The 288358-nt window shown below is 34.0% G+C and overlaps 21 protein-coding genes and 1 long non-coding RNA gene across 37 annotated transcripts in view; 11 read left to right on the top strand and 11 right to left on the bottom strand.

Annotated features, from left to right (window-relative positions):
• Nucleotides 1–21435: 21435 nt before the first annotated feature.
• LOC128191810 (uncharacterized) lies at nucleotides 21436–26380 on the top strand. Its single transcript, XR_008244460.1, has 2 exons — nucleotides 21436–21581; nucleotides 26088–26380. It is a non-coding gene; the product is annotated as an uncharacterized LOC128191810 (long non-coding RNA).
• A 23550-nt stretch (nucleotides 26381–49930) lies between these two features.
• LOC128191807 (chitin synthase chs-2-like) lies at nucleotides 49931–68293 on the bottom strand. 5 transcript variants are annotated; one of them, XM_052864111.1, is made up of 17 exons: nucleotides 61110–61243; nucleotides 59922–60178; nucleotides 59361–59748; nucleotides 57568–58598; nucleotides 57371–57473; nucleotides 57086–57252; nucleotides 56470–56549; nucleotides 56096–56204; nucleotides 55830–55983; nucleotides 55472–55685; nucleotides 55167–55367; nucleotides 53948–54345; nucleotides 53290–53454; nucleotides 52620–52876; nucleotides 52028–52245; nucleotides 51725–51912; nucleotides 49931–51569 (listed from the first exon to the last, which is right to left on the bottom strand). In XM_052864111.1, exons 1-17 carry the CDS (start codon nucleotides 61128–61130, stop codon nucleotides 50355–50357), a joined length of 5166 nt encoding a protein of 1721 aa, XP_052720071.1. In that variant the 5' UTR covers nucleotides 61131–61243; the 3' UTR covers nucleotides 49931–50354. The 5 variants fall into 5 exon arrangements, with proteins under 5 accessions (XP_052720071.1, XP_052720070.1, XP_052720072.1 ...); XM_052864110.1 differs by lacking the exon at nucleotides 61110–61243 and adding an exon at nucleotides 68075–68293 and having other exon boundaries at nucleotides 49932–51569; XM_052864112.1 differs by lacking the exon at nucleotides 61110–61243 and adding an exon at nucleotides 67944–68070 and having other exon boundaries at nucleotides 49933–51569.
• A 2113-nt stretch (nucleotides 68294–70406) lies between these two features.
• On the top strand, nucleotides 70407–82890 carry LOC128157007 (neuronal acetylcholine receptor subunit alpha-5-like). 2 transcript variants are annotated; one of them, XM_052819355.1, is made up of 7 exons: nucleotides 70407–70531; nucleotides 79989–80110; nucleotides 80231–80412; nucleotides 80566–80610; nucleotides 81172–81284; nucleotides 81379–81911; nucleotides 82224–82890. In XM_052819355.1, the coding sequence occupies exons 2-7, from the start codon at nucleotides 80068–80070 to the stop codon at nucleotides 82601–82603; spliced, it is 1296 nt and encodes a 431-aa protein (XP_052675315.1). In that variant the 5' UTR covers nucleotides 70407–70531; nucleotides 79989–80067; the 3' UTR covers nucleotides 82604–82890. The 2 variants fall into 2 exon arrangements, with proteins under 2 accessions (XP_052675315.1, XP_052675314.1); XM_052819354.1 differs by lacking the exon at nucleotides 70407–70531 and having other exon boundaries at nucleotides 79627–80110.
• A 2316-nt stretch (nucleotides 82891–85206) lies between these two features.
• On the bottom strand, nucleotides 85207–87038 carry LOC128155143 (28S ribosomal protein S21, mitochondrial-like). The gene is made up of 2 exons (XM_052816712.1): nucleotides 86896–87038; nucleotides 85207–85829 (listed from the first exon to the last, which is right to left on the bottom strand). Exons 1-2 carry the CDS (start codon nucleotides 86988–86990, stop codon nucleotides 85652–85654), a joined length of 273 nt encoding a protein of 90 aa, XP_052672672.1. The 5' UTR covers nucleotides 86991–87038; the 3' UTR covers nucleotides 85207–85651.
• A 119-nt stretch (nucleotides 87039–87157) lies between these two features.
• Nucleotides 87158–96068, top strand: LOC128155140 (nuclear pore glycoprotein p62-like). Its single transcript, XM_052816707.1, has 9 exons — nucleotides 87158–87412; nucleotides 90105–90185; nucleotides 90943–91266; nucleotides 91571–91871; nucleotides 92253–92445; nucleotides 92923–93107; nucleotides 93305–93416; nucleotides 93521–93587; nucleotides 95698–96068. Exons 1-9 carry the CDS (start codon nucleotides 87346–87348, stop codon nucleotides 95787–95789), a joined length of 1422 nt encoding a protein of 473 aa, XP_052672667.1. The 5' UTR covers nucleotides 87158–87345; the 3' UTR covers nucleotides 95790–96068.
• Nucleotides 96069–96876: 808 nt separating this feature from the next.
• On the top strand, nucleotides 96877–100006 carry LOC128155141 (phosphonoacetaldehyde hydrolase-like). 2 transcript variants are annotated; one of them, XM_052816709.1, is made up of 3 exons: nucleotides 96877–96893; nucleotides 97476–97561; nucleotides 99048–100006. In XM_052816709.1, the coding sequence occupies exons 2-3, from the start codon at nucleotides 97555–97557 to the stop codon at nucleotides 99884–99886; spliced, it is 846 nt and encodes a 281-aa protein (XP_052672669.1). In that variant the 5' UTR covers nucleotides 96877–96893; nucleotides 97476–97554; the 3' UTR covers nucleotides 99887–100006. The 2 variants fall into 2 exon arrangements, with proteins under 2 accessions (XP_052672669.1, XP_052672668.1); XM_052816708.1 differs by lacking the exon at nucleotides 96877–96893 and having other exon boundaries at nucleotides 97378–97561.
• On the bottom strand, nucleotides 99920–100809 carry LOC128155142 (uncharacterized). Its single transcript, XM_052816711.1, has 3 exons — nucleotides 100560–100809; nucleotides 100313–100444; nucleotides 99920–100092 (listed from the first exon to the last, which is right to left on the bottom strand). The coding sequence occupies exons 1-3, from the start codon at nucleotides 100744–100746 to the stop codon at nucleotides 99920–99922; spliced, it is 492 nt and encodes a 163-aa protein (XP_052672671.1). The 5' UTR covers nucleotides 100747–100809.
• A 4349-nt stretch (nucleotides 100810–105158) lies between these two features.
• LOC128156396 (uncharacterized protein SCO4629-like) lies at nucleotides 105159–107251 on the top strand. Its single transcript, XM_052818508.1, has 3 exons — nucleotides 105159–105414; nucleotides 106132–106255; nucleotides 106345–107251. Exons 1-3 carry the CDS (start codon nucleotides 105229–105231, stop codon nucleotides 106812–106814), a joined length of 780 nt encoding a protein of 259 aa, XP_052674468.1. The 5' UTR covers nucleotides 105159–105228; the 3' UTR covers nucleotides 106815–107251.
• Nucleotides 107252–111003: 3752 nt separating this feature from the next.
• On the top strand, nucleotides 111004–137267 carry LOC128192628 (mitogen-activated protein kinase kinase kinase 13-A-like). Of its 3 annotated transcripts, XM_052865462.1 has the most exons (15): nucleotides 111004–111098; nucleotides 115674–115778; nucleotides 123664–123872; nucleotides 127317–127567; nucleotides 129627–129810; nucleotides 130475–130666; nucleotides 130837–130995; nucleotides 131154–131312; nucleotides 131504–131612; nucleotides 132630–132739; nucleotides 132873–132989; nucleotides 133595–133723; nucleotides 133919–134777; nucleotides 134970–135272; nucleotides 135508–137267. In XM_052865462.1, exons 3-15 carry the CDS (start codon nucleotides 123682–123684, stop codon nucleotides 135601–135603), a joined length of 2859 nt encoding a protein of 952 aa, XP_052721422.1. In that variant the 5' UTR covers nucleotides 111004–111098; nucleotides 115674–115778; nucleotides 123664–123681; the 3' UTR covers nucleotides 135604–137267. The 3 variants fall into 3 exon arrangements, with proteins under 3 accessions (XP_052721422.1, XP_052721423.1, XP_052721424.1); XM_052865463.1 differs by lacking the exons at nucleotides 111004–111098; nucleotides 115674–115778 and adding an exon at nucleotides 115874–117244; XM_052865464.1 differs by lacking the exons at nucleotides 111004–111098; nucleotides 115674–115778; nucleotides 123664–123872; nucleotides 127317–127567 and adding an exon at nucleotides 128155–128841.
• Nucleotides 137268–137910: 643 nt separating this feature from the next.
• Nucleotides 137911–140651, bottom strand: LOC128155450 (ubiquitin-conjugating enzyme E2 G2-like). Its single transcript, XM_052817153.1, has 5 exons — nucleotides 140523–140651; nucleotides 140134–140215; nucleotides 139545–139663; nucleotides 138983–139123; nucleotides 137911–138581 (listed from the first exon to the last, which is right to left on the bottom strand). The coding sequence occupies exons 1-5, from the start codon at nucleotides 140563–140565 to the stop codon at nucleotides 138469–138471; spliced, it is 498 nt and encodes a 165-aa protein (XP_052673113.1). The 5' UTR covers nucleotides 140566–140651; the 3' UTR covers nucleotides 137911–138468.
• A 1178-nt stretch (nucleotides 140652–141829) lies between these two features.
• On the top strand, nucleotides 141830–161180 carry LOC128192076 (DNA topoisomerase 2-alpha-like). 3 transcript variants are annotated; one of them, XM_052864511.1, is made up of 34 exons: nucleotides 141830–141901; nucleotides 142382–142606; nucleotides 143505–143598; nucleotides 143768–143831; nucleotides 144027–144172; nucleotides 144288–144385; nucleotides 144479–144691; nucleotides 144816–144989; nucleotides 146474–146575; nucleotides 146675–146812; nucleotides 146926–147222; nucleotides 147352–147588; nucleotides 147695–147800; nucleotides 147978–148087; nucleotides 148202–148294; nucleotides 148417–148653; nucleotides 148947–149095; nucleotides 149239–149470; nucleotides 150157–150356; nucleotides 150478–150613; nucleotides 150715–150910; nucleotides 151001–151098; nucleotides 151293–151445; nucleotides 151690–151773; nucleotides 153146–153346; nucleotides 153434–153623; nucleotides 153945–154121; nucleotides 155663–155804; nucleotides 157538–157603; nucleotides 157762–157853; nucleotides 158484–158615; nucleotides 158942–159091; nucleotides 159999–160177; nucleotides 160328–161180. In XM_052864511.1, the coding sequence occupies exons 1-34, from the start codon at nucleotides 141878–141880 to the stop codon at nucleotides 160469–160471; spliced, it is 5079 nt and encodes a 1692-aa protein (XP_052720471.1). In that variant the 5' UTR covers nucleotides 141830–141877; the 3' UTR covers nucleotides 160472–161180. The 3 variants fall into 3 exon arrangements, with proteins under 3 accessions (XP_052720471.1, XP_052720470.1, XP_052720472.1); XM_052864510.1 differs by lacking the exon at nucleotides 141830–141901 and adding an exon at nucleotides 141917–142040; XM_052864512.1 differs by lacking the exons at nucleotides 141830–141901; nucleotides 158942–159091 and adding an exon at nucleotides 141917–142040.
• Nucleotides 161181–161558: 378 nt separating this feature from the next.
• LOC128192077 (calpain-5-like) lies at nucleotides 161559–174601 on the bottom strand. The gene is made up of 13 exons (XM_052864513.1): nucleotides 174465–174601; nucleotides 171661–171838; nucleotides 170283–170414; nucleotides 169679–169881; nucleotides 169121–169307; nucleotides 168534–168727; nucleotides 168251–168328; nucleotides 167941–168115; nucleotides 164630–164749; nucleotides 164342–164538; nucleotides 163850–163983; nucleotides 163578–163714; nucleotides 161559–163233 (listed from the first exon to the last, which is right to left on the bottom strand). The coding sequence occupies exons 1-13, from the start codon at nucleotides 174479–174481 to the stop codon at nucleotides 163042–163044; spliced, it is 1944 nt and encodes a 647-aa protein (XP_052720473.1). The 5' UTR covers nucleotides 174482–174601; the 3' UTR covers nucleotides 161559–163041.
• Nucleotides 174602–177092: 2491 nt separating this feature from the next.
• On the bottom strand, nucleotides 177093–178906 carry LOC128156801 (FK506-binding protein 2-like). The gene is made up of 4 exons (XM_052819099.1): nucleotides 178617–178906; nucleotides 178207–178367; nucleotides 177982–178112; nucleotides 177093–177325 (listed from the first exon to the last, which is right to left on the bottom strand). The coding sequence occupies exons 1-4, from the start codon at nucleotides 178808–178810 to the stop codon at nucleotides 177146–177148; spliced, it is 666 nt and encodes a 221-aa protein (XP_052675059.1). The 5' UTR covers nucleotides 178811–178906; the 3' UTR covers nucleotides 177093–177145.
• A 1372-nt stretch (nucleotides 178907–180278) lies between these two features.
• On the bottom strand, nucleotides 180279–181969 carry LOC128156597 (uncharacterized). The gene is made up of 4 exons (XM_052818788.1): nucleotides 181725–181969; nucleotides 181471–181625; nucleotides 181065–181195; nucleotides 180279–180822 (listed from the first exon to the last, which is right to left on the bottom strand). The coding sequence occupies exons 1-4, from the start codon at nucleotides 181916–181918 to the stop codon at nucleotides 180652–180654; spliced, it is 651 nt and encodes a 216-aa protein (XP_052674748.1). The 5' UTR covers nucleotides 181919–181969; the 3' UTR covers nucleotides 180279–180651.
• A 3486-nt stretch (nucleotides 181970–185455) lies between these two features.
• Nucleotides 185456–186863, top strand: LOC128156320 (peptidyl-prolyl cis-trans isomerase FKBP14-like). Its single transcript, XM_052818419.1, has 4 exons — nucleotides 185456–185719; nucleotides 185857–185999; nucleotides 186113–186237; nucleotides 186431–186863. The coding sequence occupies exons 1-4, from the start codon at nucleotides 185499–185501 to the stop codon at nucleotides 186671–186673; spliced, it is 732 nt and encodes a 243-aa protein (XP_052674379.1). The 5' UTR covers nucleotides 185456–185498; the 3' UTR covers nucleotides 186674–186863.
• A 787-nt stretch (nucleotides 186864–187650) lies between these two features.
• Nucleotides 187651–189439, top strand: LOC128156657 (peptidyl-prolyl cis-trans isomerase FKBP9-like). The gene is made up of 4 exons (XM_052818879.1): nucleotides 187651–187897; nucleotides 188166–188308; nucleotides 188500–188648; nucleotides 189121–189439. The coding sequence occupies exons 1-4, from the start codon at nucleotides 187683–187685 to the stop codon at nucleotides 189355–189357; spliced, it is 744 nt and encodes a 247-aa protein (XP_052674839.1). The 5' UTR covers nucleotides 187651–187682; the 3' UTR covers nucleotides 189358–189439.
• Nucleotides 189440–191642: 2203 nt separating this feature from the next.
• Nucleotides 191643–197177, top strand: LOC128191365 (peptidyl-prolyl cis-trans isomerase FKBP9-like). Its single transcript, XM_052863433.1, has 8 exons — nucleotides 191643–191938; nucleotides 192056–192201; nucleotides 192554–192675; nucleotides 192796–193011; nucleotides 195966–196195; nucleotides 196323–196465; nucleotides 196674–196801; nucleotides 196915–197177. Exons 1-8 carry the CDS (start codon nucleotides 191736–191738, stop codon nucleotides 197119–197121), a joined length of 1395 nt encoding a protein of 464 aa, XP_052719393.1. The 5' UTR covers nucleotides 191643–191735; the 3' UTR covers nucleotides 197122–197177.
• A 3119-nt stretch (nucleotides 197178–200296) lies between these two features.
• LOC128156570 (uncharacterized) lies at nucleotides 200297–205911 on the bottom strand. Of its 3 annotated transcripts, none has more exons than XM_052818744.1 (5): nucleotides 205578–205911; nucleotides 204269–204414; nucleotides 203258–203388; nucleotides 202443–202621; nucleotides 200662–201405 (listed from the first exon to the last, which is right to left on the bottom strand). In XM_052818744.1, exons 1-4 carry the CDS (start codon nucleotides 205766–205768, stop codon nucleotides 202454–202456), a joined length of 636 nt encoding a protein of 211 aa, XP_052674704.1. In that variant the 5' UTR covers nucleotides 205769–205911; the 3' UTR covers nucleotides 200662–201405; nucleotides 202443–202453. The 3 variants fall into 3 exon arrangements, with proteins under 3 accessions (XP_052674703.1, XP_052674704.1, XP_052674705.1); XM_052818745.1 differs by having other exon boundaries at nucleotides 200760–200896; XM_052818743.1 differs by lacking the exon at nucleotides 202443–202621 and having other exon boundaries at nucleotides 200297–200896; nucleotides 205578–205908.
• Nucleotides 205912–209050: 3139 nt separating this feature from the next.
• LOC128192715 (low-density lipoprotein receptor-related protein 2-like) lies at nucleotides 209051–261165 on the top strand. Its single transcript, XM_052865618.1, has 83 exons — nucleotides 209051–209268; nucleotides 213100–213222; nucleotides 213674–213790; nucleotides 216144–216266; nucleotides 221772–221891; nucleotides 222319–222447; nucleotides 225520–225677; nucleotides 226113–226339; nucleotides 226635–226844; nucleotides 227098–227318; nucleotides 227781–227909; nucleotides 228222–228455; nucleotides 228699–228894; nucleotides 228977–229153; nucleotides 229254–229342; nucleotides 229596–229736; nucleotides 229860–230144; nucleotides 230266–230379; nucleotides 230513–230573; nucleotides 230878–230936; nucleotides 232007–232243; nucleotides 233547–233675; nucleotides 234060–234185; nucleotides 234277–234408; nucleotides 234546–234665; nucleotides 234757–234882; nucleotides 235360–235568; nucleotides 236062–236246; nucleotides 238262–238490; nucleotides 238900–239086; nucleotides 239733–239861; nucleotides 240114–240286; nucleotides 240404–240657; nucleotides 240866–241040; nucleotides 241417–241642; nucleotides 242109–242282; nucleotides 242376–242474; nucleotides 242772–242978; nucleotides 243157–243292; nucleotides 243491–243662; nucleotides 243807–243920; nucleotides 244151–244259; nucleotides 244364–244489; nucleotides 244658–244894; nucleotides 245057–245237; nucleotides 245488–245643; nucleotides 245788–245909; nucleotides 246128–246238; nucleotides 246582–246848; nucleotides 247020–247136; nucleotides 247339–247461; nucleotides 247550–247696; nucleotides 248093–248194; nucleotides 248454–248585; nucleotides 248807–249064; nucleotides 249432–249548; nucleotides 249639–249761; nucleotides 249943–250068; nucleotides 250163–250294; nucleotides 250382–250640; nucleotides 250846–250977; nucleotides 251171–251341; nucleotides 251639–251862; nucleotides 252241–252489; nucleotides 252881–253120; nucleotides 253793–253918; nucleotides 254228–254473; nucleotides 254574–254705; nucleotides 254853–255028; nucleotides 255353–255557; nucleotides 255737–255862; nucleotides 256321–256458; nucleotides 256898–257029; nucleotides 257601–257874; nucleotides 258031–258159; nucleotides 258252–258475; nucleotides 258972–259151; nucleotides 259284–259406; nucleotides 259596–259694; nucleotides 259816–259884; nucleotides 260004–260091; nucleotides 260366–260468; nucleotides 260583–261165. Exons 1-83 carry the CDS (start codon nucleotides 209208–209210, stop codon nucleotides 260775–260777), a joined length of 13239 nt encoding a protein of 4412 aa, XP_052721578.1. The 5' UTR covers nucleotides 209051–209207; the 3' UTR covers nucleotides 260778–261165.
• A 1717-nt stretch (nucleotides 261166–262882) lies between these two features.
• LOC128157466 (protein PIF-like) lies at nucleotides 262883–266922 on the bottom strand. The gene is made up of 4 exons (XM_052820026.1): nucleotides 266859–266922; nucleotides 265321–265512; nucleotides 263456–263647; nucleotides 262883–263376 (listed from the first exon to the last, which is right to left on the bottom strand). The coding sequence occupies exons 1-4, from the start codon at nucleotides 266920–266922 to the stop codon at nucleotides 263192–263194; spliced, it is 633 nt and encodes a 210-aa protein (XP_052675986.1). The 3' UTR covers nucleotides 262883–263191.
• Nucleotides 266923–276897: 9975 nt separating this feature from the next.
• Nucleotides 276898–279124, bottom strand: LOC128192069 (protein PIF-like). Its single transcript, XM_052864498.1, has 4 exons — nucleotides 279064–279124; nucleotides 278039–278239; nucleotides 277425–277616; nucleotides 276898–277253 (listed from the first exon to the last, which is right to left on the bottom strand). Exons 1-4 carry the CDS (start codon nucleotides 279122–279124, stop codon nucleotides 277069–277071), a joined length of 639 nt encoding a protein of 212 aa, XP_052720458.1. The 3' UTR covers nucleotides 276898–277068.
• A 4540-nt stretch (nucleotides 279125–283664) lies between these two features.
• Nucleotides 283665–288358, bottom strand: part of LOC128155962 (uncharacterized) — a 17392-nt gene continuing 12698 nt past the window's right edge. For 2 of the 4 annotated variants that reach the window (XM_052817890.1, XM_052817892.1), the window contains exons 16-19: nucleotides 284660–285147; nucleotides 284391–284493; nucleotides 284200–284279; nucleotides 283665–284050 (exon numbers count right to left, since the gene is read on the bottom strand). In XM_052817890.1, the coding sequence (XP_052673850.1) occupies nucleotides 283994–284050; nucleotides 284200–284279; nucleotides 284391–284493; nucleotides 284660–285147 (728 nt within the window). In that variant the 3' untranslated portion in view covers nucleotides 283665–283993. Of the gene's footprint in view, nucleotides 284051–284199; nucleotides 284280–284390; nucleotides 284494–284659; nucleotides 285148–288322 lie in introns of all 4 variants that reach the window. The other 2 variants (XM_052817889.1, XM_052817893.1) reach the window with 2 other exon arrangements.

The raw sequence follows: 288358 nt of genomic DNA, 5'->3' as shown, positions 1-288358 counted from the left end.
TACTCAAGCATTGTAAACAATAAAAATAGAAAAATTAAACTTGATCAAAAGTGTGACAATGCCTCTGTAAATGAAACAAACGTTTGATATCGTTTTAGACACCGACCTTCTATTCCAATTTTAGTGCTTCTTTTTGCAAATCTTTCAGGAATTGAGTCCATTTCCATCTAGTAACATAAAAAAGGATAGTCATTTGCACAGTATGCTTTTATTATTCATACACTTGCATGGAAATTGAGATAAAATATAACTATGGTTATTTTTTTTTCTTAGCCCCTTTTCTTTAAAATTTACGTTTTGTGGTACCTTTTCTTATTTACCAATACATTCATTGCTAGCGCTCTCAAGCGCAAGTACGTCAGTCTTTTTTACTGGAATACGCATGCTCGACCTTGCGGTGGGGCATTATGGAGTAGCAAAAAAGTACCCCATAATCTGATGATGATATCATGTAGATGTATATAGTATTGAATAAGGTTTCTTATTCAAGTAGTCTAAACAACAATTTACCTCAAAAATATTAAGTAAAGATGTTTTACTTAAGAAGAGCCCCGTAAGGCTGTGTTAAGTAGAGGAAAGTGGAAATGGTGGGTTCACTTAAATGGCTATAGTTTTCTAAAACCTCAATGGAATTGGCAAAATGTGATTAATTCTAAGACAAAATGACTTTTCAAAGAATGTTAGTGTTTTATATGTTTCATATTTTTGAAAAATTGAGAGTTGCTGTACTTGAAGAATGATGTGTGTTGCTAAAATTCATGAAATGATTTCTGATGATTATTATTAGTTAAGTCTCTTGTTAAAAGGTTTAGAAATATTTTTAGTTTACTGTCTTTGCTGTAGAAAGACTCTTGATTTAGTAATATTTTCTCAAAATTTTCATTTTAGTTCGATTGCTTGGTGAAGAAATAACATAAAAACAATGATTCTGTCACATGATATCATATTGAATATTAAGTGAACTTATTTACTTATTTGAATGCTTGTACATTTTCTATCACAATTGAATTCAATCTATTAGACGTTGAGCCTATTAGATCATATACCAGTCGTGAAAATGTAATTTATTGTTAATGATTGGCTAATTGAACTTACCTTTCTTTATATACATCCAAATATTTTTCATTTAATCAAAACTTATGCGAATTTAAACAAGTTGAAAAATTTAATTGAATACGACTTGACACTTTAATTGGTAAAGCGTTGCAAAAATCAAAAATAAGCTAAAAAATGATCCGATAAGAAAATATTTAGTAATAATTTATTTTAATAAAACCGTTCAACATTCATTGATATTCTAAAGTAAAGAAGATATTTTTTAACATTATATGCATAAACACCTATACATCCATTTTGGTCCTGCCTTAGAGTCAAAACCCGTACTCCAGGGGACATGAAAATTAAAATTTCAGTAGAGGACTTCCTGGTAAACATAATTATAAGTCAGTTTGTTTATACAGATGTATGAGAATAGAGAAGAAAATTTTTAAACATTTTATATGCATTGACACAATATTGCCATATAGCCCCCCCCCCCCCCCCCGTCATGTCCTGAACCCCTAACCCAGGGGCCATGGATTTCACAATTTTGGTAGAAGAGTTAGTGGACATCATAACAATGTATTCAGTTTTTTGCCCATTTGTGTGGGAGTAAAGAAGATCTTTTAAGATTTAATTTTTTTTCACTATATGGCCATATTGGCCCAACCCTAGAACCCGAACCCCTAACAAAGGGGTCATTAATTTCACAATTTTGGTAGAGGGCTTCATGGACATTATAACCAGGCATTTATATTTTAACAAATATATATATATGGGAGTAAAGATGAAGATTTTCTAAGATGTAATATGGCCATATTGGCCCAACCCTAGAGCCTGAACCCCTGACCCAGGGGCCATGAATTTCACAACTTTGGTAGAGGGCCTCATGGACATCATAACTTTGCAACCAGTTTTTTCCTCACATGTGTGGCAGTAGGTAAGAAGATTTGGAAATTAGGCTTTCTTTGGCATAATAGACCCCACATGTGGCGCCTCGGGCGTGGTGGAGCTAAATTTCACAATTTAGATTCCTCTTATCTTAGAGATGCCCTACACCAAAAATGTTAACAATCAGCCTTGTAGTTTTTAAGAAGTTAAAAATGTAAAATTGTTAACGCACGGCAACGGACGAAAACGGATAGCAATAGGCCACCTGAGTAAAACTCAGGTGACCTAACAATATTTGTAGGTAATAGCAAATACTACTCTTTACTTAGTGTACCTTTATTAAGTTTTCGTACAGTTTCTTATTAAGGTCTTCCGTTTCCAACGGAAGACCTCATTTAAGGTCTTCCGTTTCCAACGGAAGACCTTATAGTTTTCGTACGATTTCTTATTAAGGTCTTCCGTTGGAAACGGAAGACCTTATTGTTTTTGCTTTGTTTCTTTTCCTCTATTATTATTTTTTTTTTTTTCTCCCACGTTTTCTCAAAAACGCTTCAGCCGATTTTTATGAAACTTTCAGATCTTATTCATGACAAAATTTGTAAGAAAAGTACGTGGGATTTTTTTGGTCGTCACTTCCGGTCCCGAGATATTAAAGATTTTATGTTTTTGCTTGTTCACGAGTTTTCTCCAAAAGAATTTAAGATAGAACTTTTAAATTTTCTGGGATGGTAGAAAGTGTCCAGCCGCAGTGTACTACTTATATTTGAACGTCTGCCGTCACTTCCGGTCGTCACCGGAAGGAAATGAAAAACCTTAATTTTTCAATTTTTGAGATTTGAATGTTTTTTTTATTTTCATTTGGTAGAGACGTTCTCAAAACATCTGAATGTGAAATTTGTTTTAAAATCGATCCACGCATTCTTGAGATTTTGGACTCCAAAGTCCTGAAGCGAGGGTCCGCGTAGCTCAGTCGTTAGAGTGGTGGACTTGTGCCCAGGCGACCCGGGTTCAGTCCCTGAGTGCCGAATCTTTTTTCTCTCTTATTTGTGTTTTGATTAATGATTTCGTCTTTAAAATGATGGATTTGAATGCTTTCCGTTTTATTTTTGTCATAATTAAAAATAATAGCGGCTTTTTTTCAGTACAAATATGGAGCTCTTTTCTGTCAGCAGCTCTCTAAATTTAGACGCTCGTAATAATAGCGGCTTTTTTTTCATAGTTCGCTATATTCAAACTCTCGTCGCATCGCAGGCATCAAAGACGTGCCGCCGAAATACCCCTGCAGTACGCTGGGTCGCTTTGCCGGCATCAAAGAAATGCCGCAATCTCAATGACACGCACAATATTTAGCAATGCACCCACGTTTAAAAAGGTATTCTACATGACCTTAAAAGGAGGAATGATTAGTATTTATTCACATATATAGATACACGCATGCATGTATATTAATGTGTTTATTGACATACGTTGCTGATATACTGATTCCCTAAACACTGTAAAAACTAGAAAATCTCTCTCTCTCTCTCTCTCTCTCTCTCTCTCTCTCTCTCTCTCTCTCTCTCTCTCTCTCTCTCTCTCTCTCTCTGCGACAAGGTTTGAAAACTGACCACCCGTTTATGAGTGTTTCAACCTAAGAATAAACAGATATAAAAAAAAAATCATTAGTTACATCTTTCAACGCTTATACATTGTTCTAACATGTGTATTTTATTTAGAAATTGTGTAATATGTGATATTCAGAATTTAATATTCTACGTTTAATATAGAAGTCACCGACCGACGCCCCCCCCCCCCCCTCCCAATTCATAAAATCATTTAGTTTTTCTGGCCCGATTTTACTTGATCTTTGATCTTGGGCCTTTAATTTCAACTAAGTACCATTTTAGATTACTGTAATAATTACCAGACCAATTCGTTCATTATTAACAGAGTAATGAAGTATTTGGCATTTGAGTTTCGATTGGCGTGCTTGACATGTACTGTAGAAAAAAATTCTAACTTCCGAGCCCCTTACTCAATCCTAATGAAATTTTATGTAAATGTACCTCGGACCCCATTCTTATTGTCTGCCAAATACGCAGAGGATTAAACAATTAAGAAGAAATTCCTGAGATCAAACGGCAGTATAGCCTGTACGGGGACTTAAAATTTACACGGTACAAGGGATGTAAGCAGTCGTGAAATATTTTTGCATGTATATTTCTTGTTTTCCGTTTAGTCTGTATCTAAGATAGCGTTTGAACTACTTATGAATGTTAGAACTGTGGAAATTACTGTCATCAAATTTTTACCGAATAAATTTACGTGTTAATGATTTCATTATTTCTACATTTATCAAGATTTTATCAATCCTTCTGAAATAAAACAGTCAAACATAATAGTAAACGACACGAAAAAAAAATTCTGGGTAAAATGCATCAGTCATTGTTTAAAGACTTCCTCTAATTATTGTTAAACGAATCCGAGATCTACACCCCAAAATTCTATTTTCGATTTATTTACGACGAAAATCAAGCTCGGGTCTTTTTACCCCCCCCCCCCCCCTCCAGACACAAACACGCATCAATATTTCAAATGACCTTGCACTGTTACCAAACCTGAATAGTCAAGACATCTTACACGTTGTTTTTTATCTCATACAAAAACTCAGCTCCTCTCCCGGGCGGAAACGCCCCAAATTCAAAGACAAATTCGGGAATTATTTCGCGTCAGCCATGTTTTGCGACACCTGCAAAGGCTGTGTCACCCCTGCGAATGTGTTCGGAATGTTTTCTTTATCGTTGCTAAGTAAGAAATAAATCCAGAGGTGCTCGAATGAAAGTTCACGAGACTTCACCGAGATTTGTTTAGTTCCTGTGAAATTTCAAGCGGAAGTATAAGTGTTCGGATAATATTCTCAAAATACGTAAGTACCGGTCGTTTTTCATATTATATCCTACTTTGATTTATGTTAAAGCGAGAAAAGCTTTCAAGATGTATGTCTTATTTCACCATCTACCAGTTATTTATATTAAACGATAATATTCAGAACAGAGTTATCGTTCGTGTTCAACCACGTGTAGAGTGGTTGAAAATATAAACACTGGGTTGCTTAATAAAATCATAACAATGTTTGATGCTTGTGGTGTGCAATACCATGTTTTAAAAAAAAATAATGGGTGTCTGTTTTGCATTAAAACTTAGTATATCGAGCCATTTTCAAGGAACATTCTGCATAAAATGGTAAAGTCTGTTTCACTATTGATGTTATTACTAGGTCAGGCGCGGATCGAAAATTAATCCTCAGGAGGGATCTTAGTTGTTGCAACAGCAGACAAAAACTTATTTTTATTTCTAGAACACATTCAATTCACCAATTAATGAAGATAAAGTTTAAAATCAATAAACTTCTAGATTTTATATTTGACTACAAGAACGTAAATACTGTGAAATAGACTTTATACACGAGGTACGATTTTTACTGCGAAACTGAAAGGGTCAAATAAAACCACGTGGTCTAAGATTTGAATGACAATAACATTTGCAGGGGTGTGTGTGTTCTAATCTCGACGGAGCAAAGATTTGTTCTTTCTTTCTATTTCTTTCTTTTTATTAAATTTTCTTACTAAAATATTCAACATAAAAGGGTTGTTGGACTGTAGTACAAGTTGAAAAACACTCTTCAATTAAGCTTTAGACAAAAACAGTCTTTTTTTATTAGGGTCTTCCGTCTTCAGCGGAAGACCCTTCTATTCTTTTTTGTTATTAGGGTCTTCCGTTTACAAAGGAAGACCTTTTTTTCTTCGGTTTCTTTTAATTACAGGTCATTAGACCTGTTATTAGGTCAACAGACCTCTTATTTAATATGAAAAATAAAATGGGGATGGTCCTTCAAATTAGGGATCCAACGGGATATATAATCCTTCATCCATCGCTCTTTTAGATCAAATCTGCATTTCCCTGGTATGTGTCGTTGATCAAGAAAAAGGCAAGGTCATTTCCTCTTCTAACAATCGGACGGAAGACCTCCTCGTTGCTTGCAACGAGATCGTGTCTAGTTATTATTATTTTTTTCCACAAATTTTGTGCACGCGATTTCTCGACAACTATTCGACCGATTTCAACCATTTTTTCACAAAAGATAAGACTTAAGATAAACTTCATACATTTTTGAGATTTTTCCTGTCGTCACTTCCGGTACCGATTTATCGGCCATTTTGCATATTTTTACGACCTTTTTTGTGCAGAGTTGATCTCAGAAACTATTGGAGATATGACTATGAAATTTTCAGGATAGGTAGTCTATAGTTTGAAGTTGTGCACTATTGTGTTGTTTTACGCCAGTGGCGCTATTTCTTGGAGCTCGCTTAGGCACAAAACTCGGATACGAATTTTTATTCAAAATTATCATACGTTTTGATCTGTATCTTTTTATCATTTGATATTTTGTTAAGATATATATCACAAAAGTGGTAGATAATTGTAAGTTCTTTCCAACAAAATCAAGAAATAGGGGCCGGCCCCTTTTTTTAGGGGCCAAGAGACTCGTAAACTCTATTACAAATAACTTAAAAACGATAAAGATATTGTAATTCATTATAGAAGCAAAGTTGTTGATAATACCAATATCTATTAGAAAAAAAACATTGCCACGCCCATTTATTACGTAATTAGGGAATTTTAGGGGCCAAAGAACTTAAACTTTGACGCAATATAACTAGAGAAGTAGACATATTTTGTTAGACATCATAGAAGAGAAAATGTTTGTATTTATGATTTAAATCGATTCCACTTATCAAAACACGAATTTCTGTCCCCATTAAGGATCTAGAGGGCTGGCCCCTAAAATATTCAAACATTTGTATCTCAAAAATGAACAACAATTTAAGATAGGTGTAAGAACAAAAAATGTTTGTATTCTTAAGACCTTTTAAAAGAAATTAAGATAAAGGGGCTGGCCCCTTTAATTAGGGGCCAAGTCACTCGTTAACTCTATTACATATAACTTAAAAACAATCAAGATTTTATAATGCATAGTAGAAGCAAAGTTGTTGATCGTAACAATATCTATCAGAAAAATTATGGCCACGCCAATTTATTGCGTAATAAGGGTTTTTTTAGGGGCAAAAGTACTTAAACTTGGACGCAATATATCTAGAAAAGGGGACATATTTTGTTAAGCATTGAAGAAGAGAAAATGTTTGCATTGATGATTCTAATCGATTCCATTAATCAAAGCACCAATGTATGTCCAAATTAAGGATCTAGAGGGCTGGCCCCTAAAATATTCCATCATTTGTATCTCAAAAATGAAGAACAATTTTAGGTGGTTGTAAGAACAAAATATGTTAGTATTCGTAGGACCTTTTGAATGAACTCTAGGGAAAGGGGCTGGCCCCTTAAATAAGGGGCCAAGAGACTCGTAAAGTCTCCTACAAATACCTTTACAATGATAAAGATTTTTTAATGCAATATAGAAGCAAAGTTGTTGATCGTAACAATTTCAGTTTGTAAAACTCATTGCCACACCCACCGATGACGTAATTAGGGATTTTAGGGGACTAAAATCTTAAACGTTTAATGTGCTGTATGTGAAAAAGCGAAACTCTTTATCAAGCATTTTAAAGGATTTTGACAATCTTAAACATTATCTGAGGGTTTGAGTGGAAATTCTGAAATTTTATTGATATTTTAATGGTATCGTTTAAAAAATTGAACGGAAGACCTACTCGTTACTCGTAACGAGATAGTATCTAGTTAAGGTCTTCCGTTTCCAACGGAAGACCTTATAGTTTTCGTACGATTTCTTATTAAGGTCTTCCGTTTCCAACGGAAGACCTTAAAGTTTTCGTACTGTTTCTTATTATTTTTTTTTTCCAAATTTTGTGCACGAGATTTCTCGAAATCTGTTCGACCGATTTCAACTATTTTTTCACAGAAGATGGGACTTGATGTAAACTTAATACATTTTTGAGATTTTTTCTGTCGTCACTTCCGGTACCGATTTATCGGCCATTTTGTACATTTTTACGACCTATTTTGTGCAGAGCTGATCTCAGAAACTATCAGAGATATGACTATGAAATTTTCAGGATAGGTAGTCTATAGTTTGAAGTTGTGCACTATTATGTTGTTTTACGCCAGTGGCGCCATTTCTTGGAGCTCGCCTGGGCACGAAAATTGGGTACGAATTTTTATTCAAAATTTTCCTACGTTTTGATCTGTATCTTTTCTTCAGTTGATATTTTGTTAAGATATATATAACGAAAGTAGAAGATAATCAAATGTTCTTTCCAACAAAATCAAGAAAAAGGGGCTGGCCCCTTAAATTAGGGGCCAAGACACTCGTAAACTCTATTACAAATAACTTAAAAATGATATAGATTTTGTAATGCATTATAGAAGCAAAGCTGTTGATTGTAACAATATCTATCAGAAAAAATCATTGCCACGCCCATTTATTACGTAATTAGGGATTTTTAGGGGCCAAAGAACCTAAACTTTGACGCGATATATCTAGAGAAGTAAACATATTTTGTTACACATCATAGAAGAGAAAATGTTTGCATTGATGATTTAAATCGATTCCACTTATCAAAACACTAATGTTTGTCCCCATTAGGGATCTACAGGGCTGGCCTCTAAAATATTCAATCATTTTTATCTCAAAAATGAGCAAAAATGTTAGATGGGAGTAAGGACAAAAAATGTTACTATTCGTGAGACCTTTTCAACAAAAAGAAAAAGGTGCTGGTCCCTTAAATTAGGGGCCAATACACTCATAAACTATATTACAAATAACTTAATAACGATCAAGTTTTTGTAATGCATTATAGAAGCAAAGTTATTGAGCGTAACAATATCTATCAGGTAAAATTATTGCCACACCCATTTATTACGTAATTGGGGATTTTTAGGAGCCAATGTACTTAAACTTAGACGCGATATATCTAGAGAAGGAGACATATTTTGTTAAGCATTGTAGAAGAGAAAATGTCTGCACTGATGATTCTAATCGATTCCACTAATCAAAAGACCAATTTTTGTCCCCATTAAAGATCTAGAAGGCTGGCCCCTAAAATATTCAATCATTTGTATCTCAAAAATGATCAACAACTTTAGATAAGTGTAAGAACAAAAAATGTTAATATGCGTGGGACCTTTTGGATGAACCCAAGAAAAAGGGGCTGGCCCCTTAAATTAGGGGTCAAGACACTCGTAAAGTCTTTTACATATACGATTAAAAACGATCAATATTTTGTAATGCATTACAGTAGCAAAGTTGCTGATCGTAGCAATATCAGTTTGTAAAACGCATTGCCACACCCATTGATGACGTAATTAGAGATTTTAGGGGACTAAAATCTTAAATCTTTAATGTGCTGTATGTGAAAAAGCAAAACACTTTGTTAAGCTTTTGAAAGGATAATGACAATCGTATACATTATCTGAAAGGGATGGGTTGAGTGGAAATTATGAAATTTCATTGATATTATAATCGCATCGTTTAAAAAATTGAACGGAAGACCTACTCGTTACTCGTAACGAGATCGTATCTAGTTAAGGTCTTCCGTTTCCAACGGAAGACCTTATTGTTTTCGTACTGTTTATTATTATTTTTTTTTTCCAAATTTTGTGCACGCGATTTCTCGAAAAGTACTCAACCGATCTGAACAATTTTTTCACAGATGATGGGAAATTATCTGAATTTTATATGTTTTTGAATTTTTTATCGTCGTCACTTCCGGTCCTGATTTACGGTCGATTTTGTAATTTTTTACGACCAATTTTGTGCAGAGTTGATCTCAGAAACTATAAGAGATATGACTTTGAAATTTTCAGGATAGGTAGAGCATGGTTTGAAGTTGTGCACTATTTAGTTGTTTTGCACCAGTGGCGCTATTCCTTGGAGCTCGCTTAGGCACAAAAATGGGGTACAGATTTCGAATCAAAATTTCCATATGTTTTGATCAGTATCTTTTTATCAGTTGATATTTTGACAAGACATATAGAACAAAAGTAGTAGAGAATCAAAAGTTCTATCCAATAAAATCAAGAAAAAGGGGCTGGCCCCTTTAATTAGGGACCAAGAGACTCGTAAATTCTATTACGAATAACTTGAAAACGATAAATATTTTGTTATGCATTATAAAAATCAAAGTTGTTGATCTCTACATTATCGGTTTGAAAGATTCATCGTCAGGCCCATGTCTGACGTAATTAGGGTTTTTATTCTTTATCTTCAAATTTTTATTTGGGGGGGGGGGGGGGGGTAATTTTGAAATTGTATCGATATCTCATGGTATCATTTTATCTAAAAAAAAAAAAATCGGACGGAAGACCTACTCGTTACTCGTAACGAGGTCGTATCTAGTTATTATTATCATTATTTTTTTCCAAATTTTGTGCACGCGATTTCTCGAAAACTGTTCGTCCGATTTCAATCATTTTTTCACAGATAATGAGGCATGATCTGAATTTTATATGTTTTTGAAATTTTTGTTGTCGTCACTTCCGGTACCGATTTATCGGCGATTTTGTAGTTTTTTACGACATATTTTGTGCAGAGCTGATCTCAGAAACTATCAGAGATATGATTATAAAATTTTCAGGATATGTAAACTATAGTTTGAAGTTGTGCCCTATTTATTTGTTTTACGCCAGTGTCGCCATTTCTTGGAGCTCGCCTAGGCACAAAAATTGGGTACATTTTTTTTTTCAAAATTTTCATACGTTTTGATCTGTATCTTTTTATCAGTTGATATTTTGTTAAAACATATATAACAAAAGTGGTAGGGAATAAAAAGTTCTTTCCAACAAAATCAAGAAAAAGGGGCTGGCCCTTTAAATTAGGGGCCAATACACTCGTAAACTCTTGCATTAATGATTCTAATCGATTCCACCAATCAAAACACCAATGTCTGTCCCCATAAAGGATCTAAAGGGCTGGCCCCTAAAATAATCAATCATTTGTATCTCAAAACTGAACAACAATTTCTGATAAGTACAAGAACAAAATGTGTTAGTATTCTTAAGACCTTTTCAACAAAATCAAGAAAAAGGGGCTGGCCCTTTAAATTAGGGGCCAAGACACTCGTAAACTCTATTACAAATAACTTAAAAACGAAAAAGATTTTGTAATGCATTATAGAAGCAAAGTTGTTGATCGTAACAATATCTATCAGAAAAATCAATGCCACGCCCATTTATTACGTAATTAGGGATTTTGAGGGGCCAAAGTACTTAAACTTTGACGCAATATATCTAGAGAAGAAAACATTTTGTTAGGCATTGTAGAAGAGAAAATGTTTGCATTAATGATTCTAATCGATTCCACTAGTCAAAAAAACAATGTCTGTCCCCATTAAGGATCTAGAGGGCTGGCCCCTAAAATATTCACTCATTTTTATCTAAAAAATGAACAACAATTTAAGATAGGTGTAAGAACGAAAAATGTTAGTATTCATGAGACCTTTCGTATGAGACCTTTCGTATGAAACCAAGAAAAAGGGCCTGGCCCCTAAAATTAGGGGCCAGCAACGCCTATACTCTATTACACATACCATAAAAACGATCAAGATTTTGTAATGCATTATTGAAACAAAGTTGTTGATCGCAGCAATATCAGTTTGTAAAACTCATTTCCAAACCCATTGATGATCTTATTAGAGATTTTAGGGGACTAAAATCTTAAATCTTAATGTGCTGTATGTTAAAAAGCAAAACTCTTTGTTAAGCATTTTAAAGGATATTGACAATTGTATACATTATCAAAAAGGAAGTGGTTGAGGGAGAATTCTGAAATTTCATTGATATTTTAATCGAATCGCTTAAAAAATTGAACGGAAGACCTACTCGTTACTCGTAACGAGATCGTATCTAGTTAAGGTCTTCCGTTTCCAACGGAAGACCTTATTGTTATTGCTTTGATTCTTTTCCTCTATTATTATTATTATTCTTTTTTTTTTCTCCTACGTTTTCTCAAAAATGCTTCAGCCGATTTTCATGAAATTTTCAGTTCTTATTCATGACAAAATTTGTAAGAAAATTACACGAGCTTTTTTTGATCGTCACTTCCGGTACCGAGGTATTAAAGATTTTACGTTTTTGCTTGTTCACGATTTTTCTCAAAAAGTATTTAAGATAGAACCTTCAAATTTTCAGAGATGGTAGAGAGTGAACGGCCGCAGTGCCCTTCGCATATCCGAACGTCCGCCGTCACTTTCGGTCGTCACCGGAAGGAAATGAAAAACCTTAATTTTTCAATTTTTTGAACTTGAATTTTATTTATGTTTTTATTCGATAGAGACACTTAAAACACTTCAGAATATGAAATTCGTTTTTAAATCGATCCACGCATTCCCGAGATTTTGAGCTCAAAAGTTCTGAAGCGAGGGTCCGCGTAGCTCAGTCGTTAGAGTGGTGGACTTGTGCCCAGGCGACCCGGGTTCCGTCCCCAAGTGCCGATTATATTTCTTCCCTAATTTTGTTTTGTTTAATGATTTTATCTTTAAAATGATGGTTTTTATTGTTTTCCGTTTTATTTTTATATTAATAAAGATAATAACAGCTTTTTTAGTACAAATATAGAGATCGTTTCTGTCAGCAGTTGGCTTAATTCAGACGCTCGTCGCATCGCAAGCATCAAAGACATGCCGCCGAAGCTCTTTGCAGTACGACTGCATTAGAGTTCACTGGGTCGCTTTGCCGGCATAAAAAAAATGCCGCCATCTTCTTGACTCTATGCACACAACATTTACTTAGCAATGCACAAACGTTATTCTACATGGCTTTAAAATGAGGACTGATTAGTATTTATTTACATAATTATATAGATTAACGCATGCATGAATACATGCGTTTATTGACATAGGTTGCTTATATATTAATTTCCTGAACACTATAAAACACTATGAAATATCTCTCTCTCTCTCTCTCTCTCTCTCTCTCTCTCTCTCTCTCTCTCTTAAGTACAACTGTTTTAGCATTTGAATAAGAACTAATACAAGTAACATGCAGTAAATTGGATAGAGGCTAAATGTACACTGCGCACAAAAATTATACAGGTATTTATTTTAAGTAACGGGATAATGTCTATGGATTCAAATAATTTGAAATTCATTGTTTAATGATTGTTAAGGTCTTCCGTTTCCAACGGAAGACCTTATTGTTTTCGTACTGTTTATTATTATTTTTTTTTTCCAAATTTTGTGCACGCGATTTCTCGAAAACTACTCAACCGATCTCAACAATTTTTTTACAGATGATGGGACATTATCTGAATTTTATATGTTTTTGAATTTTTTGTCGTCGTCACTTCCGGTCTGGATTTACGGTCGATTTTGTAATTTTTTACGACCAATTTTGTGCAGAGCTGATCTCAGAAACTATAAGAGATATGACTTTGAAATTTTCAGGATAGGTAGAGCATGGTTTGAAGTTGTGCACCATTTAGTTGTTTTGCGCCAGTGACGCTATTCCTTGGAGCTCGCTAAGGCACGAAAATGGGGTACATATTTCGAATCAAAATGTTCATATGTTTTGATCAGTATCTTTTTATCAGTTGATATTTTGTTAAGACATATAGAACAAAAGTAGTAGAGAATCAAAAGTTCTATCCAATAAAATCAAGAAAAAGGGGCTGGCCCTTTTAATTAAGGACAAAGAGACTCGTAAAGTCCATTACGAATAACTTGAAAACGATAAATATTTTGTTATGCATTATAAAATCAAAGTTGTTGATCTCTACATTATCGGTTTAAAAAAGTCATCGTCAGGCCCATGTTTGACGTAATTAGGGTTTTTAATTCTTTATCTTCAAATTGGGGGGGGGGGGGGGTAATTTTGAATTGTATCGATATTTCATGGTATCATTTAAACTAAAAAAAAAAAAATCGGACGGAAGACCTACTCGTTACTCGTAACGAGGTCATATCTAGTTATTATTATTATTATTATTTTTTTCCACAAATTTTGTGCTCGAGATTTCTCGAAAACTATTCGACCGATTTCGACCATTTTTTTTAGAGAAGATGAGTCTTGATTTAAACTTCATACGTTTTTGAAATTTTTTTGTGTCGGCACTTCCGGTACCGATTTATCGGCCATTTTGTACATTTTTACGACCTATTTTGTGCAGAGCTGATCTCAGAAACTATCAGAGATACGACTATGAAATTTTCAGGATAGGTAGTCTATAGTCTGAAGTTATGCACTATTATTTTGTTTTACGCCAGTGGCGCCATTTCTTGGAGCTCGCCTAGGCACGAAAATTGGGTACGAATTTTCATTCAAAATTTTCATACGTTTTCATCTGTATCTTTTTATCAGTTGATATTTTGTTGAAACATATATAACAAAAGTAGTAGATAATAAAACGTTCTTTCCAACAAAATCAAGAAAAAGGGGCTGGACCCTTAAATTAGGGGCCAAGACACTCGTAAACTCTATTACAAATAACTTAAAAACGATCAAAATTTTGTAATGCAATATAGAAGCAAAGTTGTTGATTGTAGCAATATTTATCAGGCAAAATCATTTTCACACCCATTTTTGACGTAATTAGGGATTTTAAGGGGCCAAAGTACTTAAATTTTGACGCAATATATCTAGAGAAGGAGACATATTTTGTTAGGCAATGTAGAAAAGAAAATGTTTGGATTGATGATTCTAATCGATTCCACTAATCAAAACTCTAAAGTCTGTCCCCATTAAGGATCTATAGGGCTGGCCCCTAAAATATTCAATCATTTGTATCTCAAAAATGAACAACAATTTTAGATGGGTGTAAGAACAAAAAATGTTAGTATTCGTGAGAACTTTCGATTGAACTCAAGAAAAAGGGGCTGGCCCCTTAAATGAGGGGCCAAGACACACGTAAACTATATTACAGATAACTTGAAAAAAATCAAGATTTCAAATATCTTTGGTACCTAGCCTTTCTACAAAATTGATACCAGCGAGATTTTAGTCACTGTAAGTGATTGAGACACAAAGTTTTATAAATGATAGACAATCGATTGAAGATATATTTAACAGGTTTTCTTTTGTCAACCGTCACTTCCGGTACTCACCAGAAGACTTCAAACAATTCATTTTTTTCACAAGTTTAACTGATTATCTTTGGTGTTTCATCTTCCACGATTAACAGTAGTGTACACTAAACAAATGTATTAAAAAAACCCTAGCTTTCATCAACCTCTTTTGTTCGTCCGTTTTCGGTCTCGAGACAAAGAACCTAGATTCACCAAGATCGCAGATTTGGCAGAGAATATCGATATTTCATCGTATCATATGAAAACAAAATCGGACGGAAGACCTACTCGTTACTCGTAACGAGATCTAGTTTTCGTACTGTTTCTTATTCTTATTTTTTTCCAAATTTTGTGCACGAGATTTCTCGAAAACTATTCAACCGATTTCAACTTTTTTTTCACAGAAGATGGGACTTGAGGTAAACTTAATACATTTTTGAGATTTTTCCTGTCGTCACTTCCGGTACCGATTTATCGGCCATTTTGTACATTTTTACGACCTATTTTGTGCAGAGCTGATCTCAGAAACTATCAGAGATATGACTATGAAATTTTTAGGATAGGTAGTCTATAGTTTGAAGTTGTGCACTATTATGTTGTTTTACGCCAGTGGCGCCATTTCTTGGAGCTCGCCTGGGCACGAAAGTTGGGTATGAATTTTTATTCAAAATTTTCATACGTTTTGATCAGTATCTTTTTATTAGTTGATATTTTGTTAAGACATATATAACAAAAGTGGTAGATAATCAAAAGTTCTTTCCAACAAAATCAAGAAAAAGGGGCTGGCCCCCTTTTTTCGGGGCCAAGACACTTGTAAACTCTATTACAAATAACTTAAAAACGATAAAAATGTTGTAATACATTATAGAAGCAAAGATGTTGATCGTAACAATATTAACAATATCTATCAAAAAAATCATTGCCACGCCCATTTATTACGAAATTAGGGATTTTAAGGGGCCAAAGTACTTAAACTTGGACGCAATATATCTAGAAAAGGAGACATATTTTGTTAAGCATTGTAGAAGAGAAAATGTTTGCAATGATGATTCTAATCGATTCCATTAATCAAAGCACCTGTCTGTCCCCATTAAGGATCTAGAGGACTGGCCCCTAAAATATTCAAACATTTGTATCTCAAAAATGAACAACCATTTTAGGTGGTTGTAAGAACAAAAAATGTTAGTATTTGTGGGACCTTTTGAATGAACTCTAGGGAAAGGGGCTGGCTCTTTCAATAAGGGGCCAAGACACTCGTAAAGTCTCTTACAAATACATTAAAACGATCAAGATTTTGTAAAGCATTATAGAAGCAAAGTTGTTGATCCTAACAATATTAGTTTGTGAAACTCATTGCCACACCCACTGATGACGTCATTAGGGATTTTAGGGGACTAAAATCTTAAGTCTTTAATGTGCTGTATGTGAAAAAGCAAAGCTCTTTTTCAAGCATTAGAAAGGATACTTATCTGAAAGGGAGAAGTTGAGTGGAAATTCTGAAGTTTCATTGATATTTTAATGGTATCGTTTAAAAAATTGAACGGAAGACCTACTCGTTACTCGTAACGAGATTGTATCTAGTGTATTCGTACTGTTAAGGTCTTCCGTTTCCAACGGAAGACCTTCTTGCTATTGCTTTGTTTCTTTTTCACTATTATTAAGGTCTTCCGTTTCCAACGGAAGACCTTCTTGTTATTGCTTTGTTTCTTTTTCACTATTATTAAGGTCTTCCGTTTCCAACATAAGACCTTCTTGTTATTGCTTTGTTTCTTTTTAAGGTCTTCCGTTTCCAACGGAAGACCTTATTGTTTTCGTACTTTTTCTTCTTATTATTTTTTTCCACAAATTTTGTGCACGCGATTTCTCAGAAACTATTCAGCCGATTTGGACCATTTTTTCACAGATGATTGCCAGAGGTCATAATTCTAGATGTTTTTTGAATTTTTGAAATCGTCACTTCCGGTACCGAGTTACGGCGGATTTTCTATCTTTTTACGACCTATTTTGTGCAGAGCTGATCTTAGAAACTATTAAAGATATGAATACGACATTTTCAGGATAGGTAGTATATAAATTGAAGTTGTGCACTATTATATTGTTTTACGCCAGTGGCGCCATTTCTTGGAGCTCGCCTAGGCACAAAAATTGGGTACGAATTTTCATTCAAAATTGTCATACGTTTTGATTTGTATCTTTTTATCAGTTGACATTTTGTTAAATAATATATAACAAAAGTGGTAGATAATCAAAAGTTCTTTCCAATAAAATCAAGAAAAAGGGGCTGGCCCCTTTAATTAGGGACCAAGAGACTCGTAAAGTCTATTACGAATAACTTAAAAACGATAAATATGTTGTTATGCATTATAGAATCAAAGTTGATGAACACTACATTATCGGTTTGAAAAAAAATCATCGTCAGGCCCATGTTTGACGTAATTAGAGATTTTTATCCAATATTTTAATAAATTTTTTTTTGGTGGGGCGGGGGGGGGTGTTAAATATGAAATTGTATCAATATTTCATGGTATCATTTAAAATAAAAAAAAATCGGACGGAAGACCTACTCGTTACTCGTAACGAGGTCGTATCTAGTTAAGGTCTTCCGTTTCCAACGGAAGACCTTATTGTTTTCGTACTGTTTCTTATTAGGGTCTTCCGTTTTCAACGGAAGACCCTCTTGTTATTCTTCGGTTTCTTTTTATTATTAGGGTCTTCCGTTTCCAACGGAAGACCCTCTTGTTATTCTTCGGTTTCTTTTTATTATTATTATTAGGATCTTCCGTTTTCCAACGGAAGACCCTTTTGTTTTTCTTCGGTTTCTTTTTATTATTATTATACTTTTTCTTTTTTTTTCTGACTCCTTTTTTGCCTCATAACTCAAAAAGTTTTTAACCGATTTCAATGAAACTTTCAGAGATATTAGCATGTTGGCGTCCCTCAAAGATGTTATAGTTTTAAAGACAACGTCACTTCCATTCTGACGTTACGTCATTTATAAAATTTTTAAAAAGTCATTTTGTCCGGGACTTTTCTCAAAAATGCTTGAAGATACGGGCTTGAAATCTTTAACGATTTTACATTTGTCATTTTACTTATGTAATAGGGCCGAGAAATGAAAATCTGTCACTTCCGGTCGAAACCGGAAGTGATTCAAATTTTTCGAAAAATTAAATTTTTTGATCAAATTAAAAAAATGTATATTTTGTGTAGAGCTTAAAAATCTGAATCTAACACTGAAATCTGTTTGAAAATCGGACGATGCATTACAGAGTTATTGGGGTTTAAAAATTGATTTTTCCGGAAATTTTGATTCCGCGTCCTTGGTTTAAAAAATAGCGTAATGTTTAAAGTAAAATTAACTCGTACCAAAAATAATTGCTAAGTCGTACTTGAACAGATTCGGATTTTTTTTGTTAAGTCGTTCTTGAAATCGGAAAGGTTTTTGTTAAGTCGAACTTAAAATCATTCGTAATTTGTTAAGTCGTACCAGGAATAATTCGATTTTTTCATCTTTTTATTTTAGTTACATTTGTTATTGGTTTAAGAGCTCTGCTTCTTACAGGAACTTCCAGCTTTACTTCCGACATTTACGGAAGACCCACTCGTTGCTTTGCAACGAGCTTTGCTCTAGTTATTATTCTTTTTCTTTTCTTCTGACTCCTTTTTTGCTTCATAACTCAAAAGGTTTTTAACCGACTTTGATGAAATTTTCAGAGATTTTTGCAAGTTGGCGTCCTTCAAAAATGTAAAAGTTTTAAAGAGAACGTAACCTCCGTTTTGACGTGACGTCATTTTTAAAAATTTCAAAAAGTCATTTTGTCCCGGACTTTTCTCAAAAACGCTTTAAGATAGAGGCTTGAAATTTCAATGGTTATGATTTGGTCGATTTACCTCTGTAATAAGGCTCAAAATGAAAATCTGTCACTTCCGGTCCAAACCGGAAGTGAAACAAATTTTTCGAAAAAATGAATTTTCTGATTTTATCAAAAATGAATATGTGTTTTGTAGAGCTTATTAAGCTGAATCTAACACTGAAAGCCGTTTTAAAATCGGACGATGCATTACAGAGATATCAGGGTTTAAAAATTGATTTTTCCGGAAATTTTGATTCCGCGTCCTTGGTTTAAAAAATAGCATAATGTTTATCGTAAAGTTAACTCGTACCAAAAATAATTGTTAAGTCGTACTTAAGCACATTCGGATTTTTTTGTTAAGTCGTTCTTAAAATCAAAAAGGTTTTTGTTAATTCGTACTTAAAATCATTCTGATTTTGTTAAGTCGTACCAGGAATAATTCGATTTTTTCATCTTTTTCTTTTTATTACTCTTGTTATTGGTTTAAGAGCTCTGCTTCTTACAGGAACTTCCAGCTTTACTTCTGACATTAACGGAAGACCCACTCGTTGCTTTGCAACGAGCTTTGCTCTAGTTATTATTAGGGTCTTCCGTTTCCAACGGAAGACCCTCATGTTATTCTATTGTTTCTTTCTATTATTAGGGTCTTCCGTTTTCAACGGAAGACCCTCTTGTTATTCTTCGGTTTCTTTTTATTATTATACTTTTTCTTTTTTTTCTGACTCCTTCTCGGCTTTATAACTCAAAAAGTTTCCAACCGATTTTGATGAAATTTTCAGAGATAATGTAAAACTATTATCCCTCAAAGATGTAAAAGTTTTCTTGACAACGTCACTTCCGTTTTTACGTTACGTCATTTTTAAAATTTTCAAAAAGTCATTTTGTCCGCGGCGTTTCTCAAAAACGCTTTAAGATAGAGGCTTGAAATTTTCAACGGTTATGATTTGGTCAATTTATCTCTGTAATAAGGCTCGAAATGAAAATCTGACACTTCTGGTCGAAACCGGAAGTGAAACAAATTTTTCGAAAAAATGAATTTTCTGATCAAATCAAAAACGAACATTTTTTTTGTAGAGCTTATTAAGCTGAATCGAACACTGAAAGCCGTTTTAAAATCGGACGATGCATAACAGAGATATCGGGGTTTAAAAATTCATTTTTCCGGAAATTTTGATTCCGCTTTCTTGGTTTAAAAAATAGCGTAATGTTCAAAGTAAAATTAACTCGTACCAAAAATAATTGTTAAGTCGTACTTGAACACATTCGGATTTTTTTTGTTAAGTCGTTCTTGAAATCGGAAAGGTTTTTGTTAAGTCGTACTTAAAATAATTCGTATTTGGTTAAGTCGTACCAGGAATAATTCGATTTATTTTATCTTTTTATTTTAGTTACTCTTGTTATCGGTTAAAGAGCTCTGCTTCTTACAGGAACTTTCAGCTTTACTTCCGTCATTAACGGAAGACCCACTCGTTGCTTTGCAACGAGCTTTGCTCTAGTATTATTATTAGGGTCTTCCGTTTTCCAACGGAAGACCCTTTTGTTTTTCTTCGGTTTCTTTTTATTATTAGGGTCTTCCGTTTCCAACGGAAGACCCTCTTGTTATTCTATTGTTTCTTTTTATTAGGGTCTTCCGTTTTCAACGGAAGACCCTCTTGTTATTCTATTGTTTCTTTCTATTATTATTAGGGTCTTCCGTTTCCGGAACGGAAGACCCTTTTGTTTTTCTTCGGTTTCTTTTTATTATTATTATACTTTTTCTTTTTTTTCTGACTCCTTTTTTGCTTCATAACTCAAAAAGTTTTCAACCGATTTCAATGAAATTTCCAGAGATTTTAGCAAGATATCGTCCCTCAAAGATGTTAAAATTTTAAAGACAACGTCACTCCCGTTTTGACGTTACGTCATTTTTAAAATTTTAAAAAAGTCATTTTGTCCGGGACTTTTCTCAAAAATGCTTAAAGATAGAGGCTTGAAATTTTCAATGGTTATGATTTGGTCGATTTACCTCTGTAATGAGGCTATATGATAAATATTCGTCACTTTCGGTCGAAACCGGAAGCGAATCAAATTTTTCGAAAAATTGAATTTTTTGATCAAACAAAAAACGTATACGTAGTTTGTAGAGCTTTTTATGCTGAATCTAATGCTGAAAACTGTTTGAAATTTGGAGGATGCAATAAAGAGATATCGGGGTTTAAAAACTGATTTTCCCGGAAATTTTGATGCCGCGTTCTTGGTTTTAAAAATAGTGCAAAATTCACACTGAAAGTAACTTCTACTGTAACAATTCGTACTGATAATAAAACTTTATAAAAAAACATAAAATTAGATGCATATTGTAGAGTTTGCAAAGCTTAATACAAAACTTAAATTCGTTTTAAAATCGGATACTGCATTGCAGAGATATCGCGGTTTAAATATTGATTTTTCCGGAAATGTTGATTCCTCGTTATTGGTTTAAAAAATAGTGCAAAATTCACACTGAAAGTAACTCCTGCTGAAAAGATTTCGTACAGGTCATAAAACCGAACTCCTTTTTTATATAGTTAATCAGAATGTTTATTGAAACAATTTCGTTAATTCGGTCGATAATTACGTTGTTAGTTTTTTATTAGTCTTAATAGTTTTAATCGAAATAATTATCGTACGATTCACCATGTCAACTCGCCATGTTTTGACTGCGCGCTGCGAACAACAGCTGATCATAGCGGTGTGTCAGAAGAATGGCCTGCAAGGCGGCGATAGTGGAAATTTCAGCTCAACTAACGTATGACAGATTATAAAGGTATGTTTCAATACAGGATATATCGTATTGACTTTTTCTTTTCAAAGTGTTTGTGCACTTTTCAATCTATTCCGACCTTCCTCTGACTCTAACCTCCGCTTAAGCGCTTTTGACGTGCGTAACAATATAAAAGCGGGCATTTGAGTCAGAGAAATCTCGGGATATTATCTGTCCAATGTATTTTCACGTGTATGTTTTGCACACTACTCTTTTGAATTTCTATTTATTATTATGTACATGTATGTCTTATTTTGTATTGAACAACACACCACACACTGTAAAAATGTGCAGTTAAAAGGGCTGGGGGTCCAAAGGCACACAAGAGTAGAATGTTGTAATTAGAGTGTATGTTTACATGATGATAACTTTACCCTAAATATTTGAATATAGCAGATCTTTACCATATCACCTTCACTTAATTAATGAATTAAAGAACTCAGACAGGCTTGTGCTTAATAAATAAATATATTTGACATGGTAAATATTCAGTCTAATTAAAATTATAACTTTTGTCTGGCTCGCCGTTATATATGATTATTGCCTGTATGTAAAACATGTAAAACAGAGTGCAAGATGAAAAGAACTTTAAGTTCAGATTTTAGATTTATGTTCCCTGATATCTATAAAACATTTTTCTCAAGATTTGATTATTTCACAGAACCATTGTAAACTCTTTGAGATTAGTTTATCTTTTATATATATTAAATTTTATTGATTCATTTTAGGTAAACTTTACATGCAGAACACATCTACATTGTAAACAATTTTTACAGTAAGACTAATGTATGTAATAATTTTTACTACATGTGCCTCAGATCTCTCTCTCTCTCTCTCTCTCTCTCTCTCTCTCTCTCTCTCTCTCTCTCTCTCTCTCTCTCATGCTTTTAATCTTGGCAAAGCATCACAGAGCAACATCATTTTGTGCATATCTCTATCTAGTAAAAGAAATCAACAATGCTTTAAATTTCAAAATGAGCATGTATTATCGTGCAATCCCTCATTTTTTCATTGTGCAACTAAAATCCAAAGCTTTGAAAAATTGTTTATGGAATTTTATACATACTAAACATAATATTGTTTTTAAAACCTGTCATTAATAAGAAAAGAGAAAAAAATCCTCGCTAAATTTATTTGCAAAAAAAACCCAGTAGAATTCATTTAATAAAAAATGGTATAATAGCAGAAAATTATACTTTGAGGCTGTTCAGATGAAATACTGTAAGTCGTTTTAATTCCACCGTGTTAAAATTTCATGATTTTTACTAAGGTATCGATTGCGATGGTTTTAATTTCACGCTGCTTAAAAATTCAATTGATCAGAATAGAAGCATTTAAATTTCATAATATTTGGTTAAAGTGTTCAAACTAATGCTTCTTAGGAAAATCAAAAAATAGGGGGATGGTATACATGTAAGAGTATTTCTAAGTGATGTGATGCTTTTGTCATGATAATATCATGTATATGTATGTAGTTTTGAATAAGGTTTCTTATTTAGGGAGGTTGAACAACAGTTGACCTTTAAAAGATTAGGTAAAGATGCTTTATTTATGAAGAGCCCTATGAATCTGTGTTAAATAGAGGAAAGTGGAAATGCTGGGTTCACTTAAATGGCCATATTTTTCTTAATCCTTAATGGAATTGGCAAAATGAGGTATACTTTTTCTCAGAATAGCATAAGCTTTGTAAGTTTAAGACAAGATGACTTTTCAGAGAATGTTAGTGTAAGTTTCAAGACTATATGGTATTTTCAGATTTCTCATTTAACTGTAATTTTGAGTGAATTTTGTACCAAAAGTAGTCTATTTTGGGAAAATGGATGATTTTGTTGGTTATATATGTCATTACATGATTTATTAGCTATAATATACAAGGGAAGTAACTCCCTTTTAAATGTGTAGAATGACCACCACTAGAGTAAATTGGCTTAGAAAGTAGGTATTTCCTATCCTGATGACAATTAATAGGCTTAAGTTAATTACCGAGATAAGAATTAATACTGTAAAAGAGTTTTGATCAATTGAATTATTTAAATGATAAATTTGCAGCAATTTTGCTGTCTGATTTCATGAAATAACATTAGACAACCTGACTTATATAACCCAATTTTTTTAAAACAGCATATTTTTCTTTCAAATAAAATTCACATGTGGACAAATGCAGTTATCAAAGTATACAATATGTCAAAAAACTCAAGTTTTTGCTCCTTCCTATCCAAAAGTGATATTTTAGATATATTCACAGAATTCAAAAAGCCACCCCCTCTTTCCAATTGTCTCCATTTCCATTACATGTTGGATATGTAAATGTACATTTGACCTTGAAATAACATCTGCTATAATAATTACTCTCGAAATGATCAAGAAACAACATATTTTTACCCTTTTATTGTATATATGCATCAAAAATGTAGGAAAACATGTAAAAATTTGAACATTTAATTATCATGGAATTCTCATCCGTCCCCAGGTTCCCAGTTGTGTTTGAATTTCATTTTAATAAAGAGCAGACATCACACTTGTAGGTCTTACTATTTTAGCAAAGTTAAAAGGAGACTAGAAACCAGAATAAATAAGATATTCACTAAATATGATTACAAGCTTACTGTTTCATGAAAACAAGAAATCACATGTATGGCGGCATGTCTTTTTGTGAAAAAATAATGTTACATTTCATCCATTTATCAAGAAAAGATCAATTTTCAATATCAGTTATGGTTGTTTTCAAATATGTGTGAGAAATGACTCAAGGGAATTGCCACAAGTTTCATAATATTAGGTTAAGGTAACTCCATACTCGTAAAATTCTCTGATGAAAGTTGAAAAACCGAATTGATTTCAACTTAATAGACTTTAATTTCATCAATTGTTAGAAAAAATATACATGTCATCACACTTTTTGAGATGCCAGATAAACATAAACTAAAGCACATTTTAGCATCAGAAAACCATATTTTTTTGGTTAAAAATAAAAATTTTGTAGGCAGAAATTTGTTTATCTTGTTTAATTTTATTGTCAACTTTATCAGAAAACTAAAACTACAAAAATCTTTTAAAATTCATTGTTGGAATAAGAAAAACTATGGCATTTAGACATACAACTGATAGAAAAGTAAGAAAAAGAGTTATTTCCCCTTAGCATCGATAAAATGTAAAAGAAATTGGAAATTTTGCATAAAATTAAGCTGCGAAAATATCTTGAACCTACCAATAATTCTAATTACTTCTGTGTTATTATATTCGCATAAAATAGATAAAACTATCTTGCACAAATTTTAAAGAACTCAAAGTTTTACAAAAAAGTATGACATTACAGAACACTGGATCTACTTTAAAGTGTTCAAACTAATGCTTCTTAGGAAAATCAAAAAATAGGGGGAGGGTATACATGTAAGGGTATTTCTAAGTGATGTGATGCTTTTGTCATGATAATATCATGTATATGTATGTAGTTTTGAATAAGGTTTCTTATTTAGGGAGGTTGAACAACAGTTGACCTCTAAAAGATTAGGTAAAGATGCTTTATTTATGGAGAGCCTTATGAATCTGTGTTAAATAGAGGAAAGTGGAAATGCTGGGTTCACTTAAATGGCCATATTTTTCTTAATCCTTAATGGAATTGGCAAAATGAGGTATACTTTTTCTCAGAATAGCATAAGCTTTGTAAGTTTAAGACAAGATGACTTTTCAGAGAATGTTAGTGTAAGTTAAAGGTAGCAAGGGACAGTTTCGGATAAAGTACCCGTCAATATTTTTGTAAAATTGAGAGTTGCTGTACTTGAAGGCTCATGAGTGTTGCTAAAATTCATGAAATGATTTTTAATGATTATCATTAGTTAGAGGGATATCTCTTGTTGAAATTGATATTCAATATGTAGGCCCCATATGTTAGGTACATGAGATTCAGAAGTAAAATGCGAAATCTGTGGCTATGACTGTTGTGTTGACTTTAGACAGTGAAAATGCAAGTTACAGATGGGAGGGTAAATAACACAAAAAGTAGGTGGATGGGATATTATAAACTAAACACCGGTAAGTTTCTGACATGTGATGGTGCAACATGCACATGGTACAGAAGGTCAAACCTTTGCAGGGAATTGGCTGGGGGAGGTCTAAAAAGCTGAAAAATTAGCAAAATATGGAAGGGTCAATATCTCATAAAAACCAGTATGTAGAAAACTTTACAGGTTTTGACTAGTAATTTTCTTCAGAAATTGGTGATTGGCCTTATAAAGAGTGAATTAAAGGTATTTGTGGTGAATGGGAACTGAGGAAATTCTAGTTACAGGGTTCCGAAGACACACGTCCCTAGGCTACAATGAAATGTATAAAAAAAAACTGTCCTGTGCCATCTAATGTCATGAATCGGGATATGTCATACTAATTACACTGCATGCATGTTCAGTGTATTTTTTTTTACAGAAATACTATGCATGTGTTAATGTAAACACAGCTATTATTAGTACCGGTACATGTATTAACACTGCCTATTGATTTTTTTAATTTCAGCTATTGGTGGCCACATGGTTTTTACCTGTTGATTCTTTTCAGCTCTTGAGGTTAACCTGTCACCTCTACCCACATGCATATTCCTTATTGTGTTCTACAGACTATTTACCAGTAATTCAAATTAAATCGGATAATTAATGAACAGTTACTGTAATGGAACTTTAAGAAAGCATCATGCCTTGATGTAGTTTGTGTTTGATAAGAAATTATAACAAACAAAATTATGGCTGTTTAAAGTAATTTACAATTGTTAGCTGTGAAAATTTGTTTTTCAATAAAAGTATGCAATTATGTTTCCTTTATTTTATTTTTAGCTCACCTGAGCCAATTTGTCGTTGTCATTGTTGTAAACTTTTCATATTTTCATCTTCTTCTCAAGAAGCACTGGGCAGATTTCAACCAAATTTGGCACTAAGCACCACTAGGTGAAGGGGGTTCAAGTTTGTTCAAATGAAGGGCCACACCCTCTTTAAAGGGGAGATAATTGAGAATTGTTGAAAATTTGTTGGTATTTTTCAAAAACCTTCTTCTCAAAAACTATTCGGCCTGAAATGCTTAAACTTGTGTGGAGGCATCCTCAGGTAGTGTAGATTCAAGTTTGTTCAAATCATTGTCCCCAGGGATAGGGAGGGGCCACAAAAGGGGGATCAAGTTTTACATAGGAATATATAGAGAACATCTTTTAAAATCTTCTTCTCAAAAACTATTAGGCTAGAAAAGCTAAAATTAAAGTGGAAGCATCCTCAGGTAGTGTAGATTCAAGTTTGTTCAAATCATAGTCCCAGGTGGTATGGTGGGGCCACAATGGGGGAATGGATTTTTACATAGGAATATATAGAGAAAATCTTTAAAAATCTTTTTCTCAGAAACTAATCAGCCAGGAAAGCTGAAACTTATGTGGAAGCATCCTCAGGTAGTGTAGATACAAAGTTGTGAAAATCATGACCCCGGGGTAGGTTTGGGCCACAATGGGTGGGGGGGGGGGTCAAAGTTTAACATAGGAATATATAGAGTAAATATTTAAAAATCTTCTTCTCTGAAACTAATCAGCCAGATGATTCTTTATAATTGTTAAGACTTTGGCCCCAGGACAGTTCTTTGGCCTCACAAGAAGGTTCAGAGTTTGATGTAGGTTTATATCCCATATATAAACTATTGTTAAGGATCTTTTTGAGAACTGCAATACTCAACATGCAATATGACTATAAAATCAATATAAAATCATCCTTTTAGTAAAGGAACTAATGATCATAAACATAAGAATATTTAGGGGGGGGGATGAATTTTATTTAAACAGGATCTACATGTATTATTGTACATTGTCCAGATAGTTTGCATTGTGACTCCATTAAGCTGATTTTATCATACCTATTGTTCCTCAGGTGAGCGATGTGGCCCATTTGCCCATTAAAGTTCAAACTCGTACCAAAAATAATTCGATTTTTGTTAAGTACGTTGACACCTTCGGAATTATTTTTTTTGTTAAGTCGTTCTTAGAATCGTTAAGGTTTTTGTTAATTCGTACATAGTATCGTTCGTATTTTTTATCTTTTAGTTTTAGTTGCTCTTGTTTTTTATTTAAACACTCTGCTTCTTGCAGGAACATCAAGCTTTACTCTTTACATTAACGGAAGACCCACTCGTTGCTTTGCAACGAGCTTTGCTCTAGTTATTATTATTCTTTTTATTTTTTTTTCTGACTCCTTTTCGGCTTTATAACTCAAAAAGTTTACAACCGATTTTGATGAAATTTTCAGAGGTTGTGTGCAACTATAATACCTCAAAGTTTGTGGAGTTTCTTTGAAAACGTCATTTCTGTTTTTACGTTACGTCATTTTTAAAATTTTCAAAAAGTCATTTTGTCCGCGGCGTTTCTCAAAAACGCTTTAAGATAGAGGCTTGAAATTTTCAATGGTTATGATTTAATCGATTTACCTCTGTAATAAGGCTGGAAATGAAAATCTGTCACTTCCAGTCGAAACCGAAAGGGAATCAAATTTTTCGAAAAAATAAATTTTCTGATCAATTCAAAAATGAATATGTGTTTTATAGAGCTTATTAAGCTGAATCTAACACTGAAAGCCGTTTTAAAATCGGACGATGCATTACAGAGATATACGAGTTCAAAAAATGATTTTTCCGGAAATTTTGATTCCGCGTTTTTGGTTAAGAAATTAGTATCAAGTTCTTGGTTAAATTAACTTGTACCTAAAAATAAATTGTTAAGTCGTACTGTAACACATTCGGATTTTTTTGTTAAGTCGTTCTTGAAATCAGAAAGGTTTTGTTAAGTCGTACGTAAAATTATTCGGGTTTTGTTAAGTCGTACTAGGAATAATTCGATTTTTTCATCCTTTTATTTTAACTACTTTTGTTATTGGTTTAAGAGCTCTGCTTCTTACAAGAACTTCTAGCTTTACTTTCGACATTAACGGAAGACCCACTCGTTGCTTTGCAACGAGCTTTGCTCTAGTTATTATTCTTTTTCTTTTCTTCTGACTCCTTTTTTGCTTCATAACTCAAAAAATGTTTAACCGATTTTGATGAAATTTTCAGAGATTTTTGTAAGTTGGCGTCCCTCAAAAATATTAAAGTTTTGAAGAAAACGTCACTCCCGTTTTGACGTGACGTCATTTTTAAAAATTTCAAAAAGTCATTTTGTCCCGGACTTTTCTCAAAAACGCTTTAAGATAGAGGCTTGAAATTTTGAATGGTTATGATTTGATCGATTTACCTCTGTAATAAGGCTGGAAATAAAAATCTATCACTTCCGGTCGAAACCGGAAGTAAAACAAAATTTTCGAAAAAATGAATTTTCTGATTTTATCAAAAATGTATATGTATTTTGTAGAGCTTATTAAGCTGAATCTAACACTGAAAGCCGTTTTAAAATCGGACGATGCATTGCAGAGATATCGGGGTTTAAAAATTGATTTTTCCGGAAATTTTGATTCTGCGTCCTTGGTTTAAAAAATAGCGTAATGTTCAAAGTAATATTAACTCGTACCAAAAATAATTGTTAAGTCGTACTTGGACACATTCGGATTTTTTTGTTAAGTCGTTCTTGAAATCAGAAAGGTTTTTGTTAAGTCGTACTTAAAATCATTCTGATTTTGTTAAGTCGTACCAGGAATAATTCGATTTTTCATCTTTTTATTTTAGTTACTCTTGTTATTGGTTTAAGAGCTCTGCTTCTTACAGGAACTTCCAGCTTTACTTCCGACATTAACGGAAGACCCACGCGTTGCTTTGCAACGAGCTTTGCTCTAGTTATTAAGGTCTTCCGTTTCCAACGGAAGACCTTATTGTTATTCTTCGGTTTCTTTTTCCCTATTATTATTATTATTTTAATTTTTTTTCTTACAAATTTTGTGCACGCGATTTCTCAGAAACGGCTCGACCTATTTTCATGAAACTTTTAAATCTGATAGATAATGATCTAAACCTTATAGGTTTTTTATCATATTGATGACGTCACTTCCGTTTTTGAGAATTTGACGTTTTAGCGATTTTTAGAGGGGTCGCTTGTCCCTCTACGTTCTCCTAAACTATAAAAGATATTGAGTTCAAACTTTCAGGGATAGTAGACAAAAGATTGTAGATTTGCAATTTTATTTTCATTTTGATCTGACTTAAAAGGCCCCGAAGCTCGCCTGGACCCGAAAATTGAGATGGAAAAAACGTCGTCATTTTTTCTGGTTTTCTTTGATTATCTCTTTTCTAAAAAATATTTTGTTAAGACATGCAATGTAAAAAAAGTTTTTTTTTTACAGGACCTTTTCTATGAAATCAAGAAAAAGGGGCTGGCCCCTCAAATAAGGGGACTAAAGGGCTCTAAAGTCTCGAATCTGTAGCCCTTTACTGAGAGATATTTTGTGAAAGGTTATAGAAGCAAATATGTTTATCTCACAGTTATGTACCCAACCAATGTAATGATTTTATTATGTGTTGCGTAATTAAGGGTTTTTAGGGGCCAAAAGTCCAAAATTTCGATCACCCATATCTCAGAAAGGAAAAATATTTTAAAATGCAATACAGAAGAAAAGTTGTTCAAATTAATGTTCTTAACAATAAGCAACCTTCAACATTTTGTTAAACGGCCCCTATAGGGAGATAAGGGATCGGCCCCTAAAACCTTCTTTCTTATATACCTCCAGTACAGTATCGGTTTTCTAAACACTTGTTGAAAAAAAATTGTTTAGAATTCAATGACCTTTCATTTAATATGAAGAAAAAGGGGCTGGCCCCTCAAATAAGGGGACCAAAGGGCTCTAAAGTCTTTAATCTGTAGCCCTTTACTGAGAGATATTATGTGAAAGGTTTTAGAAGCAAATATGTTGTTCTCACAGTTATGTATCCAAGCAATGTAATGATTTCATTATGTGTTACGTAATTAAGGGTTTTTAGGGGCCAAAAGTCCAAAATTTCGATCACCCATATCTCAGAAAGGAAAAATATTTTGTAATGCAATACAGAAGAAAAGTTGTTCAAATTAATGTTCTTAACAAAATGCAACCTTCAAAATTTCGTTAAACGGCCCCTTTAAGGAGATAAGGGATCGGCCCCTAAAACCTTCTTTCTCATATATCTCTAGAACGATAATGAATTTTTAAACACTTGTTGACATAATGTGTTCAGAATTAAATGTCCTTTCATTTGATTCCAAGAAAAAGGGGCTGGCCCTTTAAATTAGGGGGATCAAAGGGCTCTAAATTTCTTATCTATAGCCCTTTAATGAGAGCCATCTTGTGAAAGGTTATTAAAGCTAGATTAAGTATAATACGTCTATATATCCTAACAATATGATGATTTGCTCTTGCGTTACCCAATTAGGGTTTTTAGGGACCGGATTTAACAAGTTTAATCTTTTCAATCTTATTTGGGAGAAATGCAAGTATTTTGAAATGCAATGTAATAGAGCTAAAAAGAACTAAAAAGCAATACTTTAAAGCATTAGTACTTCACTCCTTTTTCGATATCATGTTTTGATGTCGAAAATCAAAAGTCGATGATGTCATATTTTCTTCTAAAAATCGGACGGAAGACCTCCTCGTTGCTCGCAACGAGATCGTATCTAGTTATTATTATTATTATTATTATTTTCCACAAATTTTGTGCATGCGATTTCTCGAAAACTATTCGGCCGATTTCGACCATTTTTTCTCAGAAGATTGCCAGTGGTCATAATTCTAGAAGTTTTTTTAAATTTTGAAATCGGCACTTCCGGTTTTTACGACTAATTTTGTGCAGACATAAACTCAGTGACTATCAGAGATAGGAATATGAAATTTTCAGGATAGGTAGACTATAGGCTGAAGTTGTGCACAATGTAGTTTTTTGGCGCCAATGGCGCCATTTCTATGAGCTCGCCTAGGCTCGAAAATTGGGTACGAATTTCGAATCAAAGTTTTCATACGTTTTGATCTGTATCTTTTTATGAGTTGATATTTTGTTAAAACATATAGAACAAAAGTGGTAGATAATCAAAAGTTCTTTTCAACAAAATCAAGAAATAGGGGCTGGCCCCTTAAATTAGGGGCCAAGATAGTCATAAACTCTATTACAAATAACTTAAAAACGATAAAGATTTTGTAAAGCATTATAGAAGCAAAGTTGCTCATTGTACCAATATCTATTAGAAAAAATTATTGCCACGCCCATTTATTACGTAATTAGGGATTTTTAGGGGCCAAAGTACTTAAACTTTGACGAGAAATAACTAGAGAAGTATACATATTTTGTTAGACATCATAGAAGAGAAAATGTTTGAATAAATGATTTTAATCGATTCCATTAATCAAAACACCAATGTCTGTCCCCAATAGGGATCTAGAGGGCTGGCCCCTAAAATATTCAATCATTTGTATCTCAAAAATGATCAACAATTTTACATGGGTGTAAGAACAAAAAATATTTGTATTCTTCAGACCTTTTCAAACAAATCAAGAAAAAGGGGCTGGCCCCTTTTCTTAGGGGCCAAGGCCTCCGTAAACTTTATTACAAGTAACTTAAAAACGATAAAGATTTTGTAATGCATTATAGAAGCAAAGTTGTTGATCGTACCAATATCTATTTGAAAAAATCATTGCCAGGCCCATTTATTACGTAATTAGGGATTTTTAGGGGCCAAAGTACTTAAACTTGGACGCAATATAACTAGAGAAGTATACATATTTTGTTAGACATCATAGAAGAGAAAATGTTTGAAAAAATGATTTAAATTGATTACCCTTATCAAAACACAAATTTCTGTCCCCATTAAGGATCTAGAGGGCTGGCCCCTAAAATATTCAATCATTTGTATCTCAAAAGTGATCAACAATTTTAGATGGATGTAAGAACAAAAAATGTTAGTATTCATGAGACCTTTCGTATAAAATCAAGAAAAAGGGGCTGGCCCCTTAAATTAGGGGCCAATAGACTCCTAAACTCTATTACTCATACCTTAAAAATGATCAAGATTTTGTAATGTATTATAGAAGCAAAATTGTTGATAGCAGCAATATCCGTTTGTAAAACCCATTGATGACGTAATTAGAGATTTTAGGGGACTAAAATCTTAAATCTTTAATGTGCTGTATGTTAAAAAGCAAAACTCTTTGTTAAGCATTTTAAAGGATATTGACAATCGTATACATTATCTAAAAGGAGGTGGTTGAGGGAGAATTCTGAAATTTCATTGATATTTTAATCGAATCGTTTAAAAAATTGAACGGAAGACCTACTCGTTACTCGTAACGAGATCGTATCTAGTTACTATTATTTTTATTGGGTTTTTTTTCTGTCACGTTTTCTCAAAAATGCTTCAGCCAATTTTCATGAATTTTTCAGATCTTATTCATGACAAAATTTGTAAGAAAAGTACGCGGGCTTTTTTTGGTCATCACTTCCGGTACCGAGAAATTGAAGATTTTACGTTTTTGCTAAAAGTATTTACGATAGAACCTTCAAATTTTCAGAGAAGGTAGAGAATGAACGGCCGCAGTGCCCTTCGCATATCCGAACGTCCGCCGTCACTTCCGGTCGTCACCGGAAGGAAATGAAAAACCTTAATTTTTCAAATTTTTAGATTTGAATTTTATTTATGTTTTTATTCGATAGAGACGCTTTAAACACTTCAGAATATGAAATTCGTGTTAAAATCGATCCAGGCATTCCTGAGATTTTGAGTTCATAAGTTCTGAAGCGAGAGTCCGCGTAGCTCAGTCGTTAGAGTGTTGGACTTGTGCCCAGGCGACCCGGGCTCCATCCCCGAGTGCCGATTATTTTTTCTTCCTTAATTTTGTTTTGTTTAACGATTTTACCTTTAAGGTACTTCACTACACCGAGACTTATACTTTTTAAGACACTACGCCACAAGATGGCGATTTAAATGTTTTGTTAAAGTATTTGTATCAATCGATTCATATGTATATCGTAATAGCTCAGTGGTTAAAGTTTCAGGCTTGTGAACCGCAGGTGATGAGTTCGAATCCACCTGGGGCTTTTGTTTATGTTTACTGAATTAAATTTTTTAAAATATCATTTTTTAACTAAAATTGCAAATTGTTTCGCCTATTTGACATATATACTTCTTATCCATTATGCTTTCTATCATAATCAAGTAATTTTCTGCTGATTTGAGATACTTTTTCAAGGTGTAGTGAGGCACCTTAAAATGATGGTTTTTATTGTTTTCCGTTTTATTTTTATCATAAATTAAAATAATAACGGCTTTTTAGTACAAATATAGAGCTCGTTTTTGTCAGCAGTTCGCATCGCCGCCATCAAAGACATGCCGCCGAAGCGCCCCTGCAGTACGACCGCATTAGAGTTCACTGGGTCGCTTTGCCGGCATCAAAGAAATGCCGCCATCTCTATGCTGTACGCACACAACATTTAGCAATGCACCAACGTTATTCTACATGGCTTTAAAAGGAGGACTGATTAGTATTTGTTCACATATATAGATACACGCTTGCATGTATGCATGCGTTTATTGACATACGTTGCTGATATACTGATTCCCTAAACACTACAAAAACTAGAAAATCAATCTCTCTCTCTCTCTCTCTCTCTCTCTTTCTCTCTCTCTCTCTCTAAAGTACATAAGAACTAAATACAGGTAACATGCAGTAAATTGGATAGAGGCTAAATGTACATTGGCGTCCAAAAATTATACATGTATTTATTTCAAGTTACGGGATAATGTCTATGGATTCAAATCATTTGAAATTCATTGTTTAATGATTGTCTTCTTACTGATTGGAAGTCAACGCTAAAAAGTCATTTTTATTAAAAATGGTGTACTTTTTTCTTTTTTGTGCATGTCTATATACTGTTACAAATCTGTTGCCTGTCTGGGATTAAGAAAATCCTCCGAAGTTTATACTCGTAACTATACAAACGAACGGGTGACTGCGACAAGATTTGAAAACTGACCACCCGTTTATGAGTGTTTGAGCCTATAAATAAACAGATGTAAAAAAAAATAAAAATCAATAGTTACATCTTTCAAACAACGCTTATACATTGTTCTAACATATGTATTTTATTTAATACCACATGTTGCAATATGTGATATTTAGAATTTAATATTCTACGTTTAATATTGAAGTCATCGACCGACCCCCCCCCCCTCCAAATTCATAAAATCATTTAGTTTTTAGGGCCCGATTTTACTTGATCTTTGATCTTCGACTTTAATTTCAACTAATTACCATTCTAAATTACTGTACTAATTAGCAGACCAATTCGTTCATTATTAACAGAGTTATGAAGCTTTTGACATTTGAGTTTTAGTTGTTGTGTTTGACATGTACTGTAAAAAAATTCTAACTCCCGAGCCCCTCACTCAATCCTAATGAAATTTTATGTAAATGTACCTCGGACCCCATTCTTATTGTCAGCCAAATATGCAGCGGATTGAACAATTAAGAAGAAATTCCTGAGATCAAACGGCGAGTATAGCCTGTACGGGGACTTAAAATGTACAGAGTACAAGGGATGTAAGCAGCCGCGTAATATTTATGTTGTATGTATATTTCTTGTTTTCCGTTTAGTCTGTATCTACGATAGTGTGTGAACTACTTTTGAATGTTAGAACTGTGGAAATTACTGTCTTCAAATATTTACGTGTTACTGATTTCGTTATTTCTACATTTATAAAGATTTCATTAATCCTGCTAAATTAAAACAGTCAAACATAAAAGTAAACGACACGAAAAAAAATTATCAACACTGAAATACATGGGTAAAATGCATCAGTCATTGTTTTAGGACTTCCCCAAATTGTTGTTGACCGAATCCGAGATCCACACCTCAAAATTCTATTTTCGATTTATTTACGACGAAAATCAAGCTCGGGTCTTTTCACCCCCCTCCAGACACAAACACGCATCAATATTTCAAATGCCCTCACACTGTTACCAAACCTAAATAGTCAGACATCTTACACTTTGTTTTTCATCTCATACAAAAACTCAGCTCTTCTCCCGGGCGGAAACGCCCCAAATTCAAACACAAATTCGGGAATCATTTCGCGTCAGCCATGTTTTGAGACACCTGCAAAGGCTGTGTGTTCTAATCTCGCCGGAGCCAAGATTTGTTATTTCTCTCTATTTCTTTCTCTCCTTTTTATTTAATTTTCTAACTAAAATAATCAACATAAAAGGGTTGTTGGACTGTAGTACAAGTTGAAAAACACTCTTCAATTAAGATTTAGACAAAAACAGTCTTTTATTATTAGGGTCTTCCGTCTTCAGCGGAAGACCCTTCTATTCTTATTGTTATTAGGGTCTTCCGTTTACAAAGGAAGACCCTCTTTTTTTTCTTCGGTTTCTTTTTATTACAGGTTATTAGACCTGTTATTAGGTCAAAAGACCTCTTATTTTATATGAAATAAAATGGGACTGGTCCTTAAAATTAAGGATCCTACAGGGTGGATAATCCTTCATCCATCGCTCTTTTAGATCACATCTGCATTTCCTGATATGTTTTGTTGATGAAGATAAAAGGCAAGGTCATTTCCTCTTCTAAAAATCGTACGGAAGACCTCCTCGTTGCTCGCAACGAGATCGTGTCTAGTTTCTTCTTATTATTTTTTTCCACAAATTTTGTGCACGCGATTTCTCAGAAACTCTTCGGCCGATTTTGACCATTTTTTCACAGATGATTGCCAGAGGTCATAATTCTAGATGTTTTTTGAATTTTTGAAATCGTCACTTCCGGTACCGAGTTAAGGCGGATTTACTATTTTTTTACGACCTATTTTGTGCAGAGCTGATCTCAGAAACTATTAGAGATATGAATACGACATTTTCAGGATAGGTAGTCTATAGTTTGAAGTTGTGCACTATTATATTGTTTTACGCCAGTGGCGCCATTTCTGTGAGCTCGCCTAGGCACGAAAAATGAGTACGAATTTTCATTCAAAATTTTCATACGTTTTGATCTGTATCTTTTTATCAGTTGATATTTTGTTAAACAATATATATATCAAAAGTGGTAGAGAATCAAAAGTTCTTTCCAATAAAATCAAGAAAAAGGGCCTGGCCCCTTTAATTAGGGACCAAGAGACTCGTAAAATCTATTACGAATAACTTGAAAACGATAAATATTTTGTTATGCATTCTAGAATTAAAGTTGTTGAACACTACATTATCGGTTTGAAAAAGTCATCGTCAGGCCCATGTTTGACGTAATTAGGGATTTGTATTCATTGCCTTAAAATTTTTTTGGGGGTGGGGGGAAGTTAATTTTGAAATTGTATCGATGTATCATGGTATCATTTAAAATAAAAAAAACAAATCGGACGGAAGACCTACTCGTTACTCGTAACGAGGTCGTATCTAGTTATTAAGGTCTTACGTTTCCAACGGAAGACCTTATTGTTTTCGTACTGTTTCTTATTAATTTTTTTCCACAAATTTTGTGCACGCAATTTCTCAGAAACTATTCGACCGATTTTGACCATTTTTTCACAGATGATGGCCAGAGGTCACAATTCTAGATGTTTTTTGAAATTTTGAAATCAACACTTCTGGTTACGAGTTACGGCCGATGTTCTGGGTTTTTTACGACCTATTTTGTGCAGAGCTGATCTCAGAAACTATTAGAGATATGAATACGACATTTTCAGGATAGGTAGTCTATAGTTTGAAGTTGTGCACTATTATGTTGATTTACGCCAGTGGCGCCATTTCTTGGAGCTCGCCTAGGGACGAAAATTGGGTACGAATTTTCATTCAAAATTTTCATACGTTTTGATCAGTATCTTTTTATCAGTTGATATTTTGTTAAAACATATATAACAAAAGTGGTGGAGAATCAAAAGTTCTTTCCAATAAAATCAGGAAAAAGGGCCTGGCCCCTTTTTTTAGGGACAAAGACGCTCGTAAACTCTATTACGAATAACTTAAACATTATAAAGATTTTGTAATGCATTATAAAAGCAAAGTTGTTGACCCTAACAAAATTTATTAGAAAAAATCATACCACGCCTATTTATTACGTAATTAGGGATTTTTAGGGGCCAAAGTACTTAAACTTTGAGCAATATATCCAAAGAAGGAGACATATTTTGTTAGGCAATGTAGAAGAAAAAATGTTTGCATTGATGATTCTAATCGATTTCACTAATCAAAACACCAATGTATATCCCGATTAAGGATCAAGAGGGCTGGTCCTTAAAATATTCAATCATTTGTATCTCAAAAATGAACAACAATTTTTGATAGGTGTAAGAAAAAAAGAAGTTAGTATTGCTAAGAGCTTTTCAGCGAAATTTAGAAAAAGGAGTTGTCCCCTTTATTTAGGGGCCAAGACACTTGTAACCTAAATAACGAATAACTTATACATGATAAAAATTTTGTAATGCATTATAGAAGCAAAGTTGTTGATCCTTACAATAATTATCAGAAAAAATTACTACCACTCCCATTTATTACGTAATTAGGGATTTTTAGGGGCCAAAGTATTTAAACTTTGACGGAATACATTTGTATATTCAAAGAAGGAGACATATTTTGTTAGGCAATGTAGAAGAGAAAATGTTTGCATTGATGATTCTAATCGATTTCACTAATCAAAACACAAATGTCTGTCCCCTTAAAGGATCTCGAGGGCTAGCCCCTAAAATAATCAATCATTTCTATCACAAGAAATGAACAATTATTTTAGATGGGTGTAAGAACAAAAAAAAGTTAGTATTCGTAAGTCATTTTCACGGAAATCTAGAAAAAGGGGCTGGCTCCTTAAATTAGGAGTCATGAAAATCGGAAACTCTTTTACACATAGCTTAAAACCGAAAAAGTTTTTGTAATGCATTATAGAAGAAAAGCTGTTGATTGAACAATATCAGTTTGTAAAACTCATTGCCACACCCATTGATGACGTTATCAGGGATTTTAGGGAACTTAAATCTTAAATCTTAAATGTGAAAAAGCAAAACACTTTGTTAAGCATCGTAAAGGATATGACAATCGTATACATCATCTGAAAGAGAGGGGTTGAGGGTAAATTCTAAAATTCATTTTTATTTGTATTTATGTGAAGCATAAAGTAATTTATACCATCTCCATATTAAATTGTTATTTTTGTCACTTTCCGGATTAGGCATGTGTACCGTTTTAGATTCTAATATTACAGACTCCATTATTTTTGATCACGTGATCTTTGTTTACCACAACTTTAGAAGGGAGAAGATTTTGATAAGTTTTTTGGATTTTTTTGGTAGATTGTCATCGTTTTATATGGAGCATTTCGATTGACATGGCATTCCTTTCCCTGTGAGACTTTAGCAGCTCAAACAATGTAAGTACGGAGTGAATTTCGTCAACTATAGTGAAACTGTTGGCCTATGCTATGGCTACTCTCTCATCCCTTCCATGCAATGACTAAAAAAGTTCTTATCCTGGGTCATTCCTTTGTGCGGAGATTCGAACAATTTGTTTTAAACAGTTTAGACGCACGTGTGAATGAAAACCTAAATTTGAACTATGACGAAGTACAGATTAGTTATAGCGGACACGGTGGGGCTTCTCTGGAGAGGATTCTTTATTCGTATTGTTTAAAGAAATGAACGGAAGACCTACTCGTTACTTGTAACGAGATCATATCTACTTATTATTTTTTTCCACAAATTTTGTGCATGTGATTTCTCGGAAACTATGAAACCGATTTACACCATTTTTTCACAGATGATAGGAAGTGATTGGATTAATTTTGTTTTTAAACTTTTTTGCCGTCGTCACTTCCGGTACCGATTTATTGCTGATTTTTTAACCTTTTCGACCCATTTTGTGCACGCATCATCTCGAAAACTATCAGAGATATAATTATGAAATATTCAAGATAGGTAGACCATAGTCTAAAGTTGTGCCTATTGTTTTTGTGTTAAGCCATTGGCGCCGTTCTTAAGAGCTCACTATGGCTCGAAAATTGGGTACAAATTTTGTTCCCCTTTTTTGTACACACGATTTCTCAGAGATGGCTCGATATATTTTCTTGAAATTTTAGGAGTGATAGAAAAATCTCGAGTATCCATTTTTAATTTTTTCAAAGTTCATTTCCTGTCGTCCGTTTCCTATCCCGCGATAAAAAGCTTGTGACATTGAGATCTCAAAAAATGATAAGGACTTGAGCATTCTGACTTTGTAGGATTAAAGACCTATAGCTGTAGATGTTTTGAAACTATTTTGTTTTGTTCGTCATAACTTCCGGTCGTCACTGGAAGCACTTCAAAAATCATTTTTTCTTTTGCATTAAATGTGTTTTAGATATAATTGAAATATAAGTAATAATCCTTACATATGTCATGTATTCGATGTTAAATAAAAACAAAAAATTCTACTTCCGGTGAGATATCTTAAATACATGTATCTCAGATAGCGTTTTTTAAATAAATGTTTTTCCCACGAAATCTCAAAAAGTCCAGTGATCAATACACAAAACTTATATAGATAATAGACATTCAATAGAAAATGTGTTTAATTGCTTTCGTTTTGTCAACCGTCACTTCCGGTCCGAACGGGAAGGGTACAAACAAATCAAGCTGTTTAAAAGGTTAACTATTTTTCTTTGACAATTTTAGTAAAATTGATAAACAATAAAGTACAAGTGTTTAATGTTCCAGAAATACTAACTTTTTATTTTCACTGAGCATTTCCGTTTGTCCGTTTCCTGTCAAGAGACAAAAAAAAACAACAACAACAAAAAACGGTGGTGACTTGAACAACCAAACTTTGTGGGATGATAGCCCTAAGTATGTATCCGTGTTTAAATTGTTTTGTTTGAATCGTCGTCACTTCCGGTCGTCACTGGAAGCACTTAAAAATATTTTTTTCCTTATTTTTATTTTTATACATGGAATCAATGCTGGTATATCATTACACGATCTTATATATATTAAATAGGCAAACATATTCTATTACCGGTCAGTTATATCAAATATCTTAGGTGCCTATCCTTTTTACAAATTTAGTACCCGCGAGATTTTAGTCACTGAAAGTGATTGATACACGAACTTTTATGAATGATAGACAATTGATTGAAGATGTGTTTAACGGGTTTGATTTTGTCAACCGTTACTTCCGGTACTCACCAGAAGAGTTCAAACAATTCATGTTTTTAACAAGTTTAACCGATTGTCTTTGGTGTTTCAGCCAGCATGATAAACAACGATGTTCACTAGGCAAATGTCTAAAAAAAAACCAGCTTTTATTTTCATTAATCACTTTCGTTCGTCCGTTTCCGGTCTCGAGACAAAAAACCTAGTTTCACCAAGATCTCAAATTTGGCAGAGAGTATCAATATTACATCGATCTCATAAAACAAAATCGAGTTGAAAACCTACTCGTTACTCGTAACGAGATCTAGTTTGGGAAAATACTTCTTGTTCATTTGTATCTCGGAAGTTACGAAATATTAACTATTTGATGATTTGTATTTATTTACAATTACCTTTTTAAATCATTCAGTGTAATTGGTTAAGACTCATAGCGGTGTTTTTCAACAAGAAAAACATTTTACAACATTTGAAATTTTTCTTTGAACTTAAAAGTAAAATAAATAAAAATCATATTCATTACTCAATTATTTATTTTACTTATCTAAATATCTATTTATTTATTATTTAATCAACCAAACTATAAAATATATCAAAACACATACGACATTTTAAATGAAATAGATAATAAACATCTATCGGTGCCATATTTGACATGAAAAACATGTGAGCATATTTTTTGTCAAATTTGCATTTCTTTATCTTAAATGGTATATTATTATTTCTAGTTGTCGGTTTTGATTATAGTGTCTTAATATGTGTTGTTTTTAAAACACAGAGGCACATACTCAAAGACAAAAATATTATTATGACATGTAAGACTAAGTAACACATACACAACGTGAGAATCAGTATTGTTGCCAATTGCGATAGCATTAATATTGCTGAAAAAAGCGATCATATTCATATTAAGTACGTGTCTGTAACAAAGTTCTTACCGTGAGTCCTGTATTCATAATGAAAAAGGAATGCTGCAACATAAAAGAACTAGAACATCATTGACAGATCAAGTCAAACAATTATGATGGAGGCTTTTATAGTTGTACGTATCTTGTTCATACTACTTTATTATCAAACAGGTCTATCATTGGTTCTTGATTGATAAAATTTTAGGTCAGTTCATGGGGGCGATCTTGTTCATGCATTTAGAGTGATTCTCTAATTATGCATAAACTAAAATGGCCCATTGCAAAATAAGGCCACTCAAAAAAAAATTCAATAACTTTTAAATCTACATCTTTAATAAAAATCAGGGAAAAATTTTTAACTGACTCATAATATGTACATAAATATGCTCAAAATATATTGATTTAGTCGCTCTTGATTCCGTTATATATTCAAGGTGAAGTTTGATTTGATCATGGTAGAACTCTAACCAAGGATTATAAGGACAAATTAATGTTGTATATAAATTATATACATATCATTTTAAATTAACGGGTTTGTTTTTGATTGTATACTGAATTATATTGAGTTGTTAACGTCTAAAGAAGGCAAGACGAAGTTCTTCTTTTGTGTGTCGAAACCCAATATTTTGTATATTATTTAATGGAAGGGGAAAATACATAAAAAAATAAAGTCATGTTTCCGTCTACAGTTTGCTATGATTTTTATAGACGGCAATAATCCGATGACGCTTCAACATTTTAGAGTGATGAAAATTAATGTCAAACATGGGACAAGATCATTGTGTGCTTTAACATAAAAATACAATGATTATCGTTACCTTCAAGTCAATTTTTCAAAGTCAAAATTATTTTTGACAGCTGTAATGCAGAGCGTAAAGTACAAGTATCTGAATTATTACTTTATTATCAATGATAAACAAAGAATCGTGTTTGTTAAGTATCTAGTTTGGCTTTAATTTTGACCTAAAATTTGGACAACATGTACATATCAAAATATTTGTAAAAGTAAAATTAATTCTACTGTATATTTAAATAAGGTTTACTTTTAACATAATCAATTCAAATGTTTCAAAAGGATTACTTTTCCAATCAAATGACCTACAATCACTTGGACCCAATACAATAGATCAGTATTTCAATTCAGAAATTTGATTCTATAGTACTTCAATATTAAAATTGCTGAATCAGCTAAAAAACTTCAATTCAGATTCCAAATGCTGCAATTAGTGCATTTAGTGGCCTAAATCAGAAATAAACAGTGTCACCCTTTATTGCGCACAGTTGAAATTCTACGAATTCTATGAATTTTTCTTTACTATATATAACATTATACGAGCACGTGCAAAGTTATTTTTTCTATGAGGTTAATGTGTATTGTTTTAAAACAAGAGACCAATTTAATGTATCAAGAAATTTTGATAAGTTTTATCAAAGTAAACAAATGAAAATCGATGGCATGAAACTAATACTACTTACTGCGCATCCCTGAAGTCACATGTGTCACATAGTGCTACTTTCTTGATTGACGGTATATTAAGTTACAAACACATCCGTTGCAAAAATTGATATTAAATGGTTGATGAAAATGCAAACAATGATTTTGACAACAGATTTTCTACTCAGTTTTACCAGGATATACTGCTGTCCTCAACGTCTTCGTGTATACTTTGATGCTATAACTAGCTATTATTCTTAATCTTCTATTTAAAGCCCTTGCTAAGGTCTACAATATATTTTCTCCAACTTTCAGTATTTTGATAATTTAGTTTTAAGTAAACTGTTTTGTCATATTTTAATTTGTTTAGCAACAAAGTCCCTAACTTATGAAAACATATCATGGCCAGTTTCCTTCAAGCATAGAGTTGTTGTTAATATTTTACACTCAAGTACTCTACTAAATCTAAGACCGAAATGATTAACCAATGAAATTTTAATATTTTTTTCTGTACGAATCTTTGTACAGGTTTAAGTATATTTTCCGACGTAGATGCATATATAAGGCTACGTTTCTTGTTTTGAAAAACAGGTTTTTGTTAGTATTGAACAACAACATATTTTGAACTGAAATATTTTTTGTCGGAACAACACTACAATGACATGGGTTAATATAAACTTAATTTATATGATAATTATGCAGAAGGAAGAAAAAAAGTTTGGAGAGGAAGTTTTTGAAGTTATTAAAATACTAGTAACTAGCTAATTTTGTGCGTCGTAGACTTCATGAGTTTTATCTATTTGGTATAAAGAAATAGAATCTATCTTGAATTTTACCAGACAAGGATTTTGTCAACTGTGTAGTGAGTTTTCCAAGAATTTTTAGATAAATTAAGAGGCCTAGCAACCTATGGTAGACGTTCGATTAGATAACGAATAAATAAAACTGGGTCAAATTACGAGTGGCTGTTGACTTGCCAGCCTCCATTTTCACTAATGGGCGTGGTTCAAAAGTATGAAACGGAACTTGGCTAAGGATCACTTGATGTTATACCTTCATATAGTCAGCTGCAATAGATAAAGAAGAGCATATCTTTAACTTTGAACCCCTATATATTTAACTCCTTTCATGATTCATCCAGCAATATCAATTCAAAGTACATGTATACTTTTTTTAAAACATATTAAAATTAGCCCAATTAGTCTCTATAATCTAAAAACTTATCTGTTTGTGATAAATTGAAAATTTATTCAAAATTGCACCCTTTCTTAACAAACGGGATTATTGACGAAGTACATTGTAATTTGACGATCCCTTTAATTAATTTGCTCTCATATTAATGTACGAAGTAATTCGTACTTCATGACTAATTAGGCAGTTTTTCCTATATTTTTGTAAAATCAACAACCAAATGTATAAATCGCAACATTTGCCTTTTGTGGCGCTTGATTATTAAAAGATGTGATTTTTCATTGCATTCTGTGTGAAGCTGGTTCGTTCATTTTTGGTGTGTGTGTTTTTTTATATATGATATTATGGTTACTAATATTTTCTCAAAATAGTGCATTTTATATCAAACTGTGGTTAACTAATTTGTAAATGTTGCTTTTTAATGTTACAGGTAGTAAAGTGGTTTTGTCATGTGAAGGCAATCTTAATGTAAATGTTATACTATCTAAAAATGATTGTAAAGCACATGAGGTTATGTTTCGTTAAATGAACCATGTTATTTAGATTTTTTTAAATTAAATATATTTCCCTATTCTGTAAACAAACTTTCATTCATGTGCGAGACATTTTTACAATATTTCTGGCAACAAACTAGTCCACAGTTGACTAATGTTTATCATTTTCCAGATAATCTGCACGTTAGTCGCGAAAATAGCTCGCCTTGATCTAGTTTATCACAAAAAAGTAAATAATAAATGTACAGTAGGTTACAGTATTATCAGATAAGTATAAATCAAATTTGTCAGCCTATTACAAATTTTAGCATACTTTGTCATTTCTATCATAAGATTGATGACTATATATAGTTGTAATAGTTGTCAAGCTCTGCCTACGATCCAAAAAATTATGAAGAATACTGAATAACCATCTGAACAGAAAAAACGGATCAATTTTGAAAATCTATTATCATGAAACACCAATATCATTTTATGAAAAAAAACAATCTTTACATGAACTAGCCATAGTATGATATAACCCTCATACGAAATAACCACGGCATGTTAAGTATGGCAAATTCAACACTTTTTAACATGGTAGATACCCCTCCGATTATAATTATACAGGTAAATCACCATCTTGTTATAATTTTACTACAAATGAAAAGTGTGACAACGTTCCGTGTTACTGTGCCCTTACCTGATTTCTGCAAGATAAATATTTTCGTTGTCATCTTTGTTTGAAGAGTAGAATTAGAAACCTTCACGCTTATTGGAAATCCAATCAGTGGTTTTCCCTATCTCTTCTGTGACTCTCAATTAGGTGTCTTCCTGAAAACATTGTCATACTTTTGTTTTCTATTATTAGATTCATATCGAAATATTATAAATCCTGTGTTACAGAAAAAACATTCCTTTGACTCTTTCGTTTTACGTGTAAATACGAAATCTATAGCTCCCAAACCTATTTGTATTTTTTATTTCTTGTTTCCAAAAAATCTCCCTTTTGAAATCAAAATTGTCGAAACTCTGGATAAATTGTTTTTGGAACCGCTGGAATGAGCGAAACGCTCTGGCAAAGCAAACAGGCAGAAACTGGTTCAAAACTAAGAAGAACCACCTACACAAATATGTTAAGTCCGATGCTGTGAAAAGTCTCGATACACAGCGCCTAAAAAACAAAGTCGTCAGATGCATGTAGCTCAAAAAGATGATGGGCTATTCAGAGATGAAAAGTGACTTAAGTAAAACATGTCTAGAAAAATATTATTTCAATAAATCTAAAACAGTTTATATTTCTTTCAGAATCCTTAACTAAATTGTGATGTATCTATCAAAATATAATTCTCATTAAAGAGATAAGTCAATAATCACAAGCAGATTTTATAAACAAAAAGAAAGACGATAGATAGAAAGAAAGAATTAAAGAAAGGGAAAACCAACTTTACTTGAAGTTCTGTTTTGTAATATAAGAAGTGACAACAAAAAGAATTCTATCTTTCCATTTATGAAATATTCTTCAGTTTTGGGATCTTAATTAACCTGTTGGTATAGCTTAAAAGTGAAAATTGAAATGGACATCGGTTGTTCAAAGATTTGAGTTTGATACAATTAAACATTGATTTTTTTTTATTTAACATGCTAGTATATTTAATACATCTCTTTACTGTTGCACGCAGTGTTTGAACTTGTTTACCCAGCGACATTTAAACTCATGACTTACAGATAAGAAGTTCATGATGCTGTATCCCACTGCAAAACGCTGTTAGGTGACAATTTTTGGAAAGAAAACAGTTATAAAATGATAATTGATTTTATTGTTTATTTCGATAGGAAGTACGTCACAATAGGGAGGTGTAAATTTTCACCTCAAAAGGGTATTCGACTTTGAATTTGAATCTTACTTCCTTTAGTCAACTGTTTTAAAACTGGAAAATTTACAGGGAATAATTATACAATCACCATTACCAAAAAAAGGATGTGTAAAAAATTCTTTTTCTTTTAAATCAAATAAGACAATTTTGAACAAATGATAAACAACATAAAAAATTGTAAAAATACAGATAGAATCACTGAGTTAAATTTCTCGTGTAAAACATGTATAAGTATGTTGTTAAACTTTTTTCTCCCCATTCGTTTTGGCCCCTCGCTTCCATTGGCTTGCTACTAAATCTCATAATTCTCGGAAAAATTTACCAACATGAACTTGAAACTTAATAAATTATTCAAGCTACTAAAGTTCAGGCCTGTAATTCTTCCAATTTTTTATTCCTATTTATTTTTTAGCCGAATTTTGAACTTACAATACAACTCATACAACTAAGATGCCTTAAAATTCATATGCCAATAAATGAAAGCTTACGTATAAGAATCAACATCAGTCCCTACGTACATCATTCTATCTTTTTTTTCATATTCCTTTTGAAAATTGGCTGGCATTCTCAAATCCCATTCCAACTTAAACATTTAAGATAAATACAAGAGGCCCATGGGGCCACATCGCTCACCTGAGCAACAATTGGCGTTCAAAAGATATTGTGTCATATGGTCCCTCGGTAGAAAAACAAAAAATAAATATTGTAAAGTATTCGAATTTTACACTTATTTTTGTATACATGTAATCTTTGATAATTATTGTACCTTCATGAAATACTATTTTTTACCAGAATAAGAAAATTCTACGCAAGATATAAAACTAAACATTTGGTAGAGGTATACTGTTAAGTTGTTAACTTCCAAATCCCTATATTTTCGTTCTGCCCCCCCCCCCCCCCCACGTTGTAAAGCGATCAAAATATATTAGTGCATATAGGTACATTTTTTCATCAACTACTCAGTACCTACTAGTTATTGTATTAAAAAAAATAATAGTTATTGTTTTTTACTTTAAAAACCCTACATGTATAGATGTGAAGAAGAAAATTGTACCTCAATGTGCTCAATTCCTCAAATTAAAAACATTCAAAAATTTTATTTGTCTTCTCCATTATAAGTAAATGACTGTTATTTACCTCGCGTACAAACCAAGATAATTTTCCGATGTGATATTCTTAGGAATAGCGATAATTACTTTATCCCCGCAACAGAAATGTGTCAGAAATATGGAAACTGTTTTAAAGATGTTTTTATTTACTCGTGTCTGAAAAACTATCAAAATTGATGTAGATTTCACATTATTTATTGTATAAAGAGAGGGCCCCAGAGAGTAGATATATACAGAATACTAGTATCATTCTTTTATTTTGTTTGTACAAGTATTTAACATATTCTAATTCATAGAGATTTTCTAATGTTCAACCAAAATTTCAGCGTCAATCGTAGAATTATAAGCAAGATACAGAGCTCACAGTTCGCCTAGGTTTGATTCATATTTTGTTCACATGAGTTTATTACATTCAGCTTATGATTTTTAACTTAGTATTTCCTATTCAGCATTTAAAATGAAAAAAAAAGAATGGCCTAAGATTTTATATTCTTTTATTCACTCAAGACCAGTTCACTGGTATTTGAGGTTCAAAATCAGTTTATCCAAATGTACACAAACACAGTGAAGGATCACATGTACAGTAGGAGTAATAATGACGAAAACATGTTAAGTATACAATACAATAAGATGTTAAAGTTTGTTTCTTAACGTACAGACTTTGAAAATTTTCTTAATAAATATTGACAATTTTTTTACTTTTTTAATCTTTAGTTTTTAAGATCATGTGTACAAACATAGAATTGTGAGAAAATTTCTGTATCTTGCTTATAATTTGAAGCTTAACACTCAAATATGGTTAGTAAATAGAAATTGAAAACAATTAAACACAAGAAACATTCACAATAACAAATAAAGAACACAATTTATTTTTTCGAATGAATCATATATATACATGTATATACCTACATATTTCCGTCAGCAATGTCAAACTTTATTTAAACTGAATAAACTCAAGAATGACGAGCATCGCAACAAAACCTATTGCATTAATCTACCATTACGCAAAAGATAATGCCGATCGAATTACCGATAGAATGAATTGTATTTCATTATTTTTTGATACATCAGATTTTGCTTAATTTGCGCAGGTAAACAGTTAACTGTTTGATTTACCAAAGTCTCTGTTTGATTTGATACGTAAAAATCACGAAATAATACAGACGATAGTTCCCAGGTTACAAGCAGAAATAATGAAAACGAAACGAAAATCGGAACAAGCTAACACCAACGTCATGTGTGAAAACTGTCAACGCATTGAAATATTTAGCCTGAATTTACTTCACAAAATCGGCAACAATATATTTTGCATGTTTCAAAGATTTCCCTTCATACGCGAACTGTTGCACAACAAGCAAATTCATCATAGTCAGATCGACCCTTTTTCGTATAATGTCATGGCTGCTTTAAACAAAGAACCTCGTTTTAGAAGTATGGAATACGAGTCTAGGTAAAATGGGTATGCAAACCCAGGCCGTGGGAAAATAAAAGCCAAGGCAGATCGACAATCGTCGATTCCAAATACGCATTATTTTGCAGCAATATTTACAGCGAATACAAATATACTAGTCCATCAAATATCCTGAAATTTTAATGAGATTGGCAGATTAATTACTGCCAATCTTTGTTTTGCCCAGACCAAGTCCTGCCTACCCATTTTACCGGATGCCGGATTACCGGATGCCGAACCCGAAGCTATTAAACTGATTGAAACACTCATTTCCTTTATTATTATTTTCGTAATAACTCAGATTTGAAACAGAATTAGCACTTAATTTTTGCAATTTATATTTTCCTTCCCATAAGGATAATTTATGCTAAACTACGTTGAATTGGAATCAGTAGTTCTTGAGAAGAAGATTTTTAAAAATGCACCCCCCTTTTTCTACAGTTTCAAGGTTTTCTCTGCTTTGAATAGAGATCGGACTTTTATTTTTGCAATTTATATTCGCCCTCACATAAGGATGCTTTGTGCCAAATTTAGTTGAAATTGGATAAGCAGTTTTAGAGAAGAAGTTCAAAATGTAAAAAGTTTACAGACGGACAGACAGACAGACGGACAGACGGACAGACGGACAGACGGACGACGGACAAAATGTGATCAGAATAGCTCACTTGAGCTTTCAGCTCAGGTGAGCTAAAAACAAAATGATGAAACATTTAAACTTTACCAGAAATGTAGGTCCTATAATAAATACAGTAAGAATCATGCAATTAATCGATTTTTTGGTAAAGGCTGATAATAATGTTATAGTAATCAAATAATAATTTAGCCATTCAAAGTGACAACAAACCAATCTTGCGAAATTTATTTCGGTATATTTATGTATTAATGATAAGAAAATATACAATATTATTGTAATATGCAAGCAGTAAATTTGATAAGATTATATACGTGTTCCTTAATAAAATTATAAAAATTATATTGAAGAAAATAGCATAAGCTGGATGGTTATCCGACTACGCACAGTCACATTTTTGGGGTATTGCTTAATTTCTGTTTTGGGATATAAATTATATCAATTGCATAATATTCTTTTCCTATTAATAAACATAAATATGTAACGATACTAGTAATAAATTTTATAAGACATAAAATAAAAGTCTTGATAAATAAAAAAGATGCAAAAGTGAATTCATACTGGTATAATGTACATGTATATAAAATTTACATAAAACACATTCTCACATTTTATCACAGTATAAATCTCTCGAAATTTGTTTGCCTCTTAAAAGAGCACGTCAGCATTTGCATAATCTCCCTCCGAGTCTGCCATTGGCTCCTCCGTTGGCTGTACAGCGTACGCGTGCTCACTAGGCCATTCCTTTTCGTTATCTACAGATATCCGGGCTTTTCTTTCGTCGACTTGTTTCTTCGGTGGACGTTCGTCCATCTGTCTTTTTAGTGATGGTTCATTGATCTGTTTAATAGGTGAATGCTCCTCATCCTTTTCTTCCTCAATGTCAGTTATCAATTTTTCACTTTCCTTCTTTTGTTGCATTGATAGTTTCTTCTTTCTCTCTATTGCAGCCGCAGTTTTCATCACATCGGCAAAGCCTACTTTACTTTTTCGATTTCCAGCAGCGCTTTCCCTTTGCTCCTTCATCCGTTCTTGCAGTCTGATTCTCTCGGCTGCTGCCTTCCATGCACTAACAACCTTCTTCTTTTGAAGAAGCGTCGCTCTTCTCTTTATTTCATCCTTTTGTCTTTGGTTTTGCGCAAGAGAAACAATTGTCATCAGAGACTTTCTCTGAAATCGATTTTTGAAAACTCTTTGAACGGCTGCTACTCTTTCCTGTGTCGCATCTTCAAGTGTTTGTTCTGCCAATCCTCGTGTGCTGGAACCATCTTCATCCACTATAGCCTTGTTCAATTTGGCGAAATTTTTGGCAAAGTTTCTTGACAAAGTTTTTCCACCAACCTCCATTCTCTGGCGTTTACCTAGTTTCTTCCACAAGTCTTTGCCCTTGGTTTGACCAGAAAGTTCGACATCGTCGCTCACAGTCGTTTCTTGTGACATTACAGACATCGTGTCTGAGTTGTCTTGTGCTTGCATTTCTTTGACAAGTTGTAAACCTTCTTCTACTCCAATTTCTTTTGGTCCTGTTTCAGTTCCGCGCACTCTGTTTATCAGCTGTCTCTTTAAACTAACCTCCGTGGAAGCAGCAATGTGCAAGAAGGTAGAAAACCGATGGAAAAGCATGCAAATAAATTGCAGAAGAAGCATTATTCCAAATATGGCGGTAAAGGCAAATGATATGGGCTCAATATAACCCTGTCCGGGTCGTCCTGATTCCACTGTACAGGGGAGGGGAATGGAGAGACTTTGACTGGTACTTAGGTTCACCTCCGTCAGAACGTAAACAATCGTCACAAACAACGCATTCATCAGAAGGAAAGCAAGGCAAACTTTGTTTCTCAATTCAATCAAACCTTTTTGTGTCTGAAATTTAAAAAAAAATGTGATAATGTTCGTATTCCATATTCTTCTGTAAAAGAATTTTTTCGTAAAGTAACCATTTATGTCTAAAATTTAAGATTAATCACTCCAGGGATTGTTGAGTAGTAAGATATCTGCTTCTTATTTTTCATACTCACTTGCTTTTCCTGTTCTTTGTTCGATTCTAATGGTTTCAAATACTGAGGAATAAATTCATTCCAAAATTTAATTTCATCCTCAGATAAACAGTCCTTAGCACCATCTTGCAAAGAGCTGTCGTGAATCCAATAAGGGTCTTTCATTTCATCTCGTTTACGTCCTTTCTCTTCAACATATGCTGGGTTTGCTTTCAAAGAAAGAAATTAATATCTTAAATAACTCAATTTTTTCAACAATGAAAAAAATGAAAGTAAAAATTAAAAAAAAAAACATTTAAAACAAAATTCAATTAAATTTCTTACATCTTTCTACTGCAATTTCAAAAAGCCCGTTTTGTTTGGAAAATGGTTGGTGCTCCTCGTCTGTTTTTGAATTTATAATGGAACCATCGTCAAACTGGCTCGGATTTCTACTCCGGGTGACCTCCGTCATATGTGACTCGATATCATCCAATCTCTCCAGTATGGCCCGGAACCGCATGTCCTCGGTTTGGGCTGAGGTGTTGGGACAGCATACACAACTATTAAAACAAGTTCGTTAGAATTAGAAATAGCATACCTTGTACTTATGAAATTGTTACTTGTCTGAAGCAGTACATTCTTGTTTTTTTTCGATACTTTTCATCAAATAAATGGACACATTTTAAGTACTATATGTTTACAATTCTCTATACAAACTTAGTTCATGCATGTTAATTATTCTTGTGTATTACTAATGTTTTTAATGATTTTATCTAATAAGTGTGCTAAAATTTCTTAAGATTTCATTTTTAATAATAACACTGCTTAGGATTGTTACAGAGAACATTAACATAGGAAGATATTTATTTAGATAACCAAATTGTCAATTCTTGTAAAATAAATAAAGTTTAGTTTAAACTTCAATTTAACTCACCGAAGGAGATTTCCACATGAAAAAGTATAATCCGATGTCCCCCCAGTGTCTGCAACGCCAAGTTTGCTCAACCAGCTCTGTACTTTATTTTGTTGCGATTGTTGGTTTCCCGGCTGTGTTGGAGGGGCGGCAACTTTTGTTTCTCGTGTTCCCCAGGACACCACGTGCAGATTACCGAGAGAGTAGATCATCAAAAGCATAGACATTGACGGAATGGACAGGAAGTATAAAAATCCGTGTAACACGCAAAAGAATTCCTAGAAACAAGGAATTCAATGTAATACTAATGTAATACTTCAATGTAGATACTTAATTTTTTTTTCATTTTAACAACAAAAAATATGTACGAATGGATATTAAAAACTCTTGATATTAAAAAAATTGTTGAATTAAACTCATCCTTGCATATTTTTTTTTTTTAAATATTGATTTCTTTCCTTCTTTTTATCTCCAAAGGACTGAGATGCGCCTCATTTGGAAGCAGGAATTTGATATTGTTAATTTTGTGATTTTTGTTTTACCTCGTATCGTGGTAGCAATATACTAAAAAACATTACGCATGACGATTAAGGTCGTCTCAATTAATTTATTCAGAGGATAATTTCGGTGAGTATTACAACAGGAATGTCTTATTGTGCCAAAGATTTTTTAATGTACTACAGAAGCATACCTGTGGATGGAGAAGCGCTGAAAGGACGAACACCCCCGACACAAACAATAGAAATAGTGTAGTGACAGAGCAGAGGCCCGCCCCTGCCGCCTCCACCAGTAGGCCCACCAGTACCACCATCATCAGAAGGGAATAAGCCGTGGATACAATAGCAGCATAGGCCAACTGTAAGTGTTTAGAGAGTAAGAAATCTTACTTTTAATATGATGAGGTTATCAAATACGGTCCAGATGATCAAATCCAATAAAGTGCAAAGGGTTTTTATGATAGATTCTATCACAAACAGCTTTATAAGAGATTTTATCACGCACAACCATATTTCGTCACCTCGAAATATTCAAAGAATGATTTCTGATTACTTATATTTACAAAATTTTAAGCAACTGTACCATTACATATTTTTCAAATTGTAATGGAAGAAACGTACTGAACTTTTCATTGCAAAATCGATTCGTAGTATTATCGCAGACAACAAAGAAAGACACAAATATTAAATGACATACTGTTTATATTCACATTTGATAATGATATGCATTAGGTCATGTAGCAGATCTTATTTTAGTAAAGGTTACAAAAATTTGGCTAAAGTAAAATTTATCGAATTTTTTCTCCAAACAGTATTTGATTTTCCCTCTGTGTCGCAATGCTCATACATTACCTGAACGTTTGTCTTTGCAACAAAACATAACATAACCATTCCGATGACTGGAATTATGTTGATTGTCATGGCAGCAAATGGCGGAATAGCAGGAAAAGCCATTGTGATGGCCCCTAGTATCATCAAGAATATTGTTCCTGGTGTCAAGATGGAACACACCATGAGAAATGTTTGATACAGGATGTAAAGCTTCGAAATATCCTCGTTTTTACGTGTAACATTCTTCCAGTCCATTAAGAGATCCATGATATTAGCCATGGTTGACGGGGACCACCTCCTTCGCTGATTGTAGAATTCATTGAAACCTTCGGGAGCGTATGTCAAGGCATCACTGGCAGCCACATACTCGACTTTGTAACCTTGCTGTAGCATTAAAGTACACAGCCACCGATCTTCTCCTGAAACAGTAATAGGAATTGTTATACTTTCATGTTAAATGCTGAAATCTGATTGGTTAAAACGCAGTTAATAATATTTACTATTACCCTCAGCGTTAGCAACGCACTTGGCAACGGGTAACATTAAAAAATGTTACATGCGCGAAAATTATGCGCGTACGGTTCGCTGTAGAATTCACGTTATTCCTATATTAAAGCAGTAAAATTTTCTTAAAAATTTTAAAAAAGACATTCAGTATAACAAAATAAATAGTGCCTGTTTGGGAGGATAACAGTTGAAATTGACACCCCTCGAAAACCATTGTCAACCTCCGCTTCGCGTCGGTTGACAATGGTTTCCTCGGGGTGTCAATTTCAACTGTTACCCTCCCAAACAGGCACTATTTATATAATGTTATCTCTTTTGGATTCTGCAGGAAAAACAATAAGGTAAACTGACTGGAATATTAAATCAAAGGTAGAGGGGTCCAACAAGCCTGTTCGAAAATTTAGAATCTAAAACTTATAAAGTATAGGATACTAGAAATTGCTCTCTCTCATCTTTTAAAACAATATCCAGAGGATTCGAAGAGATTGGAAGAACTTGTCTTAATGCACTCTGATGTTGAAATAGGACAAGACGAGATTAATGTTTGTTAAATTTTTCCGACGGAAAATATTGAAAAAAAAAACCTGTGTTTTATAAGAATCAAAAGTTACTTAGTGCCGAATTTTACATGTGTTGATTTTCATCTGTTGGAACACCCCCACCTTTTTCATATTGCTGGATCCAATTCTGTAGTCCCCTAATTCGGAGAAAAAATGTGTCAGCGCCCGTTTACCTTGATCATACTGAACATAATGCTGTGGTTCCGTTGGAGGTGTTGTGTATCTTCTCATGACATTATCATCCATTAGAGAGGACCCTCTGAATAAACTGAAACACCCCGGACTGCACAGCACACATCCCATTATGTTCTCTGCTGCTTTCTGCAGCCAGTGGCTGATAGCATATTCAAACTGTTGGTACCACACCATAGGACCTGTAAAACAAAACCACGACAAGTAATTTTACCTTGTACCAAAACCAAGACTTTATATGTTATTTTTATAAAATATACACAATCAGTGCAATTCTGAAATGTACCTGAGCCAATTGGGTGGATCCGCCCACACGCTGCCCCCACCGTTGGGTTTTTCTTCATCCTGTCTACCAGTAACTGGACTGCTTTTGGCTGAAAATCTACGTCTCCGTCAAGCGCAAGAAGGAACGTGTTCTCTGCAATCACTCTTCTTTGGGACTTCGATTTCTTGGGAATGTTCATAAGCTTATGAGCCAGGAAATAGTACATGTACATGACCTGAAATTCGTCAAACAACATTTTGAATTTACAATAAACATTTTTTATAACTTGGACTTTTGTTATCTTCTTTGTAAGTAACTTAAGCTTTGGGATTTGTATTCTAAATGTCTTGGGGACTTCAGTATTATTTGTTTTGTTCACCTGGCTCCATCTTTTTCGATGTCGTATTTTGGCTTTGTCCTTAAGATGTGCAATAAGCTTGTTTCCACCAGGCAACTGCCACTCTAGCCGCCCTCCGTACGGGGTGGGGTACTTTACTGGAGGCGGGATGATCATTATCGTCTTATGAACCGCACTGCATATAAAAATAAATCTCTAATTTGAAATAATAACGTGACGAAATTTGCATCATACCGCAAGCAAGTTGCAAATTTGTTTATATGTCAATACAAGACATGTGAATTCACCTGGCTGCAATGTCCATGCAGCTGACAAGGAGTTTGACAAAATCATTAACTTGGTACTCGTAATCATCATCTCCATGTGCTTGGAATGCATCATCGAAAAATACGTGGGCTAAAAGAGAAAGAATTCTTTCAGTATATTTGAAAATTGAAATGGATTGGAATGTTTGTGTGCAATTTCAATCATCAAAAAATATGTTGGCTAAATGTCAAAGAATTATTTCAGTTCATTTGAAAATTGAAATGGATCAGCAATTTTGCGTACAATTTGTGTTTAAATGAGAAGGAACTAAAGTTTGATATATAAAAAAAAATAATAAACTGATCTCACGTGAAAAAAGCACATGTTTACAGTTTCATACTGTAAAAATTGTTACCTTCAAATTCGTAGTAATCTGGATCTTTGATACCAAGAAACATCTGTAAATGACGGCGGGCACATTGGTCCTCGTCTTGTCTATAACAGTTATAATTCCAAAACACTTTTCATTTACAGAAATATGATATTAGAGAGGTTTAGCAAACTAACGTGTACGTGTAAAAAAGGTGTATGCCTTACGTAAACGGCTTTTTGAACTGACGAATTTCTACACGTATGTACACGAACGAACAAACGTGTACATTGCAAAGTACCTGTAAGGTCAAACTTGTAACTAGTTGGCTATTTATTTGAACAAATGTGTTTATTTTTTTACAGCCTTGATATTTAATGCGAATATTGATAGAAAGAAGCACGAATTTTCACTTTTATAGAATCAGATAAAAATGAGGAAATATAAAAGATACTATTTCTAAGCATTGACAAATACAAAAATACGTTATTACTGCTAAACAAGAAAAGTTGTGTGAACTGATACGCATAGTTGTAACTTGTAACCGACAAGTGCGTGTATCCGTCGGGTGTTCTCATTTAAAGATATCGTTAATTCTTTTTTCGATTTAGACATCTGAGTAAAAATCACAACTTTTGAAGAATGAAGATTAAATGTTTACCTGAATATTGATTTTAAAATCTGAATCATTTCATTTTCTGACTCATGCCACATGGTAGCACACATGTAGATCATTGGTGTGTCATCTTTTCTTAGAATTGACCAATCGATCTTACTTTTCTCGTCTTCCTCGTCTTTTTCAGGAATTGGGACTTTTTTGTCCGATTCCTAGAAATTCCAAATTTAAAACATATGTGAACGTAAATTACTAGAGAATGTGTACCTGTTAGGATTAATAAAAAAATTTTGAGTTTACTTTTAACATATATAAACGCTTTTTACGTACATTGTGTTCTTCTGTTCTTTTGAATTCTTCGTCGGTCCGTCTTCTATTTAAAAGCAGAGACTGGTCTAGGAGACCCCCGTTGAACAATGGTTGCACAAATAATCTTCAAGTCATAAAAAGAATTAATTAATGGAACACAATAACAGTTAGACCTTGAATTGTTTTTAATGATTTACTAAATTTGTAATATTTGTCACCTGTCCGTTGCAATCAGCCTCTCCTTGCTCGGAGACCACACATGGTTTGTGACGAGAAGGAGGGAAAAATAGCCAAGAGCTCCAGCAGCAATGACTACCCAGTAGGTGTCTATTATGTCGAACAAAATGGTTGGGTCTTGGTTTTTGTCTCTCCATTCTGCTAATGGTAGTATACATTTTCCGAAAGAAATATCAACGGTTCTAGAATATAACCCAAGAATTAGTCCTATTACGACTGGTGTTGATAAAACTACAGGAAGGGCAAAGCACAGTTTCTGTGCCAGAATCTTGCAAGCAGCTTTAGCAAATTTAAAACATATTATACTTGACAAAATGTTTGCCATTGAGATCATAAAAGGAAAATAAGATATGCAACCCTTCTCGCCTAACTCATCAAAGTTTCTGTTGTCCGTCATGTTTGCATCACTGATATATCTTAGTTGACCTCTCTCATTTTGGAAAAAGAATGCATCGATGCAGGCATTTCCATTCTCGCAAAACACACCGAAAACCAGAGTCGGCATTACAATTAGGGTAATGATGATTTTCCATAGATTCACCAACAACCCAGCTTTCACTCTGTGTCGTCTCATGTTCAACTTCATGCGCATGAGAGCCGATGTTTCTCCGTCGGTGTCGCTAGATATGTTCTTGAATTTGGCTTGCTTTACAAAGTTTTCCCACCATGTCAGAGACACCAATATTGGAGACAAAGCCACAAGCACCATTAAAGTGACTGATTGGGGATTCACGGAACCAATAGCGATATAGACATAGTACGTCCAGAGGACAATACTACCAAGCTGAAAGATCACTGCCAGGGAATTCACAACTCGAGCAGTGCGAAGCCGACCTTTCTCGCTCTCCTCCACTTTCTTCAACGTTCTCTCTGGGTAGATTGTTTTTAGAACCGCTGGGACGAGCGAAACGCTCAAACAAAGCAAACAGGCAGAAATTGGTTCAAAGCTTGGAAGAACCACCAGGACAAATATGCTGAGTCCGATGCTGTGAAGAGTCTCGATACACAGCGCCTAAAAAAGAATGTCAGATGTAGCTCGTTTTTAAGCATGTGAGTTTTCCATTCGTAAAACGGATCTATGTAAATGAAATTTCACAAAAACAATTCATCCTTCACCTAATTTTGATGTTTTTGTCAAAATTCTAATTCTTCTTATGAGCAAAAAAATTCATATTATCGTTCATTAAATTTTCTTTGTAACTGTGACATAGATTATTCAGTTGGTAGAGCTTCATTGCGAAAAGTTAGTATTAATAGTTCAAAAATTTGAATTTTTAGAAACCATTTGTATGATTTTAATTTTTTAATTCATATTTTTAGTTTCATGATCCATTTGTATAATTTTAATTTTCCAATTCACATTTTAAACAATGCAAGTTGCTGTTGTACGAAATCTTGTTATGTGCATGCATTTGTTAACAAATGTTACCATTATATAAACAAAATTAATATAATATCAGGCACTATTAATTTTATCATACTAAATGTCTTGACTTTTAAGAAGTCTGCTCTTAAAGAAAAATGACGTGAATTCTACCGCGAACCACATGCGCATAATTTAAGCGCATGTAACAATTCGCTGTGTTACCCGTTGCCAAGTGTGTTGCTTACGCTGAGGGTAATGGAACGGATTATCAACTAGATCTAAACCAATCAGATTTCCGTATTTAACATGAAAGTATAATAATAGCAATTGTAAAGTCGAAGATTAATTGATTTTACGACCTACCAATGATTAACAATTATTGTATACAGACTTTAGCAAACAACTTACTACAAGCAAAACTGTAAAGTTTAATTTTCTGGTTTTCTTAAAAAGTAGAACCCAGAGGTATTTCAAGACAGTAAACACATAAGGTGCTATAATGGCGAGAAGGAGACTCCAGATCCATGTGACCTCAACATTTGTAAAGTCTTTCCCTTCTTTGAAGTACTTCAGAGTTTGGTTAGGATTCTTCAGTCCTCCTTTGTTTGGAAAAATGTTTGTTGTCATTAGAATAAAAGTAAATTTTGATATAACCGACGTGATGAAAACGAAAACGAAAATCAGAATGCATAGCACCACTCTGTTGACAGTGAAACACGCGTTCCAACAAGCCAGTTCAGATCCAGATATATTGTCGTCCGAGGCCAAGCGAAAAACATCCCACTTATAATTTTTCCTGAAATTAAATTATAGTATGATATGAGATCTTGTTTACTGTTTACTGTGTAATGGATTCATATTTTGGATATTGCACGCTCAATTGCAAAACACGATAAAAATGAAAAAAAAATTTTTTTTTAACAAACAGAGCCAGATATGCCATTTGGAAATTCAAAATTTAATTATTACGGTGCTTCTTCCTTCTGGTCTTCGCGCAGATCTCCATTCATTTCATTGGAATGATAACTCGGTGGAGATTCGCTAAATACATCGTCCTCCACATCATCGTACGAGCGTTCCGACCTGGATGATTCTTCGTCGTCTTCATATGCAGCGTTGTCCATCCCGCCAATATTCGGCATGCTGGCCATCGGGATCGGGGTTCCTTCTTCTTCCTCTGGGAATGTCAGCCCGTGTTCATTGAAAAACTTTGGTGATGGCCGAAGCTGAAGATAGATAAGTAATGAAACGGTTAAATTGGCTCCTTAACAATGTTCAATGAGCCCTACAGTCTTTACAAAATCAAATGTCTATTAATTATACATGTACGATAAATGTTTATATTTTGATCTTTGAACATATTAAAGAGTTCTACAAGCTATCAAATGAAATATAGTATTGTATTGATTGTTCTTTACACAACAAACATTCTACTGATAAAGTTAATAAAACCAAAAAAATGCAAATTTAATAACCCCAATTTTAATTAATTCCTTTTTTATAAACTTTACAATGCCATCGGTAGTAATGAATCAGTACTGAGATAATGAAGGCAGCATTAGAACAACCGATTTTGCTGATAATACGTCAATGAAATCTGTCAAGAAAAACGCACAAAATATATTTAATCAGGGTAGTTTTTCCGCTTTATATTAACATATTGATAACACAATGGTATATACTGAAATTGAACACAATATCTTGATTATACCAAGTACCTAAAACATTGATGTTCCCTTTAAGACCGGTCAGTATCCCACTAAATCAGCATGGAGACATTAAACTACGACCTGTCTGTTCTTTATGACCGTCATTTTTGTGTCTTATCAATTTGAAGCTTCGAGCGGGGGTTGCAATATCAATTTCAGAGAGGTCGTAAAATCATCATATTTACAAACACTTCAGATCTTTTGTTGTATCATCCCTATGTGCCCCTGCCCGGCACCTTTCGGCCCCGTGTACAATCTCCAAATTGAAACGACTATTTGTAACAGATTTCAAAGTGATACATCTTGAGACGTTTTAATACTAAGTTTATGAACGAGCAGAATCTCACTCGATCTCCTTTTTTAAAGAATATATTAATTTTTAGACTAACTAGTAAATATTTCTCCGAATCACAAAATAATGTCAAAAGATATCAAATATAAGTCATACCTTATGAGAATACTTAAACATTTCCAAAGTTATTATCTTTTAGAATACGGGCACACATTCCTTATGATTAGACACCGCTGTTGCGACTTTGGTCCCTGTAAGTGTGTGTAGATTTTTTTACGCCACAGTACACGGTACCGTCCTCACAGCTGTAGAACCAGCTACCGCCTCTGTACTCTGGGCTGACGGTTTTATAACTTTATAAACATTCCCCTTACCTGTATGTAAACTCTGTATGAGATTTATAGGTTATAATACTAGATATCGCTCAAAACACCGAAATATCACGACTCGGGAAGGTCTGAAAACATTTGTTGGTAAAGATTCCAAAAGGGGGGGTTGTTGATTTCAAGAGTCCCTTAGTTTGAAAACTTGAAAATTGAAAAAGGAAATTGGAAAGGTATAAATAAGCGTAATTTAATTAATACCGTTTGCAAGGAGAGGCTGTACATGTATATGCCAGTTCGAACGCACATGATGATAAAATGGTTACTTTAAGCATATTTATAATAATATTTATTGTATAGTGAAAGCTTTATCTATTTTTCATATATATGTTAATATATTTTACTCATGAAGTTACTTTTTTCCTTTTAACCGCTATGTGTAACACTAAGAAAACGCCATCTTCCTGTGAGATGAAAACATAACCTTTGAAATGAAAATCTCTTGAGTTACATTTGTTCTAGAATTGTTACAATTTACTGGTAAAAACTATGAAGTAGTTCAAATAGAAATTTAGAAAATACACTTTGGTAACCTTTCAATAATTGTGCACGTTTTATTTGCAAGGTTTTTGCTTTATTCATTTCTATCAGATTTTTTTCTATTAAGTTTTTTTTTTAATTTTTAAATTCTTTAATTTTATTTCTTCTTTTCCTTTTTTTTTGAAGGGGGGGGGGGGGATGTTCTAATTGACGGATTTCAGAGAGAGGGCACTTTTGTCAAAACTATTTGATTTTATTTTAATTATTGACAGATCACGGATGAATTCGTTTATTTTATATTTCTTTATTTTTGATTAACTAAAACAACAGTAGCAACATTTGATGGTAAATCTAAAAACTGGATTACACTTTTCATTTTAAATTATTTACAAAGTATGCACAGTAAAGCTTTAAATTTCTATATTTAGAAAATCTAAATAACGCTAACTAAAACATTTGATGGGGGCTTTTTGTAATAAAACGAGACATTCCAATTCTGAAGCTTGTCGTCAAGCTTTCTATATGGTTTAATCAGTGTCAGTTTATCACACAAAATAACCTCAATCTGTGAAAGAAAAAATCTTCAAGACAACTTGAATGATAATACCAACATGAACAATGACGTGTCCCTTGCTTTCTTTAAACAGATAAGATTAAACATTTTAAAACAATATTGCTATCTGCAAATCTTTGGGTTTGCTATTTTAAGTATTTAATTGAAATTTAAAATTCTTAATCAAGAAAAATATGAAAGGGAATGATCTTCCGGAATGTTTTAACTTCGAGAACGTTACGATACAATATACAATAAAATTTAAATTCTCAGAAACGCTCAGAAGCTGAACCACATGTTATGGATTTGTATCTTTTATATTTAATCATTAATTAATCTACAAATTAATAGATCATTTGATTTCTCAACATATATGGACGGGACGACACACATTAAGAGGGCTGGATATTATAGCAGTGTCCGTTTTTATACAATATCAATCTTCTTTCAAAGAAGAGTTCTGTATAAAGATATATATAAGGAAAAAACTCAAATTTTTAATAAAACTAAACTGTTTGCATTTTTTCTTCACTAAATGATACATTTAAAGGTTTAAAATCATCTATACAGTTTCAGGTAGATCTAACGGGTAAGTTGTTGAGCATCAAGCCTCCGTAATTGGTTTCATGAATCAAGATGGTCCAAACTTGTTAATATGCAGGCTGATAAATTGTCTATTAATAAAGTTCTTTGGCATTTCTGAGAATGAAATTGTTACGTCATTTTTTTTCTTTTAAATTGAAATATCGATCTGCGACACACTATCGGTCTTATTCGTACTAAACTAAAAAAATTACCGTTTTGGGATAGCTAGGTTTATCAGTATTCAACAATGTATGCCTAAATTATACAGTAAAACAATCATTTCTCATTAATCACAAAGGAAAGGAATCAACTTTAAGATTAATTGTTTTAAACAATGTTTCATTCTTTTTCATCGAATTGAAAAGAATAAGATGAAAAGTGTAAAACATACTTATATTCATCTGTTACCTGTGTGCTATGGGTCTCTTCTAAGTAGAATTCTTAGTAAATGACAGTTGGTCAGTTACTTTATAACATGCAGAGATCCATTACATGAATGGTTACCTCAGAAGAAATATACATTGCAGCCATTCTTAAAAAATGACTGAACTCTATGAAAACAATATTTTAAAAAAGCTAAAATACTTCCTAGTTACATTTGTTGCATTTGCACTCAACACTGATCATTTGACATAAAAAATATATCGATTTAAAGCACTTGTGGAACTAATAAAACTCGTGGAACGTAGATTACACCAAGTAGTTCGTGTTTCTAAGGGTGAAGTTCAAATTGGATCACACACAATTCGTGTTTGAAACTATCAATGCCCTTGAAAAACGACCTTGATTTTAATCATTTATATTTTAATACGACCCCTTCCAACCTTCCAATCTTTTCAGGTTTGATTTGATTTTTTTAAAAAGAAGTCAGTATCTGAAATTCAGCGTTGTCATGGATACATAATCTTTGATAAGAGTTATGTAGCTAAATAGTTTGTATACAGTAGACTACCTGTCGAAATCGATGTGTCATCCCGTCCTTGTTATCAAAAATATTAAAATATTAGATATTTAAACACTTGGGGGTCCTCTGTTACATAACTTCAAGAAAAGATTTCTTTTATTCATTAAACATGGTAGTGATTGATTACCTATTTGCTAAATGATTCAAACAAAACTAAAAACAAAGTTTAGTAAATAAATATTAGTAATGCCTTCCCTTCCTTTTTCAATAAAACTCAATAACAGAAATTGATATTTGAAAATCTACGATCTTATATATGTGTTCCAGTTTAAGGTCTTTGAAAGACAAGTAGGCTAGTACATATGACATTAATGTCTTTATAGATTCTCAAGGGTTTTTTTTTTCCATAACATTTCTGTTTTACCCGATCTCTTAAGCTACCTACTATGACATTGTTAAACAACCAGTCTATTTTATAACATAAGATCTATCCAAAATGGATGAGATAATGTTTTTCTATGATAACCTATTGCCCAGTGTTCAGATAAGGGACATTAGTTTTCTCCAAAGAATCGATTTTACAGGTTGATTTTTTAGAGCTATATCTTCCGGTGTGGAATGGGGAAGTAATGTAAATGACGTGTTTAAATCAATTATTTTTTATCTTTTGAAAATAAAATCACGATTTCGGTTTGAGTAAATCTATATCTAAGAAATGATAAGGTGACTAAGGAATAAGAAAGGACTAGAATCAGCTCCTTGTGTAAAACCATTGCTCATGACGAAACTGATTCTCGATATGTCACGCACCTAGGTTCATGTACACATGTATATAACCAGACTTCCTGGTAACAAAATAATGAATGATAAATCTACCTTCTTTTCATAAAATAAGACAAAGAATAAATGCATGCATCTCCTACATGCGATAAGTGATATTCTCAATCCGAAGAGTGGGTTTTATTTCATGAATAACATGTCTGTCTTTATCTCGGTTACCTTTTCAGTTAAACAGATCATTTGAAAAACAACATTCCATTTGAAACAAATTTCTAGGAATTATTACCTAGAAGAATATTCCAGATATCGCTAAATTTCAAAACCAATTTCAATGCTATCGAGGCTTTCATTTTTATTATACAATTTAATTTATATTATCATAGTTACTTACATTTATGTTGATATATAAGATAGAAATACTTTGATTTCAGCAATTTTATTTCATGTATTGGTTGTAACAGTCTACAATTAATCAAGTGTGTTTTAAAATGAGCAAAAAAATAAGAAAAAATAGCTTGAATTCTTTTCATTTCATATAAATCTTATATTTAAGGAGATAAAACAAATTACCCATCAGATTCATGAAACTCAAAATCTTATACAAATGTTACACTTGTAAAAATTTTCTACAAGAACTAATTTAGGGATTTTTTATGTTATGTAAAGGCTTAAGCTTATTCTCTTTTACAGTTTGACCCAAAATATATTACATTAACGGTTGACAGAACAACGCCAAATACATGTTCGGATATTAGCGCTTGTATTATTTATTCGATCATTTTTTTCATTCCCAATAAAATGATCTTACTTTTATTAAATATATTCCAAACGTCTTTCTTTTACGGAAAGAAAATCGTGGCATTGACACATACATTTTTTTAGCCGGGCTCTGCTGAAAGCAGAGTACTGGCTATAGGCAGGCAAATCGCCAATGTTACTATAAATAGCACAAATAAACAAAAAACCAAACAGCGTCAAGGTAAAGCTTCCGCTATACCAAATAGTTACACAAAGAGCCACGTTTTGTCAAAAGTGTTGGCATTTTGTTTCTTTTTATTAAATTTCGCATGAATTGTCTATCTTTTTTAGTTTTCGTATTAATAACGTGTTTTTAAAACATTACTATGCATTTTGGACACATACAATGCGCATGAATTTCCATGAACTACTTTGTTGCGCGATGAAGAAACGGGGATTGAATATATAATGCTTGTTGCAAAATTCAAGGCAGTAACTGTTAAACTTTTTAACTTCTACTAGACAGACATATTTTTTTTTAGCCGCTTACAAAATTTGGTCGCTCTCTGATGCTTTGCCGACATAAAAAGCATGAGAGAGAGAGAGAGAGAGAGAGAGAGAGAGAGAGATATTTTCAGTCTTAACTACACAATATGCATAAAGGCACACCAAAAGAGCCCGGCTTTCAGTACTTCAGTACTTTGATTAATTACCGCAGCACGATGTCATGGCTTTACTTAGACTTTGCTTTTTATTAAATGTAATATACTTCATCGTAATTAATACATTTACTTTGAACTTTTTTTTTTAGGAAAAAACGTTCTTAATAGTTCTGTACAATATACAGTTATATACACATTTAAATTAGAAGACTGACATGCTTTATTAATATTTTAGAAATAATTTACAAACATATGCTTATTCAAATTCAAAACCTTAAATAGTATCTAATACAATTTTGTTCAAGAAGATAAGGTTTTTTTTTAATATTTAGATCGTTTTAATCGAAAAATTGTCCATTATATGCATTGTCTCTCAATATTCTTATTCTCTAATATATAGGAACCCTACTCATTGATTTTGAGAAAATATCCGTACTGGGACTCTAACATTGCCATTAGTGGTCGTTTTATGACATTCTTTGCATTTTTTTCACACCCAAAGCAATAATATTCCTTGCATTTCTTAGAGTTACATTTCATTTTTAAACCTACTTGTAATAAATCTAAACTGGTGAAAACGCTTTTTAACAATTGAAGTATGGTAGATTTATTTATAGAGAACAGTTCAGTTCTAATCATGGGGAACCATCTTCTTGTAAATAACAGCCAATTACTATAGACTTTTGTTTTTAAAACAGGGGCTTTTATGGAAAACATTTAATCAATAGTAGGACAGAGTCTTTTGTAAGAACTCTATTTGAAAAATACCTGGTCAGAAAATCATTTTTATAAACAGCATCGTTTAGACATATTTAGCTTCCAATATCTCTTTATTTAATGGTATGCAATTATGTAATCATAATGAAAAGAAGAATTGTTTCTTATAAAGATTAAAAACCATAAACTATATATATAACATCTTTTTTTGGTCTTTAAAAATTAAGACATTCATTAATTGATAATGTCCTGTCGTTTTTGAATGGTATCATGGAGTGTATACTAGTATAAGGGGACCTCGTGTACTTTAAATAACAAAGATATACTCCTTATCTAATTTCTTTTTTTCCAATTTTTACACAGTTAGAATGAAAGTATGACTTATTAAAGAAAATGTATATTTTCTCTCCCCAAACCCTTTGCTTTATTGGCTTATAATAATAAGTTTTTAATATAAATGTTTTCGTGTGAACTCTTTTTCCGCAAGAGTAAGAAATTTTAGAAAGGGCATATTTTGGCAGAAGCGAATAATTCAACATGGAGACAAACAAAAAAGCAAATCTTAATATGAGAATAGGTATAAAACCAAAGGTCCTTTCAGTTTAAATAAGGCAAAAACATTTCTTTATCTCTCAATAGATCAAAAATTCAATTTACCTTCGATCGTGCTTGTGCAAGCTATGAAGGATTTGTTACTTTAATTTTAACACAAGTATTTAAACTTCAGGGTCACTCTATTAAAATAAGTTTTGTTTTAGCTTAGTTTTCAACAATTTTCAATAAATTGTACACGATGAGTTTGTTTATTTTTTTTTTTTTAAATTTCTTACAGCTTTAACGAATTGATATTAAACTACATTTTTCTTTCTGTGTTTAACAATTTCAGTTGGTGTACGGCACTATGAATCTAACCAGTGCTGTTCTGTTTGATTTATAGCATACAATAGACATGTCACACTTTATAAATTGCTTCATGTCTAAAGGAGTATTGTGTGCAGGTAAACAAATTGTTATCAGCGAAAAATCTAAAATTTCTAATACGCATACTAGTACATGTACAGATGTCCTTATTTTGGATTGCCTTCAGTTTATACAGTTTATATAAGAGACTCTTCAATAGTCATTTGATAAAACTATACAGAAAATCATATAGACTCTGATTAAAATCGTGAAAACTTGATAATATACCTGTAAAATGTACCTTCTCTCTAACCCAAAATTGTGACGAGCGGTATGGTATTCATATTCTACCACTTCAATCCCAAAATAAACCTACAGTTTTTAGAGCACCTGTAATCTATGGTTATTATCATACTCACATCAATATACGGTAAATGGGGACCCTCCATTTCCCGGTCTTATCGCCTCTCTTCTCATATGCGCATGCTATCTGTAAAACTGCACTTTTTTTTGCGACTCTATCGATTTGAAATTCCAATAGTTTTGTGCACGTGGGTCGATATCTTCGTTGCCTGACCACCGATTATTTTGTGAAACCGGGAAATCCTGACCCACCGAGCAATATAAAGGCGTAATCTTTATCAATCCAGCAGTGTTCGGAGTCTATCAAATACACCATATTAACAACCAACATTGCGTAAATCGTAAAATTAATGATTGTGCATGGTAAATTTCATACTATTAAAAGGCAAATATTGTCAGTTTGAGGGGTTTGGCTCTATGATATTGCCTGAAGATGATAAAAGTGATACGATTATGGAGATAAATTAGACAATTCTATAAACAATCATATAATAGCACCGGAGAACCGTACCAAAAATAAAAACAAAACCGAACCATACATTGCTTCGCCCATTTCTAAAACTTCAATTTTTTTTCAAAGAAATTCAAGACCTTCAAGAAATTCAATACACGACATATCATTTCTGATAAACTACATAACACTTTTGACAGATGTTTTATTGTTTGGGGCTTTATCATGGAAATGTCAGACACATAGATATTACACAAAACACCATACTATATCGACTTTTTTATTGTTTGTCAACCTCTTTCTGGTATCTAGAGGTTGTTCACAGCAGAAGCCCAACTGGCTTGATTCTAATACCTGTGTATAGCTTATAACTTGATACGTGCTCTTTATATTTCTAGGGAACGAGCGGTTAACGGTTCACAATCTTGACACCATTTTGTAAATTTTTTTTGCAATGCCACAAATCGGCAGGGTCTCTGCAGTGTGTCCGCTTCGTGATCTCTTGTATTAATAATCTAATGTCGTAAAAGAGACTTCGTTTACCCGGTCGGCAGTTTATGATAACTTATCAAATAAATGGTAGGCGGATGAAAGAGTAACATATTCAAGTTATGTGGGATTCTCATAATTTATTTGACACTCTTTAGTGTTTGTGATATTAAAGGTCGAAAATGGGTTGCAGCCGGCATGTCCATAGTAGAAGGTTTCATAATAGTCTACTCTAATGTTGGACCGTACCTCATCTGATAAACCTTTTCAGAATATGATACTAGGCGTAGCATATTATTTTAAGGGGTCACATTAGTGACACGCCTCCCATATATTTTTGGCAGATTTGGAAGACATTTTGGTTATAGCATTTTCCCCCTATTTTGCTAATAGGGAAGATTATATGGAAATTTTTTTTTTTTTAAATTGTAGAAATTCTAATATCCAGAGTCGCCCTCTGTCGGAGCCAGCATTGATATACAACGGTATTGATATACAACGGTATAATAGCTGTCCAGAGAGAAAATGCAATATTGAATACACAATTAATTAATTCCTTAGCCGTCAATAGACCAGAATATTTTTCCCGAGGTGGAGGGAACAGCTCAGGGCAATAGAACACACTAAGATACAAAATAGCATTATATTGCAGTTCTATAGATCGATTTCAACAGCTAAGAAAAACTTAATTCATACACATAGAACCATTTTAACAGGAGCTTGGACTTTGGGTAGTTGGTGTCAGACAGCAATGTGACGTAGACCTGTCTATTTCATTGAAGGCCACTCGGTCATTGCTCTTTGAAATAAATAAGATTTGTCTGGCTTTTGAGGTAAGACTACGCAAACGGCGTATATTTAGCTTGAAACCAGCGTCATTTTTAACTTGTTTTGACGCAAGAAATAGTAACGTTCTACTGAAAGTCCAAGGTCTTGTTAAAATGGTTCCAATATGACGAAAATATTTAATCTGTAATAAAACAACATAATCCATTTGATTAGCTAGATCTAATAACTACGTATACCTACCTAAAACGTTTAATAGATAACTACAATGTATATTTAAAATACTTCAATATTTTCAAGCATTTAAAAATCTTTTACATATCATCTGATGCAAGGAAACTTTATTTTGATATTTGGGTTGGGGTTTTTTTTTCAAGAAGAGATTTAAAAATATGTAACATTATACTGTGTGTCATGTTCCTTTAATGATCTTACATGTTCCAATAAAGAGTGTTCTCACCTTATGAAATGGATGATTAAAGAGCTTAAAACCAGAGACAAATACGATTGAATAATAACAACACATGGTCCCCGTTAAAAGTAGTGTAAGGTTGGAATGCGAAAAAAAATATGTGTTTTAAAAGGAAAATGGTAATATTATTGGATTTAAGGATTCGACGCATCCATCTTGAATCAATACAAAGCAATCTTTAATATTAATGTATATTCTAGTCTTAACATGAATCCTGGCCGTTTAAAATCAAAGCTGTCTCATGCCTACAGGTGTGATCTGAGGTAAAACAAGGAAACTGTTCATCAAACGTAAACAACATTGTGACACAGATAAGTATGTAATTTAATTTTCCTTATTGCTTTTTAAAAATTTATAGTGATTATTTTGAGTCATCAGCAAGGATAAATAAATTGATCAAAAACCTTTTTTTTTATCGGAGAGCTGTGTTGCCACAGAGCTGCATAATGAATTTAATAGATCAACCAGAAGGAAATTTTCTTTTAGGAAAAAAAATCTTTGAAAAGTTATGTATTTAAATAATTTTCATGCATGATAATTTTACATAAATTAAATTGATAGAATTTGAAACATCTTTTTCTCTCCCTTTGAGTTGGTATGGAACACTTATCGATATTAATGTGGATAACAGTGTATTTTAAGATAAAAGTACATTATAATCAAAATACTTTCGCCGTTTTTTACAATATTTGACCAAAGAATGTGTTTTAAAATTATTTGGAAAGGTTAAAATTATAAAAAGCCACAGCGGTATTCTAAGTCGAGGCTTTAGATTCGTAGTTAGAGCTCTACACCCATTGCGCTACGCTGTTAGGTTACAATTTGGGAAAGAAAAAAGTTTTTAGAATTTTGCTTGATTTTATTGTTTATTTCGATCAGAAGTACGTTAAAATTACACTATGGAGGTGTCCCATACCACCTAAACGCATAGGATTTTGGGCTACAAATGAAAATGTATAACAGCTTTCTATCTGAGCATTTTGATCTGTAAGGTTCCCTAAATGTTTATTATAAGCGGCTAATATATTGGCATATACATGTAAGTGTAGATTTATAGATTTATATAAAAAATCTTATACATATATATATATATACGTTCAATCATGGAAACAATTTGACGTTTCTTAATGTCAAATATGGAACCATTATGAGAAGTATTTATCAGCATTTACACAAGACAAATTCCCACCAATGATGTCAGCAAAAACATATGATATTTTCTCTTGAAAATTACGACTGTATGGTAATTTCATCTGTTAATGTTTTGAAAATGCAGTAATTGTGTCTGCATTTGATAGCTTTTGTGAAAAAATCTTTACAGTTCTTGAAGCATATAAAATTGTCTATTTAACATCACACAGTTTGTCAATTTTCTTCGATTAATTAAGCCTCAGCATAAATGAAAAATACATTATAAATGGAAAAACAACGTTTTCACTAGACAGATTTCCTCCATTAAAGTCGGCAAAAACATTAATGTCGGCAAAACATTAATTAAATATTAAAGTATGATATTTTCTCTTCAAACTTGTAACAGATAACTTGACTGTGGGGTAGTTTCATTTGTTACTCAATTATGTGTAAGCGACACAGAAAAAAGGAAAAGCTAGGGCATTTGCCAACACAAATCAAATTTTAAATGAAATTCATTTATTACAAATAATTATAATTTTTTAAATTTTTTTTATTTAATTAACGACAGTATGTGACTTGGTGATAGTTGCATTATTTTATACAGTGGCGTCGGAAGCAAATTGAAAGGGGGGGGGGGGGTGGTAGACGTATCCTCAGAAATCTTGACAGGCAAAAAAAAACCATGAACCTAATTCCCAATATCATAAACTCCTAATCCGAAGGGGGGGGGGGGGGGGGGGTAGTATACCTATGACTCCAACTTCTCAGTATTTCAATCTTATCAAGGTAAACTTAGGAACAATTATGTTTGCTGCGAGAAAAAAAAGGGGGGGGGGGCTGAACCCTCTATGATGCTATGTGCCTAATGGTTAGGTATAACTTTGCAAAAAAAGGGGGAGGGCTAACCCCCCCCCCCTCCCCGGTTCCGACGCCTATGTTATATGGAAAGGACACTCGGTTATGAATAAATCAACGAGTACTCGACTATCGCTAGACTATCTCAGGCCTCCGCTGAATCTAGTACACGTGCCATTTTCTCTCGAAGAAAAGGAACTGCAGTTGGAATGACTTCATTTCACCTTGAATTACAGGCACTTGTTTTTGCAATACAGTTTACCAGATAGTGTAATAATTATTACCATTCTTTATGGTAAACAAAATGTTTTGTACTCATATTATCATAAATGTGCTTAAATTGTGTATATATACACTGAGAGACTTACAAATGGTGTCCAAGTTTTCCGGAGAAATGGGGGATGTTCAACGTCTGTTTTTATTGTAAGATTTTTACGAAAATTTGATAACTTTGTAAATTTAAAGGACAGGGTTCCAAAAGCTCCTTCCCCTTTTTAAACGAGTAGCGTGTACAAGTATTAGGCTAAACTCTTTATGTCATATAACTAAAACTATAAGGCAATCGGGGAAACTTCGAGGAAGCGACTCTATGATAAATCAAAGTATTGAGATGACTAAAAGCTGGGTCAGTTATATATGTGCCAATTTTAGAACAAGAATCACAAATATCTCTATTATAAACTGATATAGCGATTGTACATTTTAATGAAGCAAGCATTTTACTACATTTGTTTCAGAGTTGAACAATTAAACGACATATTTAATGTCAACATTACAATTAACGCATTTACTGGATCCGCAGTAATTTGAGAGAGATAAATCGAGGAAAGGAAAATTGTAGTACAATGCGTAATAAGATAAAACCGTCCACTTGTTCTTTATGCATTAGAATTAGATTCATTATGAAAATATTTTGGTTTTGTGGCGGAAATATGCATATCCGATGTTACATACTACAGCGTAGATATTAATGAGAAAATCCGAAATACGTATACTTTCCTAACTAAACAAATGTGTTATTGTCTGATGTAGACAGAACTGGTACTCTCCTACATTTTTATTAAATGCAATTAATAGTAGTTATTTTAGATGTCCTTTTTTCAATCAAGCATAAAGAATCTTTTATGTTTGTTTGTTTGTTTGGGGTTTTTTTGTTTGTTTTTTTTTTGTTTGTTTGTTTTGGGTTTTTGTTTTTTTGTTTTTGTTTTGTTTTGTTTTTTTTTTTTTTTTGGGGGGGGGGGGGTTGTTTACTTGCGGGATGATCGAATTCCCGTTATCTTATATGTACATACATGTGAATCCGACTTGAAAGAGGATTTAATTAATTTTAAATGTATTCCTATACTGGAAACAATTTGAGTTCAAACCATTGGTTTTAATATGCGCATCATAAAAATTAGTAGACATTAGAAAAATTAAGATGAAACGCATTGTGAGAATATCACCTGTCTAATACTTAAAATGTAGATTTTTTGTCATTTTTTAGCTTGTGTTACATTAAAAATTTATTATCAAAGATTTCTAAACTGAACTAGAAAATAGATTTAAAATATACCAGCTACTCTTTGAACATTTTTCCCTCAGCTAGATAAACGTGCGTAATAGTTTGTATAACAAAAAAAAAATGAAGACGCTTTCATGAGACATAAATGTTAATCTCACCAACTTTTAATCAGATATATTTGTCACTTAATTTCGGCAATGAAATAATTGCTGGACAATAGATCTTTACAGCTTTTAAAATGTGCATGTGAATGTTTTTTTATGTGTCATGTCATCACCATCTATTTGCTTTAAAAAAAGGAATAGTTTAAGACCTGAAAGAGTTTGATTGAGCAAATTGTGATGGAATTCACCAACACATAAAGAGTTTAAGAGTATGTTATTTTGGGCTTACTGTGCTGAAACCCCCCACAGTAGAGGTCTGGACGGTGTGATGTTGGTATAACTATGTTGGATTTCCGCATGTTGGTATAGATTTTGTGAACAAAATCACATCGGACTGTCCGTGCTTGAACTTCCGCACGTTATCAAGTTGTTGTCTTGTATTGTATTGTTTATTAGTCAACAGCTGTACAGCTCATAGACATATACAATTAATATACACATGTTATAATACATATACTGGTCACTTGAAAAAGGCAAGTTTATACATGAAGTTTTCTGATTACAAAAGCATTCTTAATATATTTACCTAAATTGCACAAATCCTTTACATTTTGTGTTGACAATAATAGAATTAATTTAAAGACAGAGGGTTTAATACAATAAAACTTCTTAAGGAATTTTTCTCTTAAGTTACAGTAATAGGGACATTTCAATATAAAATGATATTCATCTTCTATATCTAAAGTACATAGAGGACATAAACGTCTTTGTAATGGAACATTGTTATATCTGCCAGTTTCGATGGTAAGACAATGGGATGATAATCTTAATTTACATATAAGTTTCTTATATTGTAAAGGAATTCTTTTTGTTAGATATGACTGCAAGGTACAATGATCAACTAAATATCTATAGATTGTACATTTGGAAGAGGCATTTATGTCAGCTAGTAAAGACTGTTTAAAATTATCAAAAATACGTTGCTTGGCGATCGTTAAAATAATTTCTGGCTTTTCAAAAAATTGGTTTTCCCATAAGTTCATTAGCCCAATACTTGTTAACATATTCTTGATCTCTGCAGCCCAGTTTTTACATTTGTTTTTACCTAAAGTTTCATTATACATATTAACATAACATGAATTCAAAATGCAATTTCTTGATGATAAAAGTTTCATCCAATATCTTAAAATACGTATTTTTCTGATACATTGCAGAGGCATTCTGCCCAATTCACAATAAATAACTGCATTAGATGTGCCCCTTTTAACATTAAGTATGTTTTTACAATAATTAAGATGAATTTTTTCTATATCTGGGGCAGAATGAAAGCCCCAGACTTCACAACCGTAGTAAGCAATGCTTCCTACATAAGTGTCAAAAAGGGACAAAAGCGTAGTAAAATTAAGACTCATATTACAACATTTCCTTTTCAGTGCAAAAAGCGCCTTCATACATTGTAATGACAATTGTTTCTGCGTAACATGAAATTTGCCATTGTAATTCAACAAAAGTCCTAGATAACAAAAACTGTTCACTACTTCAATTTGTTCACACTTATAAAACCACACATCTTCTGTTCGCAAAATTCCCCCATTTCTAAAAAACATTATTTTTGTTTTGTTTACATTAACCGTTAACGACCATTTCTCTGTATAATTTTCTAAAGTATTCAACATTGACTGTAAGTCAGCAGCAGACTGAGCAAAAATAACCATGTCGTCTGCGTACATCAGTAAAAATAAGGATAGCTTTTGTAATTCAATTGGAGTATTTCCATTGCTTAAAAATTCCATTTCGCAATCATTGACATAAAGGGAAAAAAGGAGAGGGGAAATTATTTCCCCTTGTAAAACACCAAGATTATTCACAAAAAAATCTGATAACTTACCATCTAATAAAACACAAGACTTAATATTATTATAAAGTGAACGTAAAATCTTCAGAGGTTTACCTCTGATTCCATACATTGAAATTTTATTCCACATTTTAACCCTATCCACTGTGTCAAAGGCACGCTTGAAATCTACGAAGCCGCAATACAATCTACATTTTTTCGAGAGATATTTGTTCACAATTGTTTGTAATGCAAATCCGAAACTCACGTTTAAATACGATGCACCTTTTTCACCAACTTAAATACAACTTGTTGAACTTTTGTTTTGTTTTTGAATTTTTACTTAACGTTTACTTAAGCAAGTATAACGAATTGAGCTTTCCCCTGAATTCACTCTATGAATTTTAAGAACCTTTACTTTCCAATTTAATTAAAATTAGACGTTCTGAATCCGCTACCGCCTCGTTTGCTTTACTTTCCAATTTACAATATAAAACAAATAAATTTAATACGAGATACGTTCAAGAATGTTGGATAGTATTGAAGTAAAAATTTATCCGAGTTGCATCCTACTGGGCTTACCAAAACTTATATGATAAAAACTTCAAGCTTGAACTTTAAGGGTAAAACTTGTAATGGATCTCTATAAGGTCCCTAAATGAAATATTAAAGAGACATGGTGATGCACGGACCCATGAACCCATGAATTGGCTAATGTTGAAATTTTACACATATTTTATATATCATATGAAAAGAAAAACTTTTGAAAAATTACGGTGTCCAAAAGAAAAGAAAATCAATTAAAAAGAGAAAAATAAAATTAATCATTGGGCTACCACATAAATATTAAGCTTCCTTTCCGCCTCATAGCCACACAAGCGCAAGAGAATGCAAATACTGTACAGCCTGGCATAGTATAACCGCCGGTTTTGTACCGTATGGGGTATTTTCTGTACCGGGCGATTACTAGGGAATTAGCTCAACACTCGCTGTATTTTCCACATTTATTCCAGTTAATAACACAATTATACAAACAGTTACTCTCCACTCCGTACACATTAAAAAGGGGAAACTCGCTTATAAATAATTCTAACTTAATGTTAACCTACATATGACAGTGAGGGAAAACGTAACGGATTAGACGGACGACTTGTATCTTGACTCTTAACCTCTATCTATCGAACTCTGACTCTATTCAACTAACTTCAAACATCTCTAAAACATATAATATTATATTACTGGCGTGACCCTCTAAATAATTGACATGTATAAATCACCCAATCAGAGAATATATTTCTTGATCCTAACTGACCATCGTCCAGGTAAACGCCCATTTATTCACCTGCGTTAATCCGCTAATTGTTATGTAATTGCATTAACTCTATTAGTGTCAAACACACATTTCTTAGTTGAAACCATTGTCCTTCAATCCCGCCTTTCTAATAAGTATCTTTCCCAAAGCTACACTTGATTACTTTGATGTCCTATTTCTTTGTTACAGTTAAGGCGTTTGATAAACATTAATTTACATTCTATCACATCACAGTCAGGAGGAATTTCACGATAATTAAGAAGAGTGAATAACGTTAATTTACCAACAAGCTAAACTATAGAAAATAGTCGGAACATGTAAAATATACATTTTACATGGTGATAATACCGGGAAACTATCACCGTGCAAAATTCAGTGTTTAATTATAACTTTATTTTGGACTTTACTTTTAAAATTCAACATCTGTTTCGTAATATTTTCTCACAGTTTATTTCTTACAAAGTTACTTATTTATTTAGTGATTGACACTTTTCGGACTCTTAATGTGATTTCAAAGAGACAGAGTGTCATGTCTCAAGGACTGTTAATCTCTTAAAACAACATTGTGCAATTATCAGTGTTTCATTTCTTGGACATCAAAGACTTATTGAGTTTATTTAATTATTTTATATCTGTGAACCTTTCACTCAGCTAACCTATGTTATCACCTGTCAATTTATACTCATTGTTCAGATTCTTATATATAGCTATGTACAATATGTCAATCGTCAGTCTGGAATACGGCGGCCAGCCTCGGCCACGTCCGACTCGCCCAGAGCCTTGAGTCCGGAGGCCAATACTGGCCATATCCGACTTGTTTGTAAAATGTCTTTCTGTTAAAATGTTATAATGTTGCCGTCGTTGAATCTCGTCCAATAAATACGGAATCCTTCATCACTTGGTTTATTTCTCTGGAACTGTATACTGGTGGACCTTCGGGAATACGGCAAACCTACCTTCGTTTTTACCTTACGGCCCACAGCGCGCCTCAACCTTATACTACTTATACCTTTTACGCCAACATTCCCTCACCCCGTTCGTACTGCACACGGCGGATATACAGATCCAGAAGAATACCCTAGCACCGTAAAATCTATGCGGTCACAATAGTATCATAATCAGACGGCCTATGGGTGAGACCTGGTGTCCTCAAGAACTAATACTATTTGTATATTATTAAGATGTACTCTCTATGAATGAATATATCTTATTACAGACATCGACTAACTTCATATACAAATTATTTTCTCAGTGCACAAATCCTACTGTAACTAATTTTAGACAGCAATCGCAACCACGTGAACTCGGTTTGTTTACATGAGCAAATTCCGGATGAGTTTTACCGACTTGTAAACTAAGTTGCCGTTATGAAAAAGTAGATTAAATATCTTTTTTGAGTCACTGTGTCACTTTAATGGATATATTCTCAACAAATTGAAAACAAGCTTGCTAACTGCTTTCCAGTACTCTCAGTGCTTTTATTTACATGTATATCAGCGCATGGATAGGTTTCTCCGCAGTTTTCTGTCCATGATGAATTGTAAGAATATCTCATTCGCAAATTATCTTCTTATGTGTAAACCTGTGCATCATTTGCATTGATTTACAACCGTGCTTTTAACGCTGTATTATATATATATGAATTTGAAAGTGGGCGCATAAGATGTAAATTCGGCAGGAATCTGGGCGCATAGCATAGAAAAGTGAAAATTTTGTTGATTTTTTTGCACATTGTTTTATTAAAATCTTTAATTTTTTTACGATGAAAAAATTGAAATGAATTTAGTTTTATCAAAAATACAGGTCGAATATAGCAACAGAAGACAATTTATGCAAAATCCTACTAATTTACGACATGCAGCCGTTTTTAAATTACTTTGGTGACTCCGAGTCTTCTCTCCACGAGTTTGGAACGTGTGAGGAATACTAAATTCAGCAGAATATACTGCTTTTTAAAAAATAATGGCAAAATGACCCAGAGATGTTTGGGAGGAAAATAAGTCCCGAGATATGACAATGTTATTTTAAATATTTCCTTATATCATCTGTATAGTAAGTCTCGAATAGCTCACAGGACTTGTATTGGATTTTCTGAACACGTTATAAGAATGTTTTCGTTTGAAATCCTGATATTGTTTTCTTTGTGGGAAAAAAAATTTTGGGGGCATTTTCAACTACAGTGTACCGTTTTCAAAAGTCTGGGAGACGGAGAGGATCGCAAAATAATTTTAACGAAGAGTTTTAAGCAAAATTTTCACCTGATGAGACAGTTTGAAATAAATCCAAGATGGAGGCGATGGGTACATGTACCTTGTGTATTATTAGGCAATAGGTATAGGGTATTTTATTTTATTATGACAAATATTTATGTGGTTGTCTCTGATAAACTGCTATATATTTATATCAAACCAGATGCCTTATGACCCTGACCGACGTTTTTAAGTCCAAGTGACCCGAAATGCCAAAGTAAACCTTTTCAAACATAGATATGAAAAAATAAAATTTCAAAATTTGATCTCAAATCGTAAGGTCTCTTTAAATATTTAACCAGCACCCTCTTAGAATACCAATTTATATAATATAATTATATAATTCTACGTTGATCAATTGTTCCTGTGTCCTAGTCCGAGCACACTTGTTGTGGATTTAATTCTTAAAATATCCGCCCGAGAGGTACTGTCTAAAGTCGAAATTTTAAATAGGCTTTTGAAAATGTATTATACTCGTGGTTTAGTACAAAAAAGTCAGATGAATCTGTGATTTCGTTGAGGACCAAATGAGACCTGTTGAGTTATAATTCTCTGAATCTATATTTAGCATCTGTTCCTGTGTCTTAGTCCAAATGCACTGTATAAAGTCGAAATCAAAATAGGCTTTGAAAATATGTAATATCATGCTCGCGTTTCATCACAAAGACGTCAAATAAATATGTGATTTCGTTTGGAGTAAAACAAAAACTGTGGAGTTTTAATCCTCTGAATCTTCATAAGTGTATGAGATTAAATGATTAATATACGTCAATCTTGCAGAAATCCGCGAGGGTATAAATAAAGAATTAAGTGGCTTCTGTAACTTAACCTCTTGACGTCTTGCAGTGACATAACGAAAATGAGAGCTATGCTGATATATCTAATATTCTGTTGTTTCAAAGGTAAGAAATTGATTTATTCTTTATTGGATAATTCTCTCCGTTGTATCGACGAATTTTTCTCTCTCAATTTTGTTTCTCTTAGATATGTTTTATTCTTATAAAGAATATCTCTGTTTTAAGGTTTTGCAGTAGGACAGCTGTCCGGTTTAACTGGTTCCCTGTCCACAGTGAACACATTATACACATCAGCCCGAGAAGAGTCCTTGAGGTCTGATCTCTTTGGGTCCTACCAGAAAAATTCCAGACCAGCTCCCATCAGTGACATACGATGCAACATCAAGCTTCTTTCTATCAAAGATCTAGTCAGTGCCTGCAGAACTTACAAATGCGCCGAGTTTGATTTCATTTCTTTCTCTTAAACGGTTTTATTAACGAATATTTGGTATTTTTTAGACCATTGATTTCATTTCTTTCTCATAAATTATTTTTATCAAAGAATTTTATGCATTTTTTAGAACATTCGGGAGCAGACAATGTCTTCTGTGGCTTACTTTACTTTTGTAAGTACTAACTAGTATTGTTCTATCTTTATAATTAAATAAACAGACCCTGAAACGTGCTACCACACCTCTATAACGAACCGTGTCGTTCACAATGCGAACCGTACCGTTCAAGAAGCGTATCGAACCGAACCGAACCGCGTGCAACTGGTATAGTAGCACGTTTCTAAGGTGTTCCGATGGGGCCACTTCGACCTTCGCACTTTCGCCTTTAGATCGAGGTGCGAAAGTGCGAAAGTGCGAAGGTGCGACGGCGAAGAAGCGAAAGTGCGAAGATGCGACGGCGAAGCGCGAAGATGCCTTTCGCCATCGCATCTTCGCGCTTCGCCGTCGCATCTTCGCACTTTCGCTCCTTCGCCGTCTCACTCTCGCACTTTTGCCCTCGCAACTTCGCACTCTCGCATCTTCGACCTAAAGGCGAAAGTGCGAAGGTCGAATTGGCCCCATCGGAACACCATACGTTTCAGGGTCTGTATGATTATGGTATGCCCCCACTGTTATATTCTTGCGACTAAATGTTTTATTACTATGGATAGATAAACTTTGACTTGGTATCACTAGATCTGGAACGACACAAGGCTCAACTGGAGTAGCAGTGCCTCCTACTCCGACATTGAAGCCATATACAGCACAGAAAGCGTCCTCTTTATTCCTCCTATAGTGGTCGAAAATTCGTAAGTTCAAGAAACAAACAAGATGCCAATACCTGAAGATCAGTTTTGAAAAAGAAGCTACTGATGAACCTCTAACTATTTTTTTCCATTGCAGAGTCAGTAATTTAGGATTGATAAGCGATAAAACCTTGCCTATCAAAATTGCTCAAAATGGAGAAATCACGTGGTCCCCGGGAAATATCTACGACACGTCATGTGACATCGACGCCACGTTTTACCCGTTTGACGTACAGACCTGTAGCATCATTCTAACGACACGCGGCTACACGTCCAACCAACTTTCTCTGTCGCTTAATGACGTTCCAATCATTCTTACGTCATATCAAGAAAATGGGGAGTGGTCGTACATTCGGAGTAATGCGAGTACAAGTATAGTTTTACATGGATCCGAAGTCTATTCTCAAGTGGACTTTAGTTTCACTTTTGAACGTCGCACGCCGTTCCATTTGCTGAGTACGATCCTCCCCCTGTTTTTCCTGGTGTCCATGACCTGTTTTGTTTTCAAAATCCCGGTGGATGCTGGGGAGAAACTGGGTTATTGTCTCACTGTGCTGCTAGCGTTCGCCGTGTACTTAACACTGGTATCGGACAACATCCCAACAACATCTACAAGCACATCGTATCTTTGTACGTATTTAACATTCATGCGGGGATCCAGAAAATCTTTCAAGGGGGGGGGGGGGGGTCCGACAGTTATTTTAGTTTGCCGAGGGGGAGGGGGGCTTGGGCATATATTTGGTAATTCCATAATGTAAATTTAAAGAAATTTGAATTTACAGGGGGGGGGGTCTGGACCCCATGAGCCCCCTCCCCCTTCCCTTCTAGATATGCGCATGATCATTTATTTTTGTGTAAACAAATTTTCTGATTTCTTATGAACTATTTCAAAGAGTTAACGTTCATAGATTTTTGTAACTTATGTTATTTTATTCTTTTCAGCGGTATTCTTGAACTTGATGCTTGCAATTGGTGTCTCCGCGGTGTTCTTAACCATACTTGTAATACACACCCATTTCAAATCTGAAGACGAGGAAATTTCAAATTTCACGGAAAGCATTTCGATATTTGTTGCAAAAATGGTGTGTTGGAGACACTACACCTGTTGTCGCAGCACCGATAACTCTAGTGTCGGTGTGGTTTCTTTACAGGAGAAGGGAGGAAACTTTAAGGACATACATGTAGACCCAATCAGAAAAAGGCTGAAATGGCAGGATGTTGCCAAAATTCTCGATGCTTTATTTTTTCGAGTGTACCTATGGTTGATCATTATCATGATAATAATCTATGCAGTTATTATGGCAACGTGCGATACAAACTAATAGTTGTTAGTAGCAATGCACAGGGCTTGTCTTAGCTCACCTGTGACGTGGATCTGTCAAGTAAAGTGCCAGAAAGAGACATTAAATTCATCAAGGCTGAGTAAAGAAAAAAAATTGGGAAAATGTTGCCGTATGCACACTGGCAAAGGATATCTGACAATTAGAAAAGCTTTGCTTTATATGTATGCCGTACAAGAAACATATCATTATAATGCACGTATTTCTTGTCGTACTTCTGTTGTTAGTTGGTGGAATATGCGTATGTAGAAATAAAGCAATTCTTGTTAGAGGTTTTGTTTAATTATAACGAAGTTAAAGGTGCGTGTGTGTTTGCACGTGGCTCTTTATAAATGACGATATTTCAGTTGTATTATCACCAACCTCTTGTCAGCAAGTTGGGATAATAAGTCTTATATCGTGTGTTCTTCCGTCCGTCATAACAACAGAACTACACAGAAAAAAATCGAGTGAAGCGACGGAAGAGCTATAGTTCCGTATATGCCCCCGAAACGTGTCATATTATATTGCGTAAAAAACGCAAGCTCCTTCGATACATGTACCAATACATACTGGTGTAGTTCGTCTTTTTTCTTAAATGAAATATTATCAATCTTTTAGTATTATGAAGTGATCATATACGGTCGAGAATGATAAAATCCAATAAAGCCCGAATGTCTTTATGGTCGATTTAATCACGCCCGATCGTATTTGGTCATCGCATATGAATATTTAAAAAAATTGATTTCTTATTACTGATATTTATATATTAAAATGTTCCTGTGTCTTTGTCTTAGATAAAACTACGAATCGATTTTGTAATGTATAATCCTATACATTTCATCAAAAATTATTTTGAACATTTAATCGTACAATTGCTGAAAATTGTGCAAATATAAGTAATCAGTAATGATTCTTTGAATATTACATGTATGAGGTGATCAAATACGGTCGAAAATTCTATTATAAAGCTCGGACTAGATTTGATCACTCCCGACCGTATTTGATCACCCAATAATACAGATTGGTCGAAATCTACAGCGGCTGAAACTGTCAAGTAATTGACAGGACTAAAATCTACACGCCCTGTTTATCGATTAAAGGTAATTTACATAAAAGAAAAAGTAAAAACTGTACGCCTTTGGAATTTTTTTCCACAGAAATATGCTAACATCTTGGTTATTTTTCTCATATTTTAATGAATCTATTTTTTGATTGTACCAATCTACGGTTACAGTACTCAAAATAAATAGCTACAAGAGAAAAGTTGAAGTCTGACAGCAAACCGGGTTTTCTTTTGAGTAAACAGTATATCTATAATCCATTTGTCAACCCTTATAAACTGACAAAGACTAGCTATCAAGCGATATGAAGTACAAGTTCTCTATATGCAATATTTTGCCAAACATTATTAAGTTCAACATGTGGTATTTTTTTCCATAAATTGTCGAAAATCAAAATCCAAGTAGAACGTCCATCTCTGATATATGTACAATTACGGAAGCGTAATAGTGCCACATTGTAATTTTTTTCTTTAGAATTCCAAATTTAAAGTTGGAATTTCCAACTTTAATCTTGGAATTTCAAACTTCAATATTCTGTTGTTATCACGATAAGTTTTGAAATTTCCGACGAATTTCTTCTAATTAGTGATTTTTTCGAACGCCATGTAGATACAAATTCTAAGGCTTTGTTTTTATCTTAATTGTCTCTTTCTAATCCTGCATTTACGACACCGTTAATTAATTAACGACACCCTCTTGTTTTTCATAAGATAGTAGATGTAGTTCAGACATATACAGCTACATGTATAAGTTTATGCACAGTTTTCATAATGTATACTGTTATATTTATATTCATCCATTTTATTCAATAACATTTAGATATTTGATATCTGATACCGAAAGAATTGAAACGTTTTAGAGGGACTTAAACACGATTTGACTTAAACTTTTCAAATTTTATTTTTCCATTTTAAATGTTTATAATGATAAATATAGAAGTTTAAAATGTCATGTCAAAATTTGAGAGTCATATATAAAGTTATGGGCAAAATACAGATTTCATAATTCTTTGTTTTGTAAACAAAGCTTGAATATTGTCATTTATTACATATGTGTTGTATTGGTATTCAAGTTTCAATTAAATGTAACTTTTTTTGTTGATAAAAGTATTTATGAAGATATTGAATTAGTTTAAATTGTTTTTTACATGTCATTTTGTCTAAGAAATGGCAATTCTCTACATTTCATTTTTTGTAAACAATTACAAGACTTGAGCTTTGTTTACATAACAATCAATTCTTACCTCTGCATCTCACTTGTAACTTAACTTTAACATTCAATATTTTGGTCAATCATTTAAAATGCACCAGTAACCCAATTTATACATAAAAAATTAAATTAAAATTTTTGATCCCGAATTGTGTCCAAGTCCCTTTAATCTTATATACACGTTTTTATATGAAAACTTTAGACATATACAACATTATAATTATTATGCAACTTATATTGATAATTTGTTAAAAGATATAAACAATTTTTGTTTTGGTTATAATTTGCACGTACCAGTATTTCACGCATTTACCTATAGAGTAAGAACTTCCGTTTTTCGTTTTATTCTGTTCCATGTTATAAAGCAACACTCTATTCCATCTACCAGTACAGAAAAACATGTCCATAACAAAATGTCAGACAAAATCAAATATGACTCATTGTAAAAGTAATTTGTTATATTCGATAAGTTAAAAGTACATTTTGAAAATAGAGGGAATGAAACTGAATTTATAATAACCAATAATCGATAAGTTAAAAGTACATTTTGAAAATAGAGGGAATGAAACTGAAATCATACTGAAAAAACAAAACCACTTTAGCTAATACAATTCTGTTTTAGCTTATCAAAATGCTCGCTGTATTTGACGTACTAAGAAGAATGATATTTTTATGTGCTGAAAATCCTCTTTTCATTGCATTCTGTCAAACATCACTCGCAAATTTCAATATTAAACTCTAGTCTTCTGATTAAAACAACCACACATCATATCTTTTTCTATCTTGGGTGGGGATTTGTCCGGCTTTTTCGCATTAAAAAGTCAACTTTCTTGGACATGCCTTCACCATATATTCTCTTTGCTCGCATCCGGTCAACCAAACTTCGCTCCTCGCATGGTTTCATATATTCCCTATTCTTTCTAATTGCTGCTGTAATCGATCCATCTCTCATCATCCTTCAAAATAAAAATATGAATGTGTTACTTGTTAATATATGTAGTTATGTACATTATTTTATTTACCTGGACATAAGACTGACAATCACTGTTCAAATTTCAACAATCATATGTTTCTCAATTAAAGATAAAACATTTTTCATGTTGATCACTGAGAGCAAAACTCTATAGGCTTTCTTTGCCACAATTTCCAGGGATGCAGAGCTGACGTCAAATCTACTACTTTAAGTACAATGGTCAGACCAACCTTGGAGTATGCAGAGACTGTTTGGGATCCTTATCTACAGACCCAAACACAATGCTGGAGAGTGTCCAGAGGAGTTTTTTAAGAGCAATTATAATGAAAGAACACCAGGCTGTGTAACATCGATGAAAGAGGAACTGCATTGGGAGCCCCTTGTAAAGTGCAGACTTAGATCACTATTTATTATGATATACATAATTACCGGTAGCAACGAGCTAATTGATATCCCAGCAACAACGTACTTAACACCTGGGGATAATCGGACCAGGGGCGCAAAATACAATGTACTGTCAGCAACAACATGTGGAGACGTGTACAAGTTCTCCTTCTTCCCTAGAACCATCAGGGACTTAAACAGCCTGCCAGATCATGTCAGAGAAGCCATAACCATTGAGGGACTCAAGAAGTAGCTGATTAACCACCATGGCTGCCTCCTGTCACCCTTAGCTGGTTTTTAACTTGTAGATAAGAGGCTTTTAGCTGTGATTGGCATTCTATTTACATTTGATACTGAAGTCAGCAAAGAAAAAGAAAAATAGTATACAGATTAACCAGGACCGTTTTGTAATATGTTGTAACAGCTCGGGACCAATTTCCTAAATGGTAAATGAAAATTCAGTGCAAAATATAGATTTTTTTTTATTTCGTCAAGTATTGTTGATGATATCCCATATGGGAGGTTGGTCCCAACTTGTTTCATAGTTTATCCGAATTTCCTCGCAGAGATCATTCATAACAATAAAGATTAAACAATATAAATATCTATTTCATAAGTAAATTCACACAAACATTGTTTATTCGTTTATATTGATGTAAACCTACCTATTTATGACCTGTAGACCCTTTTCAATATTATTATTTTTCACAAAAACAGTTCGTGAAACGAATCGAAAATGTCTCATTTTCGTAGTTGACATTCACCAACTCGTTCGTTTAACTGCTACATAGTTTATGCGAACATGAAATTTCTCTGTCTTTAGTTACAATACATATATTTGAAAAAAGGCTATACAACATCTTAAAACCCATTTGATGAAAATCACACGAAGATTTAATAATCCCGAATCGATTGGGAAAGAATTAACTTTTTATATGTGCATCCGGTTCCATTCATAGTGGAGGGAATTCCCAGGTTTGATTAAAAACTGCGAAAATTGAAATAATTATCTTCAGCTAGCTTTTGTTGTGTTCATCGTTCAAAATAACTTTGAAGAAAGTGTAATTATAATACTTAAGACTGAGGAAGTGTCAAAGAATAATACCTCAGCAAGTATGTTCGGAGGAAATTCGGGGGGAAGTGGATTTACATTTGGAACCCAAACACCATCAACGCAAGGAGGTTGGTTTATCTTTAAACTTGCAAGAAACTTCTTTATTGCAACAATTTGCTTATGATTATTGTCATTCAGTAAAAATCTTTGTCATGCTCTTGTCATGCCCAGTTTCACCTGGCTTATCGGAAATGCACAGCTGCCAAACAGCTAAATATGGTGTTCACATAGAACCATTTCCAAACTTAACACCATTATTGTAATAACCACTATACTATCACGCAGTCAAACAATACTCCATCTTCGCAAGCCTACGGTTTACGATCCACTCTACAACCCTTGGTGATTTAGCTGACAAAATCAAAACTCTCACAACGGAATCTGATTGGCTGCGAAGCCAGGTGATCACAGGGAAACTTCTTATGGGGGCTTTAGTTCGATGTGTTTTCATACAAAATTTAAATACAATCATTGTTACAATTTTTACATGATTAATGAATAACATATGATATAATATGTAAACGGTGTCACCGTTGGACCGAGTGCAGATTTAACACAGTGCAGTTTGATTTTTGTAGAATAAAATTGATTTGAAACGCACACAGTAGGATCCGCCTGGTTGCCTACTCAAATCATTAGCCAAAGTTTAACTAAACGTCGCGTGCTCAGTCTACATTGTGCCGTCATATTTCCGACGTAAAAAGACAAGTTTTGTCTTCAGAAATAGCTGAAGAGAGTAACGTTATTCCGAACTATTTTTTTATGTCTTCTTTCATTGTTTATCAATTTAATTCATATGAATGCCGCTGTAATAAAATTAAATACTTTATTCGGCATCTAAAAGATCAGTTCCTTGACCTTAATGTTTTTATTTTCCATCTGATAATTTGATAACACATACATAGAACATGTCGTGTTTCTTGATTGAAGCACTATTGAAAATTATCTGGTTTCCTTTTTAATTTCTTTTAATTCGAATTACCTTCTATTGAAACACTGGAATTTATTTAATCGAGTTTAGGGGCAACAAGCATCGATAAGTACTGATCAATCAATGATCGAACTAACTTTTTAAAAACAAAATGGCTGCCAAGATGGCGGCGCCCAGGGCTGGAAGAAATTTTTTTGGCCTTAGTACCCCTGATTCAACTTTCATTTTTCACTGATTTTCTTATATATACGTGTTACCATTTATCCTCGCTTCGCGAGGCGGGCTTCGCCCGCCTCTCGCTGCGCTCGATATAATTACAAATACAGTATCGATCAGACCCAACCTAACAGAAAGTAAACCTCAACTAAACCCTGAGTTTACTTTCTGGGTTTACCCCGGGTTTACTAGAGTGGATCCAAAGTAAACCAAGAGTGGACACAGAGTGTAAACTCAATCAGAAGTATACCCCTGAAAGCAGATGCTGCTGGTGTATTCGCAATATACAAGGGGCGGGAATTACAGGCAGTAAGATGGTAAGATAAAAGACGGGGTCTTCACACTTCAGTGCGTACAATTGACCTCAAAAGCAATTCCAGGGTAAACCTGAAGTAAACCCCAAAAGATATATCTTAGTTGAAAAATACATTTATAGCTGCTCCAATTTAACTCAAATGCAAGACACTGCTGTGCTATTTCTAAAATCATTGGCTTAATCTGCCAAGGGTTGTAGAGGGGGCCCCGGGCAGAGTGGATTGTACGGTAAACCCTTGGCTAGCGAAGATGTCAGTACTCTGTCAAGTCAAGATGTCATATAACTTGCTCATGAAACTTCATACCAACTGTGGTTGTGCTGTCACACCTCATGCCATTACACCAATACAATTTCACACAATGCATCGTCATGGTAATTTACCACATACCGTTGCACAGTTACTTAACATGCTGTAAAACATACCATCCCACTAAGGTACCAGAATCGTGACAATCACATTGAGTTGTTTGATGTGTTGAGTTAGCCCAAAAGCATATTTTTGTAAAATTGTTTGATATTGTGACAACTTGTTTGATGGAACTTCTTTGTTGAGATTTTGCAATGGTCCTATCAGGACACCAAAGCTTTAGGATACAGCAAAACTCTAATATAACGAACAGGGATATAACAAATTTTTGGCTTTAATTAACTCTGATTTATGTCCAGGCAAATTGTTATACAAACCTATACAAATTCGCCATATATAACGATCACAGCTATTACGAATTTATGGCAAATAATGAAGTATCGTTAATTTTGGATCTCCCGCTGGGAACATGTTACATTTTTCCGTATTACAGTAGTTTAAGTACTGTCAGCTGATTATTTTATAACAATTTTGCAAAAAAAATTCTTACAAATACCTTATAAGCATATAACAAATTACGGATATAACAAAGTTTTTTTTCTAAGATCCCTTGAAATTCGCTATATAAACAAGTTTTGCTGTACATGTTTGAGACATCTTTCAATACATATATGGTGTGACTTTTTGGTGAAACGCAAATTCAGAATACAATTTTAGTTGAAATGTCATTACATAACAGAACAAACTTTATTTGATACCTGCATATTTTTGCCCACTCATTAAGATACAGTCAAGATAACAATAGTCACTCAAATCAACATATCAATTTCCTTAGATATTATTTTTTGTCAGTTTACATGTGTATTAATACCTTTAAAATTGATTTTTAGCTCACGCAAGTGTAAAAGGATGAAAATTACACTGGCCAAAAAATAAAACTGCATACACTATCTTTAAATTTTTTACAAAACTTTATTAATTAATTTTCAGCTCCTGCTAGTTCCAGTACCTCTACACCGCTAGGAGGCGGGTTTTCATTTGGACAAAAGCCGGCTGCTCCTGGAACATCAGGTACGAAATGAGATGAATAAAATGTCAAATCGTTGACTCGTTGTCAACTAAAGATTTTTTATGAACTGAGGTTTGTAGAACAGACTGAGAGCTTTTGCCAAATGAAATTCTTAACTTAATTCATAGTTATACAGTAAAACATGCTTATAACGAAGTACCAGGGACAGGTGATTTTGCTTCGTTATAAGCGTAATTCACTATATCCGTCAAGTTTACAATATGTAATTAAGTCACAGGGAATTAAAAATCGCTTTGCCGTAAGCGTCAATTCATTATAAAAGTGTTGGCTATAGCTGTGTTTTACTCTACTTGTAGTAAGGTTCTATGAAATTATTGAGAAGGAAAATTATCTCGTAGGAACCACTATTCACCAGACAGTGATGGAGAATATATTTTTCTTTTATTGAGTAATATGACGGATAAAACAGTGTTAAATAACATGTTCTAATAATTGATCTAATGTACTGCAAACAAACTTTTATTCGCGACGACTTTATTTCGCGATTGACTTCTGATAAAGTGGTTTGCGATGACTAATGTTTGCGACCAAGCCTTATCCAGACCCGTCATCTATATGACAACAACTGACAACAACTGGTTCACGGCGAGAAATATTCAAGATGCCCTAGCAAACCTTGTGAAAATTTGTATAGTATTTTCATCATATGCTCTTACAGCCTATTAGCCCCTTTATTTAGCTCATAATATTATGTATTAAAATATTTATCAAACTTGATATCTTTCTGTTTATTTGTAGCACCTGCTTTCTCTTTGGGGGGACAGTCCCAGTCCTCTACCCCTGCCCAAGGGGGGTTTTCCTTTGGATCATCTGCCACTCCAGCATCGGCCACGCCCGGTGGGTTTTCTTTTGGACAAAACCCTGGAAGTGTCCCCAAGGCCACACCCTCTACCCAGCCAAATGCCCCCGCTTCCACTGGCACACAGTTGGGGGGACTGGCAGGATTTGCCATGGGTAAAATGCCAACAGCCTCCATAGGTACCCCAGCAGCAGCACCTGTAGGAGCCTCAGCTGCCCCGACAGGAACTACAGGTCTGACTTTAGGGGCCACTCCTGCCACAGGTATGGAAAAGGATATGATTTCTATATCTTATACCAGAGTTATTGGTCTTTAAATTTGATCTATTTAATGATATTTTTTCTGTATAATCACATGATACAAATCAATTAAAAAAAACCCAATGCAGCACTCTCTTATACATGTAATATGAAAATGGTACAGCTACCATTATCTCGAATCTCCATAATAAAATGATTTATATGAACTGTTTAGTTTTCAATTCTCTTCAAAACAATGTTAGATCACAGTTCAACAAAATCTTATCTCTGTGTAAATTTCTGCTTCATTGCCTCCTATTGAATTCAGCAGGGACAGGTTTCAGCTTAACTGGACAGCCTGCAGCTGCTACTAAGCCAGTGGGAATTTCCCTGGGTACCACCCAGGCCACCCCTACAGCGGGCCCCACTCTGGGGACTCTGGGAACTGCTGCCTCCACAACAATCACAGGAAATCCCCTGGGGACAGCCTCCAGTGGTGGTGGGATTACCTTTGGCACACAGAAAACAACAGCGGTGCCGACCCTGGGCTCACTGATTGGTGGTGCTACTACAGCTGCTAGCACAACACAGAGCACCCTTGGCTTTCCAACAGCAGTTGCTGCTACAAGGTACTTATTATCTACATAGAGATAATATTTGTAACTCTTAAATTTAAATTCATCCTGATGGTTGTCATTATTATTAATACATGTATTATTATTAACAGCAGAAACATTGCTTAATATTTTTAGGGTGATTATTTTAAAAATCAGTAATCATTGTGAAATTCCTAAAATTTTCTGCTAGAGTAGTGATTTCTATATTTACTATTTAATATATATACTAAGATTTGATTGTGATATTTTTTGTTATAAACTGTATTTATTTGTAAGAAATTAAGGAATTAGGATCAATGAAATACCGTAAAAAAAGTTGAATTTGAGGTGATAAAACCCAAAATGTTTAGTTGTCCAGTGATTAGTTATTCAGTTACTATCATACTCCTATAGTTCGGCGGCAGTTAGCTCTGCAGCGGGAGTAACGGTGGCAGCAGCAAGTGCAGGCTCCAAGATGTCGTACCAACAGCTTGAGGAGAACATCAACAAGTGGATGTCGGAGCTGGAGAAACAGGAACAGGACTTTCTGGAGCTTGCTACTCAGGTCAACGCCTGGGATCGCCTCCTTGTGGAGAACGGAGAAAAGGTCGGCTAGAGTTTAGTACATGTATTTGCACCACAATGTATTAGTCGATGATTTATGTTGATGTCTCTAGACACTTTGACACTATGTCTCTAGAGACATCGACATTAGCCACTATAAAATATAAGTCTACTCTTTTTGCCAAAGAACAATGACTATCTGTATTGTGTTACTTGTACACTCGTCACTGTTTTCTCAGTAATTTAAGCCATAATCTATTTTCACAAATTTCACAGCCATTTCTTAGTGGCAAAAATTAAACATGCAAAAATCATATCAGTTAAAGTTGTTTACTATAAAAAAGTTTTGTAATTGCAAAAGATAACTTTTGCACACACAAAAAGAATGTACAAATTTGGTTTACATTTGCTGAATTTGCAGCACCCTCCCCCCCCCCCCCCCCCCCAAAAAAAAAAAATAAGTAAAAAAGCATATTTCTACTAGAGGATTGATTTATTTTTTCATTTATTTGGTACACAGATCACAACACTAAACAGTGACATGGAGCGTGTTAAGGTAGACCAGCAGAAGCTTGACCATGAGTTGGACTTCATTCACTCCCAGCAGAGAGAGCTGGAGGAACTCCTGGCCCCGCTGGAGAAAGCCGTGGAGCAGCAGCCAAACATCAACATTCAGCAGCATTCCGCTCTGGAGAGGGAAAACACGTAAGTCAGCTACCAATCAGATTCATTCATGAAATTGGATTATGGGAACTTTGGATACCGATATGTTGTCTTAATTTCTGCAACTTATGATTCAAAATATACAAAGGTGCAATAGAAATCGTTTTGATTATTGGTAATTTGGGGATAAAATTTCAATTTTTAGAAAAGCATTCCTATTGTATGTGTTTTGTTTGTAGATATCAGTTAGCCGAGAATATTGATGCTCAGCTGAAGAGAATGTTGTCAGATTTGAAGGAAATTATCGACCACTTGAATTCATCAAATACAAACCAAGACCAAACAGACCCAGTAAGGGGAAATCACAACAGTTATCAATGAACTCATTTTATTAACGACATTCCTTGTTAGTTTTGTGTATTATATGATTATTTATTTTTATGCAATATTTACAGATTCAGCAAATTACAAAGATTCTCAACTCTCACATGGATTCCCTGCAATGGATTGATCAGAATTCAAGTAAGAAATTTTTATATGTGTAGAGTATTTGAGATCATGTTCACATGTACTGTATATTCCTTTTTTTATGCGAGTACTTAATTCTGCGATTAAGCCGTTTTCCACCAAATTGTGAGAAAATAAAATTACGATGCCAAATTTTTATCAAAGTTTCATGTAGTTTACATATTTCTAAAAAAATAAAAGCGAGATTTTAAAATTTGTGAGGTGCACTTCTTGCAATTTTATGCGGATATTTATTCCTCGCGTTTAAATAGGAATGTACAGTAATAGCGAGCGCAGCTCGCCGGCGCACAGCGCCGGCGCGAAGCGAGCTCTACCGGCAAGGCGTGTGTGAATAAAAAATTCGGACTAGTTGCACATTCATTCAACGGATTTTTTTGGCGTCAGTAAATCGGACCAGTAATGCATCGTTTTAATCGTCCCAGTAGTTCCCTGTAATCATGGCCATTTTTATCACTTCACACTCTCACGAGAATCAGCAAGACAAATTTAGACAGTAAAAACAATAACGATGTAAGCGACATACAGTCAATGTTACCTCTAAAGTTCACCTCAGTACACTTTCAATCAAAAATAATCGTGTGACGTCACAAACGTTTACACATTGATCCGATATATTTTTTTGGAGTCAGTAAATTTTGACCCACAATTCATAGTACCAATGGTTTCCAACCTCACGTTCCAACATCACGTTCTCCTGAGAATCAAAGTAAAACCTTTGAAAAGTTTATAAGATGTGTAATTTTAAGAACATCATGCTTTTTAAGTAAATAAAACAGTATATTTCGCATACTTTTATTTCTCAGGGGAGTTTTAAAGAGTAAGACGACACTTAACCAACGTCAGCTTTGACGTCACAATAAGCACTGATAAGGGGAAATTACTCTAATTGAAGTTATTGTAAACCTGCTGAAATGACCAAAATCCTCTTAAAATCTTGCAAAGGCTAAGATAAAGAACAGCTGACGAATAAGGACATTTCTTCAGATACAGGAAACGGTTGTAAATTGCACTAATTTGGATGAATGCTCACAAATATTTTATTCACTATAATTACGGTAATTTCCTGAAACGTAACGTTATACGTAGCAGCGCCATTTTTTAAAGGGGGTGGGTAGGTGGATGGCAGCCTCATCCAAAAAATCTTTGCAAGCAAAAAGAAAAATAAATCATGAAAATTCTAATCCTTCAGCTCTTTAGCAGTTCAATGGTTTCTTTATTTTCACTTCCATTTATTACATGCGGGGGGGGGGGGGGGGGGGAGGGGGGGGGACAACACCATGTTCTTTTAACATGATAAGCAAATATTTTTAAGCGTAAATTAAAAATAAAATTAAACATGTATAAATTGACGAAAATGAAAAAAATTTTAGCATGGGGGGAGCTAAATGATGAGTCAAGTTTTATATGTAAGTTTAAGAAAAAATGTCTACTGCAAAAAAAAAGGGGGAAATCAATCAATCAATCATAACCACAATCACTTTAAAAGAGGAGATGCAGTGCAATGAATATTTATATATTAAAATCTTTAATATTTAACAACATTGTATCTGAGATTAAACTATTGTTCTACATATAAATAAATAAATTATAACAAGTCTTATAAACTATGAATAATGAAAATTTACTGAAAAATAGGTATGTTTTATTTTTTGGCATTCAAATTTCACGTTGTTGATTTTATTTTAATAATTTATTATAATTCATTGTTTGATCACATGCTGTGCTCGCCCCAACGGTCGCACCGTAAAACATATTAATATTAGATTTTGAAATATGATATTAAATAAAAGCTTGTGAAAAAGATATAAGCCGGACTAGAAATCATGATTTGCAACTCACTAGTTTAGCAATTTACCAGTGTTTGCAACCACCGAGCTAAGCTAAAGAATTTAGACAGGTAGCTGTGCTAAAAAAACATGGCTCTTCATTTTAATTCATGCATTGAAATGTTAGATTTGGGGGGGGGGGGGTCATGTAATATCATTTGCTGGTGGACAGTATTATCATTTGCTGGTGGACAGTAGTTAAAGTTATTAAGATATTCTTAATGCATGCCGTCATTATTCTACTTGTGAAATTGAAATACTCTTTTTATATTTTTCAGCTCTTCTTGGAAGGAAAGTTGATGAAATTTCAAAACAGATGGAGGTTCAAAAGAGAGAACAGGAAAGGAATTTCAGACTTGTGTACAACTGATAGTAGTTACCTACCAGTATTCACATATTCACATAACTGATCTGTAATTCATGGATTAAAACAGACTGAGCATCACAGATTTTGAAAATGTGCGGACATGAGACTTCTATAAGAGATCTAATATGATTGTTGTACTTCTTCTCATTTAAAAAGACCTTGTTGGTTTCAAGGAGAAATTGAACTGTTGTTTGTGAATTGCAACATTTATTATTGTCCTTCTCGTATGTACAGGTTGTCCCCAAAGACTAAACAACAATAAAGGTTCCAGATTACAGTTAACAGTATACAAATGGTGGTGACTGTTACTTATTTAATGGATGTACTGTGTTTGAGTTAGAAAAGAGTGGAAATTTGCTTTATTATAATCCTTATAAAGGAGCATTTTATTCTGCAAATTGTAGATAGAATTTACTGGTTCATGGCTTGGTATAAAAGTTTTTATATGTAATACAGAGTTTGCTGTTTAAAATAATAATGCTGCAAAATTTCCCTAGAATATATGTAAATAAAATATTTAAAAATCTTCTTCTCAAAAACCTATTAACCATAAAACCTGAAACTTGTGTGGTAGCATCCTCAGGTAGTGAAGATTCAATTGTGTGGAAGCATTCTCAGGTAGTGATGATTCAATTGTGGTCAAATCATGATCCTTAGAGGTAAGGTTGGGGAACAATGGGGGGTCAAATTTTTACATCTGATATATAGAGAAAAAATCTTCTGAAAAACAATTGGCCAGCCTGGCTGTAACTTGTGTTGAAGCATCTTCAGGTAGTTTAGATTCAAGTTTGTTCAAATCATGATCCAAATGAGTAGGATGCTACCCATAAAAATGATTTTATTATGCCCATTGTTGCCCAGGTTAGTGATGTGACCCATGGGCCTCTTGTTACACTCAGTTACCCATCCCTGCCTTTCGAGAGGTCAGCTGTAGTTGACAATTAAGACATGATATATGCTATCTCTGTTTACTTGAATAATCTTTTAATTTAAGCACATAAAATAACCTTGACGTCTTTCTAAAGCTGTTATTTTCCTTTTGAGTAAGAATAATGATTTTTTAAAACTCGTACAAAAATCCATGTGCTAGCCATTAAATCCAGACAGGTAAGTATAGACAGATGAAAAAGAGCTAATATAGTAATGTTAATGGTTATCAAGGTGAATTTCATATTAAATATTTATCACATCATTTGTATCTAGATATTTCAAATTCATGCATTTTGTACTCTAGATTATGGGAACGCAAGGGCATTTTCTACACTATTCATGAATGCACTGTATTTTATATGATTGACATTGCTACATGTATGTGCCATGGATATTTACAAAGTGACTAAAAGATGAAAATATAAATCTATTATGGTCTTGAAATTAAAATTTCTTTTCTCTCTTAGCTAAAATTGTATACTCCATTGAATATACATGCAAGCTATTGATCTTCATTTGTATAACGTTAGATCTTTATATTGTATTAACAAAAACTCTGCCCTCTGAATATAATTATTAACGCTGTTGATAAAAATAAAGTTGCGGACACTGGGTCGGTGACACTTCGTGTATTTACAAAAAATCCTTGGACTTGCGGAGATGAATACAACGTACTGAGGTCAAATGTTTATTTATTAAATCTCGGCAACTTGGAGTAAGCGTAAAGAGGACATTGATTTTTTTCTTCCATATTCTCAGCTCTTCGGAGAAGTGCCGGAAATTCCCGATTACGTTCGTCCTTGACTTTTTGAAGTGTTGTGTTGATAAAATTTAGACGATGACAGGTGAGTACGCTCTATTTTTCAGTCTCCCATGTTTTCTGTAACAAACTATTAATGATAATTATTGACATTGGTAGGGGAGAATTGTCAGCTTATTTTCGGTTTATCACGATAAAGATGCTGATGCAAATTTTGCTGCAGAATTTGCGCATCGTATTGTCATCGTTGAAAATAACTGGAACACACTATCATGAAGCTACAGTTTAATTTGCATAAAAATTATATGAATATTTATTACTTTTATACTGCAGGACGTGCAATGATGAAAGATTAATTGATGGCTTAAATTTAGTGATGAGTTTCACCAGTACTACACATGATATTGTAGTACTCAGTGACGCCCTGTTAACGAACGTTCCTTTGCTATACTACTCGATTTTTTAAATTTTCATAATTGATATTGTTTAAAAGACTGACCTGACGAGTAATGGCGATTTTGAATGTTTGACAATTCGCAGGCAATCGTAGCATAAATCAAGACAGGGGCTGCTGTACAGACGCACATTTTGTATTAAAAGTGCTTAGCTGTTGGTAGCATTTTTATATTGCAAAACAAATGCTATACACCATTATTAGATTTTCCTCTGCGTGTGTATTTTTTATATTAGAATATAAAAATACCTTTTATAATTTCATGATACTTGAAGAAAATCAGAATATATGAGGTTTTAAATATGTTGGATATTAGATCTACGTGTATTTATGCCATATTACAACTTTATTTTCAATCAGTATGACCTGAAATCGAAGATTAGTTCGATTGGGAATAGTTTAACAGCAAAGTCAATACCCAACTCTCTAACATTGTACCTAGTTTTTTTAAATTATTCATAACAATTATACCTTCAAGTTCAAAGTAAATGATATAATATAGAAAATAATGATTAGATTGGTACTGAATGCATGTTGGAGGGGGGGGGGGGGGGTTAAAATGTTTTTCGAAAAAAAAATGCATGAATCAAATGTATAGAATGATTACATCCAAATTATGAAATGAAAGCTGCTACAGTATATTTATTTAGCACACATATGACCTATTTAAAATTGAGCGTCAAGTCAATTTGTAGCTGCACTGCGTAGAGCGGCAGGTACAGTGTACTTGTAAACGGTGCGATGTTATATTATTTGACAGTTACTGTACATTGTATTGTGCAAAGTCACGAATTTCAAATAGACCTCTCTTGAATCAATGTTTATAATTTTATTTACCCCGTTGAACTGCTTTGGGTGGAAAAATAGGCCATCAACTTAGTGTATAGATAACCGGTCAAAATTGTACCTTAATATCCATCTGGTATTTGACCGGTAGAAGGGGCTTAAATACGTGAATTCAGTCTCATGCAAGTCACCAAACCAATAAAGCACGTTTGATTTTATAGTTTAGTGTTTTGTGCTATTCTTTTTTATTTTCCAAGCAATCCTAATTAAGTGCTTTTAAACGCTCGCTCTGGAAAATTTATCGTTAGAAACCATTCCTTGTCTTTTACAGGGGTATACCGTTTTGCTCGTACGTATGTGGGGCCCGTGAGGGGCGTGATTCTGGACTGGAGCGGAACCACGGCGGACAAGTACGTCCTGGCTCCGGCGGTCGTCTTCTGCGAGGTGTTCCAGAAACACAAGGTCCCCATCTCTATGCAAGAGGCCAGGAAACCTATGGGACTACGGAAGGACCTGCACATCAAGTCAATCACAGAGGATCCGGAGGTTAGAGCAAGATGGACGAAGGTTTACGGAAAGGAGCCGAACCAAGGCGACGTTGACAACATGTTTAAGGACTTCGTGCCGATGCAGTTGGCCTGCCTCCGGACATATACGGACCTGATTCCGGGAACGGCCGATGCGGTCAACACGCTTAAAAAGGAATTCAAATGTAAAATCGGTAGCACCACGGGGTTTCTGCGTTCCATGGTCGATGTTCTGGTAGAAGATGCCAACAAGCAAGGATATTACCCGGATGTCACTGTTGCTGGGGACGAAGTAGCCCATGGCGCCAGACCAAAGCCATTCATGGTTTACAAGAACATGGACCTGCTGGACATTCACCCTATACAGTCCGTCGTTAAGGTAGACGATACTATAAGCGGGGTAGGTGAGGCGCTGGAGGCCGGCTGCTGGGGGGTAGGCGTGGCTCAATACAGCAACTACATGGGCGTCGACAGCCTGGAGGAGGCAGAGAAACTGACCGAAGAAGACGAGGCGATTCGTTGTCAAAAGAGCAGCGAAATGCTCCGACAAACAGGTGCACATTACGTCATAGACAGCATCAAAGACCTTCCAGAAGTAGTTGAAGACATCAACAGGAGACTGGCTCAAGGAGAGAGACCATAAACATTCTACTGGATAATGTTTTACGTTGTTTCTTTATTGTTGATACAAGAGACAGTGAAATTTATCTAATATGATTACGTCATTACAACCTGGTATCATTAAACAACTTAATAGACAATCGACGTCGCTTTCCGTTTTCTCATAACCAATCCCTTTTCCCATAGAGTGTAGCATATCCTCCCGTTTAAAATGTCCGTACGTGTCCGCTGAAATATGGATGTAGAATAGCATATCTTATAATAAGATACGTAATAGTTTATATAATACATTGTACTAGTATTAAAAAAAATAAAGGCAAATATCAAGAGGTAAAATATGGTTTTCTTCTCTTTTGACGGATGAAAAAAAGTAACTGAAAATTCGCAGTCATTACCCGAGACATGAATGCATACATTTTTTTTTTTTCAATAGAAACGCTCTTCGAACCTTTGGTATTCTTTGTACTGTTGGGACTAGGGATGACACCCCCGCGCGTAATGTCGTCCGAGGTCATTTTCAGCAGGTCTGGGCAAATTACGTCCTTTAAACTTGCTGGCAAAACTTGTATATCAGGACCAACTTTAAAAAAAAAAAAGGATTGTCAAAACGTTGCATCTGCAAATCTGAGTTTTGTCACGACAGATATGATACAGGAAGAACCAAGAGCAAAGTAAATATTGTTTTTAAAACCTACTTATCTCGCACCCAAAGTCGATCTTTTCTTCGCAGTGTTTGATTTTCCATATCATGTTGTCGGTCACTTCTGCATACATACACAGGTCGGTGGAGTTTGTTTTGTTGGCTGCCATGCCATCCAAAATATCCTTGGTCGGAGAATTGAAGTTATTGTATTCAATGGCCGTGCTGTTGAACCAGACCATCTCTTTGACGTTTGATGGGTCGTTAAAAATCCCTAACCATATTGTAGCGTGCTGGCTGAAATATCAAAAAGAACACTTGTACTTTAATATCAGATCTGCATGAATTCTTGAGGAAGGGAGCAAGTCTTTTTGTTTAAAAATATCAAATTTGCGAATATTTAAATCGCTGATAATTCGACACAAGAGTTTATTTTATTGGTAAAATTTAAGCTTTGCAAATATCAACTTTCTTGAGATTATGGGAACTGATTCCGATGTGTTAAATCCATAATTTTTGATGGTTGAATTAACTAGTGATTATGAGTACATTGCATTTGCAAACATAAAACATTTTTTATATCTAGTTGATATATGAACTCGCCTCTCTTTCAATGATTTGGACAGAAAAGTGTTAGTTGCAGAACTTCTTATGGACATCAGAGTCATTCCATACTTTCTGCAGCAGAAATGGGCCTCATCTCGAGTCATCAAGTAGTTCTTGAAAATGAAGTAGTTTGTCTGGGCTTTGAGAAGAAGGTTCCCATTACAATTGCATTAGATACTGCTTAGTTACTTGAATGCAACTTTACCATTAGATCTAAAACAAACCATTCCCCTTTTATTTAACTGATTTCTAAAAAGCACCCTTAACCGACAGAGAGGCTATTAGATAAAGGAGGTAACAGTAGCGTTCCAATACAGCGGGTGATTTTAGCAGATTCTTACTTTAGCTTATATTAGCAGTTGTGGATAGGTTTATTCCCATTTCGCCTTAACTGTGAAAGTTGGTATTCGCATTTATTCCCATTTCGCCTTAACTGTGAAAGTTGGTATTCGCATTTATTCCCATTTCGCCTTAACTGTGAAAGTTGGTATTCGCATTTATTCCCATTTCGCCTTAACTGTGAAAGTTGGTATTCGCATTTCGCCTAAGTAGGCTATAAGGTGAATTAAGACGAGGTGGGAGCTTATATAAACATATAATTGTGTAAATAATGTTTGTTATCTGAAATTGCTCGTTCTAAATAAAGTATAAATAAGTTTGTAAAAATGTACTGTAGAAAGAACTGATATAAATATGTGAAAAGTTTTATTATTCAAAATACTGGTATTTATCATTCACATGTTTTGCTAAGTTTGATCAACAATGGTATAAACATTTTGATATTTTAGTATAAGCAAGCTGATCAACTATAGGCAATTATAGGATACTTTGAATTCTGCTCACATCCTTTCCAACATTCTTTTATGTGCGTTTATTCACTTCTCTCTTTATCCTCTTCATTATTTACTTTGACTGGTACATTACACCATTTCTGTGAACTTTTGGCCATTGATATTACTTCATAATCCTCTTAGGAGGGAAATAAAGAATGCATGAATGAAGAATTGATTTAGCTCCACAACAAGAATGATTCATACAAATCGGCTATGAATTTACTATACAAGCGAGTTCTATTTCTGGCTTATTATTCTTATATTTAATTTCAAAATGAATCTTTTACATGTACTTTCCTATAATTTTTTTCGCTATTTATGGTATTAATGTTCACATTATTTGATTTTTCTTCATTTTTCCAATCTCATTATTTTCATCTGTGTTTTTAATTAATTAATTATCAAAACATCTCAAGTTCTGTTTTTACAGTTGTTTTATCAAGAAATTCCCACTTCGCCTTACTACTTTTTTACATGTATTTCACAGTTAAGGCGAAATGGGAACACACCTTGTGGATATAGTTTAGGTAACTATAAATACAATTCTTGTAAACGAAAAACGTCGTAAGATAATTTGTGTACCAAATTCAGTGCAATACCCTTTATAGAAAAGCAAATCTTTTTTAAATTCGCGGGGTTTTTTTAATACTTAAGACTCTACGTTTGATTTTTTTTAATTTTGTCTCATCTAGAATGAAAATGCGTTAAAACATCAACCTTATCTTTTTAACTTTCTTACATGTTTTAACTTGGAATCGTCACACAGAAAGTGAATTTGTACCGTTCTTACACTTGATTTCAAATCCCAGCATCATTTCGATACACATGATGATGTAGACTTCTACCCGCTGCCATGGATAAAACGGATTTCTAGCATCGCAACATCAAATCCCAGTATCTATTTTGACACCGATTTTCAACATGGTGCCAACATGGAAACTTTCACCAGTAAAGTTAATTGATGTTTTAAATCATACAACATAAGATATCTTTCATAGAACCAATTTAACAAGACCTTGGACTTTCAGTAGGATGTGACTATCTTTCTCTTGCATCAAAAGAAGTTGAAAATGACACATGCTTCAATTGAAAAATACACAGATTGCGTAGTCTTAGCTCAAAGACTAGACAATTATTGTTGATTTCAAAGAGTTATGGCTGATTGGCCAGCAATGAAATAGACAGGCCTACGTCACACTGCTGTTTGATACAACTACCCAGAGTCCAAGCTCCTATTTAAACGGTTCTTGTTATCCGCATCCCCTACACTTTGATAATCATGACATCAAATTAGCCTTCCCGAATTAAATCACTCTTACCCAGACTAGCACCGAATACCAAGACCATCTCCACATAGAGGTAGCTTATTATAAACATTTTTTTTTCCGCTCCGTTCTTTGTTACTGCATAGACTCTTGCTTGCCAGGGGTTTATATAACTGTCAGAAATATTATAATTATTCTAATTTTCTGCTCTACGTAAACAACAAGGGTGAATATGCGTTCTTGATTAATTAAAACACAGTTGTAGATATTGCGCACAATGGCAATCATTCTATGTTTTAGAGAAAGGGTCGATAAACTATAATTCGGGTTTTCAAATCGACCAACATGTTGAAGAAACCTCTATAGAAAATGGTCATACACCATGTGAATATGTATGTTTGAATCCTTCTATTGGTCACGAAAGAGCCATGTTATGACACAGGGGTTCTAGAGATCTTGGTGTGAGAACAACGATCGAGTTACTGTGCGCTGTTGCTAAAGTTAAAAATCAGCTTTTCTTCTTTATCTTGAATTATTCAAATAACCACACACAAAAAAAATTAAAGTGTAAGAATGATTTGCAAACACATTCCTTCCATTAAAAAGGATACAAAGGCTAAGTATTGCATGTTCTGATCGACAGTGACACTTTTATTAAAAACTGATGGATCCTGAATTTGTAGAATTGGTATTCAGTCAGTAGAAACACAGTGATGCATTCTATCGATGGTTTTTAATACAATGTGTGTTTAACATTGTGGTAACACTCAATGTATTTTCATAGTACCATTATGACAGTAATTTAACGATATGTTGTCTGTGGTTTGTGAGGCGATGAAGCTGATTTAGTTTGATTTCACCAGTACAGGACCCGATCCTTTACCTGGTATGTCATCAGGGCCCGGTTTTTCGAAAGGTGGTTAACTCTAACACCGTGTTAACTCTGTGTTAAACTCGGTGTTAAAGTTAACGAAATGGTTAAGTGTTTTTCGAAAGTGTGTTAGGGTTTAACCATGTGTTAACTCTGTGTTAACTTTAATCCACCCCCAGTACCTTGGTTAAGATTTAACACAGTGTTAAATTTAACCACCTTTCGAAAAACCGGGCCCAGTACAGTAAATCACGCTTATAACGAAGTGCCAGGGACGGACGATTTTACTTCGTTGTAAACGTAAAACAGTGAATAAACAAAAAGAGGAGGAAAATCACTTCAATATAAGCGTCAATTCATTATAAGCGTGTTCGCTATAAAGTCTTTTACTGTAAATGTGTCCTCTAGTATAGATTTAGACCAAGGACTTCTGTTTTCTGTTTGCGTTGTTTCTGAAGTTGTTCTAACACTATTTACGGAGCTTTACGTTGTAAGCTATTGATGTACTCAGTCGATGTACTTGACGTTGGTAAAATACTAGAGCACTAATTAAAATATGTCGATAATAAAGTAAAATATAATTTTCTGTTTGAGTATTCTCTGTACTTTGATGATTTTCTTTATTGGCTGCTAGCTTCTACGGGCTTAGTGACATCTTCGCTAGCCAAGGGTGACGATCCACGGTGTTTCTCTATTGAATAGAGAAACATCGTGGATCGTCATCCTTGGCTAGTGAAGATGGCTTACTGACTGCTGTTACTGCTGTTAATAGTAAACCTAGTAAGACACTTATGTGTTATGTTTGTATAGTACCTTATACTGTAACATATTATGTAACACTAGTAATAACTAATGAGATTCTAATTGCACGTCATATGTACTAGGCATTGTGGTGGTAACCCAAAAACTTTTGTGTACTTGTACACTTACTTACCGGTATTGAGACATTGGTGTTTTGTGTTTAAATTTTTTCTGATATTATAATGCATGATTATAGTGGAAAAACGTATTTACGTTAACTTATTTATTAACAATCTGCAGTGCTAAATTTGTAGTACCTGACATAGTGATAACACTAGTACACTAGTACTGAACATTGACGTAAACCTAGTAACACATCGGTTTACCCTGTTTACGGTTGTTGAGAATATGAAATCAAAGCGGGTGTCTGGTCACGTAAATATTCACAGGGGCCTCATTGTAACCCTCTGTCTGATTATGGAGTTTGATATCGGGCAATGTGACGCAAGATTCTGTGTTAATGTCCCCAGCTTACACATGGACGCCGCAAGCAAAATCTGGAATTTCCTACAAGTCAACGACAGACTGATAAAGGTTAGTATGTCGGCACGTCGTGGATATAAAAGGAAATGTACACTCATAATCCGTTATCTAAACCTGACTGTCCGAAAAACGCGCCTTGGTATACTTATTATGTTGATATGTGGGGCTTCGATTTTAGCATTTTTATTTTAGAATGAAAGTATGTTAAAACTTTCTGCCAACTAAAACACTGAATTCAACATTATGCTGGTATCATCAACACTAGTTAATGTGTTTTTGATCTCAATCCTTATTGCAGAAGTTTGAATTCTTTTATAGATTCATTAGTAATAGCTTATAGGGGGATGTGTAGGTTTCCTTGTACCTTTGGAAGAAAAATTCTAAAAAGTCCGTTAAGCAAAATGATTGAATTTAGAGTTTAAAATCAATCTACAAATTTTTAGGGGAAAAAAGCAAAAAATATTCTTCAAATAACCCCTATAAAGGTTATGTGTGAGGGGAAAACAACTCCAGGTAACGTGAACAATGGTTCGTATTTTTTCAATTTAGAAAAGTTCAATTAATTTGTAATTAGTTCACATTTGCCTTTGACACATCACCGTATCTGGTCATATCTTGCAGTTGACCTAATACCAGTTTTATGTTCCTGTTTTACATGTAATAAGATACATTTAAAGAAGGAATGTTTATACTCTACATGTATTGTGAAAAAAGTAAGTTTTATGAGAAATATAGGAGAAACATGTTCACATATGTTTGGCTTTACAGAGTGACGTTATAGTGGGTCTCGGGACTCATGACACTCGAGTCGCCATGGAAACAGCTATGCTGTGGTTTGAAGGATGGGGCGACGTCATCGTTTTCACGGGGCGATCAGGTAACCTTACGAAAGGTGAGTTACATTCTTTAATGATTACCAAGTCTGGGATTGTTTTTACTCATATAATTATTGTATAACAATTGCTTTTTCATTTCTACCAGGCCGATGGAACAGATCGGAGGCTGAAGTTTTTCGGGATATCGCAATATCGATGGGTGTGCCATCTTGTAAAATTTACATTGAAACCGAAAGTAGAAACACGGGTGAAAACATTCGTTTTACACATGACCTGCTGAAGAAAAGAAATAAAGTTCCACATCGTATAATACTGGTTCAGAAGCCCCACATGGGTAAGCGAACCGTGGCGACATTCTGGAAGCAGTGGCCTCAATCGAACACTCCCATCGTGTCTCTGGTTGTTAGAACTTTAAGGATAACTCTCGAACGTTACCCTAATAATGACGTAGGTGATTTGGGTGACGTAATATCTGTAATGATGGGATATCTACAGCGCCTACCTCTGTATCATAAACTCGGTTTCCAAACACATGTTCACATACCTTCTGATATTTGGGATTCGTTTTTGTTTCTGCAAAAAACTGGATTGTATAACTCTCATTTTATTTCATAACTAGGCATATAGTTTGAAGTATCTTCATATCATAAATGGTTTTCAATTCGGAAGATTTTTTCACACTTTCAGCTTTGCATCTTATACTTTTAATACAAACATATTTAAGTACAGTCAGAGTAACATATTTACTAAAATTATTATACACTTATATTCAATTCTACAGTGAAAATAATGCAACAATAAGTTAACTGTTCTACAATATTTGATACATGAACATTGTACACCATTGCCAATGAACAATTTCTCGTTACACGAGATTTTGCCTTCGTGCAGTCGTTACTAGATTTTAATTTTTATATTGATAGACAATATAAAAACTATATAAACACTTTAATAAATGTAGATATAATTATATTAATCATAATTTATTCTTTGTATATATCGTGGGAAAAAGTGATTAAACTGTCCGTCCAGCCTACTGTACGAGTTCATTTGTCATCTCTATATTTTCGGAACATATTATCACTCCCCTGGGTCCAGTTGGTCTTGAAAGTCACTTATACTCTTGGGTAAAGGGTGTGCAGTGACTCTGAGCACGTTTTCAGTTGTTGTTTTTTTTTTTATCAAAGGAGAAGGTAAAAAAAAATCTATCTGTGTAATTTTCCCTTCCTTTGGTCTATTTCGGCGAGTAACTCCTTCCTTAGCGTGATAATAGCAAAACTCACTATTTTTTTTTACCATATGTAAGTTACACCAACTCTAGTTTATTTGCGAATGTTCCATAAAATTGACGGTTCTTGTTAGGTGCCATCTCAAAATACAGGTATATACATTTACTATAGGATAGGAAATTGTCATTTCCTCAATTTGCTCTAGGTTTTAATAAATACGACAATAGCGATTTTCCTCAAATTGTAATATGTGATTAGTTATATCATTTCCTACCTTACATGTAAAAAATATTAAATTGTACCGTCAGATTTTTAGTGGGTGCCATCTCAAAATATTAATGTACGCCAAATTCTGCTAAATGTATTTGGATTTTGGAGTATTATAAATGTTAGAACCATTTTAACAGGAGCTTGAACTTTGGGTAGTTGGTGTCAAACAGCAATGTGAAGTAGGCCTGTCTTTTACATTGAAGGCCGCTCAGCCATTGCTCTTTGAAATCAACAAGATTTGTCTGGCTTTTGAGCTAAGACTACACAATCGATGTATATTTCGCTTGAAACCAGCGTCATTTTAACTTGTTTTTACGCAAGAAATAGGTAGTTATGTTCTACTGGAAGTCCAAGGTCTTATTAAAATGGTCCTAATTAGTATAATGGATTCATTCAAAACTTAAGAAAAATATCCCCAATGATTGCATTATTCTGTGTAAGGAATTTTCAAAGAAAGTTAGCGCACAAGATTGTAAGTTTGAAGGAATCATCGACTCGATTTGGGATTTAAATGTCTATAACCTCGAAAGGCTCTGTACAGGTTTCAACATAAATATATTATGTTGAGAGTCGAAGTACATGGCTATTCCGGTTATTAAAAAAACTCACAAGCTTTCAAAAAATGGCAATGAGAGGTAAACCGATAACTGGTTATATTGGAAATGTTAAAGCAAGCATATTTTCATTAAGTTATATTGTGTATATTCTAAAAAACTAGTAATAAGAAAAGAAAATAGCGTTCGTGTAGCATATCTAGAAATCAATAACGACAAATTAAAATATACCGGTATATTATAATTCAACATTATGTTATAGTAACAAACATTTAAAACAAAAAAGTTTCATTCAAAGAAAAAAAAAGACCACCAGTTGGATTTTAACCCAAAACACTGCATGTTTGTATTCACTAATCCAGGACGAAACCACTGAGCCATGCGAGACTTGTCAATATGCTCTATAAAGTACTGTTTGAAACAACAATGTCATATTAATGGACTATCTTTACACGTTTTAAATTTGTGGAGAGAAGACCCAGAGACAACAAAGCCATTTAAAAACAGTTGTAAATAAGTAGGATTCTGCATGAATTGCATCGTGTTACTATATATATTTAGACACATGCATATTATGATAAAACAAAACCTTTTGCATTACAAATATTTTTCCACTCATTCCACATCCAACAGAAACCAAATAACGGTTATAATTCGAAAAATGTTCAAAATTTTCACTCTCCTTGTGCGCCCAGATTCCTGCCGAATGTACTTCTTAAGCGCCCATATCTTTGTAATATTTGACTAAAAATTGTGTTTTAAAAATTTTTGGAATGGTAAAAATTACAAAAGCCCCAACAGGACTCGAACTTGATCATGACTCACAGGTTCGTAGTTAACGCTCCAACCCATTGCGCTACGTCGGTAGACAGCAAGTTTGGGGAAATTTTGAGAGAAAAAATATAAAATTATACTTGTTTTTATTGTTTATTCCCATAGAAAGTACGTTGCAATATGGAGGTGTCTCATACCACCATAAACGTGACCACTGAAGTGTTCATTGGTCCGCTAGATACGTAGCATCGTTTTTGAAAGGGCTAGATATACAAAAAGTTTGACCAAATAATGGAAAGATACCAAATCACTTTATAGAAAAAAATTCTTATCGAGGAGAAAAAAAAAGACCACCAGTTGGATTTTAACCCAAAACACTGCATGTTTGTATTCACTAATCCAGGACGAAACCACTGAGCCATGCGAGACTTGTCAATATGCTCTATAAAGTACTGTTTGAAACAACAATGTCATATTAATGGACTATCTTTACACGTTTTAAATTTGTGGAGAGAAGACCCAGAGACAACAAAGCCATTTAAAAACAGTTGTAAATAAGTAGGATTCTGCATGAATTGCATCGTGTTACTATATATATTTAGACACATGCATATTATGATAAAACAAAACCTTTTGCATTACAAATATTTTTCCACTCATTCCACATCCAACAGAAACCAAATAACGGTTATAATTCGAAAAATGTTCAAAATTTTCACTCTCCTTGTGCGCCCAGATTCCTGCCGAATGTACTTCTTAAGCGCCCATATCTTTGTAATATTTGACTAAAAATTGTGTTTTAAAAATTTTTGGAATGGTAAAAATTACAAAAGCCCCAACAGGACTCGAACTTGATCATGACTCACAGGTTCGTAGTTAACGCTCCAACCCATTGCGCTACGTCGGTAGACAGCAAGTTTGGGGAAATTTTGAGAGAAAAAATATAAAATTATACTTGTTTTTATTGTTTATTCCCATAGAAAGTACGTTGCAATATGGAGGTGTCTCATACCACCATAAACGTGACCACTGAAGTGTTCATTGGTCCGCTAGATACGTAGCATCGTTTTTGAAAGGGCTAGATATACAAAAAGTTTGACCAAATAATGGAAAGATACCAAATCACTTTATAGAAAAAAATTCTTATCGAGGAGGAGCAGGAGGATTAGGAGGAACAGGAGGAGCAGCAGGAGGAGGAGGAGCAGCAGCAGGAGGAGGAGGAGCAGCAGCAGCAGCAGCCTCCTATTTCCCGTACATGTGTGTTAGTATAAAGGTATATAAACTTTTCCAGGCCAAACTTCTTTTCGCATTGTCCAAGAATTTTGGGGTGGCACGCTTAAGAAATTCAGTAATGATAATCAAAAAAGTCAATGATCTATTTTGTATATTGTAACTCTTATACAGGAAAATTAACTAAAGCAGGCACGTAGCATAGATTTTAAAAGGGGAGCAAACCCATCAAAAGACCTTGTCAAGCAAAAAAAAAAAACACACCAAAAAACACACTAACTTCTAAAAAATCAAGAAAATCCTTAACCGTGGAGCGGGTGGGCAGAGCATGCCGTACCTGTAAGTTTACATAACAATTTCAATTTCTAATTGCTAATTGCCTTTTACATGCTCCTAAAAAAGTGGAGGGGGGGGGAACTCCATCTTGATTTCCTTTTTTATATGCAATTTAAAAAAAAAGTTTGCTGCGAGAAAAACCTGCCCCCTACCCCCCCCCCCCCCCCGCACCCCCCCCCCCCCCCCCCGCCCCCTTCAAACTGATGCCTGTTCAGTAGAGTTGTAATGGCATACGGTTTAACTATCAAAATGACTATTACATGTAGATTTATTAGCCGTGTAGCAAAAGTAGCACATCATTTTATAAACTATATATATAAATCCCGGTTCACATTTAATTTTTTTCACTCTAATTGTAGAAATGTATAAAACTTATTTCAAAAGTCACACAAAATATATATTAGATCGGGATCGCGATGACAACAAATTAAACGAGGGAGTGAAAAAATTCCACGAAACAGCCAAAAACATCGCATGGTAAAACCGCAAGTGGACGTTGGTCACAGGTAATTAGATATATTGTAGATTGTAACTTTATTCATTTTATCAAAATCTACAGAACAATTAAAAATGTATTTATTCATTTTTACCATGATTTTAAACCACTACGTTTTTAAGGCCATTCGTCACCAGTAAACAATAACCTGTGTTTACATACAAACAGTAATATCGCGCGATCGCGATTCCAAAATTAGGAATTGTGTCATTGGCCGATTGAAATTGAAACTGACACCCAATTTATCGAACATGTAAATGATAGTTTTATCCATAGATTCAGTTATTATGTCATTATGTTTTTGTACATGATTAAGGTTTTGTATTTTTTAAATCTACAATTTTATGCTATCAACTTTCATCGATCTCGTTAAAGGGTGTTTCCAGTCAGGCAGATCAAGTGCACACACATGTAGGGCCTACATAGAAACAATTTATTTGGTCTATAATTCTTTTGATAATCACATATAAAAAGCCATTTTCAGGAAAAAAATATGATCCCTTGTGCCGGCAAGTGTAAGGAATATATTATGTCAAATTTTTACACAAAAACTGTTCTATCTCGAAATCAAATGGGGGCATGATGAGCCCATGGCATAAGTTTATAACCCCTTTTCTTTCTCCAAGTGCAAAAATTATTGTATGACTGTAAGACCAGAAAATGTTTTGTGGCTCGCCTCTATTCACAAGGTGTACACTAGCTGAGACTTTTAATTAGTAGCTTGATTGGAGTTTGATGTAACTTCAAGAGAATATGATTGGTTAATTATTAGTTCAATTTATGAAGTTTATATTTCCATCAGTTTTGGGAGTTTTAGAAATTATAATTTATATGTAAAATTTTAAATAAAGGAACGTTTACACACTGAAGTAAATTATGGCAGCAAGTTGATTGAAAGTCCGTTACAAATTACATAATGATACAATTTTCCATTGGGAAATCTGGAATTGAAGGGGCTGAAAGAAGAATATTTAGTGTAATTCTTTGTTTTGCTGATATGATTACAAAAGTCAACTTAATTCTATGTTTGTAAGGGTAAATTAACTGCTATATTTGCTGGTTATATACAGATATATATTCATGGATGGTGACTGAATATATTTACCGGTACATATTTTTTACTGGTCAGTGTAATAATTTTTCAAATCAAATCATACAGTATGAGCAATATTTTGATCATTTGAAAGTTATTACATATATTAAATCCACTTCACTCTTATTCCCTTCAGAAATGAGCATTTTGAGTTCATTATTGTATGCTAGTCACCAAAGAAAATTTGATTCATAAATGCCACAAAACATGGTTATCTTCAAGTACACATTATCTTTCCTGAAATTCTGTAAAATAGAATTAGGGCATCATTATTACTACCGGGTAAATGTATCTAATCTATTAAAAACTTCCTGGTACCCTCTTCTCCATTGAAGAAAACCTCCACAGGTTTGTTTTCAAATGGTAAAATCCTGATATCTATCGACATATAGCGTAATTTTTTTTCAAGAAATTTTGATTATTAAAAAATAGAACAAAAATATCTGAATTTTATTTCTTTTTGCAAAGAATGAATATTAAAAAGATTTTTGGTTTTAATCGTTAATTCTAATATGGTATACTTTTATTTTATAAAATGGTATTTTTTTAATGCAGTCCATCGCATTACAGTGTAGTGATGACATCATAATTTGAAACTTTATTTAAAAAATGACAGTGAAATGCACATGCAGGATGTATGGTCTACCTGTAAATTCTGTGATGAGTAATATACTACACAAAGGTTTAATTCAACCAGGTGACACAAATGACATACAGGTAGGCTGAGGTAGCTATAAAACATTTGTTTGCAAGGAGGAGAAGTTATATCCATTCATAAAACTTTTGTACATTCAGTGATGACACATTTGTGTTTGACTCTAAGAATGATTAAGAATTAGCTCCTTTATTCTTGCACACTAATTTAAATGTACAATGTTAAAAAAACAGAGTACATTACTTACTTGCAAGTGCTTGTCTTTCATATACCGGTAGGGTCATTTTCACTTTAAGAGATCAAATATTTGTTAGATTTTTGGCCAACTAAATGCAAGTTTGCAGCTGAAATCTTAATTTTATATTGCTTTAAAATATTTGTGTAAGTTAAAATATCACTAGTATTCATAATACATGTAGAATATGCACATGCATCATGATTTAAATGTACCATTACCTGAGTAAACCTTAAAAGTTGGAGGTTTGTCATTTTTCATCATATTTATGTAACTGTTTCAAAGTGTGCACATCTTTTAAGTAATATTTTCTTTTCATTTTCCTAATTATATACTATATTTTAATATTTAAAGCTGAAGAAATAAAGAGATTTTTGTCTGATAAACCAGGTAGTTAATGACTGTTGTAAGAGTTATCTCTCTTTCCCTTATAGATTGCTCTTGCAACATGGTTTTTACATATTAATGTTCTTGCATTGTTCATTAAATGATCAAAGCACATTGATAATATGAATACAGGAAAAAAAAGGGCAAATTTAACTGCAGTAGTTACTTCATAAGTCACTGTGCAGACTGCATGTATTCCTGGGGCAGTATTCTTGGGAAAAAAACAGGGAAACCAAGTTATTGGTCCATCAAATTCTGTCTTTACAATATAAGGCAGGCAGCCATTGGGTCAGTGAGAGCCGGCACAAAGAGATGTGTGATGCATGTTAGATAATTTCACTGCAAAATAGCCCCAGGAGAATATTTTGGTATAGAGTTTCAATACTACCACTCTTATGTTGTCAACTTCTTCCTGAATTTCCATCCTTGATTATTGATCTCCCAGCTTTCTGCATTCACCCAGTTGGGTAGAGAGATAATTAGTATGCGCAATGTTCTTTGATGTTGCAGATTCTTTTGATTAGGAAAACATATTCATAGTTATAAATATTGTTGATTTATTATCCTTTGTTTATTCTTTTTGTAAAGCAGCATTTGCAATTTATTGATTTAGAAAGGGTTATATAGTTCCTATAATGAGCAAGAGGATTTAAAAAAGATACATTTATTTATGTCCTGGTACATCTGAAAATATTAGACAGGATTTGTTCTGAGGCTTGCAATATTAACCAGTATCTACAATTTATATAATTTTAGTATTGATTATTTGTGACAATCATTTTCATCAACATTATATGCAGAGCATTACACTTTATTGTGCCCATCAGTTCACGCTCTTTCAATCCAGTTTTCCACTGTGGGGCAATAGAGCTTGACCTTGGTAGTGACAAAAGTTAAGGAAGGTCCCATTCGTCTGAAGTTGCTGTTTGCTGTTCCTTTCAATAATAGATTGGATAAATTTCTGAAGAGCTGGCAGCAAAGCTATAGATAGATCTTTGATGTGAAATGAGGAAAATCAATCAAAATGTGGTTTATTCCTATCAGTCCTGTATTTATCCTTGTCTTCTTGTCAAAAAGAAGCTTTGGAAATGCTTTGGAAAAAAACCTAATTATTTTGTGTGCATGAAGTGGTCGGTCATGTGACCAGGATAGCTGGAGGGGAGGAATACCCCCATTGTCAGTAGGCTATAATTAATACTGGTCTTATCCTTGTCTGGGTCCTATTGCCATGGTAATACTGCCAGACTGCGACTATCTGGGTGTGTTATTACTTGGTACGAATCTCTTCAGGGGGATATGATCTGATGATGTATGGCAGTTAATTTTCTCTGATTTTTTTCAAGCCTCAGATGGTCTGTACAATGTAGGAACATTACATGAGGGCAGTACAGATCATAAAGAGAGAGAGAGAGAAAGAGAGAGAGAGAGAAGTGGAAATTGGATTTTAGGGTACAATGTATATGGGACTGACCATTGGGGTACAACATGATAGATGAACCGATTATAAACAAATAAAATTGGTTTTAAGATACACTCTACTGTGATGGCAGTTTAGTGCTATGTGTCAATGTAATATTAATAAATTATATGGTGTCCTTGAACACAAGTTATCTAGTTATTAAAGTAAATGTTCTTGTACATTTCAACATAATTGCTGCTAATCTCAATAAAAAAACTGTTAGTGACAGTGTGTGCAAAGACAAGTTGCTGAAAAGCAAGGTCATATAATCCCCTTGAATGTTATTATTCCTACATCCCAAGAACCAAACTCCCAGTTTTCTACCAGTACATCCCCATGTCTGGCCTCAGCCAATGTAAAACTGGGTTACTATCATAGTATATTTGTTGGTGTTTCAGCAGAAGATATCACGCTCTCTGCCAGGTATTGCTCATTCATAATGTCTTTATGATGGTTGGGTTATTTTCTCACTCTATCTGTGAACACCAGTGGTGCTCACTGCATGTGCTTAACAAGTTTTGCCAATTACCTGCACACACAGATAGTTGATTAGTCTCAGTAGTAGGTGTTTCACAATAAGTAGGTGTGTAAGAGTACCTGTGATTACCTGTACTATCACTGTGTAATACTGCCATGTGCTTAGCCAGGTAGCTCATTATTTACCTGAGAAAAATGCACATAACGTATTAAATTGGTATTTGTATCTTAGATTGTTGGTCAAATGTCTGATTACATGCATACAATGGATTTTTGTAGAGGATGCAATGGACTCTGTGATGATCTGAGGACACTGTGACATGGACATAGAAGCAAGGAACTGACCATCAGAAAACCCTAATTCATCCAGCTAACAGTGTACAGGTATTTTCATCGCAAAGAAACTAGTTGTCAAATGATAGTTTAATGAAGAATCAATACTTTAAAATGTTCAATCAGTGATGGCAATGTATTTTGACTATTATGAACTTCCCTGTTCTGTTGCATAACCTTATTATGTTGAGTGACTGGCAAAAGAATGAATGGAAGCTTGTAATTTTATGTCATTGTCCTGAATGTACCCTAGACCAACCAGTAGGAAATGTTTTTTTTATGTTTTATTGTACTAAATGTATGTATACCAAAATGGCATCTAAATAATATATGTTACTCTCTAAAAAGCTGGATGATGTAAATAATTTTGATCTTTCAAAAAACAAAATTATTTTTTTTCCATTGATTTATATGTGATTCAAGAACTCCTCTTTTCTACCCCCAAATTTCCCTATGTCAAATGAACACCTTGTATAATTGTTTTAAGTGACTGCAAAGGAGAATCAAATGATCTTGAACCTTTGGTTTTATTAGCATTAGGGCACCATTAAAAGTACTGCAGGTTGCAATTCTCCACCGATATCTTGGTAGAAATATCTTTATGGATTTCATGGCATTATCAATAATAGTTGATGCACTTATTGCTTTTACTGTCTTTCGGCTTCATTTGCATAGAGTTAATCTCCTGTTTGCTTTAGATTGCAGTCTTATGTTTTACAATCAATACAACTGTAGAAAGGCTGTCTCAAAGCATTTCCAATAGTTTTGACCATAACAGGAGAAAGGGTAGAAAAAAGCAATCCTGGAAATATTTCATCATATAAAAACATCAATACAGTCTCTATATGTGCTGGAGAATTCAGCCAACTCAATTATCTTGGGATTTCTTTGCAGTCTCCGGAATATGTTTAGCCAAGGGTATCCATTCTACCTCTTGGTTCAGATCAATATGGCACCGAACTAATTTGTATCAATGAACACGATTGGATGACTATAATGTTTGAATTCAGATATTGATTGTCAGTAGCAGGATGGATCTGAAACTTCCACAGTAGGCTTTCTGGCTCTATATAGTATGATGGAATGGAGTGTGGTTTTTTTTTAAGCAGTCAATGAAGCAATCTGTTAATGTTACTTGTATTGTGTAAGGGTTAAAGAAATAGTTCAGACAACCAGAAACTGTACATTGAAACTCTATTAGTTCCGAGAAAGGTTTGGAAAATAGAGAATTATTTCAATGAATGAGGATAGATGTTTGACATTTTGATTGAGTCGGAAGTAATCGAAGGAATATTGGATTCACGGATTGCAGACCATCCACCTAGGATTCAGCTGATGGGAATATGTTATGTGCTTTAGTTGCGGATTTGTAATATTGCTTAACTTTGGTATTTGGATGTAGCTTTTACTGAGGTTAACTGAACCGAAGAAGTTTATATAAAATCAAGAATTCAGGTATATTGTCCCGTACCAGAAGATAAAACACTCATCAAATATGGCTGTCCGGTATTTTATGTGTAAGTATATGCATGGATTCTAGTTCTTTCCATATTTTTTCACAAATATCCCTTTATTTGTGGAAAAGTTTTAAGATACCAGTTATGTACATACGTATTTGAATCATGAATATTTTTGGCAAATTTCTAGATAAACTAGAAATGGACTACAAGATTTTGTTCAAATTGATTTAAGATACCAAATCATCTCAGATCATTTAGTATAATTCACAAAAAGATTTTTTTTTAAAATATCTTTCTTTTAGATCTGATTTATTAAACATTCTATAAATATATAGTGTCAACAGATGTGAAGTAGGCATGAAAAATATTCTGTAAAGAATTGTCCTAAATTGTGTACTTAACTAATATAGAAGATCTTAATTGATTCAGATCTTGGTCGGTTGTATTTGTGTTGTTTGTGATACCCTATCTTCTCACTGTAAGGCTGGAGGGGATATGGTCATGGGTTTGTGTTTGTGTGGGTGGGAGTAACACTTTGTCATTTCAGATAGGGATTTACCTTGTTTGAGATGTTGGAGGAGGCTGTTTTATAAACATAATTAAAGCATAAACAAAAAATTGTCTACCTGATATTTAATTAGTGGTACAGGTAACTCATATTATGAAACATCATTGATTTCTATTTACATCATCAAAGGAACTATGTGGTCTTATAGGCCATGCATAATGCATTTGTGATTAATTCTGTTCTTCTAATTAACTACAGTAGATGTTCATTGTCTTCAATGCTCAGTTAAAACCACAGTTTGACTTGGTATTGACTCAAGTGAATGATAAGTAAGGAGGGTGAGTGGGTTTCCAATGCAGTACAAATGTACCTGTAAGTATTAAGAATAAGTACATGTACCTAATACAAATGTACTTGGAAGCAAGAATAAGTACATATACCCATACCTCATATTGGCATGCAGTACTGCACATAGTGATCTCTGGTGTTTTCAGACATGAGAATGAAATTGTCAGTTGTTGGATTTTGAGTCTTTTTTTGGCTTTCAAGATTAAAATTAAAACAATTCTCAATCAAAGCTTCTTTTTTTAACTTGAGTTCATATAGTAGTTTCATACAACACCATTGTCATCATTCTTTAATGAATGATGTAGATTCATTTCATTATGTAAAATTATTTTTAAAAAAGGAGAGAAAAATAACTCATGTTGAACAAAGGGATGTACTGTACACTCAGTATTATAAAATGACTAGTGTAACTCTTCTGTATTTACTGCCTTTAGTTTTATATTCTGCAACTACCTTTTGCATTATTTTTAAGTTAGGTATTAGAAATTAGGTAAATGTAAAAGTGAGCAATATACCGTAATCAAAGCTACTGAATATTCGTTCATACTTTCAGCTGTGAAAAACATACAAAATTGTTGATTGCACTTAAATTCAGGAGGGGGGGGGGGGTCTTATGTCATGTGTAAACTTATGGTGGAAGGCATACAAAATACACAGCTACTGTCTTGAAATATAAATGATTATTGGGTAAGGTTAAAAAAAAAATTGATAAAGATGGAGGATTTTTGAGAAATGAGAACAATGAGAAATAAATGAAAAAAACAATGTCATACATTATAACATCTATCATATCATTTTAACACTAGATTTAGGTGAACAATGAGATCTCTTTGTTTATAGCCAAGAAAGTTTGGTAAGAAAAAAGCATTTGAAAGACCAAAAACTATTACTTCAAGTGCAGAGAGTCTTTTTATGGTGATGCCATGAACCCCTGTCCCTTTGTACATGTTACTGCTATACATATATTTTGTCCCTTAAAGACTGATAAAATGGTAGTAAGGTGGAGGTCCTAAATGCTGTTGGTACATGCACCAATAAGGCATCAAATGTTTTGAACAATCTTCATCATTCTGTGTTATTTCATTGATTTGATGCTTGTATGCATACAAACTCTATTTAAGAAAGAAGTCAAATTACAATATAATTAAGTATGCTGATTGTATCGCCAAACTGGCTTTTGACACAAGCAATTATGATTTCCTTGATTTTGTATTCTGTGGGAAAAAATTGCGATAACGTTTGAAGGATTGGTGAAGTCTTAGTGAGACATTGCCGATTTTCTTTACATATGTTAATGTAATGCTGCCAATTCTAATTTGGTTTGCTGAAATGAGCTTTCTGGTCTATAATCTTTAGGACAATGGAGGGCCTCTATTACTCTGAGACAGGCTACTTACCAATTTCCCAATGGAATCACGTTTTGTTTTCTCTACAGCTTCACCTCTGAAACCTGCCTTATGATTTGTATGAAAGTTATTTAAACGTGAATTTAACTTTCAAAAACAGGTACTTAGACCCTGTGTTGCATGTCATTAACCACTTTTGTGTTATAACATGTCTTGGAGATTGGCCGACATTGCTCTGCAATTTGCCCATTCAGATGCTGTATTTGAGGAAAACCATGGCTGTATTGATCCCCATTCAAGTGGAATAAATGATAAAATACAAGCCTGTTGCTGAAGATTTCTTCATTACAAATTCAGCATCCATCTTACTCTGCTGTGCTAAACTGAATTATTCTTCCTCTCCATAGGATTGATTTTTTTTGGCGGACACGCGATGTAGATGCTCGTCAGTAGTCTGATGCAAACACTAAAGGAACGTGTCTGAAAGATTGTGGCAATATAGTGAAATGTAACACATTAAAATTGCATGAGTCGATTGTAGGGGCATGCTTGAAATAAGCACCTTGTTCGGTTCTTGATGGTATCATTATCATGAATTCTCTATTGATAATCGGCTAAACAATTCACCTATTCTCCCTATTGTCATGCAATCAATACTCCATTTTGACCCAACATCTCACCCAAATGTTGATTGTCAGTGATAGAAAATTGTCACATAGAGCCTGATTGGTTCCCTGAACAATTATTTTGTCGATATTCGAAACAATCTTTGTCATAGAATTTTCACCTGACATCACCTTTCCTTGTAATGGGACTAGGTTGGGTGGCTTGGAGCGTGAATTATCTCTTTTTGCACCTGAGTGTTAAGCTGCTCTGAGGAGAGGGTGACAGGGGTAACAGGATACCAGAAAAGAAGCTGTCAATAGGAGATCTGTCTCTGATTGATGAGGGAATCATCTACTCTGTTACATTCACAATTCCTTCTCTGTATGCATTATAGCCATTAGTGCTGAATGGTTACTTTTTTAAAAAAAAATTTTGTCAAGAGTTTTTTAGGGTTTTTTTTAAAAGGGGGGGGGGGTGTTGAAGTCTTTTCTAAAAGTTCAATGCAATATTTTTTAGAGGGTGATTGTATATTTCATAATCAACTCCTTTTTACAAATCTTTCATTTGCTGGATTATGGAATTATTAGCTTCTTTACAAATCCTTTGTTGATGGATGAAAAAATTTTTAATCAAGAATGTTGAAAAATCTGTACCGGTATACAATGTACTGTACATTATTTTCAATGCATGCAAAGCTATCTCCGATAAGATTGAAGTTACATTATATTTTCATTGTGTCAGCTACATAATAGTAGGACATTAATATCGGAACAGATAACAGAAGTTCCATTAATGTCCAGACAAGGGATGGAAATGGAGCTCATTTGAAAACTATTGATTTATTTAGCATTAATTAAATTTACTATCGGCACAGGATAAGTGATTTATAGTCACATTTGCCGGGACGTTGGATTTAAAAAAAGAGATTCTTTATTATGGAAAACCGATTTCATCTGTTGTTTTCTCAGACCAGCCTTGCTTTAGATGGTCTGGTCTGATATTCAGTGCTATTCTGATCAGGATTTTTAAACAGCTGTGTCAAAGAATGAATAATTTATGCTACTACTTTGTTGCTGTGATAGTTTCATCCATTGTTGCACAAAAGTCATCGCTATAATGTTATCTTCACACTGTGTCAATCATTAGAGTTTTATATTCGAATGAGAATCACATCAAATGTTAAACACAAAATAAACTAAAAATTCAAGCTCTATTGAAAATAGTGAAAGAAAAAATCCAACATGAATAGCTTTGTAACAAAATCCAAAAATTCAAACAATGCCAAATGTGAAACAGAATCTGATGGTTGTACTGTAAAATACACTTGATTAATCTTCCTTTTCATAGATTTATGCAAGGTTGAAAGTGTGAGTGTATCCACCATTTTCTTAATTTAAGTTTCATAACTCAGTCTAGTTTTAGAATTTGTAGAATCAAATATTTGGACTGAAAAAAAAAGAGACAATGACTTTTAATTTTTTATTGATTGGTATGTATCATTTTAGCTCTACTGAACCAGTATGCTTTTTCATCTACTTTGCAAAAAACAACTAAAACTAATGCCATATAGCTGAATGCACATTGAGAAATCAAAGAGAATTTTTGGTTTTGATCAACCAACATTCTATACATTACGATTGTATGTCTCCTTGACGTCAGTTCATTGATTGCATCATTAGAGCTTATTATTTGTGGCAATGTTTTCTGCCGATGTCTTGCTTTGGTGCACTGTTGACGGAGGTTAATATATCTCATCGAAAAACTAGAGGGCTTATTGATTTTGCTAAAGTTTACTCTATAACAATATTGTTGTCTCCCAAACCTAGTTGATTAGTTTAGAATTGACTGTAAAAACAAAATTGGCCTGCCATTGAGTAAAGGTTGAATTTGAATATCAGATAATTACAAGGTCTATCCAATGCAATTATGGAAGAAAATTAAAATTTTGTCTGGAACGATAATTTCATTTTTCTCATACATTTCAATACCCAATCTGCAACTTTGTACAATAAAAGCTGAGCCCAATATTTGCTAAAACTTTATTGATTAGTGGACATTTCTCCGTTAATAGGACTCCATAACATATTTTTGGCCTACTTTCTGAAAATGAGACATGGATAGATTGCACCCCTAATGGCTTTTTTTTATACAAAAGATATGACAGATGTTATGGGGATACTTGCTCTCACATCATTATGACTTGGTGTCAGATGAAAGTTTAATTTGAAGGGATTCTGTCAGATTTGGGACTTTGTGCTTTATTATAATGAAACTGGGTCCAGATGTCATTCATGTACAATTCAAAATTTCTGTTTGTGATATTCATTTTAAAGGAGTATATTTTTAAAGCTAAAACTACAGTTTATCGATCTAGTTGAGCAAATTAATATTTAGGTAGAATAACTGATATTTAGGTAAAGTTGTACATGCATAATTCAAGTTCATAAATGTGTTTATTGGAGCCGAACTTTTGTTCCTAAAGGCAGAGGGAGAGAGCAATTAACTATAAAGTAGTATAATGTAGAACTTGGTTGGGTCTAGATATAAGATCAATATCAAATAGGTTGATATATGTTGAATTTTTGTCCGTTTTTGACTGCATTGTGGAGCACTTTAATGCTTTGATGATGCCATGTTGTCTGTATCCATTTTAGCTTGCTGACATTGCATAATGTGAAACTGAGAAAGAGTTGGCTACAGTTCATATATTATTCTCTTATTTCAAATGAAACCAGCTGTATTTTTTTAGACAAAGGAAAGAAATATGCAAATGTACAATTTATCTAAAATTTAATTCAGTATTTTTTTTCCTTTCAGTCTTATTGATTTTGAGATTTAATGAATATGAGAAATGTTTTTCATCTAAGTATTTAGATTACTGCCTGTTGTCAGATTATTGATTTTCCAGCATTTTGAAAGGTTTTCATTTTTACTGATCTAATAAGAATTGCAGATAATTGTCTATTAACTGACACTACTTGTATAGTACAAACTCTGTTGGTTGTAATTAATAGTAATGAGTTCAAACCTGAGAATATCGAGTATCATCATAGATTGTCCATCATAAACACTTAAAATAAAGCTATTGAAAAACTGCTCAACAACTACCGGTATTTGAATTCGGACAAATTGAGCAGAGTGAATAAGATAACCCCTAGAAAATGGATGTTTCCGATATCTTCATGAATTGAATGTTGGTCTCCATATTGAACAATCGCTGTCCCCAAAGAATTGTAAAGTTATGCTGTATCAGAAATTGTGTTAAAAGCATTGTACTTTAATCCAGTGCAATGGATGTTAGCTGTGTACGTGAGTTACAGAATTGAATGGTAAGGGTGTAATTGTATAGTAGTGGTTGACAGTGTTTACTGAAATGTTCTCTTGATCCATGATTTGACAGATCTAGCACCTGTTTTGATATTCACCCAGTACACCAATAATAAAGAATTTCCACACATGTTCTATCTACTTGTATATACAATACCATTATGAATCCCAAAAAGTCAAAACTTGTCTTAGAAATACCCAAAACTGGTTCTTTTTGATAAAGAAATTTCCAAAGAAATGTTTAAAATTACTGCTATCTGGGTGTTTTTTACTACTTTTATTTTTTTAATGGACTTTCAAGATTTGATAGATTTAATATTTTTTAAAAATTTATATTGTAGTTGGGCTAAATTGCCAAAATGACCCTGGAACGAAATCTACAGCCTGAGTACTCGGCAGTTATAATGAGTACAGCACCCCACAGATCATCCAACCTCGACGTACCCCAGCATCAGCATCAGCCGCACCGCGATGAACCCATCAACAGCCGAAACAGTCCGAGCACACTCAATGTCCTCACCACCAGCTCCGATTTTGAGTTCTCCAATAGGTAGGCGTCTGCTTGGACTATTGATATTTATTATACTGTTTACAAAACTGGAAAATTAGCAGTCGATTTCTCCCTATTTTATATTGTGTCTGTTCCCATGAGACCTCACCTCTCCCCCCGCAATGAATGGTACATTGCGCTGTAAAGTGCTGCATGACTTTCTTGCGTTGCTTGAACAACAAAATCCAAACTGTGATATATTTTGAATAAGTATTTTTTTAAATCTGTGCTGATTCACAATGCAACATATCCAAAATGTTCTTAGTAAGTTAGCTATGAGTGAAGATTGTGGAATAATTGAAGTTTATGTATTGAAGTATCATCCCAATGATTCATTTATTAAATTTGTAGAAAGGATTTTCTACTTTACCCAGTGACATTTTTATAAGATTAGCTATCAAGAACTGTCCTCAATAATGAATTATTACAAGAAATATTCTACCTTGTTAATTTATGTGAGGGAGTTGTGCAGCATTGTTGGGGATGGCCTTAATATTTCATATGATGCTTGAGTAACAGATAATCATAATGGCATAACTTGAGGATTCTGTTGTTAAATAAATGATGTGCTTTCTCACCTTACGTGAGGGTCTGACACCGATACAAGATGCAGATTATGTAAGATCTCACCTAAGAAGTTTGGATGTAACACCAATGAACTGGATGTGTCATTGATTCTGTGTGTGTTTTACAACCTGTCTATAATAAGGTTTACAGATGAACACACAGCTGTAACTAATATGCATGTATTGATTTCATTTTCTGATTGATAGCATACCCTTACCCCCACTTTTGAGTTTAAAATAGTGTCTTGTATTTGCTGTGATCAATTCAAACAATTTTTTGTCTGAAATATCCACCCCCAAAAAGTTTGATATTGCATGACATCATGAATTTTTACATAAGCATCAGATGAAATACCATATATAAAAATAAAAATTGGTTGAAAAGAATGCTGCAATTTTTTTTATTGGGGGGTGGTGGTTTGGAGGCAGGTAGGGAATAAAATTTCATCCCCTCACAAATCAATCTTTTACCCATGGGTCAATTACGGAACATAATGTTAAGTGGTGACATCTTTTGTGTTGCAAAATTTTATGACATCCTCTTTTATTTGTTTTAAAAAGTTCCAGTTTTATGTAGTGCATGAATTGAAGACAGATTTTTGTTTTGTTTGCAGATCAATTGCTTCTTTTATGACTTTAATTGCAGTTTCTTTGTTCTGTTTTAAATCAAATAAGTGTTTAAATGAGTACCTAAACACCCGAAGCATTGATAACTCATTATTTCTCGTACAAAGGTAAAAACTCTGAAGTTTATTGATCATTTACTGACATCATTGATTTTTACCAAGTAAAAGGTATAGAATACAAATTAACAGTCTATAGACCTATCTATGATCTAGGTTGATATGAAAGTTTGAAGTGTTTACAAAACAGGATCCAGATAACCTACAATAATACCCCACTGCTGCTACCTGCTGTGTGCAGTGTTTGTGGGAGATAGCCAAGATAAACCCTGTCTGACTTCTCCCCTTAGTCTGTATGCTGTAACCGTGGGTGAGAGGGGATGGTCAGTACTAGGAGGAGGAAGTGGTTATCTCGGATAATCAAATCAGTGTCAGTGACCAGAAGTCGTCAGGCCTCTAATGTTTTGTGGAGGTGGCCTATGATTGACCAGTAATTTGTGGGTAGAACAAGATACTTCCCCTAATCTTGTTTAAGCTTTTGCTGAGTTGTGTTATCGAGAGAGAGTTGTTTATTAGCTTTATTGACAGACTGTGCATCTTGCAAAGTCGGTGGTTTTGTTTTTGTACAGAACTCAGCATTAAAGGGACTTGTATATTGCTAAATAGTAACTTTGTTCTTTGATAACATTTTTTTAAAGGGGGAGGGTGGTTGGTTAGTATCACAGTCTGGTACTAGTTATGTAAAGATAACTATTGGTAATTCAAGAAATCGTGCTTACTTCTTGATAGTTCAGCTGCCATATGACAGTATCAAAGTTTAGTGTTAGTGGACGGTGGTATGGGGGGGGGGGGGGGGGTGTCAAAGATATTTAGAATTATTGATAATTGTATGATTTCCTGACGTTGACAATGAAAATAAAAGTATTGATTTGTACATGTCAAAGGTTCAAAGCAATGTATTGATGACTGTTGTTGTTTGTCTTTAGCACTAACATACAGTATTGATGCCAGGTAATTATGTGTATTGGCCTCTGACTTCTGCTGACTGAGTTATCCCTAATGACATCATTGTATCGACCCAGGTGTTTGTCACTCTATGTATAGGTATTGGACAGTCATCAGGTGCAAATGCCAGGAGTCAATTCCACTGAAAATCAATTCATCAGCTAAAAACAAAAAAAATGATAAATAATTTAAATGAGTTCCATTACAAGGATTGGTAAAGCAAGCTGTGTTATGGATGTTCAGTTGATGACAATCACCTTTTTTTTTTTGGTTGGTTAATAGATATATTTTACCATGTATAGAATAACAGGAAATGAGTTTGAGATAAGGTCTACTAGTTCTTTTACAATTTGAGAAATCAGGAAATAGATTTAGACATACATTTATCAACTTTAAATCTCCTAGCTGGCCTCCATTCATTCCTTTTAATTGGCATTTTGAAGAAAATTTCATTTTACTATTTTTATTGATTTCTTTTGTTTTTCATCATTTGGCGTGTACAATAATGAACATGCAAAGATTCAGAGATGAAAAGTTATAAATAATGGCACTGGCCGCACGGAAGCATGAAGTCATCAAAGACTTGCCGTAATTAATCAGATAATGCAGTGACAGTTTAAGACGATGGATAATAATCAGGTCGCTGGTGGCATCACTTAGTGTCACTGTGACTCACGGCCCTAATTCAGCAGAACATTTCACAATACCTGCCGATGTGTATTGGCCTCAGTGACTCAGTTGTTGTGATTGCTGAGGGAGAGAGTTTGACCTTGGTAGTAAATATGAACTCTGGTGCTTAGGGCAGGAGGCACCTGAAGGTCTCCCAAAGAAATAGGGAATCATGGAGATAACTTGATTTAGTTTGTTCACTTGGACATGGAAAACATATCCTGACTCATTTCTGTGAGCTTTTGTCAGAAATGAACCTTAAAATTTACATATAATTAAATAAACATAATGAATGAACAGAATAGTTTATGGGGAGATGGGAGTTTGGGTGGGTTTTATTTCATTGAAAAATCCATTATAAAATACTTGGAAGTGATATAAGTAAGACGGTTAAAACAACGAAGTAGAATACAACTTGATTTCTTACAGTACTGATATAACATCTATAACATATATAATCGATTTATTACAATATGCTATGAAGTACAGTATAACCTTATCTATTACAGTATGCTACAAAGTACAGAATCACCCTATTTATTAGTATGCTATTAAGTACAGTATAACTTGATTTATTTCAGTATGCTCCAGTTGGACCATGACCTTGACCAGCTGAGTTTGACAGAGAAGTCAGATGACTCCTCCTCCTCTAACTCCCCCACAGAGCCCCACTCTGCACCTGTCACCCCTGCCCACCGCCAGGAGAGACCACCCATCACTGTAGGATACCGCCGCGCCACGCAGGGGGGATTCCTGGAAGGACTTCTGGGATGTCTGAGGCCAGTGTGGACCATCATAGGGAAGGCCACCACAGCAGAGCTCAAGCAACAAGGTGAAACTTTAACTACGGTAGTACTCTTATACTGATACCTATAGCCAAGCAATATTTGGTACATAATGGGGAAGGAAAATCTTAATTTGTATGAGAGTTATAGATTTGGAAGTTAATAACAGTTTTCTTTACTTTTTGAAAAATGAATAATATTTTGTCTTTAATGAAAAATACCCAAAATCAAAAGTGCTAACTTGGTCTTGTTTGTTGCAAGATTATAGTCATTTTAGAATATAAGATATACAGAAATGTAACTGGGGGAAAATACATTTTCAGAATAAGATAATCCTTTTAAAAAATTAAAATTACGAAAACTAGAGAATGAACTGTCTGGTAAGGATAACAGAAAGACTAAAGCAGTTATAATACAGGTGAATGTAGGCCACAGTTCATCAGTCTTCTTCCCTTCAAAAATAATAAGGAAATAAAAATACCAAAGGAAGGACATTCAGAGTTTAACTAATCAACCTGATGACCTGTTTGCTTGAAACAGTAAACTTTTATCTATTTTCTCTACATCTTTCTTTGAAATATCAGTTGTACTGGAGAGCAGGATTGACGTCTTTGCCATTTTTTAGCTTGCCCAAAGGAGGATTAGATATTCATATATGCATGCAAATGTGGCCCAATTTATCTATCTGTGACAATAGGAACACTAATGGTCACCCTTGGGTATAACCTATTGCGTATGTGAAGCAGCCTTACACCCTGACCTCAGTGTGCTCTCCAGTTATAACTACCGCCTAATGATTCTATACCCGAGTATTGAATACATCAGTAATGTACTAGTATCCTTGTCTCGGGTTGTGTATGGCCTGAGGGCTATACTGTCTTTGTTCTCATTTCTTCCCAGTATTATATATGTTTATGTGTTGATATTTTCAAGGTGCTTGAAGCTTAGATGATATTGTGATATTATATTGAACGATTTCAAGATTCAGATTAAAGTCAAACAATGAGTGGGCCGATCATTCAATTCAGATTGTTCAGTTTATAAACAGAGGTAGCATTTACTCTTTCCTGGTAAACGCGGATCAATTTGATATAAAAAGCTTCGATTGCCTGTGTAAGGCAGGGATATGTAAATACACCTAAATAGGTAGATGGGCTGTAGATTGTAGCAGCTGGCTGGATATTGACGTCACGGCTGATGTTAGGTTAATCCTCCCAATTCTTTGCCATCATGTTCCCTCAGTAGCCAGGACATAGTTTATTCATGGGGAGAAAGTTACTAAAAGCTATTTGTTGCTACCTGTGTGGAGACAAGCTCAGAGGTACTTACAATGTCGGATTTTTAAATTTTCTCATTATTTTTCTGTTTGAGGACATTTCACTTTTTGCCTACGTGGGAGTGATAGGATGATGGCTGCCATATGTTGGGCTAAAGACTCCTGAATTATCTACTTGTATTAAAAAAAAAATCCTTACCAATAGGTAACTAGGAAGTTTAAATGAATATTGTAATTTTGGTCTGTTAATATCATTGTTTTTTTTTACACTTAAAAATTAAAGGAAAGCTGAACAAGGTTTATTGGATTTTGATATTGGATCACATCAGTATATACAATCATAACAAGTTGTTTTGATTACCGGTATTTTGAATCACCTTGATATTTATTATTTTTTGCAATTTCATGTTTTTCACAATTTGTTATGCTTTTAAACCTAATGTCACGAGACTCCTAATTAGGTCACATGACGATATATCGCAGCTGCTGTAGGCTACACAAAGGGCATAGAGGCATGGCTTATCAGGGAGCTATAAATGAGATCAATATATTGAGTCCTTCTTTATTTGAATTTGATGAAGGGCTATAATTTGCAGTGATAGCTTTAGCAGACCAGGTGTGCATTACAAGTCAATGACCTTAAAATCAGGCAGACCTATTGAAAATATATCTTTATAAACAATAAAAATGCATAAGGTCTTCCTCTTTCTTGCAGCCAGAGGAAAAGAAAAAAAATGCCAATACCCATAAATAATACATGTACTGGTATGACAGCAATTAAAGTGCATAGATAATTGACTGTTTGAATCAAATTTAATGTAATGTTTCAGATGACTGGGAGATCCCTTTTGAAAATATCACAGACTTGCAATGGTTGGGCAGCGGGGCCCAGGGGGCTGTTTTCCTCGGCAAACTGAATGGGGAGGAAGTGGCCGTCAAAAAGGTCAGGGATGTCAACGAAACGGATATCAAGAACCTGAGGCGACTCAACCATCCAAATGTCATCACGTTCAAGTAAGTCAAATCTTGTTCAGTTGAAAGGGAAGGGGATAAGTGGTATTGACTGTGTAATGTGGTGGGAGGAATGCTCTGTCTCTGAAAGTTCTCATGTAGTCCCTGTAGACTTATCTGATGCCACTGTCAAAGGTTACGTAACATGCAAGATCAGCAATTCTGCTTTCCTTACAAATCTGCATTAGAATGTAAAAAAGTATATTAAAATCTTGGAACCTATTAACTTTAACATGCCATTGTCTGATCGTGTATATTGATTATGCATATTCTTTGGTGTTTTTAATGCTGCTTTTAGCTGCATCATTCATTGCTTGTCAGTCTAATATGGAAAGTATAAAAATTTGGTAATCCAACCATGGACCTACAGGGCCTATACATTTTTCATGCACGGAATATGCCAATGAATTGAGTGTCTGCAAATTTTAGAGTCTGAAAATTATCTTTAAGCTCTCCACATAATTATAGACTGGTAATACATACTCATTTTGGAATAAATTGGAGTTGATGTAATGCAGCATTCAACAATTTACTGAAACAGGGAGGTAGACCTATATATTACATTATGCTGAAGTCTTTGGGGAGTTTAAAAGAAAAATGCATTTAAAGTCTAATGAAAATGCTTCAATGTCAGTGTTTTTTGATATGGAATTTTTTTGTCTCGTAGGGGTGTGTGTACGCAAGCTCCGTGTTATTGCATCATCATGGAGTACTGTCCCTACGGTCAGTTGTACGAAGTCTTGAGGGACGGGAAGGAGATCCCACCTGCTTTGATCCTGGACTGGGCCAAGCAGATAGCCAGTGGCATGCACTACCTTCACAGTCACAAGATCATTCACAGAGACCTCAAGTCACCTAAGTAAGGCGGCCATTTATATTCTCATGCAGCTACACAAGTTCAGACAACATATTATTCTGTCATAGATATGCATATAAAAAAAAATCAATAAAAGTGAAAAACAATTACCAGTACAGATGTGCATGAAGATTAAAACTTTTGTCAAGCAAAATTTGTTTTATTTTTCCTAGTGTTCTTGTTGCCAAAAATGATGTTGTAAAAATATCCGACTTTGGCACAAGTCGAACCTGGAATGAAAAGTCTACAAAAATGTCCTTTGCGGGAACTGTAGCATGGATGGCACCAGAGGTGATCAGAAATGAGCCTTGTTCCGAGAAAGTGGATATATGGTAATACATTTCTTCAGGAGTCCTTGCTCCATCACATAATTTGATTTATCCCTTGTAGAAAGTTAATCGAGTAGAAATTTCATTAGCTGTCTCTTCACTTCATTAACATTGGTTTTAAGGAAATTGTCTTACATATTTCTGTTTCATGATCAATTTAGGTCCTTTGGGGTGGTTGTGTGGGAACTTTTGTCATCAGAAATTCCATACAAGGATGTGGATTCCTCTGCTATTATCTGGGGAGTAGGAAGCAACAGCTTACATCTTCCTGTTCCCTCTACATGTCCAGAAGGATTCAAATTGCTGATGAGACAATGCTGGTAATGGAATTATCTGTATTTTTTCTTCCATAGTTTTCTGCTGTGGGAATATGGAGATGATTTGGTACTGGGGTTAGAATTGTAAAAAAAAAAAATGTTACAAATAAAACTTTGAGTTTCCAGTAACTGGTTCAGAAAAATTGGTTAGTGCTCAATTCTTGCAATTACAGTTTGCAATTTTTATCTTGCAGGGAAGCTAAAACCAGGAACAGACCTTCCTTCAAGCAAGTGCTAATGCACTTAGAAATAGCTACACCTGAGCTTCTTAAATACTCGTACCAAGACTTTATTAATGCACAGGTAGATGTGATTCTTATTTTACCTAAATGAACTAGAACTGTCCTAATGGGACTAATACCCCCGCTAGGCTAATTTCAAATGGGACAAATAATTGAATTGAATAATAATTAAGGTTTGGAACACATACAAAAAAAAAATTCTAGAATTGTAAAAAAAAAAAAAATAGTTAACAAAGAAAAATTAAAATCAAAATTGTCAGAATTTCACTGTAAATAAATTTAAACAACCTCTAAAAATAGTTTAACTTCTTTATTAATAATTATATTATTTATTTCCTTATAATGATAGACCTTTTGGTTTACATGAAACAGTTTTAAAATAACCCCAAAACCATCACCCATTTTACAGATTATCAATTTCCCCTAAACACATGCTCCATCTGAGCCATGGCTCAGATAATGGCTCCCTTGGGACAAATGAATTCAGCCAAACTTGTCTTTGATGTTCTCATTAGCTCCTAAGAATTTATCATTGACAAACAAAAACTTTGCATTGTCAGTTGATAGAATACTTATAAAAAATAATTATTTTTTTATTAATTAAGACATAAAGACAAAAAAACTCCATCTGGATGTATTTATATAAATATATATTTTAGAGTGTTTTCTATTAATTAATTAATAAAATCTGTAAGGATTACCTCCCTTACTTTTCAACATTAGTGTACAATATATAGAATAAGGAAAATGAATACTGTCATAAAATCATTAAATCTTGTCTGATCTTAAAAAAAATTGCAGGTGCACATCTTCAGATGGTGTTCAACATATGTACAAATTTTCAAACTGTTCCATGCAGTAATAAAAAATTCTATAGGGGGGACAAAGTTGCGTCTACAGACAGACGGACAGACGGACAGACGGACAGACGGACAGACGGACAGACGGACAGGGTGAAACCAATATACCCCCCTAAACTTCGTTTGCGGGGGTATAATAAAATCAATCTTAGATATTTTAATTGAAATATGGACTATAAATGCAAAGGTTTCGAGTTTTATCTTACTTAAATTTACAGGCTATATGGAAGGATGAAATCAGGGAACAGTTACAACTGATTAGATGTGAGGGAACACATATGCCTCATCTTGAGGAGGAACTCATTAAACGTAGAAGAGAGGAGCTCAGGTGGGCATAAACTTCTGATGAAATTAATTAATTATACCAATGTCATCAGCTCTGAACTATATTGTGGCCTTAGTGTTCTATCATTAAGTTATTATCATGATGACCATGTACATGCAATTTAAAATTTTTGTAGACATGCTCAAGATGTACGCGAGCACTACGAGAGGAAGCTCGAGCGAGCTAACAACCTGTACATGGAGCTCACTGCATGTATGCTACAGTTGGAGAAGAGGGAGAGAGAACTGTTAAAGTGAGTGGGAGGGAATTGTAGAATATTCCTACTCCAGATGCTTCCTTCTTGCATTCAAAACTGGTTTCAACCTGTTTTGATTTAAGCCTTATTGCCTAACCTGTGATTAAAATGTGTTAAAATTAATTTTTAAGACACTCTTTGAGATGCAAACATAAAATTTTTAGGATTTACAGGATATTAGAAAAGTCAATGTTATAAGTACAAAAAAAAATCAGCTCCTGGATTTTGTTAATAAAATCTGCATTTTACTGGATAAAACCAGGAATGTTGTATAACGAATTGCGTTGCAAATTCTAGATCAGGGATGCTGTCAATTTTCATACAAATTGAGATTAATTGTGACTCATTTTTATGTTTGAGGTTTTTAATTTGTTCCCAAATGAAAAATGCGTCTTGAAAAAGTAAAATAATTAACTGCATAATTTGTTGGTATCCGCATATTTATGAATATGAGAAGAGTTTTTAATTTCTGATTTTTGTGATAATATTCCTCATTTATGTATTCCTTAACATTGTGTTGTATTACATATATTTACACATATATGAAGTCATATTTTCTAGGAATTTATACAATATAGGTAATGATGTCTTTCTTTTTACAGGCGTGAACAGCAGCTGGCCATGTATTCCAAAACAAGAAAGAGTATAGTTAGACCTGTGATAAGAGCACAGGAGCGGATTGATCGACTCAGCAAGAAGAGAGCATACAAGTCTGGCTCAGAACTCACAAGGTGGGGCAGCTGCATAGAATCTGTGGAATGTTCTAGAATCTGTTACACAAGAACAATAACTCATTCTTGTTCTGACATCAATATCAATATTTTTGCCATTCGTTTGAGAAAAGTACTTGGTGAGAAGAGATGATTTTTTTTAATATCTTCGCTGATATGCATAAATGACAATGTTGTACTCTCTGATCTTTTCAGCCCAGATAATCCTGAGGGAATAATGGACAGCAGCATGACTACAAGTTCAGAACAGGTTTTACCATCTCCCACAAAACTACGCATGCGTAAAAGCCGTCATCGTCGAAGCAACAGTAAAGGCAGCCTCGGTAGCATCTTTTCAAGTCCGGCAAAGGCAGTGGTGGAAGCAGAAGAGGATTTGAGCGAGTACCATCTCAGACACTGTGATGAAATGGATGTCACTCCACGCGTTTTCAAATTCATGGGGCCTGGAACAGCCCTCAGGGAGTACAAGTCGACAGAGGATTTACATCTACCCATGAGTGATAGTGACCACACTCACCGGCCGTCTGAACTCAAACAAGTGGACGAAGTTGCCGAGAAAAGTGTAAATGATGTTTGTTTTGGGTGTGACGGAGTTTGTAGTGATCACACATGTAGCAGTAAGCGGTCCAGTCGAATAAGTGCTGACATTGAGAGCAACGCAGGGGATTCCCCTTGCTCACCCTGCCCAATGAGTCCATCTCAAACAATGTGCGATATAGAGGAAAACTGTGTAAATGAAAACCAATCAAAAGAGCAGACAGATCTTGCAGTGGAAAATGAGACAAGTTTTTCGCGGGATAAGGACTCCAATGAAAACATTAGCAACTTCCCAGTCAGGAGTGGACTAACGCATATAGGTGGAGATTCCCTGTGCACTAGTGACTTACACAATGAAGAAGATAACACTGTCATATATAATTGTGTTAAACGAACTTCTAGTGATTCAGAAATTCGAAGGTCGCCAAAATTAATGCAGCACAGACTTTCCAGTATTGACTCTTTAGATTCTGCCCCTGCTGTGGGAAGGGAGAGAAGAAGAGCTAGGGCACACAAGGTAAAAACTTGCAAAAAAAATCTTTTTAAAAAATCAAAATGAAATTAACCTAAATAATTTCTTACCTCTTTCCATAACACAAAGATAGATGTGCATGACATAAACTTGATACTGTATTATGTTTTCAGTTTTCTTTTGTGTACTTCTTTAACACCTCTTTACTTCATTATGATTATATTTGATTCATAACAGAATTCGGAGGATTCTTGGTCTGAAGAGGAGGGGGAAGTGAGTGAATATGAGCATGCGAATAGGAAGCGAAGGTCGTATTGTTCCACGCTGAGCTCCGAGGGCTGTCTTTCGGAGGATGAGAACAACACCAGCGATCATTCCACGTCCTTCAATGGTGACGGACTGCTCTCTACAAACAGCTCGGAGAACCTGCAGATGGAGCTAGCTAATTGTGCTGTGACTTCTGACGGGCTGTCGGACAAAGAGCTGACTGTTAGGAAGATGGCACAGCAAGTATCCAACTCACCAGAGAGGGTCTTTAAGGTAATTATTAACACAAATTCAGTTGCTCATCTGAGCTGTGTTAGCAGCAAATAGAAAAAAACAAACCAATCCTCAAAAAAAAGACCTGTAAAACTCGAAAACATGTCTTTGAAATTTATTAAGGAGCAATGCCAGGTTCTCTAATTTTCAACTCTTTACCATCTACAGCTTTATAAAAAGGTGGCTGTAGATTTAACTTTTGCAAATTTTGAAATCTCATAACATTTTTTTACAGACATCAGATAGCAGTTCAGACTCGGACGAGTGCTCAGACATTACAGTATCAACCACGGTACACCGCGCACAGCCCTACGAATCCCATGCCTGGTGACAGTGTACGGAAGATTAACTGTCAAATTACAATGGCATATATCTTAGACTGTGTATAAACATAGATTCCATGTTGAAATGGACCCAGTGACAAGGAAAATTTTTTATTTCGTTGCTATTTATAAGGTTGTTGATAATTGAAATATCAGTTATAGTCCTGTTGTTGATATCACTGTGCATCATACTCAGTACATTGTCTGCATATCATTACACATCTGTGCTTCATAATCACTGTGTTAAAGGTAGCTATATCACTTTAAAAAGTTCATTCTGTGCATTGATGTGTCATATGGTGACATATTGCTTTGGAATCCAAAATATATAATATATACTGCAGTGTTGCCATGCAATGCAGAGCTCTGTTTTAAATATTTGTTTGAATTATAGGGATAAGTATTTCGGCCTGATTTTAAATTACAGGTGTCCCAATGTTCAATTTTCTTTTTTCAATTAAAACATGATAATTTACATATTCTACAGTTCAAAGTACTTAATGTATTTCTGCAAGTCTGATAGAAATGAAGAAATCCAATATTTTGTATGAATGGACCATTGTCTCTTGTTATTGCGTGTATTCCCCCAAAGACCCCTAGTCTGAAACTAGTCCTATAAGATTCTTAAATTAATTGATATAGAGCATAGATTTTCCTATCAATTTTTATCTGAATGTCTTTATTAGTAATTTTTAAAAATTACCTAAATGAGTCAGAATTTTAAAAATTGTTAAAACTTAAAAACCGTTCTTACGTATGAAGAGAGCCATTTTAACAAGACCATTTTCTGTCTTGTAGAAAGATACGAGTTTGAATTTATCACAAACTAAAACACACAAGTTCATGACTCATTTTCACGGAACAGTATTTTGAATTGTTATTTTGGGTACAATTATTTCAATGTGTAATATTATAGTTTTCGTTACACCAACCAACAAGTTCTAGCATGGCTGTTACCCCCCAGGGACCTGTTCTTTTCATTCATATTTTGCAGTGCTTCCAATTTACTGGATTTATTTTGCCTTCCATTCAATGTATCCAGAAACAAGTACATGTATAACCAACCAAGTCATATTTTGATGATTTCCATTTTACATTATGATGTTTGGGAAACACGATTCTACCATAGTTTACTTTTTTCGGATTTTGTTGTACATATCATATTCAGGATTGCAGCCTGGTTTACCTCTTGGTACAATTTTTTTTGTATAGAATTTTTTAATTTACCTTTGTTTGCCAAGTGCTCATTTTTATTTGACTTTTTTTTATTCTGTTGAAACATTCCAATATTTTATTGAAATATTGTTGACTGTTGTATGTTTTTATCTTATTGTTGATACAATTTTTCAGAACTTCTACATACATATGACAAGCAAGTTTTGTTTTCAGAATGTGCTTCTTTGAGTTTTGCACATATAAAATTTGGCCACATTTGGACGAGCAATAATTGTGCTGGAGAGCAGATGTAAACTTTGTGGTATATTAATTGATTTTATTGATAGCAAATGTGTATATAGAATGCATTTTAACAAGGCCAATACTGCTTTATGTCATCTCTTATCTGTTTATTGCAGATGATCATGATTCAATAGTGTTTTTTAAACACTGTCCTCTGACTATAAAAAAAAAGTCTTTATTGTGTTGGAATTGTAAATAAAAAGTCTGTGACATATATGTTGTGTTTTGCCTTTTTGATACATCAGAATTATGAAAGCCATTACTCCAATAATGATACAAAATTTCCACAGAAATACTGTGTAGTATGTACTGAAGCAGAAAGTATATCGGGGTTATGATAAATATCCCAGGGCTGCGTTTTCCAAAAGAATTTATGACTTACGACCAAATTAATGAATGCTAATTAATCACAAACTAATCTGCTTTATTCTCATGGCTGTAGAATACTATTATGGACATCAGAGTAGTTGTATAAATAAAAATCTTTCTAAGTTTTGTTCTTTATATATCATTTCATGAGACTGAAAATATTTATGACTTTGTCGAAAGTTCTTTTGTAAACGCAGCCCTGGTTTGAATCCTAAGAAGAGTCATTTCCTCTGTGACAGAAACATAAGGGGAGAAACAAAGTCTGAACATGGAAGTCAATTTTTTTAAAAATACATATATATATCAACAACCCCCCCCCCCCCCCCCCCCCCAATTTTCATGAAGACGAGACAGATACACATTATAATTCATCAGAAATCCCCAGTCTGTCTTGCCTCTCTTCCCTCCCAATTTCATTTGGCCTAGACACTCGTGATAGATCAGGTAAGATAAACAAGACAGTGTTTTTATTTTGGGGGGGGGGGGGGTTTTCTTTTTTTTTTTATACAGGAGAACTGCACAGAAGCCTTGGACTGAATATTTGTACATGCACATCAATTTAACTTGCACACAATACTATCGAAATACATGTGAAGTTGCTTAGGTTCTCTTAATTTACTGTAAAATAATAACAAAGTACATGTATGCAATTGAGTGATACGTTTTCAATTAATTTACATGAATGAGTGTATGATAAATATATTAAATTTATTACTGTCCATGTGAAATCCTTGCTCATGGATATACTTTCAGCCATATACCTTACTACAATGGCATTATTGCACATAAATGTCTAACCAATCAGAAAAACTACATCCAACATTGAAAGCGAGCATATATCTGAAGGTTGGAATGTACAATATGTGACAGATCTTAAACTAAAGCTGATCAGTTGGGCAAGAACTTTCAGGGCAACGTGTCTCAGAAAAAAGTCAACATACAAGAGATCCCCAAGATGAAGTCAAATGTATACTCATGTATGCTTTTCAACGACACTTTCTCCAACTTCAATGTTCTGACCAATGAAACAAAAACACATAGTGTTGCTATAACCCTAATGATTGCTTGACAGTTCTATGAGCTATCTCCATAAACTTCTCTCTGTTTTCTCTCCATGTTTTTGCTGCATCTACATTTGCTGCACTTTCATCATTGGGTTCTGTAATTATAGTTTAAAAATGGAGAGATATATACATATTCAATATTTTTGTACAGTAAATGAACTGATGAAACATTGGTCAAAACTGGAAATACTATTCAAGCCATATACAGTTCATGCTATTCTGTAGTTTATTTTTACTCCGAGAGTGGGAGCCAATTACCTCTCCTTAACAAGAACTCTTCACCATTATGAGTAAAAACAAGGAGAAGCCAAAACTGAACCAATATCATAATCGAAAGATTACAAAACTAGACACAACTTGAATTCTTACTATTTATAAGTTTTTCAGCTGGAGAAATTCAAACTATAGAGATAACAATTAATCCATAAGCACAACTTGAAACAAATCAATTCAGTTGCACTGAATACATGTATTATGCATGTATGATTTTAATTACCTGCCAGCATACTGACAACAGAAAGCAGGATTTTTTCTACACTTTGCACTGGGCTCCAGCGTTCAGCACTAGTTTCATACCCCATAGGATCATCCCCGGGGGCATGTAGGATAGAGATGCACACTCTTCCATCCGGGTATACTACAAAACAGGGCTTAAAACTAAGGCTTCATAGATATATAACTGCTACATTCTAGTCTACATGTATTTAATCCACTTCACTTTACATGAACCCTTATACATCACATTATATTCTACATGCATAGATTACATGGAATAAATAGATCATGGTAAATGTTGCTGCATGAAAAACTCATTTTAATAGTGACATTTACTCAACAGTGTGTATATCAATAAGTTAAGAAAAAAAAGTGGAAGTGTGTGGTTACAATATCTTTGAAAATTAACTTTAATTTCTTAATACTAAGACTATCAAATTACAGCATTTGTCTGACAAGAATTATACAATTATACATGTTACCTTTTCAAGAGCAAATCAAACAATCAAATGACATTCCAACAAATGGTAAAAAAGTTTGTGTGATTTAAAAATTATACCTACTGTTTGGGTGAAACAAATCACAGGTAAATTTCATTTTAGGTGGACTCAATGGGTAATCTGGAGGAAAAGTTAAACGAGAAGGAAAGACCCCTCCTTCAAAACATGTTCCTTCTGGGCCCCTAGAAAATATCATTTATTACATCAAGGGGTTGTTTTTTTCTTAAACTAAAAGAAGATAGTTTTTCTGTTTTAATCATTAAAATAGTATTATAGATTACTATATTTCAAGAATGAATGTATATAAGAGGTACCTCTTCGATACTTGATTGATAAAACTTAAAGACTCTTGTGGTCATGCACAGGTCTAGAGGGGGAAAGAGAGGGGTGGGGGGGTGTGTCTGCTCCCCCATTAGAAAATTCAAGCTTATTTAAGGGGGAGTTAATACATAAGGTAGTACAATAATCCATGAATTAACATTTACTTATCAATGAATTAACATTTACTTATTTATTTTTTAATGAAAACCACAAATAAACCAGAAATATTGATTGCTACATTGTTTGACCAATTCTTGATCTGATCACGAGTGGCATATTTTCACTAAAAATGCATATATATATATATATATATATATATATATATACATACATAATATATGCTTCCCATTCAAAAAAGTTTTCTTCATCCAGTGGTCCAGCTATAATTCCTTCTGGTGGATTTAAAGTTAATTCTATAGAAAAAATAAAAATATTGTGTACTGTCAAAATCATACTTTCTACATTATCCACCGGGGCTACTTATACCATACATCATTTCTATACATGATTTACTTAACAGTTATAGAATCTTACATAAACATAAAAGATAAAAAAACAACACATAATGCCTGTGCCCATTAATAATGATATATTCTCTTTTACCTGTTTTATACTGGTCTACTTTAGGTTAACTGGTTAAGGGAGATAAAACTTGTTAAAAAAGTCCTATCAAAGGAAACTAAGACTGAAAAGGAAGAAAACATTCGTTAAACAACTTACGTTTATATTCTGCCATCAGCCTTTTTAGGGCTGATCCGGCCATTTCAAAAATGAAAGATAAAAATTATATTATGGTCCTTGTTGTGACAAAACTCATTTGCTCTCTAATCAAAGAAGTTACGAATAATCAATTGATGAGAGTGACTAAAATGGGTAGCGAAACCCGGGCCGGGCCGGGATTTTCGAAACTGATAACCGGGTTTTTGTTGATATCTTACAAAATACTTATTAGTTCTGCAAGAAATTTGCAGAAATACTTTATTACAACTTGTTTTGTCTTCGCTGAAGTTTTTATTATCACAGAATGAGTTTTTCAATATTAATTACACATTTTCATTTTTCAGGTGACTAAAATGGGTAGCGAGCCCGGGTTACACATTTTGGCGATATTCAGCGAATTACATAGTTGAATTTGGAAACTTGTGTATTTTATCATTGCTATTTAAGTTTAAATACTTAGATAATTCAACATTTCCGTCAAAAAATATCATTTAATAGAATTATGGACAAATATTACAAACCCGGGACGGGACAAAACCGGACACGTTTACCCGGGACAAACCTTTTATTTCCGAAAAAAGCGACGAGAACAAAAACAGAATATATAACATAAAAAGAAAATTAATATGATAACCGGCAAGATTAGAACTAATCACTGAATTATTGTAAAACTCATTATTGAACATTTATTTTTTAAACCGATTAAAAGGATGAATTCTTCTCAGCTAGTTTCAGTAGGGGGGGGGGGGGGGGGGGGGGAAGAAGGCTCAAATGAGGATACCTCCGCGTGGTTTGAGCTGGGCAATGTCACATGAGTGATAGCTAACATCCTCTGGTCGCTTTTTCGGAAATAAAAAGTTTGTCCCGGGTAAACGTGTCCGGTTTTGTTCCGTCCCGGGTTTATAATATTAGGCCATAATTCTATTAAATGATATTTTTTGACGGAATTGTTGGATTATCTAAGTGTTTAAACTAAAATAGCAATGATTAAACACAATAATTTACCAAAAAATCAATGTAATTCTCTTAATATTGCCAAAATGTGTAACCCGGGTTCGCTACCCATTTTAGTCACCTGAAAAATGAGAATCGGTAATAAATATTGAAAAACTCATTTTGTGATAATAAAAATTTCAGCGAAGACAAAAAAAGATGTTTTAAAGTTGTCCTGCAAATTTCGTACAAAACACATGAGTATTTTGTAAGAAATCAACAAAACCCGGTTTTCAGTTTCGAAAATCCCGGCCCGGCCCGGGTTTCGCTACCCATTTTAGTCACTCTCTCAATTGATCACGTGACTTATTTTGGTGATCTTATTGGACACAAGAAGCGGTTGGTTTGAAATAAAAATCAGAATGGCTTCAGACGGTCCCTTAAAGGTTTGTGTGTACACATATTGAGTGAAAATGTTAATACCATTTTGAAATGAGATCAAGATGTCTCTTGACATATTTTGAGAAAATTGTCTTGAATGACCGATGCAGTCGGCAGTTTTTCTCAGATTTGCCACCGAAACTTGTATGTAACCTAACTTACTAAAAACATAATAGATAAGGATACATAAGGCAACTTGTTATATTTAATTGTTCCTGTTATTTCTATAGTTTTTTAAGTATATCTGTGGGGTTGTTGTTTTTTTACTTGTTTTGAATAAATATTGCAAAAATCTTGGTGTAGAATCGTTTTAAAAATATCGGGCTCGAAGTACAGCTTTACACATAAATGGAGGGAATGATGATTAGAAAGTAGTGATTATTGTCAGAATTTAATAGAACTTGGTTAAACCTGAGTCAGCCACAGAGAAAATAGATTCAAAATGAATTAGCTCCAATCAGTCATCACCCGATTTGTGTTTTCAGACCCTGTTTAATAACATAAGTAAAAAGAATTCGGAAAAGACAACAAAGGATAAAGCCATGTCGGGGGATAATACAGACATCATGCATCTGCCGGCTGCAGCTGAAGGTGGTAAAGGTGAAAAGAAAAGACTGTCAATTGAAAGGATTTACCAGAAGAAGTCACAATTGGAACATATTCTTCTCCGTCCAGATACATACATTGGTTCTGTGGAATCAGTCACTCAGGTATAATAGTTGTATTAAAGAACTGTAATTTCTTCCTATATCTGTACATGAATTTCAAATTTGGCAATTTTATTCATTTTAAAAATGTATATATGTGATTACATTATCATTAACTTGTACTGGTACATCAAATTACAAAAATAAAAGGGAGAAAAAAGAATATCAATAAATGTATTAAGGTAGCAAGGAACAGTTTTTTTTTTCAATACAAATCACTGTAGCCAGGGATGTGTCTTTGCAACTCTGTAACTAGAATTTCCCCAGTTCTTATTCAGCAAAAATACCTTTAATTCACTCCTTATAAGGCCAATCACCAATTTCTGAGGAAAAGTACTAGTTAGAATGTGTATAATTTTCTATAAAGTGGTTTTATTGAGATTTCAACCCTTTCATGTTTCGCCTCTTTTTACATGATTTTTTAGCTTTTAAGACCTCCCCCAGCTAATTCCCTGCAAAAGGTTGACTTTCCATACTGTATGTTGCATCATCATGTGTCTGAAACTTACCGGTGAATAGTTTAGTATGTCCCATCCACCTACTTACTGTGTCAATTTACCTCTTGTCTGTAACTTCAGTCTTGCAATTTCACTGTGTAAAGTCAACACAACAGTCATAGCCATAGGTTTCACATTTTACTTCTGATTCTCATGTACTTAACAGTAGGGGCCTACATGTTGCATACCAATTTCAACAAGAAACAGTCCCCCAACTAATGATAACCATTTAAAATCATTTCATGAGTTTTAGCAACACTCATAAGCCTTCAAGTACAGCAACTCTCAATTTTACAAAAATAATGATGGGTACTTTATCCAAAACTGTTTCGTGCTACCTTAAGGAAATTATTTTATTGAATTCATTTCTACTCTTTGAAATTAACTTTATGATATCCTTTTAGGCTATGTGGGTATATGACTCAGATTTGGAACAAATGGTTCAACGAGACATCACTTTTGTGCCTGGATTGTACAAAATTTTTGATGAGATTATTGGTAAGAATTTTAACATAATATTGACTTCTATGGTTTAAAAAAACCCAGACTTAAGATAAGTGCCCCTTTTTGGGGTATTTATAAGAATGTTAATTTTAAATGCACCATTAAACCTTTTGCAGTATGAGAAAAATTAATCAAGTAAGGTTACTTGTGTTTGTATTTGTAGTCAATGCAGCTGACAACAAACAGAGGGATCCTGGTATGACCACAATGAAGATTGACATTGATCCGTAAGTTGTGCCGATCTATAACTGAATTACAGATCATTAAAACTGGGTTTTTTTTTTTTTTAGCTATTTATCATTGTAAGTGGTCATTCACTCAATTTTGCTTCATTCAAAATTTGAAAACTTTTTCTTTTTTTTTTTTTTTTGGCGAGAGCATCTAATTTCTTTTTATGCATAATATGATTGTATTATTTGTAGAGAGAACAACAAAATCAAAGTTTGGAACAATGGAAGGGGGATTCCTGTTATTGAACATAAAACAGAGAAGATGTATGTCCCAACAATGATATTTGGACACCTCCTGACATCTAGCAACTATGATGACAGCCAAAAGAAAGTTACAGGTACAGAGCTTATTTCATATATGCAGGATTTTTTTTTCAGTGTAGTAGTTTTTATTTGTTCATCAAAATTGATGTTGTCCAACAATAATTTTTCGTGAATTATATATTTGAACAGGTGGTAGAAATGGGTATGGAGCAAAGTTGTGCAACATTTTCAGTACAAAGTTCATCGTGGAAACATCTTGTAAGGAGTACCACAAAGCCTTCAAACAGGTAAGATTCTCTCTCATAGATTAAAAAAATGCCTCACTCCAGGGTGTTAAAGTTGATTTATTAAAGTTATTTTTTCAATTGGATTTTTGATAGACATGGATAGACAACATGGGGAAAACTAAAGAACCCACCATCACAGATGCCAAAAATGAGGACTTCACATCCATCACTTTCTTCCCTGACTTACAGAAGTTCAAAATGGAAAGTCTGACCAAGGACATGGTTGATCTGTTCACGCGCAGGGCGTATGACATTGCAGCGTCATCTAGAGGCGTCAAAGTTTTTCTGAATGGGAAAAGACTTCCAGTAATATATTTACATGAATGAAATAACACATTTACGAAATTTTTAATTCAAAAAGTAGATATATGTCTAGATTTTGAAGCTTGTTTATGATTTGTATATATATTTAGTGGTTTTTACTTGACAGGTGAAAAATTTCAAAGATTATATCAACTTGTATCTGAAAGACAAAACAGATGATAATGGACAACCATTGCCTGTGATTCATGAGGCGGCCAATGAGCGCTGGGAGGTGGCGGTAACCTTGAGTGAGAAAGGCTTCCAGCAAGTCAGCTTTGTCAACAGCATTGCAACCACCAAGGTAATTATACCCCCGCAAACGAAGTTTAGGGGGGTATATTGGTTTCACCCTGTCCGTCTGTCCGTCTGTCTGTCTGTCCGTCTGTCTGTAGACGCAACTTTGTCCCCCCTATAGAATTTTTTATTACTGCATGGAACAGTTTGAAAATTTGTACATATGTTGAACACCATCTGAAGATGTGCACCTGCAATTTTTTTTAAGATCAGACAAGATTTAATGATTTTATGACAGTTTTCATTTTCCTTATTCTATATATTGTACACTAATGTTGAAAAGTAAGGGAGGTAATCCTTACAGATTTTATTAATTAATTAATAGAAAACACTCTAAAATATATTTATATAAATACAATCAGATGAAGTTTTTTGTCTTTATGTCTTAATTAATAAAAAATTTTTTATTTTTTATAAGTATTCTATCAACTGACAATGCAAAGTTTTTGTTTGTCAATGATAAATTCTTAGGAGCTAATAAGAACATCAAAGACAAGTGTGGCTGAATTCATTTGTCCCAAGGGAGCCATTATCTGAGCCATGGTTCAGATGGAGCATGTGTTTAGGGGAAATTGATAATCTGTAAAGTGGGTGATGGTTTTGGGGCTATTTTAAAACTGTTTCATGTAAACCAAAAGGTCTATCATTATAAGGAAATAAATAATATAATGATTAATTTAAGAAGTTAAACTATTTTTAGAGGTTGTTTAAATTTATTTGTCAAGTAAATTGATGAAGTGACCCTATTGGGCATTAATTTAAATGAAATTCAAAATTACTGATATGATTGTAGTGTTTTGGCAATTTTAAAATTGTTTGTAATATTAAATTTTCTTTTTTTTTTTTTACATAATTTTACATAGTATGGTAATTATGGTAATGTTTTGGGAGTTTATTGAATTTAACAAGTTCATCAAAGAAAATCATAGTCCTATGGGATCAATTTTCTGATATGGAGTTCCACTGTGCCATAGGAGAAAGTGAGGAAAATTTGAAACAACTAATTACATCTGTCAAGACTCTTATTAGAAAAATATTGAAAGTTTTATCAACAGAAGAGCATTGCTTGGCTACTGGTATTTCTATTCACTGCAAAGGGAGGGGTTATTGTCATTTTGTTGGTTTTTCTTTAAATCAATTAAATTAAAAAAATATATCATCAAATACATACATTTGTAAATGTATGACTGTTATAGATATGTATTTACAGTGAAATTCTGACAATTTTGATTTTAATTTTTCTTTGTTATTATAACTAATTTTTTTTTTTTTTAACAATTCTAGAAATTTTTTTTGGTATGTGTTCCAAACCTTTATTATTCAATTCAATTATTTGTCCCATTTGAAATTAGCCTAGCGGGGGTATTAGTCCCATTAGGACAGTTCTAGTTTAACGCAGTGTTGCAGAGAAAACCCCAAACATCTGATTTCTTAACATTATGAATATTCATGTATTTGGACATAGTGACTTATTTATCAAATTTTTGTCAGGGAGGAAGGCACGTAGACAATGTTACAGATCAGGTTGTGACTAAGCTAATCGAAGTTGTGAAGAAAAAGAACAAAGGAGGAATTGCAATCAAACCTTTCCAAGTGAGTTTTGGAAGTAAAAGTGAATTTATGTTGAAAAATTGACTTTTAAAAGATGTACCTTTTTGCTTGCACACCACACATCCATGTTTTCTATTATAGGTAAAGAACCACCTCTGGATATTTGTCAATTGCCTGATAGAAAATCCAACATTTGACTCACAGACAAAAGAGTCAATGACATTGCAAGCCAAACAGTTTGGATCAAAGTGCACTCTCTCTGAAAAATTCATTAATCAGGTAATTCTGCAAGTTGATCAACCATATCTATTTACAGTAAAATGTTTTAGGTATTTTTTTTTTCATTGTGAGTATCTGTTATTGACTCTATAAAATGTCCTTCATTATTAAAGGTCAGTAAATGTGGAATTGTGGACAACATTTTGAGCTGGATGAAGTTCAAAGCACAAACTCAGTTGAACAAGAAGCTGACTTCAAGTAAAACTTCGAAGATGAAAGGAATTCCGAAATTGGACGATGCCAATGATGCAGGAACGAGGAATTCCCGCGACTGTACCCTAATCCTTACTGAAGGAGATTCAGCCAAGTCCCTGGCTGTCGCTGGTTTGGGTGTTGTAGGAAGGGACAAATACGGAGTGTTCCCCCTGAAGGGAAAAGTTCTCAATGTACGAGAAGCTACGCACAAACAGGTGGGTGTTAAATTCATTTATCATAAATACTTTATCATTTATGAAATAACAATGTGTACTTACATGCAAATGTGGATTGCTGATAACATTTTTAGTGTACAGTTAAGAAATGAAACTCTTCTAATTTAGATCATGGACAATGCTGAAATCAACAACATCATCAAAATCATGGGTCTGCAGTTCAAGGAGAAGTACAACGACCCAGACACCCTTAAGAACCTGAGATACGGCAAACTGATGATCATGACAGATCAGGATCAGGATGGCTCTCACATCAAGGGCCTTCTCATCAACTTCATGCACCACTTCTGGCCCAACCTCCTGAAGTACAATGTCATTGAGGAGTTCATCACACCCATTGTCAAGGTATAGGATACATGTACTGTCATTGTAATGTGTATGTAATAGAAAGATGAAAGTGAATGCTGTCCTTTGAGGTTGAAAAATACTTGAAGTATAAAATATATTGTAGGTTACAAAAGGAAAAACAGAGCTATCTTTCTACAGCTTACCAGAGTTTGAGGAATGGAAGAGAGAAACAGAAAACTGGCACACCTACCGAGTAAAGTACTACAAAGGTCTTTATCAATTTTCACCCAAATTACATGTAATACTTATTTCCATGTGTGTTATGAATAAAAATAAAAATATAATAAAAAGTGTAAAAGTACGTATATGAAATAATCAAATAATTTGTGTTTATAACAGTATGTTTCTTTACAGTCAGTCTGTATTTCTCATTTCTTCATCTCTAGGTTTGGGTACCAGCACATCAAAAGAGGCCAAGGAATACTTCAGTGATATGGAGCGTCACAAAATCCCATTCAAGTACACAGGAGCAGAGGATGACGCTGCCATCAATCTGGTCAGTTCTGCAGATTTTTTATTCCAAGGTGCACAAATGTACACAGTGAATTAGAATTTAACATACATGTATTTTTCAGAACTAGCTTTTTATCTTATGCTGTATTTTATGTAGGCTTTCAGTAAAAAGAAGATTGAAGAAAGAAAAGAATGGCTCACAAGTTGGATGGAAGACAGAAAAAGGAGATCTGAAATGGGATTGCCTGAGGTACAATCTAACAAAGCATGTAGAAAAATATTCTTACTTAATTAAAGACTTTTTTTTTATTATGCAACTACATGTAATTTGATTACTGTCCAACTCTCATGAGGGGTCCTATGCGTTTTCAGAACTTCTTGTATGGAAAAGGCACCAAGGCCATTACATACAATGACTTTATCAATCGGGAGTTGATCCTATACTCCAACATGGACAACACTCGCTCCATTCCCTCCATGGTGGACGGACTTAAACCCGGTCAGCGAAAAGTCCTGTTCACCTGCCTGAAAAGGAATCTCACCAAGGAGCTAAAGGTGGCTCAGCTCGCCGGTTCTGTGGCCGAAATGTCAGCTTATCACCACGGTGAGGTAAGTATAGAAAATACCATGGTTTATATTTGTATTTTGTTTGTCAAGTTCTTTTTTGACAATCTGGAGCTGTGATTGATTCATGTTGGATAGGTGTGCTGATTTAAATTCAAAAATATAATTTAAGAAATACATGTTCAACATTTATCTATTAGATATACAAACTAAATTCAAGCACATATTATACAATGTTGAAAATCTATGCAATTGATTTCTAAAGTTTCATTCTTTTAAAAAGCTTTTCTCAAAGTATACAAGCTGTTACACACTGATCCTTGTATTTCTGTTTAAAGGCATCTTTGATGAACACAATCATCAACTTGGCTCAAAACTTTGTTGGCTCCAACAACCTGAACATCCTGCAGCCCATTGGTCAGTTTGGTACCAGGTTACACGGGGGGAAAGACGCTGCCAGCCCTCGTTACATCTTTACAGCTCTCAGGTCAGTTAAGATACTTGTGCATTACTGTCATAATAAATTTTCAGTGTAATATTACTGTAAAAATGGTAACATATGGGTAGCTTTGCATATAGAATATGAATTAAGACAGAAGCAAGAATTGCAATTCATTATTTTCTTTACAGCCCATTAGCACGTATGCTATTCAACATAAACGATGATCCTTTGCTGAAGAGCAATTTTGATGACAACTTGAAGATTGAGCCTGAGTGGTACTGTCCCATCATTCCTATGGTGCTGGTAAATGGAGCGGAAGGAATCGGAACAGGATGGAGCACCAAGCTCCCGAACTATGACGTCAGGGAGATCATTGCCAACATCAAGAGAATGCTAGATGGGGAAGACCCTCTTCCAATGGTAATGCTCTAAAAAAAAATATTGCTTCATTGACATAGTATTTCATTTGGAAAAATTAATTTACAGAGAGATGATTAGGCCTAACTTTAAAAAAATAGGTTTGTTTCCGCTTTCAGGCTGAAAAAAATTAGGGTCGGTAAGTCAGCTTTTTTCTTCTTTTTTTTCCCTCTCCATCTGTTCATTTGTGCATATTACCGGTAAACCATTTATCTATTAAACTGGGTAAGATAAAAAAAAAGAACCCAAGTATTTGATGTCATTGTTTCATTTTGTCTGTGCAAGAAATTACAATATTTACTTTCACCCTGAATCTTACATTTCTCGAGCTCAACTGGAACGATGTGCTGCCATTTGTAAATAACAAACATCTACACAACACTGATGACGTCTAAATAAGTTCTATAAGAGTTTTTACGACTTAAATTTAGAGGACACAATTATTTTTTAAATCGGACAAAAATGAAATTTTAACAAAAAACGGATAAAAACGGAAATTTACAAAAAAAAAAATCAAAAAAAAATTTTTGGGGTCGGTTGGTTTAAGTTAGGGTCGGTCGGGAAAGCAGAAACAAACCTATTTTTTTGTTAGGCCTTATTATAAAAGATTTATATATTTTATTCTTTTATCCCCATTAGATTGATGATTCAACAGTATTTTTTGATAATGTGTTTTTATTGTTGTGTAGGTGCCTAGTTACAAGAACTTCAAGGGCACGATAGAGGAGCTGAGTGAGAGCCGGTTCATTGCGAGTGGAGAGGTGGCCATTATTGACGACCAGACCATTGAGATCACAGAGCTGCCCATCAGGACCTGGACCCAGAACTACAAAGAGGATGTGCTGGAGGTCATGTTACACGGGACAGAGAAAACGCCCTCAATGATTACGTATGTACTCTCTGCACACAGTCAAATACCACTCAGAAGTTAGTACTATTTATTGAAGATTCTCGTGATTTCTTGAATGAAAGAAGAATTCATATGTATTTTTTTGTCTGAAATTTTGAAGGGATTTCAAAGAGTATCACACAGATTCTACAGTAAAGTTTGTTGTAAAGATGACACCAGAGAAGCTGGCAGCTGCAGAGGAACAGGGACTTCACAAAGTCTTCAAACTGCAGTCCAACATTTCCACAAACACAATGGTAAGGCTTACAAACACTGTAAATTAATTCTGAGTAACTTCAACTAAGGGATGGTTACTCTAAGAAATATAAATATGTGAACGAGATGATTTGTTTTTTAGGTGTTGTTTGACCACAATGGTTGTATCAGGCGGTATGAAGACATCACAGATGTCCTGAGAGAGTACTTTGATGTCCGTTTGAGTCTCTACCAGAAACGCAAGGACTACATGGAGGGGCTGTTGACAGCCGAGGCCAATCGTCTGGAGAACATTGCCAGGTTTATTATGGAGAAAATAGATGGCCTTATTACAATTGGTTAGTATTTCTTGACTCTGAGAAGATAATCCAGTGAAAAGTAATCATGTGTAAGTGAGGGAGTAAACTACGAAAATTTGCTTTCCACAGAGAACAAGCCAAAGAAAGAACTGATTCAGATGTTGGTCAGAAGAGGCTATGACTCGGATCCATTAAAGAGATGGAAAGAATTACAGGCCAAGGACAAAGTAATAATATTTATTTGATGCTTATTAAATAACAAGCTTAATGGTATATGTTTATGCGCTGAATTCTAAATGACCTCTTCAAAACTGTATTGTATACAATATTTTTCTGTATAGTTTATTAGAGATAAAACCAAAAAATTATCAAAGGTTTTTGAATGCAATGATTTTAAAATGAACATTTCATGTTTGATAAGGAGGATGCTGATGAAAATGAAGAGGAGGATGATGATGAGAGCACCGCTTCTGGTTCATCGGGTGGCCCCGACTTCAACTACATCCTCAACAACCCACTGTGGTGCCTGACCAAGGAAAAGAAAGATGCCTTACTGAAACAGAGGGATGAGAAAGTGAGTGAATCAGGGCTTTTAAATGGGAGATTTGTTTTTATTTTAGCTAAGTTGTACATGTACCCTGTAAGAAAGAAAAAATGATTCCAATTTATGAAATTTTAATTTCATTCTCAAATAAAATTCTCTTTCATTATTTTAAGATACATTGGAATGTTCTACTGAATGAGCGCTCTATGTCAAAATGATTTGAATTTACAGGATTTTATACAAATTTTTATGAATCATTCTCTCTTGTGTATAGAAATCTGAACTAGAAGCTCTGAAGAGAAAGAGTAAAGAAGACCTGTGGATGGATGATTTGGAGGAATTTATGCAAAATCTGGAGGTATGTTAATTTTTTTATTTTTTTTTTTGTTAGAAATGATTGCCCTTGCAATTAATATTGTAAAGGTAAAGCAGTGATGAGTGCTTCAATTCATTCTTATGTTATAGTATTTTGATAATTTGTTTCCAAAACTGAACCTTATTAGGGTCTTCCGTTTCCAACGGAAGACCCTATTGTTTTTGTTAGGTTTCTTTTTCTCTATTTTTCACTATTATTATTCTTTTTTTTTCTTAACATTTTTCTTAAAACTCATGTATCTCAAATATGCTTCAATGGATTTTTATGAAAATTTCACGAATAATACAAAATATCAAGGTCTTTTATCAGGTACATTTTTGTTGATGACGTCACTTCCGGTCGGCCGTAATTTTCGTTTTTCTTTTTGTAAAAAGTGATCTTGTCCTCCCTTTTTCGCAAAAACGATTAAAGATAGAAAATTGAAAGTTTCAGGAATGATAGATTTTTGAATTTCCAGGGCCGATCAGGTGAAACTACGATCGTCCGCCACTTCCGGTCCGCTCAACCAGCATTTTTGGAAAATTGTGTTTTAATTTTTTTTTTAAATCAAATAATCTACAATTTTTTTCCATCAGAATATGTTTTAAACTTATCAAATTTTAATATAAGCAGGTCGTCCGTCACTTCCGGTCCTCACCGGAAGTGATACGAATATTTCGATTTTTGGAATTTTAAAGCATATGCGTTTTGTTGACATTTTTGTACTAAATACAAATCTGAAAACCGTTTTAAAATCGGACAACGCATTGCAGAGATATTGAAGTTTTAAAATGACGTTTTCCAGAAATCTGCATTTCGCAGTGTAGGTTGCAAAATTAGTTTAAAAGGAAGTTAATATGATAGTAAATCGTACCAAATGTCAACAGTTTAATTGAACCCTATCAATTCAAAATCAAACGAAAGACACTTGTTGCTCGCAACAAGGTGCTTTCAGGTAATTCAGGCATTCTCGAGAAATTAAGCATCAAAATTTTGAAGCGAGAGTCTGAGTAGCTCAGTCGCTAGAGTCGTGGACATGGCCCAGGTGACCCGGGTTCAAGCCCCGATTGCCGCAATTTTTTTTTTTACTATTTTTTGCTTAGATCTACGATTTTATCTTTGAAGTGATAGGTTTAATCTAATCTATTCAAAAATCGGACGGAAGACCCACTCGTTGCTCGCAACGAGATCGTGTCTAGTTTGTTAAATTATTGCTTATACTGGCAGAAACAAAGTCTTTTTAGTAAAAAGAAAGAAAAAAACTCTATGCACATTCATGTATAATAACCATAAATCCAGGTGCCTGAATGTTTTGAAACTATGCATGTACAGAAAAAAATTTTTTGATTTGTTATTTGATAAACTTTGATAATAGGATTTGGAGCAGAGGGAGAGGGAGGATGAGAAGCAGTCGTTGAGCAAACCTGTCAAGATAAAGGGGAAAGGAGTGAAGGCCCGTAAAGTAGTAGAGGAGATGAACAAACCATCGCCCATGGGTCGACGAGTGGTGCCAAGAATCGACACTGCCATGAAGAACAAAGCAGACGCAGCAGCAAACAAGATTCAGAAAGCCAAAGTATGAATCAGAAATCGCTTTGCAAATAAAATTAACATTTTACTTCATTTTATTTTTGGACATTCAATGATTTTGTACTAATTTAAGCTGAAAAAAGAGGCAAAGAACCTTATGGATTGCTTTGACAAGGAAGAGGAGGAGGAGGAGGATGTTATGGAGCACACAAGTCTAGCGGAACGTCTGGAGAAAAAGACGGGCATCAAGTCTCCAACGTCTAAAGTAAATGGACAGCCCAAGACAGAAGCAGTCGCTGAGAAACCTGCAAAAAAGAAACAAGGTCAGTGATTATGATATGTAATATATACTGTAGATTCCTTATTTTACATGAGTACCTAATTCCGCAATTCATCCGGTTAGGATCAAATTGCAAGAATATACATCGCAAACCACGAATTGTTAGCATAGTTTCATTTAGTTCATGTCCAAAAAATAAAAGCGAGATTTTAAATTCTGCGAGGTGTGCTTCTTGCAATTTTACGCAGACATTAATTCCTTGCATTTAATTAGGAATCTACAGTATACCGTCTCGGATAATGATATTTACAATGGACAGATACATAGGAAAAATATTTAAATATTTCTGCTTTCTTATATACAGTACGCAAGCCAAGAGACACCTCTGCAAGTCCCAAGAAGAAAGGAAAGAAAGGCAAAAAGAAGAATCCTTGGTCAGATTCGGAAGAGGAATCGGAGGGTGGCATGTCGGACTCTGACATGGATGGCAGCTTCATGGAGAATCTGAAGCCCAAAATTGACAGACCAAAACGGGAAACAAGTGAGTAAATTAGTTTTGATGGAAATCTAGAACTGAAGGGGTATCAAAAACCATCAAAAGAGAAGTTGTTTGCATCAAGTATGAATATGGCTAAAATGATTCCTGGATTTTGTTCTATGATAATTTCGTTAATTATGAATACAGGTAACTCTTGATGACTCGAAGTTCTTAATAGCTCGAAGTAAGTCTTCAGTCCCATTTTTTTCCCTCTATAACTAACAATTATAGTCTTGATTTCTTGAAAGCTTTGATCCTTTGAAGTCAAAAGCAGTACCAGAATTCATAATCTTATGGTTTTTACCCTCGATCCTTCGAAAAGGCTGTATATATGTGCAAGTGTTACCTAATGTGATGTTCATTTAGGTGACACTTGCCTTGAAAGGTGATAATCGATCAATAATTGATCATACCATTACTTAATCTATAATTAACACCGACCGTCTTACGATAATTTGGAGACACAGTGAAAATGAGAATTTAATTACTGCTTAGAAGAGACGATAATTTCAAGCCAAAGTCAAAGCTTAATGAATCATAAGATATTGTGTATATCAGCATTATTGTCATTACAACAATTATTGCTGAACAGTTGGTAAAGGACCAGAACAGTAGGTAATACTCAGTTATCTATTTTATGACAAGTCATCTCAAAGTCTAGTGGTACTTAGTAATCTAGTCATAATATGATGCATGAAAAATTATAATATCCCTGCTCCTAAGGAGAAGGGGGTATACTGTTTTACCCTTGTGTGTCCGTCCGTCCGTCTGTCTCTCCTCGTAACAAAAACTTCTGTCACATTTTCTCAGGAACTATAAATTGCAGATGCTTGAAATTTTAATATGCTATTTATTTAGGTACACCACATCATGGGATCTATTTTTTTACCAATCCGATTCCAACTTCCTGTTAAATGTTGACTTTGCTTATTTTGCAAATTCACATCAGAGCGGAGAGCGGGGGTATTACTAGTGAGCATTGGCTCACAGATATCTTGTTATCATGACTGAATTCAAAATTTATTTCCACATTTATTTAGTTTTTAAAACATCCAGTTATTTATAAAAAAATGTTGTATGAGCACATAAGTAAGGTAAGCACTAAATAAATGACTTTAGTTAATCATCATCAGGTAAGACTAAAATTAAAACCTGTTGGGCAACCCAGAAAATTCCAAACTCTTAAAACATTAAACTCTTGATCCCTCGAAGTTTTACCTCGTTCCCATGAATTTCAAGCTATTGAACGTCACCTGTATTTAAAATATTTGGGTCTTATTTTGTAAATCTAATCAATTTAACTAAGGTCAGTTCACATTTCTAATTATTAAAGTATTTTATAGAAATACAACTTGTAAATCTGTGATTACTACACTGTTATCTTCAGAGAATGAAATAGGATGGGACACAGTGTAAATTTAGTTGCAAACTGATATTAAGATTATCATTTTGTCTTTTTTCATCTTCAGTAGCGAAATTGAAGTACAAGTCTATTCCAACCACTCATCTCTTAATTGCCTTTTTTTCCAATTTTTCTCCTTCAGAAACTAAGCAAGCCAAGTACAGTTTTGATTCTGATGAGGGTTCCATCAAGTCGGACAGTGATGAAGAGTTTGTGGCTGTCAACAATGAGGTCCATGAACCCAGAGTAGTATCTTCTGAGGATGACATGCCTGTATCTAAAAAGTGAGTCAAACTATGGATAAGGCCTCAAAAAATTAAAAATTATGAAGCTAATTAGCCGTTAAGAGGTTGTGGCAAGACAAATTTTATTGCATTTTCAATAGAATAAAAAAGAAGTAGTGCTGCAATCTATTTGGAAAAAATATCCTGCTTTCATTTTGCACTGCTCAGAAAACCTTGTGTCAAACTGTGTACTGTACATGTATTGGAATTATTGCTTGCCAGAGGAGGATGATCCTCTAGTTTCTCTTGTCATGCAAAAAAAAAAAAAGGTCCATGAACGCAACTTGATGTCATAAAGGTGTCTTTAGGTATACATATTAGTTACATGGTGTACTCAATAAAGCAGTGGACATGATAGAAGGATATTCAAAAGATTCTTCTTTCATTATGTTAGTGTTTCAATTTGTTACAAGGAGCTAAGTCCTTATTGGAAAGAACAAAAATTAGATACATTTCAAAATGATTATTAGCAAAATTGTATACTCTAAATTCACAGGTAAAATTCAAGAGAAGCACATCTTGCAAATTGTAAAATCTCATTATTTTTCGAACAGATGTAAACTGCATGAAACTGAGATAAAAATTCAGCATTCGAGATTATATGGAAAATGTTTGAATCTTGGAATTAAGTACTCGCATTAAGTATGGAATCTACAGTATTTGGTTCACTTTGAGATATAAGACATTAGAAATTGAGTCGCCTGATGTTTTGACAATTCCTGTTATTATTAGGGCTCTGCTCTATAGGCGCCTTATAGTGATCAATCTGTCTGTCCGTCCGAGATCGCTTGTCCAGGGCACATCTCTCCCCTTGCCCCAATCTGGCTCATGCTTCACCTGCTGGGTGGTATGCAGTGACCTTGAACCATTTTCTTGGTGTAAGGTTAAGGTCATAGCAGAATTATAAATAAAATCCTTGTTCAGGGCACATCTTCTCTCCCCTTGGTCCAATCTGACTCGTGCTTCACTAACAGAGTGTCTATGGTCAAAGGATGTGCAGTGACCTTGAATGAAGTTTGTATGTCAAAGGTCAAGATCAAGATTCATAATTAAACATGAGGAAATATTACATTGTATATTTACAATTTTAATTGAAGGAAACAAAGGGTAATATCAAGAAAACAACGGGTAATATCTAGGTACTGCATAAATACAACATGAAAACATGTTGACTAGCGAGACTACACAAAAAACCTCTTGACAGATCATATCATCTTCGCTAGCCAATCTTTAGTCCACTTCACTCCCCATAAACCCTTGGCAGATCTCATTATGATTGCTCTGTGATGTGGTGGCGCTATCTAGTGAGCAACTTGAGTTGAGCCAGTTGTATATTTACATTTTAATTAAAAGAAACAACGGGTAATATACACATGATACAAGCTACGGCATAAATACAACTTGAAAACATGTTGACTAGCAAGAATCGGAACATAATCAACGATGCTATTAAATAAGGAATGAAGATATAATGTAGAGAAAGCAAGGAATGTTTTATTCAAAGTGTTTGTAGGGACCTGTATTGGGAGTGAAAAACTTGGTTTACAAGACCATGATCGTGCATCAAAACTTTGATACAATAAGGTTATAATCCAGTTTAGTATTGGGGGGATTTTTTATGCAAAGAGCTAAAGGCATATTTTCATGAGGCTAAATTTTGCATATTTCTTCTGTCACAAGATTTCATTTACAGTCAGTTTCATGTTCCATTTACCATATAAATGTTTCCATAGGTCCAAGGCTGTGGTGGAAGATGACGACTCGCCCATTAAAAAGACAAAGAAGACAAAAACAAAAAAGTAGGTGCTTTTGAAAAACATGTTGTTCTTGTTAAAAAGTTGCATAAGACCAAATGTTTTTGTTATTAGGATGAGCCATGAGTCTAATTATCACTGTCGTTATGACCTTAACAGATACTGTCTAGGTGATTTACACATTATGATATGGTTTGCTACAGGCCTGCTATGGAGTTTTTGGATTCCTCAGATGAAGAGGATGGTAGCTCTCCAAAGTCGGATGCCCTCACATGGAAGTCTGCTTCCACAAAAGGTCAGGCGATGCAGCTCTAGAAATTTAGCATTTAAATTTCTGTCTTTTTTTGCAAAAAAAAAAAGCGTATGTTTTCAACTGTTTAAGGAACTGGTATTTACTGTAAACCAAGTATATTAATGTAAGACATATACCTGCAATATTTATAATACCTGCAATATTTATAGGTAACCTCTCTTCACAGACATTTAAAGTCAAATTCAGTTTGAAAGGAATAAAATGAGTACTTATTTAGTGGAAAATTTATGGTTGTTGATCAGCTTCCAATCAGCCATACAGGAATAAAACAATTCATACTTAATTTACAGTTCATCACACATATGCATGCTAGAATTTTTAATTCATTATGGTGTGGTAAGAAATTTGGTCACTGTCTAATGAAGTCAAAGCTCAACATCTTGATTTTGATGTGTTGAGGGAAAAACTTGCAGATATCTGCGAATCTGAGATAAATGTACAAAGGGTTAAATACATAAAGAGGCAGTGAAAGGGACATTAAACTTACTTTTATATAAGAGTGACATTTGAGATATTCATGTCTGAGATACAAAAGTTGATTAAGCATGCATGAATGTATTAGTAAAGGAAACCCATTAAGTTGTGGAATCATTTAATTCATTCATTTTTTAGAGCCAGCCCCAACAGTTATAAGTGATGATGATGATGACGACAAAGTCAACAAGGATATCTTCAAGTCAATATCTGAGCCCAAGGCAGCAGCCAAAAAACCGGCGGCAAAAAAAAAGACAGCAGCTAAAAAAGGTTAGGGTTTTTTTTTTTTTAACAATATTATCTCATTTGTTTTATAATTACTCTTATAAAATGGTTGTGGCCATTGCAGAAATGAAAATTAATCCACTAACTTGTGACTATGTTTAAAGGAAAAAATCCTGCTAAAGTCACATCCATTACATATAGTTTTTCTTTAACATGTAGGAGTAAATACTTGGTTCATGAAATTATACCTCGCTAAGGTTGTGTTTGGAAATATTTCACCTTGGTGGCAATCTGCATCATGGGTATTGGCCTGATCATGGATTTTAAACTATGAGATTTTGATTTCTGACTGCCTTCCTGTTCTGCTTTAGCGGACCCCAAACAACCATCCATAGCTCAGGCCTTTAAGCCTAACACTGAGAATAATAAGCCCAAGCAGCGCAAGCTGTTAACCACCAAGAAGCCGGTGCTGACCATATCTGACGACGAGGAAGGGGACGACGATGATGTCCTGATATCAGGTCTGACAGAGATCTGTTTATAGCATGCTGGGGTTATAGGTTCCTACAGCTGTGTCCAGAGACTGGGTCCACTGTGTGGGGCACTGATCCCCCCATATCACTCGCTCCCACACAGAAACCGCTGGATAGCCACTAACCCCTAACAAATGATGGATGTTTATGTTGATACTAAATTATTTGTCTAAGGATGATGTGACTGGGCTTTTCTTATTTTTCTTCTGTTTTTCAAATGTCGTTAAACTAAAGTCATTGTCTATTTTGCTGATTACAACTTAGGATGTTGTCAGTATTAAATGGTATGTCAGGTACATGAATAATAATTTGAAGGCCTGTTTTCACAAAATAAGAAGCCTAGTACACAATTAGGCAAATTGTGCTTGTTCAGTACATTTGTGGTGTGGTAAGGAGGCTCGGTGGACAACAAATGAACAATCAAACCTACCTAAGATTTTAGCTATGATTTGTATAATTTTAAACTATTATTTCGTAAACATGGAAAAGAATCAATCCATATATTTCATCATTTAAATGTGCGAATTTTCCTTTATTTTTATATAGAGAAGGTCGATGCAGTCAAAAAATGGCCAAGACCATTGAGCCTTCTTAAATAATGGAGATAAAATTGATCCATAATTAAAAAAAAAAATTATTATAGACTGTGGAACCATTTAAATTCGTGGGTGCCAATTTTCGTGGATTGTGACTTTCTTGCTCTTTTGCAGGGATGTAATTTCGTGGATGTGTTGGTTACTGTTTCAGAAAAATTGTTTACGTTGAGGATTTAAATTTATGGGGGAGGGCTACCCACGAAATTGAGCCACCACAAATTCTAATGATTCCACAGCACTGTTAAATGTATTACCGGGTAATGCAAGTATAAGTTGTTCAAAATTCTTACCTTTTACAGAGAAACCACCAAAAGAGACCAAGCCCAAGAAGGCAGCTAAACCAAAGAAAAAGTCAACAGATGATTCTGAGGATGATAAGCCGAAAAAAGCCACCAAGAAAAGGCCTGCAAAGAACTTCTCAGACAGCGACTTTTCAGAGGACGATTTCCTGCCTAAGAAAGCAGCTGGAGTGAAAAAGGTAGGAGAAAACAGAACATTTTCTGACTTTTTTCGCCCCTGTCAGGGATGAACGTAACAATTCACCTCAATTATTTGGGTTTTCCCCCCATCAGAGTTGTCTTTCTACATGTAAATATTTGATGTAAAATATTGACTATTATTTTAACAGAAGAAAAAGTCGGAAAGCGACGATGAATTTGAAATGGAGGAGGATGTTGATATACCAGTAGCCCCCCGAGCCAGAGCTGGAGGGAGAGCCAAGGGTGCAATAAAGTACAACTTCGGGGAATCATCAGAAGAAAGTGACTTTTAGAGAAAACAGGAAATGTGCATTGTCATCAGGAACTTTTTTACCTTCATGGAACAAATTTTTAGTTTCATCATATTGTTTTATTTTATTATCATAAGCCTTAAAACTTTGTCGTTGTTAGTGAGATAGATTGAGTGAATTTATTTCGGGACATAAACATGTATTTGTAATTGGTTTTTACTGTACATTAAATTAATTAAATGAAGGAAAAGTGAAGTTGAGTGAGCCAGCAATATAAAAAAGATTTTTGTATATTCATTAGAATTTATTTAACATTCTTCTCATCAGCTGTCATCATCCTATAAATGTACATGTATGTTGTGTCAACTTTTTAATTGCTCTGAATCTAAAATCTTCTGGTCTATCTTTCTGTCAGTTTTTTGTGTTACTGTCTGTAAAACATGATAAAAGATGTTAATTTATCAAATGTTTTATATTTTTCTTTAATGAATGGAAGAGGTACATGTATTTTCATCTGTCCAGAGCATTTACACTTCGTACTCAAATCTCCTGTACTACAATATTTAAAGAGGAGACTGATTTTTTTAACAATTCCTGTTTTTTCATCAAGACATTTATCATGTCAGCAGGCAAAACATTTGCAACTCGAGTGTTTGTTTAAGTACATGTTCTTAACTTGATTGTTAGTTATTGACATTGAATTTTCCTTAATTTTTGCAATCCTAGAAAATGAAGCTCAATTTTTAATGTTGATAGCGTTTAACTACTGGTACTTGGGGAAAGAGGTGAAAAACCTGCAAAAGATGGAGAAAATGTCTTATAAAATCTGCACTTCTTTTTAGGAGCAATTTCCTACGAACACAAGTAATCGATGTAAAAACTCTAGCAAGTCCCAAAGCACTTGACAACTCTTACACAACTGAGCTGACCTGTTAAGTATTGATCATAAACTATCAAATATATACATGAACCAGTAAGTTTGATTTTGTTGCTGTTTGGAATGAGGATATATAGGTACATCACAATACAGAGATGCACTGTACAATGGAGATAGGGGAATGAATACACTGAAGTTTGAGAGTTGTTTAGATCTCAAATTAACTACTGGTTAAAAACCACAACAACTCTATTCAAGCTTTCATCTTTTATTTGACTAGATGTTAACATAGAGTATAAAACAGCAGGATATTGAACAGTCATGAATATTTTAGCTTTAACATCAAACCATAGTATGCTATGGAACAGCTCAGCTTATAAATCAAGCTTTGCAGTATAATGTACAATATATATATAACCTATAAATTAGCTCATAAGATAATTTTTGTGCGTTCCAAATGCATAAAGATTTGAGCATTCATTAAACACCAGTACAGAATTTCAAAAAATCCAAGCTATCTTTTTTCTGGGCCTACGTTAAATTACTTGAATCGATTTACCAGTATCTGGCCATATACAAGTGGATGTATATCTCATGCATACAGAATGTTGGAGATATTTAATTTGGAGTACCCCGTATATTGGTAGTCATCACATCCAAGGAAACATTTGCTGTTCAAATTAACTTGTCTATTCAACAAAACACGGTATCGTACTGAGTTCTCGCACATGAACTGGTACATAAATGTACACTTACAAAAACTAGATCTTCAAAAATATTTTGTTTGATTAGAATAAACATGTGCAAGTATACATAAACTTGTCCAAGATTAGGTACAAAAATATAAAATAAATTTTGTTCTTATTTCATAAAAAGTATGCATCAGTATAATTTAAAAAGACAAAATCTAACACAAATGCCATGGTTACACAGTTTTGCACAACCTCTATAAATATAGTATACATGTATATATATATATATATATAAGGTGTAAAAGAGCACCCAACAGTAGGGATAAATTACAAACTCGACAAAAAGGACTTACTTTGAGACATTTTTCTTAAAACTCTTTTGTGTATGTTTAATGGTATCGGTATATTACATTGTAATTGCTATATTCTTAGGATGAGGTATATTTATTGGTCATCGTTATATTTTCGATGTTTTACAGTGTACATGTACAGAAGATGTTTATAATTATCAGTCCATCCAATGCATCCATATCTCTCAAAATCAGAGTTCATACATACCAGTAAATAGATTTTTCCCTTGGTTTTAATAAATATATGGAAAAAATTTAACCTCATTCCTAAGATTTCGAGTACCAATTAAGGAGAAGAATCCTTCTTGTACATTAGATTTTTTCCACACATAAAAAAATTCTGGACCAAATCTAAAGAAGTTGTGCCAGACAAAAAGGTTTTTCCTTAATACATGTAAAAATATAATGATAAAGCTATCTATTATCTAGAAGGCACTATGGTAATTATCAACTATTAAAGCTATTTTATTAAATAATAGAGAGATCAAAAATAAAATGTCTTCGTTTTTATACAAGATTTTATCCCCCTAGCTGATTCAGCCTTTACTAATCTGATAAAATTCTCAGTGCAGAGTATGTTACTTTGAATGAAGACTTGAAGTGATATTGAAAAGAAGTCTCATAGTGATTAGGGCTCACATACAGGACTCCACCAGCCAAAGGAGAACCAGAAAACACTCCAGCGGCCGGTGATTATACTTTGGTCATGTCGGTAGTGTGGAGCAGTCGAAGCCAAAGCGTTCCCGGTTTTTGGACCGATGCCTCTTTATCCTTGCCGAACAGCTCGTATCTGAAGACGTGGTGGCCATCAAACTTAGATCTCTCTGACATCTTGATTGTACACATAGCCATAAAGCGATCCCTCATCATGTTCAAATTCCAGATCTGGAGAAAACAAAACAAGAGTCTACAGTTATAGGCAAGTGGTGGAAAACAAAATACAAATGAATTTCTCTTTATCTGAAAAACAGATACGTACACTTGATAATAGGGAAACTCAAGCTCATGTTATACATGTACCAAATTTTCATTTTATTTTATTATAAATATACCAGTACATGTACATAGCACACTAATTGGATAAATGAAATTATGTTCTGATCTACATGAATCGATATGAAAATCCTGACAAAAAACGTATGAATTATCAAAGTACATGTAAACAATTACAGTGTAATAAGTTTCAAATTTATTGTGTACTGGGACTTGAAAAACAATACCAGACTGACCTCAACAGTGATGTCCTCATCGGGCTTCCTGTGGTAGACCGTAATGCGCTCATTGAACTCGGGGTTGATATTGTTCCTTATTACCGGAGTTGTGACTTTTTTCTTCTCACAGAAGACAACGCAATAGGGATCGGAAACTAGAGAAATGAGAAATGTCATCTTAAAGTTTTCAATTCATACTGCTTTCAAAACATATTCTTTTCAGCCATAGCATTTGGGATGGTGATGCAGGTACATATAAATATACATCAGTGTATTGACTTAACACTTACACCCATCTTTATCCTGGACTTCTAAACCCTCGGCTTTGAGAATCATTATTTGTGTTGCTGCCACTTTTGGTTTCTTTGATCCAATTCCCAAAAACCCAGAACTAGGTGGTGGAGGTTCATCCAAATAAAGCTCTCTGAAGAAATCAATAATGTATATCAAACAACTGTAAAATCATTTGGTTTAAGTTTTATCTAAAAATCTATGAGAGCGACATTTTGAATACTATACAATGTACAGGGAAATATTCACCCCCGTTTTATTTTCGGCCCTTTCACCTTCATTGTCAGCGGGTGAATTGAAGACTGGGCGAATTCCAACGTTTCAAAGAATCTCTCTTTAAACACAACTTTGTTAGGGCAAACTCAAGACTAGACAAAACCGTTTGCAGGTGAGGAAAGGCAAAAAAAAAACACGGTATGAAAATAACCCTGTATACAGTAATGACATTCTTAGAAATCCCCGTTTTGTTAAATTCTTTCAAAGAAGCTTACTTTAGATCTGGATTTTTGTCAGCATACACTCTTAACAGGAATCTTCCTGGACAGTTGGGTTCAAATGTAGAGGGTATTATGCAGTATCTTCCTTGTTTTAAGGTTAGGCGGGAGAACTGATTTCTGGCATTGCTGTAGGTTCCTGAATGGACCTTCTCTAATTTATCGTGCATACGATACTTCCTGTTGATATCAGCCTGTCATATAATATAGTATAATAAACAATCACTTTTTTGGACACTGAAGAATAAGGAATAATGTTTTGAGTAAGGTAGTATGTGTACTTGCCTTCATAATGAAGAAGCCTATAGTATCATTTTCTTTTCCGAGTTCACGATCTATTCGTTTGTCCCATTGTTCCAATGATACCATCAATTCATCTTCTTCCAATTCAACATCAAAAACAAACTGGAAAATAAATTTTTTTTTATTTCTCATTTTTGTTCACACTTGAAAGCTACTGTGTACATGTGCATGTAGGAATTTTATTGTATACATGTATTTCTAGCATCATGGCACATGTTGATAGAATAATCTCAAAGCTAAAAAGTTTGACAAAAAGATGAAATTCCAGGGTACCAAAGAAAATGGGTTACATTGTACATTTGATATAACATGAATTAACAGTACCGGTGTTGTATAGCAGTTTTTCCCCCATAGTAGCTTTTCTCCCCGGAAAACCTACTATATAGTAGCCTTTCCCCCCGGGGGGAAAAGCTACTATATAGTAGCTTTTCCGCTATAGTAGGGTTTCTCCCTCACTTTTTTGGTTCAGATTTTATAAAAAATATTTATGGAAATCCAGTAAGGATTAAAATCAATGTTTCTACACTCCCAGGTTGCATACATGTATATCTGCATTCATCTGTACAGGTTAAGTTTCGTGTTGCCGATTTATTATTTTTATAGACAATGGTGAAAGTTGAACATGTGTGTAATGAAATTACACATACAACTTAATTTAGGTAATTTAATGAAATTTTTTTTACAAGTTATACACTTATATGCATAATTCTGTGTTCTGAAATTGTATTAAACGAGAATGTTTTAAGAATTTCTTGATAAATTTATCGGACTGTTTGTCTGTTTGTGAAAATTTCATCCAGGCTAAACCTCTGTGTTAGAGAAATTTTATTTCCGATGTTCCAGAGCCCGATTTTTAAAATCCTATTATAATAATTATAGTGCATATTCTTTAGGGTCCAATGTCTCATAAACTAGAGATGACTATATCACCATATTTTTATAGTGGCAGTGGTTTACCACTTGAAGATGACTTTGAAAATTTCAGCTCTAAGGGTAGGGGCCCTTGATGTTTCAGGTCCCGATGATTAAAACCCCATTATAATGATTGAATAGTGTTCTATAAGTGGGGACCCGAATCTCAAATTCTAGAGATGACCAATTAACCATATTGTCACAGTGATAGTGGTATACCACTAGTAGATGACACCGAAAATTTAAGCCCCCATGCAGGGTAGGAGCCTTTGTTGTTTTCGAGCCCGATGTTTGAAATCCAATTACATGTATAAAGAATATGTATTTTTTAGGGCCCCATATCTCAAAAACTATAGATGACCACGTGAACCTATTACTACAGTCATTTAAAAGTAAAAATATCATTTAAAAATACACAATCACTCATATATTTCTTTATCAAAATCTTATTTTTTTAATTTACGAACAATTTTTTTTAAAAAGGTACGCGGGTAAAATTCATTATTCTTCAAAACATTTAATCAATTCATAAGATGACTAATGATATAATAAATAATTAGATAAATAAATCAATGAAGTTTTATTCATAAAAGGAGAAACCGAAAATCAAAAATAAATAACCAACCTAAGCGCATATACGACTTTTTTACTTGTTAGTTGATTAGAAGAACAAGCTTATATTTAAAAAAGTCAACTCATCACAATATATGTGTTGGTTGTTTTTTGTTTTGTTTTTTTAATTACCCTTGTTTAATTGTTCGAAGAAATAATATGGTACACAAGTAAATCTTTATTGCAAAAATATGAAACAAATAGTATAATTTTTTTTTAGGTAATTGAATCGTATATCTTGATTTATATAGCATCGTTTTCAAAATTGTATATTTATAAATCACGTTGCAAACTTAAAAGTGAAAAAAATTAGCAAATAGTGAGTGACAATATAAACATAAAGTTAGTTCATGCTCCATTTCACATTTTCCAAAGTAAACAGCAAAGATACCGACATTGTTCTGGTTGTGAAGACATTTCATTGTTTTTTGAAATGTTTACATCATAATATCTCGTGTTTCGTAGAAATGTGCTTAAAAATATGAATATGCGTAACTTTAAAACGAAATGGAAAACATTAACTTTACACATGCTTTTAATACATAATTAAAATACCCCTTAACCATGATTTAGAACCCCATCAATCAAAGTAAAACTAAAACATTTCAGTTTCTCATCATATCATTACATCCTGTCTCCCGTTTGATATTTAGAAGAAGAAATATATAATTGTTTTTAAGAGCGTCAATTCTAACGGTATTAATTTAAAATTGATGGCCTTTTGGACGAAGAGAGTAATGCATTTCCACTTTTTATTCCATTCCTCTACAAAATTAAGTTAAGATTGGTCAGTTAGTTCCCTGGGAGAAGCTTATACATTGATGGTAATACATTGGAAAATTAAATTTCCAAATCGGCGTATTTTCACTCAAATGTGTTCTCACGTGTTCAGAACGCCGAAGTCAAAACTGTAGATAAGCATCAATTAGATGAAAAAAGATTCGAGGTATTATGAAATCCGTGTAAAAGGTGTTCCAAAAAGGGGTGAGAACAGGTAAAATAAACGATGATGACACATGCATGTTATGAAGGCGCATGCCTTAGTTCATATTTGGGGTTGAAAAACTATTCTATGTATTAATAAATGCCACAATTTTCCTTTTTTATGAGAAATTAATATCATATCAATTATTGCAAATTATTGCCACGAAAGATCCGCCATATACATGGCCGGAATGTAAAAAAAGGGGAAAATCCACTATATAGTAGGTTTTCTGTGGGGGTAATCTGGCTATAAAAAGGGGGAAAGCCCACTATATAGTCAGCTTTCCCTGGGGGAAAAACTGCTATATAGCCATTTTTCCGGGGGGAAGAACTGCTATATAGCCATTTTTCCGGGGGGAAAGATGGCTAGGGGGAAAAGGCACTATATAACACCGGGTACTCTTTTATGAGTAAATTGACAATGTACCGGTAAACTAAATACTGTAAACATCTTTAATTCCACATGTCTGAAATTCACACAGTTTAATGCATTGATATTTTTCAAAATGTTTTTAATTTCACAAAGAATAGATTTTCCTATAATAAAATACTCATGATTTTAAAGAAACAGTTCATGATAGCAAACAGTTTTTTTAGTAAGAGAGTATAGTAAATAATAGTCTATAACTCGATCTTTTAACTGCTAAGAGGAAAACAAATCTGATATTTCTGCACAATATTCACAAAGGTTTAATGATAACAGAAAAAAGTCAATTGCAAGTGAAATTAAAAACACTACGAGATATTTCAAGTCTACAGTACTGTTAGTGTCCATATTTACTTACCTGCGGGTTTTTAAGAAATGTGTTATAATTGGGGCATCCTCCACACTTATCCTTCTTCCACTCTCCAAATGCCTTGCCTTCCTTCCAGGATTTGTGGAAAGTAATTAAGGATGTGTTCACAATGTGGCAAATGTCCATCGATGTATAGTAGGTCAGGAAGTCATCAAAGGTCATCCTACATCAAAATATTTAACGATATACATGTGTATAAGTAAATATCTGAAAGATTAATCTAATAGTTCTGGATGACACGTAAATAAAGCTGAGCCCTGTTGAGTCTCCATTTCACTAAGAATAGTTAAATACCTACCAAAAGTCTCCATCTTCATCAAATGTAAGACCCATGTCTTTCTTCTCACTGGAACTGATTTTCTCCCATTCAGGTGATCTATGAATATAAAAATGGCTTTAAATATAAAGCTTGAAATAATGGCTCTATGTTTTGATGTAAATTACAATTTTCAACACAAATGATGTAGTTTAAAAATGTGTTCCTTTGATATTTGGCAATTTTGGCAATTAAAATTTAATTTCTCTTTGGCATTGGTGCCCATGATGCACGAAGGGAGATAATCCAGCATTGAGTTAAGTACCCATCACTCCAAGCTCCTTTCCACTCGGTCCCGCCCCATGGATTACGGCAGCGGATCATCAGGATTTTCTCCTTGTTGAAGTGGGACATAAGGCCCTTCCCCAGTCTGACCTTCTTCACTGCATTGACACTGTAGGCGTGGCCTTTGACCAACCCACAAGATAACTGAGCCTCCATATCATTGGCACTGGTCACCTACAGGATATAGGTTACAGGATAATGTTATTTTGACATGCTTGATAGCATAAGCCATACTGTACAAATTCTGGTATGTGTACATATGTACTAACCCTTTACAATAACTGCTGGATTGCTCTTTTGCAGAGCATGTTGATATAGTTTGGCAAAGATTTAGCTATTTGATCATTAAATAACATCAGTTTAACAATTGCCGATATGTCATATTCCACCATATTATTTCTATTTGCCAATAAAAGTGCAGTGCACCTTTTATCATGAATGGGAATAATACTGGTTTTTACTTTAGACAGATTAAACATCAGATGTCAGAAAAAAAATTCAATGTCTAATAGCAATGAAGGAGAAGTCTCCACCATTTTCAGAGGACAACGATTTTTCGAGAATTACCGGTATTGCAGCACTGATGAGGGAGTGATGCTCCTTGCACTTGCGGAGAATTTTGAACAACTTGAGCTTGTCCTCTTCTGTCTTTGTGTAGTCCCTCAGCTCGAGTGCCTCCCCTACTCCTCCCGTCATGTCCACCATTGCATCCTTGGCTTGTCCCCCTTTCAACGACTCATAATCTCCAAAAATTCTGCAACAGATCAACAAGACAATATACAGCATTTCATCTTATGTACAGATACATTAAATATTAATATTTATTGCTTTCAGATCGTCAAATTATGTCCATTGATATTTTTCAATTGCAAGATTCTAAACGATATGTATGTTGTGTGACTTAAAAGCTAGTAGAGGTACTAAGTACTATGTTATTAAGTAATCATCCTTTTTAAAGGTAGCTTATTGTTTGTATATTTGAAAGCGTACCCAAATATTTATCTTACTACATACTTGATATATGAACATGTACCACGAGTTTATTTTCCTCATTTGGACATTTGACTTTACAAATAGAAAATGATCAATCTCAAATTTAAAAGTGGCATATTAACATAGACCTACTTTGCATAAGCTTTCTCTAGAAGGGCAGACCAGAACTCGTTTTTGCTGCGTGACTGTACGTAAACTAGTTCTCCATGTCTGGTGGGGAGACGGTCATCAATGACAACATCAATCCACTCCCCCATCTGCCAGAATCGGAAGTGGAATATCCCAGCATACTTGTTATCCTTGCTCCACTCTTGTTCCTCATAGTCAGGCACAATCTAAAATCATTATATTTAAAACAAATGAGATAACCCCAAACGAAAAAAATCCACATCAGCACTGATGTCAATTATCCTCTCATTATTTTTGATACTGTAAATTCCTTATATTACGGGAGTACTTATTTCCGTGATTCTGCTGTTTTGTATCAAATCGCGAGAATATAAAATCCAAAACAAGGAATGTTTATCCAAATTTAATTCTTATTGTTCCCAACTCTCAGAAAATAACGGCAATATTTGAAAATTTGCGAGGTCTTCTCGCAATTTTACACGGATATAAATTCCTTGCATTTAATTAGGAATTTACAGTACCTCCAGATGTATATGTGAATTTTCATTCCAGAAGACTGTTATTTCATAGCAACATGATTTCACTTCATGCTTCATTCTCTGCGTACCTTTTTCAACAACGACTTATCCTCGGCAATACAAGCGCAGGCGGCCACAAACCAACAGTTTCCCAGGGATCCTTGGGCAAAGTCATCAGCGCTCGCACCCTCATCGAAAAACTTTGGATCACTGGCTATTTCCTATTTAAAGAAATATTGAACATAGCAGGATTTTTAAAAAAATGTATGTACTGTCACAAGAATGATGTTAGGTTGATATTTTAAGCTTTGTGTTACTTTAATTTTATCCACAAACAAAGAGCAAAAAATCCCAACAAAGTAAATCAATTCTGTTCTTGGATTTTGCATGGATTCAAAATTTTGTTTAAAAAAAGACAAAAAGATAACTATTGCACAATAAGGGAATAAAAAAGAGAGGATAAAAAGATAACTAATGCATAATAAGGGAATTACTTGTGTGTTTAAATCATCTTTCATTGCAATTTTTTCCCTATGAAATTAAAATCAAAGCGCAAGGGGAGACATTCCAAAAAATTGCATCCCATGCATTTTAATCACTTTACCACGTATTCTGGTATTCAAACTTCTATGCATATAGTTAATTAAAGGTTGTAGTGTTCACTGAAATACATATAATCAAATAAACAGGGATACAAAAATTAGTTCTATTTAGATAAAAGAATGCATTGTCATAATTTTTGGGAGATAAAAAGTTAGAAATTTTTCCCATTTCCTTCTATTTATGAGTCGTTATTAAACCTACTGTATTGTTTTGTTTCATAACTATAAAAGAATAGGAAGTATTAAATCTTTTGAAAACCATCACCGTACAAGAACAATACATGTAACTGTAAAATGTTAACACTTGGATGATTAACATTTAAAGTCAGAATCAACTACCGGTAATTCAAGTAGCATAGTCTGATATAGAATTACAATTTATCAACTGAAATATCTGGAATTTCCATTTAACCAACAGCTTGAAAAAAATAAAGTATGTTAGACAACATGTTTTTATACAGATCACTTGGTTATTAATTGCAGTAGCAAGTACAACTGAACAAAGTGACAACAATTTTTTAATCATCATAAATATGAAATAAAAATACCATAATTGATCTTCAAATATTTTTAATTATTTATTTCATTTTTATTAAGAGAAAGAAATTAATTGAAAGTCATATTCACATTAAAAGGATTTAGAAATAAGACAAAAATCTGTATTGGAAGAGCCATTTTCCACAATTTCATGTATCCTTAACAAGCATGTATTTCAAATCTCACAAAAATTGACACCCATGATTATTAATGAAACAACGGTAACATAGGGGCTATTTAAGGCAGATATTTGCTTCTTGTTTTGGTGCTGCCCGGCCCTAAGCTCTAATGATTTCTAATATGATAGAGAATATTTCTAGAGACCTACCCCTGGTCTTTTCCAGACAATGTCTCGGGGTGCATATCCAGTGTAGGACAGAGAACTGGCCACTGTTGGAAAAACTGGATCCTCAAAAAGTTTCCCAGCACTGATGCATTCCTTCTTTAGGTGGCTGTACTTCTGGTTCTTGTATGGAGTGGCCGACTCGAAGAGCCCCGATATCACACTGAAACAAGGGGGAAACAATGCGTTAGCGAATACCATAGAAGCAGAAATAACCACTGGGGAGTAAATTTTGTTTATTTTATAGATTCCTGTTAATGAAACTTTTATATGGTTCAATGTTTAGTATAGATATCAAAGTTTTGAAACAACATTTAAATTCCACAAACCCATTTTAAATTACAATTAAATCAATAAAATTTTATAACTTGATTGAAAAATAACTGCCTCTAAAATATAAATATTTCTTTTCTGATTAACATCCCATTCCTAAAATGTCTATGCTGAAAAGAAGATTTTAAGACTGTGTGTTCATCTTTATTATCATATATACTGCCTAACCAGCTCTGTCAGTATCCTAACTCCAGCTGTCACATTTGTGAAGCTCTGTGATTTATGTAAATAAATGCATTTGTGATTTTCTCCTGCTGGAAACTTTAAAATTTGAAATCAAACTTCAACAATTAATCATGGCCAAATACAAGAATGCATGCAGAGGTAGATTTTGTAATAAAAACTTTTAAAAATTCATTGCTCAACAATCTCAGATTTATTTCAAGAAAATAAACTCCAGTGAAACATTCAATTGACTACAATTCTGAGAATCCAACTTCTCATACCATTACCTGGGTATCAGGTTCTTAGGCCTCTGTGGAAAGATGTCATTCACACTTGAAAGATGTTAAAACCAAGAAACAGTGCTACGTTAGAAGATTGGTTGATACATATTCATATTGCAATTTGCAACTTAACTATTGGTACTGTACCATTTATCGGCTAAACTGAGAGTTCAGGTTTATAGCATAGTATATAGATTTTTTAATTCAGTCATCTGTTTCGAATAAAGAAAAGTAAGTTTGCTTGAAAACTTTCTTGAATATGATTTATCGATAACCATGAGTTTAAACAATCATTGTTTACCGCTGATTTACATCTTTGCAATTTCAGCAGTGGGGGAAGTGACATCCTTTTGTGATAAATTCTTATATACCTTCTTTGACACACAGGGTTGTCTCTAAGACCCGGGAGGCGGGGAATTTCCCCGCCTAAAGTGACGTAATTACCCGGTTATTATTGCATTTCAAACACAATCTAGCTATGAGCTAGACCCCCAGAACCCCTTCTACTTTTTTATTTCTCCCTTCTACTTCAATTTTTAGAGACAACCCTGGACACATAATATCAATGCATATAACATGTAGAAACAAAAGGAATTCATGAACTCCTAGACATTCATAGCGCAGTTGAATGCCTGATTGCACAATATTATGTGCTGAATAGTCTATGATTTTGTGTATTACTGTATGATAACAAACGAATAATTTTATGAGTTTTGGTTATGTATCATAACCCCTACTACTTTTAGTCTGACACAAAAAGAGGCATAATTCAAATTACATTATGCAGGGTATCAAATCAAAATGCACAGGGATTTTACTATGTGATTATTGCAAAGCCGATAACTGGTACAGTAAATCGTAAAACATGGCAAATTGGAGGCTTGCTAAAAAGCACAAAAACAAGATGTTTTGAGTTCTTAATAATGATATAATATATCAGATGGATAAACAAGGAAATCACCATTTAAAGTATGCCAAGTTTTATCCAAAAATATCAAGAAATAAGGAAATACGAAAAGAAAACTTTGAAGAACTCGGTCTACAATATGCCTCATTTGGCCTAGTGAATATTAAAAAATTCACAAAGATTTAGAACATTTCTAAGGGAATATTTTCCATCTATACAAGAGTCCAAATCAAAATATGCACTAGTTTCCTTTCACCGGATGTTTGCAAATGAGTCCGAAAATTCACCAAAAGCCAGATCATTACGGCTCAATTTGATTACAGAAAATCAATCATTTGCTGAATAATGCATTTACACAGCACTGTGCATCGTGATCATTTTCATGCAAATAAGCCGACTTGACAATTTATAACACCATATTTAACGACGTTATACAAGAAGACTATGAGAGATATTAAAAAAAGAAAAACATTTCCAGGAAGCACATATTCTAGAGAGTGTACGTATATAATGGTAAAATTTTCAATATTTGAAACTAGGCCATTTTTCATGGTTTGTGGGTCGAGTTCTTTTAGCTGATAACTGGTACAGTGCTTAGTATAGTATATAGATATTATTCTTCGTTTCAAATTATATCCTATAAAAATTCAACTGCTTGGCATAATGGCATAGATATCTATCTACTTTTTTCAAAGATCAAAACGACAATGCTTTTCATCTTTGACAATACATACAAATATATACCACTGCAAGACATGCATACGCTAACAAGCACGTGTCAAATCACTTTTTTATTCAATACTGCTATCATAATATCAAAGCGATAATTAAACACTAATTAAACAAGATTAGCTCATAAAAGTGTAAAACCCCTAAAACCTGGGAACTTCGCATTCTGGGCCCTGACCAGGGCTCTTCCCTGGACCCATTCATTTAATTCTTACATGCATCCGTGTCTGTAGTCTACTGTAAAACTATAGGCTACTGCAGTGCAGTCACACAGTGTACTGTGTAGGGAAACAATTTGAAATATGTCAAACTATTTAACATCATTATGACAGCCTTATAAATCGAATAACATCAATGCTCCCAAAAAATTTTACCCTGATATGTTGTCCATTCTAATTTTTCCTTCTGCTTCTTGATAGTATCACTCATTCATGTTTGGTACCAAAATAGGAAAACTTCCAAACGTGATATAAACAACTAAACCTTGTCTGGTCGAAACCGCATTTTCCGGAAAACAACTGCGGTATTTTCATGCGCAATCCATAACATTTCTCTTAAAATGTTATTAGAAAACATATGAAGCTGTTGAACAATGGTGTTACCAAATAATTTTTATGAATGCATGTTCATGTATCAAATCATTTACTTGCAATTCAATAAAAAAAATCATTCATTCATGGAACAAAGGACTGCGAACGATAGCATTGTCTAGCCGTCTAACTAAAATCAATTTTTTGATAATTATCTAATTTAATCTATTTTTTCATAATAATGTAATATTAATGTATATTTTCATTAAATATAATTGATTTGTTCAAACAAAGAGAGATAACTATGTATTTTGGGTTAAAATAGCTCATTTCATAACAGAAACTAACGGAAAACGGTAAAAAAAAAAATTATAAAAACACCCCCCCCCCCCCGTGAAACAAAAATACCTTATGTCAGATGGGTTATATATATATTGTTTTTTAGCATATTTATACCAAAGGGTTTGTTGTTTCACGGGGGGGGGGAGCATATGTCTACAGATCAAAATACAATCGAAAAAAAGCATTTTGCTTTGTAACGTTTCAAAATATAATTAACAAATATGAATTAAAGTGAAAATTTACTTCAATATCCAACGTAAACATGTGATTATTAAGTTTTTATGCACATATCGGCCGCTGAATAATATTTTCCTCACTTATAGAGACCGATTTCAATGAAAAAAATAATAAACATAAAAATCAGAAATATTTTGTTATTGGAAGCATAAAAAAATAATCAAAATTTCTTCAAAACTTAGGAAAATTAGAGGAAATGCGGGCCAAACAATATCAATTCCAGTATAAATACGTATTTCAGTTTAGTAGTATAAGCTGATAGACATTCTGACATTCTATCATTTCATAGAAGAATAGAATCTTCAAATCTTAAATAAATGTCTACAGAACTACAAAGAGCTACACTTATTTTTATCATGAGGAAAAAGGTAGTGACCTTGACCTGACCTTTATGCGAAAACAAAAAGGTCAAATTTGATTAAATTGATAGAATCATTTGGTAATATGATCCATTTGACTGTGACAAAATTTCATGAATTTCTTATTATATGAAGTATGTTTGATAACTAGAAGACTCCTTCCTTATTAAAATAGAACTGGTTTGACATAAATGGGGCTATAGCCTAAACTGAATTGATTTGGAAACTGTTAGGTCTCTCTCTCTCTCTCTCTCTCTCTCTCTCTCTCTCTCTCTCTCTCTCTCTCTCTCTCACACACACACACACACATAATGGCTCTGTCCCGCCTTTCTGTCACTCACTGTTTCTTATAAACTTTTATAGTTTCGCATCTTTAAAAAAAAAAAATTATTCATTACTTTCTTGATCATGCATTTTCATGCCTTAAAATTTTAGAAATCATAAGGGTGAGAGTAATCACTAACATACGGGTACATGTACACTGTATTTACACCTTGTATTATTTTGTTTTTTAACAAATGTTTCATTTTCGTTTCTTCAATTGCATATTATTCATCAGAACTATGCTATTTTTTTTATTAATAAGGGGTTCCAAGAGGTCGGTTTTCGTGTTGCACTCATTCAAATACTGGTAAAAAAAAAATTTGCACAAAACGGGAATTTGCCGAGATAAGATAATTACTTTAATGCTAAAATCTGTATCAAAGTTATTCATAGATTGTATGATAAATACCTTTTAAAGGAAAACACGTTTTTTTCGGTGTCTTTGTTTATTTGATTTAATATGAGTTTCCAAAGGTTTTTTTTAATTTTGATATTTATTTTATTGGGGAAGGGGGACCTAAATCAGAAAATGCTACTTCCATGTTAATTTTTTTTTTTTTTTTTACAATTTCTATGAATGTTATACATGCTCCCATAAAAGTGGGACCAACTACATCAAAATTTATAAGGAAATATGTTGGTTGCGAGAAAAAGTGTGAGTGTAAAGGGAAGGATGCAGGCCCTCCTTACCTCCTCCAACCCCCCCCCCCCCCCTCACCCCGCGATGCCACGTGCCTGGTATTACACAACCGTTACGATTTTTCAAGTACTAGTCATGATGACCACACGGTGCAAAGCAACTACGTACGTTATGCCGTTGAACACGCTAGCTGATTTTAGGCAATGTGCCAATGTACGCTGCATTTACCAAAAAATAAAAACGAAGTTGATTTGTATTTTTATCACAGACAAAGACAGTAAATGTAAATAAATAACTGCAATGACAAATTAATTATGTCGCTACTTCCAAGCTTCTGTACAGTAAGGCACTAGAATAGTATTCTATATGCAGTTGAATAAAACTCCTTTCACACGAAATTCAGAAAACGTGAAAAGAGTTCTCTTGGACAGTCACATATTGCATTAACCAGAAACGGAACCATTATTGGAATTAAAGTCATGAGCGGATCTAGAGGGAGGTGGACCGGACCCCCCCCCCCCCGAATTTTTTTTTATCAAATTATCTAAAATATGCAAACACAATCATCCCTCAGACCCCCCCCCCCCCCCGCGCATGAAAGCCCTGCTAATGTTTCAGTTTCTTCAGAGTTCTCCGTCTCTATAGAGAACTCCAAGATACTCGCTGCGGGAAAGTCGGCCATCTTGGTCCTTGTCGTTATTCGTAAACATCAGTTCGACAAGTTTTTCGTTTGCGTCTTCTTCGCCAAACCCCATGTCTGTTGCTGCAGCCTCGCCCTCCAGAATGGCGAGTTGATATCGGATCTACAGTAAAATGGAACAAAATAACAACGGTATCAAAAGCAACAAAATCTTCACCACCACCATCATCATCATCATAATTATCATTACCATCATGATCATACTAAGTAACCGTTATGATCGTCAAATACAACAACATCATCTCAATAAAAACGAAACACATTTCCACATTCCCAAAGTATAAACAACTTCAATAAAGCATCACCATTATCACGATCAAAAATGAAGATCAACATATCATCGATCATTATCGTCGTCATCATCAACATCAACAGCGATAACATCCTAGCTTTCGATAAGAACGACAAGCTTTCACGATTGCAAATCATAAACCAATCTGAACAACATTACAATCATTATTTATATCATATCAAACATATTCAGCATCAACATCAATTATAATCAACCTATCAAATTTATCATCAAACCAAATGAAGTGTTTTGTTCGAACACGTTTAGAGACATCTGACTGAAGTTGGGTGATGTCATGGATAAAATAAAATCAAAGTACTGAAAGTACTGAAATAAGATTAGGACAACGTTATTGCATAAGCTTTGAAATGCGAAATTTTACTAAACTATTTCTTGATTAGATTATTTCAAGGAAACAGTTGATTTTGATTGATACCTCTTAATTAGCACCTCTTTGTTTTAATTACCTCTTGACGATCAAGATAACCGTCCCTATTGTTATCAATGGCGTCGAAAGCGTCTCCTAGCTGGTCAGCGTCATTTGTAAACAGGAGCCTTACTTGGTACACCAATTCCGAGTTTGCAGGAATCTTGATCCCTAAACAATGAAAAGAGTCGCTATATTAAACAATAAAACGACTCCAAATTCAAAAGTTAAACTTAAATCAAAATTATTGTATTTCGTCACTGACCTTTCTTTGTGATGTGTTCTTGGTCACCGTATCCCAGGTACGCGGGGACGGTTATAGATCTTACCTCTCCCACACACATACCCACAATGCCTTTCCTTAACCCTTTTATTTCTGTCTGTGTATTTTCTGGAAGCAAAACAACTGGATGCGGCAAATCGTAGCTAAAAGGAATTAAGCAATGATAAAATGTTTTTTAAAAAGTTGTACACATGTCCGTAATAGGTGATGCTTTTAAAAGTCAACGACAGTGCCATTTTTAAATACATATAATAATCTAGCCATCACAATAGAAATGCATTAAATGAGAAATGCATTAAATGAGTACCTGATTTATACAGAAGTGGTGTAGAATTTCTCCAAAATTTGATATTGCATGATAAATTTTTAATCAATATATTAAATACACGTACCTAGAAAAGAACTCTGTTCCGTCTGGCAGGAATGCCCGGTAATGGACCAGGAAAATCTCGTTCTCCTTGGCAACCGTTTCACATTGCTCCGCATAATCTTCTACATCAACAAACACGTCATCTTGAAAAAACTGTCCCAAAGTCCCAACAAACCAGACAATGGACAACAGCAGGACACACTTGGAAGAGACCATCTTTATTTGATATTGCTAGAGACGGTATGAGACTATATGTGCATATGTTTATACTGGTTAATTAATATACATGTTCTGAGTGTAAACAAGGTAGCTGAAGCCAATGACAAATGTACAAAATACTCATACGAAGAATCCCACAGAGGATACAAATGCTTACCACAAAATAATGTTAATTTATGTGCATTCAATCATACGTCACTGCTCGGTGATAGGGTGTGTTGACTAGGGCCAATAATCTGTGTCCTCTTCTATCTACCAGACTCGTACGTATAGCCTAGTATGGGTATAGCTACGGCTTGCTTTTGTCTATTTTCAACTAAAACTGTATTTTTTATACAGTACACTTATATGTTGGGTTGATTAAAAAAATTTTTTTTTTTTTAGTTTAAGAAGGCTGGGTGGTCCGTAATATGCCTTAAACTTTGACATATGATATTTTTGGCCATAAACTAACATTAAGTACAGAAAAAAAAATTCAATTTTAAAATTTGAGCATTTCCTATATCTTGATACCGAGCTCTTCTTTATAAGAAGTTAAATATAGCCTAACAATGATCACGACCACCCGGTCCTTTAAAATTCAAAGATCATTTTTCCATCATACAATAGGCCTAAGTGTAAATTTATATTTTTGTTTTGCAAAATTTTCAACTTTTTATTGCATCTCATTTCATCTTAAGCACAAAAAGGTAAGAAAAAGCAAATACATCTAGTGTTTGAGGATTGCCTGATAAATATGTTTTAAACTTCAAAAAGACAGTATTAACTTTTTTTCAAATTTCGATCATAGGAATTCGTAGAGTGTTCTCGTAGACTGTCTCCCTACATCATAAAAAATCTCATCTATGATAGGGAGAGATACATAGGGTCATCATCAAATTACTGAGGCAACCAAAATTTGAGCGACATTTTCTATGTTACCCTTGCTTGGTGCTAAGCAGGCAATACCAGTTCTTATTGTATCATTCTAAATATTATGATATCAAATATTTCAATTTAAGATTACATAAGCAAAAGCGAAAATCTATGTTACAAATGAAGAAGTATGGTAAACAGAGCATTTTTCGCTGATCATGTAACGTATTTGAATCCATACTATAACTCTCTACAGTCTTTAAAAAAGCCCTTCCCACCCTCCAAAGAAATGTGGTAATTATATGCCTATTTATCTTTTCGAAATACATGTACATGTACTCTTCTCTAATTTTTGATTTTGGCCTGTTTTGCTGACGTGTTAAAGCAAGAATGGCTTCCCGGTCTGTGGTCAAAATAGATATCCATGTACGTATATAGTTCCAAACAAGATAAATAATACTAGTATTAATATGCTAGAAGATCCCAACACCTTGACCCGAGGTGACCGATGTCATCCTGTCAGACCGTCCAATGGGCGTTCACAGTAACGGGGGACGTGGCACAAGGAAAAAGAAACACTGCTATATTTGATATCATCAAGCTTTATTGCTGATGATTACATCATAGATATATTTACACGTAATGCTTACTCCGGAGGCTAGTATACATCATCTAGCCGTGAAATTGACAGCTCTAGCAATGGATACAAGGATTAGTTTTACAAGTGTTCTAATAGTATAATATTGCAGAATGGAACAACAACAAAAACAAACAATCAAACAAACAAGCAAGCAAACAAATATCAGCACTATTTACAACTTTTTTTCAAATGAAAACTGGCGAATTTTTTTTTTTAAATTCAAGCAATGGTCCTAAAATAATCTGACAAAAGACATCGATATTATACATTTCATTCACGAGATATACGACACATATGTAGGATTGACGCATGGTATACTAGTAATATACAGGTTAAAAGAACGTTATAATTCGTCTCTAAAATCGTGGGGGAGGATGTCTCTGTATTCGTCTATTGATATCTTTCCATCCTTGTTCACATCGGCGGCTGTTAACAGGTTTTGGTACAGATCTTCCAGAACCTCATGCTTGAGGCCGATTCCCGACGCCTGGATCGTTTTGATTTGTTCCATAATCTGCAAAATAGAATAAACACAATACTAGTAATTGAATGATTGGCTTAATTTAATGTTTTTGTTTGGTACAATTGGGGTGGGTGGGTACTTAAATATTTTTTTTTAAACTTTTTTTCTTTTTCAACGATTATTTTTCTTTCTTTGAAAAAGCATGATTCAAATGTAATTCAATAGCTATTTTTAAAGGGTTATATTTTGTTTGTTTGTTTTTTTTCAGGGGAGGGGGCGTTTTTATTGCTTACTTCTTCTAGCGTGATGTGGTTATCCCCGTCGAGGTCAATGGACTCAAAGCCCTGTTTAACATCTATTTTATCCTCAATCTCTATCAATTCCACCTCATACAAGAGGGGGGTGTTCGCTGGAATCACACCGCCTAGTCAAAGACATGGTTTCTATTAGATATTATGCCCCCTGCAGATGCACTCACAGAATTTTCGTCATAATAACGACTTTAAAACGCTCTTTTGAAAACTTTTGTTATTTGTAACCTTCATATATAATAGAAAAAAGTCGTATAATACCTGCACAATTTCAAAATTCTTTAAAAAAAACTCATTTACCCCCCCCCCCTCCCCCTCCCAATGCACTGCTTATTAATAAAATAGATGATTTAGATGATTTTTATTTTATAGATATACTGATGATGACCATTTTGTAGGGGTAGGTCCCTGTCCCCCTGGCCGTGGTGCGGGACCGTCAGGAGCCTCTTTTCCCCAACACACATCTCCCTGAAACCGGTCTCCACATCACTTGACGGGTGTTCAAGACCCAGGGGAACGTGCATGACCTGGTCCTTTTCATAGCTGTAAAAAAAATTACAAACGATGGGCATTGATTGAATTTTAACACCTCTCTCTCTCTCTCTCTCTCTCTCTCTCTCTCTCTCCAATTTCAGATAGTACCTTGAGTGAAATAGAGTCCCGTTTTCAAAAAACACTTTGTATTGAACTTTCAACATATTGTTGGTCTGTGATTTTTTCATGCAGATCCTCGGTTTGTATAAAACTTCCACTTTCAGTTCATCATCAGACGCCTGACTATGGGACAAAAAGAGGAGAAACAACCCCCAAATTGAAATAATACTCATCAGACTCATCTTCGTCTAATTAGGAGAATCCCGTTTTGTGCATGCTTGCTTGCTTATATAGAAATACAGGGTTACGTGGCAGTTGTTGGATGAAACAAGAGTATATTCACCCAGTCTTTCAGGTGATGCTTCTGGGTATATTATTTGCATTAATTAATTAATACGCATATAGTAATTGGTATAATAAGCTTTCAGGCATCAGCACGAGTATGGATCAGTTATGATCAAGGCATTTTCATTTTATTTATTCTCATATTGTATAAAACAACATAGAGAAAATATACAATACATACAATATTAAACAAAAAGCAAGAGTGTATACTGTACACATCAACCTGGAGAGTTGACTCTCTTATTAATGATATTGATGAATTTACATAAGTTATTAATAACAGCTAATTTTTTACATGAAAATAATTCAAAAAATTTGAAAGCATTTGGTCGTCTAAAATACATTGATGGTAATTAAGCTTTTCTATATTCTTTCAATTCTTGACATATCATGATATAGTGATATTCGTCGCCAATGTTATTTTTACATAAATTACAAAATCGTTGATTTCTAGGTACATTGTTCCATCTGCCTGTCTCAATTGGCAGTTTATGGTTGCTTGTTCTAAATCTAACTAATGTAGTAATGTTATTCATATAAGCACCAGAGTTTATGTAATTTCTAGGTACAAAAGTGTTATTGGTAAACAAGTTATAGATCAATCCTTTACTAGATGCGTTACAATCAGAGGCCCATTTTTGTTGAAATTGGTCAATCAAAGTTTGCTTAGCAACATTTAAAATCCATTTTTCATTTTCTACATTATGCGTCAACCAGACATAGCTTAGACCACATTCATGTAAAATATTCTGTATACATTCAACCCATTTGAAATTATAATTGTTGATTTGTGTTAGGCTATGTAAAAAACTATACAATATATATGACAATTTTGATTCTTTACCTTTCAGCAATCTTATCCAAAAATTCAACATTCTAATTTTTGCTTTCACACACAATGGATATCTAGCAAGTTCACCGTAGATCATAAAATTTGGTGTGGACGTCTTAAGACCAAGTATAAGTTTACAAAATTTAAGATGCAATTTTTCAATGATACATAAATTTTCAAAACCCCACAATTCAGAACCATACAGTAAAATTGGAACAACCATTTTGTCGAACATATCAAGTTGACAATCAATCGATAGATTTAATTCTCTTGACTTTTTAATTATTGCGTACATAGCTCTGGTAGCTCTAGTCACTACATATTTCCTAGTACTGTAGAAAGAGCCTGTTCTTGAAAAGATAACTCCTAAATATTTAAATTCCTTGACGATTTCTATTTCGTTACCATTGTATAAAAATGATACATTTGAGGTTTGTCTACCTTTGCCAAAAATAATAATTTTAGTTTTCTCAACATTCACTTGTAATTTCCATTTTTCACAGTACATTTGAAAACAATGAAGCTGATATTGTAGATCATCTTCGGTTTCGGACATCAGCACAGTGTCGTCTGCATACAACATAATCATAATTCTTAGATAACAATTTAAATTTTGTTCAATTTCTTCAGACAGGCTTTTTAGTCCTATGACATTTTCATGTGATAAAAAATCTTCAAGATCATTAAGATATAATGCAAAAAGAAACGGAGATAAGTTTTCTCCCTGACGGACACCCTTTTGACAAGGGAAATATTCGGAAAAATCATTATTATAAAATATTCTTGATCTACAGCCATTATACATATTGACAACAACCCTTAAACATTTCCCTTTAATTTGATATTCAATGAGTTTTTTCCATAATCCTATTCTCCACACTTTATCGAATGCAGCTTTAAAATCAATAAAAGCACAGAAGAGTTTCTTTTTCTTAAGTGAAAAAAGTTCAATCAGGGAGTAAAGAACAAACATATTGTCAATTGTAGAATAATTTTCTCTAAAACCACTCTGATTTTCCCTGATAAGATTAACATTATCAGCAAAAGTAGTTAACCTTCTACACAATACAGAAGTAAAAACCTTTCCTAGACAGCTCAAAAGAGTAATCGGACGGTAATTTTGTGGGTCAGCATAACTACCCTTTTTCTTATATATTGGTTTTATGTTTCCGACCAACCAGGCTTCCGGAATAATACCAGTATCAAACACTAAATTAAAAAGTTTAACATATAATGGTATCATGATATTAATGGATGACTTAATATATTCATTAACAACAGTATCTGGTCCCGGCGATTTGTTATTTTTAATAGTTTTAACAACCTCAAGAATTTCGGCCGCGGTAACTGGGTCATTGAGCAAAGAGTTACAAAATGTATCTTCGCATCTATCATTGAAGGAAGAATAGTCTAATTCAATATCTAAATCATGTTCGTTCGCGTTAACAGTTTTAAAATAGTCATAAAAATCTACTATGTTAATATCGTTAGATTCGTTACAGCTTTTATCATTCACGAGTTTCCAGTATTCTCTTGGATTTGAACTTCTTAATGTTTTAATGTTACGCTGTAGGTTATTTCTATAAACTTTGTAAGATTTATTTAATATGCGCTTATATTTTTTCTGTGCTCCTTGCAGCTCGGATTTAAACACGCTGGTTCCATATAACTTGAATTTGCGTCTAATTTTCCTACAATTTTTTCTTGCTGTGAAACAATCCGCATTAAACCATTGTTTTGTTTTGCTATTTCTAACCGAAGTTTTATTGCGCGGTAAAAATGTTCCAAAAGTGGTTTTGGCTGAGGATAATAGTACATCAGCTAAACTATTGAACAAAAAATCTACATCTTCCTTCTGTATTTCGACAGAGTCGCGTACTTTATCATCTATAGTCTGTTCAATACTTAATAAATTTAATGTATTTATATTTTGGCAAAACTCGCTCGACTTGGTTTGATCCCATGATCTGATTCTTTGTGTAGGATTGACATGATATGATATATCCTTATAATTTTCGTTATTTAACATTTCACAGCTTAACTGACAAGTCAATGGCATGTGGATATCAGAGTACAGACAGTTAAAATCTAGTACTTCAAAATGTTTAACAAACTTAAAAAAATCTGCATTACAAATAAAATAGTCAACAACACTTGATCTTGTAGTGGTAAAATTCCCACTATCTGCATCTCCGTTAACTCTTCCATTCATTATATATAAACTATTTGTTTTACATTCAGCGTACTGATTTTTTAAATCATGGGTCACCTTTATTGTTCTTTTCATTGAGTTTTCATTTCATATTTTTTATGATCATGAATTACCCAAAAAAAAAGAAGAAATGATTTAAATAAATCTTTAATAATTGCTGTTCTTCATTGTTTGTCCCTGTGTATATGTTGTTGTTTTTTTTATTTCTCCAGGCAAATTTCATAAAATGCAGTATAATTGTATGTAATATTAAATCATTAAAATAGTTGTTATCTATTACAAATCCTTCATGTGTGGAAAAAAAGCACATACGCTGGGTATAAAAGGTAGGTACAACTATTACGTCACGTTGCGTCCAGAAAACATCCGGGTCACTCGGACTGTGGATATATAATGCGGGGTCTTCAATGATGTTGGCCAGTGATACCAGAAAATGGAAAATATGGCTTTGCTAAACATTAAGAGATTTGCATTATTTTTCGTGTTCATTTGTTGTGTTGCGTGTAATATTGTAACGGAAGAAGGGGTTGAAATTGAGATTATAACTCCCCCTGCAAATGACTGTGTTCAAATCAAGATTGGAGACTGGGTTTCGGTGTTATATAATATGACAAAATCTTGTGGAAAACCCCTTGAATCAACATACAATATTGGGTAAGTATTTTTTAAAAATGGTTTTATTTCATGAAGCGTGTAAACTTCAAAATTTATATAATACATATATGAAAAAATATTTCTTGATCGACAATATTGCTGAGAACTGCTAAATGAAACGAGTTTGGAATTTGCAGCTCAAAGAACAAGACTGTGCCACAGGAATATTATTTTGGCGTCGATTCAAGAAACGGTGTAGTAATTGGGTTAGCGGGTGCCTGCAAAGGAGAGAGAAGGAAGTTGTTGATTCCATCACCTCTTATGTCAAGAGATCCTGAAAGTATGTATATTGAATTATTAAAGTCTTTAGATTTTGAAAATAACACTTTGATTGATAGGAATAGTTTTTGTAGAAAAGGTGTTTTTAATTTAAAACGTAACGTCCTTCTCAAGTTGCAGGCGACACTCTTATATATGACGCAATCGTAGCAGACCACGTGGTAGCGGAGGACAAACACAGATTGAGAGAATTTTGGTCCATGGATTGGAATACTGACCAATATATAGATCTTGAAGAGGTAGGGCCTTTTCGATGTACCCTTTTAAATAAAATTACTACTCAATTGCATAGTTTGAACCAGTAAGTATTTAGATGCATGTTGTAATATATATCTGGCAATGTGTAAATTGAATTTCCTTTAGCAAGCATTGGCGCATTTTTTTTCCTTATAGTCTAAACATGCATATGTATTGTCCTTTTTTATCACGTAGCTCGACATGGCTCTTTCACGGGAGGGATTTTTGGAAAACATACTCCAGGATAACTCTGGAATAGAGAATATGTCTGACATGATCATTGGTGTGTTTGATAAAGATGGCGATGAAGCATTGGACCGTGACGAGTTTTTCGAAATGCACAGAAATATTAACATATCAAAACCAGAGGAGGAACCACCAACCACCGTGGAGGAGCCTGAATCAAAGCGCAGGCGAAGGAAAAGGGATGAACTTTAGTGAGTGAGAGAAGAACAGAAAAGACTGATAGTTACCCTTCGTCTCCTGATTTTGTATAAAGATCACGTGACTTTGTCATGATGGCAAAGAACTCATTTGAGACTTTCATTATGCTAATTGTAAAACAATGCATTCAGTTTTAATTATGGGATATGTGCTATTTTTGTAAAATAAAGAATTTATTTATAAAATATGTTTTCTATACATTCAAAACGGTGTTTGTTAACACTAATATTGTACATGTATACGGCAAAGTTAAAATGTAAGATACCTTTCCAAAACATATCATATATGATAATGTAATTCTCATTTTTTTCGATACTTAAGACAATCGATTAGTATAAGATTAAATCACTTTTTCGTAGCCCCTCCCCAAATCTATTTTTGTACGATGCCGATTGAGCATTTATCTTCATATGTAATATTCACTAGTATATTTCCATTTTATAATCTCACTATTTAAAAAGATGACTGTGTCGTGGCGAAATAGGGGGCTCACAGATTTTGTGAGATATATTGAAAAGAATCCACTGAGTGCTCGAGGCTTGTGAAATGATGCCGAAATCAATGCATAACTCAACCTTGGTCAACATTTGTGTACGCTGTTATTATATGCACCGGCAAACAATTAAAATCTGTGAAATTTTCTTTTTATAGAATGGAATTCGTATAAAATTTGAAGACTTAACCAAATTTGGTCAAACAGTTTTCGAAGACAGTAGGATTCCTCCGATCTTCAAGAAATTATTTACAATGATATTTATTGTTTTTTCAACGAGGAAGGAAATTGTCATATATTTTTTTCTCGTATCTGCTTCCGCGTTTTAATAGTTGTAAACAAACATTTTACGGAATGTGTTTGACAAAGAAGGAAGTAAACATGTGCTTTGTAATTTGATGCCCATCGGTAATATTTAATCATTTTAAAGACTTCCTTATGTTCAAAACCCAAGCACACGTGCACCTATACCCAATCCGGTTTTTTTTCTAACAGCCAGAAACAGCAAATATGGCTGCATCAAATTACACATCGTATTTTGCAGTTGTAATGATGCTGTCTACAATCATTAGCTCGATCAGTCAAACAGAACAAAAAGAAGGTCTGCGGATAGAGACCGTTTATGCCCCGTCCCCGGGATGTTACGGCGTTAACTACGGGGACTTCTACATAGGCGTGGAAAATATGACCCTGGCGGACGGTACCGTTTTGACTACTTCATACATGTAAGTATTCATGAAACATAATTCACTGTCACAAGGCATCTTATACACCCTGTTGTCATGGTAAATAATTGAAAAAAAACAACTTTTGCGACTTAACAGTTCAGAAAATAACATTCATCTTTATGAATTTTTCACTATTCATTACCCATTGTCATGGTAAACATTTTTGTTGTTGTAATTTTAGCGTTTCAAAATATCTGAATGCGATTTAAAATATTCAAATTCTTTTTCGAATATAAAACCGTTTGTTCATTTGACTATATACAAGGCCAAGAACAGACGTCGTAAAGAAGGGCTGGTACCTTGGAAAAAGGGCGAAAGGCATTGACATCGGATTACAGGGGGCATGTAAAGGGGAGATAAGGAATATAACAATCCCTCCGCACCTCATGTTTGGCATCGAAAAAGATAGTGAGTTCATTGCTTTTAACAGTCATTTATGTAGCACATGCACGATACATGCTTCAAATGATAAGTGAACCGGGGTTTTCAATTTTCTTTTTTACACCCTGTAATTGTATAATTTTAAACATTACATAATACATAAAATAAGAGGACATACCGAAAAATTTCTTAATTGTTTAATGGCTTTATTTTTTCAGCTTTTAACTTTAAAGTGACAGTTCCTGCTAATTCCACAATATTTTACCAAGCAGAAATATTGGATATTGTTCCTGAGAGCGAGAAATCGTATCTTGAGGATTTCCTCTATGCCGACTTGAATGGCGATTTCCTCGTGGACGTAAAAGAGGTTAGGCGGCGACTTTCATCAGACCTCAAATGAGCCTAAAACCATTTTTTTTCTTCCTTAATCGAGTTATAATTATACTTATACCTAAAATGTTGAAAACTTTTGTTTCTTTGAGAACTTGTTTTTGAAAGTGTTTGTGAGTAAATACCAGTAGTCGCTTTTGAATACTACACGAAGTACTGTATACAGGGCTATTTTCGGCCCTCGTAATTTTTGCCCTTCTACACTTGCATATAGTTTCACCCCGTCTTAAGTCGCCCAGACACAGTTGTGTTTTAAGAGAGATAATTTGAGACATTGAACTCCGCCCAGTTTATAATTCGCCCGCTCGTAACGAGTGCGACAGGGCCGAAAATAAAACGGCAGCAAATGTTTCCTTGTATACAACACTTGTATTGGAATAAACATAAAAAAGCTCCTTTAATCGTTATATAAAGAACATATCAGAAGTTTTGGAGATTCTTTTTTTCAGATTGAATATGTATTAACAAATGAAAGGGGTCTTCGGCAAATGCTGAGTTCAGCTCTTGGAATGGACAACATAGCAGAACTAGCCGTGCAGTGGTTTGACAGTCTTGGGGACGGTGCTCTTGATAGAGAGGAATATTTTACAATGTCCAAAACCATCAATTTGGAGCAGTTGAGAAAAGATGCAAATTCAGACTCAAATTTAGAATCAATAAACCAGAACTCAAAAGAAGAACTCTGAAGTATTGAATAGTTCCATCGGGAACTTGTACATATATGTATTTGTTTGTTTGTTTTCTTGGCTGCTGAATAAAATATCAAATTTTAAAGAGTCATTTTTTTATTTATCATAAAACAGATGCATTGTTTGAAAGTTTATCTGGAATGAATTCCGAAACTTACTGGTTAACCTATTCAAAACTTTTCTTTTGGAAGGAACATCAGCAAAATATCCTCATTAATGTTATTTGCATAGTGAAAGTTGCGGAAAGTAATCCTTGTGTACAATAATTTGTACTGTGCTAGTGTATCAATTTGGTGAACACGGAAAAAACTGTCTGGATAAAAATGATATTTTTTAAATTAATTATGCGAAAAAGTTTAACGCATTATCTAAGCAATAAAAGTAACTAAATTATACTCTGTCCCGAGTTTTTGCTTCCACCACTTTTCGCTTGATATTTCGATAATACTAAATACCTTTGTGCTTAAACTACATTCATCCACTAATATGAAAAATGTCCAGATTATCTGTTTTGAAACGTCCCCTCTACCGCTTTAGGTTTCAAAACACATCCCAAAATAGAAAGTCTACGGGGATTTTGCATTGCATCAGCCATTAATAAGCCCGGGTGATAACGTTAAAAATTTGCGCGAGATGTCCCGAGTACTTCAGAATGGAGAAAAAATGTAAACATTTCCCATTATAAATCTCAGTAAGAAATTTGTTTTCGTTCCTGTAAACGTTTATGAGTGAAAAGGGATAATTTGTCAATGAAAATATCTTGGATATTTTCCAGTTCATCGATTTCAACTGCACCTCTTTCACAGGTATTTGTATTTTTATTAAAAAATCACCAAAAAGTGATGGAAGCAATAACTTGGGACAGACTATAGTATGTTAGATAGACAAAATAACCGAGTTTGACAGCCTCATGGTTATTCGTGCAGTCCGAGAATTTTTCTATAGAAACTGACAGGACTGAAATCTACAAGATCCAGTTCCAACTAGTTTATCGATCGGTTGAAACCTTCACTAACCTAAGAAAAATCACGGATTGCATGACGAAATAATCAAGATAATGTCACTCAAGACGACCGGGATGTTTCTTTTATATAACGTATTGATGTGCATTTACTTATACAAAAAACGTTTTCTTTTGTCATTAATGCGGGATATGAGGTTGGCGACATTGCAGAAAAAATACATAACCATACGTTAGCGTTTTCTGCAATGATTGCTATATTTATAACCCGCGTGAATCATCAAAGCATTTTATTGTTTATATTTACATCTATCATTTAACAAATTAATAAATGGGTTGTAAAATGTAAGTAAAATTCACTAAATTACTCTTATTTTACATGTATGTACATCAGTACGTTAGCTAAAAGAAACAGTCAAATCGTTTCCTATAGGAATTTGAACCTCTTCATCTTGATTATTTCGTGCAGTCCGTGATGTTTTTTTTAAGTTCGCTGTAGGTTTTGACCAATCGATAAACGGGGCATGTAGATTTCAGTCTTGCTGTTCGTATAGAGCTATGATAAATTAAGTTTCCGTAAGAAAGGGAATCATGCTCGGTAGATGTAATTATGACAATTTATAGTTACTTTTACTTACTCGTTGCGATATATCTATTAATTTGTTTAGGAATGATGTAAATGGAAATGCTTTCTATGATGATTCATACGGGTTGTGAAGGTAACGATCATTGCAGAACAAATCTTTACAACGTTGCATCTTTTGAAATGGATGATATAATCACAATTTTTTTTTTCGACAGACCATATTGCATTTAATTTTAAAAAACGAGTTTCGGATTTATGCAATTCTTCAATGCAGGTATATCAGCGATTTAAGGACAGACACTAATTTATTTTATTTTCCAGTTTAACTTAAAAAACGCATATAAGATCTACCTATAGTGTCGACACCATGAAAATCAAACACATATTCAGTATTACATCGTGAAATGATATATATACATTGTATTCATTTACAATCTCTCTCTCTCTCTCTCTCTCTCTCTCTCTCTCTCTCTCTCTCTCTCTCTCTCTCTCTCTCTCTCTCTCTCTCTCTCTCTCTCTCTCTCTCTCTGTTAGTCAAGCACTTTCATTATTTGCCATTTCATCGAAATTCAAAGTCACTTATTATTTTAAATCCTTAGTTTAATATTATCAATGCACTTCCCTTTCTTAAACGGGTAATTGATATCTTTGATCAATACCTTCAGGTGTTATATGTTGTATCTGCTAATCTGCTGCTATACCGGACACGGAAGTGTCGATTGCCGGAGGCCAGTGTCCGAAGTCAGGTTACACTCGGGACACAGATATATCTTGGTTATACAAAAAATATCTTTATAACTATACGGAATACTTTTTTTGTTTTTAAAAATGACAAAATCTCAAGGCATGTTGCATCTTGTCCTCGTTTTACTTTTGCAAAGTTCAGCAGTATTTTGCAATGACCAAGAAGACATAAGCTACAAAATCATTAATCCTCCTCATTCCGGGTGTGAACAAGAAGTCAAAGATGGAGACAACATTCAAGTGAATTTCATAGGAACTCTAAAAGACGGAACCGAATTCGTTAACACGTAAGCTTTATAATAATCATTACTTAAATTAATCATCATCAACAGTATTTCTTTCTGAGTCTCCAAATAACACTTAATATTATAATGATGTAATTTTTTATTTATTTTACCCGACAGATACGCGGATGATTTGCCATATTATTTCGTGGTTGGGTCCAAAAAGGTTCCGAAGGGTTTGTCCCAGGGAACGCTGGGAATGTGTCCCGGAGAAATCCGTGAAGTTAACATTCCTTCCCATCTCGGATTTGGTGACGAGGAAAAAGGTAAAAAAAAAAATTTGAAGAGCTAAACAGGGCTCACTGACTTTTGGACGATTGTATCGGTTATATAATATTATGTGCAATGGATGCGAAAAGGGATAGAATTGGTTGTTTCATTACGGATTTAACATTAACAAGTCTAGAGAACAATAATTTTCAACAATAAAAAATGAATTAAAAAATAAACTGTCATTGACATATATGAATACATATTTGAGTAGCATCGATGATTTTTAAAACGAACCGGTCATTTGACATATATAGAATGCGCACGCATGGTTTAGTAGCTTGTCAGATACCAAATACATGTACCAACAAACCGTATTCTGACTCTTACCCAAATTGTATCTTTCAGATAACATTCCACGTGGGTCGCGGCTTGTGTATGAGATAGAGCTGATAGATTTTTTAGAAGTTAAAATCGACTTCTTTGATACTTTGGATGTTGACAAAAATGAACAACTTAATCTAGAAGAGGTAATGTAATTTATTCAATTCTAAATTCTCACCAACAGTTATTTTGGGCATCACTTCCAATTTGCTATTCTTTAAATACGATTTGAGCATATTTGGTAATTTATTGATTTTTTTTTTTAGGTAGAACAATATTTTTCCCTGCCTGAGGTGAGCGATGTTTTCGGCGATGTTACGTCGAGCGAGAGTAGCTTAAACTTCCTTACACAAACACTCATGAACCTAGGAGATGAAAATGGCGATGATCTTATCAGCCGTGAAGAGTTCTACATCCTTCAAGATTTCAAAAACCAACAGCAGAAGGAAAAAGAATCTATGATGGAATTTAGAGAGGACCTATGATGCTTTACTTTGACTTTCATGTTTATTAATATGTATTGTAATATGAAATATGGTTATTAAAAAATAAATCATAAATCAAACTTTTGTTATGTCTTGAGCACTGCTTTAAAGCCCTAAAGATCATTCAGGTTTAGAAAAATAATCTTGGCTGAAATTCTATGTTCGTAATAGTTTTAATTTATTTGGTATTTTTTAAATCAACATAATACATTTATGTATTAAGAAACTTTCGATAATATATGATTTTTCATATGATCAGTGTTTAGTTTCTATGGAAAACATCATTTTTATACATGTATTTCACACAAAAACAAGCGTTGCCTCTAATGAAGAAATAATTGGTAAACGATAGAGAAACAAGACTTATAAGGTTACCATTTGCCAAATTTCATCAACACATAAACTTTTGTTTCACAATTAGGGAAAAATTGCATCATATCCAAGAGCCTTGCATTTCTCGTTCGAAGCGTTAAACAAAAATAGAGCCCATCAATCTACCGTGGTTATAAAATCTGTAATTCCAAATTTTCTTTCACTGTGCTCAATCAACATTTATATATAAAGATTTGCAAGTACTATCTTGATATAAAAAAGAAAACCAATGTTGGTATACATCTTTTTTGATTAAAAAAATGTCAGAATGAGTGTATATACATTGTGGAATCATTAGAGTTCGTGGTGGTTCAATTTTCCCGGTATTCGTAGGTAACCATTTTGCAAAATTTCCGATGAGATACTGCGCGTTAGTGGTAAATATGTCAGCAGAACATTGCAGCCTATAGAACAGTTTGTCTTATTATTACTTGCATAAGTTATCGCTAATTGTAATTTATTTTATTACATATATTACACAGAGGAACAGCCATGCCTTCCGTAGATACCGAGGTTACCATGGTTACTATAGCTACTTGACAGTTTTTTTTGTTCTGTTGATGCTGAATTTGAAAGGATTAGAACCATTTTAACAAGAGCTTGGACTTTGGGTAGTTGTGTCAAACAGCAATGTGACGTAGGCCTGTCTATTTCATTGTCAGTCACTCAGCCATGGAAAATCCATTTGAAATCAACAAGATCTGTATGGCTTTTGAGCCAAGACTACGCAGTTGGTGCATATATTTTGCTCGAAATCGCGTCATTTCAACTTGTTTTGACGCACGAATTAGATAGCCACGTCCTACTGAAAGTCCAAGGTCTTGTTAAAATGATTCTATTTCATTATCAATTAAAACTTAAGCCTCGTTGATAGCATTTATTTAACTGTACGGACTTGCACAAGCTGACATCAGGTTACTAAGTAAATGAAATAACCACGGTAATCTTCATATTTAGAAGATAATGTTGTTCCTTCTGTGTAACTTGCTGATGGATAGATGAAGAAAAATTCAAAGACAATAGAACATAGACATGGAAATGTTTCATACGAGCTATTTCTTGAAAAATAGTGGGGAAAATACAATGAGTGTTCATACATTACTTTGATCACTGAAAATGAATTGTTTTTACATGTATGTTGATATGCTTGCATTTAAAAATTGTAACGAGCAATTGGGTTTATGGAGTTATGAATGCAACTTGTGGTTACAATGTATTATAGAGCGTTTTTAGAACGTATAAAATTCATTACAGAAGGATGCTTGCAAAGTAATATTTAAAGTTCTTTTGATGATGTTAAATGATCTTCCTTAATATTCCTATGTTGAACTTTGCACCTCTTCTGACTCATTTTACTCATTTTAAAAAGCAATACGATGTATTAAAATTGTACGTCGTCAAAGATTGTTCCCTATATCGTTCTATGTCTATAATTTTAAGTCCAGAGTCACGATTTCTGTGAATTGAATTCAAGCCGTAACAAAGCAAAAACATCTAGCAACACCTCTACCCATAGAATTTGGTACATTGCTTCTTTCGATGTTTGCAAAGTGAATAAGCAATGAAACAGGTTTGAGTTGCCCATAATTCATAATTTTATTAGCATTTCTAATTAAAGTGGTGCCATTGAGAAAATTGTATGCAAGAACTTCAAGTACACAAATATGTAAACTGATTTTATTGTTGGGGGGGGGGGGGGCATTATGAATAGGATGCTTTCTGTTAGTTTATCAAAACAGCAATTAATTTTATTTGATACATAAATATTTGAATTTGCCTAATTGATCTGCGCATATCGTTTTCCTTAGATAATCATGTGCACCCTCCGTATACCTTAAATCCTTAGCGTGTTTGGTTGAAGAAAAAAACCTGACTTAAACCTTTATAGCTTTCCGAAGCAGTAAATTAAGAATACGGAGAAACTACTATAAATTTTGGTTTAATTGTCAGTAGCTTAGTAACTATTAAAAGGACCGGTTCCATTTTAAGACGAATGGAAAAAAATGTCTGAGATTAAGGCGAAAGTTGATTTAACTGTCTCAGCAAATTTCATGGGCGCGATGTGCACCAATATACAATGTACATTCAGTATACCTAATCATAAGACAAGAAAATGTATACAACAGCTGTGGTTAAAATACATGTATTTGAATTTTCGTCGTTTCTTGTTACATATACTAATATATTTTGAATGTAAACGTATTTGCATAGGCTAAACAACACCGTAAAATTCGAAAATAACCACTGGGTCCACACTGGCATAGCTTAAGTTCACCAAATACCGGGGTCCTTTGACTTTTCATTTATCATGCCTCATCTATACTGTCCTAAAAGGAACAAAGTATTGTAAGCCATAAGGAAGTACATAATCTAACTTGTCCAGGTAGGTTGTGGGGTTATGGAAATTAGAACGTTGTTATACCCTCGTAACCAAAAGTAACATCTTGCCCCGCAGGCATCTAGATATAGTCTACGTGTCTTGCTCAGGGCTCTTGCTCTACTGCAAAAGGACAATCCATCAATTCCAAAGTCTTCCTTTTTCACTGAATACCCTAGACATATAAAGTTTAGTTCTCTAGACAGACAAATTATTATCTATTATGTCTCTGACCAAATATACCACCCTTTTTGTCGGCCTCTGCTTTGCGGTGGTTCTCGTCTCCTGTGAGGAGGGTGCCTCGCCAAAGAAGGTGGACATCTACACGATAGTTCCTCCACCAGGGGATTGCGAGAAGAAAGCCAAAGAAGGGAATGTCGTTCAAGTTCATTTTAAAGGAACATTAGAAAATGGCACCGAATTTTTTAACAGGTGAGTCAAACTCGTTTGTTGATTTCATAGTCTTACTATTTGGAGAAAAGTTGCTAAGTAAGCGTTACTCCGATTGCACGAAAACTATGAACCCTGGTCGGCACTAAACAACTTTCAATTTTTACAGCTATGAGGGTGAACCAATTTTTTTCACGTTGGGAACAAAACAAGTTATCAAGGGCCTGGAACAGGGTGTAGAGGAAATGTGTGCGGGTGAGAAAAGACGGCTTACGGTTCCATCAGCCCTGGCCTACGGATCCAAAGGCATCGGTATGTTTGATCTCTCTCTCTCTCTCTCTCTCTCTCTCTCTCTCTCTCTCTCTCTCTCTCTCTCTCTCTCTCTCTCTCTCTCTCTCTCTCTGAGCGACATTTTTTCTTCTTTTTTCAAAAAATAATATTGTATGCTGGATACATTTTAACTTTACATGTATGTTATAGTATTGGAATTGAAACTTTCATTTAATATTCGTATTTCAAGATGCTGTACCAGGAGGAGCGACCGTAATTCTTGAAGTAGAAATGCTCGCTGTAAAAGACCAGTTTGATATCCTTGACCAGTTCCATAGAATGGACACCAACAAGGACGGGGCTCTTGACGCCATGGAGGTAAAAAAAAAAAATAACATTCTTATGTTTATAAGATACCGTTGGGATATTTAAAATGACAATATACTTGTATAAAAATGATTCTGAACCGCTTTGTCTTTGGTTTATGACAGATTGTGGAAGTTGTCAATGGAGAACAGTTCAAGAAACTGATGCCAATGGCAATGGATGACAATATGAAGGACATGATGATCCAAACTATGTTCACAATGGCAGACAAGAACCGAGACGGTCACCTTGACCCCTCAGAATTCACAAAGCTGTCCAAGATGGGGGAGAAGGCTATGAAGAAGAATAAGCCGAAGTCTGATGAACTTTAAGAGTTATATTGTATTTTTATATTATTGTTATGTGTATAATAAATTATTTAACTAGTTTTAATTGTTTTGTTGTAAATGAGGGGTTTTTTTTATCATATTGGAAAAAATCCGGAATATGATACAGAATAGATGTAATTTTGCAGCCTTTTTATTGTTTTTAATGAGAGGAGTTGATCTGCATTTCGTACAATTTTTCTGGTACTTGAAGCTATTATCGTTCCGTTGGAACTCCGTTTTTGGAAATGAGATTGAATTAAAACCACGGTCACATTACAATTTTATTCTTTTTTGTCGGAGAACATTAGTACATAGGCGGTGGAACAAATAGCATGTTGCTTGTTGTATTATCTCTTGCGTCTGCAACAATGCATTTATAAAGCACTTTACTGTTGGTGATCATTTTTTTTTAAATTCCCCGACTGTCGCATCTGTTCTGGTTAAGTTTTAAAAATACAGTCATAAATAATTTGTCACGAAATATAATTGTGCCTGAAATCAAAATTATAACATTTATATTCTGGGGAGCACGATTTGTGTATATTTTTTAAAACATCAGTGTGCGTCGCGGGCAAAATTTGCATTACAATAAGTTTTTTAAAGTAAATTCTGGTTAAAATGAGACTGTAATCATATTAATTTGTGAAATGCAAAATGTCGCATGTACTTCATTAATAGTTGTTGCATTTCAAAAGAACCAAGCCGATCACACGAGGAAGATACATAATCAATAATGCCAAATTAATGCAATTGCAGGGAGAGAACTCGTACTTACTAAGAAATATGATTTTTCTTCAATGAATTATAGAGATTGATGTAGTTCTACAGTCCATCATCAAGATAAGGTTCAGCAGGCAAGAGCCAGCTGGTAACAAAGTGAAAATTAAAACTGGTGAGGTGTACTCAAAATTCTCTTAACAAGCAAAAATCAACAAAACCACCACTCACCCGCCCCCGATTAAAGAAAAAAAATGTACTTTACCTCCCCACACCCCCAAAACAAGGTACCCAAGGTCCTAAACGGTCACATGAGTATTCTGCAACCCTGTTAAGGATCTACAGAATGGCAATGGAAAGATGTATAGAAAACTAATTGGCAAGGGGGCGGCTAATAAAATGACACAATTTTTTAAAATCAAAAACTCAAATTGAATATTCTCTTGTATATACAGTGTAAATTACAAATTATTTGCCATATGAGTATTGTAGCCCCCCCCCCCCCAAAAAAAAACAAAAAACAACAAAAACAAAAACATTTCCACTATGTTTTAACAATTTCAGCAAGTCCTTTTACTCATTTTTATGATATGCACTTAGTTTATGCTAGATGCCTATTATCTGACAGGATTATCCTTTTTTTTTTTGCTGAAAGAATATTAGCTTAATGACCATTGACCCCCCCCCCCCCCCCCTTTACAAAAAAACCAAAATCAGTACCCCTGACCAAGTTCATTAATGTTACAAAACTAGAAGAGACCTCTTTGTTCTTAATTTGTCTTCTTTATGTCAGTAGTGGAGAAGATGATTTTTAATTAAAGAATTAATACACTTTATTACTAGTACAGCCTAGCATTAATACAAGAAACCCTTACCCATGGATTTCACAATTGTTGGCACAGGCTGCATTCCGATTATTTACCCATGTACACTGCAGTATGATTGCTAGATGGCTATATAGTTGCAGAGGACATTTTGAAAGAAATTATGCATTTTTATTGCATGTATGACCAACAGAGTTTAACCCTTACACCAGAGCCCCTGACCCTGGGTCCATAAATTCCACAATTTTGGTAGAGGCTCCCTTGCTTTTCACAACGATGTGCTTAGTTTTATCTGTTGATTGTCCAGTTGAATATTTTTTGAAATTGCACTAATATTTACCAAACTTTAATCTGCAGTAGCATCCAGATTAATTGAGATCATAGTCTGTAAATTAAAGGGGCATGGTCACGATTTTAGTCAAAGCTTATTTTTCTGATTTTAATTTTTACAATGTTTTAGTAAGGTATCTTTAATTCTTTGCACTGTAAAGATTTTGTTTACATTTTAAATGTTAAAGTAAAGATTCCAGTTTTAGACCGAAAATGAACATGTTAAACGTTAGGAACAGCTTATTTATGCTTAAAATGAATAAAAAAATTTGACAAATCTGCTTGAAAAAAGATTTTTTTAATGGTATATTGAACCTATGTAAACAAAACCTGGGCATGAGACTTGTTTACATGACAAAGAATTGTGAGCCCTGTATCTTGCTTATATCTCTAAGACTGTCTCTCAAATTTCATTTTATCTTTAGAAATGCATTCCTAAAGCATTGTAAATTATAAAGACGGAAAAATAGAATTTGACCAAAATCATGACTATGGCCCTTTAAGCTAGCCGTGTACTAAACTTACAAAGATACATAAACCATGCAAGTACTGTACATATAGGTTGGGCCAGTAGATGCTTATGTCTGTGCCCCAAAAAACTTTAACCTCCTCCAATATTTTTTAACCTTTTTCAGCATCCAACTACAATGGCTCAGATCAAGCATTCAAGCCTGTCTAGTGTATCAATATCACAAAACACATCATACATCCATGTTTGGTAAAGACTGGACAAGTAATACTTGACAGTTATGGTCATCACAGGGCACCTGCTCCTAAAACATTAACCTGCTCTGAAGACTAAATTACTCCATCGTCTTCAACCTAAGACTCACTTTTAGTATCCAAGTCTGTCAAGCATATTAATATTACAAAATGAGTTATCCATCCAGGTTAAGTGAAGATAGGAACAGTAAAAATTTAGTTATAGTCATCATAGGACACCTAGCTACTCCGAAAACTTTTGCCTCCTTCAGCATTCGAGTTTTAACACTAAAATAATCTTAAGTTTGTGGTCTTTAAGTTCATATATTTCTGTTTTCTGTTAGAAAGTAACTTCTTACAAGAGTCAGCATTCCACTACTTCATGTATATATAATTATATATAGTGAAAATACTGGTATATATCTTGTTTACCTTTTAGGAGTAGGTCCCATATCAAGGTTATTTATGTTAGCTAAACTTGCTTGGATTGTGCATCTGGGGATACTCAATAACTTAATAGACATGGATGTCAAATCTGAGCCATAAAATCGAAACCAAAGATCCATATTTGAGACAAAACTCAAATAAATGACACTAAAAAAAAATTGAAATTTCTCTTTTATTGTAATTCTTATCATCATGCAAGAGTACTTTTAATAATAAAAAGTACATTTCTATCAAAATACATTTGTAATACATTTGCCAGTTTATCATTCTAATCTTACAACTTACATACCACTAAATGCCTTCATAAATAGAATAAATAATATCCTCCAAATTAATGTATATATTTTCATGATTCATGTATATGCGATATGTTTCATTATACTATGTAATTTGACCAAATGGAATGCATGATTCTTATCAAATATTGATAAAACATGTACTTTGAATAAAAAAATTAAGCAATAAAATATGCAAAAATTTTAAAAATCAATTCTCTAAACTTAAACAAAAAAAAAAAAGTTAGGATGAATTTGGTATGGAAATGGATGGGTAGGGGGATTATGACTTAAAGATAGAATTTAAGAATATCAAAGTTCATCATGTTTTGGTCCAGTGAATTCATCATGGGTTATAATCCCGTCTTTGTCAGAATCCTCCCAGTAAAAAATCCCATCCACCACTTTTTGGTGTTCTTCGCTTTTGTTATCGACGGGGAATCCGTAGGTTTGTCGTGACAAATCAACAAGGTGGGCGGAGATCTGTGGTAATAGGCCAAACAAATCTCTATCAAATACATTTTATAAACTATTTCCACAACATATTATTTCTAACCACAAGCTAAAGTATTTAAAAAAACGTGTTCTGTAAATAAAAGAAAACTACTGAATAACTGAAGCCTCCCTGCACCAATACATAGCAGTATTTTTCATTAATGATAACTTCACAACCTGAAAAATTATAAAATAAAGTGGTCCACATTTACTTAATCTTATCAATTTCAAATCAAGCTAAAACAACTTTTAAACTTCATGTTTCACATTAAAGCAGACACTATCACAATTGATTAACAAAGTTATTGAATTAATTCTAATTTTCAGAGTTCTTCATGTTTTGGGCCACTGAATTCCTCTCTTGAGATGAACCCATCATTATCTTGATCTTCTTTTTCAAAAACATTTTGGAGAAGGTCTTTGTGCTGTCCATTGTTTTTATCGACGTCATCACTTTTAAAAGCACTTTTCAATTCTTGTAAAATAAACTCAGAAACCTACAAGAGCAAAATAAAAAAACAAAACATTTAGCCAAAAAAAAATAATTATTCAGATGAGGTAGTTATTAATAAATCAATTTTTTTTTACTTTTTTTCTGACTTTACATAAAGTTCTGTTTTGAAATATTTATTTCAGAAGTTAAAATTGGAATTTTATTTCTAAATTAAATAACTTTCAATATAGTATAAATGTATTTATTTTTAATGATTGGCCTTATAAAATATCCAATAATAAATTCTCAGTGTTTTAAGCATGCGTATCATTTTAGTTCTGAACATGCCCTGAAACTAGTGACATATAATGGTGTAATTCTTTGTTAGTATTGCATGCTTCCTTACCTCTACACAAGTTTATAGCTACTGTAAAGAGTCTGATGGTCATGCATGCATGGTTAAAGTTTTTGAGTTAGTGCTAGTTAGTTGAAAATGATGCAATCTACATTAGGATGAAAAAAAAAAATGAACTGCAAGTTAACTTTTACCGATAAAGAATTATGTGCTATTCAATTAAACTATACCTGTTTATACAGTATGAGTACTCTAGTCATGTATTGTGCTTATTTTGTTTTTAAAATTTGGATTTAAAGATAATTTAGGTAAGAAGTTTTTGTGCACACAAAAAATTATCCATAACAGTGATCTAAAAAGGTAGAACCCCCCCCCCCCCAAAAGTTAAACAATAAGAAAATGATATGAAAGAATGAAAACAAATTAAGTAGCAGGCAGGATGGAGAGAATGTCTTGCAGCATGATTCTGTGTAAAGCATGAAAAGTTAGTGTGCTGTATAAGCAATCAAAACACTAAACACAACCTGTAAATAAAGCTTAAAAAGTCAAGCAAATAAAAAGCTTTACAAGCAAAATCATTTCAAAGTCAAAATCAAATGATAAATGAAACAGTAAATTTTTTTGATAAATTTGATGTTTCCAAGTTTTTTTTTAATAATTATACATTTGCTTGACTTATTAAGCAAAAGCAAAATCTCAGTAGAATGTCAGTGCAGTGCTAGAAAAACTTCAAACTGTGTCCCTACAATTCATAAAATTAGAGTTCTTCATGTTTAGGCCCGCTAAACTCGTCATGAGAAATGTGTCCGTCTTTATCTTTGTCTTCATGCTGGAAGATGTTTTCGACTACGTCGGTATGTTCCTTGGCTGAGGGGTCGATCTTTTGGCCAGACTGCTCGGTCTGTTTAACTATAAAATCTGAGATCTGCAAGACAAAGTCACATTACTGTCAAATAAGATTGATGCAATAATGGATAAAAAAAATTGGCCTGAATTGCACATTCAAATTCTTAAAATGCACAACGTGTGATCAATAAATCATTCAAATGTCAAGTTCCACTACTTCTGTATTAATGTGATAAAAAAAATTAAATCTGTTTCTTTTAATTGATGAGAATGGACATAAAAACAGCTGGCAATTCAATTTAACAAGTTACAAGTAAATGCATACAGCAAAAACACTTTTAAGCTAAAAAAAAATCATTCCACACACCAGTCCTGTACATGTATTCACTGTACTAAAATATTTTTTCATAATCTAAATGCATTGTAAACCAAACCATTTTTTATGCACACATGTAGTGCTAACAAGGGAAGGTCACTTCTCTGCAGAAAAAAATGCAAGTCATCCTTTTGTTACTCATCTATGATATCAGATTAATTCATTAAACAAGATTAGTATGGATATATGTACATGTACCAGACATGATAAGGGAAGTTAATTGACAGAGTTAATCACTTGTTATTCATCTGATTAATTTGTGAATCATTCCACCATATCCCCGCTGACCTGTGAACCACTGCTGTCAGAGCTACCTGGTATTAGTAATAATAGACGTACCTCTTCTCTTGACAGTTTGTTGTCCTCATCCGTATCAATCTTTTTGAAAATGTTCTCTGGTTTTGGTCCATCTTGAACATCTAAAAGTTCTACTTCGAAAATAAGGGTAGCCTTAGGTGGGATCTTCTCCCCTGTAAATAAATAAAATATATATCCAATTAATATATAAAATAAATTATAATAAGAAGCTAGAGTATCTGTAGTGTCTTGTCTAATTAATTCAATGCTTGATTTAATTCAGAAATTAACCCCTATTAATTATTCAGTCTTTCTTCGGAGATATTTTTAACTTATTAGTATGCACATCACACAATCTATATAGACGGTAGAGGCAGCCAAAAAAATAGCTGCTGAAGTCTGCTGAAGAATACATTATTGTTTATTCCCACTTAATAAGATACCTGAATAAAGTGAGTTTAAACCTATTTTACTGATAATCTCAATGGGTCAATGGGATTGGGCAACTGGTACACCTATCCTATTTAAGCTCTTTCATTTGTACAAAAGTCAGACAGTGAAAACCTTATACATTGCCGTAAGTACAGCATCATTCAGATATTTGACAGAATTATGAATAATTGATTCATACATGTCAGTAAGTTCCTTCACAAAATATCAATGACTAATGTACTCATTAGTAAAACCACAACTTATGCATTGATAAAAGATTCAACAAATCTAAGGCTGGTTATGTTGAACAAGTCAGGTTTGTTGTGAATATGTTTAAATAGAACCATTTTAAAAAGAGCTTGGACTTCGGATAGTTGTGTCAAACGGCAATTTGATATAGGCCTGTCTATTTCATTGCTGGCCACTCAGCCATGGCTTATTGAAATTGACAAGATTTGTCTGGCTTTTGAGCTAGGACTACGCAATCGGTGCACATTTCGCTTGAAACCAGCATCATTTTTACTTGTTTTGACCCAAGAAATAGCTAATAGTCAAGTCCTACCAAAAGTCCAAGGTCTTGTTAAAATGGATCTAATCATAGATCAAAGATAGAAGACCCACCTGCTCCTTGGTCACCATACCCCAAGTGGGATGGGATGGTCAGCTTTCTCTTTTCTCCGATACACATGTCCAGAAGCCCCTGGTCCCAGCCTTTGATAACCTGACCAATACCCAGTTGGAAGGAAAAAGGCTGACCATGATCGGCGCTGTAATGAAATCATAAATATTGATCCTCATTCACACAAAATCCTTGTATATCATATGTACAAGCCTACACTTGCCGCATTGAATAATTAATAAACTGTATATGTATTATGCTACTGTTCAAGTTTCAGTATCTATTACATTCATCATGACCATTGATTTTAAAATGAACCAGCTGGTATGCAAAGCAACAAATGTTGCAATCAAGCATCTCCAACTTAGACATGATAGCTGACAACTTTCAAAACCATCAACAAACTGTTAAAATATTAGCTGCTAACTTCCGTTTTATTGAAGAATTCAGTGATTCTACCTTGACCAACCAATCCTAGTCAAAGCTTGCCTACCTCTGGCCTAAAAGTCCCAGGCCCAGTTGGAACACAAACAGTCTACCATGATCTTCACTAATAAAATTAATATATGCACAGGTTGTAGACTTTGGTGTGCTTTAGAAATATACCTTACTGTTGTGAGTGAAAGGTTATCTAATCTATATGTGTATACATGTATGTTTAAAAATGATAAAATAAGCAAAAGTTTAAATTTGTACTTTATCCCAATAAGACCATATCATTGATGTAAGTGTAAGCTAGCTAGAACCTATATAGAGAAGATTAGGATTATACCTCTCAAACGTCTATCTTTACATGCATACGCATACGGTACTCTATTCTTTTCTCAGCCGGTCAAGCAGAAAATCTTTTGACAATAGTTTAAGGTAAAGGCGACCTAATTACAGTTAACTAATGACTTAAATTAACTAAAGTATATTTATCTTTTTATATTCAATGTATATAGCATATAAGTAATGTGCGTTCAATATCAAAACAGTAAAATTTGCTTTTTCCGCTTTTTTGGATTTACTTTAAAAACAAATTAACAGTTAATTAATCATAACCACCATATGGTGTATGCAACTCGATCTTAATTAACTTATTTATCATTAGGCCTATATGTAATTCACGTGTCTACATGCATGAACAACGATGAACATTAAGTACTACCAAAACAAGACTGCAATATGGTAGTTAACATAAGCTTATACATATGTATGTAAGCAGCAGTTAACGAGAGACGTTTCCGATTCAAGCCGAGTTTAACTTATGCTGCCAGCATGAAACATTACACGACCTGTAACAAAGTTTCCACCTGTCCACGTGCTCACCTGGAGTCAAATTTGGTTCCATCTTCTAGTGTTCCTACATAATGCATGCTAAGCATGTCCAGTCGTTTGCTTTTTCTTGTACATTTATCATCTTCTACAGTCTTCAGAACATCAATCTTCAGTTCTCCCTCATCACTAGCAACAAGGACAACGAAAAAGCAAGCGATGCACAGATACGTTAATTTCGCCATCTTGTGAATATCATAAAGGATGTGTCAGGTGTATAAACAGATATATAAAGCCAATTGTTCAACGTGGCAATTCCTAGTAGATAAGACAGTTTGACATATTCGTAGCCCGAGGGGAAATACACGTGTCGCCCTTGGGATCTGGAATCTGATTGGACTGTTATTTTAAGACAAGGGGAAATCCGGAAATGCATGCCGGCGAAGCTTTACTTCGAACCCGATCAATAAAAAAGGCTAGAAGATGAGTAACGGTGATTATGAGTCCCAAAAGTTTATATAATTTGACAATTTTTCAAAACATGCCTATTTTACATATGGAACTTAACATTTTTTAAAATTGAAAAATAATTAAAACGCCTCTTTATAAAAAAAATTAAAAAAGAAAGAAAGAAAGATATTGGTTATTTATAGTGAAATATATTCTCACCCACCGAGTACAATTCTCTCTTTCTTTTACGGAAAATTGTTGTAATCCATAACTTTATAGAAACTAAGCAGGTACGCAGCATCAGGGGGAGGGGGCAGGGGGCCTGCCCACCCCCTGGCCTCACTTTTTCTCGCAGCAAAGATTTTTCTTAAATTATAAAAAAAATGAACTAACATAGAGTCCCCCCCCCCCCCGTTTGGTGAGCATGTAACAATTGAAGTGAAACGAAGGAAATAACCAGTAAAATTGAAGTTATATATTCATGTGCAGTATGCTCTCTCTCTCTCTCTCTCTCTCTCTCTCTCTGATTCTCTCTCTCTCTCTCTCTCTCTCTCTCTCTCTCTCTCTCTCTCTCTCTCTCTCTCTCTCTCTCTCTCTCTCTCTCTCTCTCTCTCTTGAATATCATGATTTTCACGAATTTTTATTTTTGGCTTGTCCAAGAACTTTTGGATGATTCTGTCCCTTCAAATACGATGCTCCCTGCCTGCTGAGAGGACGGAAATGTACACATCCCGTTTATCGATTGATCGAACCCTTTAGCATCCTGAGAATAATCACAGACTGCACGAAATGCTCATGATGATGTCAGACTCAAATTCCCGTTTTATATGACTTGGTTATTTTTTTTTATTTAACGTACTAAAGTAGATTAACAATAATTTTGTTGATTTTATTTACTCTTTACGATCAATTTATTAATTTTATTTTATTAAAAGAAAGATGTAACTCTAAACAATAAAATGCTTTCTTTGATTATTCATGCGGGTGATATAAAGGTGGCTACCATCGCAGAAAAAAATTACATAACTTGCTCACGCGGATTGGGTTTTTTTTTTTTTGCAATGTCGCCACCTTTTAAAATATCTCGCATGAATCACCAAAGAAAGCATTTCATTGTTTTAAAAATAGATACCAAATAATTGTCAATGAATCTAAATTAACGTTCGCCAGGTCGAAATTAAAGGGGGTTATATTAATGGTGAAAACTATGTTAATTTATTTTTTTTATCAGACAGTGAACTTTTGATTTCGCCACAAAGTAAGATCTCTTGCTTGAAAGTCCTCCCAGTGAATAAAAGCAATGTTATTCTATAAATAGGGACATTCAGAAAGAAACACCATACTAGTTTGTGATAAAACAGTTCATTGAAACATTCACCAGTTCTCTAATAGCAAGCTTGAATACTCCACCAATATTGATCATTTCCAGCGGCCCATTCGTGCAAGAGGTTGCTTCACTGATAACAATTTCCTGCAGGAGTTATCTCTCTTGTCAAAGGGGCTAAAGTTGAAATCTACTATGGAATAAAATCAACATATTCAGGCATACTTCAAATAAGTTTTTGTATAAATATTTTTCGTTAAATTCGTGGTGATTCCCTACATTTTAATAATGATTTGGAAAACTTGATGTGAAAGCCTTCGTCGCATGATTCCCATGTAGCGTTAATTTAGAACTCGATCCTTGGTTTTTTGTTGTTTTTTTTTTTTTTTAGCATAGACACATATAACGATATATGTCTGAGCTTTGAGCAAACAAAATTCTTCTATTGTTTCCATGGAAGCTTTACTGAAGAAAAAAGCCATTTTTATCCCACGTTATTCTTTCCTTCTTTTTTAATGAATATGTAAAACACCGTTAAAATAATCAGTAAATTTATTCTTGTAAAAAAGATAATCACTTTAATTAATTTATTAATTAGATTTACTTTCTTTATGAATATTTTCTTTATGAATAGTTATATAAATAACGACTTTTTAGTAAGCCCTTTGTCTCCCATTAAAATGGTTTAGTTTGACCACTATGTGGCAAAAACACCAGCTATCATTGCACGTGGTACACCATTTATGTGAAGATTTACTAGCTGTTAGTGCAAATACTGACATTTATTATGAAAAAATGATAGTAGATATACTTAGTTGTGGGTTATAAAATGTTGGTTGAAATACCTGTGTACAACATAGACGAAATGAACTTTACATACAAGATTAGAGACAAAATGCCTTGAATATGTAATTTTGGGTGTCATCGCAATGTTTCTTTCTTTTAAAATGCAAAGTATGGATCTAATTTATCATATGAACTGATCAATTAAAAAAAAGACAGAATTGACAAAATTCATACTGCTTCTAGGAAAGATGAAATCAAATGTTTTTTCCACTGTATATTATCATAGAACACATTATACTAATTATAATTCCGATTTATTCATCGATGGTCCTATACTTGAAACTGTACATAATCACAAACTCTTAGGTTAGACGTGCAGAGAGTATTTTTAGTCACTATTGAATACTTGTCAAACCTGTCAAAATTTTCAGTAAACAAAATCGTGAAAGCATACGTGAGGACAATTTTGGGGACACTATTGCAAACGCGTAGATATTGGGATTGTGTTGTGTAGTGCTTTTTGCCTTGTTGTATAAAGCCAATATCCGAACACTAAATACAAGCTAGTATTCTATTTCTAAGAATAAGTTTATAGTGCCTGCATTTCAGTTAATCTCTTTGAGAGAGAGAGAGAGAGAGAGAGAGAGAGAGAGAGAGAGAGAGAGCAATGCGCTGTTTCAACGTCATTAAGTTTTTTTTTTTTTAATTTATAAAACCAAAGCAATATATTTTGTTGTGCGTTTGTTAATCTTCCATGTGTCTTAGACAACAATTTACAAAATATACAATTTTTGCGCAGAATTTCAACCGACTTGAGCACTATAAAGTGAATGGGTTTGTGCTGCGTTGAAATATGTGTCTCGTTGATGTTAATTTCATACGCACGTCACAGCTGACGGAAAGTGACCCTTTCACGGTTATAGTTCAGTTTGACAAATCGCTCTCACTCTACTGTCTCCTGCTCCACAGAAATATGGTCCTTCTGTCGTCGAAACACAAAATCGGAGTTTCATAACTTGGAATTTTTGCGACTAACGATGGAGGAGTCTAACTAATACGGATTATATGATAGTCGTTTAACTTTTCATGACTTCTTTTAGAAGTTGTTCAATTCCTGACTTAAAATGTCGCACCTGTATGTTATGTTATGCGTTTTACTACAAGGAATTTTTGTATTTTCCAAAGGTAAGTGTGCAGGTTAATAATTAACTTTATACATTACAAGAAAATGTTAATAAATGTATTTTCGATCGCTTATCCATGTAGTATAAGAGAAACTTTTAGTTTGCAAAATGTGATAATTTTTTTTCAAAGGAGTTTTTTTAATGACTAAAAAAACCCGATTGTTTCGTAATTTTTGCAACAAAAGTATGTATTTACCACATGGTTCAATGCATTACAAAATTTGATCGAACAACTTGATCTATGTAAATTTAATGCTTTCCTGTAAAGACAGACACATATACAGAAATTCCAATTAATTATGTACAGTATTTCGATTATGAAAACCCCCTTCAATTTAATCTCTTTCTCTTGTTTCCAAATTTCGTCGCAATTTTCCATTGTGCTAGACATACGAGTAATTTGTATGTAAATTGGGTGCTGCATGTGTTTTATGTCTGTGAGAAACTACAGGTTGGAATGCATATCACTTGCTAAGGTGTCATATATCGTTCATGCATGAAAAAATGTGCTTTTCAAAGTTAAACACAGAACAATTGAAAAGGGCGAGTAGTGTAATGTGGTGTGGTGCGGTGGGGGGGGGGGGGGGTGTTAATAAATTCTTGAAACTTTCAACAAAAACTAGAAGATGGGAACCTATTCATTTATAACTTAGAAACTGGCGTTTTTATGATCAAAACACCTGGTTTTTGTACTAAAAAAAAGTAGATTGTTTTGTCCTTCTCTTTTGACCACGCGAACACGTGAATGGAGTCCTTCCTGAAGAGATAATGGTTACCCCCCCCCCCCCCCCCCCCAATAAAAACCCCTATACTCTCCTTATCATATATACATGTAATCCAAAATCTTACAAATGTCAATGTGTAATATTGATAAGACATCAATGAGTTCTATATCCCACGCCCACCGCTGTAAAGCAATGAATGATCTGATGTTACGTGTAAATAATGTGAAGGAGAAGTGATTGCTGGCAATTAAGACTACGTAAATTTTGTACCTCTTTTACTTTAATACAGATATAATCTGTGTATATCTTTTTTACTATACACAATGTACAGTTCTTATTATAATCTACAACATTTATTATACAACGTGGGAACGAGAATATTAATTTTTGCATAATACCGATAAATTATCCAGGTATATATATATATCTTGCACCTGGCCTCTGACCCTAGATCCCACACGTGATGGGGAAGATTTGCATTAATTTCCATTTTATCTCATTATCTTGCAAGTACAAATGACAGACGTAATTAATGAAACGTAGAATGATGCAGTTTTAATTGTTGTCAACAGTTCTAACATATCTATAGATATACAGACCTAAATCTAATAGGTACAACCAGAACATTTTTCTTGCCATTACTTTTTAAATATACTAAATTGATTAACAATATATCATAATTATTCTTAAGATTGATATTCATGCTAAAAATCCTCTAATAAATAGTCATAATTGATTCATTAAAAAGAAATAATAGTTTAACTTTTAATACTGTCAAAGACGATCTTATGCACAACCAAAATCAGTCTGGTGTTGCAGGTCGTAATTTTATCACTAATATTTTACAGACAGTTGTGTTAAGTTTGTTAATTATAGAAAGAGAATACGAAAAAAAATGGCTCTCCTTTGTACAGAAGGTGTTATTTGTAATGCTACAGAAAGAACTGTCGGTTTTATTGGTCATCTGATACAATTATCCCGACAGTATGGCATTTATAGAGTCGTAAACACGTGACAGAATGGACACAACCCAAGGATTGCTAATTGGGAGGCATTCAGCCGAGTGCATCAGTAGCTGGCGCAATAATACACTGGTTATTATTCCTATTTAATGACCTGTAGGGAGCCAAAACGTCCAGACAACACGTGTGCAGTGGTCTTTGTGAAAAATGAATTTGCATAAATTGTTTTACTTGAAAAGCCACATAATTTTCTAAAACTCGCGTATTTTATGTTATATGTCAAGAACAGTGATTTTGTATCTTTTATGCCTATGATATTAATAAATTATTTCTAAATTAAAATCTGAATTGAGAATGACAAATCATACATGCATGTGCTGGTAAACTGAGATAATTGTATTACGAAGATAAAACACTCCTCACCCTTACACTCACAAGCATATTACACAACAAATCTAAAAATAAACACTTATCACTATTTTGATACAAATAACCTTGTTTATATCGACGTCCACACCTGTCCTGTCTATAGCGGTCACCCCCCCCTCCCTTTCTAACTAACCGGAAATGTCATCCTTATCCGGCTTCAAAATTAGGTGATCAAAATGGCGGCAAAATCGACTGCTGAAACTGAAAATATGGACGGAAAACCATTTTATAATTGCTGTAAATAGTCTTGTAGGTAAACTTGTGAAAAACCTGGTAATTTTAATACCAACTTTCTTGACATGCATGAATAAAAAAGCTTTCAATTCATAATGCACGTGTGCTCACTAAATTTAATTTCAAACCATTTTAACGTGTTAACATCGATTAGCCCAGTTTACCATAGTACACATGGTACATGCTGATTATGAATCTTCTCTAAAAATATTTATATATTTAATTAGATTTATAACCTATGTTACCATGTAACTCGTCAAAAAATTGATGATTGGACAATGGGGTGAAAATGAAAATTTGTTTGAATATATATAACAGAAATTGACGGACAGTTAATGAGTGATTAATATTATTAACTTACAATGTATATATGTCGTATTTGGACTGATTTATTTTATGACTTTGGTTGCAGATATACAGGTGTTATCCCAGTCACTGTTGACTGATAAACACTTACCATGCTTACTGCCATATATATACATGTAGGCCTAGTAACGTACCTACATGTACATATACCTCTGTATTTCATTTTATAGACCCTTTATAGACTTCTCTCTTGAAGGGCTGATATACTTTGCCGAAATTTTAAGAGGTAGATAATTAAGCAACTTAAATGAAACGTACAATTGATGTTACGTCGATCATACTTCACAAAACGATGTCATTTTGCCCTGCAAAGGAGCAGTACCACAGTTACCATGAATGGGTAAATTAGAACAAGATGTGACTTTTTGAACACCACTGTACATAAATGCAGGAAGAAACAGCAAATATATGCTTGTGTTAACAATTTAAAATCTGGTATTTTTCTTTATATACTGTACATTTCAAAATCTAATCTTGCAAATTTTCTGTCTTACTTGCTCTTGCATCATTTTTGATCTGATTTACTGTAATTATTACTGATGTAATTTATTGTGAAATCTTGATCTTTTGTGTTCATTGTCAAGAAATTTGCAAATGACTTCAAATGTGTAATTTAATTGCTCTGTGATCTTTTCACAAGAGTAAAATGAAGTATAATACATTGTATTTGCCAAATACGTCTTATTTCTTTTAAGTTTACTAGTAGTAGGTCACATATTTTCAATACCGAAATTCATAAGACATTTATGGAGAATGGACTTATTCAGAGGTTTTTGCTCTGTAAAGATTTTTCTCTTTTTATCAACATTCATATAATTTGCCCTGTTTGTTTTTGTTCTTTTGATAAATTTTATTCATCTTGTCAATATATCAGGAGCTAATTAATGAGACCTATCTTAGGTATTTATGACAAATAGTACTTTAAAATTAGTTTATGAAATATATACTATGTAAAGAGTGGGTAAAGTTGTGCTCTTGTAACTCTCTGTGAGGAGGTTTCATCACTATATTATGCTATCTGAAATTTTATGTTCTGTAGCATTGTATTGCTGATTCAAATGAAGGTACTGGTAAGTCATTCATTTTGTTGTAATGTGTATTTTTTTCTTTCAATAGGTTGTGAACTACCTTGCAACAGTAATCAATTCCAATGTAAAAACTGTCGATGTATTCTAGAGTCAGATAAATGTAACCACATCAATGACTGTGGTGATAATTCAGATGAAATGGATAAATGCAGTAAGTATACACATGTATTCCTGAAATGTAAATTAGTTTTTAGCGTGTGTATATTCAATTTACCATAATTTATTTATTAATTATTGGCCTTCATAGGGCAACAAGATGATGGTATAATTATGAATCAAAAAAACATTGTACACAAAATACACATACAGTAAAACACGGTTATAGCGAACACGCTTACAATGAATTGACGCTTAGAGTAAAGTGATTTTAATTCCTAGTGACTTTATTACATGTTGTAAACTTGACGGATATAACAAATAACGATAATAACAAAGTAAAATAGTCCATCCTTGGTACTTTGTTATAAGCGTGTTTTACTGTACACAAGAGGGAAAAAGTTTTATGATTGAAAGGCATGCATATATACATGTATCATAATTATCATTCTATGTATAAGCTGAAGCTCAAGAGTAAGTAGTTAAAGGAGTCTATGTATCGACAGCTTACAAGCCCTGTTTGGGGGACCAGATGACCTGTGATAACTACAAGTGTGTGAACCAGACCAGTGTTTGTGATGGCAAGGACGACTGCGGGGACGCTTCAGATGAGAAAGGCTGTGGTGAGTACCTGATAAGGTTTTGCAGAGAAACAGAAATCTGACATTTGTTGTTACAGAAATGAAATTCTGTTATAAAGAATAATGCATTTATTATGGAGATTAGCTTTGTCATTCATTGTGGATATTTACCTTCCACTGCACTGGGCAGTAAATCTGTCATTTGAATTTTGTCAAACTCTGGTTTATAAAGTAGTTGATTTCCGTGATTAGAAAATCTTATATGAGTGCATATATTTAATTACAATGATATTTGTGTCATATGAAATCAATTCATATTTATCTGGATGCTGGCATAATAAAGTACATATTCCTTGTGCATAATGTATGTAAAACTGGTTTTTAAATTCTTGCAAAAGGACGTTTCCCTGTCCATTGATTTATGAAGACATAAATTTCTAGGTAAAATACTTCTGTCTGCATATTTGGGTTGAAATACATTTTGCATAAAAAAGGAATAAGAATGAAATCTTTGACTGTTCATTTACAGTGGTTCAGATGATCTTGAATGCTTGTTTGTTTAAATGCCTACACATTACACAAATTAAATATTTTTAATCTATATAACCATGATAACTGGACTGGCATTTTAATGACAATGAATTATTTGAAAAGCTTTACATCCATTGGTTAATCTGTTGGTAGACCAAGTGCTGTCCTATTCTTTCAAAATCTTATAAGCCTTTTGCTGGACAGACATCAAACTTGGTACACTTGGTACCCGAGCAACCCGACAGTAGATGACTCCTATCAGTTTTGAGGTCACAGGGTCAACTGTCAAACTTGTCTGGATATCAGTCAGTAGATTAAGTGTTATCCACAATAACTTAATGAGAGCCCTATGACACACATACAATTTTGTACAAGTTTAGGTACACCACAAAAGATCAAGTGTGAATAACTACCATGGTATGTAAAACTACTCTGAAATTAACTGGTATACAAAGTGTGGTCCACTTTGATTTAAGACCCCTATTGGTTTTGTGGTCAAATGAGTCCGAAAATGATACTGTAGGAACTGGCTCTTAGAGTAGGAGTTTTATTGAGTCACAAGGTCAAAGGTCAAGGATAAAACATTCTGGACATAGCTGACACAAAGATTCTGTCTGCTCAATATCTTGAGATCTCTTTGCATGCTCAGTAATTACTGGTAGTTAAAAACTGACCCTTTCAATCTTGTCACATGTGCAGTTGTTTTCAAAACTTCTTTTTTTATTGACATTTTGCTGAAGTAGATTTGCCAGACTGCAGTAATAACTCTATCATTCATGACCATTCATGAATGTAACAGTTGTGGAGAGTTTATAGAGTTTTATGATTGAACAGGAAACAGGAGGTTAAAATGTATCTGCCAGTCAGGCTGACAGGCTTGGCCTATAACAGGTCACCGATTGCCAGGTTACATGTCCAGATTGTGTGATGATTCCCATAAAATTGACCTCTTTGAAGCCGCCCATTCCAACAGAAATTTCAGCCTTGTGACAGACTGCATCATGCCCCTTGTTTTTGTATATAATACCAAAACATTACTCTTGTCGGTTTATCGGATTTCATTTCTTGATGTGTTATATCCTGTTTCTTACCCTTTACCTATCAATGATATTTTTTTGGTTCGTTCTAAGAAATGTCACATACTTTCAGTGACTCTAATATTTAACAGCAAGTGAATGAAGTGATATGTTTAACTTCAAAATTCTAGTAGTTGAATTATCAAAGAAACAAGTGTCAAGGCAGAAAATCTGTTGTCCTTCAATAGCTCCAAGACTATATATAATGTCTAATAGTTCAGAATCAATTTATTTACATATCCTATCCTTTGTAGTCTTTCATGATTATTCCTTACCATGATTTATTTCTGTTGATTATATTTGATTTTCCTATCATAAACATTTCATGACTAAAAATAAACCTGCCTTTTCTGTTGTGTATTTAGTTCTATGATGAAGTATTTTGAATTTGTCAGTTTATGCTCTTTCATGATCACCTCACAATGAATTTAAGGACTTGAAACATGCTTATGAAACATGTTGGGTTCTCATGATTGTTTGAACTATTTTCACACTCTACCAATCTGATTAATTAAAACAAGATCCTTGATGCTCTTGATTAGTCATATGTTACTAGTCTATGAGGTAACATATCATTAATTGAGAGCATCAAGGATCTAATTTTTAATCAGACAGTAGATTCTACAAAACTTATTAATACATCTTTTTCACTGTATTTCACTATTTTGAATATTAAGTGAGTGAGTATGATTCCTAGTTCATTTTAAAATGAACAAGACAGTGAAACAAAACGAAATATAATCAGGTATTTCATGGTTTTGAAATCTGTGCTTCATTCCTGATTTCAGATAGGGAGAAGTGTAGTCCCCAGGAATGGCAGTGTCCAGAGTCCAAGCAGTGTATCCCTATTGGTAAACTGTGTACTGAGACCTCAGACTGTCCGCAGGGGGAGGATGAAGGTCCCACCTGTAGTAAGTGCCACCACACCTGACCATCTTACACACTAACAATAGTATCTGTGTACTGTAAACCATATCCATATGAAATAAGTGCCAACACACCAAAATATCTACACACACTAACAATAGTGTCTGTGTACTGTAAACTACCTTTAGTAAGTGCCACAAGACCAACATCCTACATATATTCTAGCAATATCTCCTGTACAATGTAAACTACCTGTAGTAGAAAGTGGTTGGTGGATGTGGTTGAAAACGAGGGAGGGGTATGCCAAAACAATAACTAGAATGTATACAAGTTAAATGTTAAATTAAGTCCAATTTTTTGGGTTTTGGGGGGATGAGAAGGGGGTTGAAGAATTCAGGGATAGGGTTGTGAGTATTGTACATAGAGTTTTTATTCCAACTTTTGACTGGTAGGATAAAAGAGGTTAGCAGGTGTTTAGGGAGGGGGTATTTTACTGTACTTGAGATATATAATAAAGGTGTAAAAATTGATTGTTAATAGTGTAATCACGAAAATAAAAAAACCAAGCCAAGTGCTTTATTCAAAATTAAATACTTTAAATACAAGATGTGTGAGTGCTAGTATAACTAGATTTGAGAAGGTACATACGTAAAACTAGTTATCATTTACTGTAAGATAAATCAATCTCCTCTTCTAAGGAGTTTCAAGTCCTTCTCTTTACAGCGAATTACAGAATACCGGTAGAGTTTTCAATAGCTTGTTGGATTGCTCAATAGGGTATTCAATTTGGTCAGCAAGGTATCACATTAGGTTTAAATCTAGGTCATGTGATTACTCAGGTATGACAGCGATAAAGTGAGTTAATCTAGTAAACATTTGCACATTTGGGCCTTTTTTGTTTCTCCCTGTTGTCCTACATTACTGCTATAAAATTCTGAACTAATTAAGCAGTCACAGCACAAAAATACTCTTAGTGCTGTATGTTGCACCAGGAATTGGGGAACCAAAATGTCTAATGATTTTTTGCAGGAAGAAAATATCCCCTTAATTCTTAAAGTTATGCTTTTCTCTTTTGTCTGTTTCTTCAGAAATGTCTTTTGAATTAAATTTTTTGAAAAACAAAATTCAAATTACTCCAAGCAGAATTGATGCTCTATAGAATCCAGTGCTGTTCAGGTGAACATTCTTTTTAAAGGTCTATGAATAGAATAGCTAACAATAGGAGAGAGTGTTCTAGAGGTTTTCTTTGTGCCAAATGAATGGGTTGAGTGCAAAATAACAATCTACACTTGGGTAACCACAGGACCTAGATTTAAACCTAATGTGATACCTTGCTGACCAAATTGAATACCTTATTGAGCAATCCAACAAGCTATTGAAAACTCTACCGGTATTCTGTAATTCGCTGTAATGAAATGCCTCATTTACATTAATTTGCATGCACAAATGTACTTGTCTTCACTTTAAAATATGATATAAGCCCCAACATATACATGTATATAATAATTAAAAAACCAGAAACATTTGATTTATAAACTGTTGTGAATAATGTTCTCATTGACTTTATAAAGTCCCTGTGGTAATGATGTTTTGTGACAGAACACAGTCATTGCAATTCTGTTCGGTCTACTTGTATTTGGATGTACAGACTAACTTCGTTATCTCAAACTAGATGGGACATTTTAAAAACTTTGAGATATCGAGAGTAAAGTATTTAAACAATAAATAGTTGGGACTTACAAATCACTTCGACATATCCATTGTACTCCAGATATCAGTGTTCGAGATATCAAAGTTCAACTGTAATTAGAAGAAGAGTTAATAGGAGAAAAAACACCCATTTTTTTCCCCAGATCAATTATTAGAAAAGCTTTTTTAGCTCACCTGAGCCAAAGGCTCAAGTGAGCTTTTCTGATCACAATTTGTCCGTTGTCTGTCGTTGTCGTAGTCGTTGTCGTTGTTGTCGTCGTCGTTGTAAACTTTTCACATTTTCATCTTCTTCTCAAGAATCACTGGGCAGATTTCAACCAAATTTGGCACAAAGCACCACTAGGTCAAGGGGATTCAAGTTTGTTCAAATGAAGTGCCACGCCCTCTTTAAAGGGGAGATAATTGAGAATTATTGAAAATTTGTTGGTATTTTTCAAAAATCTTCTTCTCAAAAATTAATCGACCTGAAAAGCTTAAACTTGTGTGGAGGCATCCTCAGGTAGTGTAAATTCAAGTTTGTTCAAATCATGGTCCCCGGGGGTAGGGAGGGGCCACAAGAGGGGGATCAAGTTTTACATAGGAATATATAGAGAAAATCTTTAAAAATCTTCTTCTCAAAAACTAATAGACCAGAAAAGCTAAAATTAAAATGGAAGCATCCTCAGATAGTGTAGATTCAAGCTTGTTCAAATCATGGTCCCCGGGGGTAGGGTGGGGCCACAATTGGGGGATCAAGTTTTACATAGGAATATATAGAGAAAATCTTTAAAAATCTTCTTCTCAAAAACTGTTTGGCCAGAAAAGCTAAAATTAAAATGGAAGCATCCTCAGATAGTGTAGATTCAAGCTTGTTCAAATCATGGTCCCCGGGGGTAGGGTGGGGCCACAATTGGGGGATCAAGTTTTACATAGGAATATATAGAGAAAATCTTTAAAAATCTTCTTCTCAAAAACTATTAGGCCAGAAAAGCTAAAATTAAAATGGAAGCATCCTCAGGTAGTGTAGATTCAAGTTTGTACAAATTATAGTCCCCGGGGGTAGGGCGGGGCCACAATGGAGGGATCAAGTTTTACATAGGAATATATAGAGAAAATCTTTAAAATCTTCTTCTCAAAAACTATTAGGCCAGGAAAGCTCAAATTAAAATGGAAGCATCCTCAGATAGTGGAGATTCAAGTTTGTTCAAATCATAGTCCCTGGGGGTAGGGTGGGGCCACAAGGGGGGTCAAGTTTTACATAGGAATATATAGAGAAAATCTTAAAAAATCTTCTTCTAAAAAACTATTAGGCCAGGAAAGCTCAAATTTGAGTGGAAGCATCCTCAGATAGTGTAGGTTCAAGTTTGTTCAAATCATAGTCCCCGGGGTAGGGTGGGGCCACAAGAGGGGGATCAAGTTTTACATAGGAATATATAGAGAAAATCTTTAAAAATCTTCTCAAAAACTATTAGGCCAGGAAAGCTCAAATTTGAGTGGAAGCATCCTCAGATAGTGTAGATTCAAGTTTGTTCAAATCATAGTCCCCGGGGTAGGGTGGGGCAACAAGAGAGGGATCAAGTTTTACATAGGAATATATAGAGAAAATCTTTAAAAATCTTCTCAAAAACTATTAGGCCAGGAAAGCTCAAATTTGAGTGGAAGCATCCTCAGGTAGTGTAGATTCAAGTTTGGTAAAATCATGGTCCCTCTGGGTAGGGTGGGGCCACAATTGGGGGATAAATTTTACACAGAAATATATAAAGAAAATCTTTAAAAAAATGCTTTTAATAACTATTAGGCCAAGAAAGCTCAAATTGGTGTGTAACCATCCTTGGATTATTTAGATTCAAGTTTGTTCAAATCATGGTCCCTGGGGGTAGGGCGGGACCACAATGAGGGATAAATTTTTATAAATAGAAAGAATCTTTAAAAATCTTGTTCTCAAAACTATTAGGCCAGGAAAGCCCAAATTTGAGTGGAAGCATCCCCAGATCATATAGATTCAAGTTTGTTTAAATAATAGTCCAGGGGTAGTGTGAGGCCACAATGGGGGATGAATTTTTACATAGGAATATATAGAGAAAATCTTTAAAAATCTTCTTTTTAAAGACTATTTGGCCAGAAAAGCTTAAACTTGTGTAGAGGCATCCTTGGGTAGTGTAAATTCAAGTTTGCAAAATCACAGTCCCTAGTGGTAGGGCAGGGCCATGATGGCGGTTAGGGGTATATAGGATAGAGAAAAATCTTCTTACAGGTACAACAACAAAAGGGGCTTGGTATTTACCAAAAAAAAGAGGTGGATAAAAATTTGCAGATTTTCAATTTTTTTTAGCAAGATCTACTGTACTTAGTTGTCAAGATATTTTGATACTGTAATGCTAATTTGATCAGAATTAAGGCAATTGTTGCTCAGGTGAGCGATGTGGCCCCTGGGCCTCTTGTTTTTTTTTTTTTATTTCCAAATCATATTTACATTGTTTTAAAGTTTTTGAATAAGTTTATAGCAGATAGATAATCAGTCTTAAACAAAAAATTAATCTTGAAGACCTTGGTGCATACTGGTAATTGTAGGTTATTCGGCAGATTTTATATATGTGACCTTTGTCCTACAAAGACACTGAGATTTCTTCCTGTTACAAGAAAATGACAAGATCTCGCAAAAAAAGAAAGAAAAATGAACATTGTCATTATTCAAGGTTAATTCTAGTGAAGGCGAGCTGACTATTCATCATTGATTCAAGGCAGTTAGTAGGTTTGAGAACATGATGTGTGTAGATAGTGGAGTGTTTCCTCCATCATGTTGAATATTTTTCCTGGATTTAATGAAATTTGTAGCAAATTAATGGAAAATGATCCTACTGATGAATTTTTTGATCATGTCTCTTTCTTCTGTGGGCATAAAATTTATTTCGTAACTTAACAATGACAAATGATGATGAAACCTGGTATATAAACACAATACAGTGCTGGAAATTTTGTCTATTTGCATTCGCTTGTGAGAGGCAAAAGGAGTCAAAATCACACATGTAAATCACTGGAAACGTGTATTTCATAACAGTGCAAATGCATAACTGTCAACATTATACAGGGTTTTATTCTCCAAGCCAAAACAAAATGAGAAAGAAAATGTTATATCTCTATACTCTGGATCAAAGAGTTTGTCACTCGGTAGATATGATGAATGGGATATGGTGGGGATAAGGGTTGTATCAAACGAAGTTTGCCACCAATAAAGTTATTCAGAAATACACATGTACTGTGCTCTAATGGTGAAGTGAGTGGGCATGCATACAAACTACAGTCTTGGAAATAAACAATCAGCATTTAATAAAAACAAAATGAATTCAGTAGTTATGTAGGTTTTCTCTTAGCAAAGTAAAATTTGGACTTAGTACATGTAAATGAAGTGATGCATTGCTGTAAATGTAATTTTATTAAGAACAGTACAGGTAAGCAGGGATGGTCTCTTTGATGCTTATATGGTGTACATTTATTGCCTGTATATAATTCCGACATGTGTATAGGTATTAAAAGTAAACATCCAAGTCAAGATGAAATTAAAGAGGTAGAGGGATTTTTATTTGCAAAGCAGGTTGCTTCTGCTTGTGGTTATAATTTATTCTGTGGTTCAGTCAGCTCCGAACAAAACCCAGTAATTATGCAGTAAACATCGGACTCTGTAACTTTGCATTTTAATTGTAACGTTGTTGAGATGTGGTCATTAAACGACACATCGTAGAAGCACAAACAAATTAAGCTGAAAAGCTTTGTGTAACAGATGATGATACATTTGTTTCATTTAGAAGTGGAGCAAAATAAATTTCAAGGAAATGTAGACGTGTGGTTGATTGTTTCTTCAGGTAGAACCTACTGTCAGCAGCTGTCATGTGACTTCAGGTGTCAGGCCACACCCACTGGAGGGATGTGTTTCTGTAACACTGGCTATCAGATAGACCCCAGGGACAACAGGACCTGCATAGGTACATGTATCCCCCTATCAAAAGTTGTCGGTATCAAATTACATGGCAGAATAGTGTGGCAGGTCTCTGGAGCACCAAATTGACAAAAACTTAAATAATTGATAGTCTCTTCAATTTAAAGATACATATATCAACATTTCAATTATTGCATATGCAACATTTTATTTTTTGTCCACATGATATGCAACAATTCAATGAATAAGGTCTCAAATAATTGATGGTATCCTCAACTTTGATTTATTGCTCACATCAATCCATATGTTGAAGAACAATAATTTGTTTTATGATTTAATGCTCTCCTAAATTATGTACGTTAATAATAATGGATTAATGTGAACAATAATGAAATTGATACACACATTTATTTAATGGAATAATTCTGTTAGCCCTATTATTTTTATTTTCAATTTATCATTTTGATTTCCAGATTATAATGAGTGCAAAACATGGGGATCATGTGACCAGAAATGCAAAAACTTTGATGGTTACTACACATGTGGCTGTTACCCAGGGTACATACTGAACGGCAAGAAATCCTGCAGATCAACGGCTCCCCGTAAGATTTCTATGTATTGCTCTCAATTTCTTTTTGATGCAACGTAAAGAATGGACTCAGTATTTGCTTGGTGCATGCTTGCTTGTTATGTATATATAAACATGATGGTGAGAAGGTGCACAACAATTGTGATAGATTTTATTGGTTTTTATCTACATGTACTTACATTAAAAAATGTGATATGGAATGAATATGGGTCTTCTTTTACAACTTCACTAATGTCTCAAAGGAATGTGACCATTGATTAATGATTGAAAGTATCTGGGAAATATCAAATAATGTTAAGGAAACAGCATATTGTTGATATATTTTGCATATTAGAACACAGTAGTGAAAGCCAACTTAAAGCATCTGGACACAATGTCATACATGCCAACTTTTGAAAATCTCCATGGGGGATTTTACGCGCTGCGATATTTTCCTAGAAGGAAATTTCGCGGCATTTTGTCGTGTAATTGCTTTGTATAAACAATTGAACTCTTAGAAATTCATTTGTTTCTTTATCTATTTATCATTATCCTAATGTGTTTATCAAACAATCTCCTCTTTCAAATGAAATCATAAATAAAGTACATAACTTTATTTTCATATATTAAATCAATCTTTATTAAATCAATCTTTAAAATCTCAACAAACAATAAATAGTATGGTATAGCAGTTCAAGGAGCACTAAATTCTGCAACGCAGTTGGCCAACAGAACCTCTGCTCTTGTGACATCTACAAAATAAAATGAATAATTAATTAAGGTATTTTATGTATAATGACCACATTTTGTACCTTATAAATGAATGGTCTGATATTCTTAATCATGATATCAATAAGAATTGCATTGTTTATGTATGTTGCATATTGGAATAATAATTGAAAAAAGATCAGAGGAGAGAATGACAAAAGCATCTGGACACAACATCAAAATAAAGTTTCATTATCAAAGCCTAAGTTCACGGTCAAATACATGTAGTACTATTTCATGTATATACAGGTAAAAGATGAATGCATTTTGCAGATGTCATCTTTTTGACTAGAGATCCCCAAGTTTATGGTCATTTATTAACTTTAATGCATTTGAAATGTATAACTCAAGAGGAAAATGCAGAAAAATAGAAATGAATCATGCATGTAGATGAGTATACATATGAATTATGGTCTGAGGCAGAATGAGTCACAAATTTTAGAGGATGGCAAGGAATTGGAAAAATATGGTGATACATGTAATTAATCTTCAACATGTACATGTATACTTTACATTATAAATTTAATTCAGTTCCAGTTTTTTTTTAATGGTAATGATGATTTAGTGTAAGAAGTGAATTTAATTAGCAAGCTGATAAAGTAAAGTAAATGACATAATAAGTTAAAGTGATGTATGTCATTTGCATTTAGATTTGAATTCAAGTTCACCAGACTAATATGGTAGATGTCTGATCAGTTTTTCATTAATTCACTTTGTGGATATTTTGACATCGTTTTGTATGGTGACCTAAACTTGGTTTTGAAATATGGAAGCCCCATATGGATTAAGGAACATATCACATTTTTTAGTGTCAGTCATTTATGATAACTGCATGAAAGTGATCATGTATGACAAGTGCATGTAATAGAATGACATAAATGAACCAGCTCCTATAATTGATGTTTTACTGATGCTGCAATATTTATCATATTTTTTGAAACCATTGTTAACTGTGAGTTTTTCCAATTGTCCTTATCTTTAAATTTCAGTACACATGTATCCTAATTAATGAACCATAAAGAATGGAGGTCTCTTACTTTTTGCACCGCTTTTTCAAAGTCAGGAGAGAATTCCAACAATTTTACTAAGCAACACTCAGGGGATTGTATTTAACTAACACAATATGTGAAATTGTTCTCCTGGATCTTGTAAATTGTTTTGGAAAGAATGCCACAGTCAGCAGTCAGCTGAAATTGGTTGGAAACAGGAACAGTACTGTACCTGTTTGAATTTTTTATAACTTTTATATAACCCTCCCCCCAGTAGTAGTCTTACTTGGTTCACTGAGATTTTGTCAACAACAGAGAGAGGAGAGTAACTGCTCCACTGACTTGTCATCTAGTTGTCAACAGTGTCTGGTCAATAAGGAATACATTATGCTGCCCTAAATGACACTGCCACATTTTGTTTATGTACAGTCAAACAACTCTCAGCCAAATGCTTTTGGAAAAAAAGCTTTGTGTCATATAAGGTTGTACTTTGAGAATTAATGATAATAATGTACATTTTTATGCTCCCTTCCAAGAAGGAGGAAGTGCATATTGCTTTGCTGCTGTCCGTCAGTCGATCTGTTGGTCAGTCCACCAAAAGTTTCCGTTCATTTTCTTTGCAGAGGTTGCACGTAATGAGAGGATTTATAATAATATCTAAGTTCGATACTGGGTACCACAAGCAATTTTCGACAGAGTTATGCTCCTTGGACTAAGTAAAATTCCAATTATTTGCAGTTTCTTTTCATTTTCTTTCAGAGGTTACACATATTGAAATGAGATTTGGTAGACATTTGTATCATGATAATGTCTAGGTCAAGTTTGATTTTGGTTACCATTGAGCAATTTTCGACAGAGTTATGCCCCTTTGACTTAGAAAAATTCCAACTATTTGCAGTTTCTGTTCATTTTCTTTGTGGATGTTTCCAAGGGAGGGGGGCATAATTGTTTCACTAACATTTCTTGTTACAGTTGAAACTGCTATTGGATTGGACAGTGGGATCAATTATTTAGATGTTTTGTTTTATTTGTAGGGAGTCTGGAAGATTTCTTGACTGAATTTGTATTTTTTTCTTGATGTGTACAGTATATCCAGAGTTCACATGCTCCTAATTACATACAATATTGTATGTTAGTGTACTGTTATATACAGGGAGAGTTGAAGGATTGACTTATGATATGTAAAAAGATCCCTGAAATTAACTCTCTCTATGAGACTCTTAAAAATATATTGTAATACTCTTATGTAAAAGATAAATAAAACAAAGCTCTTTTAATAGGAGACAGGTATTTGGTCTGTTAATAGTAATAGACCGTCCATTTAATTCAATTTTTTGTGTGATCTGTAGGAGCTTCAATGAGAGTGTTTGTTGCTATGGAGGACCACATTTTCAGTATGGATGCCGACGGAAACGATCACAAAGTGGTCATCAATGGGTCGGTGGAAGATATGGACTTTGATGTCTACAACAACAAAATGTTCTGGATTGATGAGGCCTCCAAAAAGGTGAGTGAAAGACATGCATTATGATTGAAGTTCAGTAAGTTAATAATCATTCTGATATCCTTTGTTATAATCATCTAAGAATATTTCATGAGTATTTTGATTATAAGATTGATATATGTGAAAAAAAGGTGAAAGAATAGGACTGGAAGATAAGGCCATCTTTAAAAGAATGTTTGTTTGGAATTGCCGCCTGAGGTTTCTAGACCCAGGAGGGAGGGAGGAAATCTTTTTATTTTTCAAAATTGAAGTAAGACTAATTTAAAAATTGGTTAAAAAATAAAAATCTCCTGTTAAAAAAAAGTTCCTCATCTTTTGCTAAAATTTCATTAGCGGGGGTATTTCAATGAGGTGAGAGGCAATTCCAGACAAAAAATAATTTTTTTTTTGCCTATATAATTACTATTTTAAGTGTGAATGTCGTTTTTTTTTTTTTAGATCTTTACAATAGACCTTCGAAAAAGTACAGAAAGGAAAGAAATACTAGTGAATGATCTGTACAAGCCACAAAGCATAGCTTATGACTGGATCAGCCAGAACTTGTATCTGGTCGACCAGAGGGCCAAAGTTATAGATGTCATAGATCTGAATTCTCAGCATCAAACCAATATCATCAGTGATAATATCCAAGATCCCAGGGCTCTGGCTATTGATCCACTCACAGGGTAAGGGAGGGTTTGCTGTGATAGTCATTATAAGTTAAGTTGTAGTGATAATTTTCTTCACATATTTTGAATGTACAGTTATGAAGATTTAGGAATTTATGGAGAAGACTTACTGTGTGTAGACATGATGGAGATAACGGAGATTTATCAATTTTTGTAGAGGCTTACAAAGACAACAGGTGCTGCGTAATCAATTATGTTTAGTGCATGATTAAATATGTTTGAATAAGAAATAGTTTTAAAAATGTATAGTGATATTGGCAATAATTTTGATGGGAACTCCCAAACTTTTCAGGTATCTGTTTTTCTCAGACTATGGTAGAAAGCCGAGACACAAGACTCGCATTGAGCGCGCTTACATGGACGGCAGTAAGAGGTTTTTACTGGTGAACAAGGACATCATCGCCCCCACCAGTATCACTGTGGATGCGGTCAACAAGAGGATTTTCTGGACAGATAGCAGACTAGATCATATTCAGACGGTGGACTTCAGTGGGAGATTCAGGTACATTCAACAGCAATAGAAATCTGTTAAGAGTTGAAAAGTCAATTTCATCACTGTGAATTTATTTAATTAATAGCATTTAGAACCAACTTGTTGTGCAGTTTTTCCAAAGGTCTGTTGGGAAATAATTTCATGAGATGTATCTTCTTTGTTGAGGAGTACACTCAAAATCAACAAAAAGCCATCAAAGATTTCAATGTCCTCACAGTAGAAGAGTTTTTTTGCAACCATTAACATAACTTCTCAATTGCAGGTTTACAGTTCTATCGAGTGGTATTAAGATTCCCAATGCTATTGGTCTGGCTCGTTTTGAGGATAAGCTTTTCTGGGCTGATGACACAAAGATGGGAGTGTTGAAGGTAAATAAGTATGGGGACGAAGATCCGCAGCAGATATTCCAAGATCAGAAAAACAAACGACTCCGCAGCGTCAAAATCTTCCATCAGTCCATTCAACACCAGAAAGACAGAACAAGTAAGGATGTCAGATATTAGGCTCAATGACTGTCATCAAATGAATATAGATTGCATTCAGTGATAAGACTTAGTATTTAGATCACAGGGTAGGGAAAAAGTTGGTTTTGTTGCTTTAACATAATGCAGTTGTCTTTTTTACAGAAAATTATTGAAAAGGATGAGATTCAATTTTTGCTAATTTGGGGTCAAGTCCAAGAAGATGCAATTTCAGAACTTTTAAAGATGTAATAGAATTATTGAAAGCTTCAGATTTTATGAATTCTATACAATAGAACATGTGAATCATTTTCATTGGTATAAGGTTTCTATGAATAATTGATTTCTTTCATTTCAAAATATGATGGTCATTCAACTTAATGTGTTTTGTTACTATTGTACTTTGTACATACATGTAACCTCTATGGGGTGTGATGTACATGTAACATCTGTTCAGCTAATACAGTAAAATCTGTTATTGTAGATCCTTGTTCTGGTAACACTTGTGAGCACATTTGTGTTTTGACACATGTGAGGGAAAACCATGGTCTAGGATATAAGTGTATATGTGCAATAGGATATGAACTCTCTGACAATGGGGTGAATTGCACAAGTAAGAACAAAAAGTGTAGTAAAACTGACACTTTAACAGAGAAAAGACAAACTTTTAAGGATAAGAAATGTTTATCTAGATTCATAAATCCATTTTTATAACTCAAGTGAAGAATTGTTTATGGTTGATATGCTGCGTAATGCATAGTTCAGCTTAGTTGATTGATATATTCTCATGGTTTTTGTTGTTGTAAATATTTGATTACTGATATAAAAAAAAATTATCCAAATTAATTCACATTCTGACATTATACTTTAAAAATGTTATAATTTCATGTATTGTAATTACATTTTAACAAATGTTTTGTCACAGAAATTAACAACTTCCTCCTGTTTGCTGCCAAGTATTCAGCCAGGGGGATTTCCCTGACCCCTCCCTCTGATACTGCGTATGCTGTGGATGCCATTCCTCAGTTATTTGCCAAAGACACCGGTCACTTGGGTGTTAACTATGTGGCTGTGGACTATGATGCCGAGGATGAGATGGTCTACTTCTCAGACATCAGGAACTTTGCCATCATGAAAGCCAAAGTGGATGGATCTCTCCGTAAAGCATTTAGATACAAATTGTCAAAGCTCATATTAAAACTCTTGATAGATATACATGCACATATATTAGCTCTCTTGTCCCTTTCTTGTACCAGTAATCTTGACATATATGTAGGAAATGAGATTCTTTTCAAACTATTTTGACCTGTTGGATTATAAAATTGTATTCAAAGAAAATCACATTGTATATGATATTGACCTCATCAACGAATCCTAAAAATGGTGAATTGTAATGTTGCAGGACCCACAGCGCTGACAGTGAAGAAGGTACGCTCTGTGGAAGGGTTAAGTGTGGATTGGGTCTCCAAGAACCTCTACTTCACCGACTTCTTCCAGGGCACTCTGTCTGTACTACGACTTAAGTCCCCAAATGAGACGTTAGTCTTAATGTCAGGGACTGGTAAACCAAGATCAGTTGTTGTACATCCACTGAAAGGGTAACTCTTCTTCCTCATATCAGTTTGTTTAGTATAAATGTAACCATTAACCACATTGAATGATTTACTTTCCTATTTTTAGCTGGTTATTTTTCTCGGACTGGATGAAGAATACCATGCAGAGTCCTTATATTGCCAGAACATTTGGTGACGGCACTAATATGACCAAAATTAGGAAGTACGAGCTGGGCTGGCCCAATGGTCTCAGCATAGACTTCCACACTGACCGACTCTTCTGGGTAGATGCTTACTTTGACAGGTAGGGCTTTTGATTTTCTAGGTTTTCTGAATAGATTTTTGAATTTTCATTTACTGTTAAATCTTAAGTGATGATAATTTTTTTTTATTGTTTTGAATAGGATACAGCATTCAAACTTTGATGGGGAGGATGTGAAGACAATAACTGGAGTTTCTATTGCTCATCCTTTTGGAATAGTTGCATATAGAGGTTTGGACTCTTCAAAGTGTGCCTTTATATGATGGTTTACACTTTTTAGATATTTCATTCTGAGTACCTGTAAATAATACTTAGCTTTTGAGAAGATTTTATATCACCCAAAAACTGAATAGAAATTGAGTACATGTATATAATGGTCCAAGTATGTTCCTGTGTGTTTAATAGAATATTTCTCAATTTTCTAAATCGCCTATTAGTTTGGTATTGCTGTTTTGTAAAAACCTAGATTTGTTTATTTTCGAAGGACATGTATATTTCTCCGACTGGAAACTGGAGGCTATCATCAGAATCAACAAAAAAGGGAACCAACAGGTCACACTGAGGAAAGGAATTGAGTTCTTAAGAGACATAACAATTTATGATAAGGATATTCAACAGAAACCAGGTATGATCTATATTATCTTTATACAACAGACTAAAACCTTTAAAAAATATGTAGAAAACAAGTCAGAAATTAACTATTGTGTTTGGAAAACAAATGCTGAAATGCAATATTAACATTTTGCAGCTGATCATGCATGTGTAAAGAGGAATGGGGACTGCTCCCACTTCTGTTTCCCTGTGCCTTACTCGGGGGGTGTTCAAAGGCTGGGCAGGAAGTGTGCGTGTCCATTCGGGATGAAGCTGAATGAGGACATGAGGACCTGCCAGCAGGACGAGGAGGTGTTCAAGGAGGAGAAATGTAGGGCAGGGTTCTTCACCTGTGACAACAAGCGCTGTGTTCCCAACACCTTTACTTGTGACCAGGAGAACGACTGTTTAGATAAATCGGATGAAAAGAACTGCACAGAAGGTATGTTACGAGATGAGATGAGAAGAGAAGACGAGAGAGAGAGAGAGAGACAGACAGAGACAGAGAGAGACAGAGAGAAATTTGAATTACTGTTTATCAATGCATTTCATTGCTCATTTAGGAAAGACCTGTGGACCACAACATTTCCAGTGTAATAACAACCGTTGCATTGACCTGAAGTGGAAGTGTGATGGTGACAATGATTGTGGGGATAGCTCAGATGAAATTGGTTGTTGTAAGTATTATTCAGTCCGTTTGTTTTGTACCAAATTGATTCCAGAGATATGTGTCTGAGTTTTAAAAAAAGTTGTTGATAGAATCCCTACCCATTTGAACTTTGTCCTTCAAACCTTTCTCTTTAATTTCAGCCAATAAAACTTGTGGTCCTACACAGTTCAGGTGTAATAACACCCTGTGTATTAATATGAGGTACAAATATGCTTTATCCAGGAATGGAATGTACAAGATGTTAGGGGAGAGTTGTAATAAAACTAACTTCATTTAAGTCAGAGAGAACTAACAAAGGTGTCAGGAATTAGCATATTAAGGTACTTGAATGTACATGTTGAGATATTTAGAGCCTTGGAAATGGTTGCATGCTTTATGTTACAAAAAAATAAGTGAATGAAAATGAAATATGGGGTATATTTTTATCCATTGATTTTCTGAAATTACTCAGTATGTACTGGTACTTATTTTTACCCTATGTATTATCATTCAAATTCAATTGCAGGTTTAAGTGTGATACAGACAATGATTGTGGAGATGGTTCTGATGAAGGAGAATTCTGTGGTAAGTTTATTGGAAATATGATATACCTGTACATCCGAAGGAGAGGGGGTATACTGTTTTACCCTTGTGTGTCTGTCTGTCTGTCCGTCCGTAACAAAAATTTCTGTCGCATTTATCTCAGCGACTATATATCGCAGATGCTTGACATTTTTACCCAGTGTTTGTTAAGGCATGCCATATCGTGGGATGTATTTTTGTACCAATCGGACGTCAACTTCCTGTTAAATGACGACTGTGCTTATTTTTTAGCCAAAATTTTCAAACAAATTTTCGTCAAAGATTTCTCAGCAACTATTTATCGCAGATGCTTGAAATTTTTATACAATATTTGTATAGGCATGCCATATCGTGGGATATATTTTTGTACCAATCAGACGTCAACCTCCTGTTAAATGACGACTTTGTTTATTTTTAGCAAAAATTTTCAAACAAATTTTTGTCAAAGATTTCTCAGCAACTGTTTATTGCAGATGATTGAAATTTTTACACAGTATTTGTATAGGCATGCCATATCGTGGGATATATTTTTGTACCAATCAGTACAATTGTCAACTTCCTGTTAAATGACAACTTTGTTTATTTTAGCCAAAACTGCTTATTTTGCATATTCACATCAGAGCGGGGGTATCAGTAGTGAGCATTAGCTCACAGATATCTTGTTATGGATGTTTTCCACATGTGTTTTAGTTCAAAATGATAATGTTAAGTTTTGTACGAATATAAATGTATCAGGTAGATATGGATATATACAAAGGAAAAGAAAATGCTGTCAAAAATGTTAACAATCTTTGAAAGATGTAGATTAAAGAATGAGATATTCACATACTCTTAAATATGCAATATTTTTCGATAGTATACAATAATAACCAATTCAGTTATAAACATCAGATTATTAAGTAATCAGTAAGGATTTTGTTAACTAGTAAAAATAACTGTACAGATAAAAAATGTGTATTAAGAATTTGAAATCAAATTAAAAGGTAGCATTAATGCTATGCATGCATATAGAGATTACAGTTCACTGACATCATCGCTAAATTCCTTTACATTTTTACTATTTTTTTTGCTAGGTACTCACACCTGTGATGTGGACCACTTCCAGTGTGGGGACAAGCGATGTATATACACCAGGAAGCTCTGTGACGGTCAGGAGGACTGTTACGATGGATCCGACGAGAAGGACTGTCCCCCTCTGAAGTGTGCGGACGGTAAATGGACCTGTAAGAAGAGGCGACAGTGTATACCTGAGAGGTACCATTGTGACGGGGCTCCAGACTGTGAGGATGAAACTGACGAGCTGGACTGTCGTAAGCTTAACTTATCATCTAGTCGAAATTAAAAAATCACAACTTTAACAAAATTTAGAGTAATACATGTGCATGTTATATTTATTAGGTCACCTGAATAAACTTAGGTGACCTATTGCTATCCGTTTTCGTCCGTCGACGTGCGTCGTGTGTTAACAATTTACATTTTTAACTTCTTCTTAAAAACTACAAGGCTGATTGTTACCATTTTTGGTGTGAGGCATCTCTATGGTAAGAGGAATCTTAATTGTGAAATTCATGGCTCTACCACCCCTGGGGCGCCACATGTGGGGCCAAATATGCCAAAAAAGCCAAATTTTCAAAACTCCTCTTCTCTACTCCCACACATGTGATGATAAAACTGGTTGCATAGTTATGATTTCCATGAAGCCCTCTACCAAAATTGTGAAATTCATGGCCCCTGGGTCAGGGGTTCTGGCTCTAGGGTGGGGCCAATATGGCCATATAGTAAAAATAATTTAAATCTTAAAAAATCTTCTTCTCTACTACCATATATATTTGTTAAAAACTTAATGCATGATTATGATGTCCATGAAGCCCTCTACCTAAATTGTGAAATTCATGACCACTAGGTCAGGGGTTCAGGCTCTAGGGTGGGGCCAATATGGCCATAGAGTAAAAATAATTTAAATCTTAAAAAATCTTCTTCCCTGCTCCCACACATGTGGGCAAAAAACTGAATACATGGTTATGATGTCTACTAACTCCTCTACCTAAATTGTAAAATTCATGGCCCCTGGGTCGGGGTTCAGGACATGGGGGGTGGGGGGGGGGGGCAATATGGCAATATAGTGTTAATGCATATAATGTTAAAAAATTTTCTTCTCTATTCTCGCACATCTGTATAAAAAACTGACTTATAATTATGTTTACCAGGAAGTCCTCTACTGAAATTTTAATTTTCATGTCCCCTTGAGTATGGGTTTTGACTCTAGGGCAGGGCCAAAATGGATGTATAGGTGTTAATGCATATAATGTTAAAAAATTATCTTCTTTACTCCCACACACCTGAAAGGAACACTGAATTCATGATTTTGTAGACCAGATCTCTTAGTTTTTTGCCAAAATTACAGGTTTCACAGTTCTTTTTGAAATATTTCAGGCAAGGAGGTGGTCGTCATTACAAATTTATAATTTTTCTACTCCAGAATGAAACCTAATTAATTAAATGCATATATGAGACTACTCGACAAGTTTGTGTTTGGGTTATATGCTACTCAGGTGAACATTAAAGCCAATTGGCCTCTTATTGATTATACTATGGAATGTATGATTATTTTAGCAACAAGAGGAGAAAAAACATGTTTGGTGGATGAGTTTAACTGCACACAGGGTGGGTGTATTCCAAAGAGCTGGAAATGTGACGGACAGCCCGATTGTGAGGATGGATCAGATGAACCTGACACTTGTCGTGAGTGCTCGGTTTCATTCATTTTATTTTGTATCTGTTCTTTGTGTTTGATATAACGTACATGTATGATTTAAAGTAAATTTTTATTAACATTAAAAAATGCTTAAAGTAAATCCTGTTATTTGGTCTTTGTAATTTTTATTCCTTATGGGTATATATTGTTTTTTGATCTGACCCTCTGTATTTTTCTGTCATATTTCCTAATTTATATATCTGTACTGTGTAAATAAACATTTCATACTTGGAAACCTTGAATTTCAAAGTCAGATGGCTAAGTTCAAGGTCATTGATCAAGTTCAAGGCCAATTTGTTAACACAAATATATGATTTAATGTTGTCAATCTGGGAGGCATTGTGATCAATGGTTTCATCTGATTTTGACAGCTGAGCCTACGTGCTGGTCGGATAGATTCAGGTGTGCTAATGGCCGCTGTATCTCCCAGTCCTGGATCTGTGATGGAGACGATGATTGTGGGGATAATTCGGATGAGGATCAGAGTCTCACATGCCGTAAGTCAATGTAGAGATCTCTATTAAATGATTGAATTTTCCTGTACAAAGGAACGAGAACAATAGATTTATATTGTATCATCTTTTACAGCACCTCCTACCTTTAAATGCCCCCATTATCAGTGGGAATGTCCAGGGAATTCCAGAGTGTGTATAAATAGAACAAAAGTTTGTGATGGGAATGCTGACTGTCCAAATGGGGATGATGAAAGTCCTATCTGTAGTATGTTATTTATGAAACATGTATATATTATACATATATATATCATATATATGGTTCAACAGAACTTTTCCTTTTATTCACACAATAGTACTGTTATAAGAATATGTAAATTTTTTAGCTTCTTAATTTACATTTAGATACTGATGAATGTGGGGTAGAGAATGGTCACTGTAACTTCCTATGTATCCAGACACCCAGAGGGGCCGAGTGTGTTTGTCCTGTGGGTCAGGTCTTAAATGGAACCAAGGAGTGTGTGGGTAAGATGGAAAGCCCATAATGTCCACAATGTCCACATATGTATTATGAAAACTGACCCGTGCATCATCTCTTGGAAACTGTATATTTCAGATGACAATGAGTGTGATCCCCCAGGAAAGTGTAGTCAGCACTGCATCAACACCAAAGGATCGTTTAAATGTACCTGTGATCCAGGATATGAACTCGTCAATCAAACCACTTGTCTTGCAAATAGAAGTAAGTAGATAACAGAATTTACCAGGTAGATAAATCTCTTAGCAAAGAAAGTTTAAGGGAAATATAGCAATAGTATTGCTCATCCATGTCTGTGCACTTTATATCTGGTTCATAGCTTTGTTTTAAACAACTATCAAATGCTTCTTCTTGACCTTTGTACAAGGTCATCTGAGGTAGATCAAGGTCACTTTAAAATTAAATCAATTAGAATTCATTTTATTTGATAAACATCAGGGGTTTTATGATACATGACACAAATAATTCCTGTGTTTGATTGATTCTGACTTTTCTGTAGATGATTGATTCTGACTTTTCTGTAGACGATTAATTTCTGACTTTTCAGAAGACAATCGATTATGAATTTTCTGTAGACAACTGACTGACTTTTCTGTAGATGATTGATTCTGATTTTTTGTAGATGATTGATTCTGACTATACTGACTAATCTATAGACGATTGATTCTAACTTTTCTGTAGATGAGACTAAGCCTTACCTACTTGTGACCAGTCAGGAGGACCTGATGAAGGCCGGCCTGGATGTGATGGAGCTGAGCAATATACAGCTCCCGGGGATCAAGGCTCTGGCAGGCCTGGACGTTCATGTACAGAAACAGCATGTGTATTTCTCAGACTCTTCTCTAAAGAAGATATTTAGGGTCAATGCTGATGGCAGCAATCTGACAGAGGTATGTTATAGTATAGTATGGGTTAATGTGTATTATAAAATGTAAGAGCATAGAAGGGGAAAATAATTTTCTTATTTTTGTAAAAAAAAATTTTTTTTAAAGATTTTTAAGCCTGCTTTCAAAGCCATTTTAGATAGAATTCCATAATTACTGTATACAGGGTTATTTTCGCCCCGTGTAATTTTCGCACTTTTACACTTGCAAACAGTTTTGTCCCATCTTGAACTAGCATAGTTGTGTTAAAAGAGAGATAATTTGGGACATTTGAAGTCGCCCAGTCTTAAATTTGCCCGCTGACAAAGAGCGTGAAAGAGGCGAATTATTTCCATGTATACAGTAATTATTTATTTTAGAATATCAAATTTAATTTAGAGATTGATGCAATATGATATGAACATAGTTTTCAGTTAGAATATTATTCTGCTTTTTATGAGATTTAAAAATTGAATAACGCCATAACTATAGTACTTAAAATAAACATTTTATAATGAAGGTATTCCAAGTAGGAGTGAATGTAGTAGAGGACCTTGCAGTGGACTGGATTGGTGGAAACTTGTACTGGAATGACTACGTTGTAGAGACCATTGAAGTTGCCAAACTAGATGGCAGCATGAAGACAATTCTGTTCAGCGAGAACATAACTAACCCCCGCGGCATTGAAGTGGATCCCCGCAGTGGGTACAGTACAGTATTTAACAAAACTTTATGCAATTTTGCATCTCAGTTATACTGCAGACCAACTATTGTGAGAAAACCTTCCAAGGTTTACTAGAAGCTTGAATATTAATTGTTGTAAACAAACCATTAATGTCTCTGTTTATGATGGTAAATGTAGGTTAGGTTCCTCCAAAAAGGAGGAGTAAATCAGTTTACCACTGGTGTATCCCTAAATAAAGTTGTTGCAAACAAAAAATTGGTCTACTGTATACAATCATGTTAAAGTTATTTGAAGTACATTTATTTGGGTTTTTTAGGTCACCTGACTGACCTGAGTCACTCAGGTGACCTATTGCAATTGGTCTTCGTCCGTCGTCGTGCGTTGTGCGTCGTGCGTCGTGCGTTAACAATTTTACATTTTTAACTTCTTCTTGAAAACTACCAGGCCAATCGTTACCATTTTTGGTGTGAAGCATCTCCATGGTAAGAAGAATCTAAATTGTGAAATTTATGGCTCTACCACCCCTGGGGTGCCACAGGCAGGGCCAAATATACAAAAAAAGCCAAATTTTCAAAAATCTTCTTCTCTACTCCCACGCATGTGAGGAAAAAACTGGTTGCATGGTTATGATGTCCATAAGGCCCTCTACCAAAATTGTGAAATTTATGGCCCCTGGGTCAGGGGTTCTGGCTCTAGGGTGGGGCCAATATGATCAAATAGTAAAAATGTATTAAATCTTAGAAAATCTTCTTCTCTACTCCCACGCATCTGAGGAAAAAACTGGTTGCATGGTTATAATGTCCATGAGGCCCTCTACCAAAATTGTGAAATTTATGGCCCCTGGGTCAGGGGTTCTGGCTCTAGGGTGGGGTCAATATGGCCATATAGTAAAAATGTATTAAATCTTAGAAAATCTTCTTCTCTACTACCATATATATTTTTTAAAAACTAAATGCATGATTATGATGTCCATGAAGCCCTCTACCTAAATTGTGAAATTCATGACCCCTGGGTCAGTGGTTCAGGCTCTAGGGTGGGGCCAATATGGCCAAATAGTAAAAATGTATTAAATCTTAGAAAATCTTCTTCTCTGCTATCATATATATCTATTCAAAACTAAATGCATGATAATGATGTTCATTAAGCCTTCAGTCTAAATTGTGAAATTCATGACCCCTTGGTCAGGGGTTCAGGCTCTAGAGTGGGGCCAATATGGCCAAATAGTAAAAATGTATTAAATCTTAGAAAATCTTCTTCTCTGCTATATCATATATATTTGTTAAAAACTAAATGCATGATTATGATGTCCATGAGGCCCTCTATCAAAATTTTGAAATTCATGACCCCTGGGTCAGGGGTTCAGGCTCTAGGGTGGGGCCAATATGACCAAATAGTAAAAATGTATTAAATCTTCTCTACTCCCACAGATGTGGGCAAAATACTGAATACATGGTTATGATATCCGCAATCTCCTTTACCTAAATTGTGAAATTCATGGCCCCTTGGTCAGGGGTTCAGGACGTGGGGGGGGGGGGGGGGGGGGGGCAATATGGCAATATAGTGTTAATGCATATAATGTTTAAAAATCTTTTCCTCTATTCTAACACATCTGTATAAAGAAACTGACTTATAATTATGTTTACCAGGCAGTCCTCTACTGAAATTTTAATTTTCATGTCCCCTGGGGTATGGGTTTTGACTCTAGGGCAGGGCCAAAATGGATGTATAGATGTTAATGCATATAACATTAAAAAATTATCTTCTTTACTCCCACACACCTGAAAGGAAAACTGAATTCATGATTTTGTAGACCAGATCTTTTAGTTTTTCACCAAAATTATAGGTTTCACAGTTCTTTTTGAAATGTGGTCGTCATTACAAATTTATAATTTTTCTACTCCAGTATGAAACCTAATTAATTAGGTGCATACATGAGACTCCATAACAAGTTTGTGTATGGGATATATGCTACTCAGGTGACCGTTAAGGCCAATTGGCCTCTTGTTATGTTTTCAAAATTTGTTTTTGTTTCCAGAGCTCGATATCTATTCTGGACTGACTGGGGACAGAACCCAAAGATTGAGCGGTCAGGAATGGATGGTATTGGTAGAAAAGTGATCATTTCTGAGAACTTGTACTGGCCAAATGGGCTGACACTGGACTACCCCAATAGGAGATTGTACTTTACAGATGCCAGACTTGATTTCATCGAGTTCTGTAATTATGATGGATCTGGGAGAAGGAAGGTGTTTGCAAATGATCATGTAAGTGTAAAGCAATTTATGAACTGTGTCGCAAGTTTTTTTTTTCATGACAATCAAAATTTATATATTTTTGGGCTCTTTGCAGTTGTTATGGAAAAATGATTAAAATTAAAAAAAAAAATATATAGTCACCAATAATTGTTACTGTATGTTCATCTCTTTGTATTAAGATGATATAAATGTTGTTGTAATAAAAATAACTGAAATAAACCAATCACTATAATTGTGCCTTTTTTTTTAAAATCGTGATAATTTTTTTCATTTTCAAAAAATAAATAAATCAAAACATAGTTGTATGAAGGACCTTATTTGAGTTGCAGTTGAGTAAATTGATAATGTAGATCAATCAACTGATCAAGTTTATTATAATTCCACCTAGTCTTTAATAATAAGAGCATTGTGCTTATAGTTTTTGAGACATCCCCATGACCTGGTTGTGTTTGAGGATTACATGTACTGGACAGACAGGATGGCAGGGCGTGTCTCCAAATGCAATAAGTTTGACTGTGCAGGTCGCAATGTGGTGGTCAGCTTTATCTTGCGCCCCCTGGGAATTGCCATCATGCACCCCGCCCGACAGGTCATTCTCCCTCAGGGTAAGTCGATTGAAGATGAAATACTAACTCAGCATAACCATTAGAATTAAAAAAAGAAGCTTAATTACAAAATATTTCTTGCAGTAATATTGTGTACTACATGAGAATTTATTGGTTCAGTAAAATGTGGAATCATTCAAACTTGGGTGGTCAGTTTTTCATGGGTTGTCAAATTTGTTTTGAGGTTTATGGGGTTGCAATGTTAGTGATTACCTGTATGTGTGGAGAATAAAGACTATGGAGAATAAAGACTGCATGCATGTGTTTGGGATGTTAAATATGGATAAGGGATACCCAGAAAATCCATGAATATTGAGCCACTTCAATTTCCAACGATTCCATAGGGAAAAAAAACCAAACTTAAATATGGATAAGGGATACCCAGAAAATCCATTAAAATTGATCCACTTCAATTTCAAAGGATTCCATAGAAGAAAAAAACCAAACTTTAAAATATTTGCTTGGAATGCATAAAATTTTGCAAGATTCGCAAGAGCCTTAACATCATGAATTTTTCTCTTCTACAACCAGTCTTTAAATGTTTGTGGTACATCACAAACCAGTTTATCTTTGGTAAATTGCAAAGTCTTTATGAATAAAAGTTATTGGTTTACAATATCATAATAAAGATTTCTATTCTGTACAGACACCAATCCCTGTGCCTCGGCCAGCTGTAGTCATCTCTGTCTGCTGTCCGCTGACAAACGCTCCGGATACTCCTGTGCGTGTCCTGTGGGTATGAATCTCAACTCGGACAGCAGCACCTGTAGAGAAGGTATAATGAAATATGTACTGTTAATCAAAAATCAGATTTTTAGTCGCTTTTCATTAAATCTGTTGATTAAACTCTTTTTTTGATTTGGTCTTATTTTATCTTATTTTTTTGTTTAACAATATTTGTTATACATTTAATGGCATCATTCTGTTGGTTTCCTTTTTTCTGTTTTCATTTGAAGTGAATGAAATCAATTTGTAATACATTTAAGGATTGACAAATGAATTATTTTGTGTTTTTATGTGGTTTCAGTGACTCAAGAGTACTTGGTGTACATAACAAAGACAGGCCTGGTAGGGCTAAGCCTCAACAATAACACCATCCATGATGTGCTGCCCATCTCTAGTAAACAAAATGTCCTGGACGTGGACTTTGATACACTCAACAAGACAATGTATATAGTGCAGAGCCCAGAGGTTGGAAATGTAAGTCAGAGGCAGAAGAGGTTTAACTGCACTAAATCAAATCGAATTTTTACACATGGTCCGCTAGGATTCATATTCAAGTTCCTTCATGATACCAACATGACTTCTATTTTCCAGTCGTCTGTAAAGGCCATCTCAATAGAAACTGGAAAAATAAAGGAAATGAATCCTACTCTGTTTTCTGGGAGCCCCCGAGCCATTGCAGTGGACTGGATAGCTAGGAACCTGTATTGGACAGATGATGAGTCAGGGACGATTGAGGTTATGAGGATGGATGGGGAAAATCACTTCAGGAAAGTTCTTCTCAGTAACACAGGCAAAAACTACGACTGTGCCCGGCCCGTGTCTTTGGTGCTAGATCCAGATCATGGGTAGGTCCATTTTTCATGAAATGTATTGAACTTTACACTGTACTAAAGAAGTCTTTTGATTCATAAAACAGTATTTTTACCACAATGGCACAGCACTGGATTTTATCTAAAATCATTGTCGCAGTTGTGAAATTACAAATCATTGGGGACTTACAAAATCAGAACAATCTCTGTATGAAATAAATACTATGTATTGTGTTGGTTATAGAAAGTTGTACTATGCTGACCAAGGAGGAAATGGGCTGCCTTCCAAGATTGGAGGAATGAGTTTGAGTGGGAGTAACCCGTTTGTTGTCCTTCAAAGACGCGTGGAAAAACCCGAGTACATTACAATGGACAGAAACACAGAGACTTTGTACTGGACAGACTCCGGCAGACAGTGGGTTAGAATTCCCATTGACACTTGTTCCGCTTTCATTTGTTTAAACACAAAGATTTTTTATGGATATTTTCTCATTGTTGAATATGAAAAAAATGCCAAAGTTTTAAATTGTTCTGCTCATCCTGTTCACAATTCTGTGCTTTCATTAAAATTTGTGAGTATCAATTTTTGGGGATTTTTGAAAAACACACAGTTAATTCATGGACAGAAGTAACTCTACCTTTAAAAAGTGTTGTTGTGTTTCCTTCTTAGATGAAAAAAATGTGATTTTAGTGGATAAGTTCAACAAGAAAATCCACTAAATTTAGTGCTCAACAAATTATGATAATTCTACAGAAATTTTAACATACTAATAATGACATTTCTCTTGTTCTCAGATTATGAGATGTGGAATACGGCCCCGCAGTGTGACCGTGTTTTTGAACCACCTGAGTCACCCCAGGGGGATTGCTGTGTTTAGAGACAAACTGTACTATGTGGATGCTGACTTTGAATCCATCTTCTCTCTACCACTTAATTCCCCTAATGCTAAGAAGCAAGTTGTCAAGACAAATATTGTCATGCTTCATGGACTGAAAATCTACAGACAACTCCATCAAAAAAGTACTTGTACATTTATTTAATTAATGATTTAATATTTGCACAACCTCGAAGCTGGTTGTTCTATATTAGAATAGCTGATTTTAATCAGATTGTATTTGGCAAGAATTGGCTTTGGCATACCTTAAGTGTGGGATGCTATTAACAACTAACCCACTCCAGTAAAATTTAGCATAAAATTCATGAATGATGGTTGAAGAGTAAAACTTCAAAAAAAACTGTCATGAAACTTTGTGTGCCTGTAGTTTTAAAATTGTTATGGTCACATTGTGAGATTTTGGGGTTTCCTGCTATCACAGAGGTCAGGGTAGTTCTTAAACACCTAGCAATATTGATAGAAAATGAATATAAAGAAATAAAAGGGATAACTTCCCATTGTACAACAGATTTTTGTAGAGATATAAACATTTATTTGGATTGATACCAGTGAGTCAATTCACTCACTCTAATCTACATGTGGTTTTAACAGATGTACAGCCGCATGGCTGTGTGGTGAAGTTTGGGGAGGTGTCCGCTGTCAGGAAGATGAGCTACGGGAACTGTGAACAGCTCTGTCTCCCGGGGCCCGGACAGTTCCGCTGGAAGAACCTCTGTCAGTGTTCCACAGGATTCCAGATGAACTCCACCACTGGGAAATGCCAGAGTATGTAAAGATCATCCATTGCGGCTTATAAGTGTACCGGTACATATACTCACGTTTGTGTGCTGATTCAGTGTGTACATGTGTATATTTCAGTGGAGGACACTTTTGCAGTGGTGTCGATGCTGGAGGTGATTCGAGGATTTTCTCTGATTCCGGGTCACAACGATGCCATGGTTCCTATCAGAGGGCCAGGTAACTTTTGATGAAAGTACTGAAAAATTAGTTGATTTCTCACGTCCTCCTCAAACCCACACAATTTATCTCCTCATAAATTTTACTGTAAACGAGCATAAATTTAAGAATTAAAAAATGTTAATTTCACATACCAGTCAAAAAGGAGCACATCTGGAGCCAAACTTTATGTTGTTGTTTTATCCCTTTCATTATGGACTGAATCCATTTCATAAAATTTATGATTCAAATTACAATTACGGTAGTCCTTTAACAAAAGTTTAGTACTGAGTAACATGTTGTTAAAATGTTTTGCAGACCGTGTAGCTTTACATGTGGATGTCCATGTGGCTGGCCAGCACATATACTGGTGTGACTACGACCCCACAGGTTTGAAACTGGGCAACAACAATGGAATCCGACGGATTCGTGTGGATGGGTCCGGATATGAGGAGATCGTGGTGGATGGCATTGGAATAAAGTCAGGAGAGGGCATCAAAGGAATCGCTGTCGACTGGATTGCAGGCATGTAGATCTTAACATAGTAGAAGTTTTTATAAATTGGTATATAAAACACAGCTAACAAGGCAGGATATTCCTAGCGAATATATTGGATAATGGTTACATGTAAATATGTTTTCAATGCAGATTTTGTCTGTGACTGTTCAATTTGAAGTTCTTAATATAAGTTTTTTCTTCACAGGAAATTTATATTTCACCAACTCCAAGAACTATGTGACCTACATGGAAGTGAGCAGGATGAATGGAACCCACCGAATGATATTGTTCCAGGAGAAAGAGGCTACTCCAAGAGCCCTGGCTGTCAACCCCATCAAAAGGTCAGGGCACCTTTTATATCTAACAGCCTAATATATTAATATTGTCTTCGTAAAGCATGGGACGCAATAGCCTGTAATGATGTTTCACTTTAGAGTTGATAATTACTTCATTATTTTGACCAAAGGTTTTTAAGTTAGGAATATCTGTTTTTGACAAAATTAAATTTTGAACACATGCATAATTTTGTTTCTCTGTAGATATTTGTATTGGTTGGACCAGGGTCAGTTCCCTAAGATAGAGAGATCCCATCTGGATGGCAGTAACAGGACTGTTCTTGTGAAGCACGGGATCATATATCCGCGGGGAATCACCATTGACATCACAACCCACGAAGTTTACTGGGTCGACTCCAGAGTGGACGCCATTCAGGTCTGAGTCTTATACTTGTATTTACTTATAGAGTGTATGTTGAGCTGAAATACTTATATACATGTATTTACATATTTTACTTCTAACTATATGTGAGTTAGTGTATCTGAGTTTTGTTTTAATTTGTTTGGTTTTTGTCTGCAGAAAATGTCCTTCAGTGGAGGAAACAGAAAGTATGTCAAGAGTAACCTCCCTTCACCATTTGGAATAGCCATCAAAGATGATTACATGTACTGGGTAGATCGCAATCTGAAGAAAGTAGGGATTTTGATGTATTTCCAAGTTATTGCAAATTATTTCTGGCTTGGTTCCAGTTCCAATGCTATTTATGAAAATATTGATCAATTTAATAACTAAATAATGGTATATTCACCATGGAAAAACACTGCCTGTTCTTAGAAAAAAATTCATAAGAGTTATACAGGTTGTCTTTCATTAAAATTAATGATGTATTCATAACATGATTGTATATGATATAAATTTTTCAGGTATTTAAAGCCAGAAAAAACATGGAAAACTCTAGAGCGATTGTAGTAAAGAATAATTTGGAAATGTTACGAGATATTGCAATCTTCCATGTTTCTGTTCAGCCAAATGGTAAGGAAACATCACAAAAATAAAGTGTTTGAATAACCCCACGATTCATTGTACTGCGTTATCATTATTTTACTCATCGGTACGTTTGTTACTTAATATTATAGTGTCCAGCCCATGTAGTGAAAACAATGGAGGCTGCGAACAGCTCTGCTTCTCCTTCCCAAACAAGACGGAGCCTAAATGTCAGTGTGCCACGGGTGTCTTGGATAAAAACGGGAAATCCTGCAATGGTATCAACATATTTTTTCTCATATTTACTTTATTTGACCAAAAAATTTTTGGAATCACTAATATAATAAAAACTCAAAATAAAAAATAGTTTTGATGGATCAACCATTCAATCAGTCACTTCATCAGCTATTGCAATAGATATTCCAGTATATACTTCTGTTTTCCAGCTCCTAACGAGTACCTTGTGGTGGCAGCAGAAACGGAAATAATCAGTGTGTCTCTGGATCCCAGGATTAAGTCTGCCCCTATACCCCCGGTCAAGGGACTATTTGGAGTGGTCGCTGTGGACTTCGACTATGATGAGAGTTACATCTATTTCTCACAGGTTTTGAGACGGTCCATTGGTAGGGTCAAAATGGGTACCAATGACATTGAAGATATGGCAAAGACTGGAAATGACTCTGGTATGCTGCAAATAAAAAAGGATATCATAATGAAGCTATCTTTCTTCATTTTCAAATAATACACAAGTTTTTCCTTGTCTTTTTATGTGTTAATTAAACAACTGTTTTAGAATACAGATATATTTACATGTGGACAAACAAGATTTACATGTATACTTCCAGGAAGTCCCAGAGCTAACTCAGCTACAGCTGAGGGGCTGGCTGTAGATTGGGTAGGGAAGAAGGTCTACTGGTCCGATGTGTTTACTGGTCAGATTATGAGTATGACCCTCAACAAGACACATAAGACCCCCCTCAGCCATGTGGCCACCCCTAGAGCCGTGGCTGTCCATCCTTGCCAGGGGTCAGTACTGTGAAGAAATATCAAACATGACATATGTATTTTATGCTCTGTTTAAATGGAATAGTCTCATGCCAAATTTAATTTTTTTTACATGCTTATACAGCATACCAATCAACCTAAGTGCTCAATGTACAGACATACAATATAATGTTTTTTTTTGACATGTACATGTACACTTTGTGACCTACTTGCAGAAAAAATGAATTAGTTATTGTAGATGATTGTTATGATGAATCAAAATTTTTTGTAGTTTGCTGTTCTGGACAGACTGGACTCATCCCAAGATAGAGAGGAGCACCATGGCTGGCAATCTACGTAAAACCATTGTGAAGACTGACTTAGGCTGGCCCAACGGGCTTTCTATTGATTACGACGAGGACATGATTTACTGGGCAGATGCCCTGAGGTTTGTACAAGACCATTTTCTATACTACAAACAAGTGCTATCCAATAGATTTTTGGCATTCAGATTTGGTAGTTTTAAATCATTATGTGTGGTCAAAATTTTTCCCAGTAATGGAGAGTGCTTTGAATTGTGATTAACATGTAGAGACAGAATAGAGAGGGCGAACTTCAATGGACAGTACCGAGAGATCATCGTACAGTCCACTGTCCACCCCTACTCCATGACTGTGTTTGGTCATTATGTGTACTGGACAGACTGGACTCTTCGTGAGTAGCACTAGATTTCTTTACTACTGGAGAGGTCTAAAACTGTATTATTGTGCAACACCAGAAATTGAAAGTAGATTTTATTTCTGATAATATCCGTTGAAATATTACTTACTACTGGTCCAATACTTCATTACTGTGCAGCACCAGAAATTGAAAGTAGATTTTATATCTGATAACATCCTTTGAAATATTTTTCCATGAAATTTATGTTGTAGATGGTGTGTATAGGGCTGAAAAACACACAGGGGCTAATATGGTGGTCATGGTGGAAGGAATTTTGAATCGTCCAATGGGAATTACCGTCTTCTCTCCCCGCAGGCAAAAATGTAAGTCTTTCAGTAATGGATAATATATTGTAAATATGGGCTGTTAAAATGTTTAGGTCCATGAAATACGAAGGGAAATATATTTGTGAATCTCTTACATATTGCATAAAAAATTGGGGGTATTTACTGTCTGAATGATCATTACTGTTAATATATGATGTTTAGTATAACAAAAACAAATTCTATCATGTGTGGAGATAAAACAGAATTTCTTAATGCATAAAACAAGCAGTACACTGTTCATGTAGAGCATTTGAATTGAAGTTACATGACTTTAGTATGAATTACCCTAATGAAAATGTAGAACTGGTAATAACAGGGGATATACTATAATGAATTTCAGGTGACAATGACCCCTGTACTCCGTTTAATGGCGGCTGTAGTCACAGCTGTCACCCCGCTCCAGACGGTCAGGCTGAGTGTAAGTGTCCCGAGACAGATGGTGTGACCTACAAACTGGGCAACGGAGGCAAGATGTGTGTACCCAGCAACCACACCTGTAAATCCAACCGCTTTGTGTGCAGCAACGGGCAGTGCCTCAGCTACAAGTGGGTGTGTGACTCGGACCCAGACTGTAGCGATGGATTTGATGAAAATCAGAATATGTGTGGTGAGTAGAAAAATCAGAAACTGCACTAGGTGCAATGTGCAAAAAACAGCAATCTAAAGTTATAATGACTTCAGTGATTAAATGCAGTTATTGAAGTAATGATATTTTTAGTTGGATTGATAGATTATTGTACAAATGTAGTAAGATTTCATTATTTTATTGCCATGACAGCAACCCATGTTTGTGACCCGACCTTTTTCCGGTGTAACAATGGGCGGTGTATTCAGCCCCAGTACCGCTGTGATTATGATGACGACTGCAAAGATGGCTCGGATGAAATGGACTGTGGTACGTCAAAGACTAAGAAATTGTTCATACAAGACTACATATTTCTGCATTTGAAAGGCATACTTGCAACGTTTCATATTTGTGTTGAAAAGGATATTTTAGCAGTTTTTTAGTAGTTTTACAACATGAAGGTGTTAAAAGCTTCAGAAAAACTATAAGATTAGTTCATATATTTGTCATAAATCTTGCTTTATTTTGGTAGATTATCCAAAGTGCACAGACAAGCAATTTGAGTGCAAGAACTTCCGATGCATTAGCAAAAACTTGGTCTGCAATGGAGAAGACAATTGTCGAGATGGCAACAAAACAGATGAAATCCAATGTCGTAAGTCTTATTCTTGCCCTACAATTAATGTAAGAGTTGAGTTTCCTTTGTGTTTAATGAACACAATTGTATGTGTTCTCTTCTGTAGCGGATCGTCCCTGTGAGAAAGGAAAGACAAAGTGCCCCAACAGCAACAAGTGTCTGGCTCGCCGCTATCTCTGTGATGGGGATGACGACTGTGGAGATAACTCGGATGAGAACCCTCTGTTCTGTAAATCGGTGGCTTGTACTGATGGTAAGATACTAGAGACAGTAGGTGGTACTTGATGAAATAAGAAACTGAAAGTCTTAATCAAAATAGGATTACACATTGAACATGTACAATTGAGAAATGTAATTTTTGGGCAGCTTTGATGGTAAAATATGCTGTGAAACTTCTGAGAACAGCACTGAAAATTAAGATATTATAAATAAATGTACATCTCTATATGGTTAAAAAAAACTGATGAAGGAAGGCAAATGCTTACTGGATGTTTGATATTAGCGACCTCCTTAGGCGGTCAAATTCTAAGCAAAACTTTAATTTTGATCTGTGTGAGAGAGGAATGCTTCTTGTTTATAAATGCTTGTACCAGAAATGTCATATTTTTAAAAACAGTGTATTTGATTTAGAAACTTTTATTTCTAATAGGTTACTATGAATGTAAGATTACACACAAATGTATCCCCATGAACTGGTACTGTGATGGAGACGATGACTGTGGAATGGGAGAGGATGAAATGCCAGACTGTAGTGAGTTTGTACGACCTAACAGTTGATATCAACTGTCAGCTTTAGTTTGGTACAAAATAAATAAATATATGGCAAACTATATGCAGGTTATTTATTTCTGTCCCATTTGCCAGCTCTTTAAATGCTGATTTTTTGGCAAATTTATTAGATCATTTATCTGTGTTTGAAATCACATGGCGAAATTAAACTTGAGTAATATTTTTTGTGGTACATAAGTATAAATGTGTATTATTATATTCATGAAATTGATTTACTTTAGAGAAGACAAACAACACCTGTTCCAGTAACCAGTTTACCTGTGCCAATGGTCGCTGTATATCCAAGAGATGGGTGTGTGATGGAGATGATGATTGCATGGATAACTCGGATGAAGCCCCAGAACTCAAGTGTGGTCAGTGTTGTAAAGATATAAAATGGAGTCTAATTAAAGTTAGCGAATTCATACTACATGTAAAAGAAACTACTTAGTACTTATTTTAAAACAAATTTCCAAGTTCTAAAAAGTTAATGAATAGGTAATGAAAAAGAGAAAAATTTATATAAAATGCTCATGTAATATGTAAAACCAATCCTCCAGAATTAGGATATAACAACTTTTGATTTTGATTACAGTGGAAAGAGCTTGCCCTGCTGACACGTTTACCTGTGAGTCCAACAAACTGTCCGGCCGCTATTCCTGCATTGACAAACGCCTAGTGTGTGATGGCGTCAAGAACTGTGTGAAGGGTGAGGACGAGATGATGAATTGTACAAGCCGCACCTGTCAGCCTGGCGAGTTCCAGTGCACCAACGGTATCTGTATCGCCCAGCACTTCCACTGCGACCATGAACAAGACTGTGGGGATGGATCGGACGAGACGGAGGCCTGCAGTAAGTGACTACAGCCAAAACTCTTGTAATAATGAGATACATGTTCTCATGTATCTGTAATATCATCAGTGGTATGATATTGGTAGTGTACATGTAATGATAAAATACCTGTAGTGTACATGCAATGATATGATATTTAATATATTGTACATACATTGATGAGATATCTAGTGTATAGGCTATGATGATATATCTATAGTGTACATGCAATGATATGATATATGTAGTCTACATGCAATGATATATCTGTAGTGTACATGCAGTAATAATATCTGTAGTGTATCGATACATGCATTCATTTGAATAATGTGAAATAAAATTTGTAGTGAATATTTTAAATGATGATATTATATGATTTTGTTTGTAGAATATCCCCTCTGTAATGAGGGGAAGTTTGAGTGTGACAACAAGCGCTGCATAGCAGGAAGATACGTGTGTGATGGTGACAATGACTGCACAGATAACTCAGATGAGAAGAACTGCAGTAAGTCATTGTAACACAAGATCAAACAACTATTGATATTTACTACAATCTAATTAAATGTCTATTAAGGCTTATTTTGTTGATGAACAGCTCACACAGAGAACAAGTGTCCCAATGGAGAGTTCCAGTGTAAGAATGGAAAATGTATTGACTATAAGTTGGTGTGCAACAAAGAATATGACTGTGAAGACGAGTCGGATGAAAACAAATGCAGTGAGTACTGGTAGCACCTCCAGCAAAATACTAAGTGTTAGGAAACATTGAATATACATGTATATGTACAAGTTTATACAGGAGATTAATAGAATAAGGTGTAAATTTGCATTCGTATTAAACAGTTTTGATATGAAAAACTTATGTTGATCTTAATCCATATGTACGCTGTGTTGTGTAGATGTCAATGAGTGTGAGTCCATTCTGACCAACAATTGTGAGCACAAGTGTAGAGACACCATCACCAGCTTTGTCTGTGAATGTGACCCAGGCTACAAACTCCAGACCGACAAAAAGAGCTGTGAGGGTAGGTCAACAATACTCACCTTTTGTGTATCTGTCCTTTGAAATATTATTTCTTATTGCATCCACAAATATCTGTTTGTGTGTGTATTTGGCAGACATTAATGAGTGTACAGAGGTGCCTGGGTCCTGCAGTCAGACCTGCATTAACTCCCCTGGCAACTACACCTGTAAATGTGAGAATGGCTTCAAGAAAGAAATCAATGGCCGATCCTGCAAAAAAACTGACAGTGAGTACTGAAGATATACCAAAGTCTGGTTTCATGAATTGTTGTTTAAATTTCTGCCTGCGATAATGGTGGTATTTCTATTTTTAGATGTCACCCCCTGGTTGATATTCACCAACAAGTACTACATCCGGGAACTGTCCACGGACGGCAAGAACTACCGGCGTGTGTCCCAGGGCTTTGACAATGTGGTGGGCTTTGACTTTGACTACAGGGAGGACAGGATGTACTTTACAGACGTCAGGGCCAAGAAGATGTACAGGATGCACCTGAACGGGACCAATAAGGAGGTGATTGTCCGACACAGTATGCTTGGAGCTGAGGGACTTGCTGTGGACTGGATTGGACGGTAATACCATACAAAAATAGTGAACGTCATTGGGGTTAAAACTTTGTTTCTTAAAAACCATTAAAATTAAGCTACAATATTATCCTGTCATACTTAAATGTAAATAAGTCAAAGCCCCATAATTTGGGCAAAATACTTTTGAACTTTATTATAATTTGTAAGTTTATCTTGGATTTTTTTTCAATGATTGATTTGGCTACCACAGAAAAGTGTACTGGGTGGACAGCAGAAAACAGTCCATATACGTGACGGAGATGAATGGGACCAGTAGGCTGACTCTATTCAAGGGAGGATTCATGAAGAACCCCAGGGCTTTCGTAGTGGATCCAATCAGGGGGTGGGTGTGGCTTATAATGTAATAAATCAACCATAAAGTGTGGCTTATAATGTAATAAATCAACCATAAAGTGTGGCTTATAATGTAATAAATCAACCATAAAGTACAGAATGATTATCTTATATGTTGAATGACATCATATCCCTATTCTGATACCAGATAAGGTTATTAGAACTGTTTTGGGTGTTTTTAGTTATGCCTACTGGACAGATTGGGCTGTTACGCCGTATATTGGATGCATAGGGATGAATGGAATCAATGCTTCCAAAGTGATCACCAATAAGCTTGGCTGGCCCAACGCTCTGGCTGTAGACATCGTCAATGGCAGACTGTGGTGGGGAGATGCTCATCTAGATTACATTGAGTGAGTCTTTTAGAAATATTACAACAGTTTAAGAAAAAAAAATTTGGATGTTTGTACATTCAATGTATTTAGTAAATACAAAAAGAATGATTTGATGTGTATGCATGGCATATTCAATAAATACATGTATTAAGATAATTATGTTTAGCGTTTAGCTGTATCTCTTGGAAACGAAGTCATGGTTAGTATCATTGTCGGAAGCCTATGATGGAGAAAGGAACAAACCTTTGGTTTCCGACGATGGGTTTATATAGAAAAGCTCTTACTTATGTATATTCATATGCTTTTCCTTCTCAGATATGCTAACACAGATGGAACAAACAGACACATTGTGATGCAGGGTAAAGTGCCCCACCCCTTTGCCATCACGCTGTTTGAAGACTTCATGTACTGGACCGACTGGAACCACAAGTCTGTGGAGAAAGCCAATAGATTCACGGGGGCCAATCACACAGTGCTTCAACACGTCACCCACCGACCCATGGACATCCACATCTACCACCCCTTACAGCAACCCAAAGGTCTCACCTCTCTTCATATCAAAATCGAAAATTTTATCTATTAAGCAAAGTAATGTATCATGATGTTAAATAAGAACAGAACACTGTAGACTTAAATGGTTAAATGAGATTTCTTACAAGTACATGTATATGTCATGTAAATAAAATTGAGCCATATATTGGGGTGTGATACTAGTTGAAAAACATGTTATTTCCAGTAGACTGCTTCTTTGAATCAAAATAAGAAAATTAAATTTTCCGAATAAATTTTATGCTAAATTCAGATTTAGGAATCTCTATACCCTTTGTTTGTATTCATTAATTTAAACCTCAAAACTATTTCTGTATGTAGATGTGTTAGAAGAAGATAATAAATTTATACAATATAAACAATTCTAGGTATTAATCCATGTGGGAACAACAATGGGGGATGCTCTCACCTGTGTTTGATTGGACCTGGGGGTAAGAACTACACCTGTAACTGCCCAAATGACTTTTTGCTGAGTGTGGATCTGAAAACTTGTGTAGCTAACTGCAGCAGAAGCCAGTTCCGGTGTGGAATCACAGACGATAGGTGCATCCCTAAAATCTGGAAATGTGACGGAGAAAAGGACTGTCTGGATAACTCGGATGAGCCTGAAGACTGTCGTATGTAACTTTTTACAGCTTAGATTTGTTCAACCCAATTTTAGTGATACAGTTAATATGATGTGCGATTGTTATTTTCTTCAAATGCAAATTTTGCATTTTGTTTCCACAGTAGGTATTGGGCAATCATATTTTTTGTAATTTTTGAATTGATGAAAATAAGAAAACGATTAATTTGCAGCTGAATGTTTTTCATTTGAGTTTATACTCACAAAATCAGCATTTGGATAAAAATCCAGTGATGTGGTATGCATGTACTTTTGTAGTTTGAATTTTACGTAGATTATTCAATGACATGTTCATTTTATTTAAATGATAAATGGCCATTTTTTCAAACAAAAAGAATATTATAGAAAATATTATCTACCTTAATGTTGTCTTTCTATATCAGCTGCCAATCACTGTGCTCCGGGCCAGTTCCAGTGCAAGAACAAGAACTGTACGTACGCCTTCAGTGTGTGTGACCTCCACGACGACTGTGGAGATAACTCGGACGAGGAGAACTGTGAGAACAGACAATGTGAGCACTTCCAGTTCAAGTGTGGCAACAACAAGTGTATCCCCCAGGGCTGGGTGTGTGATGGGGACGATGACTGCGGGGACAATAGTGAGGAAGACTCCTCCATCTGTGGTAAGAAAACCATTTTTTTTTTCTGTAGAAATTAAAAAAATCTGAATTGTTTCCTTCTTGATGCATTGTGTATCTTGCTACTGTATACAGGGAAATGTTCACTCCTGTTTTATCTCTTTTGGCCTCGTTGTTAGCGGGCGAATTTAAAACTGGGCAAATTCCAATCTCTTAAAACACAGCTGCATCTGGGCGAATTCAGGATGGGGTGAAACTGTTTGCAGGTGTAGAAGAGCGAAATTTAAAAGGGGCGAAAAATAACCCTTTATACATTTGCCCTATCTTCCTTCTGTTGTAAAGTTAAGGATTTTTTTACTAGTTGAAACAGAAGTAGTTATGATTTGTTTCTTCCTTTTATGATGTGTTTTAGCTCACCTGAGCCTTAGGTTCAAGAGAGCATCTTAGAAGTTAGGATATGATGTTTCAAAAGTAGGTTTCAGTGATCTTCGTTTTTCATATTGTTTTATATATTGGAACATATTAGAATTCTTGCAAGTTTTACAATAATTTAGAAGAGTTTCATATTTAAAATTTTCGAAAGAGAAACAAGAAGTGTTATTTAGGTGAGTGATGTTCCCCTTGGGCCTCATTTTGTTGTATGCTGTTGATGGTGTTTGTGATGTTTTAATTCCTTAAATATGATTTTGTGTATGTTGCTATCTCTGGTGTTAACAGGTAACAGAACATGCGACTCCCACCAGTTTACCTGTGACAATGGAAAATGTATCCCCTCCTCCTGGCATTGTGACTACGACGATGACTGTGGGGACGGCTCCGATGAAAAGAAAGAGTGGAACTGTGGTAAGTTATTTCTCCTGCCCAGATCAGGTTTATAATGTTTTACATGAAGGTCTATCTATATCTTTGTCTACTGTAACTTTGGACATACTTTTTTAAAATTAACAAAATTTTATTAGCTACATGTAAAAGGTGAACATTAGTTTAGGATTAGTTTAGCTGTTGGTAAAGTGTTTCTTAAGCACAATTTGTTTATTTTTCCCATAAAGTTTTTTTTTAATCATATTGGCTATAGCAATACAGTTGTACATGTACCTTAAAAAGAAGTATTACTTGCGATAAAAATGCACCAGTGTTGTATGATGTTGACAGAGGCCAGAAAATGTGTAGAGGGATGGTGGAAGTGTAAAACCAACTACCGGTGTATACCTAATTGGCAGCGGTGTGATGGGAGAGACGATTGCCGTGACAACAGTGATGAAAACGAGGCAGATTGTCCTACTTGTCATCCCACAGGAGATTGGCAGTGTGCCAACAAACGCTGTATTCCCAAACGCTGGCTTTGTGACTTTGATAGTGATTGTGATGATAAGAGTGATGAAGACCCAAAACTCTGTGGTAATTGTTGAGATCTAGAATGTAACCTTTGTAAAAAAACATACAGAATACTTGGGTTTTTATTCTGATTGCTTATCAGAAATTTTATTTCTGCTTACAGCCAATTTGTATAGGAACTGCTCAGAATCGGAGTTCCGATGTGACAATCAGAAGTGTATTCGCGGGAAGTGGCGCTGTGACCATGACAACGACTGTGGGGACAATTCAGATGAGGATCCAGTCTACTGCAAAAGTAGGTCGTTTTTATGAACATATCATTCACTTAATGATCATTTTGTGTGTATGATGTTTCAGAGAGAGTGTCACAGTTTTCTTTTTTTTTGTCAATAATTTTTGTTTTATATTGTTTCATTGTCTTTGGCATCTGATTTTTCCTTAGAATACCACCAGTGTGAGGGTGATCAGTTTCAGTGTGCGAGTGGTCACTGCATCAGCAACAAGACTTTGTGTGATGGACGACGAAACTGTCAGGACATGTCGGACGAGAAGAGCTGTAACCCTCGCTTCCCTGGTGGAAGATTCTGTCCAGCGTCCAAGTTTGAGTGCACTAACACAGTAAGATTCAGAGAAGTGAAGCATGATTAACCAGACATGTTATACAATTTGCTGTCATTTTATTTCTACCATATAAGTTCTATAGTTTGGATTTCATTAATGGAGAGCTGTCTGTTCTAATATTAAGCTACTGTCCTAAAACTGGTCGGAAAGTATTGTGAATGAAATGATCATCAAAATTATTTGATATAAGAAAGGAATTGAGTAAAAAAATTACCATTCAATAATTAAAACATGAATGGTATACTTTTTATTGATTTCCTATTTGAAGGAATTTGGTATTATACAAGTTTTTGTCTGACAGATTGTTTTAAATCTTTTTAGATCTGCATCCCCAAAGAATGGCGCTGTGACGGTAACGATGACTGCGGGGACAAGTCGGATGAGGAGGATGCAGTCTGCAGCAACATTCCGTGCGACCCCAAAACCCGGTTCCGCTGCCAGAACAACAGGTGTATCCCCAGGTGGCGCCTGTGTGACAAGGTGGACAACTGTGGAGATGGATCAGATGAAAACAATCTGGATTTATGTAAGAAATGGCGCTCTGTTCAATCATATATTAGCCTTGTTATTAAATGTACCAAAATTTGTTGCCATGAGCCATTTTATCACTAGTCAGTTACAAAATGAAGTTATCATAAATAAAGTTTATGTTTTTTTTTTTTACAATATTAAGTTATAGATGCTTATATGGTCAATCAATTTCAGGTGGTGAAAAATTCGGCCATTGTAATGCTTCACAGTTTAAGTGTGCTAATAAACGGTGCATCAATGCGACCGGTGTATGTGACAGTGTGGACGATTGTGGAGACCACTCAGATGAACTCGGCTGTCGTAAGTGAACAGTATTTTTTTTTGTTGTAGAGACAAATTCATAATTATCATGCTCTCTCAATTTAACCTTATCCTGTGAACCAATTTAATTATTTTGTGTGAGAATAATTCAGGAGGTTCACAAGAATCTTGCAGTTAAATGTATCCTGAATATTACTAACTGTAAATCAGGCTTTTTTTAAATATCTCAATATTTGCTGAGAAGGCCTATGTTGCTTAAATAGCTCACCAAGAGCAAATTTATCTTAATAGGTAAATCTTGAATTAGGTAAATTCATTTAGGAGTAAAACATGGTTCCCAGTATTCTCTGGAGAGTCTAACTAATAATATTATTATATGAATATTTGATAGATTCTTTGCTCACAAGGATTTATACAAAAAGGAAAGTATGAAATATTATAAATATTCATTTTATTTTATTGGATGCTTGTACGTTGAATGCACAATTGTTTTGCAGATAAGACTTCTGGTCACGTAAATTGCAGTGTAGACAATGGCGGCTGCGACCACAACTGTACAGACCTGAAGGGGTCCGGCTACCTCTGTTCCTGTAAGCCTGGCTACCAGATCTCCAGCAACAAGAAAACATGTGAAGGTCTGATTCATTCATTAATTCAGCTCTCCTCAGAATATGTGTTTAGGAAGAGGAAGGGGGACTAGTAACTTTGACAGATTATCTATGATGATGTATGTCAGATAAAAGATCCTTGTTGTTTAAGAATATAACTTTGAGAAAGTTATTTTTGATCGGAGATTGAAATTATAAGAATATGTTATGTGTATAAACATACCTTGAAAAAATTTGCAAATTCAGTTTTTTTTCACCCTCAAATTACAGACATTTTAATGCATTAAAATTATTTGATATACAACTTGTTTTATAGTTGTGACTTGCCAATGAAACAAGACTTTTTAGATGACAACCAGTTGATGTTTGGGATCAACTGACAATTTTGCAGTACATGTATTAGTTTCCATTTATTGGTATTTAAGTAAAGGAAAATTAATTTAGTTCCCAATTTTTTTTTCTACAGATGTGGATGAATGTGTAACCTGGGGAAATCAGTGCCCACACATGTGTCACAATGTGAAGGGATCTTTCAAGTGCATGTGTTATGCTGGATTCTCTGATGTCAAAGGCAAAGGAACAGTGTGCAAAGCAGAGGGTATGACACTGCATCATTTACAACATAAATATCACACATTTATTGATGAACTTTCTCTGGCATGGACTCCATGATTTTAAAGCTTTCTCTAATGTTTTATTCTGTCTTTAAAGCTGAACACCGCTCGTAAATAGGCACTGTCCGCCATATTTCTCTTTTATCACTGCTGTCCCTACAACCCCTATATAAGGCATGGACATCTAAACAGTTCAAAGTACTTCGCTGTAGAGTTCTCACTTGTGTGGATATACATCTTGACTCACCGTATTACTCGGTTGAGATGAAATTATCAAATTTTACGCATTTTTTTCAAGCCAGGAGAATACTAACATCAAATAAGTTGGTCAATGCATTATTTACAAACAGAATATACACATAGAATAAGAAGTAAATGCATAAAATCGAAAGACCAGGAAAGGAATACATGTACTACACGTCGGCCACGAGGTTTCAGGTGTGCAATCGGGTGTAACGGAATCGAATGGTTTATGTACAGGAATCTGTGTGACGCCACCTATTTACGAGCAGTGTTCAGCTTTAAGTAAAAGATTTAAAATCTTCTTTTCGCCAGGTATGACCACTGTTTTCTTTACCACCGGACATGAAATTCGTCAGATTATCCTGGACAGAAAGGAGTACTCCGGGACGGTCAACAGTGGACAGTACCTGGGTGGAATTGACGTGGATATGAGTCGGAAACTGATCTACTGGACAGATACTTCCATGAAAAAGATCCGACGGGCTGGCATCCCGCGGAACATGAAGGCCGATTCCGAGACGGTGCCTCAAGATCTCAACATCATGACTTATCAACCGGAAGATGTGGCCATCGACTGGGTAGCAAGGTAAAAGCTTAATTTTTGCTGGAAAATTTTTTGCAAAATGTGTTTAGTATTTCTCTTGTGCTTCCTCTTTACTTAAAACTTACTTTGAATTGAGCATTACTGGTATTCATAGCATACATGTACCTCCCCATAGAGTGTGTTTTGTTTTTAATGTAGGAACATCTACTGGACGGATTCAGCCCACAATACGATATCTGTTGCAAAAAGTGATGGCAGATATGCAAAGATTTTGATCAGGAATGATCTTCAATTTCCCCTGGCTATAGCTGTCAATTCTAAGTTAGGGTATGTGTGAGTTTTTTTCCCAGATCATGACTATTGTAACTTTATAGGCTTGCTTCAATTGTTAAAACTATTTTGCTTGATGTTTTTGATAGTTGGATGTACTGGACAGATGCCAGTGGTTCTTTACCAAAGATAGAGAGGGCCTGGATGAATGGTGAGCATCGAGAGGAGCTGGTATCTACCCGCCTGGGGCGCCCCACAGGGCTCGCCATCGATGACCACATGAATGATCGAGTGTTCTGGTGTGATTCTAAAGAAAACCTCATCGAGTCAATGAATGCTGATGGCTCAGATAGAGTCATAGTTATTGGGAAAGGTATGCCATTTGTACACATTATGATCTGTATAATATAATCAGGTGCAATGGATAATTTTTGACAACTAAATACATGTAAATGTTAAAATGAACTTGTAAATCCTCCATTTTCCTTATGCCTTGGGGACTTGTCTCACAAGAAAAGAAGAGAATATCTAAAGCAATGCACATGTACACATAGTTAGAAATACTTTCCTCCTAATTAGTATTTTTGTATACATTTCACATCTCTACCACAAATCTATACTTTAAATTTACTATTCAGAATTTTAGGCCTGAGGTAGTTTTTATACCCTTTTGGATTGAAGATTGGGGCAAATTGTTTTAGTCCTGTCTGTCATTCTTGTCACATGTTACATGTAACTTCCTTATAATTTTTTTAGGGAAAAACACATCTTTAAGTTATTATTTTTTGAATTTTTACCCAAAGTAAATAATTTTAACATTTATGGCTTATTTGTACCAAAAAATATATATACTGACATTGTTTGAATAGGTATAATCAACCCTATAAGTGTGGACGTGTTTGAGAGTACCCTGTACTGGGCCTCCCAGCAGACAGGGAAGCTCATGACAATGGACAAGTTTGGGCGGGGTGTCAATGTCACCCTCCAGGCGGGACTCCTGCTGCCATCCTCCCTCAAGATCTTCCACCCACAAAGACACAATATGACAGGTAATGTGGTGCTTATTTTTTTTTTATGATGAGCTCTCAGTTACCATGATAAATAGTTTAAATGAATTATTAAATAATTAAAGAATTAGGGTATTTTTGATAAATGAAGACATCCACATCATCATATTGCAGTTAAAAACCGCTGCCTGACCTCCTCGGAGAAATGCAGTCATCTGTGTTTGTTAACACCTGACAGTTTCAGCTGTGCTTGTCCAGAAAGGGCCCAGTTCAGGGATCCTTTTACCTGTGATGCAGGTAAGAATACCTTTCCAAATTCTAAGGTCCCTGAAATTTTTTTTAATCATATTTGACTATAAGTAACTTTGAAAGTTGTAGAAAAAACCTGAGAAAAAATGTTGAATTATTAGTACATGTATATGCACTGATGGCCATACTCTGCTGGTCGTATTCACTGTGTTAACATCTTATCTTTACTGTTGTAAGCTTGGGAGGAGGAGATCCCCGACCCTGAGGTGTGTGAATGCTACAACGGAGGAACTTGTGTGATGATTAATGGCACCGAGTCCTGTTTGTGTAGAAGTGGTCAGTATACATCTATCAATCAGTTTTATATTGGTGTATGATCAAATTTACAATTTCTGTACCCAAATTAATGCAATGGAAATTAAGACTGAATACTTGAATTGTGGTTTTTCCTTTGTAGGATATGGCGGTGATGATTGTCTGTTAAAACTGCCTGAAAAACTGAAGAATCAAGAGGAATCAGCCACAGGTTTTACTTCTGTCTCATTCATTTAACTCTAACTACTAAATTTTGTTGTATTTCTTGTTTAATTTTTGATGCATAAAGAAATGTTTTGTTTTAAACTGTAAGTATTTCTGTTTTTACAGATGTGATCGGTATCATTGTGCCTGTTGTGGTGGTGACATTTGTAATGGTGGCTTTTATCCTACTCCTGTTCATTCTAACGAAAAAAGGGTAAGGACTTTTATAAGATGTCGATGTCCTTTAAAAAATGTACAGGCTGTTGTAAGTTATTATTTTACAAAGAGTAATAAGTTTTTCAAAGAACAATGCCATATTGAAAACAAATATTAAAGAGTGAAATGGTGACAATATTTCAAAGAAAAAACTAATTAATAAGAGTTATCTGAAGAAATTGAGAAGGTAAATTCGTAATAAAATTTTGTATATTCCTTAAATGTTGCTTTTGAGATTTAATTTTCTAATAAATAGCACTTTTTTTTTACAGAAAACTTTTGCTGAAGGCGCGAGATTTGAAGGTTGGATCTAGCAGTGTATCCTACCGAGATGGAGGCAATGTCCAGATAGCTCCCCCATTTAATTTTGAGGAGGTAAACAGATCAAACCATGACAGATTTATGCAGACAAAATTATAGAAGAAAGTATTGTTTTTTGGGGGTTAAAAAATTCAAAGGTTTTAAACATTTTTGACTTTTTATTTTCAGCCCAGTGTGAACAGAACCGCTGAGGATGGAAGTGAAATAGACTCCACTAACTTTAGTAATCCAATGTTTTTCAAAGCAGAGGGTATTGACACTACCCTCCGCAGTGCTCCGGATATTCAGGCTCCATCGGACTCCATAACATTGTCACAAAGTGATACTGCTCACACAAATGGACATCTAGACTCATCCATTTAACCTAATGTGTATAGCAAATCACCAATCTACAAACGTTCTGTATACAGAGAGATGAGGAAAGAATGTCTGATGTGAATGTTGTATGTGTGCTAGTGAATACAGCCATACTTTTGTATTTCATGTTTATTTTGTATATAATCAAATTCATATCCAATGTTTTATTTTAATATGTCACATGTTTTGATATTGCTTTTGCAAAAAAAAAGAAGACACAAATGCATGGTTGCAGGAATTGGTTAATTTGATGATTATTAAAAGTGCAGCATAATGTACAGATGATTATCACAATAAACCTGTTATTTTACAGATGTTTTCTTCTTTTACTGCAAATTAGCAATGTTATACCTGTTCTGTGTTAAAAGCAAACTCTATGTTGTCATTTATTCTTGTCAAAATATTTTATGCAAAACTATTAGTAGATAGTGGATACGTTAATCTGTGTAAACAAGAAATACACATACACTAACATTCATAGAACAAAGCAAGATAATCTTATGTAAATGGTAGGATAGTTGTTTGGCATTTTGCAAGTGTCATTAAGCCCCCCCCCCCCACTCTACTTTTTGTGTTTTAGTAAAAAAAGTCTGCAACACAAGCAACAACAGTAAGCTTGATAAAGGACTGAACTACTTAAAGAAACAAATTTGGGATTGTGATATGTTTTGTTACAAGAACTTGTGCTTTCCAAGATAGTCTTCTAGTGCAAAAGATGGAGTAGCAGTCTACTAACCCTTGAGGAAAATTTGGTCAAAACTTTCTTTAAAATTCTTTAGCCAGAATAGGTGAAACATAACCATAGCCATAGCCTACTTTATAACAGAAATATTCTTAAGAAGCATGACAAAAGTAACTGTTTGCAAACTTTAAAGATTGCATCAGATCCTTTAAGGTAACGAAAATGAGAATGATTCATCCTTTGAAAACCAGGAAAAATGATAGATGGCTACCAGCTGGTATATAACTGTTGCACTTGTCATTCGTTTCTATTGAATGTTCACTCCTCTAGGTTTGCTGTCAGAACTGGCAATAGTTCAGAGTGCTTCAAACGAACACCCCAACTGAAATAATTTTACTTGTACCTACAACTGTGGTACAAGAAATAACATTGGTTTAATTAATGTCTCAAGTGGTAACTGGATTTTACTAAATTTATGGCATCCTTTTAAATAATCTTTAATCTATCATGTTCAATTGTCTTTATGCTTGGTATCTTTACTACAATGTTAACAATCATTCCGTCTTTTAATTTAAAAAGAGCCACAGTGATTTTTGAAGAAAACTAGGCTTTTTAAAAAAGAAAACAACTAGATTTTACCTAGCTATGCATGCACATGTTGATAAGTTAGATGGACAGAAATTGAACAGAAATTAGGAGATAAGTATTGTCACAACCATGTCATATCTATAGCTACGAGTCTTTCTCTCCAAATGATTTTTCCATTAGACTTCATCGGCAGAGATCAGGGAAGAGAATTCCCGATCCCTAGAAGAGTGTTACTTTCTCTGAGTTGGATGGTCTTCACCCCCACCCCACCCCCTGATAATCTTTTCATTGAGTTTAAAATCGCAATTTTTGTTTAAAACCGTAATTTTTGAACGTATTTGGGATACTCTCTCCTTATTCGCCACAGTATGTAATACACCATTTTTCAAACTAAGATGTGATCCAAACATTTATTATGTTTGTGATAACACCACTCAAAGTAGTCTTTTAGGAAACAGGCGAAAATGGTTTCATGTTTTGAATGTTTGTTTTACTATTTGCTTTAAAATTAAATTTTTAAGAAATTCGAAAATTAAAATTACCCTTTCCACCTGCTCCCCTGTTTCTGTCATCCTTTTTACGATACCGTAAATAGAGGCTGGAAAAGTCAGACTGAGTTTTGTAGGTTCCAAAAAGAATACACGAAAAGGAACACAATAAAACAAAGTCAAACTTTCTGTATAGAAATTTTTAAGGAAAAAAATCCTTTGCATACAATTTTAGTTCATTTGTTAACGGTATATTACAGTTGTATAAATTCTGTGATAGAAACATCATTTTCTGAAAAGCTGATATGTAGATAGAATTTGAAAGTTTTTATTTAAAAAAAATGACCCCATGATGCAAAGGATATATTTGCTTTTCATAATATACTAGTATTTGTAAAACGGATAATGAAAAAGTAAATGCTATCTACTAATAATTATTCAGTTCCAAGTCGAGTTACTGTTTTCCCAACAAACGTAGGTTCTGTAACTTTACAGATAGTTGTTTTCTTTAAAAGCACTGCCATACTACAAACTTAAAATGTAATTATGAAATTTAAAGAAGTTTTTAGACATTATTATTAAAGAAAAGAAAAACAATAAAGTCAACATTTATCTAATTGATTAGATTTTTGAGATAGGGCCATATTTGATGGTTGAAAGTCCTATCTTCTTGGAGGACAAGGATCGTTGCAAGGTAATCCTTGCAAGCATCCCATGCCTTCCATATAACGGGTCCCGGGAGCGCAGCACGATCCAACACTGTAACTGTTCATGCAGATCCAATACGCGCGGCAACCGGACCCACCCATTCCGTATGTGAATCCATTGGGAACGTTCAAACAGGGATCTGAATGAAAGTGATAGTTTTAAAACATGTCAGATTTCTCTAACACTTGTTTTTACCTTTCAAGCAACATATAACTTACCCATTTCACAACGAACATTTGAAGGCGGTGCACACGTTAGTTCATCCTGTTTCCAAAATAGTCCAAAAGGGCATTGTCTCACGGTTCCTTGGATGTTTCCATTATTATCCCAGCATTGCACGTATTTGCTACAGTCTCCTGGGAAAATGGCGTACCACGTTCCACTGCCATTGGGGACTGCAGCACACAAACCTTTGTTAATAACAAAGAATAAGGAAGTCAAGACAAACGCTTTTGGGTGCCTTTATTTGCTATGTAACGTTTTTACTCCATTTTTTATTTTTTCCTTACAAAAAATGGGGGGGGGGGGGGGCACGTTTTTGCGCAGCAAAGATTTTCTTAAATTTACATAAAAAAAATGAATTAACATGGAGCACTTTTCTGTGACCACGTAAAAATTGAATTGAAAACAAGGAAATAAATAGTGAATTGAAGATTAGGATTTTCAGGATTTAAGAAAGTAACTCTTTCCTTTTTTATTTATTTATTATTTTTTTTTTTTTGCTTGTCAAGATTTTTGGACGAGTCTGCCCCCCCCTTTCAAAAACGATGCGACATGAGACCCCAATTCGGGAGAGATTTAATGCAAGGCAAAGTATTATGAAATATATATAAATATAATGAAATATATATATATATATTATGAAATATATATATATAAGTCGGCACAAGTTAATGTATAGTTAGATAAACAATTAACGCGCATATCTTGTCGTCGATATATACTTAGAAAAAAAGAAAATTTTTATCTGTGTATAATTTTAATTTATTTAATGGGAATTTGAATTATTCTTCTCTGGGAATAAACCCCGTTTCAACAATGGCCCCACTTGATTTATACTTGATTATATATATACTTATTGATGATATAAAATTTTTATTAATCGCTTTGCTGATTCTAAATAAAAGTTTTTTCGATCGAGGTGGATCGAAAATACACTTCCTAAAAGTACAGTTTCAATCCAATGTTTTCTCAGACGTCCGCATAAATTTGTTCCCGCCCATTTCGAATGATTTGACTTACTGGCATCGTCGGTAACCCACGGTTGATTACGCGTCGTTCCTCTCGTGATGTAGGGAGGAACGACGCGTAATCAACCGTGGGTTACCGACGATGACTTACTGGTTGAAATTGACCTAAGCTGTAGATTTCCAATCTTGCCAGCTTATCTCGCGGTCTTATCTATTTTGCTGGATGACATTTTATTGGAATAGATTAAATTTTTGTGTGCAAGCCATTAGACCTGCGGTTAACTACGAGCACAATTTTAATTGTATATACATACAAGTATGATTTATTCTATATTTTGACTGAAAAGGTCTAATTTATTATTAATGAAACAATTGGATTTTAAATTTAAACTTAATATAATTGGGACATTTTTTAGCAAACATGCCAAAGATCAAACGAGGTCATGCTGAGGGAACCAAGGGGCCGAAGAGAAAGAGAATTGAAAAAAAAAACCGCCACGTGGGAACATGCAAAGAGCCTCTCCGATGTAGAATGCAGCCCCAAGAAGCCCTGGTGACATCGCTGGGTCACAATGTTAATTCAATAAAAAACAGTTTTTTCATTTCTTTTCTTTGAAATTTTATCTTTAAACGTACTTTTAAATGCATTTAATGAACCACAATTTTAAAATGTTTCTCAATAATATTATAGGATAATTGCTCTACTAGTATTTTACATAAAATGATATGTTTTCACCCGAATGGCCAGTCTCATTAATTCAAATACAAGACCGATTTCACAAAAAGTTAACAACATTAAACCCCACTGTTGTTGTTTAAGGAATTGCAAAGTCATTGTGAATATTTCACCAAACACAATTGTGTTTTTTCTTCTTGCATCTACTAAGCCCCACCTTCCGCTACGTCTCTTGATCTGAGAAAATTCAAGTTATTCGTGTTTGGCTGTAGACCCACGTGATTACTAATGGCGCTGCCATAGACGAAGGCTCCGTAATGGTGAGCTGCGGGACTGGCGTACATGTTGTTAACCCTGTTACCGAGGAAACGGTTGTATGCCAAACTTCCGGAAGCCACAGTCTGCGAGCCTGGAAACAAAACTTTGATTTTAAAAGAAAATCTGAACATATGAACATAATACATCTAGTATAATCTTATTTTTTTTTTGTCATTTACATTTTACATAGAGAAGAATTGGAAAAAGTACACTGTATTGGTGAAGAAACTTGTAAACTTATATTATCAAACAATATAGTCTGTTATTTTCACATTTCACTATTTATTAGATTAATACACAGCTATATACATGTAGTTGGTTGCAACCGATGCGTCTTTTTGGTTTGTTTCCGTTTTGCACACATTTGAAAATCTAGTATAGGAAAATGTGCAAAACGGCACACCTAGTGTGCGATATTATAAATAATGTTTTTTATATAATGCAGGTAAATCTCAGGTAAAAAGCAGACAGAACCCAATTCCTACCCATTAGTTTTGTACCTAATTATTAAATATGCGCAAAACAAATCAACACCAAATATCTGAAAAAAATCTAATACATAAATTAAGTTAATAAATTAGATATATGATTATTAAGATTGCATTGATTGTCTTGGGCTGCGTTTTACAAAAGAACTTACGACAAAGTCGTAAATACCTTTAGTCTCATAGATTGATCTTTCATAAACAAAGTTGATAAAACACCGTTGATTCACAATTATTTTGATTTCTATAATTATACTTTAACGGAACTAAATTGAAACACTAATTAGTTTGTAATCAAATAGCATCCGTTAATTAGGTCGTAAGTCGTAAGACCTTTTTGTAAAACGCAGCTGTTCTTTTTTATAATTTTTCAATGAATTATTCATTACATTGTATGACATTACTTTGATTATCATTAATTAGTAAAATTATTCAAAATCTTTATGGCCAGGACTGTGAATTGTTTCCTCATCTGAATTACACCAAAGAGAAAAATACTTCAGTGTGAACGAAAAGAAGTCTTTTATTACTTGCACGAAAAAGGGATTATTAAATGTAGATGTAACAAAATATTTGGGTTAAAACACAACCCATTAATCTGTTATAATTCAAATGTATGGAGATTTAATTAGTTAAAATTCAAATCAAATTCAGATATCAGTTTATGTACAAAATAAAAAAAATTGTTTTTACCAATTTTTAACAATTAACCTCTTACTGTGTGAATTTTTTTTCATCACTAATTCTAGAAATGGAATAATTCTTAGAAATAACTTCCCTGATTGAATAAATTTATTTCGTAGTTTGAAAATTGTTTTAAGCATATTTATTTTGATTTAAAAAAAATTAAATGCTCAAACAATAAAATGTATCGCATTTTATGCAGTACACAATAATAATTTAACAGGTAGCAAGTCGTACTAAATACTAATAAGTTAAAATGCACATTTACCTGGAAAAAAACCCGCATAAATTCCATGACATAAAATGCATATTGCAGCTTTAAAAAGCGACATTTTAGTCGAAATTGGAGCAACGTCTACCGTCTAATGAAAGCATATGTCACTTGATCGATTGTAGCAAGATCCACAGCGCTGAAGTCTGTATTACTTCATGATTGTCCGTTCGCTTTTAATGAATTTTGAGTCTTACTAATGGAAACAAGAAAACATATTGACGCAAGCGTTTACATGTAATGGGCCGCAAAAAATATGATTGTTGTATGAAAATTCATTGGTTGTTTACATAAAAAACACACCACAAAGAAGAAAATAACGAGTTGGTTGTAGTAATATTGATGGTTATTTTAATATATTTTCATCAACACGTTTTGAAGTTTAACATTTTACTAATATTATTAAGAATCGAGTTCGTTACTGTAAGCATTTCTAACGGTAATTGTATGACCATTGCCATATTATGAAGTAATGGAGAACACATTGATTTGTACATCATTCAAATACAAATTTAGCTCATCATTATTCTCTTGGAGATTGTGTATTTCAAACTATTTTTTATTTCTTGATGCACTCTATCGAATTAAATCATAATGCATTAGCTTATATGATTTCTATCATATAAACGTTCACACCCGCCGTGTGCTCTTTGTCGTAATCGGGAAAAAACCCACAAAAGACCGTAGACAATTTGGTGATTAATTATGGTCTAACAATTAGTATGAAAAACGTCAGTCAGCATGCGACTCAGTGGAAGATTGTATTTGCTGACAAGGTCGTTACTTACGAAAAGATGACTTCAAACGAGACTGTTCATAGCCCTGTAATCAACTTTTTTTGCAAGTAGCTTGCCTAGCCTTAGAAACTGTTCATACGAAGAGCATGCCCTGGCGTATCGAATTAACTGAGAGACAAAAGCACCGTATGCAGGTGGGGAAGGTATATTGGAACATAAGTTAGGAAAGTTGACTATAGAAATCAAAGTACTGAAAGTACTGGAAATCGCTAAGCCGAGAGAAAGGGTTAAAATATACCGAATGTTATGTAAATACATGTAAAGAATCAGATTTGAATCGGAATTTGTTCGTTATTGTAAAAGTTCACCTACTCAGAATTCTGAAATAATATAGATATTGGAAATACCTTGGTTATAGAATGCATAATTTTTTTCAATGATTAATGCATGCTGTCGTGTTACAGTGAAAACAGAATGCTGATGACTTAAAAAAAATCATAACCACAGCATTCAATGTAATGCAATTAATGCAAGTGTTTCTTTATTTTTGAAGCATGAATTTTATCAAATTGACTGTAAATCAAAGTTTCCAATTTACAAATCTGTAGTAATTCTATAATGATATTGCTAGTTAGTTTTAAAGGGACTTGGACACGATTTAAGATCAAAAAATTTATTTTTATTTTTTATGTATAAAATGGTTTACTGGTGCATTTTAAATGATTGACCAAGATATTTTGTTTAAAGTCAAGTTACAAGCGAGATACAGAGGTAAGAATTGATTGTTATGTCTCGAGTCTTATAGTTGTTTACAAAAAATGAAATGAGGAGAATAACCATTTTTTAGACAAAATGACTTGTAAAAAACAATTTAAACTAAATCAATATCTCCATAAATACTATTATCAACAAAGGAAAGTTACATTTGATTGAAACTTACACCAATACAACACATATGTAAAATATGACAATATTGAGCTTTATTTACAAAACAAAGAATTATGAACTCTGTATCTTGCATATAACTTGATATCTGACTGTAAAATTTTGAATGAACATTATAAACTTCTATATTTATCTTTATAAAAAATGAAAATGGAAAAATAAAATTTGAAAATTTTCAGTCAAATCGTGTCCAAGTCCCTTTAAACAGATTTTGCTAATGTTCAGCAGAGCTACACAGCATAATTATGCTTCTTGTGAAGAAAATAAAGTAAAATAAGATTGTCGCAAGTAACAAAAATCAGACTATGAATAATATTTATTTATGTTTATTTGCTAATTTTCATCATCTCTGTTCTTACATATGACAACTTGCAAACCAAAAACATGACAAACACAAAAAAATACAGTGGTAAATTACGATACCAATTGCAAAAATAAAAAGCAATAAAGTTTTGACAAAAGTAACTAAAGATAATACTGATCGCATTAGAAATCTGCCTTGCAGGAAATGCCACTTATTCTTCTAAATTTTAGCTATGGTATTCGAACAATATTTCCAGCCTTCTGCTTCATAACCCCATGCCAAGACCATTAATGTATTTATATTACCAGATGTTAGAATATTTTATATTAAACAAAATGGAGTCGCTTCTATTCAGTTTAAGTATTAACTAGACAGTCTCTTCTGTGGTATATTTTAGGGTATATCATTGAATTTGATGAAGTCTCTAGCTCACATCTCACCATACGTAAAAAGAAGCGTGTTTTAACAAGTTTAATGTAAAGGGTGTTGTCATGGACGCCGATTCAGATGTCACAACATTATTTCAGCAGGTTCACGTCAAAACGGGGCTGAGGAAAAATAATTTCCGAATTTTCCTTCGAATTTGGGTCGTTTCCGCCTGCAGCAAGGGCTGACCTTTTAATGTAATGAAAAAACGTGTGTAAGGTGTCTGACTATCCAAGTTTTGTAATAATGCAAGATCATTTGAATTTTTTATGCGTGTTGTTTTAGAGAGGAACATGGATGAAAAGTTCTTGACTAGTGGTCTTGTGTTTTTCAAGCACACGTGTAACTTCGATGTAACAAACTTTCACGCCTTGATGGATTCTCATGTGTTTTTGTTTTTTGTTTCAAAGATATCAAGAGGATTTTCTTAGAAGTATGTTTTGAATTTATAACTTGTTCCTAGATATGCGCATTTATGGTAAGGATATATAGTAAACTTCATGTGCGGATCTAGAGGGGGGTTAAGGGGGGTCCGGCCCCCCTTGTAAAATTCAAATTTCTTTAAATTACATTATAAAATTACCAAAAATATGCCTCGGACCCCCCCCCCCCCCCCGGGCAAACTCAAATAACCCCCCCCCCCCCGGATTTTTGTTTCTGGATCCGCGCATGAATTTTTTAAATACTGCAGTGACACCTGCAATACATACGAGCTCTGTCGATTGGATGGAAAACTGTTAAATCATTATTAAAATCATAGTTTCTTACGATGAAGCGTCGTATACGCAATTAAAATGAGGTATCACATACAGAAAACGAAGCCTAAAATAAAATTGTTAAAAAAAACACAGCACAAATTATCGTGTGAAATATTTTGTATAAAATTTCTGCATTTTTATATAAAACATGGTGTTTATAACTATAACATATTACATGTAGCTCGATATATTATGCGTAAACGAGGGTCTATTGCTCCATGTTGATAATGAATTTTAATCAAAACACCGGTAGCAAATAACACTCAGGTGATTGCATTGTTTGAAAGGGATAAGGCTAGATGTTTTTACAATTATAAACACTTTCAATGAGATATGGAAAGCAATTTAGTGTCTTCTGACACTTAAATTGTTCCGTCCGGATAGAAGTAGCAATAATAATATATAGTTTATATAAAGAAACGTTTGGTCCGGCGGTTTCAACTTTGAGACTTTACCGTTTAAAAACACTCAAAACCTATTCATATCACAAAGTTATTCCAATTATTACTTAACACCTAATACACAACTCAATGCATATAAAACCCATTTTTTTCAAAATTCTAATTGGAAAGAAATCATCATCATGAATGTGATATCTTTTGAAGCACCCATATCCGATATATAATAATAATATTCATTAAATGAAATTTATTGCCAATTTAATAATGATAGTGATTGAACAAATGTATCTGCATGCAGGATAACTTGAAGATATGAAGTTTTCCCTACTGCATAGTTATGAGTTCTCCCTGTTACGACTTCTCCAGGGTACGATTTCTCTAGCATACGCCAGTAGGTGGCGGTATTTCGGAAATGCGAAAACGAAAGTGGAGGTAGGATTAGAAATCTGGCGACAAAAAAGCGCTGCAGCTATGCTTAGCGCTTTAAAAATGAAGTCAATTTGTTTATCATTAAGTTTTGTTGTTGGGTTACCGTCAATGTTCTTCTCCAGTAATATATCTAAATATGAAACAGATGACGCAGACTCTGTGGTATCTTTTATTTCAAGTTCACTGGCATATATCGAGTCGACGTAAAAGTGGAAATAACAATTGTTAATTGGTAACACGTCGTCGATATACCTGAATGTCGAGTTGAAGGCCACAGCGAGTAATTTATTTTTTTCACGTACAAGTTTGCTTCAAAAGAATACAAAAAATAGTTCTGCTAACAATGGGGCACAATTGGTACCCATGTAAATTCGAACAGATTGTTGAAGGACTTGATTTTCAAAAACTACACTCAATCATCTTTAAATGTCAACTTCAGAGTACTTGTTTGTGCAATCAGAATGGTTTTTAAATAAATAATTTTTTAGATTTCCAATGACAAGGTAAAAATGGAATTTTCAAATTTCAAGATTTTATTGTTTTTGTAGATACCAAAAAACATAAGAATGAACGCTATAAAATAAAGTCGAAACTTTATGCATAGAAATTTATAGGAGAAATTCTCTACATATAATATTTTGGTTCAAATATTAACGTTGAAATATTACAGTTGCATAAATTTTGTGATAGGAGCATGATTTTCTGAAAAACACCGACATTAATTGAATAGAACAGTATAATTTGTAGAATTTTTCAATTTTTTTTATTAGGGTCTTCCGTCTTCAGCGGAAGACCCTTCTATTATTCTATTGTTTCTTTTTCACTTTTCTTCTTATTATTCTTTTTTTTTCTTACCGATTTTGTGCAGAGGATTTCTCAGAGATGGCTGGATCGATTTCGCTCAAATTTTCAATATTAACGTGCTTTTATCTAAAGCTGATACATTTTTTTTCATTTTTGAAAAAACACTTCCGGTCAGAAGTTATCGTCCGTTTACGATTTTAAAAAGTCAATTTTGTCTGTCGTGTTTCTCAAAAACGAGTAGAGATAAAAGACTGAAATTTTCAGAGATAATAGATCTAGCGTTTTTCTGGTGCACCTCGGTCATGAGAATGTCCGCCGTCACTTCCGGTCGTCACCGGAAGGAAATTTGAAAAAATTGAATTTTTCGACTTTTTTATTTTTTAATATTTTTTTTAAAACTTTTTACACCTTATAGTGACCGTTTTACTGATTCAGAATATGTAATTTGTTTTAAAATCGATCTAGGCATTCTCGAGAAATTAAGCGTCAAAGTTCTGAAGCGAGAGTCCGAGTAGCTCAGTCGATAGAGTCGTGGACATGGTCCAGGCGACCCGGGTTCGAGCCCTGAGTGCCGAATTTTTTTCCCCCTCTTTTTGTGTTCAGATCCGATTTTTTATCTTTAAAATGATGGATTCTGTTCTTTTCCGTTTTGAGTTTGTAAAAGAAGTTACAATAATAGCGCTTTCCCCCGTATTTGCGTATTGAGATCCATAGCTATGTATTCATACTGAAACAAAGTTAACAAATTGAAAAATATCAATAGTTAACTCTTTAAAACAACATTTATACATTGTTCTAACCTATGTATTTTATTTAGAAATTGTGTAATATGTCATATTTAGAATTTAATATTCTCCTTTAAATATAGAGGTCACCGACCGACCGCCCCCCCCCCCCCCCCCTCCATTCATCAAATCATTAAGTTTTTCTGGCCTGATTTTACTTGATCTTTGATCTTGGACCTTCAATTTCAAATTAATACCATTCTAGATTACTGTACTAATTACCAGACTGATTCGTTCATTATTAACAGAGTTATGCATTTTTTGGCATTTGAGTTTCAATCGTCGTGTTTGACATGTGCTGTAGAAAAATATTCCAACTCCCGAGTCCTTCACTCAATTCTAATGAAAATTCGTGTAAATGTACCTCGGACCCGATTCTTATTGTCTGTCAAATTTGCAGCGGATTGATCAATTAAGTAAAATCCTGAGATCAAACGGCGCTTATTGCCTATACGCCGAAATACAATTTACGCAGTACACGCACCGACCCCCCCTTCCATTTCACAAAGTGATTTAGTTTTTCTGGCCTGATTTTACTTGATCTTTGATCTTAGACCTTCAATTTCAAATTAGTACCATTCTAGATTACTGTACTAATTACCAGACTGATTCGTTAATTATTAACAGAGTTATGAACTTTTTGGTATTTGAGTTTCAATCGTCGTGTTTGACACGTACTGTACAAAAAAATTCTAACTCACGAGCCCTTCACTCAATTCTAATGAAAATTCGTGAAAATAAACCTCGGACCCCATTCTTATTGTCTGTCAAATATGCAGCGGATTGAACTATTAAGAATAATCAAACGGCGCTTATAGCCTATACGCGGAAATAAAATTTACACACTACACGCACCGACCCCCCCCCCCCCCCCCATTCACAAAATCATTAAGTTTTTCTGGACTGATTTTACTGAATCTTTTATCTTGAACCTTTATTTTCAACCTTGTACCATTCTAGAAAACTGTACTAATTACCAGACCAATTCGTTAACTTTTAAGAGAGTTAGGAATTTTTTGACATTTGAGTTTCGATTGGCGTGCTTGACATGTACTGTAGAAAAAAATTCTAACTCCCGAGCCCTTCAATCAATCCTAATGAAATTTTGTGTAAATGTACCTCGGACCCCATTCTTATTGTCTGCCAAATATGCAGCGGATTGAACAATTCAGAAGAAATTCCTGAGATCAAGCGGCGTTTATAGTCTGTACGGGGACTTCAAATTTACACAGTACCAGGGATGTAAGCAGCTGCGTAATATTTCTGTTGCATGTATATTTCTTGTTTTCCGTTTAGTCTGTATCTACGATAGCGTGTGAACTACTTATGAATGTTAAAACTGTGGAAATTACTGTCATCCAATTTTTACCGAATAAATTTACGTGTTACTGATTTCGTTATTTCTACATTTATAATGATTTTATCAATCCTGTTGAAATAAAACAGTCAAACACAATAGAAAATGACACGAAAAAAAAATCTCAACACTGAAATACATGTGTAAAATGCACCAGTCATTGCTTTAGGACTTTACTTCCCCTAATTATCGTTAACCGAATCCGAGATCCACACCTCAAAATTCTACTTTCGATTTATTTACGACGAAAATCAAGCTCGGGTCTTTTCACCCCCCTCCAAACAAAAACACGCATCAATATTTCAAATGACATCGCACTGTTACCAAACCTGTGTAGTCAGACATCTCACACATCGTTCCTCATCTCATACAAAAATTCAGCTCCTCTCCCGGGCGGAAACGCCCCAAATTCAAAGAGAAATTCCGGAATTATTTCGCGTCAGCCATGTTTTGCTGAAATACTCTTATGACACCTGCAAAGGCCTCGCCGGAGCTAAGATTTCTTCTTTCTCTCTATTTCTTTCTCTCCAATTTTTTTTTTTTTTTTTTTTTTGATTTTGTAACTAAAATATTCAACATAAAGGGGTTGTTGGACTGTAGTACAAGTTAAAAAACACTCTTTAGATAAGATTTAGACAAAAACAGTCTTTTATTATTAGGGTCTTCCGTCTTCAGCGCAAGACCCTTCTATTATTCTATTGTTCTTCTTATTAGGGTCTTCCGTTTTCAGCGGAAGACCCTTCTATTATTGTAATGTTTCTTTTTCACTTTTTTTTTTATTCTTTTTTTTTCTTTACAATTTTTGTGCAGAAGATTTCTCGGAGATGGGTGGTCCGATTTTTGTCAAATTTTCAGCATCGATCTATTATTATCAAAAGCTGATACGCTTTTTTTTATTTTGCAAAAATCACTTCCGGTTCGGACTAATCCGCCATTTTGTAATTTTTTAAAAAGTTCTTGTCCACACATTTTCTCAACAACGAGCAAAGATAGGAAGCTGACATTTTCAGAAATGATAGATGTCATAAACATCTAGCCTCACGAGGAAAATCATTGTTCGGAAATTCCGAGTACGGAAGCTAGCTGGGGTCAAAATATAGGACACGTTTATGACGAATACTTCTTGCCCACACATTTCCTCAAAAATGAGCAAAGATAAGAAGCTGAAATTTTCAGAAATGATAGATGACATAAACATCTAGCCTCACGAGGAAAATCAATGTCTGGAAATTCCGAGTACGCAAGCTAGCTGGGGTCAAAATAAAGGACACGTTTATGTCGAATACTTCTTGTCCACACATTTCCTAAAAAATGAGCAAAGATAGGAAGCTGAAATTTTCAGAAATGATAGATGACATGAACATCTAGCCTCACGAGGAAAATCATTGTCCGGAAATTCCGAGTACGCAAGCTAGCTGGGGTCAAAATATAGGACACGTTTTTGGCGAATTCTCCTTGTCCACACATTTCCTCAAAAACGAGCAAAGATAGGAAGCTGAAATTTTCAGAAATGATAGATGTCATGAACATCTAGCCTCACGAGGAAAATCATTGTCCGGAAATTCTGAGTAGGGAAGCTAAATTTTAAAACTCATATTAAATGTGTTATTATGACCTCAGACTAATTTGAAAACATAATATCTAAGATGCACTTTAATTCTGCGTCTAAATAAATCTTTTTCAAATCGATGAGATGAAATTTAAATTTTTTGAAAATTTTAAATTTAATTAAATCGTAATAAAATGACCTCATACTAATTTTAAACATAATATCTAAGTTGCGCTTACAATTTTGTGTCCAAGAAATCATTCTCGAATAAATTGGATGAAATTAAATTTTTTTAAAATTTAATTAAATCGTGTTAAAATGATTTCAGACTAATTTTAAAACATGATATCCAAGTTGCGCTTACAATTCTGCGTCTGATGACATCTTTCTCGAAATGATTGGATAAATTTTAAATTTTTGAAAAAATTAAATTTAATTAAATCTTAATAAATGACCTCAGACTAATTTTTAGATGCAATATTTAAGTTGCGCTTACAATTCTGCGTCTAATGACTTCTTTCTCGAATTGATTGGATGATTTTTAATTTTTTAGAAAATTTTAAATTTAATTAAATCGTGTTTAGATGATCTCAGACTAATTTCAAAACATGATATTTAGGTTACGCTTACAATTCTGCGTGTGATTACAACTCTCCCAAATTGATTGGATGAATTTAAAATTTTTCAAAAATTTTAAACTCATTTAAATCGCATTAAAATGACCTCAGACTTTAAATTTTTCAAAAATTTTTATTTTATTTAAATCGCGTTTAAATGACCTCAGACTAATTTTCAAACATGATATCGAAGTTGCACTTACAATTCCGCGTCTGATGACATCTTTTTCGAATTGATTGGAGGATTTTTAAATTTTTTGAAAATTTCAAATTTAATTAAATTGGGTTAAAATGACCTCAGACTAATTTAAAAACAAAATATTTAAGTTGTGTTTACAATTTTGCGTCTAACGACATCTTTCTCGAAATGATTGGCTAAATTTTAATTTTTTTTTAAATTTTAAATTTATTTAAATCGTGTTTAAATGACCTCATACTAATTTAAAAACATAATATCTAAGTTGCGCTTACAATTCTGCGTATGATGACATCTTTTTCGAGTTGATTGGATGGATTTTAAATTTTTTTAAAATTTTAAATTTAATTAAATCGTGTTAAAATGACCTCAGATTAATTTGAAAACAAAATATTTAATTTAGTCGTCTTTAAATTGTCTAAGACTAATTTTTAAACATGATATTTAAGTCACGCTTTCAATATTGCGTTTTATGATATCTTTCTCGAAATGATTGGTCAATAACCTCATCTCATAAGGATCTGATGAAAAAATTGGACGGAAGACCCACTCGTTGCTCGCAACGAGATCGCATCTAGTTATTATTATTATTTAAATGATCCCATGATACTCTGTATTAATTTGCTTTTCATGATATATTTGTAAAACTGATCATGAAATGGGTAAATATTATATACTAATACATTTAATAATTCAGTTCCAAGTCGAGTTAGTTTATTTCAACAAAACGTATCTTTCCAGATAGCTGTTTTCTTTTAAAGCACTGCAATACTAAAAATTTTACATGTATATATGAAAAGAATTATTTTAGGTATCATTAAATAAATAAAACGGAAAAGGAAGGGTATAAGTCAACATATATCTAATTGAGATGGGGCCATATTTGACGGTGGGTAGTCCTATCTTCTTGGAGGACAAGGATCGTTGCAAGGCAATCCTTGCAAGCATCCCATGCCTTCCACATAGCGGGTCCCGGGAGCGCAGCACGATCCAACACTGTAACTGTTCATGCAGATCCAAAACGCGCGGCAACCGGATCCGTTCATTCCGTACGTGAATCCACTGGGAACGTTCAAACAGGGATCTGAATAAAAGTGATAGTTTTAAAACATGTAAGATTTCTCTAACACTTGTTTTTACCTTACGTGAATCCACTGGGAACGTTCAAACAGGGATCTGAATAAAAGTGATAGTTTAAAAACATGTAAGATTTCTCTAACACTTGTTTTTACCTTTCAAGCAACATATAACTTACCTATATCACAACGAATATTTGAGGATGTTGCACACGTTTGTTCATCCTGTTTCCAGAATTGCCCAAACGGGCATTGCCTCACGGTTCCCTGGATGTTTCCATTATTATCCCAGCATTGCACGTATTTGCTACAGTCTCCTGGGAAAATGGCGTACCACATTTCCCTGCCATTAAGAACTGCTGCACACAAATCTATGTCAATTACAAAGAAACTGGAAGTCAAGACAAACGTTTTTAGTTAAAAAAAAACATGTCTAGATCCGCTGTGAAACGTTTATTTCTTTATTTTTTGACCCTACACAAACGTTTCGACTTAAAGTAAGCTCAGATGATTAATGATCTGTCAGTCATGGTTTCGAAATCAACATTTTTCATTTTTAAAATTTAGATATTTTATCTTAAAACGTACTTTAAAATGTATTTAATGACTAACAAATATAAAAGTTAAAAAGCTAAAAACGATTGTTCTATTTTAGATAAGATGATATATTTTCATCCAAATGGCCGGTCTCAATACAAGACTGATGTCACAAAAAGTTAACAACAATAATCTCCCGTTCTTATTATTTCAAATATGAAAAAAAAAATTAACGAAAACAATTTTTTTCCAGCACCTTCCGCTACGTCATCCGATCCGAGAAAGTTCAAGTTATTCGTGTAAGGGTGTAGACCCACGTGATCCCCAATTGCGCTGCCGTAAACGTAGACGAAGGCTCCGTAATGTTGAGCGCGGGGACTGGCGTACATGTTGTTAACCCTGGTACCGGGGAAACGGTTATTGTCGGCCCAACTCTGGTCATCCATAGACTGCGAGCCTTGAATCATAACTAAGATTTAGAAAAAAATGAGCAGATGTGCAAATTAACCCAGTATAATCTATTTTTTGTCATTTACAATTTTTGTATAAAAGAAGAATTAGAAATAGTATTGAGATAGAAACTTGTTGTAATGTAACATAAGCAATGTAGTATGTTTTTCACATTTTACTATTTCTTGCGACCGGTGCGTCGTTTTAATACAATGAACCCAACTTTTAACAATTTGGTATTTGCAACATTTGAGAAAGCTTGCGAAGTATTTTCATGAATTGTAGTATTTTAGTTTTCACAATTAGAAATAGAGGAAAAAAGTTTAAATATCTTTTTCTCAAGAACTACCATGCTACAATTTATGAGATTACTATACAAGCATGAAGTATTGGTTTGGGTTTCAATGATTTAGAATCTTCATAATTTTATGATGCTTGAATAGTAATCTCACACATTGCATATAAGTAGTTTCTAAGGAGAAGATTTTAAATTATTTTGCAATGATGCAATACCGGAGTTGTGTACAGTTATTCTATAAAAAAGGATCCATTGAACAGATCAAAATTACTTGCACGAAAAAGGGAAAACAATTATAGCTAAATGTAACGAAACTATTTTGGTTAACACACAACACGTGAATTTGATAGAAATAGATAGTGGAATTAACTCCAAATAAATATCAGTTAATTTACAAAATCCATTATTTTTACATAAATATATCAATACAAAATTTAAACAACCTAACTCTAACAGTTGGTAGTTTTTAATACGTATTCTAAAAATGGAATACTAGTATTTCAAAGACATTTAGTGGGTATATTCACATTTGCCTTGGAAAATCACAAATATTCCTTGTAATAAAATGCATATCGCAGCGTTAAAAAACGACATTTTAGTCGTGATTTGAGCAATGTTCATCGGTTAATGATAGGTTGTTACTTGATCAAGTATAGCAAGATCTACAACCAATCATCCAATAATATAGAAATCAACGCTGTGCGTCAAAAATTTTGTTTCCAGTAAGATCCTTTGTCATTCAGAAGACAGTAACTCCCTTTTTTCTCACACATAAAACGTCATTATTTTAAATACACAATATATTGTCACCAAGCATAATTTTGCACTTAATCTCGAATTTTTTTTCCAAAAAGAGAAGAGATAATTAATCTATCTCTTTTTTAAAATTTGGCTTTGATTAAAATTCAAACGCCTAGCTCTAAATATATTTAGCTTTTTATGGATTTTATGAAAAGAATTGGTATATCAAATAAAAAATTTATTTCTGAAAATAGCGCTTGCTGACACTCCTTTAAAATGCACTTTCTGCATGAAATATTATTATAGTTTTTTTTAATTATGAACATACAAAGAAATTATTCATTTTATGAAACTAATACTCGCCACGTCCCTTAATCCCTCCTTATTTCTAATCTATTTTTTTTCACAGAAAGAATGATGATTATTGCAATATGCGTTGTTTAGAAAGATATTAATCAACCAACTTTCCGATAAATAAATATTTTTGAAATATTTATAAATCAGCTTAAATGTTGAAACGTATACAATTGGTATTATACCAAGAAATTGGTATCTTGTGTATCGAAAAAATCTGATTAAAGACATTATTTTGAACTTAACGAAGAAAACTGTACATAAGTTTAACACAAACAATATACAAACTCACTAGAAGAAAAGTGAAAGTGAAAGTATATTGAGGTTGTCAAGATGTTTAACAATAAGCAATAATCGGGCACTTAAGACTTTGTTTTATCGGGATGCAATATATTTATAAAGTTGCTGTAAAAATATTCCATTTTAATAAGTATATAATGTTTTAATTTAATTCTGGTTGTAACGCGCTTTCTGATTGGCTAAAAAAATTTTTTATATCATATAAAGAATGTTGACTAACGTCAAAAACGTATCCATACGCCTGACGTTACGTTTGAATTTTGTATAATTTTACGTCATTTTAAAGGTCAAATGACCGTTTTTATCTACAATGAGGAGTAAAAAAATTAAATTATATGCAATGAATTAAATATTTATTAGTTTTATACGGTATAAAATGGTTTGAAACAGTTTACGCAGTTGATAATCCGTTCTATTACCCTCAGCGTTAGCAGCACACTTAGCAACGGGTAACACAACGATTTGTTACATGCGCGTAAATTATGCGCGTACGGTTCGCCGTGGAATTCACGTCATATCTATATAAAAGCAGTAAAAAAACCCCTCTAAAATTAAGACATTCAGTATAATAAAATAAATAGTGCCTGCTTGGGAGGATAACAGTTGAAATTGACACCCCTCGAAAAACAAAGTCAACCTCCGCTTCGCGTCGGCAATATTTATATATTAATGTTACTTGCAGGAAGAAAGGCTATTAGTATAATTATCCAAGAGAGCTAACTCTTAAAGCTGCTTGGTCCGATTTTATATCAATTTTTTTGCACGCTTTTAAACGATGGTTATGCTAAGTATATGTATAATAAAAGATATTGCAGTAGTTTTCCCAGTCAATTAAACCAAATTTCAATGAAGAAAAATACGTACAAAATTTGCTAACAAAACAAACGATATAAAAGGGTTCTGCGTTATTTCGCCTCCTGTTAAAGTTCACCCCTGACTACGAGACGGGTATGGTTGTATTACGACTTTGACATCGCTTTAAATAAAGATCGAAATGATCAGACAAATTACACATAAACATGTGTACGTTTTGTTCACTAATAATTTTGAAGTTTGCTTTCTTTACAATCGATGCATAGCACGCGGGTTGAATAACCCCAGTTATTCGGGGGACGAAACTAAACGGTTTCCGTTTCTAAATATTCCCGTGATGCATTTTGGTTTGTTTTAAAAGAAATTGTTTTTATTTTGAATATTTCTAACTTGAAAGGAGACTGATTCTGCCGGTGTAAATAGGAGAAAGTCCATAACTTTTTAAGATAAATGGTTTGTATAGAAAAAATGTTGATACTGTAATAACAAAAAAATCGGACCAAGCAGCTTTAAATACATTGTACTTATTTGCTCTACTACATGTATATACAAACATTCATATTTTAATCCCTACACATTATTTTCCTTATAATTTAATTCAGGTCGTAACGCGCTTTCTGATTGGCTAAAAGATTATTTTATATCGTATAAAGAATGTTGCCTACGTCATAGTAAGACTAACGTCAAAAACGTATCAATACGCCTGACGTTACGTTTGAATTTTGTATAATTTTACGTCATTTTAAAGGTCAAATGACCGTATTTATCGACAATGAAGAGAAAAAAAAATTAAATTATATGCAATGAATTGAATATTTATTAGTTTTATACGATATAAAATGGTTTGAAACAGTTTACGGTGTTTATAAACCGCTTCGCGGTTTATAAAGCGTAAACTGCCTCAAACCATTTTATTTCGTATAAAACAAATAAATATTGAATTCATTCCTTAAATAATCCGTTACATATATACTTTTATCCTCAATGTCTGTATAATTCACATTTTAATCTGTGAAACCTAGGTTTTTTCTGTTAATGTTCACGTATTTTTCTGTAATTTTTACAGATTAAAGCGTTAAATTTACAGATTTAAAGTAAGAAGAGTACAAATTGCTTACCATTTACACGAGACAAATTCAAATACGAATTTTCAATTTAATCTTACGCCATGGATAACATTTACTGAACATTTACAGTACATAAATAATATACATTAAAATCTAATCGGACCGGTCCGGAATATAAAAATATAAAAAGTATTGCATACTACTCTGTAAAAGGTTTCTATCTCTGTCTCTCATTATCTTTTATTTTACTCAAAATAATTATCATTTTGAGAACTGTATTGTAATCAGGTTTCCTAAGACCTATTGTCAATGTAAAATATTACTATTAAGAGCTAGTTTTTCTGTCTTCACAGAAGCGATTAGATCTTTTCTGCCTGTTGTGGTTGTGACATTTGTAACACATAACTTTCCGTTTAACTCATATTGTAAAATCAAAATTAATGATTTTTTAAAAACTTTTTTAAAGTTGAATAAATATATATACTATGATATTTTAAGAACCAAGACAATATTGAAAATAAATTGGTCATGCCGTTTTAATGTTTTACACAAGAGAGTACTGTTCTTAAGTTCATAATAAGTTTTGACTTGTGTAAAATGTTTGATCTAGCGGACAATTATCAGGAACGTTTTGCATTTCTTAAGAAAATTCCTATTTGCTAAAGACCGAGATCGAAAGTCGAATATAGCAGTGTGCTCGTCCGGGATGAATGAAGGGAAGCAATGGCCAAAGTTGTTTTTTATTCAAGAAAATTATAATAAAATTATAGAAAAAATGTTCAAAAACCGGAAATTTTAAATCTCCTCTCTTTACCGACTATAAGTAAGTAAAAGACTTAAGCCTGGTGATGGGAGCAAAACACACATTGACCATACAATGCTCCGTAACCCAATGAGCTGCAATTTTCATGTTGATTTTTTTTTTTACGATAATGTTATTTTGTACTAAAATGACCAAAAAATATTATGGTTTTTAAATTTCTGTTTTCCATATTTTTGTGGAATAGGCCGTTAAGAAGCCTTATTTGGAGCAAAATTGAATTATTGTCGTTCTGTAAAAAATTGATTTGCTATATATTCCTTAGAAGAGAAATATTTCCTCTGACAAAAATTAATGATTTTTTTTTAAATCTTATTTATCATAAAAGTTTAAGTTATATGCAAACTTATCATTGTAGCAGGTATTTGCAGCAAAATAAAAATCTAAAAAATACAGCTCATATTGCTTTAAGAGGCGGGTATAGACACTATCCTCCGCAATGCCCCGGATATACAGGCTCCATCAGACTCCATAACAGTGTCACAAAGTTATACTGATTACACAAATGGACAGCCTTAAATTCTGTGTATAGGACATCCTAAATCTACAAACTTTTGTTGTGAATGTATCAATGCACGTAAAAATAGCCAAGAAATAAATTACACACAAATTTTGTATATATTTAACCCATATCCCATGTTTTAATTTGGTATTGCTTCCGAAAAGAAAGAAAATATATGGTTGCAGGAATTGGTTAGTTGATATAGTACGGCATAATGTGCCAGCAATTATTGCATTAAATCTTTTCGAAACTGATATACATGTATATTCATATGCTTTCCCGGTGAAAAATTGCTCTTTCAACCAAAAATTCATATCCGACAGTCACTGTCAATTATACTTTCTAAATACTTCCAAATAAATCAAGTGAAATAAATCTCTTTGTCTCTCAATAATATGAACTAAATTTCTTTCTAGGTAAATAAGACTATTTGTTCACTGAATATATTACTGTCGAATTATATATCATGATACAACTTTTGCACGTCTTTAAACAAGTTATCTGTCATATGAATAAATTTTAAGCACAAATAAAGTATTTAAAATTGTATATATGATTTATTTTACGAAATCAATCCAAACAGCCGGTGTCTAGAGTACCATGCTTCAAAGAAAATGATCGTTGTTCGGTATAAGTAGATATCTTTTAATGAGACAAACATTTTGTCATAGTTGTTGTAGAGAGCCAGCAGAGAATAACAAAAAGCTCAGAGTATGGTACAGTCACATCATACGGGTAGAATGCGCCACTCAACGTAAACGAATCTGTGCATCCAAGGGAGATGAAAAATGAACATTTGAGTTTACAAGCTCCTCTTCTTGACAAAGGGAGGGAGAGGAAAGCGAAGGAACGTTGTCTCTAGTATGCTAGGAACGTCCTATCTTGTTTTGTATGGCCAGTGGTATGCACTCATAGAAGGCGAACTGTAACAAAAGGCATGTTATATAGTACATAAACACCAAATCCAAATGTATACATCCATATAGATACCATTTCAAACAACCTTTTTTTCGAAATTTAAAGACTGTAATGAATGATTAGTAACTTTTGCAGCAAAATTTCATACACTTACATCGTCGATTTTTCCTTGGAGACCATCGTATTTTGGACAATATCCAAGAGAAATCCCCTCTGGACGTGACTGAATATTACCTACGAGATCAAAAGGAAAATAACAAACGGTCAGTCACAAATTTTGAGATATTATTATATTGTAGTTGAAGATCATATTGGCGTTATAACTGAGTCTTTATTATAAGTTACCTCTCATTGGTATTGATGTTTTCTTTTCCCCTTGCCAATTATTCACCATTCCATGCATATCTCTGCCGTTGTATACTAATGTAACTTCATTCCAGCCTTGAACCTATCATTGGGAAAATAAAACGGCACAAACTTTTTAAACGAACAACAATTCTCCTCTCATGCATGAAAACTTCTATTCAGATAAATTCTTTTTGTTCTAAAGTTCAATAGCTATTTTAAAAAGAACTTTAAAAATTAAAGATTATAAAATGTTTAAAACCACTCACAATTGGAAGAATAAGTTCACCAGGTTGGTTGCTTCCATCCGTCACTAAAATCATTTTCACATTCCTTTCATTGGCTGCAATATCTATTGACGGATTGTTGCCATGACAATTACCAACCAATGATTGGTAGTGGAAAGGCGCATGCGCCTGACGCTTATGTCGAACAACATTATCTGTAGATCGTTTTTTCCTCAGGAATTCTTCGGCAGCAAGTAATCCAAACATGTCACCCATTCCAAATCCTCCTGAATAATACTCCTGGCTATCCTGTATAGAACTGGTTCCAGAACCACCTGCGAAACCATTAGAGAGACTTTTCAAAATTGAGTCTAATGACTCGGTGGACGAACCACCGGACGAACTCTCGCCAGAATGAGAATCAGACGGGCCGCCGAAGAGCATGTTAGACCAGCCCTCCCCAAACGCCGAGTTCACTCTCTGACCGCTGAAGCCCCCCGACGAAGACGATCCCCCTATCCAAGAAGAACCTGTTTCAAGGAGGTAAGAAAGCAAAGCCAAAGTTATACAACAAGCCTACATACATGTATAGTGTATGATTCCGAATACAGATTTACAACATATCTAATTCGAAAATATGGTAACATAAACCATGCAAACTACTGAATTTTACAGCTGTTTAGCGTTTATTTATGTGATCTATTTACTAGTATATGTTCTACATTAATATATAGTGTATTTATTAGTAACCTAAATTGTTTTTTTAAAAATATTACATGTAAATTTGAATTGACCAGGCAGAACAGTTAGTTTAGAGATATTTTTGTTGTTAAATAGAGAGTTTTAAAACATATGCTGTTACATTTCCGAGTACTTTCAATTCATTTTAAGGATATTTCTTGAAAAAAGAAAAGAAAATTTAATGTCCCTCCATTCCGGCTCAAGCAATAACTTTCGCATGATGGATATAATTATATAAAAGACCATTTAGAAGATTACTTCATCGTTAAAAAATTCGATATATGTTCTAAAATACTGTATCAAAAGTTTTGTATTTTATACAGGAAGTGGGAAAATATGTTCTCCGTGCGAATAACAAAATTAAAGGCTGAGGCTTTAAACTTGTTGTTTATTAATGCATTATTTGAATGCTTCATAAAAATATTTTAAGCATCAGATAATTAAACTAAAGAAATCATGTTTCTGTGTTCATAAACAATTTTTAATAAAAATATTTTTCCCCTCGCTTTCTTGAGGTAACCCCAGTTGTTATCGTGTCCGGTTCTTTTTTAAAACAGCGTGATAAATTTCCGGTTATAATTTTGCGCACATCAGTGATCATTACCATCGCAACTCCGACAGAGCTCGGAAAAACACCTCGAATGTATAACATAGGCGTCCATGACAACCCCTATTTAATAATGAAAAAACTTGATATAGATACATACTATTTTATTATTTGCTGATGTTTGAGCTTGACCTCGTTAAATTCCATGATATACACTTAAATATACCACAGAAAAATAATACAAGGCTGTCCAGTCGATAACTAGTTGAAGGGAAGCGACTCTATTTTTTCCTAAATATTAAAGCTGCTTGGTCCGATTTTATATCAAATTTTATGCACGCTTTTAAACGATGGCTATGCTTAATATATGTATAATAATAGACATTGCAGTAGTTTTACCCGTCAATTATGCCAAATTTCAATGAAGAAAAATACGTACAAAATTTGCTAACAAAACAAACGACATTAAAAGGTACCGCGTTATTTCGCCTCATGTTACATTTCACCCCTGACGACGAGACGGGGTGGTTGCATTAGGACTTTTACATCGCTTTAAATAAAGGTCGAAATGATCAGACAAATTACAAATAAACGTGTACGTTTTGTTCGCTGATATTTCCAAAGTTTGCTTTCTTTACAATCGATGCATAGCATGCGGGTTGAATAACCCCAATTATTCGGGGGACGAAACCAAGTGGTTTCCTTTTCTAAACATTCCCGTGATGCATTTTGGTTTGTTTTTTCGTTTTCCCAAAGAGAAATTATTTTTATTTACTTTGAATATTTCTAACTTTGAAAGGAGACTGATTCTGCTGGTGTAAATAGGAGAAAGTCCATAACTTTTTAAGATAAATGATTTGTATGGAAAAAATTTTGATACTGTAATTACAAAAAAAAATCGGACAAAACAGCTTTAAAGTCCGCTAATTGAATGCTTATACATATTGAGTGATTTTCTGAGCTCTGCCGGAAGGGCCAAATAAGTTGCGATTGTAATCATTTAAGGTGACATTTATTTGATTTAAATAATGTTTAAGCATGGTTCGGTTGCTTCAGAAAAATATAAAGCTTATATCAAAAGGAGAGCAAAAGCATGTCAAAAAGTTAGAAAATTACTTTAAGTAAAAGGGGAAGGTGATACTACACTCGTCTCTACGGTTTTGCCAGCTCGGACCGAAATGTTAATATGTATGATGCAGTTTGATTAAATATAGAATTTTAGTGACTGTTAAATGATGTCTTTTTGGTACATTTCCTTTGTTAAGTTGTTTGCGAAAAACAACTTATTTAACTATATCTAAAACTATGAGGGTATCTTCAAGACACTATAAAGCAAAAACTAGCTGATCAGTCTTAATAAACTGTGCGGAGTTTTGTTTTTTTTTGTTAAGAAAATATTTAACTCTTTAAAATATGTTTAATAGAAATAGATGTAAACATTATAATTTTTCAGAAATTTCCGAAAATTTTGTGAATTTTTAAGGTCGTGTGAAAAATAAGTATAATAATTTTTATGTTTTCTAAAAAGTAAGCCTTTGTTAATTCAATGATTAAAATTATATTTTCTTAATTTATAACTGATCATGATGTATTTTTTTGCATAATATAATAAATATTGTGATTATGCTTCATTGTATTAAAATTTAGCTGTTGAATTTTTGGACCATATAAACTGAAGATTACTGCACTAAATTAAACGTGCCAAGGTATAAATATCATGGCCTTTTTAGTAAGTTTGTAAGTTGTTTTAACTGTTATAATTAAAAAAAAGTTTTGTTTGACATAAATTTATGAAAGGCCGTGTCCACCTTAAAATAGATTTTTTTAAAGCTTATATTATCACTTCAGTGAAATCAATTTTCATAAGAAAATTGTTTTTACATCTTATCGAGAATTGTTCTCTTGCAATGATATGTAAAACGTATGTGATCGTGGCTTTAAAAAGTTAAATAATTATTGTTAAATTCATTACCTTAAAAATGACATGATAAATTTGGAATGAACGGTTTTTAACAAATCCTCAAAATCAACGCACAAAAATTATATATACTTTAAATAAATAAAATTTGAAAGTATGGACTCAAAAAGAACAGCTGTTCAACAAATTACTTGCATCAAAATGATCCGGCGGAAATATACTTAAAATTTGTAAGCATGCTCACTTTGTAACTATTTAGGATTTTATAAAAAAAAAATTGTTACATGTGTAGTTCAAGAGGTTTAAAGGGAAAAAAGTTAAATAAACGAAACCATTTAAAGAAATTTTAAAGTTGAAATACCATGCATCTGAAAGAAAATGAAACACATATAGGACGTTAAAGTTTCTTTTAGTGAGAAAACGACCCATTCATGCATAGAATATTCGGCATGCTTTATTCTATAACTACTTCCGCTCCCTTATGATGCTGCGATTTTACCTGAGTCAGCGAAGGGAAACTGAAGCAACCAGCTGA

The sequence above is a fragment of the Crassostrea angulata genome, chromosome 7, assembly GCF_025612915.1.
Source record: "Crassostrea angulata isolate pt1a10 chromosome 7, ASM2561291v2, whole genome shotgun sequence".
NCBI lineage: Eukaryota > Metazoa > Mollusca > Bivalvia > Ostreida > Ostreidae > Magallana > Magallana angulata.
The sequence above is the reverse complement of the archived record's forward strand: the minus strand, read 5'-3'. Positions and strand labels throughout refer to the sequence as shown.

Bases quoted from the DNA above. Each gene is read 5' to 3' on its own strand.
- LOC128156320 (XM_052818419.1), top strand. From the start codon at position 185,499: ATGGAAAATATGGCTTTGCTAAACATTAAGAGATTTGCATTATTTTTC. The intron at 185,720-185,856 runs GTAAGTATTTTT...TGGAATTTGCAG, and splicing joins GAATCAACATACAATATTGG to CTCAAAGAACAAGACTGTGC. The intron at 186,000-186,112 runs GTATGTATATTG...GTCCTTCTCAAG, and splicing joins TATGTCAAGAGATCCTGAAA to TTGCAGGCGACACTCTTATA.
- LOC128155140 (XM_052816707.1), top strand. From the start codon at position 87,346: ATGTTCGGAGGAAATTCGGGGGGAAGTGGATTTACATTTGGAACCCAA. The intron at 90,186-90,942 runs GTACGAAATGAG...GTTTATTTGTAG, and splicing joins GGCTGCTCCTGGAACATCAG to CACCTGCTTTCTCTTTGGGG. The intron at 93,588-95,697 runs GTAAGAAATTTT...TATATTTTTCAG, and splicing joins ATGGATTGATCAGAATTCAA to CTCTTCTTGGAAGGAAAGTT.
- LOC128157007 (XM_052819355.1), top strand. From the start codon at position 80,068: ATGAGAGCTATGCTGATATATCTAATATTCTGTTGTTTCAAAG. The intron at 80,413-80,565 runs GTCAGTGCCTGC...TGCATTTTTTAG, and splicing joins TTCTTTCTATCAAAGATCTA to AACATTCGGGAGCAGACAAT. The intron at 81,912-82,223 runs GTACGTATTTAA...TATTCTTTTCAG, and splicing joins TACAAGCACATCGTATCTTT to CGGTATTCTTGAACTTGATG.
- LOC128155143 (XM_052816712.1), bottom strand. From the start codon at position 86,990: ATGTCAACTACGAAAATGAGACATTTTCGATTCGTTTCACGAACTGTT. The intron at 85,830-86,895 runs GTAGGTTTACAT...TTTATTTTGAAG, and splicing joins GGTCTACAGGTCATAAATAG to GATGATGAGAGATGGATCGA.
- LOC128156396 (XM_052818508.1), top strand. From the start codon at position 105,229: ATGAAATCAAAGCGGGTGTCTGGTCACGTAAATATTCACAGGGGCCTC. The intron at 105,415-106,131 runs GTTAGTATGTCG...TTGGCTTTACAG, and splicing joins TCAACGACAGACTGATAAAG to AGTGACGTTATAGTGGGTCT. The intron at 106,256-106,344 runs GTGAGTTACATT...CATTTCTACCAG, and splicing joins ATCAGGTAACCTTACGAAAG to GCCGATGGAACAGATCGGAG.
- LOC128192077 (XM_052864513.1), bottom strand. The intron at 168,116-168,250 runs GTAGGTATTTAA...ATTTTGATGTAG, and splicing joins GATGAAGATGGAGACTTTTG to GATGACCTTTGATGACTTCC. The intron at 164,750-167,940 runs GTAAGTAAATAT...TTTATTTTCCAG, and splicing joins CATTTCTTAAAAACCCGCAG to TTTGTTTTTGATGTTGAATT.
- LOC128191365 (XM_052863433.1), top strand. From the start codon at position 191,736: ATGACAAAATCTCAAGGCATGTTGCATCTTGTCCTCGTTTTACTTTTG. The intron at 191,939-192,055 runs GTAAGCTTTATA...TTTACCCGACAG, and splicing joins GGAACCGAATTCGTTAACAC to ATACGCGGATGATTTGCCAT. The intron at 193,012-195,965 runs TGATGCTTTACT...TTAGTTCTCTAG, and splicing joins TGGAATTTAGAGAGGACCTA to ACAGACAAATTATTATCTAT.
- LOC128157466 (XM_052820026.1), bottom strand. From the start codon at position 266,922: ATGTCGCTTTTTAAAGCTGCAATATGCATTTTATGTCATGGAATTTAT. The intron at 265,513-266,858 runs GTAAATGTGCAT...TTTTGTTTCCAG, and splicing joins TTATGCGGGTTTTTTTCCAG to GCTCGCAGACTGTGGCTTCC. The intron at 263,648-265,320 runs GTGGGGCTTAGT...TTATTAACAAAG, and splicing joins ATCAAGAGACGTAGCGGAAG to GTTTGTGTGCTGCAGTCCCC.
- LOC128192069 (XM_052864498.1), bottom strand. From the start codon at position 279,124: ATGTCGTTTTTTAACGCTGCGATATGCATTTTATTACAAGGAATATTT. The intron at 278,240-279,063 runs GCAAATGTGAAT...TTATGATTCAAG, and splicing joins AATATTTGTGATTTTCCAAG to GCTCGCAGTCTATGGATGAC. The intron at 277,617-278,038 runs GTGCTGGAAAAA...TAATTGACATAG, and splicing joins ATCGGATGACGTAGCGGAAG to ATTTGTGTGCAGCAGTTCTT.
- LOC128192628 (XM_052865462.1), top strand. From the start codon at position 123,682: ATGACCCTGGAACGAAATCTACAGCCTGAGTACTCGGCAGTTATAATG. The intron at 131,313-131,503 runs GTAATGGAATTA...TTTATCTTGCAG, and splicing joins TTGCTGATGAGACAATGCTG to GGAAGCTAAAACCAGGAACA. The intron at 133,724-133,918 runs GTGGGGCAGCTG...TGATCTTTTCAG, and splicing joins TCTGGCTCAGAACTCACAAG to CCCAGATAATCCTGAGGGAA.
- LOC128156570 (XM_052818743.1), bottom strand. From the start codon at position 205,768: ATGGCGAAATTAACGTATCTGTGCATCGCTTGCTTTTTCGTTGTCCTT. The intron at 204,415-205,577 runs GTGAGCACGTGG...ATTTCATTACAG, and splicing joins GGAACCAAATTTGACTCCAG to CGCCGATCATGGTCAGCCTT. The intron at 203,389-204,268 runs GTGGGTCTTCTA...ATTTATTTACAG, and splicing joins GTATGGTGACCAAGGAGCAG to GGGAGAAGATCCCACCTAAG.
- LOC128156657 (XM_052818879.1), top strand. From the start codon at position 187,683: ATGGCTGCATCAAATTACACATCGTATTTTGCAGTTGTAATGATGCTG. The intron at 187,898-188,165 runs GTAAGTATTCAT...ACTATATACAAG, and splicing joins GTTTTGACTACTTCATACAT to GCCAAGAACAGACGTCGTAA. The intron at 188,649-189,120 runs GTTAGGCGGCGA...TCTTTTTTTCAG, and splicing joins TCCTCGTGGACGTAAAAGAG to ATTGAATATGTATTAACAAA.
- LOC128192715 (XM_052865618.1), top strand. From the start codon at position 209,208: ATGTCGCACCTGTATGTTATGTTATGCGTTTTACTACAAGGAATTTTT. The intron at 241,643-242,108 runs GTACTTGTACAT...TGGTTTTAACAG, and splicing joins CAGACAACTCCATCAAAAAA to ATGTACAGCCGCATGGCTGT. The intron at 242,979-243,156 runs GCATGTAGATCT...TTTTCTTCACAG, and splicing joins CGCTGTCGACTGGATTGCAG to GAAATTTATATTTCACCAAC.
- LOC128192076 (XM_052864510.1), top strand. From the start codon at position 141,948: ATGAGATCAAGATGTCTCTTGACATATTTTGAGAAAATTGTCTTGAAT. The intron at 144,692-144,815 runs GTAATATATTTA...TTTACTTGACAG, and splicing joins TGAATGGGAAAAGACTTCCA to GTGAAAAATTTCAAAGATTA. The intron at 146,576-146,674 runs GTGAGTTTTGGA...TTTCTATTATAG, and splicing joins TTGCAATCAAACCTTTCCAA to GTAAAGAACCACCTCTGGAT.
- LOC128155142 (XM_052816711.1), bottom strand. From the start codon at position 100,746: ATGGTCTGGTTCAACAGCACGGCCATTGAATACAATAACTTCAATTCT. The intron at 100,445-100,559 runs GTAGGTTTTAAA...TTTTTTTTAAAG, and splicing joins CGACTTTGGGTGCGAGATAA to TTGGTCCTGATATACAAGTT. The intron at 100,093-100,312 runs GTTCGAAGAGCG...TCCATATTTCAG, and splicing joins CAGTACAAAGAATACCAAAG to CGGACACGTACGGACATTTT.
- LOC128191807 (XM_052864110.1), bottom strand. From the start codon at position 68,104: ATGGAGGGTCCCCATTTACCGTATATTGAT. The intron at 56,550-57,085 runs GTAAACATTTAA...TAACTGTTATAG, and splicing joins ATTTTAAAATCAATATTCAG to ACAAGACGAGGACCAATGTG. The intron at 52,246-52,619 runs GTGAGTTAAATT...TTGTTTTAATAG, and splicing joins TCATGTGGAAATCTCCTTCG to TTGTGTATGCTGTCCCAACA.
- LOC128155450 (XM_052817153.1), bottom strand. From the start codon at position 140,565: ATGGCCGGATCAGCCCTAAAAAGGCTGATGGCAGAATATAAAC. The intron at 139,664-140,133 runs GTATGTATATAT...GATATTTTCTAG, and splicing joins GAATGGGAAGCATATATTAT to GGGCCCAGAAGGAACATGTT. The intron at 138,582-138,982 runs GTAATTAAAATC...CTATAATTACAG, and splicing joins TGTTGTCAGTATGCTGGCAG to AACCCAATGATGAAAGTGCA.
- LOC128156801 (XM_052819099.1), bottom strand. From the start codon at position 178,810: ATGGTCTCTTCCAAGTGTGTCCTGCTGTTGTCCATTGTCTGGTTTGTT. The intron at 178,368-178,616 runs GTACGTGTATTT...AATTCCTTTTAG, and splicing joins GGAACAGAGTTCTTTTCTAG to CTACGATTTGCCGCATCCAG. The intron at 178,113-178,206 runs GTCAGTGACGAA...TTCATTGTTTAG, and splicing joins AGAACACATCACAAAGAAAG to GGATCAAGATTCCTGCAAAC.
- LOC128156597 (XM_052818788.1), bottom strand. From the start codon at position 181,918: ATGAGTCTGATGAGTATTATTTCAATTTGGGGGTTGTTTCTCCTCTTT. The intron at 181,626-181,724 runs GTACTATCTGAA...TTTTTTTTACAG, and splicing joins GGGACTCTATTTCACTCAAG to CTATGAAAAGGACCAGGTCA. The intron at 181,196-181,470 runs GTCATCATCAGT...GTCTTTGACTAG, and splicing joins GGACCTACCCCTACAAAATG to GCGGTGTGATTCCAGCGAAC.